Here is a 203,622-nt window from a genome sequence, read left to right as displayed (position 1 = left end):
TGCTATCACACAACTGAATGAAGGAAAACATAAAAACAGTGAATGAATGAGGGTTTTTTTTAACCTCTACAGTGTCAATGGCTCATTTCTTTTCTGGGGTGTTCATTTGTCAAAGTTATGGTAAAAGTGTCATTAATTATTAAATGTGGGCAAGGACACAGAAGCAAGGGTGCTTCATTTAATTAGCCTTTTTCCATGACTATTCTGTGTGTGATAAGTGAGTAAAGATCAACGGGAGACGGGCATTTTTCTTTATCTCTCGGAGGCTTTGCTACATATGCAGACAGTGGCTCAGCATGGAAACAATGTCTTCCTTCTCTGGGCTTCAAAAGAATGTTCTGTCTGAGAATGTAACACAAAGAAGATTAGCTGGGATGTTGAAATGGGAGATAGATCATCGTCCCTTTAGTTTTCTTTCAGTTCTTCCCGAAGATAGTGCAATCAAACTGGTCGATACTGTAGAGGCCAATAGTCGGACTAAAACTTGTTTTCTTGAATATGAAAATGCTCATTATTTATTCATCTTTTTATGTTTACAGAAGTGGCTCAGAAGGTATTCTGATTCGAATACAGCTGATGATTTATCTTGCAGCATGTTCTGTCCACTGTTTATTCGTAAATAAAAAGGCTGTGATCTCAAATATTTGTTATGTGTTGACCGTAAAATTCCAATGAACTTCAATCATGTAGTCAGGATCTGAGTGTCATAGACTCAACTCATGACATCTATAGGTGAGTTCTGTGATTAATAAAACAGACTCAGCACTGTTTATCTGGTCTGGTTCTTCATTACTCCCAGGCTTTAGTGCAGTAAAATAGCTAAGATAAAGCCATATAGTGTGAGAGCCCGAATAAAAGTGGCCTCATGGCTGATTTATGAGGTTGACTTACAGCAAAGATATTTCATTCTCAGGACTGCAGGACAATGATTAGCGTCTTTCACGAAGCACACAGAACGTGGTGTGTTGAACCAAACTGGAAGCTCTAGTCTTTGTGCCCCCCGATGGTCTTTGTCTACAACTAGAATGCCTCCATTTTTTTCCTTCTCGTGCTGGTGAAGCATGCAAACGTTTGAAACACATAATTCTGGTGGCAGTTGATCTATGAATTATGACTGTAAAGGGACAGACAATACCGTCATCATGTGCATCCCTGTGGAAAGAATTGTGTTTAAAATATTAAAACAGTTCTATTTTTTTTCCATGTGAAATAGTTGTGGGGGAAAAAAATAAATAAAAGCCAGTATTTCCAGAAAGTGGCCTCCCGACATAAAAACTATGAAAATAAATAAATAAAATAAATGGTGCCATCAAAATCATATACCGTTCATTTATTTGTTTATACAAAAACTATTAAAATCAGTCGAAATACTCCATTCCCTTCACTGTATATTGAAATAACAATATATATGTTACTTCTTGCAATCGAATGGTTTTAAGTCAAAGATAGGAAGCAGTTTTCTTTGGAAGAATAATATAATTTTTCAACCTATCTGTGAAAGTAGACTTAACAAAAATTCACTTAATTTATGGATGTCTAAGAGGAAGTGTGCAGTTGGGCCGCAGATAACATGTTGATATAGAGTCTGGGAAAAAGTATGCAGTGGACTTGCCTGAGAGGTTTATGGCACTGTGTTTTGCTGTTATCCTGTTTTAAATCCAACTTGTTTCTCCACCTCCTTTAACCTGTCTTACTTTTGCTCTTATCTTTAATGAATTGTAAGATACGACAATGTGGCGCTAACCAGGACCTGGTGATACGATCTTGTACGTTCACTGTAACGGTGAAGCAATAGACAAATGGACATATTCAGTTGTCATTTCTTTTTATCTCGGCCTTTGCAGGAAATGACAACAATAGGATAAATAACCTTCATGGTCCCTCTAAGTTTTTAAGTATGCAACACAATTTGTACTATACACAATGTACATATACCATGGGCAGGAAGTGAATGAGATTACTTCACAGGGCAGAATTTCCAACATATTATACTGTGGTTGAGTTTTTTTCCCTTTGTTGCAAAAAATGGAGCTGTGTATGATCACATGCCTTATTGTTATGAAGGTTTTGTGTGAGGGGAAGCACGCTATTACTTTATAGCAGGGTGGTCAGGTTAGAATCCTGGCCAACATGGCCACACAGCAAGTTACATAAAGCAGAAGTTAGTGTGAGGGAGAAAAAAAAAAAATAGGCCAAAAAAAAAAAGTTATCATGTGGCTTTGACTGCATGTTCTGGTTATATGTGATTCTCCAGAGATTCCACAGCATTTTTTTCCATGTGCATCAATCCATTTTCTATAGAGCATATGTCATCATATCTTTACATGAGATCACAAGGAACACTTTAACTAAAATGAGAACCTTTGAACGCAATTCTTACGTAACGTTGCTACCTGATTTCATTCGCACAGAACTCCTCCCGTGCTTGTATGCGTTCCCAACGCTTCGGCCTCACCGCAACCGCTGCATGCCGTCATCAGCTGCTGCTGCAGTTCTTTTAAGCGGCACAACACCACCAAGTCCCATCTTACGTAAGCACTAACCAATTGCAGACATCTCTTTTTCTTTTTAAGAGACACAAAACCACGAGCATGCCTGGGGGTCCACACGCAGAAGAGGGTCTGTCAGAATGCGAAGCTATGGTCAGGCCCTCGTAATGACAGTAACACTCCAAGAATGTCTGGGGGACTCACTCTCGACCATCTTTCCAGCCTCAGTGCCAGTAATGTAGGCTAATTCTTCCCCAACTAATGTGGATTGCTTTTTATTTACGATGGTCCAACCACAGATTGCACGTTTTTTATGCTTGATTTTTCCACATATTATGAATGACTTGAATTTTATCGGCCAGATAAAACTTTGTTAAATATTTCTGACAGTAAATTTGAGTTTCTGTTGAACACCCGATTGTATCTCACAAGAATCAGGTCGCATAAATCATACAAATATATACATTCATTCATGTATTCAAATCGCCCGATGCGGGATTATGAAGTATGCCCACAGTACATGGATGTCCATGTTTCAGTGCCATTGATGCTGATGAATATATGTATAGTGGTTAGTGCGTCGGCCTCACAGTTCTGGGGTCAAAGGTTTTATCCGGGGTTAGTACTCCCTGAGTGGAGTTTGCATGTTCTACCCGGGAATGGGTGGGTTTTCTCCAGGTACTCTAGCTCCCTCCCATATTCCAAAGACATGCATGGTAGACTGGTTGGACACTCTAAATTGCCCCTAAGTATGATTGTGAGCGTGACTCATAGTTTGTCTTTTTGTGCCCAGGGATTGGTTGAGCTCCGATTTAGGATGTCCCATGCCTGGTGCCTGTAGTTAGCTGGGACAGGCTCTTTGACCCTCGCGATACTTGTGAGGATGAGCGATTCTGAAAATGAATGATATACGTATATAACCCTGAACAGGGAATGATTGCTGCCAGCTCCTCCAAGTTAAAATGTCTTGGATGCATATCGTCGTCAATAGCAGAAAATGAGATACTAAGCGGTGGCGTGCCGCATCAGAGTGTAAGTGATGAAAGGACTTTTTTATGCATGGCAGAGATTCTCTAGGCACCACTGGCGGCATGCACAGGCTTCTCATGCTTTTACCCTGCTCCTCTGACTTCATCCGGTATCTCATCCTCATTCTCACTGACCCGACTTGTGATCACGGCCCTGCTATGAGAAGGGCTTTGGGCAAGAAATATTTGGGCAGATCACAAGCTGGAGCCTCGGCTTTGAAAGCTACGGTGGTGCTGCTGACAGAGGCTAGTGGAGTGCCTAATTAGGCTATGGAGACTGCACCTCTGTGAGGCGGTGCTCTGACGCAATTTGGAAAGAGCCGAGACCCCCCGCCCCCTACGGTGTTAGTGTCGAGATAAGGGTATGTCATACCCAGAAAAGACTTACTTGTTGGGTCTAATTGGCAACAAACTGCTGAGACAACTTGTTTAGGTATTTGCACGCTAATCAAACGTGTATATTTTAGCAAGTTGCAACACTCTTGACATATTTCTCTCTGATCTACAGCCGGAACATAAGTTTCTAGTCCAAGCTCTGTCTGTATTGAAAACAAACACAACCCAAAGCCAGAACATTTCCTTGGCTTTGTGTAAGGAGTCGTACTGTACAACGCTTGGAATATATGGGTTTTGTCATTGACTACCGCCACGATAGATGATGGAATCCAAACAGACATTTTATGTTGGCTTGCCAATGGCAGCTTTTTGGAACTGAGTCAAGTTAACATACATTTTTTTACTGCCAATCCACGTATTTGTATATTTTGCAAAAGCATGTAGTGTCAAGTAGGGATTTCCATTATTCCTGCAAGTGGGGATGAGAGTGATGGATTTTTTCCTTCACTATCATAATACAGTTTTTCTTCTAACAACATTGGCATATGATTTTACCGTATAGTGAAATACTCTACCAGATTGACGAATGACTAAACTTGTCCAACTTCCAAAAACTTGTCATTTCGCTCCCACTCACCGCCTGATCGTTATCTATAACTCCGATTCTGTGCTCTGCCGTTCCAATTTTCAATTTCACAGACTGGCTGAGTGAGACCCCACTTCCTTTCTACCTACCTGCTGAAAAATACAATCCATTTTTTTCATCAGTGGCATTAATCCGCTGGCTTCAAGCAACTATAAACATATATGGTAGAGCGTGAGTTAATTGCTGATCTCCAATTACCAGCCAAGTGGTAGAAAATCCACTCTGATTCTAATGAGGATATTTTAACATATGACACCACCATTGTGGTCTTTATTGTATCAGAATATATTGTCAATTGACAGTGATTGAATTCACTTTGTTCAACTTGTATTGACTTTTTCTTTCACATAGTTTCTTTTCTTTTTTTAACATTTATTATTGGAGGTTGTACATCAGGGGTGGCCAAATCCGGCCCTCCAGAGCCCCTATCCAGTCTCTTTTCCATGTCGCCCTCCTCTACCACACCTGAATCAAATGATCATTTCATCAGCGAGCTGTCCAGAAGCTTCATACTGATCCCGATTATTTGATTCAGGTGTGTTGGTGTAGGGAGAAATGGAAAACAGACTGGATAGGAGCTCTCGAGGACCAAACTTGGCCACCCCTGTTGTACATGGAAAGATGGTCTTTGGAAAACTGGCGAGTCCTTTTTCATCACTAGACTTAATCCTCTCCAATTATAGGCTTCTTTCCAGCAATAAAGCCAGTTTAAAACCAACTCTTTGTACATTGCTAACCAAACAGATTCCTGTCTTGATTACAACAAAGTCACACAGACCATCTTAAAAGTTTTCCTTGTATTATTAGCTCTTGAGAGTACAGGCTGACTATTTCAGGGTGGCCTACCATTTTTTTGGGCCTGCATATTAGAGGAAATATCATAACAACATGCATAATTACATGCTGCAAGTAGTGCCGACCAATATTGAATTATTCAAGTGACCACTCATTTGTCTTCTGTGCTATTCTTTCCTTGATGTTGCTTTCCTGTTAAACTGTGTGTCTGGCTGCGTTGGCCTGACAGTCTCCATTCTTCCTTGTCACACGGGCTATCGTCCTGGAAGGTAGAAAGGACCCAGGGGGGTCTTGGGGTTTCGGTCTGTGTTCACTCTGCAATGTCAGAGTGAAGTGTTGGCTAATGGAGCCTGTCAAAGTCCCGGTAGCCTGAAACCACCTGCATGAACCGGCCTTGTACTGTATGTGGACATCAACACACCACAGTGCTTAACCACTCACTCTGTAACTATCAACTCAATACACTGCTGTCACTGTGATTCATACACCTAGTACAAATAGATAAGGACAGCTATTGTTCTTAATTTAGTGTCAGTAATCCTTGAAGCACTCTATCTGTTGTGACCTTGATCGGAAACAACTTTGCCTTTAAATTGTAAAAATGGAGGCCATCTTTTAGAGTTGTGCCATTTTTTATTGTGTTTTGATGCTCTTCCTTGGGCATGTTGAATCCTTGATTCATCTTTCAATAATTTAACAATTGAATTAAAGTAATCACAAAACGAATGCCTTTGTGAATTCATAATAAAGGATATTGTCTTGTGCTCAAGAATGAAGATCATCTCCAATTCTGGACCAAGATATGCCCATTAGAAATCACTGATACTAAATCAAGGTCACGATTTTTCGAAACTAAGACTAAGCCTGAGTTATTTGGGAGTTGAGTAAAAGATTACTCCAAACACCTCTCAAAATGTTTTCCTGAACCAGGTCTCCATGAATAATAGTGAGTTAGAAGCAGTCGTGTGTGGCTCTTGGGAACATGCTTTTTGTTGTTGTTGTTGTTGGACGTACTAAAATTAGGTATAACTGCAGTCTTTTTTTGCTGTTGTACATGGTTATTTTGCACCAAGCAAATGATATGAAGAGAGCAAACAAATCCCAGAGAAACAACCTTTTTCACAGGGATGAAAAGAAAAACGGTGTTGCCAGCACTGCCTTGTTTGCCAGAGGCTTTCTATGTGCATGAGAGCACAGTGTGCGCATGCCCAGGAGTGCTGAGTGAGCAAGTGCACACTTTGGTATTATCCTGTGAATAAATGATGAGGCAGTCGGTCATATTTTTTTGTGCGCTTTAAATATCACATATCGTGCCACAGAACACTTCTGGCAATAAAACCATCCAGCAAGCGCAACTCGGCGCGGTCATTGTCTCCTGCCGACAGCGCCCTAAGGGCAATCAATAAACAAATGGCCATTTCTCCTTTAGGGTGAATGGCTGGAATTAAAGTATTGGCAACAATAAATGATCTGTTCTCAATAGTTTCTTTCAAATTGATTCCAAAATGGTTTAAAACTTTAGATTCGCCGTCACAAAATTCTCTTTTAAAACGAAGGAAAACAGAGTCCGCCTTAAAAAAAAAATGTTTGGTTCTTTCTTGGGATGTCATACAGGAAAATAACAGTGTAGCACTGTTTTGCTCCTTTGTGACGTGTAAAACGCTGCCAGAATCTGAGCATAAATTGGGATCAAACTACTTGATTTATATGTTTTATATTTGACCAACTACTGTTTTATTGTTATTTCATTAATGAACTCATTGGATGCCAATGACCTCAAACCAGTTGGAGTAGTGTAACAGTCACTAGCACTACCCAGTAGATGGGCGATGATGATTTGTCAGAGCATCCAAGCAGTGCTCATTCATGCTTAAGTCATACTGACTCTTCTAACTCAACAGCAGCTGTTGTGTGTGCTGTAGGAAGAGTAGTAGAAAATTCGATGAAGCCGGCCAAACAGTTGAGTTGTTGGCTTAATTTACCGTCTGCTGTTTAAATTCAATATTCCTCCATAGGCTTAAACCGAAGCAAAGATCGAATGTTTAAAGAGCAGACAAAAACAAAAATGATAGTGAGCTAACATCACACGTGCAGGCCGTCTGTTATGGCTCTTTAGATGTGATTCAATTGATTTTTGGTGCGGTTTCTAGGAATTTACAGCTTTTAAAACATAGCGCACTGCCAAACATCTGCATGCAGATCACTTGTCTTTACTGGAACTGGTTAAGTACGGACCAGTTGTCCAAAAATGTGATATAAGATGGTCATTTTCTAAGAGGGGTTTTTGCATATAAACAATGCGGTTATGACTTCTCCCCATCAGGAAAGAACAGGCAACCTCACTATTTGCTGCCGTGGTGATTCTTGTAATTATTTCCATTAATAAGGCTCAGAGCAGATTGCTAAACCCAATCCTATTTCCTAAATGTGGGATGGAAAATATGGCAGAATGTAGTTTTTTGGGAAGATGTGTTCGAGTAACCACAATGACTCATGCAATGTAACCTGAAAGGAATGAGTACTTTTTAGTGTTGTGATGGTTTGATAATGGTCAAAATTAGGCTTGTGATTGTGAAGAAATAAAAGCCAGGTATAGCTCTATATTTGGTATATTTTGTGCTTTCCTTGCACGATCACCTTGAGGTCCGTGCTTCTGCCTTGCAGTTCTAAGGTTCTGGATTCAAATCTCGAGTTTGCTCGTCACAGGTTTGCACGCTCCAATTTGCATGCTCCTACATACCAAAAACTTGTGCTCATATACATGATATTGCTCTGTATACCTGTTTTTGTGCACTAGATTGAAACAACAAACTCCGTTTTGACAAGCGCACTCAGCCTTGGTTTTATATACTCACACACTTTATCTTAGGATTCCTGAGTGGTCAGTCAGTCTGCGAGCTTATCAGGCTGATGGGGACAAAATTAGAGTGCATGTGTTGGAGGAAGGAGCTCTTTCCTTGCACACCCTAGTAATAACAATCCCTGGTGGACATTTCTCTGGCCAGAACTGATTAGATCAGGGCCTGGGTCTGATGGTATGGTCTGTGGGAGAGCTTTGAGTGAGTTCTACGCTTTAACCGCTCGGTCCGTGTGGAGGCTCTTTTCTCCTCAGGGAGCGTGTGGCCAAGCGCAGTGCTTCGGGTAGTCGGAAAAGTCAGACTCCGACGTGCATTCGTTTCAAACACCAGAATCTGCAGACGGGAAATGACCTGGGCCTTTGGAAGTCATTAGACCCGCCATCTGATAGCGCAGGGGTACAATTCAGCAGCTCATTTTGCCGCCATGGACGCTTTATGTACTCCTTCCAAATCCCTCTTTTTGGCCCTCAAGACTTAATACTCCCTAAATGATTTACCATTGTGGCTAACATAAATGAATGATCACATTTTTTGATTCTCTTGTTGAAGGCCAAGGCCGTAAAGCACGAGGATGTTTTCAATTTTGTTTTTACAAGATTCAATTTGGGGATGACTTGTTTCAGCCAATCCATGTATACTCGGGGGTTCTTTTGGAACCTATAATTAGTATGTACACTAGTTAGTGGATGGATGTGGTGCTCTTCAAAGGAAAATGCGAGTACAATATTGACAATAAGTAATATTTTTCTGTTAGTAAGTATGAGAAAATGAAAACCAGATATTAAACCATATTGTAATTTCACATTGTAAGCCTGCACCATACATATATTCAAAATGCTTTCAAGTAATCCTGAAACTATACTGTAAATTAAATCAAACTTCTGGAAATGTGTGCTAACTTAAGGTTTCAAGTTAGGACAAAATATCATGGTTTTTGTCAGTAACAGTAGGAAAATATGCACCAGCAACCTTGCATAGATGTTAAGGAAAGGGGAGAAGTCTAGGGTCACCGCAGTTGGTCTGGGATGCTTGCCGACCAATGATTTGTATTTTGAAACTCACTATTGCCTCACAATTTGGGGCTAACCAGTCCAGTCCTGCCCCCAAAGTACTCTCCGTCTTATCTGAAGCCCTGAGGGCACACATACTGAAAAATATGTTTATTTTGTGAGGCATCAATCACCCTCTTTAAGACAATAGAAAGCGCAGGAGAGTTATAGTGAGACGAACAGTGTAAAGGTCCAGTAACGCAGCGGGGGTTGTTTAAATTTTTATGCATTTGCCATTTTAGGACTTTAATTATTGAACGCAGCCAGTGAGGTGTGAATAACTTGGGCATAATGCAGCTTGAAAAATGTGTCAACCTAATACAGCAGGTTTGGATTGTCAGCTGTAAAGTAGAATAAAAACAAAACATGACTTTTGTTGCACGATAGCACTTTAGTTATCCAAGATGTTCATGCAAAGATGACTTTAACATAAAGCTCACTGATTTAAAAAAAAAAAAAAAAACGGTCTATCTCATTGATATGAGAGCAAGACAGTGTAGATTAAAGTCTCCAGGTGGGTCAGATGTCGTTTTCCCCATTTTAGATTATGTATTTTATTTAGAGTATGTATTTTTTTTAATCCCAAGGATTTTGTCTTATAGTGGCTCCAACATTCTTACTGTACTTTAAGTTCGCTTGTCCGAAAAACATGTCCAACTCTGGACACTCAATCATTGTTTCAACAAGAGCATTTGTCACCGGATTGCTTTGCCTTTAAAGGCCAACGTTGATGTACTGGTACAGACTGTGTGTGAATGTACCAGGCTCTTATAAACACTGCCGACACTACTGTTAATGTTCAGTGTTACAGGCTGCCTGACATGGCTGTAAATTGAAGTAGGAGTCTTTAGCCCCAAACACAAGAGATGCTGGATAAACAATTACCACACAGGAAACAGGAAGAAGAAAAATGCATCTTGCATTCCGTTCCTTGTTATTCTGCACAAATGAGAGAATAGTTGACGATAGAATAATAAGTTAAGTGAAAAAATGCCATTTCTGGAGAAATTCCATGGGGATGCTTTGCTCTTTCTCCCATGGCTCACTTCCTGTAGATTTTTGGTCACTTCCAATTAAGTTTTTGGCGCTCATTAGGCTGCCATTGAACGTGCTAGAAATCCAATACATCAAAGTCTAAAAGGGGGCAAATAAACATTTATTCATTTGCGCCTCCCATTCAAAAGGGTTTGGACGTCTAGGACAGGAATGGGTTTTTTTTTTTTTGTTAAATTTTGCTAGAACCGTAAAGTCGTTTTTTATGGGGATGAAAACTGAATGCAACATTTGAAATTGTTGCTTAAAATGTTGCAGTACAAATACATATTGAGCTATGAAATAACATTAAAGCAATTAGAATATTAGCAAGCTTGTTGCAAGTGTTAATATGCCAAAGTTACAGTGTGGTCAATGTAAAAAAGTTCATTTTTAGAGCAGCTCAGGTTTGTGTATCACTGTAATGGCTTCCAATGAGTATTTTCAGTTCATTGGCTAACTTTTAAAAGTTTATTTTTTAAGAGTTTATTTCATGTAAAAAAAATGACTAACATTAAGTAGACAATATAAATCCAGTCTACAGAATCCCTGTTCACATAAATTTTCAAAAATGATTTAACACTAGTTAGTAAAAGTACCCTTGCCAAGCCAGTAATTAGTTTGTAATTTTTTTTTAAATGTGTTTGATTCATGGTTGTCCTCTAAGATGAGGCTTTGGTTAAAGCCTTTATTTCATTGTGCCGTGCCTCGTGAACAGCAGGGCGCGCGCACATTTTTTCCTTGTTTACAATGTTCCGGCTTAACCAAATGACAACTGTAAGCTGTTTGAGAGGTTTCTCATTTTTGTCTGTTTACTTAAGGGAACCTTTCCACCATTAAATGACGTCAAACAACCACTGCCAAAGACTAAATAGGGGTTTTCAAGTCTGTTGCCCTCCCTGCTTAAATATATTTCATTTAGGAGAAAAGTCTTTGCCTTAAAAAGCCTGTGTTTGGGGTACAGTGTTTCTCATAAAATGCTATTGATAGTGATTCCGTGAGTGGGGGCTCTTTCAAAAGGAGTGACGTACTACGTACGTATATGTTTCACTTCCTTCTTTTGATCTAATCCGACAACAGCCTTATATGTGTTGGCGCCATGCTCTCGGATGGCGATGCAGATAAGCGCCCTGGACGTCAGCAGACGCATAGCAACCTGAAAAGCTTCACCAACCCACTTAATATTTACAAGTTAAAGTTAAAAGCCTACTGTATGAGATGCAAACTTATTTCACTCATGGGATTTTACAGAATTTGCTGCGATTCTTTCTCAAGGATAGGATAGTGTCTTGGCCTTGCTTAAGTGATCTTTTTGTATTTTAAGGACATCCAAATGTAATTAATTCTCGCATTTTCATTGCATCGTTAACGGATCATTCAGGACCTGTTGAGGGATGGAGTAAAATTCAATGGTCTGTCGAGGTTTCACAGGACTTGGCCTCAAGATAAGAAGGCCGATTTCCAATCGTCCTATTCCTAACGGAACCCTACGTTATTCCGACTTGAATGTTTTGGCCTGGCATGTAAGAAAAAAAAAAAGAAAATGAAATATACACAACTTGGCCTGCCTGTGAAACCCTCCCTTTAGAGACTAACACATTTTCTCGTGGCATATTTATACCCCTGCAAGAGGAAGTACAAAGCCAGTCAGGCAATTTCGAATAATAATTAAACTATTGCATTGCATCCAAGTCTTAACCGGCATTGTATGTTGTTTGCTTTGTATTTCTCTGCACATGTACTGATTTGTTTGTAGATTTTCTGCTTGTTGATGAGTCTTATGACTTTAATTCTGGGATGTCGGATTGATGGATGGTGTTGTTCATGCAAAACTTACTGTTTTGCCTCCAGGTCTTGAAATTATCTGCTGTTAAAAAAAAGTGTACTTAAATTATTTGTGGCCATTGATATCCAATCTATTTTAATGGAGGGTTGGCAGTCAACATTCACTTGAGTCACTAACAACTTGTACAGTGTTTGCATTTGGATCAACAGAAGAGCTTTACACACGTGTTTTTGGCTGACTGGAAAATTGCTGCAAAGCACTTTGCCCATGAGCTTGTGTTTCCCTGACAAGTGAATGGAGTCTAAGAATGTGTTTCTGGGCCCCTGCTCCCTATGGCATCCCCGGTGTTTACAAAAACATGTAAACCCATGTCAAAAACAGCCAGAAGTGGGCCGCCGGCTCACGTCTGTCCGCGTCTGTTTCAGATGCTCCAATGAAAGCTGAGTTTTGTGTGGACGCCGGTGATTTCCTTGACGGGTGTGCGTGTCCAAAAAGTGACCCATTAAAATGTGCTGCTTTACTGAGTTGCAATTGGCTTTTACATTATTTGGGATGAAGCGGCGGATTCGTCCGCTTTGCATAGAATGTACCTTTCCGAGCAGATATTTGTTTTCTAGTGTGATTTGTTAATCCTCTTTTGAAAACTTAGGTGTGAAATATTTAAAACTACTGCACTGCAACTTTTCTGACTCTTGGATATATAAGCAATAAAACGAGGGTCTCCTTTCTCCCTCCCACAAAGCACGCAATTGCATTATTCATCTAAGGGAGTGTTTCAACATTCTGTCTTTCTTGGCCCGAAGCGCTGCCACCCACACCACTGAATGAAGTTCTAATTCCATTTCAATATTCTGCCCCATCATTCTGTGGGAATGGAACAGCACTCATGTTCGCCCCAAATTTGCATGCTGAAAACACACTATTCATTTTTCGACCTTCTTATACTCAGACATAGGGAAATGAAAAGAAGAATGTATTAGTTTAATATTCTCATGCTAGTATTAGAGCAGTGTGCTGTCAGTTTGGGATATTGGGAATGCTGTATCCATCTATTCATTTTCTTTCGCTTAACTGAGGTTGGGTTGCGGGCTCAGTAGCTTCAGCAGGGATTCTCAAAGTTCCCTCTCCCCAGCCCTTTTCAAATGACAAAGCTTCTCACCCTATTTCTAAGCGAAAACCCGGACACCATGCCGACAAAACTCACTTATAGCCAGGATTTTGCTCTTTCAGTCACGACCCACAGCTCGTGACCATAAGTGAGGGTTGGAACATAGATCGACCGGTAAATAGGCCGACGCAGCACTGCATGTTTTTGGGATGTGGGAAGAATGCCACGAAGGAACGGGGGGAACATGCAAACTCCACAAGGCCAGGTCGGTACCCACAGGGGATTGAACCCTCAAGCTCAGAACTGTGAGCCAGACATGCTAACCATTCCAACACCATGCAACACTCAGTATAATCATAATATGCCAAGTTCAAACTACCTAAGTATGTTTGTGAGCCTTTCTAGCAAAACCAGAGACACATTTTAAGGTGAATTTTGAGGTGAAGGTTTATCTTTAATAAAAACTGAAAATATCTGCTCTCACTTGTCCTTCCTAGTCTAGGCATTAACCTGTCAGCATCCTGAATTCTTCTGTGTGTGTCTTGCCGTCACTATGGGTGGAACATTGAGCTTATCCAAGTGAACTCTTTTCTTATTTCTAAGTTATCTTTGTTTAAGGCTTTTATCATGAGTTTGTTTCTGTTTCAGTCGTCAGAAGGAGCAACAGTAGAGAGAATTGTTCTGGACTCCCACTCTTATCTTCAAAAGAAAAAAAGAAGGGTTGGGGTCCCACTGTTTCAGGGATGTGCTCACATGTGGAACCGGCTGCTTTTTACTGTATTGAGGCTGTGTGACAGCCACTTGATGGACAGGATCGAGACCTCATGTTAGTGCCTCTTCCTCCCCTCTGCTTCTTACTAATCACAAATGACATGGAATATACTGACTCCCCCTTCATTGGGCATTCGCCCCACAAGTGACATTTTAAAAATCCACATCACAGCCCATAACCCACACAAAAAATAATATTCCACCAACTCTGCGCTGGTTTAGGGTTGTGTTCATTCATTCATTTTCCATAACGCTACGGGTCGCGGTAGTGCAGGAACCAATCCCAGCTTACTAAGGGTACTCGTTGGGGGGCTAACCTGAACTCATGGCACAAGGAGACAGACAGGTGTGTGTTTACTTCATTCATTTTCCATTGCATTATGAGACTGACTGACTTTGTGTTTGCTTTGCATTAAGTTAACTGGCTGTGTTCTCCCGAGACCTGAAAGTTGAAACATGGATGGAAAGTGGCCAGAGTGACAAAACGCATCATTGGTGACACTTAAACTGAGATAAATATTTTAATGACCTAGTAAAGACGTGGAGAGGGGAGGGCATTAAGTCAAGTTCGGAGGCTTGTGGCAGGTTCAGCGCATTCCACTTCGCATTCCAGATCGGGACGTTCGTGACGTCAGTATCATAGTTTGTGTATGTTTTTTTTTAAATCCAAGTCCATTCTTGATATTGCCTCTGTGTTATTTTGCATTTTTCTTTTGCCTGACATCAAGTCACGGATGGTGGAGCCGTACATTCACCTGATTTTGGCAAAAGGCTGCATGGGATCAATTCCCACTCAGTGTTGGTGTGATTGTGAGAATGAATGGTTGTCTTTGTGTGCCCTATGACTGACTAGTGTAATCCTCATTTTGAAGTTAGCTGGGATAAACTCCAGCACCCTGCACCCCTGAACAGGATAAGCTGTGTTGAAAATGGATAGCTTTGATTTTTTTTCTTCCTGCTTCTGTGCATCCACCAATCAGCAGCCTCACATGTCAGCCACCTGCTCCTTATTGTCTAATCAACCTCCCTTTTTAAATGCAAACTCAAAATTTGTGGTGTAGTACTTTAATCTTCATGAGGCAATAATTTGACACTTACACAGAGCATCATGTCCAATCTGTTTTGACCTGGAGAGGAAGGCAGTGATCTTGTGCTGCCTAAGTACTTAATCAAAATAGATTGGACGCTGAGTGCTGGCACAGAAAGATTGGCAGCCTTGTTCAGTCCAAAATGATTGGGCATTTATCAATGCCATACAAAATAAAGGGGAGTTTCATTCATTCACATTTTAATTTTTATTGACACTCACATCCATGCCAACCTTAAAACAAAAAACAAATTTAGAGTGATTAACAATCAAAGCTCAAGTCTAAAATATCTTGCAATTTTGTGATGTGTGTGTGAGTTGGAGGACACTAACTGATATCATTTTAGGATATTCACTGGAGTAGCAACTGCCCCGTTTTTCAGATTACGTTTTGCATTTCTTACTTGACTAATGGTTCATTCTGCAATCAAGGTGACGCTTGTTTATTTGCAGAAAGTGGGTGTGGTGTGGTTTGCTATGCAAACTGCTTCATAGGGTTCCATTCAGTCAAATGCAGAGTAATAGAACTTCCTTTCGGCTAGATGGAGTTGCGTTTACGAATGGGGGTGCTCTTCTGAAACTCGTTGGGGCTGAAATGAGCTCGCAGATTGTTTCGAAAAAGTAGTAGGGCAAAGGACGCCGTGACGGAGGTTGGAGTTTCATACACACAGACGGGAAATCGCGCTGTAACCATGACAAACGGGACAGTGTTTTACACCACGAAGGAGAGTCGACTTAAGGACCCCCGCAACATTTGACCCTCTCTCTCTCTCTCTCGCCATTTTCCAGAAAATCGGGGAGAATGCGCAGGCGTCCGGTGGCTATGGACGCCTGTGCGTAAGGAGAGCCTTGTGGTGGCGGTGGCCATGCCTGCAGAGGGGGGCGGCGAAAAAGTCCTCGGGCCCGGGACGCCGAGACGCAACGGTTACGCGCAAACACGTGTCGTCAGCTCACTGAGACGCGAGCCAGTGAAGTGCGCGTGGACGTGCGGCGGTGGAGGCGGCGATAGTGGAGTGGGCTGCGCGGCGGCAGCAGCAGCAGCGGCGTGTGCGCTCGTGCTGGCCGCGCTGCTGCTGAGGTGCGCACACTGGGACGACGGCGAGCAGTCGTGCCGCGGCGCTCACTCGCTGGCAGGCGTCTTCGCTCAGCTGCCGCTCGCACTCTGGGCAGCGATTTCGCCCATCCTCGACCTCCTGTGCGCCTTCTTCTGGCTCGGCGTCTACCTGATCCGCCGCGGCGTGCCACTCCGTGCAGCGCTCTCGCTCCTCGGCGTCTTCCAGCTGGCCGAAGCCGCGGCTCGCAGCCTCCTGGGCGCCCCGCATGAAGTAGCGACCGCGCTGGTGTTGGCGTGCGCGGCCGGCGGCGCGCCCATGCTCGCGCGCCTGGAACGGGGCACGTCCGTGGTGGTGGTAGTGGGCATCGTGCGCGCGCTCTCCTTCTTCTCGCTGCACAAGGTTCGTGCCGCGTGGAGGCCTTACGTGGCCTACCTGCTGGGAGTGGTGGGCATCCTGCTGGCGAGGTATGCTGACGGGCTCCTGGCCGGCCCAGGGACACTCGAGGAGGGCTGCAACCCCGTGAGCGGAGCCAAGGAAGACGTCGTCCCCTCCTTCAAAAGGCGCAGGAGGTCCAGTTCGGTCATATCCACAGACATGGCACACAGTCAGTCCAACAGCAAGTCCCATCGCAGGACATCTCTGCCATGCATCCAACGGGACCAGGTAGGAAGCCGTATCCAACTCTGCCGTTCTTCCATTACAGTTTGCCTTTGAATTAGCCCTTTAACAGGAATCTGACAAGAGCCACGTCGTATTTTCATTATTTGGGGGACTCTGTCACAGTTTACAACACTTTGCCAGGTTCACTTTTATCTATTTCACCTTATAGTTTGAATTTCTAACTGAATGTGAATTTGATTTCTTTTCTTTCCTTTGTCTTTTTTAATACTTTTACAAAGTCCCCTTTATTTATATTGCGCTTGCTGCAACCAGTGAAGTTTAGAGTTTGAAAAGGGATTAATATTCAATATTCGCTGGGTGTTGGGCCGGTCAGCTGGAATAAGCTCCATCACCCCCGTGACCCTAGTGAGGATAAATCGGTTCAGAAAATAAGATGAGAATAAAAATATGAATAATAAGAACTATTCCATGAAAAGACATAGAACGTTAGCAATCAAAGTACCATCACATTTCTGTCAAAATGCTACATTTTTATCTATTGTGTTACATCAAACAGCATTTTAACTGGGCTACCTGATGGTGTAGTGGTTCACTTTTTCACTGTTTGTTTGTCTGTCATTCTGTGTGCCCTATGGCTGACTGGCAATCACAGTCTAGGGCGTAGTCTGGCTTTTGCAGTACGCTGGAATAAGTTCCAGCAACTCCCGTATCCCTCACAAGGATGCGCAGAACGTATGATGCATGAATAAATTTATTTTCTTCATCAAAGGACTGTTAAAAGCACAAACACCTTTTGGAACTGATCTGATGATGGCGACATCGCAGCATTTCCTTGTCCAAATGTCACTATGGGAGCCAAGTCCATCCACCACTATGCTCTTTTAAGTTCTTAGCGATGGTTTAACAAAACTTTTCCTAATAACCCGCACAAATTTTGCGACTGACAAGATGATGTTGTGAGTTTGAACTCTGGTTGAAGAGGTGCCAGACAGCAAAAAAATGATGTGATGTGATGTTGCCATACCAATCGAGACTGGTCGCAAGTGATTACGTACCGTATAAAATAAATAATTCATTTTTTACTACCAATGTTTTCAGTTAAAGAAAATCTATAAAAATATACAGTTTTTGTTTCACTACTGTAACTTTTTAATACTTTTAATTCACAATTGTACAATTGTAGAATCTACATCTGCCAATATTCTAACTGTAAAGTTAAAATTGTTGTTTTGTTAGTGTTTTACAGTTCCCACAAAAAAGAAAAAAGAAATGCTTCTAAATAACGAGTCCATTAATATGCCACACGTAACATTTCCTCAAGTTAATTAATGGTGCTTTCTGTTGTTAAGGAATGAACATGGTGGAACCATGCAAGCTCCCATCAGAGCGAGAACATCAATGGCTGTGCTGAGCGTGTGAAAGGTGTGAGGTTTTTAGGTGTGATAGAGAGGAGAGTTTGTGTACTGTCGGTCAGTCCACTTAGGGCTGGCCTAATGGTGCTAGTTAGCGCTTTAGTGGGGCTGTTTTGTTTTCATAGTGGTCACACAGACTGTTTTTCACACTCCAATTTTTGCATTGTTCAGTTAAGACAATCCTGCTGTGATGTTGTGCCTTTTGGTTGTTATTTACATGAGTTATTTGTGTATGCATTTCAAAATGTAGCAGGTGTAATAATTGGTCCACATGCTGCTGTCTTTTTAAGAGAAGCCAGCCATCAAAAAAGAGCCAATAGTAGCTTGAATTACTGTTTCTTTGACACATTTGTCATGTTTGGAGGCCAGTCCTTTTATCTCGCTCTTATTTTGCTGTCGGCCTTTGAAGCAGCGCCATCATCTCGGTCTGCAGAGTAATCACGTGCCGCATTTTACCTCCTGATCTAGTTAAGATAATGAATCCGCTTGTCCTCAACCCACCCCGATGGATGCACCCCTTAGGCCCTCTCATCTCAGTGGGTCAGTGTTTGACCAGTCACGACCTGTCTGTTATTGAGACACACATGGTCGACACATGCCGTCGCAGGAGTCTCTTGTCTGTGTGGTCTGTAATGTGTAAACAAGCTCGTAGTGACCTGTGCTAGTCATCGCCTTCCTCGCGGCTGAGAAGCGCACGGTGAGGCTACAATGGGCCTAGCACATGGTGAGTGTCAAAGTCCAGTGTGTGCGTGATGTGCTTCCTCTTGGTAGAAAAGAGGTATTCAATAAAGCCAGGATGTTTAAATGGAGCAGGCGGAAATCTTTGTTGGCCTGGTGGTTTTCACTTTCGTGCTGAAGAATAATGTGATGACTTTTGTTTTCTTTGCTCTAAGTCCTTTTCCTAAAAGCACTTTTACAGATTGATTGTTGGTGTCGAAAAAGAGTTTACTTACAAAATAAATAAAGCCATGAGAAGAATTCCCGGGTCTTCCTCTCAAGCATGCTGTGATTGCCTGTACTACTTTGTGCAAAGATTTTTTTGGTGTTAAGCTTGGATGAAAACAAACCAAATCAGTGTGGTTTACTTGTATGTTTACTTCCTACTCAGTTTGAACCCTGCTGATGCTTTGCCATAGTCGAAACTTGACCGTACCTCGTACCTAGCTATTTTTTTCGTGGCGAAAGCAGCAGTATCACAAAGAAAGGAAAACATCATTCTAAATCAATCACCCACTCGCAAAGATGTCCTTGATTGTCCCCTACTACTGCAAATTCCTAAAATACATGACAGGTGTCCTACTTTTACGAAGTTGTAGTCAACTTTCATCACTTTACTGTCAACTTGAATAGCAGCTGATAAGTACTTGTGCCATAAACCGCTGCTTGATGCAGATTTTCGATCAGATTTTCCGTTGAAGGATTATTTTAAATTTTTAAATGACCAGGCAAGAAATGTTCTATTGTTGTTACTGTCTTTGGTTCCTGTGGTATTTTCCTTTCTGTTTTTTCATCAGCAAATAAAATGCATGCTCAGTCGGATTCAGGACAAGTCATAGATTTAATTATTGAATACCATTCTATCTGCTTTTAAGACCACCTTTAAAAATCAGTTTGCTCACTTTTCAGTTTATAAAGAATATTTATTGATTTGACTGTATGTACAGCAGGTGTTGCGCATGAGTTTTTGTTGTTTTTTGGGGGGTTTCTTTTTTGTTGCTGCAAATAAACATGGCAGAGAAGCCACTTTGCATCCAAAAAGTTGAAAGTAAAACATTTTGCGTTGAAATACAGTATTTTATCCATCCCCGTCTCCTCCCCTTTTACGCTGCGCGATGTCCTCACCCTGACACCAGCACAAATATTATCATAGCCAGAGGAGGAAATTCTTCCATAACTTGGATGATCGAGATATTCTTGACATCTATGTTAATGACTTCCTGTGGAATGGGATCCAAACACAATTACTGCGACTGTAGTAAATGTTTCCTGCTACGCAAGTTTGGCTGCACCCTCCGTAATTGAATTGTGTTTTGGATAGGGGGAGGCTTTCCAAGGCCCGTGGGGCAAAGATTTAACATGTGCTTGACCTAAAACGCAGCTTTTACTTGGGAACACACAGCCGAGTTTTGCTTAAAATGTCATTTTCAAATAGCCTCCATTCTAGGATAAAGGCCAACAGTGCTGCCATCTCAGCATCGTGCGAATTGTGATTGGTGGATCCCATTCACGCTCCCAGCGCACATGCAGTTTCAGTCTATTAGCCGTGAATGTGAGAGGAGACGAGTGGTGGAGGAGGAATTGGGGTATAATGAAAGTAGGTCATTGGAGGTTTGCTTTAGTAGCCAGTCAAAACAGCAAAAGTGCTTTTACGCCGCCAAATTGTAGACGAGTACTTCATGATAGATTGTCCTAACTTTTAGCATGCTTCTGCTTCTTTTTCTGACGTGTGTGTATGCGTGTTCGTGCGTGTTGGTGTGTGTTACCTCCTCCGCGGCAGTTGAACAGCACAGAGGCACATAAACAGCTAGGTAAATGTGGAACTTTCCCCACTTCATAGCTGTAAAACAAATCGTGTTCTCACCATATAATTGCATGTCCCTTGATCATTGCTTAAAAAATGGCTATAAAAATGTTCAAGAATGGATGGAGTCCACAATTATTACTTTGTTTTGTTAATTTGAAAAGCTTATGCAATGTTTTGTGGTCATTATTGATAACAAAGGCCCAATAATGATTGGGACGTATCTAGATCAACATTTTCACCAACTGTCCAATTGCTTATTCTGCTGCAGTTTATCTGCAATCCTCTCATTGGCTTCTTCCCCACAACCCATGACAATCAACCTAATCTGACTCCCGACTGTTTACTATCGAAATAACAGAAGTGGTGACTGTGTGTAAGCAACTGTGTGTGTGTGTGTGTGTCCGTTCGTTGCCAGAGGCTTGATGGCTGCCATCTGCTGCAGGCCGTGAGTTTGAATTCGCCCCCAACAACCACGTCGGGCCTCAAACCACAGAGTCGGCCCAATGCAGCTGGAAGCGCTACACGGGCCTCCTGTCTTGACTGACGTATTAACACCTCAGGAGCTTATGAAATACTGAGCATTAGAACACAACCAGATACCGAACGGAATTACAGTTTTCTCCAGTTACATACAGTGGTTCCTTCTGCTGTCGGCTCAAGACAAAAACAATCATTATCAGTTAGCATAAGAGAATTCAATGAGGTGAACAGAATGTTCCTGGAAGCAAAGTGTGGATTTCTGTTTTAAAAGCCCTGAATGCATTTGCATATGTGCTTGTAAGTGCGGACCACAAAAGGACTGTTTGTATTGTTTGAAATGTGCTTGTGTGACGTTAGATTGTTGCAGAATCAGTTTTCATAGTAGAAAGGGAAAACAAATCTGATTTTTGCTAGGGTGCATTAGGCCCCCACTCTTTTTTTTGGTTGTTGTCGAGACTAATTGGAGTCATCATTCATTGCAGACCGCAATTTTTCTTTTTAAACAATAGCAGTTGCTTGAAAATAGCCATCCAAGGACACAGGGCAAACAGATGCCTCAAAACACATTCAGAGGGGGATGCTGGTATTTCAGACTCATGGAAATACTGTGGATTTACTATACTTTTTTGTACTTGCTTACTTACCTTATTAGTTTTTATTATATATTATAAAATTATTATAAATCATAAAAATAAAAATATATTTTATTATTATATATTATATTACTTACCTACTTACTCAGTGAATTTCAATTACAAAATGGGCCAAGCATTAATTTACAGTAAGTCAACACAATAAATAAACACACAAAAAATCATATCAACGTTAAAAGATTTAGATCAAATAATTGCTGCGATATTATCTTATCTGGTGCACTATATGTTTGAAAATTAAGATTAAAAAAACAGCAGCTCAGATCTTAATATAGAGGTTAAGAAAGTCACGCAAATTTTAACCCCTGCATATTACTTGGATGCGTCAGACTAATGTTTTCATTATTTATGGGGAAACATGGAGACAGTTTATACAAATGTCAGTGTTTCAGTCAGGTATGAAAAGATATGTTTTAATATGATGCTGCCTTAGCTACTTGTTTGTGCCACACACTCAAATATCCTTTTTAACCAAGCATGCAGTGTGTGCAAACTGTTTTGAATGCTTAAAGGACGGAAGGTTGATTGTTGCCAATTGGTATCCGGTAGCTCAGCACCTAACTTTGCGGAAGTGAAGGCTCCACTTTAATGTGTGCGTGTGCTCGTGAAGGGCCTTTTCAATCCCAAACGGGGGCCACCTTTTAGACACTGGCCCTTTACATGAGGGGACATTCCTTAGCTGGCCGCTGGGTCTGCTCAGCCAAGAACCCCCCGCCCTACAGCAACATCCGGGGCTGTCAGCAGGTGTTTGGCGGACTCCTGCTCAATCAATGGACACTCTCACAAGTCTGACCAACCCAGGAGGCTGTATTTACATGAAAGGGTAGGCAGGAGTCATGTAATGCTTCATTCCAAGAAGATATTAGATAATCAGATCAGATTTAAAATAATCCGCTTATAAAAACACACAGTTTGAGGCAACGGCTAAAGACAGAGGTGGGGAATTCAACATTACGACAAAAGCAACAAGTCCCAAGACTATTGCTTTAACTTTTCATTGTAGGACAAGAAATATTTTTCATTTCAAGTAGGAGAGAAACAATGTGCTACGAAGGCCTTTTTGTGTTTGGGAAACCTTAAGAACACGCATACATGAAGTAACCCAAACAACATACCCATACCATTACTCACAGTGCACCGCCAGCCATATTTGTTGTATGAAGAGTGCATGAGTGAGTGTGCAGCAGTGTTGATAGATTGGACAGTACCGGTTATGGCAACGTGCTTCTGTTTGTTTTATTTTCACGTAGGCACACTGGCTGTCCGTTCTCATAGAAGAATGAGCATAGCCTAACAACACACACAGGTAAAACAGGCTGACACGACAAATATTCTCATTTCATTAAAAAAAATAATAATAATAATCATCATTTTTACCGAAATTGTTAAAACTATGTACAGGTATAAAGCACATCTCGACTCAAAGGATACTATGGGTTGAGGAAAGAGTCATACTAATCAGGCTTTTAAAAAAGGCTTTAAACAGGGGTGGCGTTAACACCATTATTAACTACCTGCATGAATCTATATAAATAAACAAATGTATGTGTGTGTGTTTATAGAAATACTAACTGAGAGGAAAATAATGCAAAAAGAAAATAATTAAAAATTATGTAAAAAAAAAAAAATAATAAAATAGACAAGAGATGGTGATAAAGTTGATTTACCAGCACCATTTTGAGACACAAGCACTAGATGGTGAACAGAATAGTGAACAATTCTTTCCAAAAAAGCTTCCAAGCACAATAGTTGGCAGTCACTGGCGTGGTGGACCAGCCTGGAAATGTCATGTTGTTTCATTTCACAGATTTTGTGCATGTTTGAATAAAACTTTGGCTCAGATGAATTGCCAATGCCAATTATTTGAAATGTGGCGACATATTCTGCAGACCTGTATTTAACTCTCTGGGTCCATGTGTTCAAGCATCAGCGTCCGTGCGTCTGCTGTTGGCGTGATGCAAGCAAATGTGTTATTGTAACCTCTGCCTGCCTGCCGCTGCCTCACTGGCTGGCCGTGCGTCTCGTCTGGCCCCAAAGCCAACAAGGCTTCTGCTGTTCGGCGCTGCGCTCAATGCCATGTTTTACTCACTTGCTGAAAAATGTCCCATGTGTCAATTAGCTTGTTTCATCTCTGGCAGCGACTGAAATATTTTTGGTTTAAGGGCACTTTGAGATCTGCTAAACGTGCATCAATATCGGCAATATTTTCATTGTTAATGCTGATTCCCAACTTGAATGGAGCATGTGAGGTGGGGAAACTGGCCTAATGATTTTCAGTTTAATATATTACATTGCAATTTTAGCACAAATGATTGCCGCATAAGCTTAGCAGGCTTGATGTGCCTTTTTATTATTTCAAATATAAATGAAATACTATTTTAAGTGGGAATCACAATACAGTGACACAGCAATGTATTTGTTTATGGTTACCATACCATCAGAGTCTATCATTCCATAGTTTACATGCACCTTACACCTTTTTTGTGACTGATCTCAGTTACTTGCACCTTGTTCCAGTTCAGCTGTGATAGCCTGGATACTTAGGATAACTGCAATAGAAAATGAATTTGAATTGAAAGTCGGTGTGTGGAAATGATAATGAGATGTGCAGTTGTTTTCATGAATCCCTATGGCCAAACAAGAATGGGAGCTCTTTCAGTGTTCGAATCCTTCAGATCTTCATGGATGGAAAGCCATATTGATTATGCTTTAGTTCTGCCCCATTTGGTATCTTGTTTCGACACCTCATCACGTTTGCGATCTCTAATTACCATGGGACAATCATCTGCGTGACCAAAGCCAAGCTAAATTTATCATCTTTTCTTTATTTTATTAAAGATCTTTTTTTGTCAAACCAGCAAACTCAACTCAAAATTATTGTGAATTTGTGACAAAAAGAATAAAAACAATTCTGTCTAAAAACAGAATTATAGCTGAGGAAATGTGAGTTGCTGCAAAAAATTAACACTAACACAAAGGAAGAAACTCAGAAAATTAAAACAAAACTGAAGAGAAAACTAAAAAGTCATGGTGTTCTACCACTGTACATCTGAGGATTCGGACCTGGAACCTTATTGCTATGACTCATGCACAGCATTAACTTAGAAAGTATAAAATTCAGAGCCAATCATCTCTTGGGCAACACATATTCTGCATTGCAATTGTATTTAGTCTTTTTATTGTGCAGCAAATTGAAATGTGAAGGCAACGTAACTGTGTAATTGACAATTCTCTGACATTCAGGTCAGAGGGGTTCCTCAAGTTTTTCTAACAAATTCTACTGGAAAGTGTCAGTCAATCTTTGTTGTTTATTATTATTGATGTCAATGCGAGCAGTTTGATGTTAAATTGTCAGCTGTTCAAGCATTTCATGATCCGGGATTTGATCTAAGACTTCAGTCCTTTGCTCGCGGCATTTTCTCTGATTTCACTTTCATCCTATTGACATTCATATCCCATATTTTGTTGGCCTTGTGGAGATGATCTACTGTAGCATTATGTCTTACCGTCTAGAGGAAGTAAGACTAGCAAGTACTTTTGACAGCCGGTCCGTCAGAGCTCAACAGAGAGCTCCTTCATTGTGAGGATGAGGAGTGGACTGTGGTGCTTTTGGCCAAGCTCCACCAAGTGGAGGTGTAGGAGGCTCTCTTGACGTCACCGGGAAACGTGACACACTTCTCCAGTGGCAAAGAGCCTGGAGGGGCTCGAGCAGATGTTTAGCAGATGAGTTTGCGTGTATGTGCAGTTTTACACACTGGCACCTATTCGGCCTTCGTCTTTCTGTTAAAAAAGAGAAACCACAGAAAATAATCTGGGAACGATCGCCGGATCTCTTTGGGGTTTTTGGTTGTTGCGTACAGGCGTGAACCGATGCGGTCTTCATCTTGAGAACTGACAGAAGAGACGGAAAAAAATGCTTAGTCTGTTGGACTTTTTTCCTTACTGAACTCGCCTGGAGGCTTGATGGAAGCCGGAAGCAGGAGCTGCAAAAAAGTTTTTCAGTTTTCTCAGGGTCATTTCTGACAAACTTGGTCACATTGCGACCTTCTTGCGTCTGAGGGAGAGTGCATACTCAGACACTTACAGTTAATTCGAACTGGGAAATCCGGCAGCAAATGATCACCGCCAACGGCAGTTAGTGAATTTACAAAATCAACAAGCTCCCTAAATGTAGTGTTCAACACCTGGAACGATTCAGATTGGCAAAAGTTTTAAGTAACTTCTAAAGCTAGGCAGATGTTCTCTATAGCATGCTGTCCATTTTACCATTCTTGTAAGAAAGCGAGGGATTTCATATTATTCAGTCATGTCGTTCGACTAAGCGAAAAGAAACTGAAACAGATGGAAAATGAAGCAGCTAATTGAGGCCAGAGAAAGCAAAGGCAAAGTGTGAACGCATCCCCAGTTGCATGTGTAATGCCGAGAAGCCAATTGCTCGCTCCATCTTCTGTAGAAAAACATCCAAGTACTCCTTCCCAAGACACGCATGACAAGCCTTCAAACCTTATGCCTTTCACTTGACTTTACTTTTCCATCAAATAAATGAATAGACCACCCTCCACCAGCCAGCCCCTTTTGTTGTCCTTTTATTGGAGTTTGCCGTTTTGCCAGCGATCTAAGAGTTCTTGTGGTTTGCACGAGCGTCACTAGTTTGACTAATCCTCTGTGCAAACACTTTGCAAACTGGCTTTGCCATTATCGAGCTTCGGTTCACATGTATTTGAGGTTTTTATCCATGCAACATATGAATGAGTCTCCTCAACATGGGAGCATAGCATTTCACATTTAACAGATTGTTCCTGTTTTCTGCCAAAATGCTACTGGCACTGATTTCGATATTTCTGGGAAGTATATCCAAAGCTATTGAAAAAGGAAACATAGATCCCTATTGATCTCAGTTGTCATCTTCCCTGTGTGATTTTGGTCTTCAAAATTTTTGTTTTATTAATCCAATCTATTGTTGTCTTCTTCCCTAGGGATGCAATTATAATACTTTGCCCCTTTTAATGTTTCTTCTACGGTATTCAATTGGGTCCAACTTCTTATTTTTGGGTATTCATCAAGTATTTATGATATGGATTCTGGCCCATTACAACTGAATGGATCCATGGCCCAATGAGATGAACAGTTTTGTTTTGAGTGTCATGCTGCGCCCAGACCAGTCGTGTTTTTCTTTTTTTCATTGCACAATGGGTAGCCATACAAAGTCAATGTCAATGTTTGGATGAGCAACATTGGCCTGTTGAATTTTCGTGTCACAGACTTGATATTTCTCTGACAGATATCAGCAACTACAAAGCAGCAGCCGATTAAATGTGTTCTCATTATGGGACTTCAGTTGCCCTAGACAGAACCTTCCTCATCATCAAAATCAGAAAAAAGGACTACGAAAATAGTCGAAATATTCGGAGATTAAAGTCACAATATTATTAGAATAAAGTTATATATTGTAATAGTATGACATTACGGGAGGATGATAATATTATGAGAATTAAGTCATACATTGTGATATTACAGGATTAGGTAATGTGGTCATAAATAGTTTTTATATTCCGTGAAGTGGAAGTCCGTGACATCAACCTTTGGCAATGTAAAATTTGGTATAAACACAGAATAGCATCTGGCACAGCTGAAGCGACACGTTTTGCGACAAAATGCGGCTATTTTGAAGCAGCTTAACATTTCACTCATTCTACCAGTCAGGTCCAAAAACAAAACTTCTTATGCCCTAACCAACTTTATCATGCCACAAAGTCAATAATCAATAAACCCTCGCCTCCCAAATGACCTCCGTCGTCTTTTGTTCTTCCTCTTTTCGCTTACCCTTACCAAGGCTCATCCAAACAGCAGCATAACTTTCCTGCTGTTTCCACATTCTCCTTGCGCCAATTTCCACATTTCTTTCTTCCACACCCCTCATCTTGCCTCGCTGTGCACCTTTTTTTTATTGTTTCCAGACCGCAGTGAAACATTGAGAGAGACGCGTAGGATTGTTTGCACACACGTGCTCGGCTAAAAAAGAGGAGGAATCCTTCCAGGAAAGTGGCATCTGTGCAGCCCATTAGAAAGACAGGGACTTTGACATATGGCAGTGATCTGCAGAGAGGATGTGAAAGCACGGGTTTACATTTGACGCGAAACATCACGGGAGGGGACGTAAACACATGTTGGACAGCACTCACACCCAGCGTGCGCACATTAGCAACACGGGGTCCACGAATAAGCTCTTGCTTTGACCTCTGAACACAGTCGGTTCTCTGAGTCAGAAGAAAAGCAGCCTTTAAGGATGTGCAAGAGTGGAACTCATGGAGAAAAAGTAGCTATTTGGCTACGAGCAGGAAAACTCCACACTACTGTAATATTTGGTGAAATGGTTCTCTTGCGGCCAGGTCTTACTGTATGTTAGTGAGAGTGGAGGCTTAGGGTGGGTGTAAGCAGCAAGGTCTTAAGGATGGAAAGTGAGGAGGAAGCACGGCAATTCCAGCCTCGCAGCTGCAATTCATTAGAGTATTTGTGTTTCTAGGTCTGAGACCTGGACCAAGTATGGAAACAGGCCAGACCAGGATGTGTTCTACTGGGCAAACACGCTTCAGCTCTTGTATTTTATTTGACTTTTAAGGCCACCGCAAAACAACATTCCTCTCACATGTGTAATGGATGGAAGATGCTTGCCTCACTATGCATTAGTGGCTCGTAATAATTGCTTTTGATTTTCCAAAAGACGGAAAAAAGATTGCGTGCTGAACTATTTTGTTTAGATTCAAGTGATCCGCAGATTAATGAAGCAACCGTTAATGGCTTTGAAGTGCCGCTATAGCTGTACGGTCTTACATTTCTGTTGATTTAGGATCGCCGCTTCTTCTCAGCTGAAAAGCTCACTTATACACAAGGTATTTCGATGCTGATTTATCACCGTTCGGTAAATTGCTTGTTTTTCTTTCTTGAATTGAAGTCCAATCATTAGGCGTATCTTAATATATTCTGAGTTAGGTTTTTAAGTAAGATGGATTTTACTGTTGCCCAATGAAAACATCATTAGTCTTGAGATTTTGTTACAGCAATTTTGTGGGGACGTTTTTGTGGACAAGCTGATTTTACACTGGTTGAGCCTCCACAGATATCTGTCATGGTTTAATCACAGCGGTCAAGCCTAATCACAAATCATATTTAATGGGCAGTGAATTTGAATTAAAGGGAACTTAAATCAGTTGAAATGTCTGCCTACCTTAGATTCTTCCTGGCTGCTTTAAATTAGGTACTCGGAATACAATATATAGATGAAAAGAAACATGCATTTTTTTGTCAAACTTCGGTTTTAGAACAATTGGGATTAACAAAAAGATTTCTAGATGGCAGAATAATGAAAAAATGTATTTGTAAGAATTATGTTGCTTCAATAATTCAATCAATTTCACAGTTGGCATGGTTGCATGTATTCTCCTTTTTCCTCCAGCGATAACAATTCTCATTATAAACAAACTGTTCTGGCCACTGACTCGGCAGAGTATTCTAGTGTCATTGTGGAGATCATTAATAGGTAAATAAATGTTATTCTACTGACATGAACACAAAATGTAAACAGATTTTTGCTAGTGCATGAAAAATGATCTTCTGTTTACATTAACTCTAAATTCAATTTGTTTTTAAAAATGTAATACATAAAATGAAAAAAAATATGTCAACAAACATCATTATAAAGATAACTTACCCGACTTGATGTTCACAGACATTCAAATATAACATGTTTTTTTTGTTTACAAACATCTGTCATTTTGAATTGCAATGTATATCCACGCATTGTTTTACTGTACATATCTAGCTCTCCATCGACATAAAAAATATCTTTCGGTTTAATTTGTAGGCACGTAAACTAATGTGACCATTCACATACTCAAAGTAAATATCAGGCTGAGTGGACAAACTAGTGTACAAACCACATCGAGGGATGACGTGTGTGGCAGATGATGGAGGCTCTGATTGGTGGGAGGCTGTGTATTTGACACTCATTAAGTACACTGGCCTGATAGGTGCACTGCAGCTTACACACACACAACACACACCTGCATACACATACTGCGGCGTTACTGCGATGGGTGTTCTCGGGGACAGATGGAGAGATGGTGATCTGTTGGGATCGTAAGCCTTTAACCAGATCAGCCCAGATACACAATCTTTGTAACCAAATTAGCCATGATGCAGTGTGCGCTAGATTAGGTTTGGCTGGCGCTCAGTCACATTTGTGGAAGAGAATTGACACGGAACACTTGTCCCAAATGTAATAACTGGTCTAGCATCATACACATTAAAAGCAATCTTGGCCACAGATGCTCGAATGGAAGAGATGCGTGATGACGCTGGCAATTTGTGACGCAGTGATCATATACAGAGTGCAATTGGTCGTGGTGAATATTGTCTGCCTGAATATGCTGGAGTCACTCAGCAAGCACTGCAGTTTCTTTAGGTCATGATCATCCATCATTCCCAACAGGAACTTGAGTTATAAATTGTAGATAGCACGGTTTCAACATTGAACATGGAATGTTTTATTTGCTCTGGAATAACATGTTAGGACATGTGCAAATGCAAAAGAAAATCCTCCTTGTGTAAAGGTCATACACAGCTTGGACCAACGCCACGTGGATTTAAGGATTTGAATTCGATGCTCAAATATCACTAAGAACTATTATGGAGATAAGTAAATGAATATTTTAGTCATGCTTCAACTTAAATGTCAAGTAATCATGTGAAAAATGTTACCTTTAAACATTGCCTCTCCAGGTAAAACTAACCTTTCATGACAGTTTAGACTCTTGAAGGAAATATTGCTATCAATTTATGCAGTTAGTGATTCAGAAATGAAGCACTCCCTTACCGTTAAGGGTCAGTATTCTCATTCGACCCAAGAAAAACGATATTGTGGAAACTGCTACACTATGTGTTTGTTATATATTTGAATGAGGACACTTCCCTGATGTATATACAGTAATGGTGTTTGGGTTAGGAATGTCCAACACATCAGTAATGGAGTCTGCGTCACATGCTTCTCTAGGCATCTGCTTTTCTGATTGGTTGCTTGGTCTTAGTGACCAGAAGGCTTGTTTATCCTCAATGTTTGTCAGGATCCTTATCAGCCCGAACATTGTTTTAACTCCTATTTGAGAGTATCTGGGAGATGTTAAGAGGAAGTTGGCGGAATGTGGAAGTGTATGTGGCGCTATACATGTTTGATGCACTTTAGCAAACTGCAGGTGCCTCCACAATGCCACTTTTTGCTGTAATACATCACATTTCACAACCCTTATTTTCCACAGAAATAGTTATTTTTAAAAATGTGTCATTTCACCTGTTTGGATTTACAACGACCAAATTTTCAATTAGCTATACATTATCATTTTATTGATTTAGTATTCAAGTGAAAGCAGGGGTGGGCATTCTAGTAAAAAACTGGATCGCTATATAAATACGTACATATCCTCTGAAAGGATTTTTTTTTGCTTTGTTTTTTTTACTGGTAGGTTGTATTTTTTAAATCAAGCGTTGCATATCAGCATCATGTTAATAGCCTCTTGAGAATTTAAATATATTTAATACTTTCGAGCACAATATGTAAAGTTATTTTCTCTTTGTGCTTAGCTTTACAGTTTACCTTATCTGGAGTGTAATAAACTACTTGAAATTCATCAAAATTAGACCCATTTGGCAAAACTCTTCAAAATCGGCTGAATGGGTCAACTCGGATCCACATATGCAAAATGGACGATGAAATGTGACATAGCTAATCGTTGAGACCAATCTGAAAATTTCACCCAACCCTAAGTGGAAATTATTGAGTGTGGCAGCCACGTGTGTATTCATCAGTCCATTTTGCGTGCGCACACGTGTTGTTTGTGAGTGTGTAACCTGAGCTTTGGCCATCTCCCCGTGTGTGAGTAATGGTCCCTGTTTTATTGGTCTGCTCCTCAACAGACTATGGGTAATCACATAATGCTCGGTCTGACGTCAGAGCTGTTTCCATGACAACGCAGTGCTTCCCAATTCCCCCCTCCCGGACAACTCTCCACACAGGATGACTTCAGTTAAATCCTGATCCATAGTTTCGCAAGGAGTCGTCATAATGATCTGTAATCCCACACTTTGTACTCTTCTATCTTGTCTTTTTTACTCTTCATCATCCTCCATCTCTCTCACACTCACTGTGATCCATGCTCATTCTCTTGATTTGAGTCATCTTCTGCCTTCCAGGTCTTTTATGATAAGACCCACATTCTGATGCTCGCTGCCGTGGCTCCTTTCTTCCCCTCTCCAAACTCAGCCACTCCTGAATATACCGCTCTGCAGTTTCCAAACCAGACATATCCTTTCTGTCTTTGTCCTATCAAGTCCACATAACCGTCGGCCCCTCTTTTTCTCTCTTTTTCTCTCTCTCTCTTTTTGTACTTCTTTGATGCTCTATTATGATTGATAGAAATGTCTTATGAAATAGGGAGGATTTTCTGAACAGGGAAAGTTGCGTGAATAAATAAAATTAATGATATATCAAATAAATTTAACTTGGAATTAAAGAAAACATGAGAACAGAGATAATGAATTGCAATGATTATAAAATGTTTATACATAATTATAAAAAAAAGAAAGTCTTTACAGACCTAGCAGCAAGAAACTAAACATGACACATGTATCTACATATCCAAGCTTAATGTTTTTTTCCTAGAAAGATGAACATTTCCATATTTTCTACAGAAAGCACATATCTGGTTGGAGTGACAATCTCAAGATGATTTCCTTATTTATATATATAACCACTGTCAGATGGTTCCCTTTTAAGTGGGTTAACACATCCCTGCAGCAATGTGACACAACTTTCGATTTATCCACTCTACGTTGTTCATTAGGAAGTTGAAGAGGGAAGCTAAAAAGTGTTCACCCGCCCCTGCACGGCCCAGGATCATGGGTGAATGGTAGTTGGGGCTATGATCAGGCCATCGCCAGCCACTCGAGGCAGACAGACATAACCTTAATAAAGTAAGAGTTTTTTGGCTCAGGCACTATCATTTGTCATGCCTTGTAGATCCTCAGTTGAAGTCTTCTTTGTTAATAATGTCCAACACTTCCACAAAACATTGGTTCCCACGCAGCCCTTAACGTGTCTGCTGACAGTGCTCAGGCCACGGCCCCGCTTGAGTTCCAAATCGCATGTGGAAAGTGGATGCTACTTCTTCTACTTTGATCCTATGCCTACACAATTCTTCTTCCGTGCCAGTGATGCTTTGTGGTTACTTGCAGTTATAAAAGACTCTCTCTGAAACCTTGGCAGAAGCTGCCTCTGTTGAAATTCAGCGGTCCTTTGGCTGAATTGCAGCGGAAGTTACTTGTGTTGGACAAAACTGCATAATGGGTTACTTGCTTCTGAAGCTTCCGGTGGTACAAAAATTCATTACAAAATTCCGTAAGATGATAATGTATATATTAAATAAGGAGGTTAAGCTTATGCTGGTAAAAAAAAAATCTGTGAAAACCAGCCCAAACTCCCCACAGAAACAACAGAGTCCAACATCAGAACTTGGAGGCAGATGTGTTTCCCACTGTGGTTTTTGTATGAAATATATACAAAAATGCCATCACAATTTATGATTTGGCTTCTTGTTGCCATTTCTTTCTCCAACTGTAAGACCCTGCCCGAAATCTACATCGGTATGGACTTACTTACATGTTACTGGAGTTTTGACACTGAGAGATCTGTCTGGCTCTCTGATCTAATGAGGTACACTTCAGGACTTTATTGCCAGAGGCAAGCTCTGCTCTGCCAAGAGGGGCCCTCCAAAAGCCACCTTTTAAGCACACGCTCACACACACACACATTTATGTAAAAGTGCTAGCTCAGCAGATGGATCGAACCTGGCAAAGGACAAAGTCATTGGATGTGTCCCCTCACAAGTGCCGATAGGACAATATGCCGACATTGAGATGTTTCTACAAAGACATTTACGTTCCTATTTAGTATTCAGTAAGACCACTTGGTCATGACCTAATGAATTGTGATATTTTAACCCTCTCCAAAACTCCACCCGCCCTTTTCAATTGAACTGATGCTATCTATTATCTTGTTGAGGACTAATTCATCCCAGTAGTATATACACAAATACACTAGACACATGGCTTTCAATTTTGTGTATCCAAAGCTTGCTGTTTACGGCTTCTTTTTATGGTATGCCATACTAATTCATGAAAGTAGTTCACTGTATAACACTTCCATTGGGGCTATTATTTTAATGCAATTTTGAAAACATTGCTAGTTGATTACAATTATTTATCTGGAATTTTGCAGATGTTTGTATCGGCTTGCGTTTTGTTAAATGCAGTTTGAGCTGTTCTAGTTGCTGCAGGTTTTGGCTGCACACTTCTCTTTTGTGATTCTCAGTTGGACATAGGCTGCCTTCACCGGCAAAACAAATTAGCTAATTTATAAAACATCAGATTGTGGAGAGCAGTGCTCATTAAAGTTTGCGTAGAGATCTACAGTTTTGAAGGTAGAATGATGAGCCTGTTGTTGTGATCTCTCTTGCAAGGCACTAAAAGAGTGATGTCATTGGCCAATGTTTCCACACAGCTGTGCTCACAATTGAAGCATTTTGATGTCTTTTAATCCTTCTTCTAATATGTGTCTTCCTTTATTATTACAATCATGCAGTTTTTGAATAAAAACCCCCACTAACTAATAATTGAATTAGTTCTAAGTATTATTGTACCAGTTTGTGTTGGGTCATTGACAATAGATTGGTCCAGAAGCCTTCATATGTTGCTCTCATTTAAATAAAAAAAATAGTTAATTATAATTTCAGGATATTAGAGGTATATATATGGACATTGTCATTGTCTGCTGACCCCTGGTATACAGTGTGTCCTTTATCAGCACCAATTAAATTAAGGTTTATGTGTGTTATAATACATGATTAACACAGATGATGTTTCCTTCTATGTATGCTATATTCCTCACAGTTGTGAATTTGGTTTTTCGAGCATGCAGGTGGGAAATACAAAGCAGCGTGCATGCTTATTCATTTTTGGGAGCAGCTGTAGAGTTCAAACCAAGCTCAACCCACCACCGCATCCGACACGCTATCAGTGAGAACCAAAACTAATGAATGCGCGGAATGCACGATGACGTCGCGGCAGCTCCAGTCACATGGCTAGGTAAACACAGCAAGTGCGGTTTTGAGAGTTCTGTGTTTTGACCTGTGTTATTCTCAGCACCCTACGCGCACTCAGACACACACACACACACACACACACACACAAGTTTATAAATGAAATGCTGGAAATGAAATGACAAAACAAGGGAAAAGGACCAACTCAACCTATTTACCATATACCTATCAAAAACAATGAGTGATCAAAGTATTTAAAAGATTTGTCACTAAAGAATCATTTGTTTTTTTACCTCATTATAATTCAGCATGGGAGAACATTAATATCATAAAACCTTGTTTTTTTGGTTTGAGACTCATTGAATGGGTCATTCAGCAGTTCCCTTGTTCCAGCTCTCGAATAAGTATTTGGAAATTTGTTCAGTGATGTTTGCTTAAGTCCAGCTGCTTGACAAACAAACATGATGAAATTGTGATTGCCTTGGCACTTAACACAGTTGTAATGCTTTGGCCAGAGAAGCTAAATGAAAGCACTTTTCACTTAAGTATGATATCATGCATGTATCTATTATTATAATATCATCGTAAAATCGCTCTCAAAGTCATAATCAAAACCCATTATATCATTACTGTGTATTCATAATTCAGTGGTGCTTTACTCACGGAATTAAGTCATTGCAGAAGTGGTTTTGTAACTTAAGTCGAGTAAATTTTACATTCAAATGCAACTGTGTGAGAAAGACAAAACAACTAAAAAAGGAGAAGAAAGGTATTTATTATGCTACCAAAATGAATAAGACATGCAAAAACATTTTCTATTGGGGTGGAAGAGTGAGTGTGTAGTGAAGTGAGGTTTGTAGAGGCTGAGGGAGGATGAGGCAAACATTTGGCAACTGACAAAACATGGACATACGCACGTAAATACACAATTTAACAACTTGAAATTATATTCAGTTTGATGAAATGTCAATTCAATGCCTTGGACAACTTTTCAAGTTTTTTTCTAATATGAGCAAGGTATACGTTGCCAAAGGAATGTAGTACTACTTCAGAAAATTCTTGATATTTGACAGTGGCTTGTTTAGAAGTGTGTGTTTCCCAGAACACCACAAGCTTCTCATGCATTTAGTTTTGCTTCCCTATAGGCTAGCTAGCGGCTTCAAGCTCCATTGCCATGCCACGATGTTGTCCTTTGAGAAGCAAAGCACCGTCAGTCACGGAAAGCGCTCTTTCTATCTTCACGCTATCTGCGGATTCCTGCATTCTCGCCACATGGCGAACAGTAGCCCTCTGGGAATGTCACGGACAACTCTCTCACTTACAAGCCCAATGTTGGAAAACTACTCACGAGATTGTCTATTCTTTCAAGCTCAGAATCTTTTTCCACCTGCAAAAAAAAAGGGGAAGCAGAGATTTATGCCGTTTCACATGTCCACGTTTATTAGAGACTTGGTACTCGTGCTTTGTTCTTCTGGAGCTACTTATCAGTGATTTATTGAGGATGTCATTTAAAAAAGCATGCATTAGTGGCTCGTCACTGGCTTATGTGTTTGTCCTGTGGGAAACTTGATGGAATTGTAAATGCTCTTCATGCAGTGAGCCTGCGTTTATGTGTGGTCCTTTCTGATGAGCATTGACAGAGCACAGACCCTGCTGAGTCAAACGTGAATAAAAGATGAACTAATGTATGCAACTAGGGCCGCATTACACGCTCAGATTCTGTCTTCATTGCCTTTGGTCTCAACTCCGTTGTTTTATTCTCCATCAACTAACTCACAGCCAAGTCGTGGTTTAGTAATCCCAAAGGATTTTACATCAAAAGGTTTACGTGCAGTTCGCTCCGCTATCCAAATTACCGCCTGCTTGGAGTCCAAAGCTCTCGTTTTGAGGTCAAATTGCCGAGTTGTTCAACTGGCCATTAAGTTGTTCTTGACGTAGACGCACTCATCCAAGATAAATATTGTCGCCTATGCCTGTCAGACTTATGGCTTCATAAAAACATTTTACAGTGGAACTGCACCCAATGCTTTGCAGCGCTTGCACAAATCAAATTTAATTGCTTTAATACGCTCCATAGTCATCAAAAACAGAGAATACGATGTCTGCCAAACATTATTGTCGGATGTTATACTCATGGGACTGTTTTAGGTCATTGGCTGACACTGATGACAGTGGACTTCCAATCCATTTGAACTGGGGAGGTGGTGGTGAGTGCTCACTGCCAAGGCTTTCAGTCAAAATTAATTGGTCATCTCAAAATCAATGGCAGCCAATAATTTATGAAATCTCAAGTCAATGTAAGCACTTTCAAAGCTTTGGTAATGCGAACCTCTATAAAAAAAAAAAACCTGGATAGGTTCCATCAGCCCCTGTTATATTTTACAAAAAGAAGGAGGTTGTGACTTAGCAAAGTCCTCAAAAAAGTTGTCATGTTGAAAATTTACACTTTTGCTGTTTATTCACATTGTCAATTGTTGCAGTTAATTTTTTCAATTTATTTCGTCATGAGTGTCTTGTATTAGAAACTGATCTGAACCAAGTGTACAGTTACACCTCTACTGTAGAGTGGCTTGGTGAACGAGGTGCAAACACACTGTCCAGTGAAATGAATCGATTGCCATTTAAAACACACACACACAGCAAACTGGCACCTCGCAGACTGAAAAGAGCGGAAGCCTGTAAAGCAAACAAACAAGTGAACGCTCTGTTCCCTCCTTCGCCTCGTGGTTATCCTGACTGGACCGTTATGCTCTAATGGTTTTGTCTGTTTTTTTTAGGTCAGTTGGCAGGTCTCAAAACACTAGATCCCCAAAAGCAGGGGTCTCCAAAGTATTCCCCAAAGGGCCACAGTAAGCGCAAGATTCATTCCACCCAAACAAGAAGACACCTTTTCACCAATCTGGTGTAATCCTGCCTTAGATGCATCGAGTGGAAAATGTTGTTCCATGATCCCATTTGAGTTTACGCCCAAGATAAATCAGTGAGCACATCAACAATTTTATTCAATCCAGGCTTTTTCAAATCAGAATAGGGTTACATACATTGCTGTAGGTCATATAGCATCAATGTGACCTTTTGTGGCTCCCACAGTGAGGATTATATACACTCAAATCCTTCCCTGGGGAAGACAAATATAATAAAGCTCATTAATCCCAATTAGTCAACAATAGTCTAAACCAGTGATTTTCAAACTTTTTTGGCCACCGCCCCCTTCACCGCCGGGCCAAAATGCCAACGCCCCCCTCTTTACCCCTTTCCAACGAACGCTAGAACGACTATATTGCTAAATGTCACAAGAATTGGTTGATTCTTCAATCACAAACAGTTTGAAGACTAAAAAAAACAATTTTAATAAACAAAAATGGTTATCATTTATTCTTCAATTACAACACCTTGAACTGAACTTGAAATAAATTGTAAAACTGAACGAGTAACCATTAACAACTGTCCTGCCTAATGAGATGGGTGGGCTTGGTGCATTGCAATCAGACTGTCAACATCAGGATGAAGGTGATGAGAAAATCGCGCACGTATAGTTGCTTTCTGGCAGCTATAAAAACTGACTTGCATGTGGAGAGAAGCTTAAATAAATAGAAGACAGGCGCCTCAGATATTATTCGCTAATTTCGTTTCTTTTAATAGACCAATGCGCAGTTCACCTCGAATCATAAAAATTGATAGCTGATGCATTAAGCCGGTCGCTGTGCGCATACGTCTGTGGTTAAGCGTTGCCGGCGCGCTATTGTGTGCTCCTCTGCGGCTGACTGGATGGTGGTGGTTTCCCCAGTCGCCTGCATCGACGATAAACTCGCGACAATTAGTGATATACGGTATATGCGCGCTGCTCGTGAGCGCTCGAGCAGACAACGTTTCTTGTTTCAATAAAGCTTGTTTTTTGTCGACTTTTTATTACAGACAATCAATTTTTCCAGTCTTTCTACAAACACCAACGTCACATTTTACTGTAATTGCTCCATCGCCCCCTTCACTATTTCAACGCCCCCCATTCGCCTGTTTATTCGTCAGCGCCCCCCTGAAAGTTCACACCACCCCCCGAGGGGCGGTACCGCCCACTTTGAAAACCACTGGTCTAAACTGAAGTAAGAAAGCGTGAAGGGGAGTTCAAATGTTCCACATTGTGTTTGAAAGACTTTCTGAATGATATTTGTACATGTGAGCATTTGGATGCCTATTAAGTACACAGTGAGAGTGGAGCAGATGCCAAAAGAATGGTTTGAGGGTGTTAAACGTTGCATAGTCACAAGTGTGTTCCTCATTTCCTGTGCATGGCCCCTCAGCTCTGGCAGCCCACCTTAATAGTTCCCTTCAGTGATGATGCAAATGACCTATGATGACTCCCCCCATGCTCAAACCTGTAAAACATTAGCCAGCTTGAATAGCGATGACTCTCATTCACCATACTCTCCCATCAGCGGGAGGACGAGACCCACTCCTCCCCACTGAGCCACTCCTGTGGACTAGCACGTTCTGAGATACGGCAGATTGACTTGAACTTTTCTATATAAACCCTTTAACTTCTTTCACTGTTTGGGACTTGATTGAACTTGGTACATTTCATGTATGGCCAGTAGTATTTTTTTCCCATTGAAAAAACTATGACGTAAAAAAAATGCTTTGACCATTTTTTTGTTGTTGACATAAGAGCACATGATTTACAATTTTACATTTAAAGCACCTCTTGCATCCAGATAGGTCCATTTTTCACAAAGCACTTGACATTGTGTATTTTACACGAGTGCTGGACAATATCAAGTATATCGCCAAAATGATAATAAATCATGAATTGAATTGAATTCCTTCTATTTCCCTATATGGGCAAAACCAGTGGTGTGGTAAATCACCCCATAACACAAACGTGGTGAATAAATACAATAACTGTTCGTGAAAGTGAATACTTGGCAATTAAGAAAGACACATGCACTTACTATAAAACTTTTTTTCTTTTAGCAATGCTATATCATTATAAGATGACCTATATATAATGTGATTTATATTGTATAATATTTACCAAAATGGCCAGCAAGCACTATTATACGCTCCAGTAAATAACACCAACATTCACTCTCAATGATACTGATCTATTTTGGAGCAATCTGCAAAAAGCTAATCTTTCCTGGAATGCTGCCTTTACTATCAAAATCCACCATGCTCCTTCTTGCCCCTGCCATCATGATCTATCTAGTATTTAGCAACTGTGAAAAAATGATTTTTTCCCTCCATAATATTGTTCCCTGGATCACTATGACACTAAACCGCTGTAATGTAAATAGCTCATCTCATCGTCAAAGACTTAGCAGGATGTGACCTAGTTTCTGGCAGTGGCATAGTAAGTCAGAGGAGAGCGCCGTAGACGTCGCCTTACTTGCGACAAGGCACGCTGAAAAAGGACAAATTAATATAAAAGGAAGTCTGTCTACTCAAGGTCGCCTGGGTTGAATATTAGTTCAACGAGGTGTCCTCTTTATATCCGCAGATGTTTATTTGAACTTGAAGAGACTTTCCAAGCTGGTGCGATAGGTTAGGAGACTTTGAGCCTAATTGGAGAGTGCAGAATTTCACAGACAATCCCTAGTTAAGGCTACTAAATCCTGATCTCATTTAACATGACTGTAAACTTGGCAGTCCTTTCTCTCTCAGTTGCCTTTAATTGCTTTTACTGGATATTAAAGTGAAGTCACAGTCAGTTTAGGCCACACATTCAAGGACTATGTGCACACATCCACGTGCAAAGACTATTAGAATGGAGAGAAAAGTGTGACACCAAATGAGCAGTGAGGACAAATGAAGTGCTCATGGTGAATGAATGATTAAGAAACGCATGCGCATACTGTGTCTAGCGTATCTATATTTGGGATGAGGCAGTTTCCGGCTCATTTTTGAGACAGGTTTATAACAAATGACTCAATTGATGAGTCTCCCTGGCTTGGGTTGTATGGAGTAGAAGCCTGACCATGGGGACCGCGGCTCCTTCCAAGCATAAAGATTGTTCACCAACCTCTGCACGTGCGTCTACTTAGTGTGTTCATTAAGACAAATGTTCTCTGAGACCTTGGATGACCTGACCCAGTCAATACTGAGCAGCATGTATTTTTTTTAACCAAAGAAACAAGCACATGCTTTGTTGCCCATAACGACAGGAGAGGATTACCTTGATTTTCGGACTAGAAACTACTACTCACCACCACCCGCTTTGAACCCTGCGGCTTAAAGAGCTGTGTGGCTAATTTATGGATTTTTTTTTGTCAAGGCTAATGAGTTGCATGTCTTTTTGTGTAAATATCCTATAATGAATTGTGTGGAAACCTGCGGCTTAAATATAGTTTTCTTAGCCAATTGGTTGGGTGCGCTTATGTTTTAACAATTACTGTATTTTTCGTACTATATTTAAAGTGTTTGTCTCCATGTGGCCTGCGATTGGCTAAAGTCAGCTGGGATGGGCTCCGGCACTCCTCACGACCCTAGTGAGGATAAAGAGGCACTGCGCCTTATATTGCGCAAAATACGGTACAATAAATCCCATGACTCCTGATTTTTTTGTAGTAAACTATCGTTTTCAATTGCAAGTTCCTTTGTTTTTTTTTTGTTTTGTTTTTTTTTTGTGTGGTGGCATTGTGGTCCAAGTGTACACTACATTCATCCCATTTGTCTGTTTTGGTGTCAAGCGGCATTAAAGGAGCACATCAAACAGACTGTCAATCCAAGCTGCTTTCTAGCCTGGACCTGCTGTTCACCTCTGTTTTGCTCATGTGTTGCCCCACAGCATGAGACAACTCAATAAGCCCCTAAAGTCCTAAACATTAAATTACACCTGAATCCTAGGTTTGGCACTGAAACCGAGACGCTTGATTTTGGTGTGTGCTTCTAGGAGATTTGTCACAGTTGTCTTTGTCAAGGCGTTTTTGGGCACAGAGCCACCACACATCCAGAGTTTTTAGTGGTGACTTAACTGTCCAGAAATTCTGTAACATGCATCATTGCTCTGATGAATGCAGTAACTCTGGAATAAGTGTGTGTTAGGGGAAAGAGGGGGGGCTTAGGAGGACACAGTGGCTGGTAATCAGATCCTCCGCCTCCACCAGACCCTCAGGCAGCCAATAGGAACCAGAGCAAACCAAACCAAACCTGACTGTGAAATTGCATTAGATGTCCGTGCTTAGTTGAACATGGCGAAGGAAGGATACAAACTCATTTTGGCACTTACTACATACTCTTTCATCCATTCATTTTCTGTACCACTTATCCTCACAGGGATCGTGGGAGATGCTGGAGCCTATCCCAGCCAATGATGGGCAGGAGGGAGGGGACACCCAGAATTGGTTGCTGCAGTAAACAAGTATAGGAAAACAAAAATAATCGAGAAGTATGTCTTGCAACAGCAAAAGAGTCAAGAAAATGACAATCAACAGCGAACTTTGTTTATTCATGTAAAGCTAAATATTTCCATGTAATTTGGATAGTTGGTACTGGAGATGAATGTTTGCAACCTTATTTTGGGCTGAACAACTGAATTAATTTGTGGTTATTATTATTTTTTTCTTGTTGAAAGCACTGCTGCAGTAATACCCCATTCATGTGGCTATGGTGTTGGGATGGCTTTATTTAAGTTATTTATTGATCACTTCATTGTGACAGATTTGGGCACTCTTGTGGCCCATCAATAATAGTACCTTGCATCCAGGATGTGGCTCCATGAATAATAGTATCCATGATGTTGTCGCTTTTCAATGGTTTAACAAAAGTTTTATCTTTGCTTTTCACAGATGCTGGCCCGTTCAGATTGGGAACACAAAAGAGGCTCCCGAGGATCACAGGTGGGTTTGTACTCACCAAAGTGGACACACACACACACACTCACACACATACAAAGACTCTTGACAAGGTTTAAACATTTTTCATCTGCAAAATCATTCAAGTCACTGAAAATAATCTTTGAATCTTCGAAACTGGACGTTTTATTTTAAAAATCAATCATGAGTAAGGGTTTTATGCCCTAATCTGTTTTGTAATAAATTTCAACTTAACATACTAATCTACTCTTGCCACTAGAAATAATTTATAATGTTACAGGGAAATATCTTAGTGACCAATATGTTTTTATTCACTTGTCAAGTCGTATTTTTATAGCTCTTAATCACAACAAATGTCTAAAAAGGACCCGCACTTGACACTAGGTCACAGTGTGATATGGTCACTTTGGGTTAATTAAAGGTCTGTGGACTGCAGTAAGGCACAAGTTAGTGTTTGACGATTTTTACACACAGGCATGCACAATTTTCACATTACATCCATGTTTCCGAGGTGATTTTTAGGGGGGGGGGTGGCATGATCGATGTATTGAAGTCTCACCGTACCGCAGGGCACCACGGCGAATGACAGGGAACAAATATGGATGTAGTGGCACTATCCGTGCCCGTGTGCACGGTGCTGCTATCAGCAGAAAACGAAAAAAAAGGCAGCGATGACAGCATGAGATTAGATAGCAATAATAAATCCTGCCAAATTGTTGTGGGATGGTAACATTAATTATTTTTTAATGATGTGATCATAACTCTTGCTATGCCTCGTAATCAATCAATGGGTGTCTAATTTAGTGTTTGGACTCACTGTGGTGGCAGTATGCCAGACAGTATGCCACGTTTAATTGATGCTCCCTGTTAGCGATTGGTCATTTTGTAAAGCTCGTGTCCATCGGTATATTGTGTGAACCGAGTGACAAGATGTGCAGTATGTTGACATTTTTGTTGGCACGCGTCTCCATCTGCAGGCTATTTTCCCGCAGCTCTGATTTCTTAGTACACTGTGGCTGGTTGGTTGACTTTCACCGTGCCATGGCACCTCGTCACGTCGTCTTTTATATTACCCCCCTGAATTCAAAGCTCATGTGGATATTTTAGCTTTGGAATGCAGTAGATGTGTTCTATATAGTTGGCAATTGTGAAAATAAATCCAAACCTTGGCAAAATTTTACGTCATGTCGGCACTTCTAATCATTCTCTAACATAACTGTAGCGTTCATATACCCTGCCAAATAGACTGCAATGTGCCACATGCATGGCACGCCTCTTTTGGAATCACTGCGTTTTACTTTATACTACATTGATTTGATTTTGATTGCCCCCGCGTCCTCTTACATGGCTTTAGCTTGAATAAAACAGCAGTAACTAGATTCTGTGCTGCCGCAGAGGAACTGGGTTCAGTAGAGTTTGAGTAATTTGCTTGCTTCTAAAGAGCTCATAAAGGGAGTTGGGCTCGGGCTTGTTTGGGAAGTTGGAAGCTGAGTGCTGGGTGTAGTTTTGGCCCGAGGAGTCCAACTGGGAACCGGGAGAATCCAGAGAGGCTTGTGTGTTAGTCCGCTGCTATGATTCACACTATATCACTGCTTTGTTATTCTAAGTGGAGAACTTGGCTGCTCAGGACCATTCTATAGTAAATTTGACCTGCTTTTGGAAGAGAATAAGAAACAACCCAAAATGAGACCACATACAGGTAGCGTGCATAAGGTGTAGGATTAAAATGTGTTTACTTGGAAGATCAAACACCTCTATTTCTCTCCATTAGGCCCCTGAGGCCATATGTCCCAGGGTTTACCTCCCCCTAGAGACACTTTCTTTTTTTCACTATTGCCCAGTTTCAACAATCCCACACATCGTTGTCCTTTTACTGCAGACTCCAAGCATTGGCCTGTTTAGACAATAGAGCACGGGGGTTAAAAGTGCACAATGAGGACACCAGCTGAAATAGCAAATATGTGACCTCATTTTGTGTATTCCATTAATAATCGTCATTAAACCTGGTAGTGAATTGTGTCAGCCAGTGTCAGGGATGATGTAGCAGAATGACTCCAAATACATTGCCAAAATAACTATAGAATTCACCAGTCTATAATTACGATATTTTTGGCAGATATTGCATTTTCAATTCGTCGGGATTTCCCTCAAATCAACTGTTAGAGTTAAAATGTTGATAAACATTTAACTTTTGTTTGTTTTACTGGGGGCAAAAGAACAGCACAATATTTAAATCGGCACAAAACCACTTACATTTTCATTTTTTAATGACTTACTTGCTTACTACATATTTAATTCATCAGATTTCTCCACTTTAGTGGTTGCTAACCGAACTAATTAAACCTTTAGAGAGATCAATATACTAAACTGGACAAAGGTTCAATGTTGTTTAAAGCTTCCACATTGGGAACGTAACCTTTGACCTTAAAATGTGTGTTCATTTCTTTTTAAACACTGTAATTTTGAGACTAATAGCCGTGCCCACCAAATTAGCAAGAAAATGGCTCAAAGCCTCAATGGGAAAACCATTGTTAAAACATTCACTGAAAAAGAAACACACCCGACTGGACAGTAAGATTCAACTTTGAGAAATGTTGACCTCCTTGAAAATTCTAAACGATTCTCTAAAAAGTTATCTTCCATTATTGCAGCATTTAATTTGACAATGAGACAAAAGTCTGCAGTCTATTTAAACCTGTGTCTTCAATTGCAAATGTATTTTTGTTAGTTAATTTTCACCATAGTTAACTTGGACGTGTGCACCAAGGCGCATGTAAACGAATGAGTATAAGCTGAAAGTGCACACAAACAAGGCTTCAAATTTGACTGCTGATTTTTTGTGACAAGCCTTGGCTCCTGTGTGCATGGGCCTTAATCTGGGCGTTCATCCACCGCACGCCTAATGACGTACTCATCCAACAGTTCACACGGACAAAAAAACAAAACAAAAAACTCGGACAGGCCGCCATCGTTCATCCGTGTCACCACCGAATGTTCACGCGTCGCCTCGTGTTTGACTTGGCTGTGAGTTGATCATAAAACTGTGTTTATTGATACTTGTTCACGGTTTAAACGTTTCATGTCAACAAAACTGATTGTCACCCTCCAGCATCAATCAATTCACTCTCCCACTTCTTTGTCATATCTATCCAAATATTTTGCCATAAAGAGGAGTGTTTTTCCAGAAATCACCAGAGTGATTCAAATGTGGTTCATAACATGTTAGGAAAAGCTACAAATATTAAGTTGTTCATCCAGAAAAGTCAAAGAATTGTTTTGTGCCTGATGAAAATATGAAAGGACAATTGTGATGACAGTTTGGGGAAAAATAATTAAAAAGAGAGATTGATCCAAACGGTAAATGTCACATGCTTGATGATTACAAAAAAAGGAAGGTAACTGTTAAAATTATGAGTTTAATACCAGCTTTGTTGTAGATTTATTTCTGGTTTGCAGGTTTGAAAGTCATAAATGTGTAATTCCCTCTTCAATGTTTGGAAAATAAGTAGTTTTCAGAATATAACTACAAATGAAAATGTAAGTTTTATCTATTTATTAGTTTTATTTATTTATTGAAGCTATTTCAGTGTGTGTGCGTGCGAGAGTGTGTGAAGATTTGAGACGCGCCAGGGGTCCTTGTTTTCTTTTTTCCAACCAGATGTTGCACGGCAGCCACATTTTTTGTAACCTTTTAAATCAGCTATTAAATAACCTAAGCAAAACTCTTCTTTTTTTCGCATCTAATGTTGACAGCATGCATAAAAAGGGAGTTAAGGGTGCGGCTGAAGAATAAGCAATGCAGTAAGACTAAAAGGGGAGCTTTCATACAGGACAGTACTTTGATCAATCAGACCGAAAAACTGTAAATAAAAGGCGAAAAGCTTCCACATGTTGGGGCTAAAAGGAGAAAAGTCATAAACGTGTCATTGTTAAGAAAGGTCCAGTATATTTACACCAGCATTAACATAGTCTTCTTTTTCTGTAATGGGTCGTGGGTGGTGATGGAGCCTATCACAGCTTCCTATGCGCAGTAGGCGAGGGTAAACTCTGAATGCATTTTGGTGTGCAAGATTTAAAATGTCCAAGTTTGGAATAAATAAACTCAAAATGCTCAGAATAAAATCTCTCACAAGACATTTTGGTGATGACAGAAAAATGGATTGCTCAAATTTTGCCACCCTGAATGTTGACTCGCCATTGTGTTTCTTTCTCCCTTCCAGTCGTCTGGCACAAGCGTCATGGTGGATATTGCCGTGATGGGGGAAGCACATGGACTGATCACAGACCTGCTGGCTGACCCCTCATTGCCCTCCAACACCTGCACCTCACTGCGGGCTGTCAGCAGCCTGCTCACTACTCAGCTCACCTTCCAGCCGTTGCACCGGCCCCGCCCCGCCCCCCTGCTTAACCCCTCGGACGCCTACGTCTGCTCCGACTCCGAGGAGGGACCGGAGAAAGGAGAGAAGACATCCATCCATAAAGTAAGGGACTTGACATAGGCAACATGTGGCGAAAATGACTAAGAGAGCTTTCGACCCGCATGTGGAACCTTACAGTTGTTTTTGTGAAGTGTGTAAATTTACCCCAAGATGAAAGTGCGGTCCACGTTATTATGGCCGAAACGATTTAAAGGGCACAAATCGTTCGACACACATGTTAATCTTTGAGCCCGACTTGCCGCTAATGGCTGCTGCTGCCTCTCAGACCTTTTAACATCGAATGAAGGAGTGTGTTTTCATAGAGTTGAGTGAAGAAAAATAGAGCATGTCTACTGCTTGGAGCTCGTTTCTCCTTTTCATAGCCACAGCTGTGTCAACATGACAGATGTGTCCAAGTCAGACACGCTTGTGTGTGTATTGCAGAAGAGTAACCAACAACATGGTGCTGAATACGTCTCACGAAAAGGTTAAGAAGACATTGCATGTTAAAAAGTTGGATGTACATGTTAGTTGTTTGGGATATCCTTTAGTATGTGTTTGAAGGCAACACCGATCCTGGCTGTCTCCTGATGGAGCATTGTTTTGACTTGTGTGATTCAGCACGATTTTTTAAACTCAGCTGAGTCCCAGGGTTGGACTGTTCAGCCAGCCATCACAATGCTGTGACACCTCCATTTTACAAATACAAGTCATTTGGGGATGCACAATATTTTTACTGTAGATTTATGGGTACTAAGTCTGCACTCACCAGGTTTTAGACACATAGATGTGAGTATAATATTTGGAAAAACTCATATTGACAAATGACTAAAGAAAATTCCAATGTGGTATGGTTCTAGTCCAATACAAACTCTAAGACACAACAATTGATAATTGGATTGGATTTTTTTATTTTAACTGATGCTGATCTGGGTCAGGTGTTTAATTTCAATATTTTATTGCTTATATAGTGGAGTTACATACGGGTGGTTTATCTTACTAAGTTTATTTCACTATTACTACACAGATGTTAATGTTAATTGGAGTGAAATTGAGCAAAGCCAGAAGCATCAGTGTGAGCAACCTTGCTTTTAATGGGCTCCTTTACTAGACTGAGCCAACATTTATTGGGTCATCATGCAGAGGACGGAGTGAGAGAGGGAACACGTTGCCATGTTTCGAGTTACCTTGCCAAGCTGCAGCATGGCATGGAGCACATTGTAGCATCAATAATGTTTCCTTTTGTTTCCACACATTCTCAGAAAAGAAGACAGTGTATGAAAGTCAATGGTTTTTGTTCAAGTTAAAGTTCATCTAAAGCCAGATAGTTAACAAATTGGTCTTTTTCTCACTTATATTATAAGGTATGACTTCTCTACAGATATTTCACTGCCAACCCACCCAGTTCTAATAGATTAGGTTTCTATCAGCAACAATGGCAGCCAATGAGTGAAAACAAAAACAATTACTCATTCTTGATATTTTTTTGCGCAGCGTTTAAGACGGAGTCTCCACCCGGGTCTCCTGAGGAGGATCTCCTCCACGTGGACCACCACCACCTCTGCCACAGGCTTGCCAACAATTGAGCCGGGGCCCGTGAGGAGGGACCGCAGCGCCAGCATCAAACCCTACCATGAAACACTCACTTGCAGGTAGGCCACCACCACAAGACTCATGTACCCACATAGGCCACCTTTTATTTGAATAGAGCACATTTTGTTCGCTCTATTTCATAAATCCCATGCATCATTAGATTGTATGCAAGACCCCTCGTAATGGCTTTCACGTTTTTGACATATTACACTAAGGTTATTAGGTTTATTCCCAGCGGTGTGGCTGCGATTTAACCGAATGCATCAGCATGACTGCGCAGTCATGGCAGAGTAGTTTGCAGGAAAGGGATGCGTGTATAACCAGAGCCAGAATGGAAAGAAGGCCCACAGGCAAAGGCATTAACCTGAATACGAAGACACGCATAAACTCTCAGCACATTAGTGCTGAAGATCACACAAGAACATGCTCTGTAAATGGGTCCAAATGACTAGATTTGTATATAGATCATTCTGGGTTTTGGGTGGTTTTGAAAGTAAAGTTAGCTGCTTTCACGTGACTGCATTTGGTTTGGAAAGTATTGTAAAGCAAGACTAGGGATAGCAGCCTGCTTAGAAATAATGACGCAGAATTCTTTTTTATGGCATATTTTGTGATCAGTAAAGAGAATGCCCCCCCCCCTTTTTTTATATAGAACTTGTTTGTGGCAACTACTCAATTATGTTTGGATGAATTCAGGACAGCTGAGCATGCTTTGAGTCTGTTTCCAAATGCTGTTCAGTCAAGACTCATTTCCAATTATCCCAGCTGTGTGCTTGAATATGATATACAACAGGGATGACCACACTTTTTTTTGCCTGGCCAGCTACTTGAAACGACCACTTCAAAATGATCAATCAATGCAGTGTATTTCTAATCCAGCACACATTCCACTCCCTATTCTCACATCCTTCCACTTGGTTCAACTTTACCTCCGTCTTCAGCTGAGAAAGTAGTTTTTAATACAATGCGTACTCCTATTGTGTTACCACTGTTAATTCGATAAATGTAAAAAAAAATGCAATTTTAAAGTCTCTATCTTAACGTCGGCCAGTTCTAATATGCTGGATTTTTCTCTGAATTAACCTGAAGAAAAAAATGTCACTTGTTACACAGTGCATTCGATGGCCTTTTACAAGACATGATAATTGAGTTTTTAATAATTTTGAGCTTTGATTTTATGGGTATCCCGTAAAAACCGTATGAGGACTAAGCCTGTCAGCAGGCTGTTTAGCTGTGTATTTACACAATGAATGTGCATTAAACGAAAACAAATAAAATGAATGTAAACACACTGAAAAGCTCTTAAAGGACCCACTTTTACTGCTCTTCAGCTCAACTGTTGAAGGCTCCAGCTTTGACCACTTAAGTAGTGTTGAGTATAAACAAACACCAGGCCCTCCCCCTGTCACCAGAACCCCACAATTATCACACCCATACTCATTTGGATCCACTCTGTCACCAGTGCTTTTTTGTGGAAAATACGTACATGAAATTGGAGTGTACCGAGAGGCTCAGGTTTAGTTTACTGTCTAAAAGAGCACTCGCATCTTATTTTTTGAATTGAAGCATCTGCAAGGGTCATTTCAACTTGTATAGTATGCAAGGACTTTTTAAGTGACACCCCCCCACACACACACACACACTGTCATTGGCCTCTTCAATACCATCATCTCAATGTGTGCCCTGAGGTAACCTATACCTTTAGAGTTTGGTGTGCTGTAATCATGCCTGTAATGTATGAGCCATTGAGGAGAATAGATCGTGGGGAAGAAAAACAAACACATGGCTTCAATTTCCTTCTTACTGCTTCATCATCATATCTTTGAAATCTTAATGAGACATTAGGGCTGTTTTCCTTGCCTCTTGAATATCACTATTGTGTCATTTTACATGCACTGTTAAAAATTAGAATTAGGAATAACATCAGCCTCAAAGCTATCATACATGTTTTTATTATAAGGTGAAGAAATAGAATATCTTCCATATTGCAGCTGCGGTGCTGTTATCTCCTCTATGTCATCTGGCTCAAAGAGAGAGTGGATTACTGGAAGCAAAAAAAAAATGGCTCCTGTGTTTACTGTGGTTTGGCTGTTGTCTGGTTGGGCCTCGAAACAAAGCTAGTTTGTCAGTGAGTTGTGATTGGTTAGACATCAAATCTGCGGCAGAGTGTGAGGAGACGACGGCAAAGGCCAGCCAGAATAGTCATGAAGCCTTAAAATAAACAAAGGGGAAGGAAAATGTTTCTTTAAAATTTGTTTTTACTGGCCAATTAACTTGATGAACTCCATGCCTTGCACTACGCAATCTGTGAGTCTTTCTGTACTTTAGTAGAATTATATGTGCACTGCATGCCATATTTGGATTTCATTTCATGGTTTGCCAGACATTTTAGTCCCCAATAGCAGTGAATGGGTTAAATGATGACAAGTATGAAAGAACATAAATTGATACATGGTATCTTTACTATGACTAGTAACCTAGTTGGCCCTTGAAAATCCTGGTTTCGTCTTGACCTCAGACAAACCAGCAGTGTGGATTTGGGATTATTTGTTTGGACCAGCACTTTCCATCACAACTCCCCGTGAAAGACATAAAAAATAAAATGTTATGGTCTTCATTTCGGACCGTGCCGCATTGAGAATGTAACGTCAGATATCATTGGGCGAGAAGTTCCTGCTCACGCTCGCATATACACAAGCAATCTTTCCATATGTACAGTACATATAAACTCTTCACTTTACATACACTGCTACTAACTATTATCTGTATTGACCAAATGCAGTTAAGGGAGAAGTCCCACCGAGTCAAATACATGCCCTACAACAATTCTAATGACACCTTGAGTACACTCTTGGTTATTTAGAAGAACCTGCAGAGCCTCAGGACGTTCTTGCTGTTAAAGCAAAGTCATCTGATACCCGGCAGCATGCGAACACATCCAACGTTGTTATTTTGCTCTGAGAGCTCAATGTCAGTCACTGAGCCTATTCTGCTGCATTAGCAGAATAGAAAGCATGGCTGCCAGATTTTCAACTTTCATTAAAAGTCAAAGCTTTTAAGCCAAGCACTCCTACCTTGTGCAGACCCCTTGACAATAATGCACTAACTGTTCGCCCGCCAAACTATCAAACTATTTTATATTCCACACCTGCTAGACATTACGCGCAGTGGTCCGACTCAGCCGCTCAGACACAACAGAACTCTTTGTCGGGGTCTCGGAACCATTAGTCTAGGGTGGGCACGGCACAGCTCGCCAAACAATCTATCCGAGGGAGATAGGGAGACACACTGCATGCCTTTGTGCTCCCTGTGACATCATGCTCCAACGGCAGGCAATTCCTCCGCGTTTCACACCATTTGGAGAGAGCTATTCTAATTGGAAACACCTCCAGCTTGACATTGGCTGCAATGAAGCAACAAGAGGAGGTCCTCGAGGGCTGATCGAGAGGGTCCCCGTAGTGCCTAAGATGGACTCACAGCACTCAGATCATAGAATGTTGCCTACCTTGTATCTACATCCCATTATTATTTCCTTAATCTTTTGTCAGTGCACACATTGCGTGTTCTTGCACAGGAACAAGCAACAAAAGTAATTACGTTTTCCTGTCAACATCTTGACATTCAAGACAGACATATTGAAGGGAATTTTTCGGCTCAGTGGCTGACCGTAAAACCTTGTGCGCATTGTTTTTGACAAGTAAACACGTGTACAATTCCACCCATAGTGTATTTTGTTGAATGTGCTCAGCCAATTTGGAGGCCTGGTTTTCATTTTACTTGGTTCCTCCAAGCACTGTTGATAATATTTATTTCACCCTTATTATTTCTTACAGTTGTGGAAGACCGTACATCAAACTGAGCCATGGTGAGGGCTCCATAGACAAGGGAGACAGGATACCACGCTCAGGTAGAGTCAATAGAAGTTGCATTTTTGCTTTAAATGTGGTGTGGATGAAGTAAAAGGTTGGTATGTACTAATTATTTTTTTTAATTTGCAAAATCTCCCATGATTAGCATCTATTCTAAGGCTATCAATTGATGAATACAATATTATTTGCACATTTGACACAAGGTCATAATTCACGTGAACCCTACAAAAAAGTCAATTGTGTTGCTGAACAAATGTCAAACTTTTACATCTATTCTTTTTTAATAACATTTTAATAGCTCAAGTTTGGTAAATATTTGTTTGTATCCTTTAGAATTGTGCCATTATAGTTAAAATCACCATTCAATGAAATATGATTTTGTCTAAATCAAAGGGCACAGTATAAATCATATGCCCGCCATGGGGCCTCGAGTACCTTTTTTTAACAACAGGAATATCAATATGCAAACTGCACACTGAGAGGATTTTTTTTAATGAGGAGCTATATTTAGATTGTCTAGCTTGAAAAGTATTGTTCATGTTATTCCATCCCTATATCATGTTGTTCCAAGAAAGCATGTAATATTAAATCCCACTAAAGCTGAATACAAGACATTTCCTGGAGGCCTCAGATGTGATTTGTTGTTATTGCCTCTTCTAATAGCCGAAGATCAAGTGGTTGTGTCATCAGATTATGACAGTACCCACGAAGCCAATCACAGTGACAGCAGTGATGTAGCGCACACCGAGGAGGACACAGAGGAAGGAAAAATATCCCAGAATGTCATTCTCCACCCACTAATACCTCCTGAGGTAAGACAGGAAGCCGTAAAGACCCTCAAATAGCCCTAGGGGTCAGGAGTGCTCCACGTGGTATAAGTGTAATGAATAAACTCCTTTTCATCATGTGTCACTTCCATAGGACAAACCTATTTTGGCCCCTGAGCCACTATTAATGGAAGATTTAGAGCCGATGATGAGTCAGCTGAACAATTGGAACTTTCCCATCTTCAGCTTGATGGAGAAGACCAATGGAAAATGTGGGCGGATCCTCAGTCAGGTTAGTCGCGTAGCATTAGTGCAACGAGTGTGAATATTTGGGCTCCAGTTGGTTTTATCCAAATTTTAAATAGCTTTAGGTATGTATGTAGATGTGAGCAATTTAATCTAGTTCTGTGAATTTTAAAACGGTTAAATATGCACATTCACACCCATACCTAGGAGCAATTTAGAGTCCCCAGTCAGCCTACCATGTAAGTTTTTGGAATGTGGGAGGAAACCAGAGTACCCGGAGGAAACCCACACAGGCCCAGGGATAAAATGCAAACTCCATACAGGTGAACCCAGGACCCTAGAGCTGTGAGGCTGATGAGCTAATCACTGACCCGCTGGGCTGCCTGATTATTAACATTCATTCATTTTCCCTACCACATACTCTCACAGGGATCGAGGGGGTGCTGGAGCTTATCCCATCCAACCAGTAGGCAGGGGAGACCCGTAATTGCCTGTCACAGGGCACACTGAGACGAACAAATATTCTCGCTCACACTCATACCTAGTTTTCACACACTGGGGATTGAACCCTCGATCTCAGAACTGTGATGCAATTGTGCTAACTACTGGGTCACCATCCCACCCTTGATATTTATCATAAATAAAAAATATTCCCAACAGTTTTTAGAAATTCTTGATTCTAGTGGGTGTATGGAGTTTACTGTTTTCCTTGTTTTTGTAGAGTTTAGCTAGGAAAAACACCATTTTGCCAATGACACATTGAGGAACAGCAATATAGCAATTGAACAGATTCTGATGATGTATGTCCCCTCCCCAGGTCTCTTACAGGCTTTTTGAGGACACCGGATTGTTTCAGACATTCAAAATTCCAATCCAAGAATTCATGAACTACTTCCACGCCCTTGAAAATGGTTACAGAGATATACCATGTAAGTGCATACCCATCCTCCATCCTCTCTGCCTTTGTGACATTTTGGAGCTTCACATACAGTTAATTGGGTTAAACTTTGGATTTATGAAGCAACTCAACACTGCACTCTGGTGGGGAAATAACTGACTGTAAACTATTGCCTGACCCAGATCATAACAGGGTGCACGCCACAGATGTGCTCCATGCAGTTTGGTACCTCACCACACAACCGGTTCCGGATCTGCCCAGCCTTGTTGCTGACCACAGCTCTGCTAGTGACTCAGGTGAGTTCGTCAGAATGCACGCACATCTTCCCAAGATCATTAATTGTCATCCCGCGTTAATTTTTTTTGAATTGGTTTCACTTAGCCTTACATTTGGCATATTCTCTCCGTGCATAACTATATGTATAAACACAGAGGGATGGCAGTGAATTATGTCTTCAGGGTGATTGATGGTGAAAGGCGTCCAATCCTTTTGGACTGGGAGGATCTGCCAGTGAATGTTAACCTTGGCTACCAACTTGGAATTCACAGTTGAGCAGCCTTAGACAATCCTCCATGTGAAAATATGTAAATGGTGTAAAAACATGTCTTTGCCACTGAATAGGTTAGGAGTCTTTAAATAATAATTTAAATAAGCATTTGAATATATGTATTATTATTGAGTTTTAGTGAGTATTTCAGTAAATGTACGAGTATTTCATTGGTGTTATGCACTAACATAGGTAACTTCTATCAACTATTCTCTTGCATTTTTTTTAATCTAAATACATTAAGGTCACTTCAAGATGGCACAGAGATTAAGAGTACATTTAGTGTTTAAGTCACGTTTTATGTACACACTTGGAAGTATGATAATTTAAACTATTTTCATGGTGGTGCTATTTGGAGAATGAAAGTATTTTCAAGGGTGGTAATTTTGAGAACCAGTATTTTGCAGTATAGCCCTGTAGGACCCCCGTGTTTGCAGCTGAGCACGTACCCCGTCTGTCGCCCTTTATTTCCAGTACTGTATGAATTGGATTATTGTAGTTTTTTTGTAAAAATCTAGTTTTTTTTCCATTAATTAAAATGGGGTTTCAAAAAGATTTTTTCTTGTCTTTCCACTGGTTGTTTTGCTGTTTCAAATGATTTTTTTCCCTTTCCCATCTATCCAAAGCCTTACTATACAGTAAGTTACCTTGTTAAGGCTTTTGAGAGAAACCTTTAGGAGTTTAATTTTTTTACTCTTCAAAGTTTGTCTTATCTTATTCCAGCTTAGGGCGCTTCCATTGAGAAAACTATTTGAAGTCCCGAGCAGCATGAAATTGAAGGCAGATTAGAATTTCTTCACAACCATATTTTCATACCCTCATTTGTATGCCTTACTAAGACGTTCCCTTTGATCCAAAAGCGGGTGGATTCCTGAATTCAAAACTTTGTTTCTTGGTGCGCACATTGAATAAACCAAGTGTGTGTGCCTAAGAATTTGTACCCTCAAAACACAACAATAGATGAGTGTTTGTGGATACTGCACTACCCTATGTTTCACCTTACCCCCTACCTCTGCTTCCTTCGCGGCCAGACTCAGACAGCGGAATAACTCACAGTCATATGGGCTTCCTGGTGTCAAAGACGTACACTGTGTCAGAGGATGGTTATGGCTGTTTGTCGGGCCTGATACCAGCCCTGGAGCTTATGGCTCTCTATGTGGCCGCCGCAATGCACGACTACGATCACCCAGGGCGGACTAATGCTTTCCTCGTAGCTACCAGCGCTCCACAGGTAAATTACATTACTACTAAATTCTAGAGTATCTTTGCAAGTGTTGTCAAAATGTATTGTATGTGTGTGCAGGCAGTGCTCTACAATGACCGCTCGGTTTTGGAAAACCACCACGCTGCCTCGGCATGGAATCTCTTGTTGTCACGACCCGAGTTCAATTTCCTCGTCAACTTGGATCATAGAGAGTTCAAGCGGTTCCGTTTCCTGGTCATTGAGGCCATTCTGGCTACAGATTTAAAGAAGCACTTTGATTTTTTGGCAGAATTCAATGCTAAGGTATATATGCTATGGATATCCATGGGGAAGCAAAAATGTAAGGATACCTTACATTTTCAAAATTTAAATTGAATGTTTTCATTCATTTTCAGTTATCACTTCACAAATATGCATGTTAACTACAGTGTACTTAATAATAAGTCTGTTTATTTACCAGTATACCCGCCAAGGATGCTAAAATGAAACTTACAATTCATTAGGTATTTGGGTAAAAGTCAAAAGTCATGTTTTTTCTGTTGATTCCCCTAGGTGGGGGATGATCCTTCTTCAGGTATTGATTGGTCCAATGAGAATGACAGGTTGCTGGTCTGCCAGATGTGCATCAAGTTAGCTGACATCAACGGACCACTAAAGTGTAAGGACTTGCATCTCCAGTGGACAGATGGCATTGTCAATGAGTTCTATGAACAGGTGGGAAGAACCTGCTCCATTGGTGGCACATGTTTCTCTTTGCAACCTTGTGCTAATGAGGGTCGTGGTGTATGCAGGGTGATGAAGAGGCAAGTCAGGGTCTCCCCATCAGCCCTTTCATGGACAGAGCCGCACCACAGTTGGCCAAACTCCAGGAGTCGTTCATCACGCACATCGTGGGACCCTTGTGCAATTCTTATGACTCAGCCTGCCTCATGCCGGGACGGTGGGTGGAACCCAGGGTAAATGCGGAGGAACCTGAGAGTACAGAGAATGAGGAGGAGGAGGAGGAGGAGGAAGACACAGCAGAGGAAGACGCATCCAGCAGCTCGGAGTCATCACGTAAAGCCATTACGCTTAATTTGGAGTGAATGATGATGTTTCCATGCCGCTGACGCCGATAAACATCCAAACCATTTGAAATTGGGAGTCATCATTCATTGCCAGGCTGCACAGTTAAAATGCACTGGATATTTATCACAGTCCGGCGTAGCGAGTGGATTAACCTTATTTACAAATTTAGAATTCAACGTACAACACCCTTAGAAAATTCATACACATGTAAAATACATTTTTGGCTAAGAATAGGTGAATAGTAATGAGTGTGCTGTGTGTAAAATAGTCTATTAACATCACGTTGATTCATTGAAGACATTGAAGAATGTTTGCATTATATATTGTTATACTTATTTAAGCACTTCATTTCTATTGTTTTACCTCAGAGAAAGCAACAAAGAAGAGGAGGAAAGTGTTCTGTCAGATCACTCATCACCTGATGGAGAACCATGAGATGTGGAAGAAAGTGATCGGGGAGGAGGCACAGAAGCAAGGCCAAGGAGCAGAGTCTATCCACGGGAACAGTGTAGCGGACCTGAGTTTAGCCACACATGAGGAGGAAGAGGAGCCAGGCAGCAGAGAGGAGCCAGTTGAAGGTGAGGATCCCGAGGAAGGAGCGGAAGAACCCGACTGGTCTCCATCTACGCAAGACCCGCAGTGAAAGAAACGTTCAGGAATTGGACAAGTATTTTTTATTTTTTTTTTGCTTTCTTACACTAATTTACTGAATCCTGTTTTTTGCCAGCACATCACTTTAGACACAACACTGTAGATTGGGAAATGTGTGCCTACAAAGAAAAAAAAACAGGGTGGGAAATCTTGTGCTTTACACATTTTGTCAAAATATTTGACTTCACCAAACATTTAATTAAAGGAGCTGTCGGTCTTGCAATATGAGATTATGCATGTACTTTGAAACACAGACTCTTTTGTTACTGTCAAGACAAGAGGCACACTGGCTATACAGACCTCAACCATAGTGTGGTAACACAGGACTGCTAAGATTTGCTGCCAATTTATACAGTACATCATTATTTTCTGAATGCAATTATACCTAGACATGGACACTTGTACTTGTGCTTCAGTTTCAGCAGGAATTTTTGAGTGTGGGTAAAAAAGAAATGCTCCATAATATGTTTATGGCATATAAAATAAGTCAATCCAGTGAGGAGCATTGGTGTAACTGTCATTTCATTCAACTCAGCCAACATGAATTACTCACACAATAAAATATTTGTAAATGTTATACTTTACATTTTTTAAGTACTGTATAGACATATATGTTTAAATCCAGATGCTTCATTCTCATCACACTCCCACTGTTGTAGTCATGTAAGACATGATTGAGGTTCACCTTTGTGTCATTGTGGCACAAAATACAAAATACTTGAAATTCAAAGGCATTCAGCATTGACACCCTAACAATTTTGGATAGATTAGTAAATAAAAGGGAATAATTTACCAAAAAAAAAGTCAAATGCAATGTAGCACATTTCAAGTGTAGACAGTCACATCAATAAGAGTAGAAAAAGACTATACATGGAAAATTTGATAAAGATATTTGCTTGTAATTAACAGTGATAGATGTCCACTCTTTTTGACTGGGGTGTCCGGCAGATACGAGACGAATAACGCAATACCTTTTTATTTTTCTCTTATTTCTTTCATGGCTCTGAATTTTTTATTCTCTGTGTGTACCAAATTCCTCCATATGTGAACCTTTAACCCTCAGGAAACTTTCCACTGTTGAGATTCAACGCTAAAGCTCTTCTAGGACCTGCGCAGACAGCAAAAGCATGCATGCTGGGATATTATTGCAAGCTAGTACTTTACATGATGTCCTTAACTCACATAGCACAGAAAATATGAATCAGGGAGCACAGTTAAGAACAACCTATAATTGTAACCACAATGAATCCAGACTGAAAAAATCGAATCAAGTACTGTAAATTGATTCCTCAGAAAATTAGCATTTGGAAATGTTTGCCACATTGATAGTGATATTGTAGGCCTTTATACATATTTGGGTGATTTGTGCCAAAATGCATGTTAATTAAATCTGAGAAGTAATGATTCACTTTTGAAGATGGATATATGACTTTGCTCTCATACAATTGATTTTGTAAGAAAAAAAACTGATTATTTCTATGGAAAATAATGTCAATCATCACAAATCCTAAGCTGAATATGGAGCAAAAATGCCCCAAAGAAAGAATGTGTCATGGACTTTGGTAGACATTAATCCAATGACTTCACATAAGATTGTTCCTTTCAGATTCATATTAGCGTGCTTATTTCTGCCCTAGTTCCATTTCAATATATATGCCACAGCGGGTGCTTCCACAAGGATCAATTTGACTGCTTAGTGAATGTATATTATTCCACGACAATGCTCGTTTCATCTTACTGTCCAATTGCAAACGTGTATATGACCAATGCTGTCCTGTTTCTGAAGCTGCTTTCTGGCAGCCAGTAAGTTCTTACACTTAGTAAATAATGGTAAGGTGATGCATTCAGTTCCTCTGAGGTGCTCAGATGTAATAGTTGCTCTCCAAAGACCCTGTGTTCATACAGTATTTCTCCTTGTGCTTCCACTCTGACCTAACAGCTGCTTTGTATCATCTTCAATGCCAACAATAGACTTTTTTTTTAACATTCATTGCACAATTGTCACCTCGCCACAAAACCAATTAAAAAGCTTTGGAGGTAGAGAAGGTAATAACAATGATTTAAGTCGATGTATTACATCGTTTGTTTTCATTCCTTTTAGTCAATCATCACACACTTATAGAATAATTGTTTTCACGAGAGCTAAACCAGCTTTAAAAAAATGCATCAGTAAAATTGTTTGATATTTTTGTATAGCATCAACATTATGATACAATAGGTATGTTTGCTCTCACCAGTACATTGCACTTACCATGTCTACTCGGAATATTTTGTCCAAATACACAGTTTTTCCCTTACAGGGTGATGCTCCATTTTGTACAACATGAATATACACTGTACAGTAAAGACAATTTAAAAACTACAAAAACATTTTTAGAGAAGCATTATTTATTTTTACCATTTTGTAATTTAGACACTATACTGTGGCTTCGATATTGCCAGACTTACTGGAAGTGCCTATTGGTATGTATCATATATGGATATATTTGAAGATCATTAGAAATTGTCACACATTGATCTAAGTTGATGTTGTAATGTGAATACATTCAATTATAAGACAGAAGTTCTGTGGTATTCCTGTGTTTGTCTTTACTAGCCTGGAAACATGATGAATTGATTACATGATGTAAAATGTAATGTATGCTGCCATGTTAACAATGCAAGCAAGCAGATGCATATATCTGGGGACCTGGGTTCAAATCCAGCTCTGTCTAAATGTGTGGAGTTTGCATGTTCTCCTGAGGCCTGCGTGGGTTTTCTCCAGGTGCTCCGGTTTCCTCCCACATTCCAAAGACATGCATGGTAGGCCCTTAGGTATGAGTGTGAATGGTTGTTTGTCTCCTTGTGCCCTGCAATTGGCTAACCACCAATTCAGGGTACCCCCCACCTCTGGCCTGAAGTCAGCTGGGATAGGCTCCAGCACCCTCTGCGACCCGAGTAAGGCAGTTCAGAAAATGAATGAACTATACTATAGTTCATTCAAAGAGGGATGCTATAGTTACTAAAGCATCCCTCTTTGAGTTTAAAGATGCTTTAGAGTTTCATTTTTAGAATACACACGTACTGTTTTACAGCATCAAGATCACAAAAAGCACGACTATTCTACGTCATCTTCAAAACATAGACATTGAGTTGGGAGGACAAACCGCCTCGTGAGGCACGGTAAGCAAGCCACCATCCTTTCCACATTCAATATGGTGTGACAATATGGGCGTGGTTACACCTTTTGGTGACGTAGCTGCATAAATTAAGCACATGCGCTGTATCTCGCCCTTTGGGCAGCGCTTTTATGCTGATGGACGACGGTCACGACGGGATAAGGCGTAGAGCAATTTACACGCCTAAGTGCATTTGTATCAGTCTGCCGGTACATTTTTTAGGAAATAATGTTTTTAGGGTTAGGGTTAGGTCGTAGTTCGTTAGTTTTATCCACTTGTATTTTATGCTGCAGTGCCTGCAAAACTGATTGTGAAGGCCTTCAGGTCGACTTCTGACCCTGGAAACAAATAATTGGTTAAATGCTTAAATATGAAAACACACACCTTGTTCCAGGTGAAAAGCAAGGAAAGGAAGCTGACAGACACATTTTTATTAATTGATAGGTATTCATGGACAAAACATAATTAACATCAGTGATCACGTCTGTGATTCAGATATTTTTTTACGCCAGCAGAGAAGGCCTCGCAGACCCTGATGGTCCACCACTGGTAGAATGTGTCAGAAATCTTGCAAAGTTTTAGACTGCCTCTCTCAAATGCCGATGAATTCAACTGTAGAAGAAGAATTGTCTCACAGCAGTGGTGATCATTAACACCATGTGTACATTGAGCTACCTGCACAAAGAGAGCGTTAATAAGCGACAGCCATTTTAAAGCAGTGCTTAGGTTGTGATTTTTCCACAATACGTATAATACTCAACACTGCAAAACCTAGGCGTATTTTCAAAAGGTTTATATAATAACGTGTTGCTACTACTAGGATTCAGGTCGAATGCTGACATAAATAGCATCTGTACATTGAGCCATCTGCACAAAGACAGCGTTAATAAGCGGCAGCCATCTTAAAGCAGTGCCCAGGTTGTGATTTTTCCACTGTACGTATAATAATAAACATGGCAAAACCTAGGCGTATTTTCAAAATGTTTATTTAATGACGAGTTGCCACTATACTATGATTCAGGTTGAATGCTGAAAAAATATTTTGAGTATACAGTTAAGTTATTGCCTATCTGACGTTTATGAAGTTTGAAAATTTAGCACTTTTTTAAAATCATTTTTGGAAAAACACGCTCAATTGACATTGAACTGTATTATATTTAATCTAATGGTGCTGACACAACATGGCTGATGAGTAATAACGCTCTGCCCAGGTTGTCTCACTGCATGCGTGATTTCTATAGCTGCGGTGCGTCTCCAGTCCATGTTGGGTTACTTGCAGTAAAAAGGGTGCCACTGGTGGGGAAAATACAACCGACAAATTTGTTCACTTAACTAACCATCGAGCTTACCGAATTGTTTTGGCCAGGGAGCTACAGTAAAATGTCATCTTGGCCAAAATCCTCCAAAGCATCCCGGCGCCAGCAGGGTAACTCAAACGGGAGGTCAGTTCTTAAGCTTTTAGCATTAGCATGCTACTCTGGCGTCCAAAACAATCACATCTTGATGTTTGGTTTCGCATGTTAGCGATCGTGCGTCTCTACTGAACTGAAGAATAACTGTTTTATCTGAAAATATCACTTTGGTGTTTGCGCGTTTTGTGATGCAGCGCACAGGCGTTAAGATTGTTTAGAAGTACGCCCTACAACAGGGACCAGAGGACTGAAGATCTCAAGGATGCTCTCGACAGGTGAGTTAGTCGATGCGATCGTCACATTACGTGGTGTGTCAGTTCTAAAATCGTAGTTCCTACTCAGTTATCAAAAGACTAAGTGTAACCCTGCGAACTAGCTATCCACCCATTCATCCAAAATCAAGCATTACTGAAATAACCCGAATTGAGCAATGAATTAGGTGCATAACAGTCGAATCTAAAAATAACAAATAAATGCCATTCAACATTATTTTCAAGCTGTAGGTCAATTGGTTAAAAATTGGAATGACAATTGACTTTTTGCAAAAAGCTCGGCCTCACTTGGATACTTTTGCTACTCTGTCAAGCTTTGTGATGGTACAGTAAATTCTATGGGAGGGATGCGTAGTACTAACAGAGTATGTTGGTGAGTTTGGTTTTGGAGCTATGACAAAGTAATATTGAACAGATCAAGTAACGGGGATGCTGTTCGTTGATGCTTTTGGAAAGTTGCATGGCAACACAACGGCAAGCATAGAAATAAGCATTGACCGAGGCTGTCCATTACCAACTCTTCCTAAGATGTTTGATTGGTCATATTTGGAGCGGAGCTTGCAAAATGTCAATAATTAAGCATGATACTTTATCATGTTTGGGAAAAGAATAGTATTTTAATTGTGATATTTTTCAAATAACTGCCAACTTTTTTCAGTGTAAAGTGAAGCTTTCAAATCAATGAATAGTCATTTTGGAGAAACCATCAAAATAAAATAAATATATAAAATGTTTACCACTTCTCTTTCAGTTACAAAGAATTGGAGCAAAAACAAATCTACAGTGTGAGCCAGCACGATGGTGCAAAACATCAAATGAATGGTAAGATTTTCGAAAGTTCTTCTACATATTCTCTAGATTACTATACGGAAGTAAATTAAAAGCGACCCAATTAACAAGCATTGCATTAATACATTGAAAAAAAATCTTATTATTATCATCCTAAGCAACAGATTTCATGCAAGTTCTCTTCTTCATCAACTTGTGTCTTTGGGTACTTGCAGCCAAGCTTGAGATGACTCCAGCAGATAGACGGAAATCCTTGTATCAGAAGTTCTACAAGCAAGTGCAGGAGGATGAGACTGTGGCTGACTGTGTGATCATCTCCCTGACCAACCATTGTTTGTAAGTGCAAATTGCAAATATTCCGAAAGTCTTAAGAGCCTTTTCAACAATGTGATTGATGGCTTGAGTAAATGCTGAGGTCTGCCAACACTCAACTTTGATATAACTTTTCACTGCCTCATAAGGAACATTTAAAAATAAATTATTTGACATTAAATTCATAAATGAATTCAATTTTTTTTCATTTAAATTCAGACATTAAAAGTTCCAATGTTAAAATCTGGTCTACCTCAGCTTTCATAACACATTCTATTCATGTTTTGTTTTACAAAAAGTTTTAATGATAACAAGCAGTTGCTTTTCCCCTAACATTAGAGTAAATGCTTTACTGTAACTGGCTTACAGCTCCCTAACTTTCCTTATCATTAAATTCATTCCTTATTGCTCGTCACTTGTTCACATCTGGAATTACTCTTAATTTAAGAAATTCATCACCGTATCAAACCTGCTTCACGTCAGACATATCACCTTGGACATAACAAGAGCAATATCGTTAAAATTCATCATTCTTATCAGTTCTTTCACAATAAAAGCTACTGTCCTTGAAATATGGAACACAAATCCCTAAATCAGACATTTTCGCCGTTCAAAGAATGTTATCTTATCACATCTATTTTGACAAGTGCAATCTTATATCTGTAATTAAAATCCTACTACTTTGTAACCGTGCCCACAGCATAAACCACTTGAGCTGACACTGTAGTTGACATTGCTTTTCACAACTCAACCACAATTGACAACTATGTGGCTGCAAAAATGTCAACCTAATATATCAACTGCTAACATACTGTCTCATGTACTTGAAATATTGTTCACACAGCCTTTTATTGTACACAAAGATTTCTGTTCAATACAGTTTTCAGTTTTCGATGGATAATAATTCGGTAAAATTACATAACTCGCATAATTAAAAAAATCTCAATACATGATGTCGAAATCAGTTTAAAAACCTGTATTATAGTTTTATCACCCTATTTTAACCTAAATATATGCCATTGACGACAAAGACAAACATGAAGAAATTCGGGCCAATCATTTTGTTGTTTGGCCATTTTTCCTAGAACTGAAGCCAAAACGAGCAGTTTGGAAACTGCTTTTTCTCTTTTACAAAGAGTCCCCTTCCCTGCACCGATATGCCCACATCCACCTTCCTCCCCCCGACACACATTAATTTTGGTCGCAGTCCTTTTTTCAGATTGGTTGAATCTTCTTGGATGCCTCTTTCTTATATGCGGGTCAACGTCAATTGTCAATACAGCCACATGGTGCGTTACTGCCTCCCACAGCTTGTCTGATTACCCAACATTGACAGCTTCAATGTTGCCAAGGACAGAATATGCCGAGCCGGCATCGATGCTGAGCATCAAATTAACGCCGCTATTGACATAGTACGTCTATTTAGTGTTTACGCTGGGCTGTTCGGCGTGATAGTCTTTCCCCTCCCTGTACTTGTAACTCCTGTGGCAGAGCCTCCGTAAACGGTGGAGGTTATTCTTATTATTATTATTACACACAACAGGAATGGGAGGGGTTTGCCAACAGCGTTTCAATGGGTAAAGCTGATACCTTTCCAGATTCCCGATGTTGTCACTTGAGTGAGACACATTCATACTTGTTGCTTAAGTCCACTGGTTCAACACAATGCATGTCATACTCCCGAGTTTTCATTGAGCGGCGACAAATCATTTGGTTTCACTCTAAGACATCATACTGCCTGTCATCCAAAGCTAATTGATTGTCTTTTAAATATGATTTAAGTTGGTTTTCAATCAAGTTGAGTTAGTCAACATAGAGGTGTTGAGTTAATGTGTTTCTCTTCCTCTCAAAGGGATTACCCCAAATCGCTAAACCAGTGCTTGCAGGAGCGTGGCCTATCGGTGGAAATGCTCTACCTGCAGGCGGAGTCGGGCCTGACCAAAGCCCTGCAGGATGTCCGAGGTGTCGGCTCCCCGTTATGTATTCTGGTGGAGCAAACAAACATAGCTCTGTCCTCCTGCACTGTTATCATTTTCTCAGACTCACTCAAAAGTAAGTCCCTAACCCACAAAACCACTTCCAAATATGAACCTCCCTCCAACCACTGACTGTTCAAAAAACAATACGCTCCCCCCCAAAAATATTGTCTCCATATCATGCAAATCATCTAAAAACACAGTTCAACACATAAAATGTATAATTCACACTTGACACTAGTTCATTGTGTTAAGTATAAAATCATAAAATGTCCTTGTTCCCTTTTCTTAATTCTCAAAATGACTGTAATTTGCACAAAGTTGATACACAGTTCAACTACCCATTCATTTCAACAAAAACAGAGCATAGTGTGAATGCTTCAACTAAAAAACACCATCTCTCTACAAATTTACATTTAAAAATACATGAAGGTTATTTTCACTTTCACACCAATAATATTAATTTATTGTTTTCAACCTTTTAGAGCAAAATAAAATAAAAATCATAACATCCACCAAGTTCAATCACAATGCACACATTTCCTATAATTAAGCAATCAATTCAATTAAAAAAATTAAAACATGAAACCCAATGGGTTTTTTGCTCATTAACATGTCACCAAGCCGACCAATTAAATCCTACTTTAAAGGAATCCACCCGAGATTGCGCATGCCCACCCACTTCAGTGTAGAATCAACTGGAGGGTTAAATATGTACTCAGTTAATTCACTTCCATCTGGGTTTGTAGTCACACCGTTTGAGGTCCGTGGACACGTTACCATTAACCCCTGACTTTTACCCACAGTACACCGCAACATGCCCAAAGACCAGGCCATGGACTTTGTTGTAACAGAGCACAGACTTGGTGTCGGTAAGGGACGTATGCCAAGGGACCCCGCAGATATTGCATCTCAAGCGTCACAGTTGCTCGGGGATTTTCTGGATCGGGAAAAGATGGAGCGCCACGTCGTTCCCATAAAAATACGTCAGTCTCTCCAGATGATGTCCGACGGCGTGCATATTTACCCTGCAGAGCTAGAGTCTATCTTGGAGTATATTCGTTGCCGTCAAGATTTTTTAAGAGGTGGGACGCGATTCTGTTGTCCTCTGTTGGTTCTTCTTATCTCTGGTATCACCTTGACTCTACCTGTCTTTTTTTTCCCTCACCAGCAAGCAATGACAGAGAACAACCGCGAAACCTTCTGCCTTCAGGATTGGGAAAGCCACCTCCTCTTCTCCCGACACCGCTAGAGCCACCTCAGTGTCCCAGTGAAGCAGGGCGCCCACCACTGCTAGACTGTAACCTACCCACACCAATGCCACTCTTACCTTCCCCAGGTAAAAAAAGCTTATACCACAGGTGTCACACTCAAAGCCTGCTCTTGGGTCCGGTCACATTTTACAGTCAACAAATGAAAATTTGTCATGTTTTTTTTTAAGCTCATGCTGAATTTACTTACCTTTTTTCCCCCATGATATCTAATTTGAAATTGTATTCCTTTATATATGTGTATATAATCATATACAAGCAAATAGTACCTGATATAAGAATCAGTTGTTTCTAACTGATTTGCATGCTTCAGAGGTGTTATTCTTTAATCACAGCCACTCAGTCCATTTGTGGTTTCCTCACTTTTAGGTTCCTTTCCAAAAACCAAGCCTCCCCCTCTACTATCACTCCATCGACCCCAATCTGTGCACAATTCCTATGGTGGCCCCGGGTTGCTTTGTACCCCTTTAATGCGTCCTCTTCCACAACGTAACCTTGCCCTGAGAGGGTCCCACGGCATGAGAGTTCCTCCACCCTCTCTCAAAAGCTCTCGCCCTCCACTATTAGCAACTCCAGGTGGGTTACATGTAATATTTCCATTCATATCGATACATATGAAAATTCATGGTAACCTCTATCTGGTTGAGTACCATATACTAATGGTGTTTATGAGTCAAAGTTATGTGTTAAACCTGGACTTTGGTCATAATGTTGTTTCTCTTGTGTCTCTGAAGCTGTCCCTCCTCTGACTGGACCCAGGCACTAAGCATGCAGCATCCAACAACCATTAAGTATTGAATGGACACGGACTTTTACGTCTCTGGAGGATTCAGCTTTTCCGAGGCTTGGGTAATTTAGGAAAATACACTTATTTATGGTTTGGCAAGTTAACTTGCTTAGAATGGCGCTTCCCTTTTTGGGCAATTTTCAAAATATGGTATTTTGTACATTTCACTTTAAAAAATGACAATTAATGTAAAGGTGCTAATTGAAAGGGACTTTTTTCTTGTTCTAAATGTTTGTTTTTATCTGAAAAGTATAGTCCAAATCTCTAGAAGTGTAAAAAAAAATAGCCTCCAAGATGAAATATGGAAAAGACAGTTTTAAAACCTTTGGTGGTATGAAAAAAGTTGCACAATACGTAGAACTTGATAAGAATGAACAAATTCTATGTCATGTTAACGTTTTTGTGTGTCAAGTTTTTTAAACACTTTGTATTATATAATTAAATGTGACACATAATTTAATGTTAATTGTTCAGTTGTTTGCAATTCGGGTAGACAAAGTTGGTTTCATTTCTTTTAAAACTGCACACAGTTTAAATTGAGAATTGATATCTTCGATGTTTTAATGTGCCTAGGCATGTGCCAGAAATTGATCGAAAGATTTGTCTCAACTAAAGACTGTCATTGTAGGCTTACTGTTTTATTTTTCGTTTTATTCATGCCATCCTTTTAATTTGTAATAAATGTGATACGTTTCACTATAAGCAACGAAAAATTGTGTAATGTGACACTACAACTACTCCCTCGTTGTCACTATACTTAACAAACATATTAATATTGTAAATACCCTCAATTCTGATCATTCCCTTACCATTTCAATTTAGATCGATAGAACTGTTAGGGATTAAATAATCTTCAGAAAAATTATGATCTATCAGATGGCGTATCTTGGTGGTCTCCAAGAAATAGTTTGACGCCAAGAATAAATTCAATATCAAAGCAAACCAATTCCGTATCCAAGGAGGCAGTGCCTTTCACTTGGTGTGCCTAGACAATTTCCACTATACCTGAAGAATTGTTGAAATGAGCTTTACAACAGCTAAAACGGAGTTGTGGGTCAAAGCCAGTAGGTAGACAAGCTCGTTGGTAAGCTGCCTACCTGACAGAATCCCCAGTTAAGCATTTGGCAGACTGGTTTGTTGGCTGGTTAGCTGTCATGTCATTTGCATGCAGCTGGTTGGTTTCCTGGCTTTCTGGCTTGATGCCTCCTTGGCAATGTTGTCTGTTTCCAGAGCCAAGCCTCAACACAACAACTCCCATTAATTGGGTTAAGTTTGTCCTCCACAGATAGCACTTGTAGAGTGAGAGGAACTGATGCCAGAATCCCTGATGTTCTATGCCAATCTTTGCTGCATTTAAGGGCCAATGACTAGACAAATACTACTTTTTAGAAATGTGTTTTTGGCACCTAGTGGAATTGAATTTGCACAATTTTTAAGTAGGCTGAAGAAACTTAGAAGTTTGCCACTCTGAAAAATAGAATAAAAATTCATGTTCAAAGCAATTGTATAAAAAAATAAGTTAGCTGCATATCAGATGAATATTAACCTGTTTTCCATTTAATTTGCTGCATGCCTATATAGTTTATTTAAAATGATTCAAAACGAGGTATATGCGGTATATATTGGTTAAATATGTACGTACATATCATAGCCAGTAGAGGACAGCAGATAGTCGCTAATATGGCATTGCTGTTAGTTTTTTCTGCAATGACAAGGTCACAAAGGGTTCATTCATTTTACTTGCTACTTAGCTTCACAAAAGTCGTGGGGGTGCTGGAGCCCATCCCAGGCAACTATGGGCAGCATGCGGGAATATCTTGAGTTGGTTGTCAAACAATCCCTGGGCACCAGAAGACAACGACTATTCGCGCTCACATTTGCATCTAGGGGCAAGTTAGTGTTCAAGCAGCCTACCATTTATGAGATGTGTGAGGGAACCTGGAGAAAACCCACACAGGCCCGGGCGAGAAAATCCCAACTCCAAACTGGAAGCTCAGAATCGGCGATTGATTTATAGATGTCAAAACTGTGAGATGGATGTGACTCAATCTTCCCGTCATATTATCATATATGTTAATTTACTTAGTTATTTGACAAATGCAAACAAAACCTGGTGAATTATTGACTAATTTACAAACATTCATAACAATTTTATCTGGCAATGACTATTGGCTCTTGTTTTGTTGAATATGCACTGTGGTAAAATGACTGCCAAGCTGTGGTTTATGAAAAGCCAAGCCAAAAATTGAGCAATCTATACTCAAATCCAAGCTGATTTGGTCTGTTATGTCTAGTCGGAATCAGTTTGCAGTCAGTCGGGCGGCTTACTCTATTGCAGCTACTTGATGTTCTCCTCTTGTGTGCATAAGGGTGTCAAATCCTTGCACAGATGACAGAGGGTGTAATCGCAAGCTATGTGATTTGACAATACCGCTCTTAGAAACTATTCAACACTGGGCCTGTCCTTGACCCTTAAGGAGCTTGTAATGTGGCCTTTTTTTCCCCTCCACACTCTTTTGTGTTTACCGGCAGAAACGAGCAGAGGGGAAAAAGGGGAGTCGAGGGGGGACCAACCACCGAGTGAAGGCTTTTGGCCCCTCTTTGCCAACGGCAGTCACATTAGGGAAGCGCTGCACACAGAAACACACACACACGGGTCTCCTGGTGTGCACTCATTTCATGAAGAGGGAGTGGTGAGGGTCGGCGGGTGAGGAAGAGGGAGACGCAGAGTGTGGGGGGGTTGGGGGTCAATTTTAATGGCTGTTCTGCCTCTCCACGGGAGGACGCGGTCTGCAGAGGCTAGTGGTCCTGCAGCTTAGCACCAGGAGCTCCACGTTACCCAGTTATCCATGACAACCAGAGAGGGAACATGCAAAAGCTCAGCTGTGGCCACTGAGCACTCAGTTGGAGCACAGAGGGAAGAACAAAGCAGCCAGTGATTTTCATTTCCCCCCTCCCTTCTTTTGTCTGCTTGACTTTGTCCACGCACACAAACAAGTGTCCCGCTTTTCTTTACTGGACATAAAGAAGCTTTTGAAGAAGAATCTCACCCTAAATAAACTTGCACATACTATACTTGAGTGGCCAATTGATTTAAAAAAAATAAGATTCTTTCCATGGGATTATGTATATAGTTTTTTTCCTGTGATAAACAGCTTTAAGAATTGATTTTTTTTTAAATGGGTTCGAAGCTAAAGCAGACTGAATATGAACATACATTTTATGGTCTGGACCCAAAGTGTAAAAAATGCTAATTATAACGGTTAGGCTCTGCTTTGCTTAAATGAATGGGCTTAAAACTAATCCTTTCAGAGACTCCCCTGAAGAAATTGCTACAAATGAGTAAAATATTAAACCCTTTTAAGACAAAGGGAGGCATTTAGACGTGGAACATGCTCAAATGCCGCAAAGAAATATTCATTTTTAAGTGAATCCACGGCTTTGTTTTTTATCGCATGCAAATTAAAAGAATTCTTGTAAATTTGCAATCTTTTTAGGGTTTCACCATTGAGCTAAACATTGTGAATGCTTGTGCAAAAACTGTATGTCAGACATGGGCAAACTATTCCACATAGGGCCACAATGTGTTCATTCCAGCCCATAACGAAGACACCTTTTCATCAATCTGGTGTGCAATCAGTGGATTGCAGTCAGGTGTTTCTTGTTTTATACAGAAATCTCATTGTTCCTGATCGGTTGGAGCAAAAACCTGCACCCATAGTGGCCCTGGAGGACCGGTTTGCATACCCCAGCTGTATATCCTTTGTCTGGGCAGCCCGGTGACTGAATGGTTAGTATGTCAGCCTCTAAGTTTTGGGGTCCCGGGTTCAAATTCAGGTTGGTCCACCTGTGTGGATTTTGCATGTCCTACCTCAGAAAATGAATGACAGTTTCCCAACTTTTGGCCAAAGAAAATTCATTCATTCATTTAATGAACCACTTGATCCTCGGAAGGATGCTTGTTTTCTGAATGTGGGAAGAAACTGGAGTACCCGGAGAAAACTCCCACGGAACATGCAAACTCCTCTCAGGTGGACCAATCTGGATTTGAACCCAGTACCCCAGAGCTGTGACGCTGACGCACTAACCATTCAATCCACTGATCCACTTACTTGGAAAACTATTCCAGCTAATTCCGTTTCACTGAACCCACTGGAATCCAACTCCATCTTTTCGCCCAGTCTCACACATACAAGCGTAGTGACCACATTTGTCCACTGGTAGGCACTGTCGGCCAACTCTCCTCGTGCACTCACAGCTTCTCTCTCAGCCTCCCTCCCTCTCTCTCGCTCTCTTTCTCTCTTACTCTTTTTCTCTCCCTCTCTCCCCCGTCAAGCCCTGCCTGCCTCTCTGCCTCAGCCAACCCGGGCTGTGCCGAGCTGCTCCCTGCGGGATCAGAGCGCTCCCCCGCCGGGACCCTTCTCTCACATCCCCCTGCTGGGACGCGGCTACATTTCCAGCCAAGCACTGCCTGCCTTGGCTTTATTATGTGTGTCTGCGCCGCAGCCCCGCCAGCAGAGGCAGGCAGAGGAGGCGGAGGGAGACTGGTAGCCAGAGTCAGGACAAAGAAAAAGCAGGGAGACAGAGGCTAGCGAATATCTGGCTCTTATTAACACCGCAGGGCACAGGGCTTTGGGAAATAAGAACACGTTCCTTGTCAAATTCCTCACGCGAGGGGGGTGCAGACGCGCCATGTCCGTGCCACCCGAGCACTACTAGCCGAGGGACGGAGCCCGATTGACGCTTTCCCGGAGGGGCAAAAAAACAGATCAACTCAAAACTAGAAACAGACACTAATTCACATTAGTAAAGGGAACATTAATTCCATCGGAATCGCGTTTTTTTCCATTATTTTTTTTTGCACAAGCGTGCATTTATTCTACAGGTTGCTTCCTGTTTGTAGAGATCGAGCTACCAGCTGACGCAAATTGCTGCAGACTCCACGCATTCCCGGTTCGCTTTCGCCGGATCCACGGGGTGTTTTTATTTTTTTTGTAGCCCCCTGTTACGCCGACCCGAACGAACGAAGGTGCCGCATTGCAACAGGCGAAGTAGCCGAGTGGAGGCGGAGGAGGGTGGTTTAACCCTCGGCTGTGCCCGCCTGCACGGTGCGCTGAAAACACGGAACGGAGCACCCCCACCAAAAAAAAGGCAATAACAGACGAATTCAACCGAGAGCAGAAATGTCCAGACGGAAACAAGCCAAGCCGCGCTCTGTCAAAGGTAAGAAAATCAATGCATCAATTAAATACAGATAAAAAACACGCGTCATGTACTTTGCATTTTAAAATCCAGCGCGCAACTCTCATGCATCTTTGGTCACTTGACTTTTAATTTAGACTAAGGTTTGAAAGTGGAACTGATTAAACTGTTTTCTGTGATTTAGTGAAAAGATTAGAAAAGTGCATTTGGTCAAGTCAATAGTTTTCAAATCAATTTTTAAAATTGATTATAGTGCATCCCCTGACGTCCTCTAATTGCTTCCATCCTGTAAAACCTCGACTGTGCAGTGTGTTGTGTCTCCTTGTTTTGTCAGTCGGATTTTTATTATGAGTTGGATTTAATACATGTCACACTTTTGTTTTGTTTTGCATCTTTTCGTCCTTCTAAGTGTTGATGCCTCTCATCCAAGATCTGAGGAATGTCAGTCATCACTCTTGTTTTTCCACGCTTTTACATGTGCCTTCTTCATACGCTGGCGTGATGCCCATTGGTTGTATGCTGACTGCTTTATTGTAATATTGCCAAATTATTTTCCCATCATGTTGAAGATTCAGATTTTTTCCCACACTCCCCCTCAATTGAATGAAACAAGCCTACTTTTTAATTACTTCAATATAGTATTCATTTGAGTGCACGGGTGAGTGGGCATCATGCAGGAGGGCATGTGGTGGCCTTGGCCTCCATGTTTCCTTTATGGAACCCAGATGGGCAACGGGATGGGCTGACCATGTGGTCGAAACCCCCCTCCCCCATTTCCCATTTCCCATTTCCTTCCCCATAGAGCCTGCTTGCCCCAATCGGACTGTCTAGGCTCTAGGTAGTCACCGGACCTGATACTAATTTCAATGTGCTACTGCGTTTGACAGAACTTTTTAATCTAAAGGAAGATTTATTGTCCTGTAAGATGTGTTTGGTTTATTTGTCAATGTGCAAAATCCAAACAAAAAGCGCCTGGCTTGTGTGATTATGGGATGCTCGGCCAAAATGAAATGGTCAAATTTGGAAAACTGTTGCATCTGATTAAAACCTGGTCTTGAATTTACCACTTCAAAAAATACTTAAAGCAATTTAGGGAAAACTTATTTTTTTAAACTATTAGTCACTGGGTTAATAGTTTTTTTTTTTTTTTAACAATTTGTGGTATCATTTTTTCCCTCTTAAAATGAAAGCTTTATGACCATTCCCATGCATACAAGCCGTGACATTTGAAGCTTATTGTTAGTCAAGCCTGACCAATTAAACTTTCTACGCTTCAAAATTATGAAGCTTTTTCATAGTGGTAATGCAAAAATTCAATTAACTTTTAGTTAACCTCGAAAATCAATATCGGCGGCAGATTTTCCGGTTGTTGAACATTTAATCAGATACTCGTTTGAATGTGAATCAACTAGAAATTACTGTACTCAAATTCCAAAAAGGATATTTAATATTGAAAACCAGTAAAGCAATGTGCTCAATTTCTACAGTTCTTATTTCTACCATCAGTGAAAAGGTGTGCTTCAATGTACTGCGAAAAAAGGTGAATAAAATAATGCTTGTATTAATATATAAAAACAAACAGCCTTGAAAAAAATGATGTTAAATGTGATATATTTTCACATTTAAATGTGATTTACTGCTTATACTTTCCCCCATTTTATTACACTAATAAAGCTGGGTCGATAAACTTCAACTTTGTAGTCTATAGGAAAATGTAGACAGTTTCTTGAATGGGTTGTTTTACATTTCCTCAGTGTTGTAGTTAGTTGCAAAAGAATATCAATATTATAAAGTTAATCAAAATCTTTCCATCATAGTGCCAAGTGCAGTATGTATTAGAAAATATATCTTGTCACCGTTATAATAATTATTAACCCATAAGTCAAGATGTTAGTTTAATCACGGTAGTTCGCATGCGCAAATACTCCGACTATAATACTAGAAATTTGATTTATTTTGGATGGCACAGCCAATCAGTTTATTGCTTATACTTATTATTGCAATTAAAAAGCAAAGTCATATTAATTTCTGTCAAACCTAGTGCTATTCAATGATGCACATTACGTAGGTGTAGCCAATGTATTGGCAAAACATTTATTCATTTATTGAACCGCTTGTGAAAATATGTTCTGACCGTATAAACTGCAGTATAAGGTAGTATTGTCTTCAGACATTGAGTTGCTCCTTCCCTACATCTACGATTTAGTATTTGGCTTTAATATTAGTGATGCTTGTGTTCACATACAAATCATTTGTTTGGTACAGACATTGTGTTTTACTTGCTTGGGAGATCTGCATTCTCAAGCTTTTGTTTGCATTCATCAGATATTTGGCTCTGTCATGAAAAAAAAAAACAGTCTGATCTCAGCATATGGGATATAACCAGCTTAGCTTTAGTCAGGTGAAGCGGAGCGAAGCAAAGTCCAGGGCAAAGGACTACCACTACCACCTCTGGCACTCTGTGTATCTCCACCTCAGGTGACGCTGGCCTTGTAGTTTAGCTTGCTTAAGCCGATGTGTAGTCACGCATCCGTGTGTTCATGCCTTTTGCTATCTCCCCTTCACACCTTGCCCTACTGACAGCTTGACAAGAACCGACATTGTGGGATGTGGAGGGAGAAGGTGGGAGATTGAGTTGGAGGGGAACACAGAGGGGTGAAGGGTAAAGGGGAGGAGAGGTGTTTTGGGGTGGGCAACACTTGCTCAGAGCAGGTGAGTAGGCAGGCGAAAGGGAGCAACGGAGGCCAGAGTGAGGTGAGCATCACCGGGGGATTATCGCTGTTTTCATGTTCTTCTGTCTTTCACCTGCTCACCCAAGTCTAACTCGCTGGCTTGTGCTGGCCAGTCAAAACAATTGGAGGAAAAACACCCACCTCATCCATCTTCTGCTTGCCATTCCCAATGACGGATAGTACGCTATAAAATCACGTTTTCATCCTAGGAAGTGCTTTGCTTACGGGGTTACACTGTTATTTTACAATATCATGTTTAACCAAACAGTTTTGTTTTACTAGCACTTTGCCTGTTTGTAAACATATGCCACAAGGCCGTAATTAATTGAGTATTGATCCTACACAATTGCACGTTGTTTGTGGACGCTCTGTTTAAAGGCTGATTGCTACAAAAATTTAATAGACACAAATTGTTAATTTAACAAATGGTTGTTAATTGTGTTCTAAAGAGGTTGAGGCAAAAGAGAGGGTTTTACTTGAAGGAGACACTATTTTAGTTAGTCATATATCATAGTATTGGTAAAGTAGCCCAAATATAACATGTGATTTCTTAATATAGCATATTGCACTAGATCCAAGTTTTAACAGCTCGTAACGCTCCACCAAGCTTTAATTTATTGAAAACTTGTCACCTTGCTCTCTTTTGTAAAATGTAATGTTTAAATATGCAATTTGAACTCTTTTATGTTTCAATCTTTACATAATTCACCCCGTCTCATCTTTAGATTAGGTCTGTATTAGCAGTAGGGCACTCGGCTAATTGCAGTCGGTTAATTGAACATGGACAAATGGCGGTAGAAATGCATGACGGGATAAGAGAAGAGGCGGGGTGAGGAGGTAGCCAACGAGCAAGAGCCGCTTCTCTCTTATCAAAATATTATTTCAGTGGATTAATCCGTTTTTAATGTGCGTCTTTAGTGGGGCGCAGCGGCAAAAAACCCTCCTGCTCGGTCTGCTCCGCAAACCTCTCTATCCTATCTCTCCTCACGCTCTCAGCTCTTAGTCCCTCATGAGTCTCTCATGCATTATGTAGTGATGATTATTACTTAATTACACATTAATAAATCCGCTTCATTTGCAGGACATTAAACTAGAGTTGAGCACATATGACAGGGAGACGGCGGTCGGCGGGAGACGGGAAAAGGGGGTGAAACAGGGAGCACTTACTCTTGAGCGTCTGTTAGGTTTGTTTAGATTGTTGTTTACACTCATCCCAGCCTGACGAGTTTTTTTTTCTTGGTGAATGCGAGCGACGGATGAGAAACCAGCAAGCAAGTCAATTCCTTTAGGCTAATGGCATCAATTTCACTCAATCGCTTCCTTTTAGCATCTTCCTACTGTTTTCACCCTGTCTCATTGTTTTTTGGCACCATGTAAACAGATTTTGAGTTGAATTATTAAGAACTGAGGCTAGATGCTCTTCACATGATGCTTGTTTGCGCTTCTTTGTTCTTTTTTGTTTTTTTTAATGAATAAACTTTAAGTGAAATTTAATTTCAAGTGATCTTAATCTAAAAAGAGACGCTAGGGCAGTCATTATTCATTACTGCATGTTAAAGTTATTGTCAATTAAGTGTTCAAGACATTAAATTAAGTGGCGCCAAGCTGCCAAAAAAGTAAAAATTAATTGAGGTCGGGAAATAGCATTAAGTTCCGATGCAGTTTAGAGCTTTTAAGAGACTCGCCTGATTTACGTGACAACATACAGATTGTTGTGTCACTCTTCTTTTTACAAGCTTTGTGTTTGTCCACACTGTTGCTTTGTTATTGCACGTTTTGTCTGTTCTTTTCTACTTTTGCTTTCCACCATTTCTTCTCCGGCCACATCTGGCTTTATAATTAGAGTAGCGTTAATGCACGTGGTCTCTCGCTGGCTCTTTTAAAACCTATTCTCCTTGCGCTGGTCAATTTGTAATACTGAAAGTATTTATTTTTAACAGTTGAAAAACTGACTGCATTTTAAATAACACACTCGAAAAATTCTAGCTGTATTAGAGAGAGCTTGTTTTGAAAGTAATGTACTGCATTCAACCATTTGTTCCAAAATTGAAGAGAAATTCCAGTATCTAATTTCTGCTTATCAATAGCAATCATGTCATGTTACTTTAAAAGAAATAGTGCAAGCATTGTTTGGTTAAAAATAAGGGGCTGCTCTTGCGTAAAAGGTTGTATTCGATTTGGAAAAAGGCTCGTCAAACTATTTAATGGCTTTTTTGGAAAGCTTTGTTTGAAATTGTATTGACTTTGACTACTCAGCGGGGAATGGATTTGAATTTTGATTTTTAATGGGACAAAGCAAGCTAATATACAATTGGCGATTTGGTGGAACCCAGCGGCACATGCATTGAACATAATGGGGTTCACGTTGATCCGGACCCAATTAGTGGTAAATTATAACACTCATGAAGGCTCCAAATGGGACAAACCTGTATTTTTTGTAGCATTTTTTGACAAGCTACTTTTGGAATATGGCAACCCTTGTAAGAATGAGTGGCCTCGAAAATGAAAGAATGATTACTTTTAGAGGTGTGCAAGTATATAATCTCATCTCATATTCTGAACCGCTTCATCCTCAGGGTTGCGGGGGGTGCTTGGTCCTATCCCAGCTGACCAGAAGTGGGGGACACCAACCTAAAATCAACCTAAAATGCATGTTTTTGGAATGTGGGAGGAAACTGGAGTATTACCCTTTTGCTTCTTTTTTTAGAGATATATGAGCTTTTTGCTTTGTGAAGCTGTTCAATTTCAAGCTGTCATTTAGTGTTCAATAAGCATTGGTTGATGGTTCTTTATATATCATTGGTTTAGTGTAGCGTGTGACTGATCCCTCAGCAGGTTTGCAAATGGATTGATGGTGACAGATGTATGAGGGCCATGTCATCTGATGGCTGGACTCCACTTTATATTCTGTGGTATTTGTGTGATTGCAACCAGAAACGGCAATTGCTTTTGGATGCCAACATAAATTCCTTATCAGCAGCTGACCTGGTGCGCTCGTGCAGGGGTGTGTGTATGGGGGAAACCAGGCATAACGGACTAGGATTGTGCCATTTTTGCAGCTTTGTGGACCTTGTTTATCTCCTGCTAACTCACTGGACCTTAACTCTTATACCTCTGGAGAGACCCCTACGTGGCCACTGCACGGTGGTCCCAAAAGACTTAACTCATTGGCTGCCATTGCTTGCATCAAATCCATTTAGAAACTTGACTTTATGGCAAAACCTAAGTATTGTATTGGGTGTTGATTGCCACCAATGAGAGCAAATGGGTTAATATCATTGCTCGATATGAATGCACAACTGTGGACGCCCCTTCCTGAAGCTTTTCTCCAGTCAATAGCAATTCTCTCTTGACTCCATCCTCAACCCTTCTCTAATGATACGGCTGTACATTAAACATTACTGGTGGGGGTAATTACCAGCACCCCTCTTCATACGTCCCTGTTTCATCATATATTTATTAGATTCAGTGCTTTTTGTCTCTCTCCTCAAAGGTCTGCAATTTTTATGTAACATTTTAGTGCACTGTTGTAGCTCTCTGGCCACCCAGATTATTTTTTGTCTCGTTTTCCGTTTGCGTGAGACGAGCCAGTGTCAATTGTGAAGTCTTAAAGAAGACAAGCTAACTGCGTCATGTTTGTTTTTCAATGGACATTTTGACTGACTTTTGTAGTTTGGTTCGCAATAGAGCTACACTTGCCCGTTTTTAGTGCTAGAGTCTTTAGTTGGTTTTTCTACGTCCTTTCTATTCACTTTCCAGTCAAAAGGCAAGAGGGCCCCCCTGTGAGCCATACAATAGAACGGGTGGGGGTGACAGCAAAAGAGAATTTGAAAGCAATAGTGACAACTAATGAAATTAAGCAGAATAGAATTGGTAGCAGAGAACTTATATATATATATATTTTTTAGATCTTCGCAGACAACACAAAGATTTTCAGCTCAGTCTAATGACATTGTAAAAGGTTTCATTTGAAGAGAAATTGTCAAACGTGCTAAAATTAAGGTACTGTACAATCATGGGGTAATTCTGAAAGCGCCTAGCTCAGTAATTACTGGTAAACTTTTTTGGTGAATACTTGATTAACTTTTCACAAGTGATTACACTTGAGCAGCAAGAAAATCCTGCTTGCTAAAATATTACATTTCGCTCCACTGGATTCCCCCATTAGCTGGTCTTAAAAGCTCATTAATTAGTGATATGTTTTAGACTACAATAATGCTTCCATTTAATATGAGGTATTAGGGCCATGTTAAAAAAGGGTTGGAGGGATGGGTGATTTAATTATGGAGAAAAATGTTCGGAGAATAAAAACCTAAAGTTGTAGGGTATTCATATTTTTACTATGATTATTACTATTATTATCATTACTATTATTATTATTCAGTTTTAGATACATTTTTAAATAAAAAAATGCAATAAAGGAATAAATACTTTTTCCACAAAGGCACAAATGCATGGGCTTGGGAAAACCATTCAATATAATGTTTTTCGTCACATATGTTTAGCTAATACACAAGGCAAGAAAACATATTGTTGCTGAGCAGATTTGCCTATTGGGACCTGAAGAGTCACATATTTGTGGATTATTATTTTCAGCATTTTAAAGTTATTTGAATAAAAGTTTGTTTTATATTTGATCTTTTAAGGTTTGGTAAAACAGACTTTGCCTCTTGGTTCTTAACTTTTAAATTTTTAGGGTTTGAAAACATACATATGCAATACATTTTCCTTTTTCAGTGTCAATTATTCATTGATTTACACTCTTTGTGGTCTGCCCTGATTCCTTTGCTCTGGGAATAGTGGGGATTTAGTATCCCTATACGAGCTCAGTTCCGGAACGCATAAAGCTCGTATCTCAAGGTCTGTATTCTCTTTGTCTCAAAATAAACATGGCAGGTTTGTTGTTTGCCCTGAAATGACACAAATCGGTTTATTTGTCTTTTCCTCTTCTCCTAATCAAGTATGTATCAAGCTAAATGCTGCCTAAGCATGAAATTGGCGTCTTCAGTCACGAAATGCTCCCCAGCCTGTACTACATGAGAAGGCAATTATGAAGCCCTCCACCCTCCACCTTGTTCTCCTCCACTTCTTTGCATGTGATCTGTTTCTGCTCTTCCTCACTAGTCTGCACTCAGGCTTAGCATTGTTGAACTTGGTACCTGTTTTTAAGTGGCTTGTTCCTGGCAGAGGGGAAGCTACTGGGGAGCTTGTAGTTATTCCTCAAGCTATTTCTGGAGTATACCTCCCCAGTGCAAATGTACTCAAGAGGAATGGCTCCCGCCCCTCTTTCTGTCCATTTTTTTTTTCTCAAGCACTGTCCTCCTCTCACTCGCAAACGCACACAAGGTCTAATCAAAGTGGCATGCCAAGGGTTGTGCCACACAGAATACACACACATTCCTACTCTTGTTACTCTTTTCCTATTGACTCTGACAGCTAAAGAAAAACAAAACAAATAAAAAACAAAACAAATGTTAGATCAGAAGGCTCTTTATTCTCACGCTGTGTTGTTTGGCCTTGAAACATCAACACAGTGTTTGTTGTCATGTGTGAGACACTTCCTTTTTTTTTTTTTTTACGCAGGAGCTTTTTGCTATAGTTTAGTAACCAGTGATGCATTTTCCTGTAGGGTAAAATGTTTGTTTATGTAATTTTGCTGTAAATAATGTTTTTTTGTGTTGTATGTGGTTCAGTGTGCAATGTACAGTAAAATTGGAGAGGTTGTTTGGAAACTAAGCCTGATAAAGCCATAATGTCCCCATATACCATAAGAATCTAATAAATGGCAAAAAGGGGAAGATGTGGTAACTGAAGAAAGTCAAATATTGTTAAAAAATGGGACGCTTGACCAGGATAAGAACAGTCAAGGGATTTGGGGGGGGAATAATATGTATGGTGCAATGAAGCTTGTCCGTCAGGCTTTGTAGTGATGTTGCTTCTCCTCCAGCCATCTAAGCCCTCTGCACCCGTTGTCCCTTTGCATACACACACACATGTACTTGCAAACAAAAGCACAAAAACATAAACATTCCCAAACCTCCAACTGGCCTGGCACTCTCTATGTGCATGCACTGTTTTGTATTTTAAGGCGGTTTTGTTCCAACTGCCGGCGGATACAGAGAGCGGTTTTAGTGCTGATAAAAGTATTTGGTTAATCAGCTTCTGGCCTTGTCCCCCGACAAGTGAGCCTAGCATGTGCGTGTGTTTAACACAGACGGTTGAAGTTGGGGAGACTCCCAAGGGTGGCGAGCTGGGGATAAAGATTGGCATCAATCCTCTGCCAATAGTGTCATAAAGATGTTCCGGTGGGACGAGAGGGCAGCCAATGAGAGGGTCTGTGTGGAGTTGGTGGGACATAACAAGTTGGGAAGGGGAGGTGAGGAACAGGAAGTAGGTTGGAGAGAAGAGGATGCAGAGAATGCATTTGAAGGAAGAGAGGAAAGTATCTGGGATCAGGAGAGAGAGTTAGAACGGAGAGAGAGTGAGAGGGAGTCGGATGACAATTACCCTCTTGACTTCTGTCCAGTACCAGTTGTCAATCAGCTGTCTCTCCTGGGAAAAAGCAGTTTATCATTGGTTGTACTGACCCACATTCCGCCCCTTTGGGCCTCATGGCCGGCGTGTGATTGGCCGCTGTGACCTGTTCATCAGCTAGATCTGGGAACACCAAAGCCTTGGGCTGCTTTGGGAATACGTGGCCTTGATACACTTTTTCTGTGTGTGTGTCTATGCATGTGTGCCTGTTGTTTTTGGAGAAAAAAAGACTTCTTTGTTAAGGTTGTAACTGTTTTTGTGAGGCTCGGAACAGACAAAGACATGAGATCAAGAGTGACTTTTGAGGGATGTGGGGAAGACGTGAGCTAATGGTACAAAAATCACATGATGGAATAAGACCAAGCTTGACAAAAAGCAGTTGTCAGGGAACCCCATTGAATGAAGAGACAAGTGAAGAGGGAATGAAGATGGCTGTCAATGGCAACCAATGAGTTAATGACAGTTGTACTGTAAATTCTGTGGTTGAAAATCTTCAGCTAAATTTTCACCATTAATGTGTTCCATAGTATTCGGCCTAGAAGTTTTTTTTTTCCCTCTTACCTTGGCTGCATATTGAATTGTGAAGATGTCTTCCTGCAACATTCACATACCAACAGTGTATCTCCTTTCCTTATGTCCCCCTTGAACAGTTAACTAAAGAGATAGCACTCTTGATGCATCTCTAATTACGACAATCATTCGTTGTCTTCCAAGTACTCAAGTTGGGAGAACATGGAGTGAAAACAAAACTACTATTGGAGTCTGCCAGCGAACGCTTAACTCTGTGTGTTCTCTACTATAAATATAAAAAAGATGGACAAAGCAGCAACAAGATAGATCTGCTGTACGTGTATTCGATGTGTCCATTTTATGTATACTATGCGTAACTCTGTTTGTGTTATCCTTTATAAACCTTAAAATGCTTGAACATTCTCTTCTTTGTCCTACTCATGGTTCTACTTGTGTCTTGAGGCCTTCTCACAATCACATTCGCGTTCTTTACAACCCCCTGGTGTGTGCAAGGTTCACACTAACGGTGTATGTCTCTGAGGAGGATGTGGAAATCTAAATAAAGCTTAGTGTGCTTGGCTAATGAAACACACTGAATCCCCCGCAGTCTCATCAAGAAAGAGTAGTTTTTATTAGCTGTGGAGCTGCCAGTACTTTTAGGTACGTCACCTGTACTTTTAACAAGATTTCAAGTAAAGTAGAATGATTGCCAGCAGAGGAATCCTGCCACAAATACATAGACTGTAATGAATGGTTAAAACCATGATCTGTAAACATTTGGGCATGTTTAACTAAGAGGTGCAGTCTTTTGAACCGTTTTTCACCTATTTGTTCTACAACAGTTGTCTTTGAAGAAATTGTATATGAAATTGCAGTATTTCATTGATGTTGTTGTTGCCAAAGGGGTGCTGACGGATATAGGAAAAAGGAGCATTATGATGTGTGGGACTCGTGAGAGAAAAAGGGAGATCAGAGGTGAGAATTGAAAAGAATCGCTTTGCGTAGGGGGGCTTGCAGGAAGCTCCATTGTTTGGTGGCTCCAGCCATTTCCTGTTTGTGTGGCAGCAGTACTTCCCTCCTTCCTGTTGTACCCAGGAAGTCTCTGTCTCATTCCAGGTCTGTTCAGGTTTCTGAGTGTTTCAATGACACTTCAGACTGTCATCACCGCATTCCTTTATTTGAGTTTTTTTCCCCCTAAGAGTCCAAGAACCAAGAGGTTAATGTGTGCCTTTTGTTCAAGCATGGGAGGCAGTGTCCAATTCACGGTTATATTGTTTTGTTGTGCATTATCTTTCAACTTGAGTCTTGGTTCTGGTCTACTAGTTATAGTTTTTCATGCATTCTTGTTCCTTGTATGTTTCTCTGTCTAACTTCTACTTTCCTTTTCAGCAGTGGAAGAAGGTGACTCTTCAGAGTGTGGAGGAACCTGGGACGAATCAACTCTCCAGACAGGTTAGTTTATACAAATACACACGTCACACACACAGTCATGTATGCAGGCCCACAGTTCTGAAGGTGAATATATGGAGATACCTCACACATAAAACACAGTGACCGCCATTGCCTTTGTAATTTCAAATCCGTATGGTATATGAAGGACTTCTCCACGGGATAGGGTGGAAGAAAGAGAGGCTGAAAGATGGCTTGAACATTGGGAGGGATTAGAATGGAAAGATAGATGAAGAAAAAAACAAAAGTGGTGAAATGAACGAGATTTGAAAGAAGCACAGCAAGATGTGGAAAGAGACGGTGAACTCGTTGATCCCTGGAGAAAGACTCAATGGAAAGAGATATGACAAAGGGGACGTGGAGAGCAAGACAGGAGCGATTTGTGTGCTCTTTCACTGCTCTCTGTTGTATGGTGATATCCTGGGAGGAAGTCGGCAAGATGGCCGGCTTTTTATTGTATCTTTTGTTATACTGAAAGTGTTTTTTCCATGTGTTTTAACAAGGTTCACTCTTCCCACATATGATTTGTATTGCAGCCATTTCTCAAGTATATTATGTTTTTGTACATTTCATGCACCCCATAATCACCCTTCAAAATATGTTTAATCTTGGATTAAATCTGAGCCATAGCAAATTGAATAAGAGCATTGGCGTTCCCAAAACACGTACCTCAATTTTTATGATTAGTGTAAAACTAATAGAAAAAACTAATATTTGCGTTATGCTTCTGATATTTTCGTAGGAATTCGTATTGATGTCTGCATAGATTACACATTGGGCACACAAGTCTGATTCATGCTTAATCTGAAATTTGTTTTTATTGTTCTTATAGATAATATATATTATATTAGGCATTACAAATCCTATTGCACTTTAAGCACCATATTTTCCAGAATGAATTGCATGTTTTTCATAGTGTGACCAATACTGAAGTGCGAATAATGATTAGCATTAACCAAAAGAAAATGTGCCAATGAATATCTTATATTATTGACTAACAAAGGGAAATACATATACATCCACAAAAAGTAATAAGTGAATCAAAAATGGGAAAAAAAAGGGTAGAAGAAGTACTAAAGGAAGATTCCCCCTTTGTTGTAGTTTGTGCTTAGCAAAGATGAAATCCCCAAATTCTCCACACACGGGAAAAACAGTAGGACTACTGTAGGTGTTTGCCAGCTGTGGCTACTTTTTACAGCCTATCAGAGAACAGTTAAAACACTTCCTCCGACTGCAGCTCAGCAGGGAAATAAGATACTGCTGAATGCAGTAAATACCAACTTATCACTCTCGCTGCTTCTTCTCGTGCCCTGTCTCCTGCTCTGCTCCATTGGGAGACTTTCATAGAATGACCCTTGGGGGTGAGGAGGGGGTCTGTAATGTAGAGATGCCTCCCTTGCCTGTGCTTCCCTCAACCCTCCTGCTCACTCAGACCTGAGCTCAGGCTCCTCCAGGGGCAGCTATATGGGCCCGTGTCTGTGTGTGTGTGTTTCAGGGGGTGCTGACTGAGGTCCTGGGTGGCTCACAAGAACTGCTGTGTGTGTCAGTTCCTGCAGGAAACTAGAGTCCCATGACACACACGCATGCACACACAAATACATGCACCACGGTGCTATCTCAATGTTACCCCCCCTCTCTTAAAAAGCAAACTGTCCCGTTTTTCCTTATTCAGCCACTCTTACATTTTAGATCGCATGGATGGTTTCCCCCATCTAACATCTTTGTTGTAGTTATCACTCTATTTATACCTATTTGTAAATCTTTCCGTCGCTGTCATCTGTTTCCTTTGGATATCATTCTAATGTTCATGGACTGAGAGTTTGAAAATCATGAAACTAGACTTTGATTTGTGTCCTCTTTTAGAGTTGGTTAGGATGGGGTGAGCAAACCAGAAGAAGGGAGAAAAAAGGAAATTTGGAGGATTACACTATACCGCCCCATCCTGCTATTAAATTTACAAGCTTCCACCCCCTCTGTCTGTTTCTCCCTTGCTTTCTTTGGAAAATGTGTGTTGAGTTTGGAAAGACCCACGGGAGTGAAGGCAGACGGAGGTGGGAGAATGCCTCGGAAGGGAATTGCATCAAGACAATCTTTTCTCCCCCAAATCCTACATCTCAATCTTTCCTTTGTTCCATTGCCATTTCCTCCTCGTCTTCCTCCTCTGTCGCCCCCCCCTCTACCTCACAAAGGACCAGTCGTAGGCCAAAGGTGCCTCACCACCCAACTTTGTTCAGACATCAAAATTCTGCAAGTAAAGGCAGTTTTGTTAAGTTGTGTCCGTCATCTGAAGCCACCACTCTGTACACACCAAGTATTTCTTTTGAAGAACGCTAAAGAGTCCCGTGCAGAACCAGGCAGTGAGTCATCGTGGAAAAGGTTTGTCAGCTCCCCAAGTACAATGTGAGAGACTGGGACCTCTTGCTCTATTGTAGTTGGTCACAGCTTGAGTACAGTGTGCATACTCATGTAACTAAAAGCCAAAACACTCGGATTCGATGAGATAAAACACTTTGTCAGCTTTTAAACTGAAGACAATAATAATACAGCTCAACCTCATTAGCCTGCAGTCTATCATAGCTGGCATGGCGGAATGGCCATATACTCACAATGGGTAGCCAAAGTCAGGGCTCATATTGTCAAACAACCATTCACATTCACAATCTACATATCAAAATCTACAGGGGATTTAAAAAAAACATTTTTTTTCTTATATCTTCTGAGAAGAATCATTGTTAATCCTCCAAAGGATCCACTATTGTTATCAATATCATCTTCGTGTCTTCCACGTAGTAGAAAACGACTGTTTGAATGAACTGAATTCCATTTACAGTAGAGGGTTATTGGGTAGGAACTAAGGTCAACATTAGTGAGGGATGGCAAGAGGAGATAAAAGGCAATAATAACACGTCATCCTGGTTCTTTGTGATGGCCGGAAAGAAGGACACCGGCCCTTCTTTCTTCTTCCCTCTTTTTCACTCCCCCCATCCCTCTTTCACTGACTCTCTCTTGAGGTCCATAATGTAGTTTTAATTTCCCCAAGGCTATACCACAGGAAAACAGTTCCTGCACGCTTGTGTGTTGTGTGTCAACGATTATTGCCTGCTTGCAACAATGCACAGGCTTTTCTCTGTATTGCAGCATTTAAACCCTTTGTTAGGAAGTTCTTACTTGCATTTGTCCAGATTCTTTATGTTTTTAAAAAAATCTTATTGGTAATACTTGTATCACCTTTTTCACCAACTTTTAGGTTTGTTAGTGTCTGTTTTTTCAGTCTTTCTTGGCACGAGCATCTGTTTCATCATCTTATTTCCAGACCTGGGCGCAATGGGCATTGTGGGTGCTCTGCTCCCTTGACGCAATTATTCAACTGAGTGTGGGTGCATGCGGGAGAGTGGATATGTTTGTGAGTTTGGACAGGTTTGTGTTTTTTCGGGTACAATTGCAGCTAGCTCTGTGCTTCAGCAGATCTCCTGGCACAGTGGGTTAGGGAGCGTTTGGGGGTATGCTTGGTTCTTTTGCAAAAACACAGACACAACACAGCACTGCCGGGCAAACAAGATGAGGTGGGATGCAGAGGAGAAGAGGTGAGGCGAGATGTCTTCCTAATATAGCCACATAACACACACCCATACTCCCTACTTACACAACAAAAACACTCACACTAACAAACAGAGTTAGGCAGAGGGTGGGGGCATTCCCCAGGGAGATTGAGGCAGGGGGCTGTGTTGTGTCCATCTGCACCTGTTCTGCTAGTGTTTGCGTGCGTGTGCATGTGTGTGTATGCGTACATGTGTGTATATGTGTGTCTGCACGTGCATTTCAGTGCACTAAAAGCAACCTTTTTTTTCATTGAACATGTCAAACTCAGAACTAAGACTAAGATTTTCTGTTAAAAACAGCTTGTAATATTTGTTTTTAATTTTTTTGCATGCTCTTTCACGGTTGTGTTAATTACACCTGAGCTATAGTTGATACAGTTAGGTTCAGTGATTGAATCTAGGCTTGGTACACTGTGTTCTTCTAAGGCTTGCATGGCAGATATGGGAAAATATTTGCAAAAAAAGTTATAAATACTTATTCTGCCTAGCAACATGTCCCCCAAACAAGAAATAAAATAATCTTTTAATTCAGCTATGATCAGTGCTATATTTTCCATTTCAAATTGGATGTCTATAACAGTCAGTGGCGCCAAATGTGCTCCCACCCCTTTTTTTCCTTAGGGACCAGTAATAAATCATTACAGGTAGTAGTAGAGTATTGGAATTCCCTGGCACATCGACTTCATTTTGTGAATCGTGCTTAACAAATCTTTTAGACAACAACAATGTCATTACCCTCCTGGCAAAGACACACAGACTCCTTAATTATAACCTTAAACAAGATATTGAGAAGAACACACATGTGAGATGTTCTGGTACTCTGTGCTCTGGCCCCCTGCTTAATGTAACATTCCAATTAGAGCATGTCTGCTGTGGGCAGCTTGCGTGTGATTTATACTATGTGTGTGAGTGACATTGGTTGCATGTGTCTGAAGACACATCAATAACATCAGTGGGCAACCCAGTGCAGGTTTGATTTGAACATCACAGCTTGTTGTTGGTGGCCGCGCTGAAGGTGCTTGATACAGCCAGGTGCCTGTGAATTCAGCTACAGTGACGATGTGGAGCAGAATGAAAGACTTGTGTCAGGGCTGTTTGCTTTCTAAACATTCTGCTGGAAGCGCCACACACACTTTTACACACCTTTTGATGCCTCTTTAAGGGTTGTGCAGACATGCGCATGTGGATCTAGGTGTTTTATGTACACTTGGCCTGCAGATATTCATCCCCCCCGAGCAGCTGTGTGCAAGTCAGGCCAAAGTACCACTTTTTGCTTGCCAAATCTAACACATACTGTAAGTAAGCCCCTTTCCTTTGCAGTGTTGCACTGTTTTATTCCCATTTAAGGCCTTCTGATTTGGGATGGTCTTTCAGTTGACTTCCAGCACTACGGAACAGCTCAGGAAAATTTACCCATTCATTAGCTCCCCGGGTGATGGTCACGTTGACTGTAGCTAAGTCCATTACAAATAATAATTTTAAAAAAATTGACTTCTTCACTGTGTAAAACACACCTCTTTAATAGTAAATAAATAAACAGTTTTTGTTTTATTTTAATTTACCAAAACAAGAGAAGAGACAGTACATTTATTTATTTTCTTTAAAAAATAGAGATAAAGTTAAAGATTAACAAATATTTTATGCTACCAAAACATTTGTTTTTAAGATTAACATAATATTTAACATAATGTGGTTATAGGACACCAAACCAAATTCAGTAATTCTCAAAATGGCCATGGAACTGGTTTTATAAATAATAGGTTGTGATTTGAAGCTTAAAATATGTTGAAAAACGCACATTGTAATCAACAAATTTCAAAGATATCCTTATTTGCAACTTGGAAGAAGCTCAAATATTCAATTTTTAGAAACTAGTTGTACATATTAATCTAGTCAACTTTTAAGACACCATTTACTGGCAAGCTTCTCAGATAATTTTCAAAACATTTAGAATGATGCTGTATGTTTTGTAAAATATGATATCAGAATGTAAATAATATAATCATAAAATTGTTCATTTTAGGAGATCACTTAATGTGACGGTTTACCTTTTTAAAATGTAGGATCGCACTGTCGTTCTGCCTAAATGGAATTGTGAAATACAGATAATTACTCGTGATTGCTTTGCTTCGTTAGATTTTCAATAAGTCCACTCAATATGACCATAAATTTTATAGCGCGCCCTATCATTTATGACTTACTACATCCCACAATTACCTCATTTAAACTTGGCTAATGAGAGAGACACACATAGACATGCTCCTGCAATGAACACACAGTCCTCTATGAGCCTAACGAGTGGTGATTAGCGGGTCTCAGCTGGGCGAGGTTAGGATGCGTAACATCACGCTGCACGTGGACACTGCTAATTCACTTCTCTTTATCTAATTACCCAGGGTGTACACAAACACACACATAAATGCATGCGTCAGTAATACTCCTCACACACACACAGACACACACACACACACACACACACACACACACACACACAAACACACACACATACGAACACGGCATGAATCGTTCCAGCAGATATGCAAAGTGACCTAATTATTCCTGAGGTGTCAGTTTGCATATTTATATTTGTACCTGTTAATAAACAGCCATTGTCCTCAGATTACTCAGGCTGATGACTACAACCTCGAATATTACTTATTGCCTACCCCCCTTGGGGCCTCAAACAGGCATTTTTCCACATCGAAATCCAGGCTTATTTGCTTTCAAAAATTACATGCATTTAATCAATAACCACTTCATGAGCTCTTGGTGAATGTTTATGTTGCAATTGACATTATTATATATTACATTTACCCTAATTAATCGACCAATCGATGATCTCTTTGGTATGACTCAAATTACAGTATTCCCCCCCGAAATATTAAGTTGCTTCCTAAGTTTAGAGCCAATAGTTTCATCTGGCTTGTCCCACTGTTGCCATGACAGCAGGTTGTGTTGGCATGCACTGGATTTGGCACTGCCCTCACCTCTGGCACCACCACCCCCTGCTATTAACTGGGGTGTGCATTTACCTGTGTGTATTTGTGAAAATGTTGCCTATGAAGCACTGTATTTGAACGTTGAAGCCACAAAATATGTATAACATTTATACAAGCATTTACCGGCGGTAGAAATTCTCTATGGAATTCGAAGTAGCACAACATTTAGTTTTTTCTAATATCCGTAGTTCCATTTATTGGGTTGACATGAATGATTTTGTATTTGTGTGTATAAATGTGATTCTGCACGTGTGTGTGTGTGTGTGTGTGTGTGTGTGTGTGTGTGTGTGTGTGTGTGTGTGTGTGTGTGTGTGTGTGTGTGCAGAATCTAGGCTCTCTCCCTGGCCAGACGGTATTCTCACCACTGGACAGATGGCCAATACCCTGCTTCTCTTCAACCCCATCAGTTCATCTCGCCCTCCTTCTATCCTTCCGTCACTAATGTCCTCTCCCACTGCATCCCATCACTGCAGTCCCTCATTCCCCACTTCCCAGCATCCCTCTTTCCCATCTCACCTTCCTATAATAAATTACTCAGTAATATATGTGATGGTTAGATCTTTGGGTGGCTGTAACTTCTCATGTCAGCTTCTCTTTTTTTTTTTTTTGCTCTTTAGGTAGAATTGTTTAATGAACCGCATGATCTGGGAGCACATCTTAGTCAACCAATGATTAAATGTATTATTTTCCTTACCCTACACTCGCCATTTCAACTGACAAAGAGATTTTGTGCAGTTAACTTGAACTTTATGTTTGTGGATGGACTTTTTATGTTACACGATGACCGTGCCCTAGTCCACATGGTGCACGCTATATTTTCCTTGGCCGGTTTTTATTCTGTGCCCACTGTGTCGTCAGAGTTAGTCCTAATGGAATTTTTGCATTTAAAAAGTGATAATAAGGTGTGAAAACGTAGACAAAATAGGGCAGAGAGCATTGGGGCACAGCAACCCTCCACTGATTGCCCCTCACATGACTCTCATGCCCACATACATCAGCTATTTCACTTGCTGGAGCGCCTTAGATAGCATATGGTGAAGCTCCTTAAGAATACTTAATGCATGCAAACACAACAAAAAATGACAGTGCATCAGTGAATTACAAAACTGAAAGTAAATGGTGCTTCAACTCAACAGGACCAAAATCACAAGTTGCAAACTTGTTTAGTGTTTTTGTCTAAATATCAAAAGTAAGCCACATACATTTGTTAGGTTGCACATTATAATGATAGGAAAGTTGATGCAAATCTGTGACATAGTTGACAGTGATTTTCACGTGTATATTCTTTCCTCAGAATCAGCATCAGTCAAAGCGCTTGAGTCGAAGGACGACCGCGGAGCAGCACCAGACGATAGGGAACAAGAGGAGCCCGGTGACCATGACGACGAGCTAGATGATGACTCTATATTCACCTGTGACAACTGTCAGCAAGACTTTGAATGTTTGGCAGAGCTAACGGAACACAGAACAAACCACTGTCCAGCAGGTGGGTAATGACATCCATTCATACAACGTCATCTTCTATGGGTCTTTTGTGTGGAGGGCAACATGTAGTTAGCACATTCTCATCAATATTTTCATATTATGGGTTTGAATGTCCTTGGGTCGGCATGGGTTTTCCCTCACATTCCAAGAAAATGTAGAAAATGCAATTTAATGTCTAAAATTTCCATAGATCCTGAAGGTGAGTTTCACTGGTCCATTGCTAACATGTGCCCTGTGATCCAATGCTAAACAACACTATATATTTATTTTATAAATAGATCAATAGTATATATATGTTGGTGTAACTGAAAGAATTGGATTGAGGAATCTGGTTCTCACAGTGAAATCCAAATGATTACTTAACACCCCAACACACACACTTAAACACACTCAGGCTACAAGAGAGTGTGCTGCCTCCAAGTGTGTTGACTTTGATATGGGAGTAAAGGGGGTGTTTTGTTGAAAGTGCTAAAGATGGTGTTTTTCCAGACTGAGTTGTAAGCAACGTTGCATTCACCTGCTGCTTCAACATCCAGTCATAGCAGACAGGCCCATGTGATAGTTCAGTCAATGAATGCTTGAGTGCTTTGTCCTGATGTCAACCGGCTGCTATTTCTCTGTTTGGAAACTGAAACCCTTCACTGGGTATTCTGCTTCTCATCCAAAAATCTCAATGGAAAAAGTCAATATGTACCGAGTACTTTGCTTTTTGCCAATTTGGAATTCATATGCTTCAGTTTAATTCGAAAAATGTGGATTGTGACGTGACAGAAAATGAAGAAGAATGTAGGATTTATTCGTACAGCTTTCTTAACTGCCTTTGTGTTTTTACAATACACACAAGGCCCTGCAGCACGCGTTTGTCTTTCGAGTCTTTTTTTTTCCTACTGCGCTCTGTTAGAAGCTGTGTCGCTGTCAGAGCATTGGATGTGGCCTGTGATTTTCAGCACAGGAGTCTAGGGAGGCTGAGATGTTAGTGAGTGAAAGAGCACACAGAGGGCAACTGGGAGAGTAGGAGAAAGAAATGGAATGAAATGATGAATATTTTTTTTTTGCTCCCTGAAGAAAGATTGAGATTAGAGTGTAATCCCACAGTTTGGCAAAATGTGTGTTCGCATGTGCTGGTTTATGTATGTAGATTCATCCGTGAGTTGATGGTATAACAGTGTGTATGAATGTTGTTGAGGGACCACTGCTTTCTGATTATTATTGTGGAGAAGCCTGAATTATAAGCGTGGACTAAAGAATCCTTTTATGTTCTCAGTTTCATGCTCCTGGGAGCCAATGCACCCGGACCTATGGGATATATACGCCCACCGCCTTCTAGGGATAAACACAATACCCAAATTAAAAAAGAAAAAAGTTCTCTTCGTCCTCGGTGGCAATCGTATTTACTTCAGAAATAATGCAATGCATGAACATCGTCTTCTTGTGTAAGGAGGTTTGGGGACAGTTTACATATGATTCTTCATATTCAATAGAATATCATTACATCAGTCAGGTCTGAATTCCTCAAAGAAATTGCATCGTTTTTCTCATTAGTAAATACACGGGTGGTGATTAAAATTGCACACACATTAACTACTGTATATTACCTATCACTCATTTAAATTATTGTTGAAATCAATCATTTATATAACAATCATAACAATATATTATTTTAAGGTTGCTCTACTGTGGCCCCCAACTTTGTGGCAAGATATACTTATTGGCAGGATTTTCAATTCATTGCAAGAATGTCTATTTTATAAAGATCTGATATCTATTACATAAGATATCCACCATAGAGATACAGATGAATGCTAGAAAAATACAGCAAATTGCAATCATGTCCATTTTGCTGCAGATGTCCCCAATTAGTCTGCCTGAGTCGGCTTATTGTTGCAAGGAAATGACGTAGAAGCATACCCTGTATACTCTTGTGGCAAATGAGTCCCGAGTTAGCATGAAGCTACAGCTATAACACTGAATGGGTCCCAGGTGCAATCTTGAAGCACCAAGTAATTCAGTGGCACTCTAGCAGAAGGCCTATAAAGAGGCACCATTAATTTGAGAACAAATTGGACAAACACACTCGTATACACACTGTGGCACAGATCAATGACACGTTAATGTGTGTGCACCTAATAAAACACGTACATAACTCCAAGCATTGTGCTTTTCTTTGTGCTCACCAAATACATAGGATTAGATTAGATTCTTCTCTCTCTCTCTCTTTTTCATTAGATATGCTTTTTCATCAAACAAATGTGTGTATATGAGTGTGTCTGCAGCTTTTTGTGTTTTACATTGGGGTATGCATCCTGTGGGTGTGCAGTGCATGCAAGAGAAAGAGTGAGCAAGAGAGTCACGGGAGTGTCGATGGGTCTCAGTAGGAGTCAGAATGTGGAGCAGAGGCTCCCTGAGGAGAGAAGGAGCACAGGAAAAAAATCCCACAGATCAAATGAAGAACATTTTCTGGCCTGACTCTGCCCACAGGCTCACATACATCTAACCTAAATCTAACCTCAAATCTCCATTCTCTGATTTTTATCAGTACAATTTAGTATGTTTCTTGTAGAAGGAACACAGCTTTTACGATCTATAATCATTAGAATCCGTTGCTCTCCAAAACAAGAAAGAGGATCACTTTCATCTGCATGTTTAGAGCATTATTGTTGGACTTACTCAAATCATTTTAAATGCTACATTGTCAAATGGTGCATCCTCTTTTTTTGTTTTTCAAGTTTCCTCTAGGTAATGTTTTCAAAACTGTGACCACAGTGAAACAAACAGTCACTCCCCCCAGGACTCACACCCACCCAACACAAAAACAATATATTTATGATGTTAGCCAGAAGAACACACCTAGTGACTCTTAAAAAAAATAGCAGCTGACAAATAGAAAAGGATGTATCTGTCTTTCAAAGCAGGAGGGCCCAAACGGTTCCTGTCAGTGACAAATTGCGAGTCATTAACCCAGCCGGTTGCATCTTAGATAGTATGTGTTGAAGCCAGTATGTCAGAGCTGCAGATAATTTCCCGAGGAAAGTATTTGCAAAGTCTTTTTCAACTCAGCTAGTCAGCTACACAATTGTCTTTTTTTCCCCTCCCTCTCTAAGTCAAGCAAAGGTGCTTACTGGGAGATGTTCACAGTCAAATCAAGGTGGCAATGAGTGAGTAGGGGAGACGGGAGAGGTGAAGAAAAGTGTTTGACGGTGAGGAGGGGCAAAAATAAAAACATGGAGGCAATGGAAAGCAGGAAGGAGAGCAGGGCTGTTAGTGCAGGGGCCCTTGGGTGACTGGTTGGCCCCCCGTGGGATGTCTGCTCTCTGCTAAGCTCTAACCGTCTGTTGCTACCCGCTGTCTACCTCTCTCTCACTCTTTCACTCTCTCACTCTCTCTCTTGCACGCACCTCACTGCGTCTGTCGACGGCATAGCAGCTGAATCCTGCGAGGCCAGGACTCTTATTAAAACCACAGATCACTTTCTACTAGCAGGAAAGGGAGGAGGAGTTTCATCTGAAGCAGAATTACAGACCACCTCCTGCACTCTGACTCTATCAGCGTGTGTGTTTCTCATCCAGTAGGCGCAAGTGAATGAAAAAATAAATATCACTCTTGTTTCGGGAATCACACTTCATCTTTTGATTTCATTTTATTTATCTTTCTCCTTACTTGACTTGTCTTCCTCCTCCGTGTGTGTGTGTGTGTGTTTGTGTGTTAATGTGTGCGTGTACCCAAGGGGTGGCCCAAAGATTCCTATGCTTAGCCCTTGGCATATACGTGTGCGCACATATACACACGTGCACGATAACACCACACAGACACAGCTGGCTCCTGCTCAAGTTTTCCAGGGAGAAAAGAGGGGGGTGGAGAGGAGAGATGGAGCAGTGGAAGGAGGAGAAAGGGGATGGAGGGGGGTGTCACAGCATGCAGCAATAGTGGAGGGCTCTTGTGGAGTCATTTTTCATCACAGGGTTCATTTTTCACCGCACTTCTTCTACTGACTTCATCGCTCTATTCCTCTTTATCGGTCCTCTCCTCCTGCTCCCCTCCCTTGATCCCGCTTTGTCTCTGTTTATCTTCCCCTTTTCTTGTCTCCCCTACCCTCCCCCCATTCTCTCTCTTCTGCACCCAAACTCTTTCCATCCTCTTTCCTTCCCCAGCTCTCTTTCAGCCTAGTTTCTCCTTTATGAAATATGGATGGGAGCAGTTTTGGGTGCGCTGAGAGGGTTTGCAGTTCAGGGAAAGCGGATGGGAGGGTGGGGGGCTAAGTTAGGAACTGGCAAGGGAAGGAAGAGACGGGGCGGGAGTGGGATGCAGCCGGTGTCTCGGCAGAAACTCCTTGTGCATGCACCTAAACACCTCACTGAGCAATCTGTCAACATGTCAGCAACACATGTTTGGTAAAAAAAAAAAAAAAGAGAGAGAGCGGTTGGAAGGGGAGAGGAGAGCGTGAAAAAGATCTCTCCTCCTCCAGTGGGAGTAATGGCTCCCACCAGGGCTCTGGAAATGCTTTGAATTCAGCAGATTTCTATTGCGGGCTTCTCCCCCAGGGGCGTCTTTTTACAATGCCTGCATCTCAGAAATTTGAGCCCGAGCACCCCTAGGGGCGTCCTTTCATAATGCCTGAAAATGTAGGGTTATATTGTGTGCTCTTCCCTGTGAGGCTTTTATTAATACCTGTATTCACTGCCGATGGAAATTACACAGGCGGCGCTGCAGGGGCCTTAGCTCGCTCCAGGAAGGGAGAAAGACTCTGTGGGGACATTTTCTCTCTTTTCACTACCCATATCCCTTCATTTTTAATTTTATTTTTTTACCGTTTCTCATCTTTTCCTTCCCCGTCTCCTACTACTTCAACTATTTTTTTCTTCTCTCCGACTTAAGCAAGAGTGCAAGCAAGAATTTGCCAAAAGACACTCGATTGTGTGTGTGCATGTACGCGTGTGTCTTGGCACTGGCTTGGCCCCTTGTATTCAGCCCCAGTTTGCTCAAAGGAAAAGAAGCACTCAATTAAAAATGTAACTTCCCCTCTTGTTTCTCTCTCATCTTGCCTCTCTCACTCTGTGTCCTCGTGTGCCTTGTGTGTAGATCTTGCAGAGGGTAAATATTTGTGTGTGCTTGTGGATGTAGTCAGCTAATAGCCTCCATTCCTGGTCCACTATAAAGTGTGTGCATGTGTGTGTTTGTGTGCATGTGTGTGAGTGATGGTGAGACAACCAGGCAAAAGCTTCTGTTTCCAAACATTCATTAGAATTCTTCAGCCAAAAGGGTTTTGCAGATTTTCTGTTTTCTATGTCTGTTTGCGTGTATTGATCAAATATTTACACAGTCAGATTAAGAAGATATACATTTACATATCTTTGAATAAATAAATTGCCTGATCTCTGCAGTCACCATTTCTGTTTAGTTTTCAGATTTATTTGCTTTTGCCTTTTACTCTCTGTTACGAAGCAATTACGAGATGTTACATGGAAAGAAGGACCAGTTACTTTCAGGGATAGTGTTTGTTGTCTAATCGGAGGTATTGTCCTCAGTTATCATTGACGTTGAAGGGTTTAAAAACCAAAAACTTGTTTCTGGTGTCATCTGAGAAATGAAGCGGTGAAGTGGTTGATTACGTCATGAATGCAGACGTTCGATAATCGGCAATATGCAATGTGTTATAAGTCAATTTACACCATATCGTCACGCATATCACACATTGTTGCTTAAACATACCAATTTTATTCATGCGCTGTTTATTCTGAATGAATGCATCGATGAAGTCATGATTGGTCAGTGCTGTATGTTTCAAATATTTTCAGTGCTGAAAATGAACTCTATGCTGACATTGTAGTAGCTGGAACCGAAGTACACAAGCATGAGCAGTGTTGTGGCTTCACTCTACCTGCAAATCACTTATTCTACTGCCAATCCTAGCATCATTATTGTCCCCTAGCTGGAGGCCAGTGCTGGGAAACCCTAATGCTTCTTTGCCACTGATTGTAGCACACATAAAAAACACAATAGAGAATAATAGGTGTATAAATTGGCTCGGGCCATGAATGAATAATAAAGAGAGCTTCACCCTTATCTCAGGTCCAGTCAAACCTGGCCTCTAGACGGAGCTGGTGGGTGCTGTGCTTTGCCCGTTATGTAGTCTTGTTTCTGTATTTTGATGGTAAGCGTGAAAATTAAAACATAATATTTAAAATTAAGATGCTAAATTTACAATGTTTTAAAAAAGAATGGAAATGTATTTATTTTTCCTCCTTCTATCCTCTCTGCCTCTTAAAGGTGCCATAAAAGCGGCATAATGTAGCACCTAGTTGAAAAGCTATGGGTTAATATTCCATTTTAGAAGAATACAAGATTCAGTTGCACAGCCTGAAGAAAATACTTGTTGTTGCCACCTAAAGCAGCAGATGTCACCAAAATCGCTTCAGAATAAAGTCTCAATGATTTGCGCCTTTTTTAACCTCCACCAAGTAAAAGATGACAATACCAATTCTATAGAAACATAATCCACACCAATATTTTTAAACCTGCGGTTTAATCATTTTGGGAGCATTAACGGCACAATATGAAATACAATTGATGTATCTTTGTGTTTTACGTCTCTGTCAGTGTGTTTAAATGGGCCAGGATAAAGTTGTCATGGGGCCATGAGGGGCCTCCGTGTGTAGGGGGTGTCTGGATAATGAGGAACAGGCCATTCCCTTGGATTCCTGCACCCCTGCCAACAACCAGGACCCCCAGAACCTCAACCCCCCTCTTCTTTTCTTTTTTTCTCCCCCCTCCTGCTGACACCTGGGATTTTTTCCCCTCCACTCCCCCCCTCCAGCCCAGCTTCCCTTTTTTCTCTCCCTCTCAAGTGGAACACATGTCCCCCCCTTATTTTATACATTCTTTCTTTCTACCTTCCCTCCCTATTCTTCATCCCTCCTACTCATCTTTGGATCACAAGTCACATGTCACTCGCCTCCGAGCACATTGGCCCCGGTGTCTGCATCCCTTCCTCCTTTTCCCCCCTCCCTCATTGCTGTAACTCCCCACTGAGTTCTCAAACCCCAAACTGACCGCATCCCCTCCGTTCACCCTTTGACTCCCCTTCCCCCTATGCCTCCTCCCCCCATTTTCTCCCAAACTCCTCTGTTCCCCACCGAGCTGGCCCCAAAGCTCTGATCCTTTCCACCATGCCCCCAAACTTCCCCACTGTGCCATCCCAAGACACACACACACACACACACAGACACACACACACACCCTGTGGCGAGTAGCCCCAAAGCAGCCCCTGTTTGTCTTCTTTCCTCTGTTTTTCCTCTGCTTTTTCCAACTCACCTCTGTCTCCCATACCCGCTTTGAGGACTTTGATTTGTTATACCTTTGATTCAAGTTGGGTTTCAGAGATATTTTTTCACTGACCATTATTCTCTCCTTTATATTTATTATGGCTCTATTCGGTCATTTCCGGACACTTATGTTGCAACTGAAAAAAGGCATAAAACATGATGGCAAAGTAAAGACTAGGGTGTAAATTATTAGATTTGTCATATAGTTTCAGTATAGAAAGAGTAACCGGACCCTGTAGTCATAGTGATTTAGGCAGAGAAATAGGTAAGTCTTAGTTGGTAACTTGAGTTTGTCAAATCCATACAAAAACATTTGATATGTTTCCAGTCTCTTTTTATTCAGTTTCTTTTGGAACAGTGCAGGCTTTTTATGTGTGAGATATTTTTCCGTCAGGTTGTTCGGCGTCTCATTCTTTTCTAGAACTCTGGTGAATAGTGTGATTAGAAGTATGGCTATTAACTGTGACTGAAAACTCTTTGAATTTAGCCAATCTAAGCTCATTTTTTCTATCACCAGGTTTCCATGCATTCATGCACAGTTTCAGTCACAGACAGTTGTGGCAAAGGGCATCGTACCACAGGGATACCGCCTATAATAGTTTTAACCTAGCACTCAGGTGTGAGTCGCCTTTGTCCAGCCAAATGTCAGAAAAAAGCACAACTCTGGGGAGAAACTGAATTGGACAAAACTAGAACGGATGCAATTGTAGCATGACGTGGGATAGATTTACCCTCCGGAATGTGCACTGCGTGCCTTGACACTACCTTTTCTGAAATAAACAGCCACCTAGTAAAATGTATTCATAGATTATGAACACATCTCTGTCAAGTGAGGCTTGAGTCTAGTGAATGAGCTGTCTGTGCCAAGCTATCTGTCTGGGTACCTGGTTTTGTGGGGGCTGGGAGTCCTGCTCAGTACTCTTCTCTCCCTGCCTCAGGAGCTCCCTGAGGAGCATCAGGACAGTCTCTGCCAGCCCCCCTACTCCCATTTCTCCCCACCCACTCTGATGCCGAACACACACTGACGTCAGCTGCTCCGGGCCTTCTCCCCTGGGTGCTACCAGAACCTTTTGTTTCCATATCCTCTCTTCACTGTCCTTCCACCCTCCTCACTTAATTCTCTGTCCTTCGCCCCCTGAAATCGCTGTCTTCCAAACTGCCTGATTGGAATTCACTACACTGTGGGAAGTCTCACGGGTACTCCATTGTCAAGATTGTTATTCCGCATATGGGTACACAAGGAAATATGTAGCTGTAGTTTTGTGTGAGATAGTCATAGTACTTAGGCATATTTTTTTTCAATGCCTGGGACTTCTGCAGGCTTTCATGCAAACCGAGGAAAAGATACTTTTTCACCAATCTGGGGTCCCAATTGTGTAATCAGAGGATTGCGGTCAAGAACTGTTTGTTTCAGAAAAATTTTTGCTGGTTAAACTGTCCATGCTGGATCAGATGGGACAAAAGCATGCACCCACTACGACCCTTTTGTGGAATAGTTTGATAAAACTTAGACTAAAGCCTTTCCTCTGCTTTCATGTGAATCACATCATCATGATGTGTCTGGTAGAAAATGTATCTGTGCTATATTTTGTCAACTCTTCGCAAAAAAACACATTTGCGGGCTCCAATCTAAAGCGTCCAAAAGTACAAATCAAACTACTCGTGGTATGATAAAAAAACAACTGATCTTATATATACACACAAAGTATATAGTTTAATAGTGTAATCTAGTTAGGCTGGAAATCGATTAATTAAGGATGTCCTATGCCTATTGCCTATAATTGGCTCGGATAGGCTCCAGCACCTCCGTGACCCTTGTAAGGATGAGCTGAAAAGAAAATGAATGAAGATAGTGTAGTTTACCAACACATTGTTAACAATTATGTAGTAATTGTTTAGAGTGCAGTGTAGAAACATGATAAACAGCTCTTACTGGTGGTGGTAAAGATGGGTGACCTTCAGAAATATGGCATATATTATTGTATCCATATAAACTTTTGAAGTCATCTATGAATGCATTCTTAAGGGTTATTGTCACTGTTATTATTAGTTGTTGAATGTGTTGTTTATTGTTTTGCACTGTATGTTTCTGTTCACATCTACTTGAATTGAGGTTAGGTAACCAGAGAATTTCTCCTTCGTATTCCCTCCTTTCCTTTCCCCTGATGTGGTTAGCACTCCCGCTCTCTCTTTGTGTCTCTCTGTCTAGTGCAAGTGGGATGTCTTGAAATATTAACCAAACTGCTCTTCATTTTTCAAATATGATCGAAAACATACTACTAAATAAGTCAAGATTGGGGGCTGCTGAGGATTGTGGTAACACAGGACCTTTCAAAAAAAACAATAAAACCACACGCACAACAATAATAACAGGCAATCCCATTGATAATTGACCAATCTATTAATCTTTATGTCAATCCATACATCTACCCAGAAACCACTTTATGTCCAATGAATCTCTTTCCCTTGCTCTTCTTTTGACAGATTATACGTTTTTTTTTCTTACTTCTGTCAGTATTCTAATGAGGACTGCTTAACCGTCTTACTTGGCTGTGAGCAGCGTGGGTTCGATTCCCGCTATGTGGCAGAGTGATTTTAAGTGCTGTCTTGTCTTTCTCTGTGTGCCCAGTTTAGGGTGTAGTCCAACTTTTTCCCAGCTGGCATAGGGTCCAGCACCCCTCGACCCGAGGATAAACGGCGTTGAAAAGGAATGAACGGATATTATTTGCTTAGATTGTTCATTGTATTGAGTGTGTGCATAGTAGATGGCAGACTTTTGGGGGTTTAGGGTGAGAGGCTAAGTGGTTATTTCTCCCCCTTGTCAGCTGCCAAAACATGCGGTCTGTAAATTAGCAGATAAAATTGTGTGTGAATGTGAGTAAAGAATGCTTCAGTCTTGGGCGCAGAGATATGCGTCTGTGTTTGTTATACTATACACTTTGAGTAGATGTGGGTATTTGTCCTGTGTGTTGGGGATTTTGTCCTCTGTGTATACTGTTTGTGATGAGGGCTGCAGTGACAGCTGCCGAAGGGGTGCTGGGGCTGACTGCTGCTGACTGATAAGGGAGGGGTTTCTGTATTAGTGACATGAAGAGACGCTTAATAGTTGAGCTGTGCCTAACACAAACACACTTGTGCGCCTCACTGACCAGAGCCAGGTTCAGGAAAACCTGAGTGATGCTTGTCAGGCTTAATTCAAAAGTTTGGGAAACAACTAATCAAGTTCCCCTTCCCTGATCAACACCTTTTGAAATATTTGCATGCTATGCTTCAAAAGCTATAAAAAAAGCTTTTTCACCGTTTCTTTGCAGACAATTTAATAACCAGAAGTTATTTTTGGCTCAGAATCTTGCACTCCACTTTAACAAAGACCTTAAATATGGACTAAATATTCTTATTGACTACTTATCCCTAATGTGATTCGTGGTGATATAAACTCTTTCAAGGTAAATCCTACCCACACAGTCATCGTTTTTCTAATGTCCCTTCTGCTTAATTCCTACCTCCCTAACCCACACATTCAAAGACGAATAAACCCATTGAAGTCCCATAATGTGATTGTCTTGCCTGAAATAATAATAACCCCATTAGTACTTAATTATTCATGTTTTAGTCATACAATCCAAGTTAACGGTTCAAACATTAGTACATAACAAAACTCCAGAGGCTATGCTTTTAATTTAATTCCAGCTAAATTAATTTTGGGCCATGCTTGTGCTTTTCACTTGCACATGAAGAGCGGTGGCTACAAAAGAGAGGGAGAGACAGGAGATAACTTGGTAGTGCAGTCGCAGTTGGACCATCCAAAAGGAGGTTCTTTCGTTGGGCTTTGGTTGGCCTAAGCAAAAATACGGTGTGGTTCCTTTGATGCCGCATATGATTGTATGTTTCAACATTGTAATCTGGTGTAGCTATATAAAAAGAGGTGGGAAAGTTTTACACAAAAGGCCGCCTGCAGTGGGTCTGGTCATGGTCTTTGTTCCAGCTAATGCAGTACAGACAGTTTAACCAAGGAGGTTTCTGAGGAATCGAAGCGATTACACTTGTAACTTGCTGTATTGGTGAAAACAAGTTGTATCGTTCGCATCAACTAAAAACTTGCACCCACTGCAGCCATATGTGGACTAACAGCCCAGCCATGTTCTCATCGAAGTATTCTGTTGTGCATTGGTAAAGCTTAATTCACCCCAATGGGCCTCTTCATTGGAGAGGCTATGGATATTATAGTGTTTGGTTATTTTGGAACAGAACTTGCTTTTCTTCTTTTGCTTTTACGTTTTTTTCGGTTATTTTATTTCTTATGTTGGTTAAACATTTTCAGAATGCATGCTTCTGCTAAAATTACTTTAAAAATGCCTTTTCTAAGGCTACTAGTAGAATAAACGATGACAAACTTGCACTCCAACTTGCAGATGCAGGTTGCAATAATGGGACCCCCTGTCCCTCTTCTCCCTCCCTGCTCTTTTGACCTCCCTTCACTTTGATCTGTTTTATGTCACCCACTCTCTCTCTCTTTTTCTCCCACACACACTTACCCACACGCACATGCACACCCACGCGCACACACAAGCCGAAGCACTAAGCCCACCTTTGTTTCTGTCCATGCATCCCTCCTCGTGTGTGTCTGAGCTTTGCTTTTTGTTAAAGCCAGCGTGTGGTCTTTTATTCACCCAGGGGCCTTTTTTTCAGGACAGTTGATTTTAAACGTCCACGTCCTACTCACTTTGGACTTGATACTTGGGGATTATTCCCTTCCAGTTTGTGTGAATTTGTCTGGTAAAAAGTCAATAGCTAGGAAAAAAGGAGTTAACGGACAATGTGAAAAACAATGCGTTAAAATAAGGTTCTGAAAAACATGCAAAGTATACACTAAGAACTATTTTGTGACTATACATGGATGTTATTAATACTAATGTAATTCCCTAAAAGGTGATTCTATGTATTTACCTATTTAGTTTGCCTTTAACCTGATTAATTTCATCCAAGATTCATTAATTTTCTTTATTTCTCTCTCTCTCTTTTTGTCTTAATCTTTCTCTATCTCTGCATTCTTGTTTGCCTTTTTCACCCATTAATTTCTATGTCCGTGCTTGACCTTCAACTGTTAATATCGACTCTCTTGGGGACTGAAGGGTTTGTTGCATCAGTAATTATTGCACACCAGGTACAGGTGGCATCAAAGCAGTTTAACTTATGTCTGCTATTGTGTATTTTAACATGGTGCCAACATGTGGTTTTAATTTGGATGGTATGGTGAGGCAGTACAACATTATAAGAGGTGTTTAGTGTAATATTCTGATTCCCTTATTGGAAGGTGTTTATTATAAACTTTTGTATTTTGGTTGTAGGTATCCCCAAAAAAGTTCATATATTACATTAGCAGGTGCCTATTTAGTCTTTACTCCCTCATTTTACTATTTCTTTGACATATAATGTTTGATTTTGAAAAAAAAAAAAAACTTCTAGTTCAATACTCCAGTGTGACATTTATGAAAAAAATCCTTTTCATTTGGCATTGTTTGGCTAGTGCCAATTATAGTCTAAAAATGATGGTGTACAAATATGCATTCAGATTGTAAATATCTGTGGCTGTTTATTATTTATTACTCTCTGCATATAGTATATAAGCACCTATCCCAGTGTGCATTCTCTCTTGCCGTCTGCGCCTCTAATCCCTGAATATGCCACTAATGGCAGGTCCAGGTGTTCTGCTCTGCTTCTCCTCTCCCCTGGGATCCTCTCTTTAGCGTGTACGTGTGTGTGCTCACATGTATTCCACTCATGGGGGGTTTATGAGTTGTGACTAGGGGGCTGTCCAGGATCCTATCCTCCAGAAGGGATGGGAGGGAAGAGGAATGGCAGGCGGGAGGTACCCGCATCCCACAGCTTGCTTTCTGGACTCCCTAGAGCACAAGACCCCCTCTACCACAGTCCCCTGGGTCTTAAGTGCCTCATTGCCTTACTATCTCACATTCCCCTCATTTTATATTCTTATCACTCCAGTCTGCCCCTCATCATCAGGAATTTATGTTTCTGCATTGCATCAGATTTTTGGTACAGAAGCTTTAGTACATTTCCGGTTCGAACAGTTAATAATGTGTTTGGCATATTTATGCCATATTCACACTAACTAGTAAGGGCTTCGTGCCCTCACGTATGCCCTAATGTACATAGTTGCATGTTTGTGTTTTGGATTGTGAGCTCCAGCTGCTGGTATCACTTATTTATACATCTCATTTACACGTTGGTTAATGAAGGAGGGTGTCTGAATTCAGCCAAGTATTACAGTGGAGTTATGTTCAGATCAGTTCGGTCCAATTGCAGTATCGTAGATGTTTGTCTCAACATAAATGCATCCATTGATTTATAAGATGCTCTTCCTTATGCTCACAATTGTATTTCAAAAGTAACCTAGTTGTTATTATTGTAGCATTATTACAATTTACTTGTGGTATTCCAGGCTGAAGGCTGCCCTCTACTGGGTAACCCGTCACCTATAGGCAACCCATAACATTCAGTTAATGTATAGTATATACATTCAGCAGTTACCTCTATACTCTCAAAGTCCTAAACTGCAGAAGGCTTCCTTCTATTGGATAACAGCTAACACTAATTCTGCAATGTATTAACATGCCTGACTAAGACCACACACATTTTTATCGTTGATGATGCTCAAAGTGTCTTGGAACAAATGTATTAGATCCTGCCCGATGATCGCATACAATCGCAAAGAGCTAATGTCGAGAGTTGACAACTTCAGAAAGTGGGACAAGCACATGTTAATCATGCATGTAGACACGTATCAAAATAGTGATTTACTATGCTTGTAAAGGGCAACAAAAGACCTTTTCCAGGGACATGATGTCATCCAAACACACTCCGACCTCCCTGAGTGGAGTTTGCTTGTTCTTTGAGTGTCTGCATGGGTATTCCAATTTCCTCTCGCATCCCCAAAACAGCATTGTCTCCTGGTTGAACGCTCTAAATTGTCCCGATGCATGTAGTGTTAGCGAGAATGGTTGTTTCTCTTGTTGTGACCTGCAATTGGCTGCCATGCAAATCAGGGTGTCCACGACCTACTGCCCAAAATTGCATAAGCTTGACTTCCAGCAGGAAGAAAATTACCCACATTATACCTTAGTGGGTCTATGCATCTTATTGGCAATTTTATTAACAAACCTAAAACAATTTAATTATTATTTTTTCTCTATTTATATGTGACATTAAACAGATATTCACAAAATCGACCCACCCCATCTTTAGCCCGCTGCTCCTAACCTTCTGCCCTCAGACTCACTGGCACAAACACACAAACAGACACATAGTCACTGCCCATATGGAGCAGTTGGCGCCCAAAAGCGTCCGAAGCAGCCGGACCCTTTCCCAGGGCAGAAGGTGAGGGTCCCCACTGCCTGCCTACTGCGCATTTGTGTGTGTTTTGTATCGGCAAGAGCTCAAGACCCGGACAGACTGCATTCTCGTCCTTGTGTTCCAGTATGTAGAGTACATGTAGGTCCCAACAGACTGCGTCCCATGTGAACTTCAAGGACGCCAGCAGAGGTCTTTGCTCCCCCCACAAGCATAAATCAGAGCTGCTCTTAAACATATGTGATGAACTGAGGGTTTTATTTAACAGTCCAACATAATATGTCAAGCAGACAATATTTTTGGAATCAGTTGCAGTGGCAATATTGCTTTCAGGGAAAGGAAAGTCTGCTACCAATTTTATTTCACAGTTCCATCAGCAACAGGTAGTTTCAGCCAAACAATCTGACTGGTCCAATACACGTTCCTACTGTGCAATTCACATGATGCCTTGCAACCACAAATATGTGCTTAAATTATCAGTTGCCATGCCAACTCACATGATAATCATACAAACAGGCAGGACTCTCACATTATTCCTCATGTTCTTTAAACCCAATCACAAGTTGTATTTTCATCCTCACCATGTGGGCTGCTTTGCTGCAAATCAAAAAAAGAAACCCATTATAATAGTAATAATAAAAAAAATAAAAAGTTCATTCAGATTTTTTTCCCTAAAGCCTGGCAATCATGAGTTTGTTCAGTGCTACCCAGAGTGCAAAGTTGTTTTTCTGCTCCCCATAGTGACTCTGAGTCTATGCATGCTAGTGCTAGAGTGGCCTCAGGCCATCGCAGGGGGGCCTGGTTGCAGTGCAAGGGAGAGGGTGAAGGGTAGAGGTATCGGAAGGAAGCAGGCTAAAGACAGTCTTCTTTCCAATAGCCAAACAGAAAGGTGGAATAGGCAAATTGATGGGAGAGCCAGGCTGATGCAGGAATACACTTCGGAGTTGAGTAAATTAAAGTGACCATAATTACATTTGGAATCATTTGGCCTGCACAGAGAGGTGATATCCCACGTCCAAAGAGCCAGTCTTTGCAGCCGGGGATCAGACCCACAAGGACCCCTCCATTGGCTGCTGCCCAACTGTCTGCTCACTCGACCTCTTAGGCCACTCCCACAGGCGACGAGCCTATGGGAAGGGGAACTCGCGTAGCCTCTTCGGGTTGTACCCGGGAGGACCCCATGGGTGTAGTCAACACAAATCTTGGGGAGTCACACTTGTACACTTGTCCTCTCGTTGCCTTTCCTTAACCAGAGAAGATGAGGAAAAAGGTGGCGGGTGTGAACAAATGAATATTATATATTAACCCACTTGACTTTTTATCCGTGTTTTTTTTTAAGCTGCATTTTCTACTTTTCCTCCTAAACTATCTCCCCTTAAAAAAAAGACATCAATCGACCCTTTAATGCGGCCTCTTGAGGTTTCTTCTATAATTTAACATTAAACTGAAAATGTCTTGCCCCCTCCTCCCCTCTGCATCACGCTATTCCTCCCAGTTTGCCATTCGGCCTTGTCTTGCCAGGTCCCCTCGTGGCCGACTGACAAAGACAGCGTTAAAATACCGTGTGATCCTCCATTTTAGCGCCAGCCACGCTAGTCAGAGGATTAAGGCTCTTTAATGACGCTAATCTCTGCTCCCATTCTTTCCCGACACCCCAACACCCCACCCTTCAAAAAGTGATTTCTCCCTTTGGCTCGGACCGAATCGGTCTGTTCAGTTCCTCTTGTTTTCCACATCCTCACTGCTCCTACTCTCCGACTTTACAAGTATTCCATTCTATCCGGCTCAGTCTGTCTTAAAAAGAGTTGATTCACCCCATCTGCTTTGCTTTTCCGCTTTGCCTTCCGACTCGAACAATTAAACATTTGGGGACACGGCCATTCAAATCGGGATCCAGTGTTCTTTCGGTGCCAACCATTTTCCCAAAAGGCAACCCCGAGAGTGCCAACCCATTTAGGGTATTTTGTGGCCCACTAAAATTTTGTGCGTCAGCACCATTTCCTCATGGAAACTACCAAATTAAATATAACATGCTTTCTTTCATACAAGGCAAAACGATGTGTCTATCCTTTTCTTTTCTTTTATAATAGTTTTAGTTTACTTAAACAGTAAGTTATCAGTTAGATATTTATTTATTTTCTTGCCAGATTTATAATTCATACTTTTTCTGTCTCATTTAACCCCTCGTGGAGTTCTATTTGCTCGTCGCTCTGCCTACATTTTCCTGGCAATCGATTCATTAAGAGAATTTATTTCCCTGCACTCTTTGCAAGGTTTACTTAGTTGACAGCACACACATTTAAAATGGAACACATGCTATTCTAAGATTTGCAAATATAGATGCAGAAATTTGCCTCTACAAGAATCTGAAAACTAAAAGAAAATCCCAGCCATATTCATTATAACATATAGAACAATGGCAAAATAATATTCAGCCCCTTTTTAGCTGTGTAAAAACTTTTAACACTATACATTAAAGAAGCTTTCAGTTGCCCTTCACCAAAACTCTGCAGGATCCAACCTATTGCATAATAAGAAAAGGAAGAAAAAAAGACTAATTCCCACCAATATAAGTAAGAATAAATCAGTCTTTCTCCGTTTTGGAAATATATCCTAATCGCTATTCAGACATTTCAATCTGCCAAGGCTCTAATGAAAATATGATGAGGCGGATCTCGGGTCCGCAGGGATGAGTGAAAGGCTGGAAGGGGAGGGACGGCTGCAGAGGGAGGATGAAGGGAGAGAAAATACACTCTGTCCTTATTTCGGAGCCCCGTTGGGGATACATAGTTCTCGGAGCCTTCTATTTAGATGTTGCTTCTGCGGCGGAGTGTGTGTGTCTTCAATTTTTTTCCACTTCATCTCTGCCACCCTCATTTGCCGTCTGTATTTGCATGCTTGTATATGACCAGGATAAATGTATTTATCTTATTTTGTTGTTTATAGTCTCTCTCATATTTGAGAACTCCCACAGGCTGCCTCTTGCCTTCCAAGAACGATGTAACTTCTTATTAATCATTCTAATGTTCCCTGTTTTACCCCCTTTGTCTGTCTGTGCTCTAATTGCAATTTTGGGGGAAATCCTGCGGCTATGTACTTTTTCCTCTATTTGGCGGCACATCAATCTGAAGTATTTTAATGTAACGATACACTCTCCTCCCCCTCCCAGACGGCGATGACGACCCGGCGGGGCTGTCCTGGGTGCCTTCCTCGCCTTCCAGTAAAGACGTGGCGTCGCCTTCGCAGATGCCCGACGGATGTTGTGACCTCGGCATGGCGACAGGTGGTGAGGAAGAAGGAGGTGCCGGCCTGCCATATCCTTGTCAATTCTGCGACAAGTCCTTCAGGTATCATATTTGACACATTTGAATTCTTAGCGACAGTCAAATGAACAGAAATGTATCTTATGCTTGAACTTAAATTGTAGGTATACAACCTTGAGTCATTCTAATGTGATTATGAATCAATTAAATGTTGTGTTAAAATGTAACCCCTTATTATTTAATTAATCTTGCTGTCCACTTCAATTGGTAAAATACAAAATTGGAACGTTTTTTCATTAGTTTTGTTCAATAAGCAAAACTCACTACTATATATATATATATTTTTTATTAATTATTATTCTTATTTTTTAAACATTTACTATGACATATAACCATGGAATATGTCAGAATCTTATTGGAACTTTATTTACTTCTTCCACTAAGCTCCAAAATTTCCTTCATCATCATAGCCAGTAAAACAAAATAATGACCGTGTTTGTACCTGTCATCCCACCTGCACATTTGTTTCACTGTGCAATTCTTTTATTCTTTTCTCCAGCCGGCTGAGTTACCTAAAACGCCACGAGCAGATCCACAGTGACAAACTGCCTTTCAAGTGCACCTTTTGCAGCCGGCTCTTTAAACACAAGCGGAGCAGAGACCGCCACGTCAAACTCCACACAGGTAGACAAGGGAATTACACTTTTTTTGTAATTATTGATAATATGGCGGCTCACCCTAACTAAATAAGACAGTTTAGAACAAACCTCATCATGGATTTAAGAGTAGTGTGAAACGAATTCTTCTTTGTAGCTCCATTCATTTTACATAGTGATTTTTTTTGGTGTGATAATTATCTAATCTTCATTTGTGAACTAATGCAGGAGACAAGAAATATAGTTGCCAAGAGTGCGAGGCTGCATTTTCCCGTTCTGACCATCTAAAGATCCATCTCAAGACTCACAGGTAAGCATATAATGTCCATTCTACTTGACCTTTTAAATGTTTGCTGTGATAGTATATTTATCTATATAAAACTCCTACTTAATAGCTCCAGCAAACCATTTAAGTGCAGCGTGTGCAAACGAGGCTTCTCCTCGACATCATCTTTGCAAAGCCACATGCAGGTACGGTATCCTGTCTTCTTGCATGTGTTTTGCTACAACTAATAATTAAATAACCTTTTTCAACTTAGTTTTTCTAATAAACTTTGCTCAAGCAGGCACACCGTAAAAACCGTGAGCATCTTGCGTTGAGGAGCGACAAGGACGGCGGCAAAAAGGGAGCCGCTGGAGAGGTGGACCTGGAGCAGGACCTTTACATGTGTGATTACTGCGAAGAGACATTCAGCCAAACTGACGAGCTGGAGAAACACGTCATGACCCGGCACCCCCAGCTGTCTGACCGAGCAGATTTGCAATGCATCCACTGTCCTGAAATATTCCTGGACGAGGCCTCGCTCCTTACTCATATTGACACGCAACACGCCAATCGCAAACACAAGTATAAGACTGCATTTCTTTTCACTCTCATTTGGGAAGAAAGACAAGGCATGTTAACTCAATGGCTGGTATTGATGGTGACTCAGTGGCACTTCCTAAAATTGTCAAATTATCAGGTGAAGACACTTAAGATATTGGACTGACACAGTGATAGAAAAAGCCATAATTTCAGAAAATCATTTTGTTGTAGTAAATGAGTAAAGAAACCAGCAGACGAGAATTGGCTACTTCTAGTACTATTTTAGCCAATTAACTGCCTGTATCCCAAATTATGCGGAGGGGTATCGGTGCTGGTATGAGCTAAAAATTGGCTGCTTGCAGGCGGTGTAATTCAATTTTTTCTAAACATGATCTTCTCCCTTATAAAGGGTCTATGAAATTCACTATTTGCCTTATTAAATACTTTGAGCATCTGTCTTTTCACATTAAGTTCATTATACTAGGTTTTGTCTGTCCCTTTATATTTACTATATATTTTAGCTCACAATAGTTGTTAAAAGTTTGGATGCCTATTGCCATCAATGGTACTGACAGATGATCCCTGAATGCCAGCCATTCCAGTTAGAATGCTTTTAATGGCTGTCAGTCAATTGAAGTGAATGAGTGACCGTCTGCTTTTTGTTATCTCCAGATGTCCTGTTTGTTTAGAACAATTCCCCTCTGTGGAAGACGTCTACTGCCACCTCGACAGCCACCGGCAGCCTGACTCTTCTAATCACAGTGCCGCCAGCCCTGATCCTGCATTGGGGAGTGTGGCTTCAATGAGTTCGGCAACTCCGGACTCCAGTGCCAGCCTGGAGAGAGGATCCACCCCTGATTCCACTCTGAAGCCCGGCCAGGGCAGCGAACGGGGACGAAGAAGAGGCAACGACAGCAGCGAGGATTTGGGGATAAGCTTAGTGCATCCGGGTGGAGGTACGTCCTGAACAAGCTATCTCTCTGACATTCCCTTAACGTACTCGACAAAGTTCGCTTAAACGTACAATTCACTGTCTATCTCCATAGGTGGAGGAGGAAACTGGGCTAAAGTAACATACTCTTGTCCTTACTGCTCAAAGAGAGACTTCAATAGCCTGGCAGTGTTAGAGATCCATTTAAAAACCATCCATGTCGACAAACCACAGCAGAGCCACACGTGTCAGCTCTGCCTGGACACTCTGCCGACACTCTACAATCTCAATGAGCATGTGCGCAAAGCTCACCGTTCCAGCGGAGGAACTGCAAGCCCCGCAGCAGCGGCTTTCCCCCTTCTGCAGTTCACTAATGTGACAGCATTCCATTGTAACTACTGCCCCGATATGTTCAGCGATATTAACTCATTGCAAGAACATATTCGAGTGTCTCACTGTCTGCCTGGTGGGATTTTGGCAGGTTCCACCACATTAGGTAAGAAATATACGATCAGGAAGTAAATGCTAAATAAATGGTTATGCTTGAGATTTTGAGGTATGGATGATTTCATGGAGACGTATTGAGGAAAACGTCACGGCGCCACTTAGCTGCTTTGATACAATGGAACTATGGCCCTTCAATGCTTTAGGGGAATTAAACACCATAAAAGATTTCTGTGAGATTCAGAATGATCGAATCAAATTGTTTATATCCCCAATTGTTGTAAGAACAGTCAATGCAATTTTCTCATCCACTTACTTAAAGTGAATCAGTGTGCAAGTTGTTCCTATATTGATCTGCAGTTTGATGGCGGCACATGGGAGATCGTTACTTTTTGTTTATGGTATTTTCTTGTCATTGTTCAAATAAGAATGATCTTGGCTGAGCTTCATTAAGCACAGCCATATCAAAATGAATTGTTTTTTTTCTCCATAGAGGGGAATCACGCCTTCTTCTGCAACCAATGTTCCATGGGATTCCTGACAGAGTCTTCATTGACCGAACACATTCAACAGACTCATTGCAACTCGGCTGTAGGGGGTGGAGCAACCTCTGGGGGAGCGCTGGCTAAACTTGAGTCTCCAGTACTACAGTCTGCATCCCAATCATTCATGGAGGTAAAAACACAAAACTATACATACTATGGAAATTTAAAGTACAACCCTTTGTCTGTTTAGCATTGAGATGCTTTCTCATTAGACCACCAAATCCAATGTAGCTGCCGAGTTTATTATCTACTTAATTTCCCCTGTGGGAAAAATGGAGTATGTCTACTGAAAAGTTATGTTGTGTATAGGGGAGCTTGACCATTTTTCCTTCTATGCTCTAAGGACATTCTAAGTTGATTTTGTACATGCAGGTTTATTCTTGCCCATACTGCACCAACTCTCCAATCTTCGGGTCACTCCTCAAGCTCACAAAGCACATAAAGGAGAACCACAAGAACATTCCGTTGGCTAACAACAAGAGACAGGCAAAGGTTGCTGACCTTAGCCCCGCTTCCTCCGATGTAGAGATCTCCTCCCCAAAACGGCACCGCCTCGGAGGGGACTCCACGCCTTCGGTAGGGAGCAATGGGGACTATCCATGCAACCAGTGCGATATGCGATTTGCCAGCTTTGAGGGTTTCCAAGCCCACCTGAAGTCGCACCTGGAGATGCTTCTAAGGCGCCAATCGTGCCCCCAGTGTAACAAAGAGGACTTTGAATCCCAGGAGGCCTTGCTTCAACACCTGACTGTGCACTACATGACTACATCTACTCAGTACATGTGTGAAAGCTGTGATAAGCAGTTCTCCTCAGTGGATGATTTGCAGAAACACTTGCTGGACATGCACACCTTTGTGCTGTACCACTGTACACTCTGCCAAGAAGTCTTTGACTCCAAGGTCTCCATACAGGTGAAAAAACTTTTACTATGGATGAGTAATGTTATTTGAATCATTCTTTAAGCTGTTTGGATAAAAAAAAAGGTGTATAATGATCTTAATTTGTTCTTTAGGTTCATTTGGCAGTGAAGCACAGCAATGAAAAGAAGCTATTCCGCTGTACAGCCTGCGCATGGGACTTCAGGAAAGAGACAGAACTTCAGCTCCACGTTAAGCATAACCATGTGGGCCAGAGGTCAGGCCTCCCAGGAGGGCTCAGTGCAGGTATGACTGCCAGTCTATATATGATGTGGGAATTATTTGGTTACTTTTAAAAATATGAACCAGAAGAAAATGGCAAACTTTGGTGAAGGATAGTTTGAAAGTTGTAGTAATAACACCAGTCTATATAGGTCTGTAAGACCGTTAGATAAACTATGAATCCATTTTCCAATCTGTTTTTCCCCTGCTCAAGGTCTTAAGCCCAGGAAGTGCATCTTCTGTGGCGAGACATTTGGAACAGAGGTGGAGCTACAGTGTCACATCACCACTCATAGCAAGAAATTCACATGCCGCTTCTGTGGCAAATCCTTCCACGCCATTTCACTGCTAGAAAGACACCTCCGGGAGAAGCACTGCATCTTTGACGGGGCTAACGTCACTGGCAACGGAGGTGGCACGGGCAGCAGTGGTAGCCAGAATGGTACACCGAACGGACTGACTCAGTCTGTGAAGAGAGGAGGCAACACGGGCGGCGGTGGCCCGGGTGCTGGCGAAAGGACGACTGTGGCGACGGAGCAGGCCGACCTTCAAAGCATTTTGTTGAAGAACAGCAACGCCAGTGGAGGTGGAGATACAGCAAACAGTCACGAAGCCAGTGGCGGTGAGGAGGAGCTGGACAATTCTGAGCCCATGTATGCCTGCGACATTTGTGGTGCTGCCTACACCATGGAGTCCCTTCTTCAGAACCATCGGCTGCGTGACCATAACATCAGACCAGGAGAAGATGATGCCGGTTTGAGCTTCTTTCCTTCAAATGCACGTTTTGTTAAAAATCTAAGGTTATTTGTTCTGACGTGTCAACTGTGAACTTGACTAACAGGTACTCGGAAAAAGAAGGCCGACTTCATCAAGGGGAACCACAAGTGCAACATCTGTTCCAGAACTTTCTTCTCCGAGACTGGGCTTCGTGAGCATGCACAGACGCACCGTGGACCCGCCAAGCATTACATGTGTCCCATATGTGGCGAACGATTCCCTTCTCTGTTAACCCTGACAGAACACAAGGTATCTTATCACTATTGATTTACACAGTAGACTCTTTATTATTTCGTTTTTGTTTTTTTCCTGGAAGATCATGAGCACGATTTTAATCTCAACTATGGTAACATATTTCCTATACCTTACACTACCCAGGTGACCCACAGTAAGAGCCTGGACACAGGAACCTGTCGAATCTGTAAAATGCCTCTGCACAGTGAGGAGGAGTTTATCGAGCACTGCCAGATGCACCCTGACCTGCGAAACTCCCTTACGGGCTTCCGCTGCGTTGTCTGCATGCAGACCGTTACTTCCACTCTGGAACTTAAGATCCACGGCACTTTCCACATGCAGAAACTGTCCGCTGGTTCGAGTCTTGGAGGAACCGGAGCGACCTCTGGGAACGGAGCGGGGAACAATTCCACATCATCCTCTCCCAACGGGCAGCTGCAACATCACAAGCTGTATAAGTGCGCCTTCTGTTTAAAGGAGTTTAAAAACAAAGGCGAGCTGGTCAAGCTTGATGTCAATGGCCTGCCTTATGGACTTTGCGCCAGCTGCATGAGCAGGTAATAAAAAGGCTCTTATGGAGTATTATAATTAGTACCGCCTTCACCTGTATTAGTTTTGACTGGAGGATATTGAATTTTCAATTCCATCAGGGGTACAAATGGCCAGAGTCCCAACCAAGGAGGGACACACACGCCTGGAGACACACAGGGAGAGAAACCTGTGTCTGGGCTCAGGTGTCCCGAGTGTGGGGTAAAGTTTGAAAGCCTGGAAGACTTGGAGAACCACGTCCAGACAGATCACCCCGAGGTCAGCCCTGACACGAGTTCAGCAGGAAAGAAGCCCGAAGCTTCACCTGCACCTAAGGTGAGATGTGAATAATTTTAACTGTCATTTTGAGGCAAAAACAATAACAAGCAATTGTACACCGTGTAACTTAATTTGGAAATGTAGCAAATAGAAAAGAGAATTTGGGAATTGATGTGGTCAATCTTCCTCTAGAACATAAGTGTTGCTATGTTGGACAATTATTGTTTTCTGCAGCTTGCATGCGTGAGTGTGCAGAGGGGATTTGTGCTGTTTTTGTCCACTGGTTTCTGTGGCAATGGCATGCTGTGGCATGATGGGAGCTATGTACTCTACTTGATATTGCCAGTTAGGCTCACTGGGACCAGACGCATGTCTGTATTTGAGCATGTATTGGTGTGTGTGTGTGGGGGGCACTTTTCAGAGACCCTCTCTCTTTATAACACCATTGTTTCGGTATAGTCTGACAGTACATAGATGTCCAAATAGGATAGTGGTGTGTGTTTTTGTGTACGTGTGCATGATTGTCTATCAAGGGGCAAATGACAAAGACAGTGGTATTGGGGCCTTTGTGTATTTTGTTTGTGCATGAATGATCACTGTGTGCAATGAATGAGTAAACAGACCTTTTGCTTCTTTCTAGCTTTTTCTAATGGTTTGGTATCATCATTTCTCTCCTGTACACACATTCTTTATACAGATATTCAATTCTACTTATTTCAGGATTTTAGAGTGATTAGCATTCATTGTCTTAGCGTGTAATCGTTATAATGCTCATGAATCTCACGTTAAAACCGTCATTATTTTTAAGTTTGTGTGTGTTGACAATTAATATTAAGAAAACCATTTTTCCCAATTGTGTTTGACAGAAAAAGACCTACCAGTGTATTAAGTGCCAAATGACGTTTGAGACGGAACGGGAGATCCAGATTCATGTTGCAAATCACATGATCGGTGAGTGAACCCCATCTTTCCCGTTTATTAGCATTCCCTTCGTGTGCACGTCTGGGAATGCATATTTGTCTCTGTGTGTTATGTCATTCAGTAAATGAATGGCAGTGAAATGTATGCTCTTCTTCACTGATCTAATATCATACATATACATAATATCAGGAAACACGTACACAGTAAATGACATTTGCAAAGACAATTTTCTTCTCTTCAAACTAAAAATGCTACCCTATCATCTCTGTCGCCATGGAGATGAACAAAGTGGACTGATGAGTGCTTCTCAAGGGAAGAAAAAAAACATTTGTGAAAGAAGCTGCGAGTGTTCATTTGCTGACATCACTCAACATTTTCCAGTAACATCTGGAGACATGATGAGCATTGTAACCCACCGCTTGAGTCATTTTGACATATTTCCCTGCCACACACACACACACACACCCATTGATACACAACCTTACCTTCGCAAGATACACAAAAACCTTATGCCATTTTCTCTTGACCACTTCTGATTGTATACTGGACTCTCTACTGCTTCACTTCAATTTGCTAATTTCCTTATATTCTTTAATATCTCTGCTAAGACTTCCACTTAGCCATTGCTCTCTCCATTCTCTCATTAGTTGTAATTTTCTTCTTGCTTCTTATTTGACTCACTTACACAGACACACACATGGTCGTAGTAGTTTGGATTTATTCAAATACTATTTGTGTGAAAGTAATTAACAAATTGCTGCTTTAAAATGAAGCTGTGACTGTGACCTCATCTCATTTTCCTAACCGCTTCATCCTCATTAGTATCCTGGCTGACTCCGGGCCAGAGGCGGGGGACACCCTGAATCGGTGGCCAGCCAATCACAGAGCACAAGGAGACAGACAACCATGCACACTCATACCTAGGGGCAATTTAGAGTGTCCAATCAGCCTATCATGCATGTTTTTGGAATGTGGGAGGAAACCGGTGTACCCGGAGGAAACCTACACAGGCCCGGGGAGTAAATGCAACCTCCACACAGGTGGCCCCACCTGGATTTGAACCCAGGATTCACACTGTGAGGGCGAGGGCTAACCACTCGTGACACCCGTCCACCTGACTATGACCTGTGACTCATAATGACACAATTTTGACACATACATGTTGTAACTACCACCCTCCAAGCCCAAAGCAAATGAAGAAATACATTCTTATTTTTTGATTCGCGCTAACTATCGATAACGCTACCAATCAAAGATGAGAAAAGACGTGTCAAATGTGTAACTTATCAAAGCACTGACTGGCTGTGGAGAGAAGATCAAGGCCAGTAATGTGACTGTCACATGGCTCCATGGGTAATACATGATGCCCCCTGTGGCCCTGTTAATTACGCTGTCAGATAAAGAGTGAAAGAGACAACATTCGGCAGATAGAGAAAGGAGAAGTCCGTTGTTTCATTTCAGAAGGGAAGCCAATCGGAGCACGTGTTTTTCTTGCATTGAACTTTTTTTTCACAACTGAACAAATTGCTTCAATTTGAACGCAATTACTTGAGTGTCTTTCCATGGTCCCTAAGTGCTTATAAACAAGTTGCTGGTTACCACATTAAAATAGAATTGTCCTAAGCAAGTGTTGCTTTATTCTATTAGGGTCGCTTCATTGAATAATTCGTAAAATAAGATAGCATTTAGCAAGTTTAAAGGAATCCTCAATGATTTTTGAATCTACCAATGTTTTTATTGACGGTTTGGTTTTCCTTGTCAACGTTCAAGGGTTGTGATTATGTCATTGGCCATCATTTTTCCCCTTTTTGAGTGTACAGTGGCACAGCAAAGTCCTCTCGCATTCCCAGTATTGCAAGCAGACATTAATGTCGCCCTAATATCCCCCAATCTGAATTCCTCAGCATGATGTCTGACCTCTACTATACTTGTAGACACCCTCTTAATATGTATGTTTTCTCTCTCTTATAATACACATGCTTAACATCAAGTAATGTGCACTCTCTGACCACATACTGAGTAATTCATTCGCTCCCCACTTGTGCTGCTTCTAATCAGTACAACTCACTAATTAGCATATTGATTGTGACCATTGTTTTTGCATAGTCCAGTAATCCTGTGCATGAAATTTTCCTTTTTAGAATATAATTGTTTTACTTTTAGTATTAGCTCATTTTTAACTAGGTTTTTTTTTTGGGCGGGGGGGTGCTTTTCTCTAAAATTCACTAGACTTATTGGTAATTTTCCTTTCATACACTGTATGTGGATGACTAGTCTTTAGGACAGTCCTTTATGTAATAACCCATTGCCCTCCGTCCCCAAACACACTCACAACATTAACAGTACATATTACTAACCGTGACCATTCTCTCCTCCACTCTCCCCAACCCTACCTGCCATCGGGACGGCCCGTAGAAGAGCCCACCTGTCGGCAAGGTTTGTCCCCTTTCTGTCTCACCCTCTGAGCAAGGCAGCAAGCATTCTACTGCCTCACTGGCCACCCATCAGCATTTCATTGACAATTTATGACTTGCTATGCCTAATTTAATATGCCCCCCCCCCCTATCTTGTTTCTCAACCACACTGCATGATGTGTTGAGCAAACTTTAAACCAGCATTGTGGCAGTACTGTAGATGTCCTTTATAATGGAAAAGTTATCTAACACATTGACAGAGTGAGAGCTGATTATAGTCCTTCACATCCACACTCCCGATCCTACCTGCATGCTTCATTGTCCTTCCAACTCCATTTACCCGCACACTCACGCAGACACACAAACAATATTTGGTTGTTCCCTCACCTGGATTTCCCAGTGGACTGAGCTCACTAATGATGTGTCTTTCGGATGAACGTTACTATTTTCATTAATGTTCTGACACTAGCTGTCCTTACCTAATCCCATTCTACTGATGACTTCTTAATCACCTGTAGCTCTTGGGCAGTGTTTCTCAACGTTTCCTCAAGCCAAAGTCACATATATTTAAATGAGGACAATATCATTAGCATGCACAAACAAAAAATTACCAACGTGTGCATAAAGTATGATGAAATAATCAGGTCTCATTTTATTCTCACCATTGCTCATTGAGTGGAGTACATTTATTATATATAGTACACCCTCTCAAAATCAGTCCATCTAATTGAGCCGACCATTTTAATATATTTATAAGTTGAATTGAGGCACTATCATTCATAAAATGAAAAATATTTTAAGGGGGTTGTTTTTTTTCTCTATATATACTACACACGTATATATGTGGGTGGCATGTATTCAAAGGGTTTGCTTGCCCAGCTCACAGTTCTGAGATCGAGGGTTCTGACCTTCTTGTGTGGATTTTGCATGTATTTCCCGTGCTGGCCAATGGCAGAGCGACAAAGAGACCACCAACCATTCACGCTCACACTCATACCTAGAAACAATTTAGAGTGTTCAACCAGTATACTGTACTGTATGTCTTTGCGAAGGCGCAAAATATAGGCCCTTTTTATTTGTTGTTGTTGTTTTTGTTTTTACATTCATAAAACCCAATGTGGGATGTAAGCCCATAAATAAACACAACAGACTGCTTTCTATGTGGGTGCCATTTAACATCAGTCAACCTGTTGTCATCCACTCTATTAGCCTGCAGTGAAATCACTGAAGCGCTTGAGTTGTGATGTCTGTCTTCTGTCTAAGCAGCCATCCCAGAGCTGGTGTCTCTCTGCTTCACTGTCCTCTGGACTTAACCTTCCTTTTACACTTGTGCATGAATACACTGAACAATATGTTTGTGTATGCGTGTGTCTGTGTGTGTGTATGTGTCCCGATAAGCATGGTCTGTCCTGGTTACTTTTTGTGTCGCTGAAGACTTAATGAGGCGCGTAAGAGGCTTTTAGAGTGAAAGGAGGTGGATAATGTGGTGCACAGTTCATTCATGTAGCGCGTGTGTGTGTCTTTGCTACCAGCTAGACACATTGGTGTTTTCTTCTGCTGTGCCACACCTGAACTAATAAGCCTTAGACTAATCTGCCTTTTTTCTCTTGGTGTGTGACTTCACTAATGCTCTGTACTTAAGAAAACACTTAGGCTCACCAGTCTTACATGAAATTGATATCACAACAAGCACAGGGAGATTTACCAACGTTCCTCAACAGCAACTATCAAAGCAGACTAAAATCTTAAATAAACTGGGGGGAAAAAGGTACTTAAGAAACATGGCTAATCCCATCATAGGCACAAGCGTCCAGTCTGAGAGACTTTGAACTGCCACAGGAAATGTCCTGTCTCTGTGGATATGTGTAAATGACTTGTTGTTTCTTAAAAGATTGAAGCATTAAAAGCAATTTTATACACTGACCCCCAATTGCACTCTCTGCAGTAGTCTATTAATTGAGAGCTTTAGAGCCAAAACGCTTGAAAATGAACCAACTTTCTCGCTAAAGTGGCACAAGTAGTTGTTCTCCCTCCTTACAAAACCATTAAACATTTTTTAGACGTCATGGATGCCATTGGGTTGTGACCAAGTCAAGATGTCCCCAGCCTACCACCCAAAGTTGGCTGGGATAGCCTCAATGACACTTTTAAGGATAAGTGGAATGGAAAAAGAAAAAATACATACTTTTTACATACATTGACCAATACATTAGGATATAACATTCAATTTCAATGATGTAATTTTTCATCAAGTTGAACTCCGTTTGGAAAATAAAGAAAACACGCCATCACAGTATAAAAGAAAAGTTTTATTTTGATCATTTTTACAATATTTTCTTAATTGAAGCAGTAAATCTAAATGGGCTCAAGTGCATCATGCCAGTTTTCATGTCACACCATGTTTTCATGTTTTTAAAAAAAACTTAAAAAGAAAAGCCAAATATTGTTTCCTTTCAACTAAAAATTTGTCATTGAATTTTAATGTTTTTAATATTATATTTGAACATTTCTCCAATTAATATTTAAACAATTTGTTCTTTTAATAGTTGTCAACACAATCTTATACTGGTGAGACTTTTTCCAACCTGGTTTAACCCCCTTATCCATTTTCTCCATCTATTTATCCATCCAAACCCCTTCCTCTTTTTTTCCCATCTTACCTCGCCACCTGGAGCTAGCGAGCCGTGACACCAGTGGGAGGGAACAACAGTGAAGGGACAAGGGACTGAGAAGGGAGGATCACAGGGGTTAGATGAAGGGAGAAAAAAGAAGGGAAAGATAAAAGATGATATGAGGCTGATTGAAAATTAAATAAGATCTGAGATTTTCTCTCATAGAATCAACCATCTTGATCATATATTTATCCTTAAGTTTGTTGAATTCTCCATTGTGTTTCAAACGTTTGAAAACACAACAGACACCCACGACCCAGTATGCACTTCTGCTGCAATTGTCTAGAACATTGCTCACATTAAAAGTCAACTACAAATGTACCTACACCACTAGAGAAGAGTTGCTGGTATCTCCATTTGTAAATTTGTGTGTGTGTGTTGAAAACAGAGAACATGCAGGACCCCAGGAGAGCTCATTTTGTCGTCTTCTCGCTTGATTTACTTCTTTCTTCTGCTGTTTATTACCAGTCATTACAAGCTGTTTGGAAACCTAATAGGACACGTTGACAAATAGACAGGAGAGACATAAACAGTATAGTCAGTAGAACACACTCAAGTCTGGCGTGCCAGCAAACTTGTACCTGGGAGGATATTTGTACCTAGAGGAACACTTAAATGTTCTTGCATGTAAAAGTAGTGTCCTTTGAGTTTCTTGTGTCATTTTCATGCATTTATTTTCATGAAACTTTCAAGTATTGTATTGTGACGACTATATAGCTGACATACTTGCATTCCCCGATTGTTTTCTCGCTCTTAACGCAAGCCGTCCAGGTGTGGCAGCGCCAGCTGCGAAACAACAATTACACACACATACACATATGCTCAAAACATGCTGTAGTTTTTCTCCTTGGCGAGGCGATTTGCCTGCATGCACCTCATAGACAGAGGCCAAGCAACAATTAACTCATTGCTTAATTCGCTAAGTATTTTGAATTCATTTTCTGCCATGACAGGCGCATCTGCCACAGCTGGTAGGGAGGCGGCAATGTGTATGAGTGTGTATGTGTTTGTATGGAAGAGAATCTGCTTCCATACAATTGTAATTGGGCTTACTTTTATCAGACCACCCAGGGTTGAGCTCAAAAGGACACTCACTTTGTTCTTGTTGTTGAGAAGACTAACTAAATTTGCTACTTCTCTATGGGCTTGTTTGTTTGTTTTTAGCTCTTCATAGTGTATCGTTAGATATAACAGTGAAACACTAGATTGTATGGCTTTCATCAAGCGTTTCATTTTTTTTTGTTGGAACAGTACCACATGGTTTGACAGTTACCTTCAAATGCCCATGGCATATGTTCAATTGTTTGGTTTTTCTCAAGGCACACTGCGTGCATATCATGTCACATAATATGAAATGCATCGGGATTTGTGATCGCATTTATTTGAGTCAACTTTTGAACTCGTGAAGGCTCTCACTGCGGTGCGGCTATGTTGTTTAGTGTTACCATGCTATTAAACAAATAAGGTAAGACAAAGGAAGTTAAAATAGCTCTTCCTCACATTCAGGTATAAAAATATATTAGATAAAGAGGAGCATGTAGTAAAGGGATACACCTTTCTGAATGATGAACATGAAGGAAGGAAAGGATGGAGAACAGAGAGGCAGGAGAGTAATTTGCGACTGCTTTTGGCTTGCTCTCAGTCCTCTTGCTGAGCAGCTGGACTTCATTAATGGCCTGTGTTAATTACATGGATCGAGTGCACATACAGCGTATGTGCCTATATAAGTACAGAAACACAGTTACACATGCACACTCACTCACACACACTTGCATTCAGGGTCACCTTGCTAGCCAGCCTTGATTGAACCAGCAGAGTGATTGGTGGATTGTGCTAGGTACTCAGACATCTTGACCATTCATATTTGGCATCATGTCACGGGGTAAAATGATTAGATCCATCAGGGTTTATGATGTTTTTCAATATGTACACCTATTGTGCATACGTTGGACTTTTGGGCCTATGGTTGATGGTTGTTTCAGTGTGGATCAAGCAATGTATATCAAATGTGAAGTAATTGATATGTTACGTCAGCTATCATGAGTGAAGATTAAAAGATGTTGATTTTTAACGGCTACTTCCCAAGTTGTGCTCAAGGCAAGATTCACAATATGTTGCAGATCCCATAAAAGGAAAGGAGAAAAAAAAAGCAGCACCAGCACAGCAGGAGATGGAATGCAAAGCCATGCTGGGAGTGGTTGAAGGGGGTCGTGTTTGACTCTTAATTACCTAGCACAGTATAGGAGATTCCAGTATGGAAAGGGAGGAATAGAAGAAGAATAACAGTATATGTTGACACTCTTATCCGTTGTCTCTAAGCAGATGTCGACCAGGCTTTTCTCTTTATTGCTGTTCAGGCCTTGTGTGACATAAACACACACACACACACACACACACACAAACACACACACACACACACACACACACACACACACACTCACTCACACACACACACACACACACACACACACACACACACATATCATCTGGGATAAATCAATGCATTCTGCTTTCAGTAATTTCCCATGGTATTTTTTTTTCCTCTCGGGTGAGTGAGGTGACAAAGCCAACCAGGGGAGAGAATCTCTTACTTTCTGTTCTGCTGTTCTAAGCTGTTGTTTGAATTTTTATGTCCTCTCTTCTCGTTTGTTTCCTCTGTGTTTTCGCTTTTTATAGGCTTTCTTTTAACATGGAATTGGGGTCCTCATTTTACGACTGCGTTCCAATACTGGGAGGGGTGACATAACCAGAATTTTTCTGCAATACAAATGCAGAAGTGCAGGTGGTAAATATTTGTAAAATATTCTTAAGGAAAATAAGCCCAATACTTTTTATGCTACTACTTTCATAACCTCTAAAACCTCAGACGTCAGAACAGTTAAAAGTAGGACAATGTTGTGCTAGAGAATGGTCACTACACTTGAATCCAGATCTTTCCTAGCAATCAAGTTGGTGTTCTGCATCCCCTCTTATCATTTGTCCTGGATGAGAGCTTCTCATTGGCGACTGATCCAGCCCACTAATCGTGGATGGCGAGCAACTAAATCGCCATTGCCAAATACACACACACACTCGCCGTAGTGCATTAGTGTGTACAAACATGGACATCCGTCTGGAAATACACACGCTGAGATGCTCTCTTATGCAGGCTAACACACAGCCAGTGCTGCAAGCTGGACTCAAACGGACACACATCAGTGCATCCAAACACAACATGGGTACACATGTATTCACGTAACACTCGGTATGTTCCCCGCTGCATCGCCCCCGGTGCTATGCTCCCTCTCTGCTCTGTGCCGTACCACCACCTCCTCGTCGTCCTCCTCCTTCGCCCTCCTCCCCCGCCTCCTCCGTCTCCCAGTACATCTGGCACGCTCAGCTGCCGAGGAGCAACATAATTATCCCACCGGAGACGCGCGCTCGTGCAAAGCGTACACATACATTGTGAGGAAAGCTCACACGCGCGTGTCTTCGGCGATCCGCGCTGCTCCCTGCTGCTCTTCGTCACTATCGGGGCTTCATTAGAGTGCGTGCAAGAGTGTGTTGATGCATGGTACTTTTGGATGGCATCCAGATGTTTTTCTTTATAGTTGAAGAGTTGGATGTGTCCTAGATGCAACTGCCCATCTCTCTTCTAACTCATTCCCTACCATTGACGGTTGCCATCCAATCCTTTTGAACTGGGAATGCTAGCAAAGAAGGATCAGATTTCAGTGCCATTAGCAGTGTTGGACATCAAAATACTCTTAATTGGTTGATTAATCACAATGATCATTCACTACTAGCCTTGCAGTCGGAATGGATGTGGCATCTATATCACATTTGAGTTCAGAATCTGGTCTTGGATATATATGTGTGCTGTTAATGTCATCGTATGGCTTTTTTATAGGCCATTAACCAACAGTTGACTTAAGAAAGACACAACTATAGCCAAAATAATATCAAATAAAAATCATATATAGAATATCATTATAAACACCAACAACCCAAAGACTGGGAGTTTTAAAGTTGCTATGGCTAAATCACACTCAACACAAAGTATAAGTATGAAAAAAGTAAAGCATTTGGCTCAGGTTTGAATGATGTATCCAGGTGAATGTTTTTTTCTGATGTAAAACTGCCTTGAAGTGAATGTCCCTTGAAAAAGCACACTATTGTTTTCATGCCCGGCTGCCGCCAAGGGGTGCCAAATTTATACCCCTCTACTAGCCGACAAAATGTTGGAGGCGAGTATTAGTGTGTCCTTAATTATACTGAACCTTGATCCATGCTTTCATAGTGTGATTAGTTGTCAGGCACTTGTGTGGGTGTGTGTCAGACTCCCATACAACCTGCTGTGGTGGCTCACGGTACTGTTGTGTTTGACTCCCAATGTCATTATATCCCAGGCTTACCGCAGCGCCAAAAGCAACTGGGCTTTATAAAAGTGTCGAGAGACACCGCCCACACTTAAAAAAATATATAAAAAAATGATAGCCAACATATGCATGTTTTCAGCGCCGCAGGTGACTAAAAAGCACCAGTTCTATGAATGACGTCCAGGGATCTAATCATGCAAGCAATCTAGCATTGTAGACCTACTCAATTTTAAAGCAAACTTTACTCTTGAAACCAAAACTGCTAGCTATTTGACTCATAGTCCATTACCAACCTGCTATCTTTTCAATCACTTGTTCTTTTTAGACCAGTCATTACCATGACAGGACTCATGGTATTACTTTCACACTGCTTTTTTTGTTAGATATACTGTTAAAAACTCAAATAATCAAGAATAAGCAGCCTTCAAAGTTTTTATGATACTATTTTTTTTTCTTTTAACATTACAACTAATGCAACAATATACCCTAAAAAAATCCTAATGTGACATTATGCCGTTCCATCAATATGTCGCTGTAAAGAACGTTTGAGCTCGAATTTCTCGATTAAAATTTGGACAAATGGCTTATCGGATCAATAGCTTACCGCCAGCGATATTTGGTATCATTGCATGTCCTCCTCATTAACACGGCAGGCTGTCGTCTCCATGGATTTGAATTATTCATACAGCCGAACCATCACAAATGTGTGTGCACAAGTAAACACATATACACACATTGGGAGTGCAGTCTTACCGTTTGTTTTCTCATCCTCAATCCAATATTTGCTTTGGTTGAAAACTGGCAAGCAAAATTGCATATTGAAATCAAAAACACAAAATGTTTTGCAGTAGACACATCTGTTCTTGCGGTTAAAACCCTAATGCAGGCAAGTGAATAAATTGTCTTCGGGCATACACTATGCCTGTTTTTTTTTATTGATAATAAACCAACTTTGAATGTAATAATAGGCATGCAAAATGTAGTACCGATACTGTAACTGCTAACCACTTGACCACCTTTATTAAAAGCTCTTGATAAAGAAATAAATAATAAAAAATACAGCACAAGTTTTATTTACTAAAATGTTTTATTCATTTTTTTTCATTAACCAAAATAAAACTGGCGCATATGTACTCAATTAATTATTGTTAAGGTACACTCATGCTACATTTCGCATTAAACATCAACATCTTCCTTTTAAAGTCAGTTCAAGCCAAGCTGCGCTATAATTCAACACTTGTTGCTATGGCACACATTTCATATTCTAGTAATGACGCACAAGTACCTGTTTAGTATGTGACACAGTATTGGGAGTCTTACACTCCAGGAGAATCCAGATGAGATAGGCATGTGTTTGCATGAATGTTTTTGTGTGTGCGGGTGTAGTCGAGGGTGGGAGGCTCAGTTTGCCCCCAGGCACTCGGTCCTTAGTGTTTGGCTAAGGGGATGCAGAGCGACCCTCATCCTTGCCCTGATCAATGTGCATGCCGTGTGGGTGTGTGGAGATGTGTATATTGTATATCTCGTTAGCACAGAGTGGAGAGGAGTCCGGGGAATGATACTTTTCTTGCCAAGGGATATGCTTGGTCCCACCACCTGAATTTATCAGACATATTAACACACACACACACATACTCATTGACCCCGTCTACCGTCATTTCATTTTTTTCCACCCCCCTCCCACATACAGATTGAATATGCACAGCAGTCCCAATGTGCTGCAGGAACACTAAGGTTTTAGCATAAGTTGGGTCATACAATACTTATTCCCCAATGGTAAGGTGCCATTTTATTTAGACTAATCATACTTAAGTTCATGCAAAATAAAGAAAACAATATTCAGAGTCAATCTTTTCAAAAGCACATGGGTTGCACATTTACCAGTCATGACAGACTGCCAGCTGTGTGAACTCAACAGATGGATCATGCAAAAAAGTGGGCTGTATATAGGAGTAAATTGCGAGTGTGTGTTTGTAAATCAGATGTCATTCCAAGGTGCGACAGTGTGAAAGTGGCCTGTCTCATTATCAAGGACACCTTTAATTACAGCAGCAGGTTGTCCTGTGTTTGTAGGGTTATGTATTAATAAACATGTGATGTTAGTATGGTGGACAAACGGTTGGCTTACCCACCTTACAGTATCTGATCATAGGTTTAGACACTTGTTAGGCTTTGTGTGAGCGTATCTCATACTATTGTTTTTCAATGCTTCAACCATGTGGTATTTGAGTTTTAAGTCCACCTTTCAATCTTTCTTCTTTTTACTTAACTCCCCTCCTTTTTCTTCTGCTAAAAGAACTGGAAATGGGAAGCGGTAGGGTTAGGAATTGGCAGTCCAACCACTGAAAGCATGGACTCCTACTGGGGTTTAGGCTGCACAAATCCACACACACATATTTTTATGTATACACATACACAAGCCGGTCCCCAAGGGTGGAACCTCAACACTGTGTGTACAGTGAGCAGCTGTAAGGCCAACGGACGCTTACTGTACTTCTTTGTTCAGTGCTGGCTTTGCTCCACAGAAACTCTCTTCCTTTTTTCGTCTTTCGTTTTCATCACTCAAGCTGTCTTTCACTTGTTTGTTCCAATGGTATAACTCATTCACTAAATTCATGTGTCTGGATTTTTTTCTGAAGAGAAGCAATAGTGAATGGTGTCTGTTTAGTTTAACTGTCTGTTCAGAAACCCCAACAGGAAGCCTCCTCCTCCTCCAATTTCTGAGGAGTTCAAACAAGACAGGCTGTTATGCCTTTCACATTCATACAGTCAACATTGGTGCTAAACCAAGCTTCTCTTTGTCTACATTTCATGTTGTGGCTATGTGTGCACACTCTGTGTCTGGCTGGGTTTTTTTTGCAGTGTATGACAGTGTGTAATGCTTCCAACCCTTAGGCTCATTTCTTGGTGACATGCACATCTCTGTTGTGCGTGTGTATTTGCCTTGTGTCAGTTTATCTATGGAGCCGTTTTCACAAAGACGCTGTGACAGCAATCTGCAACAATTATGTTGGTGGATGGCGTTGCATTTTGACGGCGATGGTCAATCTGGAGAGCAAAGTCTCTAGATTTAGAGTGCAGGCTTCAGAGTAGAATTTCAATTGCAGGGCTTGTTCTGAAACTAAATGAATTAACACCAAAGCAAACTATTTTGCTGAAATGACATCACCGTACAGTGCACGCCATTTTGCCATCCGCCATCGCTGTCATGTTGTCTTTGATAATTGCCACTGCCGCTTTGTGTTTTGTATTTATCCTTTCCCTTTAATTGTTAATATTAAACCACATTTCACTTCTGAATTAAGCTTCATCTGTCAATGTAGAAAAGATATTCCCGGTATACCTGTTTAAGGAAAGTCATACTATAAATTAGTCATTAAGTCGAAATGACATCAAATGAGCACGTAAATGGCCAACATGATTAAAATAATTCCTTTGCATGATTCAAGGCACATCCAATATGGTCGCCAAATACAAATTAGCATAACTATGCCAAAGCAGTAAGCACCAAGCCTTCACTGTGTATAGCTGACTCCCAGTCAAGCCGAACCTGCATACACTGTAGAGTATACACACAGTCTTTTCGTTTCAGGGTAAACCCCTTGGTGAATTGATAAATTAATTACTCTGGGATGAGTGTATACCTGTGTAACAAAGGTTTTGTGTTGTGTGTGGTGCTAGTAAAGCCCTAATGGGGTAGACCGCGTGTGTTTATGTGCTCCCAGGCCACTGTTTATCGCTAAGCGAGCTGGAACTAATTTACTAATTGAGTTTTGTGATGGAAGAGAAGAGTGGGAAAGTGGGCTTGAAAATAAAGACTTGGGGCCGACGCAAACTTGGCACATTGGGAAAAGAAAGTCGGAAAAAAGATGGCATGGACTAGTTGCTCATGTGCATTCTGCCGTGCTACTACTTGGCATCCTATCAATGTCTGTGAGCGTAAATCTGCTGTGTTACTGACAGGGGCTTCTCAAGCCTGCTGCCATATTATAAAGAAGGCTGTCATATCACTCAATTCATACCAGCAGGACATGACAAGATAGGCATTAGGAGTATGATCGAAGTATGTTCTGAATTAAATATTATTCATACCGCTCTCATTTTTGCGTGGAAGACCTGACTTACTTACAGCTAGACTATGGTGCACAATAGTAAACAAAAACAGACTAGAAGGAAGGATGCCAGTATTAACTGGAGGTTGCGAAGAAGACAACGGGGAGACACTGTGAGCGTTTGCTTGGAGGAGGTGAGCTAAGGGTGGGTCTGGTGAGGGAGGTGAAGGGGGTGTTTTGGCTGGAGTTGTAAGGAGAGTCATGTCAGTACCAGCTGCTTCTGTTTTCGTATTTCCCAGAATCCCTGAGGGGCAATGACCCAGGGATTTCGACAAAGTTCATTCTTAATATATTGCAAAGTAGAGAGAGGAACTACATCTCTTCTATTCAATCCTTATCGTTCTTTCTAAATACTTGGGATCCGAATTTTTAGATGGTAGACATGAGGTCAATCTGGGTAAATGTCGGACACTGTCAACGAGTTGGAAGTTGATTTACTAATTGGGCATTAGGTGAGTACTAAAGCACATTAACGCTATTTGGCTCTAACATAGCTTAATAATAGTGTTTTAAAAAAAATCAGTTGAGATGATTGACTTAAGTCTCCCCTACACCCGTAACCAGGTTAGCATAGTACAAACTTTTGCCCTCAACAATGTTCAGATTGTTGAGGTTTCCTTTCTTTTTTTCTCCCTCTTGATCTTTATGCCTTCATCCCCAGTCCCCTACTCCGCTTAGCTCACCGCAGCCACCTCCGCATCACCCCCATCTCAGCAGTCCTCCTGTTCTGCTCATCTCTCTTCCCTCCATCTCTCCATCCCACCCAGGGAGCGCAAATCCCTCTTTTCCTAGGTAGGAGTGTAGGGAGGAGTGGTGTGGCTTAGATCTCAGCCCCCCACATCATCCCTTCATCAGACCCCCTCCTGCCACTCTTCCTACCCCCCACCCATCCACTGCACGTGTTCATGTTAAATTATGTTTTTATGCCTCTCTTCCATCCCTTTTTTATTTTTTTTTATTACATAGCTTCCCTTGGCTTTTCCCTATTACCATTCCATTTTCATTCTTCTGTTGAGCCACTCGGTACACTTCTTCAGTGGATATGCATCTAATTGGAACATAATCAATCCATGTATTTACATAATTATTCATGTTATTTATTTATTTGCTAATAACTGCCAACTTGGCCTCATAAGACATTTCTATCATGTTGGACATCTGGTTTAAACAAGATAGGAGTAAAGCTTTTTGTCCCATACTATAAAAACACCATCTACGATTACTGTATCACATTAATGAGTCTGAATTGTTAAGTTGTGTAAAATGATAGCAGAGATATATATATTTTTTTACTTTTTTTCTTTCTATAGAAAGTAAACACCCACACTGTGTCATATTTGTCCCTCTTTGGTTGTAGCCATGTCCCTCACACTTTCCCAACCCCCACTGTTACGTCCACTCTTGATCTTTCTCTACTGTATCTCTCCGGTTGGGTAAACTAGAAACAGCCATCCCGCCTAGACCTCCACCTCCTCGCTTGTTACATTTTGCTATTCCCCCTTTGCTGCCCCAGTGCCGTACCTGCCTACATTATTCCTTCTCTGCACTTTTTTTTGTTTTGAGGGAACAAGCAGGGGGTTTGTCCAGTCATTAAGATCCATTTTCTCTGTTCTTTTGTGTCTTTTAACATACTTGTGTGGCCCTGTTAATGTGAAGCCACTAACCAGATAGCTTTATTGTTTGAAAGAAAGACCGTTAAAATGAAAGAAAGCATGGAAAAGAAGAGACTCTGGTCACTGAGAGATCAGGACACAACATGTGCGCTGGTAGTTTTCAGAGAGGCTTGGTGCACAATGTGTATTCAGGCAATTAGACGCCCCATTCTGGCATCCAGCCTGTACTGTAAGCTGAATACGTACTGTATATGTAAATTGTTCGCCCACTAATACATTTAAGCAAATTTCTTTGCATCCTGAAACAGTGGGTCCATAGTGCGCCCGAAAAAAGGTTGTAATTTAAAACTGCACAATTTATGTTTTTGAAGTCAATGTTTATAAGGGATTTGACATATTGTAAGATATTGCAATCATGCTGGCTTTCTGTTTGTTTCCTAATGTTACCGGGCAGTCTCAGACTCTATTATTACGAGACATAACCTGAAAGGAATCTGTGTTTGGCTCTTCCTTCAATATACAACGATGGCTGTGTGGAATTTATTATTTCCTGCCACTTGGCTGCAAGCTCCATCTGCCAGTGATCACAGGCTAATAACTAATCATTTAGACAGTGTGATTGTTGCATGTCTGGAAACAGCTGATGTTTCCTGGGGTGATTAAACAACATTCCCTCAACCCCTTCATCATCTTTGGGCCACCCTTTCATGGTGCTCTCTTTTTGCTTTGACCCTTTTCTTTTCACTCCCTACCCTCTCCTTCCTCTTCCTCCTTATGTACCATTGCTAATCATCATTCCATGGTTTCCTCCCCAGCTGTATAACATTAGCTGATGAATGCATTAATAAAGCCCACACACTCCAATGTGAGCACACAGCAGGGCTGACGGATTCGTTTCATCGTTTTCTGTCATTAAGTCGGAAAATACAGCTCTTCATCATCATCAGTGTAAGTTATGGAGAACATTCAGAGATGGTGCTGTGTGTTTGCATAGTTAAATGTCCAAAGGCAGTTACTTCTAAACATCAGGACTCAACACGACTATTTGTTTTTGTTGTTGTTGTTGTTTTGTTGTGTCTTACTTGTTGTTTAGTTATCACTTCAGGATGGAACACAGATCTTTCCATATTTCCTGAACTACATTTTCATTGCTTTAAACTCTAACTTAAATCCATAGTGTGTGTGTTTATCATTTTGGACAGAGGGCGTAAGAAGAGCTCATTGGGAGTTTGATATCTGACAGCTGATTAAGGAAAGACAGGATACTCTGACAGGACATCTCCATGGGAATTATGGGAGATGAAACCAGGAGAGAGCCGCGGCCATAAAGTGGGGGTTGTTGGGAATAAGACCAAAAAAAGGAGAGAGCAGCCATGGCTATATCAATAAGATAACCGTGTCGTAGTAAATTAAAATGAAACCCTTCCCCCACATTTTATTTTGGGAAATTAAAACTGGCCGAATTACCAAAGGGAGCAGTGTTTTCTGGCAAAAGTGGTGACATGGAAGCTTATGCTTGAAAGCGAATGTGAAGCTACAGAGGCGAAGAGAAACAAGGTGGGAGATGAAATAGGAAGGTGGCCTGCATCCTGCTGCTTATCCTTGAACACTCTTAGGAGGTCTCTCCTTCTATATTGCCCCCACCCCCGTCGGTCACATACACACACATCTGTAGTGCCCAGCTTGCGCATGAGGGTGCTGTTGCAATTAAACTGGCGCAGCATGGTGCCCAGATTGGGGGGGATTCAGTAGGAGAAGGGAGAGAGAATGGCACACTGCATGCACACTACCACTAGAAGACAAGAAAGGAAATTCAAGTGATGTGAAGATGGTGCTGAAACAATAAATATATGATACTTCATCACATTATTCTATAACTGCAAAACAAAATTAATAGATCAGGCAGTGTATGGATTCTTCAAGTGCTATTTTAAATAATGAGAAAGTTGTTTTGATAGTGCTTCATCTTGCACAACTACTGTGACTCCGCACCACCTCCCTGCCTGCTGTGATTGGTTCTTTAATTAGTTTCTAACAAGAGCCTTGCAGGAAGGCAGTATACTGATTGGATGTCTTATCACTGTTAATTAGTTCAATTAAGTCATTAGAAGGGTCTTCTGACTTCATTTCCTGGGGCTTCGCAGGCAGCGTCCTCCACCTTTTGCGCTCTTAGTAGGATTGTAGATGGAGAGGGCGTTGATTTGACGATGCTCTTACATCATCACTGCATCTATTAAAAGAGAATAGATATCTGATGTTTATCTTATGCTACTGCTTTTCAGGTATCATTTCAGGTATTGAATAATTATTTGTGATCTTTGCCTTTAGTGGGGGAGGGAGTTGATGTAATGTTCAGGTTTGTTGTTGTTGTTGTTGAAAACGCATCTGGAACAGAGAGGGTCTCTTTTTGCCCAGATGTACTCCTATGTAGTAAAAGGTGTGTGTGTGTGTGTCGTCAATGTGTCCAGACAACAGCTGTGTATTTCAGGTGTGTTTAGACCAAAACGGACAGATTTTGATGTGGATTGAAGGTTGAGAATGATATTGGGACAAAGAGTAGAACAATGAACTAACAATACACACACACACGGAGTATCTCTGCTATGAAATCAGCCATGAGACAATGTTTGGTCGAGCATGGTTGGCTGGAGAGGCAATTAGTAAAAGCTACATGTGCATGGCTGGCTAGACAGTGGTTTTCCAACTCCAGCTGTTGTGTACCTACAAATCAGCCCATTATGTCCACGTGCGTACACGCGCCTGTGTATGCATGCGCTCCAGTTCATGCAAACAAGTGTTGATATATGCTATTATTCTAAAGACCAATTTGGTTTTACTATCTGCTTGTCACATACAGATGCTGGGCTTGAACTAATTTTACACTCTAGCAAACATTTTTTCTTGTTTTGTAACATGTGCGCAAAATGCAGGTATTCAACAACATCCCAAATGCATACTTACACCATCCATGAGAAATATTTGATCCAGTAAAATGTAGAACATTGTCACACTAGCATTACTTCCCTCAGTGTATTTAGCTTGACCATATATATGCATTGATATAGATGTAGATACAGATACAGATATATTGCTGCATAATAACCATTGAATTGCACCAAAATACGCTTTTAGAATGAGGATATGCCATGACTAGTGAAAGATTGAACATTATGTATTTTATTGATTTGGAGAAGAATTGCGGGATTAACAATAAGGCGAGCGAGTGTGTCTAAACTTACGACGACCTGATTGCTAGGATCATACATCCATAAACACACGTTTCTTTTGGAGAGGGAAGACAAAGAGTTGCTGAAGAAGAAGAAAAAGAGAGCAAAGACAATGCAACAATACCCTCTAACCACCATACTGGCGTCTCTTTGTTGGAGGTGTGTGTATGCTTAGAAGCGCTCGTGTGCGAGCATGTATTAATATTGATTTAGCATTCTGTCAGGGGGTCTTTGAACCTCACTTTCCCTGCTCAGCCCCTCGGGACATGTTGTAAAGGAGAGGCACACACATCCAGCACACACCAAGAGACGTCAAATATAATTAATGATAAAACCTGAAACCTTGACAAAGAGACACAGTCGCTGTGTCGAAAATGTGTGAGACTTTGTGAATATAAATCCATTTGTGTGTTCTTGCATCTCTGGGTGTTTGTGAGTCACAGAGACCCAGGCGATGAGAGAGAAAGAGGCTAAACTGTGATTCCCAGTAGTGACTTTGCTCTACATGTGAACTCTCTTAAGTAGGCTGGAGAACTGTTTGACTGAGCTCTCGTCTATGAGTGAGCACTTGTGTTTGTGTGTATGTGTGTGCACATCAAGCCAAATGTTTAATCCTCCATCAGCTACTTTATGATTTTTTAGCAAAGGATATATTTTTCCGTTTGATCCGCATAATGTATGCCACTGGATTGGAAGCTGGGTGAATGTAAAATAAATATATCATTTGCTCAATTGCTCTCAATGTGTTTTATGGCATATATAACAGTTTTTATTTCATAAACTGGTTGACTGTCATTGGTGGCAATAAAACATCCAATTCATTTTTTTAAGCAATTGTATGCCATTGCCATTTAAATTTGAACTCCAGTAGTAGAAGATAGATAAAACAGTGATGAGATTCCTGTTGAATAATATGATTTATCCCACTATTTGATTTGCTGTATTCAAAAAGTGCCCAAACTATAACCAGACTAGAATCAGAGAAACTAAAGGATATATATTGCCACATTTTCTGCACATTTCATTAAGTAGCATTTCACAGTCCAATGACATCAATTGCAAGTGATGTGCTCAAAAAATAATTATTCCGACAATGCTTATTTTGTACAGCTGTCGTTCGAACCACTTTAATTCGGAATTTACTCTGTAATTATGCAAATAATGTGAATTAACCAATCTTTCAGTGGGCTACATCAAATGGCTTTAAAACAGTATCAATTATGAACCATGAAATTACCCAACCATGGTTTAGATTCAATTGTTCCAATGTTAATGAAGCCTTAATTTCTCATTCCATTCATGTAATTTTGCAGCTTTCATCCACTTGCTTACTGGAATGAACGAGACATTCCCGAAGACGTCTTTTGGGATTATTGTGTCTTTGGTGGAACAGACTCGATCCAACTAATTTAAATTATTGTTTAGGCATACCTTTTTTTTACTGTTTAATTAACAAATCAGGACCGAATGGTTTAGTGAAGCAAAATACAGCATCATTTTACCATTTTATGTTCTCAAATGCTACTGTTTACCTGACTGTTCTTCATTGCTCTGCTCCTGTGTGTCAGTTACTCTGTGGGGCTGCCTTTCCATCCATCTTTGGGGATTCTCTTTACGAGTTGTACTTCTACGCATACACACACACACACACACACACACACACACACACACACACACACACAAATCTCTAGGCACATGTATATTTGATTCCTGCCTCAGAATAATTAATAGCCATGTGTTGATTTATTTATTTGTTTGTATTTGAAGCAGACAAAGAAAAGTGTGTTTTCTGTGCTAGTAATAGTGAGTGAAAGAAAACGCACGTACTTTATTATTTAAATGGAGTGTATTGGCATTTTAAATAGTTTGGCCAGGTTTCCACTCTTGGAAATGGTTAGCAAATGTATTCCTTTGTGTTTGGCAAATAACTCTTGTGTGATCAGGTGTGCCAATGTGTACATGTTTATGGACAATAATTAATCTGGAAAATAATTTTTACTGCCTCTTATTTTGTTTGCATAAATGCAGGCCTTATTCAATATTGTGGTCCTACATACCAATCTGTCGCTCACTCATATCATGTTGAAACAGTTCGTTAGGGCCCCTTTGTCCGTTAAATGAGGCCAAATCTAGAAGGAAAATCTGGATTTTTTTTATCTCTCAGAAAACACTGATTCCAGACTTGAAAAAGCCATTCCGTAATGAAGTACGATGCATCTGTGTTGCAGCTGCTTAGTCTCTTCATTGTAGAGGTCATTACGCTCATCACTGCACCGCCTTTGTATATTCTTGTTAATCTCGGCATAGGTGTCCACATCGGTCCTCAAGAGCTGCAGTCGCGCATGTTTTCGTTCTAACCATTAAAGAAAATATATTTTCACCAATTCAGGGTCTTAAATGTGTAATCAGTGGATTGCAGTTAGGTTCTGCTCGTTTCAGAAGAAACCTCATTAGTTAAACTACCTATGTTGGATCAATTGAAACAAAGACCTACAGCCACTGTGGCCCTTTGTGAAATACTTTGGACACAACAGCAATCAAAGTGTATTTGACAGCCACAGTCCTTTAGTGGATCAGTTTTAGGATATTTGTGTGTTTGCAAAGACCGGTGTTCACGTCAGCTCAGCATTTTTACTTCATGGCCTAAGACCTTGAACCTTCTAAATTACTTTTGGACCCTTCAAAGAATGCATGACTTTGACTTGTGGATTAGCACTGCTACAAGCAGCCTTTGTCCATTTCATGATCACCTGATGTTGGACGACACCACACATGGAAACACGGTCACTTCTTTAAATGGCACGGCACATAAATTGTTCATTTTAGTGAAAAGTCTGCTCTCTTTCTAAGCTCTAGCAAGAGTTATGTTGTCTGCCAGCAGGCATCAAATAAAAGACATGCACATGCAATACAGTGAGCATGCGGTGGGATCTGTCCAACCATGTTGAAGGTATCTGGCGTGCGTTTCCACATGTGACCTAGTCATGTTTTAATGTCTTCATTAGCAAGGCATCACTCTGCTATGCGTGGGTGTGTATATGTGGGCGATGCATAGTGCTTTGGGGGGGAGGGGGGCAGAGTTTTGTGAGTTTCATGTTGCTGTGTTTCGAAAGTTTGGAATCGATATGAATCTAAAGAACCTTGCGTTAAGCCCACTAAAAATGTCTTTATAATTCTATTATCAGAAAATAAGTGTTGTAAAACCCTGCTTGTTTTGTTTGTAGACCACAGCAAGGTGCATTTTGGCATGCCCTACCCTGGCATTGCTAGTGAGGGCTTCATGGATGCAGGCAGTTGGTCTTGGTGGGGGGGCATGTAGGGCGAGGACATGGCGGACAGGCTAGAAGCAAGGTCACTCCTAGTGTGTTTTGTATGTGTGTGTTTTCATGGTCCACAGGCATGACCATGTGACCCCCACGATAGCAAATGTAATATTTTTCTTCTCTGTATTTTGTGATGATTATTTTTGCACTTGAGTTGGCAAAAAAAGACAACAACCTTTTTTTAATCATAAAGATTAGCTCAAGCTTGAAGTTCCTTAAAGGTTAGCTGAACTATTAGTTCACTAGGAATGGTTTTAATTGAGACTAAATTAGCTGTCAAATTGCAGTGAAACACCCCGCTCGATCTATTATCTCCTGTCTATTCATTCTCCACCTTTCTCCCTCTCTCTGGGTCCAGATGGGCAGCTTGCAGGTTAACCCGAACAGCTGGAGCTGCATTATTAGCATCCTGCTGTGCGTGCTTATTGGCTCGACTCCTCTATTCCTACCTTGCTCTTTTAGGACTGGTGCTTTTTATTCAAGCCAGTTTACGGGGTCATCAAAGGTGTGATTGTGAAGTCTTGGAATTAACCATACAAAGGTGGAATGAACGTGCGTTACTTTTACATCTGTTAACAAAAAGTGTTTGCGTGTTACGCCTGTACAGTTTAATAAATATGTATGTGGCTAGGATATAAGAGACCTTGCTCTCTCCCACCCACTTTGAGAGAGTAGATTAAAGAAATATAATATAAACAGCACACACTAGCTGCAGGATTGGAATATATACGATATATATATATATATATATATATACTTTACATTTGTTATTTGACAGCACACTAGAAAATTGCACATTTTACAAATAAATGAGGCTTTTTCTTTGCCTTGACAACTATGTGATCAGATCCTTGATAGTGGTTGCCATGGTGATTTGCCTCAGATGCAGACGTGCGTGCTAACCTTGACGAGGAGGCCAGCACGCACGTTCTAATCTTTCATTACCTTTTTAATTTAGTCTGTGTTCAACACTGCTGAGAAATTGCCCCGTGGTCAAGTTCATAATTCAGCAAAAAAGTTAATAGATTCCTCCTTAGCAGACAGATCATTTTAATCGCGTACTTTGAATAGTGCTTTAAAGAACTGTCGATGTTCATTTGGTGTGAAGGTATGCTTGTTATGACGTATGTACCTTGCGATTGGCTGGCATCTAGTCCAGAGATTACACTTGTGAGGAATATCATGAACATAAAATGGGTAGTGTTTTTAGAATTTGCAAAAAATTCAAATGTATCAACAGTAGGAATGGTCATTACCTCCTAAACACTATCATAGGCATCAGTCTTCTCTCATTCTTTGCATGTTCGCGGATGTGTGTTTATGGTTTATTCACACTGATTAAGCTTATTCCCTCCTGGCTACTTTCAAGCTTTCAATTAAGATTCTAAACAGAAATATACTCTGCATTCATTACCCTCATCCCTCCTAACAAGCTAAAAAGATTGTGTATGTGTGTGTGCAGCTTTGTGCATTTGGCTTTCTTTGTGTTTGTTGGAGGAAGAGGTAATTCCCTATTTTCCCGTGAAATCCTGAGCGATGATTCCAAGGCTGGGGCAATGATGTGTGCTGCTCTCCTCGTTGAATGCTAATTAAATTCTCATTATGATAGGAAGATACGAGACATTCATATTAGCTGTTTGTTGTTGCGGTCAAGTGCTCTCCATATTTATCCTGTGATGGTCTTACGATGATAATGATGACTTTTTTTTGTTTGTGTGTTCATTTTGTGTTTGGTGTTTTTTTCCTGTCAATATTCTAACAACGTAGCACAGTCTACTACAACATTTTTGCTCATTTTTGTTGGCGTTGTATGGTTGGTTAAAGAACGGTGTGCAAGAGTTTGGTATTTTTGGACTACTAGGTTTCATGCGCAACTCTACTATTATGTATTGTAACACCCACGTAAATGCACGCACCCATATACACCAAATCATGGCCTCAAGACACACCAAACAGCTCTGCTTAATTTAGGCTTGCTTTCGTTTTACACAAACCATAACTGTCCGTCACTAAATACCTGTCTTACTTGTTTTGTGTATATATGTATCACAATTTAGATTCCGTTCATCCTAGATCATTACTTGTTGTTCATTTTACTCAATTATTTTTTTTTGTTCCAAAACTTTTACAAACATGTAACATTTATCTCCTAATGAAAGTATTCCAGCGTTTTGACTTACAACCTTCTTCAATAGCTTCAACTCCTATTGCTAACTTTTTAGTAATTAACCTAATGGACCTTTGGACTGCTACTGCTTGGAAATACAGTGTTGAGTTGTTTGCTATCTTGATTTCTGTACTGTTTCTCTATTGATGTGGTGAGGATTGTCGACCCCAAGGCGGATTCCAAAACCAACACAATTAAGTAAACAGAAAATAACACTTGCCAACCTACTCACTACTGCAATTACAGGGTCTTTTTATCTATTGCTAATACCTACAAATCATCTCCATAGCAATGATATACTGCTACTATCATTCAATAAAAAGTACAAATAAAAATCCACACAGAGATAAGGAGTATTCAGATGGTGAAAATATTGACATTTACCTCACAGCGCAAGTGATAGAATTAGAGGTGAGATAGAAAATGAGAAAGGGAGAAAGTGTGTGGGTGTAGGAGACCCCAGGGACCCCACACTGCAGCATTCTTTGTCCGTGTGAGTGTGTGTGTGAGGGGGGAGCAAGAGAGACAGAGAGTATGAGTAAGGTGGGGTACACTTGGGACCCCTCCAGCACTGCAGCACGTTTGGTGAGTGTGTGTGTATATTGTCCAGCCCCCACACTACCAATGGGTCAATCTCACTCCCTGAACCCCCGCAACCCCCATCACTTGGTTGCTATGGCAACACACCTTGAGCAAACCCCCTAGAGAGGTCCATATTCCTCCACCTAGCATCCAGCACTCTCCTACCGGATGCACTTTAACTCCCACTGTCTCCGTCACCCCCCACCCCCCTTTTTCCCAACTCATCTTCCATCCTGGCATCTCTCTCCCTCCATCCCGACTTCATCCTTCTTTTTCACTCCATTCCTCGTTTTTGGCCACTAGCCCTCTTCCTGTCCTCGCTATCTATCGGCTGACATTCTTGATGGTCTCTCCGCTATGAGGGAGAAAATGAACACATGCGCCCCTACCTTATTTTACCCACACACAGCTTCACAATATTTTTTGAAGGAGGGTGCCAGGAGGGGCAGTAATGGAGGGTTGGTACCCAAGGGAACTTCTGCAGTCAGTGTTGAGATAGCAATAGAGGAAAAAAAGGGGTCTGGGCTTTTTTAGGGTTAGTGGGTGCCTGAATACTCCGAGGACTCGATAGTAAGACACGATGTGTGTGTATGATAATCGGGTAGGCAGCCAACTTAGGGATCTGGCAGCTTATTTATCCTATGTTGTATGTTTTACTCAATGTGTGTGTACTGTGTCCATGTGATTGTGTGTATGTGCCTCTCCTCTGGTCAATTAGCAAATGAAGTGTAGGGGTAAGAAGAAAAATTCAAGGTAAAGTGGGGTATACATTGAAAGAGGTAACATGTATTAATATTCATGACAGCTATATAACAAATTATAAAATTGTTTGAACCAACGTTACAGCTCGCAATTGTAACTTCCACCTCAAAGTTTGCACTCCATTTGGGTTTTACCTTATTTTTCCTGACATAACTATCATAACCACTCAGAAACTAGCTTGAAAAAAACGGTGGTGATTTCGCCTCAGCTGCCACGTGCAATACCGTGTGTGGTGCCATTTTTCTGTTCTACAAATGATCAAAACTCAGGTCAGAAGCCTATCTTTATATACCAGGATGATTGCCAATGACTTTTAAAATCTAAATACATCCTTCTGTCTGTTTTCTTACCATTTTCTAAGACTTTATAATCTGGAATTTCCTTATATTCACAAAAAGAAATAAAATGCAAGTTACCTTCACGTAGAACTCTCACTTTGAAACAAGAACTTACAATTTACCACAAATAAAGAAATTAGATAACATCTCTTCCTCATATATTGCTTCACTCATTAGCTTTGGTCATAGCAACCAATGAAATAGTATGATACGAGCAATATTATATGAATTGTAAGAACAGATGGGAAAGGCCCATGGAAGAAAAAAAAATCTGCAATTCTACCTAAAATGCATTGTCTATTGTTTTGTTACAAATTCCCAGTATTAACCTTCACCCAAGCTGTCTCTTTCGGTCTCTCTTTCTTCCTTCTCTTCCCTGGGTTCTCTGTCCCAGCATGGGCCTTCCATGGTTGTGGGTGTATGTGTGTGCAGACCTGTGTGCACACATGTGCGTCTAAGGCACGCTGTGAAACAAAGTGTAGCGGCAGGATGCTCTGAGACTTTGTCGTCTCACTATGGGTCACATACACAAACGCTGTCATACGGGCTCAATCTCAGAGGGAGACAGCATGCCGAGTGTACGGTCCCCAAATATACTGATCAAAACAATGCATTTATAACAAGAGACTCTTTCATGACACACACATAACTGTGCAGTGGTTGCTGCCCTTGTTACGGACAGCCCAATTATGTCTGTAATTCCTTGAGACAGAAACAGTTTGCACAACAAACGACATTTATTTAAGCAACTGCACTTTTGGCTTTAAATAATGCCTTCTTTATATACTGTATCCGTAATATGGGACGTTTTAGTAACCAGCTCCAAAACCTATTGTTTTTAAGATGATAGTGATGATAGAAGGAATCTGTGAGAATTTACATTTTGGTCATATGTATATCATCATATTCCCCAGCAGTACTAAAAATGTCTGCGCTTTGCATACACCCACTTCAATTTCCTAGTCAACGATAATGAACTGTCAGTCTAGCTAGGCCTAGTTCTCTCTGGCGCACACAATCTAGCAACCTTTGATGTTGTTTGTCTGTGGACTCGAGGGTGATTGGGGACGCCGGTGGTGGACAATACCATCGTCATAAGCCTGTCTAGCACCCAACACCCACACATACACATGTCACGTCTTTTGAACCAGGATTAGGGACCTTTGTTAGATGCAGTCTTTGTGTGTGTACTTGTCAACTTGGATGTCATGGATGTATGACTGAAGATGTTATCAACTTTTAAGTAGCTTGTAGCGGGTTGTGCGTATACAAGTAGTGCCTTTATATGTCAATCATCACGCATGATGTTAAGTCTTGAGATGTTAAATGATATATGAGTAGGAATTTTATACATATCATATTATGTAGTATTAGTTGAAAGGCACATAATGGAGTTGTAGTTTGTAGTTGTACTTTTTTCCCCACAATATTTTATATTGTAGTCTGTGTACTGCAGATAGCAATCATTTATTTGAGGGACAGTGACATTGACACCTATGTGTCTTAGTTTTTCATAGTTTCCCGAGTCGGATTGTTGCCAACCTGCAGAACCATTAAACAAGGAGGAAAGAAAGAAATTGCAGATGGAGACAGCAGATGGACACATGGCATTGTAAAATGAGCTGCCATTCTTTTGTGAGTTGTCACCATGTAAAGGACGCTATGAGAATCCATGACGCACAGAATCATGCAGATGTGCACTCATAAAATGTAATATAAAAACTTGAATATAATTCTATAATATCATTAGATTATGGTGTTATGTCCAATTTTTTAATGGGACAAGGAAATGGGTTTTGGGCCATTGAAATTAATCAGCAACTGAGGGACAGAAATGAGAATAAATGAAGTGAGTGATGGGCATTTGACAGTGGGGGTGGTAGGATAACGAGGACCAAGAGAGGGACGGGTGGCTACAGGATGGAGATAGATCACTCACAACCCCAGTGGGGAGGACAGGCAATTACCAGTTGGGGCATGCATAGCACTGGGACTGTTGGGTGTTAAGTGTACAAGAGGGAATGGAAAATAAAAGCAAAACGTGGCAGTGATGAGAAGAGAATGGACCACACTGATGTATCTCAAAGCCAATGTCCCCCACAGTCGAAAATACACATTATTTTTTTTTTTAAAAAAAGGGAATTTCTTTCATCTTTTATCTCCAGCAAGTTCATGTTATTTTTAAAGAAGCAACTACTTTGTGAATAGCGTGGAGACAATTTTGTCCTGATGGACTTTTGTTACATTGCAACAAAACATCTAAATACAATTGGAAAATGAGTGCTTTGATGAATTATGTCATCACTTTTAAGCCTCATGAAATGTTCAGGTAAATTGTTTATCAATGTCTGTCATATTTGATGATGTTTATAGGCTTCACATTTATATTTCAGTACATATACACTTCTGTCACTACTGGACTGTGTTGCTCTACCTGCTGAATCTGCACCAAACATCTGTCATGAATGCTGTATTATTAAGTGTAAAATATGTTCCTGTTTTTTTCTCATACTGCTCAATCCAACCTTCACGTGCATATGTATCTGTGTCCTATTTGCAGAGGAGGGCATCAATCACGAGTGCAAGCTGTGTAACCAGATGTTTGATTCACCTGCCAAGCTGCTCTGCCACCTGATAGAACACAGTTTTGAAGGCATGGGAGGTACCTTCAAGTGTCCCGTCTGCTTCACAGGTGAGGGAAAAACACTGCACGTTCACCTTCAAGGACAGTCCGCAGGGAACCGTTGAGGCCATGTATGCTTGATTACCCCTTTTGCCTCAAGTCAGCTGGGATAGGCTCCAGCAACGCTTGCGGAAGAGGAAAGGTCCTTGGAAACACTGCATTTTTTTTCTATAGTATTTTTTTTTCATTATTAGACGATAAAAAAGGTAGTTTTTTTCCAATTTATTCGACTTTTTTCCCCAAAAATTATTATATTTATCTATTAATGTTGTTTTGTGAGATATTGCGTGTATTTAAAAAGCCAAAATCATCGCACCACCTCTGTTATTTCTTCTTTACAAGCATCTTCACAAATGGGATGCTTAAAACGCTAAAAAGCTAAGACCGTTGACATAGATAAAAGGATAGAAACTTTCCGAACCAACTAGCGTCCGCCGTCCCTGTGCACTTGCTCTCCATGTCACTTCATCTTGCTTAGCCTTCCCTAGTTGCTGAGTTGTGTCTTGTGTTGTGTGTCCATCCCCAGGTGCACAACCATGCTTTAAACTTTTACTCTATTCCTCAGTGGGATATGAATTAGTAAAACGGCCACCCCTCCTATGGGGAGGTTTTAATAATTCAACACATACACAACTCAGTGAAAACTAGAAGTTTACTGAAACAAAAGGCGAACAAAAGAAGTACCAATTGGAGAAAAAAACGAAAAAACATGAAACAACCCTTGTGCAGCAGTTAAATTGAAGAGATAATTTATTGATAAATATCACAAGGTCTGCTGAGGATAGCTCTTTTTTGTTTTCTTTGCTTATTTCCCTCGCTTCCTCCTCTTTTCTGCACTCCCATTTCTTGACGTTTCCTTTTAATCGTTTGATTATTTCTACTATTTGTTGCAATTTATTGTATTACCGATTTAGCTCCTCAGTGCATAAATGAGATTTAGAGAATAAAAATGGTTGTGAGACTGCACATATTTTCAGATTTCTCATCTTACTAAAATTGCATAGCACACAGTATTTTTTTGATGCTATATTTTTCATTCCCGCTTTAATGTTTACGAAATCTTCTTCCTCCAGTGTTTGTACAAGCCAACAAGTTGCAGCAGCATATCTTTGCAGTCCACGGTCAAGAAGACAAGATTTACGACTGTTCGCAGTGTCCTCAGAAGTTCTTCTTTCAGACTGAACTGCAGGTGGGTTGACTCTATCGTAAACTTTTTGGGGACCGTAATCTGGTCTGAATGAGAGTAGCAGCCACAGGCGTCTTAATTTGAGTTTTAGCCATAGAGTCATTGCAAATGTGATGTCATAGGCAAGCAAGCGTGTGGTCTTGTCAGTTAAACGGTAATTAGTACCGCTTTTGCAGTTCATCGCGTCATTATCTACCGGAGCTATCTTGCCCTAGACCAGTGAGCTGTTGAATTTGTCCACCATGCCTGACTTGTTGCCCCCTTGTTAATCTAAAGAGGGAAAATATACGACCTTTTACATCTTAATGTTGGTAGAAAATGACAAACTATACACAAACCGCAGTTTTATTGGTAAACTATGATAAATATGAGCATTTTGTTTGCAGTGCACAGATGAAAGAATTAATATTTAATGGTGGATAAACAAAACACACTTTAAACATCCCATTGCATAGTTTTCTTGAATTCTGCAATATAACCACCGCTGCTGTCATTTTACTTTGCAAAGAAATCTGTCTTTTTGGGAGTTATTAATCACCCTTTGCATTGAAAAAATTATTACAATATTTCATTTAACACTTCTTGGACTAAGCATTCATGTTTATACTGTCTCAGAAGCATTTTGTGCAACCGTACTGGATGCCTGATTCAATTTATAAACAAATTCCAAATTGAGCGTATTTGATCCATTGGCTGTTGATTTTTATTTAGATACAATATTTATATTTACATGCAGCAAAAAGCCACAAAGTATCAATGTGATAGGACTCAAGGTTCTGGCATATGGTCTGTCAATCCATTTAACAGCAGGATGACTGTTGGGCCCTGTCGGATAATGGCCTTTCAGACACAACTCACACTTCAGACACTGTCATTCGTCTTAATCACTAAACACAGTCATGGGTAGTTCCTCGCTTATGGCAATAATGAGCCTTAAAATGATTGAGAATACATAATAATAATGTATTTACTTTTTTTTTGCATTCATTCATTTTCCGTACAGCTTACCCTCACAAGTGTCGCAGGGGGTGCTGAAGCCTATCCCAGCCAACTGTGGGCCAACATTGGCGGCGACAGAATTCCAATCCCTTTAATCATTTCAAATAAATTGAATATATATATCACCATTCGTTTTTTATGACTGTTCTGTATTGAGCAGTCATGCTTAATCAATTCTACCCTCGTAACAAAAATTCCATTGGTCCATCAAAATTATACAAATTAGGAGTTCATATCAAAGTGCAAAACATTTGCATAAGGCAGCGAAATATGATAATTTGTGGGTGGAGGCACTTCAACCAAGTCCATTCCTCTCCCCTTTGGCCGCTACACTTAAGGATATATCCACCTCATTAACTGTTTAACTCCCATTCCAAGTATGCATTTGTACATTTGTGATAACTTGCCTCAGTGTGCCTTGTCACGGCTCTGTGGTCCCCTGGGAGGCCTCTCTAAGTGGGCTTTGACAGAAAAGGCCGGCTGGTGGAGATGGAGAGCGCCTACCAAGGAGTCTAATGCCACTGCTAGTGTTTATCGTGTGTGTGTGTAATAGAGGTATTTGTGTGCGTGTTTTAATGAGGTGCGGATGGATGAAGACGGCTGCTTGGCGAGCTCAGAAAAAGAAGCTTTGGCCTCTTTCAAGCCCTGAGGGGTTTATATGATGTCCAGCTCACACCGTCGTCCTCTATCTCGCTCACACACACCCGCATGCACGCATACCCAGGGGTCACTGCAGCACGGACACTCCTCTGCATCATCATGCGCTCTTCCTTCCTTGCTCCCTCACTTCCAACTCTGTCCTTCATTCTGCATGCAAAGTCCCATTTCTTGTCATATACGTCACGCCTCAATATTGCTCGTGTTTTATCGAACTGGTTCACTCTTCCGGTCTGTCCTGCATCACGTTTTTGTCTTCCTGCCTCTCGCTATCTGGCTCCCCCCGTGTGTCCCAGAAGAAGCAGCCCCTATGCATATTTTAGCCCCTCTCTTCTCTTCCTCTCCTCTGTGCCACTCCCTGGTGCCACATAAATAGTGCAGACGTAAGCTTGTAAATAAGAGATGTTTTGCTACGTGTCTTTGTGCATGGGTGTTTGTGTGGGGGGACTAAGGAAGGGTAAGTAAATAAGAAATGCTGTGGCCCTGATCAGCGAGGTTCTTCTCCATTTCATTTGATCCCAAGTTTTTTTTTTTCACTTTTTTTATCATTTATTTTTTTCATATTTCTGCCCGTCAATGCAACATTTTTTTCTCCCAATCACGTTGCTTGTTTTTGCCTCCGAGGGGTGCTGTTCTGCACTTTGCCTTCATCCTTTCATCAGCAAACCTCCACCGGTCATCCCTCTTTTTGATTCCTCTGGTTGTGTTGTTTTCCTTTAGCGCTAGTTAATATTGCATCAGCCCTGGATGGGTTTGATTTTGGTCAGTGAATGGATGGGAAGATAGTTTGCTTCGTACGTGTGTTGTGTATTTCTAGCCGTGCTGCATCCCTGTAGTGTTGAATATAAATGTTTTGCATTCATACACTAGTAGCAATGGTAGTTTTAAATGCAATTAAAGAGCAAGTACCATTTTTTTTTTGCACTCACGGCCAAAAGCTTGGTTGTACACATACACTGTTTAATTAGGCTATAGAGAGCTCTATCCAATATTTTGCCTTCACAATTAGAACAATGGTCAGAACTGCATTTTTTAGCTTTCTAGTTATTTTATGTTAAATAGGTTTTAGAAAGTATGGCAAAAACCAGTATTTGTAAGCACATACAAATTATTAATTTACTGGTTTCAGGTCTAATCAATGTTTATGCATCTTAACTTTAAATTCGATATTAGGGCCGGTAATTTAACTGATTAATTATGTTTAGCTAATTAAAAAAGGTTAATAATTTTGTTTAAATTAAAACATTTTAATCACAGGTTGCATTCCAGATCGAAAAAATATCGTAAAGTGGCCCTCTATTTTAGTATTTGTTTTTTCATTTAGTATTTTTAATTGCCCTTTAGCCGTATAACTTTTGTTTGTGCGGTCAAGTCTGGAGTCTATCTAGCAGAATGGTTTTTCAGTCCGAATGATACACAATCCTAGGAATTGTTTTGTTTTTGTGTGATTTATTTATTTATTTTCATATGCATAATGCTCTCTTAGTGTGACTCACTTGTGTCGTGTGGTGCGCCGTTGTGATTCGCTGCTTGTGTTGGAAGTGAGGTCATTTCCTCCTTTGTGTAACCGCTTCCAAAAGGGATCTCGCACCTTTGCTGTGAATCACAGGTGGGGTGGTGAGCTTTGAGAGCACCAAGTGCCTTTCCCTTTCGTTTTGCAGTTTTGGGTCCACGCCCTTTCGTGCTGTGAGTTTATTTTGGGCGTGTTTACTGGTCCAAATCTTACTGTCTGGGGCAGAGGGGAGTGGAAGTCCCCTTGGGAGAAAACACTCCTAACAGGAGGTCATGCAGGGTGAGTTGGTGGAGGAGGAAAATCTGCACTGTGAGCTAAACAAGCAATGTTTTGGATAATTGAGCAGCTGTCGTTTACCACTCAGCTGAAAAGATGGAGGAGTACAGGGAGACACGTGGACAAGTCAACGTGGGAGTCGGGCAAGTGTGTGTGAGGGGAGCAAAGAATGAGGGTGCATTCATTTTCAAGCTACTCCTGAGGCAGGCAGCATCCTTTTCTGGGCAGCCCGGGTTGGAGGGGGGGGGGGGCTAAAGACAAGCCAGGGAGGGGGGCCAACGGGCTGGCCCATCTGCTCGTCCCGGAGCCACACAGACACACCTTGTTGGAAGAATGTTAACTGAGCTATAAATATGTTGAACTCAAAGCAGGCCACAAGGCCACTCAGGTGATTTTTCATTTGCTGGTAAAAAGGGCAACACACATTTGGAGTGCCTCCAATTACCCTCCGATGTACATGTACTCCACTCACATTTATGTGCTGACAGACACTCCATTACACATGAGGGTAGCATTTGCAAACACACACATGCGGCTTTACACACTGAACAAATTCAAGTACTAACTGAGTTAACTCGCCTATAATTGATGGCAATATACGTCCATTGTTTTGGCAGTCAAAATGGATTATAAAGGAGGAAAAAAATAATAACACAGGAAAAATTGACTGCTTTAAGACCTCCATTAGCGATGCTTCCTTTTAACCTTTCTACATGATCAATGCACACGCACACATGTGCAGATAATCAGGCAAAGTGACAACAAAACCCAGCCCAAATGCACACGCATGCATTCCGTGCACAACGACAAAGCAGATTACATTTTCTCTCCATCTCATCTTCTCTCCCTGTGTTGTTGTCCCCCACTACCTTTCCACGGGAGACTGTGTGTTAGTGCATGTGTGTACATATCCAATGTGTATAAGTGTATACTTGTATGTGTGTAGATGGGGGGTGCTTGCATGTGCTCTTAGCTGCAAGTGCAAGGCCATGAATTCATTCCCATGTGTGCGTCTGGCAGTGCTGTGGGTAGGTAATGCGACAAGGCCATATTTCCCTCGGGCCTGGGGCTCTGCTGGCTTTCGACTCGCTCGCTCTAAGCAGTTTAGGAAAAACAATGACATGCCTCGATACCAACCGGTCTGGTCGTGCCTGGAAGACATCTCATCTGAGGACATGCAAAAAAAAAAAAACGTTTTCCTACCCTTATTACGAACACAGATCAAAACATTTCATGCCAACTTAGCTTAGCTTGGACCTGAAATTCACTATCTTGGGAAATGTAAATATTACATGAGAAACTGCATTTTTAATAGAAACAATATCTGACTCATACATAGATGAACTCATTGGGTGCCATAGATGACGTTAGAAGTTCAGTCTATTTGAACTGGTAAAACTGGTCGTGAAAGATGAAGTTCAGATGGATATTGATATCTTTCCTATATATTTCCTTGCAAGAGCTTCATACACTTTCATAATGGCACACCTCTGATTAACCATCCCACAGCATGATCTATAATAAGCTCACAACATAAACACATACATGAGGAGAAGGTTGCAAGAGCGTCATCTTACATTGGCTTTTCAGTTTGGTCATCCTTTCCCTTTAGGAGGTTTTCCTCCATCACGCCAACCTTTCCCACCCTCATGTTTTATGCTTCACTTCGACATCTACAAATCAATAAGTCAGCAGCAGGCTAAGATGTCCATGTGAGCTTTCAGCAAACTTCTAAGAATGTTTTAGTGGCATAATTTACACATGCTATCTGCATTTAACTTTTGTGTCCACTTGATGAAAATGCCCCTTGAACACTCTCCTTGTTGAGCTCAACTTTGTTTTAAAGGATGAGAAAATGGTTTTGAACATAGTGGAGGACTTGAAGGATAGAACTTGCCTCTCATGCCCTGAAACAGGAATGAGCATGACCTCCGCTGGTTTGGATAAGAACTGCAAGGGAAGGGAGGAAGAAACAAGAGTGGCACAGAGAGATGGTCTTTCTGTCATAATGGGGTCAGTAGCCTTCCAGTGCAATGTGTGGTGTGATGATGTTACTTGAGACATCTTCGCACATTAACAACACACGTGGAGGGAGGGCGATTTATATTTTCGCCATGGGATGTATGTTCATAGGTTCCAGCACCCCCCCTCTGACCCTAATGAGGATGAAGCGGTTCAGATAATTAGATGAGATGAGATGTAGGTTCAATTTATACATAGGGGTGAAAGGATGTATGGTTATAAAAATGCAGAATAATCATTATCAACATTGAAATTAATTGCACTTTTAGATGCTACTCACCCGCTATTGGTAAATTAACTCAGCAATTTCATGACTATTATTTTTAAAAATGAATTACAGTCATAACTAAATCTGGCATGATTCAATTTCCATTAGATTCAATTTTGATTTGATAAAATGTCATCCACACATTTAAACATGCAGAATAGTAAGCATGTTTTGCCCTTTTTATTGTTGAAACATTTCAGAAATATTTGTCTGTGCTTTCAGGTTTGTGTGTGCCTGGTTTAGCAATTTCAATTTTGAGTTCATCATTAGCTAAATGAGCGAAAATGGTCTGCTCTGGTTTAATGTCACATGTCCTAAATATGAAGTAAGTCCAACCAATCAATGTAGTTCTCTTTCAATGGTTTACCATTATTATTTCTTGTGAACAGTCTGGGGTTTAGTGTGTCTCTAGACTCGATATCAACAGGGACATGATCCATTTCACCCATAACCCGATTGAGGACAAATGTATTATATGAAATGGATGTATTTGTATGTGTGTTTCAATAATATGCTTTCATTTCCCCCATATGGGCCTGAGTAAAACCTACTGACAGATACTCTCAAAAATCTCTCTCGCCCCCTCTCTCTCTCTCTCTCTCTCTCTCTCTCTCTCTCTCTCTCTCTCTCTCTCTCTCTCTCTCTTTCTCTTTCTCTCTCTCTGTCCTGCACTCCCCCAATCTCTGTCATGCTTAGCAAAGGGCTCATTGGAACATGCTGGAAAAGATAAGGGCCACAGAATGACAAATAAGTATTATCAACCCAAAACCAAATATAATCCTTCACATTTGTGTCCTCAACTCTCCTCTGTGTTGTGCTCTCGTTTTCTTTTTCTCTCTTTCTTCAAAGCTATACCAAACATACCCCGCAACCCCCCTTTTGCCGTCTGTAGTTAGGCCTATCGGAGAACCAGAGTGATTAATCTGAGAGGGAAGCTGCATTTTAGGGGGTGCTGATGGGAGGTGCGGTCCAGGGTGGGCGTTGATTGGGAATATCTCACTGGGAAAAGTCTTGGAGTGCTTGCCTATGTGTGAGGAGCGATAAGGAACATTTCACGGGACAAGCTATACAGTCAAGGGAAAATTAGGAGAGGAGGAGAAAAGCATGTGGGAAGATTTTTTTTTCTCTGATACACACATTGATTCCCAGGGAAATCTTTCCAATCATCGTACCATCATGCACACAGAGTGTCGAGTGGAGTATTTTGCCTGCTTTTGATGTGATGGCTTTGCGTTCCAAACCAACAAATCCAGATTATCAGTTCAGCAGCTGATATGCAGGATCCACAGGGGACTGATTTAGGAGATGTGTGCTTCACTCTCGCGAGACATTTGCTGTACGTGCTGCACCTAAAAAGAGAGGATACTTTTTTGTCCTTCTCACCTTTTTGTCGCAACTAATGTGATAGAAGTCAAAAGTAGCCTTTTGCTGAAATTCATTCATTCCTTTTCTGTACCGCTTATCCTCATGAGGGTTGTGGTTGTGCTACATCCTATCACGTTTTACTATGGCCAGAAGGCGGGATACACCCTGAACTGGTTGCCAAACACACTCAATGAATTCAAGAGTCCAATAAGGCTACCTGACATGTTTTGGGGATATGGGAGACAACTTGAGTTCCTAGAGAACAACCATGCACCCACCCAAGCAACACGGGAATTGGGAGACAAACCGCAATGCCTCTTTTTCTGTACTTTTTAAAATATTATATTAATGTAAACACCGGCCAAAATTCTGTCATTCCTATCCCTGTAAAAAACAACAACAATTGTCAATGAAAGACTTTGTAGGAATGCCATATTCAAGTTGTAGTTGCATCTAAGTTCATTTGTTATTTGAAAATGCGCTTTTCTCTAGTTGGATTGCTGTTTGGCTCTGATTAAAAATGGAAAATAGCTTTCCTGTGGTTGGTACCACAATTGGTGATTTCTGATCATCATCAGCGATTAGTGACACATACACGCACATTATGGTGCACATGTATTATTTGTTGAGACATTACATACAGCATACCTTACTTCCTGCAGATGAATAGACCACATATTAGAATACAATGCCATAGTAATCATTTTGAATTAAGCTCATGAGCTGAATTTCCTCCTGCTTTACTGGATATGCTGATGTAGCAAGTGAGCATTGCGTGATCTGCTCTCTTTGTTTTGACCTCCATTTTTCCATCTCGGGTCATCAGCTGTTCAGTAACCCAACGTCCTCGCCGCCCATCTTGTTGGTGGGTCTCTTTCATTATCTTGGGCGGGGTACGACGGGGGCGAGAGAGCGGCATCGTGCTCACAGAGCCCATTATTTCTCCCATCATGTGTTCTCACTTCTCCCTTCTCTCCCTCCCTTCCAGAACCACACACTGAGTCAGCACGCGCAGTGAGACCGAGGCCCGGCAGGATCTCCGGGCTCAGTCGGGGCCCCCGACCCAGAGCCGACGGGGGAGCTACATCTCCACATCACAGCCAATCAAAGTGTCATTTGCCACTCACATGTAAAAGTGTAACGATCGCACCACTGGGTGTGGCTATTAGCAACAGCGGGGGAAAGGAATATTAATGGGATATGCTATTAAATAAAGAAAGGCAGGCAGGATGAAAGGGAGTAAGGAGTGGAGTCAAACAAGGTATTGTATGTGCAGTATTTTTAATCGTCCCTGCCAAATCTCTGTTTCTATTACCTTTTCTTTCTTTTCCTTTTTTTTTAAGGAAAACAAACCTCTCACTTTGGGTCATTTTCAGTTAGTATTCAAGTTCATCTGTACTATTTATATGTGATAAAAATGTATTTTTTTCTTCTTTCATACACTTTGGGATTTTGTTTCTTTTTGTCTTTCAGTTCTCGCCGTAAGTAGGTACTCGTGCCGTGTACTTGTGACTGTCTGTCCTCCAGTTGTAATTTCCCCTTCCAAATCTCCTTTCTATGATTATTGTTATATATATATTTTCTTCCCTTTTTGTAATTACTATGAAAGAAAGACAAAGGAAAAAATTAAAATGCAGAAAACCTTGCTGATGTTTCTTTTTTTTTTCCAGTCCCTGTGGCCTCTGAAAGTTGTCTTAAAAATCCATTTAAAAAAATAAAAAAGAGTACCATAAATTTCAGTACATCTGGTAAATGACTGCTTTTAAAATGTGATTGGACCAGATGGCAATAATATAGTCTAAACAAAAGAAAAAACAAGGGAAAAATTAAATACATGACAAATGAAAACATTTTGTGTGGAGTGACTTTGTTATCATTTGTTGTCATTGTATAGGAATGGTGGGAAATATTCAGTTGGATTAAATGAAATTGAGCAATAATGTAGTAAATGATCACAATCACACAGAAGACATTTGCAAATAGATGTTCTCTCATTAGGATCAAATGTATAGGCAGGTTAACTTGTGTGTCGAACTTAGAACATTGTACTGCCCTTTTATTGACAAACTGTCAATTCCAATCAGGGTCATTTCAATTTGAGTTCAGGAATTCTCGTGGTGTTTGTAAATGGTTCTATTTTCGTTGCTGGTTGTCTGCCACATCATCCTACTTTCTAAAACGTGTATATGTTAGTTTAATTAAAAATGTGCCACACTTGTAAGTGTGAGTGCTTGTTTCTCTGTGTCTTTTGATGGACTGGTGACCAGTCCTAGCATCCTCTTGCTTAAAGTCAACTGGGATCAAGAGAGACAACTGCAGAAGTAAATGGAATGATGTACGGCCAGCACAATACATGTCAGGTCTCTTGTCAACAACGTAAGTAAAGGAAAGTTATCCTAAGTACCAATTTTGTGCAGAACAGGGATCTACACAATAGTCACTTTACTTAACAAACATAAAGCTACATAGTTTTGTCATTATGGAATCACAAGACTTGATTTAATTTAATGCCTTTATCTTGTAACAGTGCTATTCTCTAAATTATATATATATATATATATATATATATATATATATATATATATATATATATATATATATATATATATATATATATATATATATATATATATATATATATATATATATATATATATTTTTTTTTTTTTTTTTTTTTTTTCAATTTATATATATTTTTATTTTATTATTATTCGTTTTTTTATTTATACATTGGAAGCAAATCAATTATTTGTGAAGCCAAGCTTTATTGTGTAGAGATTGGAAACGGCTTTTCGACACGAGTCCGCGAAGGACCAAACAGCGTCTCCGCGTGTCCATTTTTCAGGTAGACCGATTGAGCTGTCACCGGCGGCGGGCTGTCCCGTGCAGCTCGTCCGCCACAAACTCGTCCAGGCCGGGCTTAACAGATCCCCCTTCAGCCCACCCCACGACACACATGGCGCGTGCTGGCTGAAGGACGACAACGGTGGGACGCGAGGGAAGCACGTTGTGTTACTATGGCGGCGTCGCTACTCTCCGAGAGCGACATCAGGCACCGGTCGATGGCAGAGGAGGATCCGAACGGTAACGAGCACGGGCCGGCCGCACGCAGCGCGGCGCCCCGCTGGGGACCGCAACACGCTGGAGCCCGGCAGTTGGCTCGGCTCTACTCTCGCGGTGAGCAGCGACGAGTCGACTCTCTCATTGTCTTTCCTTTTTGTGCTGCAGCTGTCATCACTGCATATATAGTATACATCCATATTTATATCCACACTCACTATCAAGAACGTACTCTATTATGCGCACAATCCATTTTAATTTTACGGCTGCAATTGACGGCGATCTACATTAAATCCAGTTTGACAGCTGAGCTGTCAGCAGTCAATAATTGGACGTCTATGGCCATTGATGGCTTTAAAACGTTTTACTGCCAATCCCTCCAATGAGTTGGACTTGTATCCCCGTCAATGGCAGGCACTCAGGAATTGGACACACCTTGTACAAATGACCATGTGAAATATGGATGCACAAAGTAGTCAATTGTGCCATGGTTGGCCAAACTAGTCCTCGAGGGCCGCTGTGGGTGCAGGTTTTTGGTGCAACCGATCCAGCACAGTCACTTTAACCAATGAAATTTCTGCAGAAAACAAGAAGCACCTGACTACAACCACTGATTGCACTTGTAGGACACCAGATTGGTGGAAAGGTGTCCTTCCTCTTTATGGGTTGGAATGAAAACCTGCACCCACTGCGGCCATTTGTGGAATAGTTTGCCCACCCCTGAATGATGCAAATCACACATTTCTTAGCCCACCGGTAATGGATAATATAATGCTTCATTTCCCAAAAAGGACACACATTTTGGTACAAGTGTTACCGAGTCACTGGAATACTACATATTACAGTGATGGCACTGCTTTTTCTCACCAAGAAATTCAATGATTTTATTGGAAAATGATCAATATGTGTTGTGTAAGATATTGAAGCAACACGAACACTGCCAATATAAGACTCAATTTTATTCTGTCGGACTGAGTTGTGAATTGAGTGAATTAAACGCAGAACATAAGTGTCAAACTGATTCTGGAAAAGGCCAAGTGGGTGGAGGTTTTGGTTCCAGCCCACCAAGATGACACTGTTTTTCTTCTTCTCACCAATCTGTTCTCTTACAACTGTAATCAATTGATTGCAGTGAGGTGACGCTTCTTCCAGCAGACCTCATTGGCCTGTCTGTGCTGTTTCAGTAGGGAGGAAAACATGCACCCACCCACTTGGCCCCTTCTGGAATCAGTTTGACACCTGAGACATAGAAAGAAGTGAAGCAGCCGGTAAGTACCGTATTTTCTCACATATTTGCCACCTCTACGAATAAGTCGTACCCTTAAAACAGTTGAATTTTACAATTTCTGTCGTATGGTTCACAGTTTTCACCTCCATATGCGTGGTTTTAAAAGGGAGTACAAATGTGTTACGTTGAAGGGGTATTTCTGAGATACTTTAAGAATCGAAAGGATCGTCTGCTGGATTCATTCATTTCCAGTACCGCGTATCCTCACAAGGGTCGCCTGGGAATCTGTAGCCATCTCAAATATCCGAGGGCAAAGGGTGGGTGACACCTTCAATTATTTGTTAGCCAATAAGCAATAAGAAGGCCCAAGGAGATGAACTAACATTCACTCTTACACTTCATACCTAAAGGCAATTTAGAGTGTCCATCCAGCCCATCATGCATGTTTTTGGGATTTGGGAGTCAACTGGAGTACCCAGAAAAATTCAACACAGGCACGGGGAGAATATGCAAACTCCGCACACGAAGGTTGGAACCCAACAGGGATTGAACCCTCAATCTTAAAACTTTGAGGCGAATATGCTAACCATTATTCCACCATACCATCATTGTGAAAGTGGGACTTTAATGCCATCATTAGTTAGGCTGATATGAGGTAATGAAGACAAAAAAAAAACCCTTTCACTCTTGTCGCATGGCCTTGCCTTAACTGACTGAACTCCAAATCGTTTGATGTGACGGGTCGCTCATGACCTTTTAAGACTTGATGTGGTCGAACATCTGTCGCCATAATGTCGCGCACCAAAACAAACTCTTAAGCTGCTCATTCCATTGACTTTTGTTATGATCTCGTTCACTGCTACAGATGGGAAAGTACGTGTTTCACTGCCAGTCGGTCCCAGTTAAAATGGATCCGACTTTTATTGGCGTCAATGGCACTTGAAACCTGAACATTCACTTCCAATACTGGAAAATATACCCAAAACTTGTGTCCCTTTGAATGCGGCGGATTATTCTAAACGAGCCGTACTAACTTTCATGTGATTGTCCAAAAAAGCGATTAGTCATGTTTTCACTGTTTCTGAGTGTTTTGATGCCTAAGAGGATCATGCATGCATTTGGGGTCCCAGCACTTTATCCCCTCACTTAGTGGCTGTTTAGTTAGCACACTGTGCCCAAACGCTCAAAATAATCCTGACTAGTCGGACATGTGGTTCACTTTCAGTTAAAATAAATTCCCTCCTTTAAACATAGTCTGTTAACTGTTCAGATGTAGGTAGATGGTAAATTTAAGAGCACGGTAGGCTGGTTGAACACTCTAAATTGTCAATATGAAAATGAGAATGAATTTTTGTCCGTCACCTTGCGATTGGCTGGCCCCTAATTCAGTGTGTCCTCCACCTGGTGCCCAAAGTTGGCCTGAATAGACTCCAGCACTTGCTGCGACCCTTGTGAGGATAAGTGGAACAAAAAAAATCAATTAATTAAACGTCCTGAGCTCCAAAAAAAAGGGTTTTGTCATGATTTTAGTAGATACAATTTATTGAAATACCCACTGGGCAAAATGTTCTTTGGCACTGAGCAAAAAGACCAACAGAAACACCTGTAAAATGTTATATTTATTTTAATCAAATCTACCCTTTTCTAAGTTCCAGTCAGACAGTGTTAGTGTTCCTTTTTTTGGAGCAGGTAGAATAAAAAAGACTGATTTGTTTTGGTGCTCACAGGCAAAGGGCCCAGCAGGCCGCAGGCGGAGCAGGCGCTCATCCACACTAACAATGCCACCAGGACATTTTAAGGCAGACTTAAAAGTAAAAATGCTTGCCACATGCTGACAAGTGTCTGTTAAAGACAACTAAACAGGCTCAATTCTAAATGCCAAAGAGTCCATTTAAGGCAGCGCCACACTGTTACGCGCTCAGATGTTTGGCTCCGTCTCGGCGCTGGCGGGAGGTAAATCTAAATAGTAGTTTGCCTTGTTAGACTTTGGACAAGTTAGATGAGGCGGCCGAGACGCTCCGTCGAGCCAAATGCAGCCTCATTACGGCACAGCCTGGATGGACAAACAGCTGGAGACGTCTGCGTTTTGTCTCTGCCGCTTCACTTCTCCTCCTTCCCCTCAGCCTCTTGTCATCTCCTACCGTCCCGAGGGACTGAAGAGTCAGTCACCCTCGGCCTGCTTGTTCCTCATCACGTTGCTCTGCCCTACACGTACGATAGGACACGATAGGCAAATGCCACCCGCACACACTACGTACATATACCTATACATAAAACACTGTTACAATGTGAAAAAAGTAACTGCCTGTCACATAACACGTTCAGAGGAACATTTGCTTTAACTCACAGGGATTTTGACGCAACTTCTAGACAAGTAGCTTTTCTCCTAATTGTTTTTAAGAGTCTACATATCGCTTCACATTCAATATCACAGACACAGGACACTGTACAGGTGATTTTATTATCTTTGCCATCACACGTCCAAGGCATGTCTTCCTCTCCAGTGCTGTATTAGGTGTGCCGAGAGATTTGGCAATGCTTTGCTGTGTTGAACTGTTTTTGTCGAGGTTTTGAGTAGAGATGTGAAAAAGATGTGAAAGTGGTCGTGGATGTGGAGGTGGCTTGTGTGCAGAATTATATTCTTGATAGAGGAAAATCATCAAGACACTATAGGTTAAAATCCCAATGAATGTATTAATGATTGACAGAGACGATGAGAAGGATCTGTGGTTAAATGAGACCAAACCAGAGCGCTTCTGCCTCAACTAGTTGGTGTTTTGGGGGTAGAAATGTACATGTATCTTGAGTAATTTAAGAAAATTTGTTTGTGTGTTGTTATTTTGTCAGGTGAATTGTTGAGTTAGCCTGAATGATGTGCAGCAAAATCCCTTTAAAAGCATTAATTAGTGCAGATATTGTATTGCATCGTTTGTAAATGTAATTCCCTCTGCAGTTAGTTGGAAACAATTACCATTTTTAGCTTGGATGGTAAAATGTTTTGTATTAAGCCAAACATTTGGGAGGAATGCAAATGATGCTTTTGAGAGACTCTCTTTTTCTGAATGACACACAACAGCATCAAATATACCAAAGCACACGTTGTGGCTTCAGGCAAGCCTGCCAGCGACCACTCTGCTTTTGACCTTGACCGTGTGTGTATAGGTGTGTGTGTGTGTGCTTGTGTGTATGTGTGTGTGTGTTTGTGTGTGTGCAATTATTATGATGAGGGCCACAGATGAATATGGCAGTAGATGAAAACCCAAGGGATGACAGGATGCCGTCCAACACACACACACGATTGGATTCGTCCAATCTTTTGTGTGTATGTGTGTGTGTTTCTGTATGTGTGCATGTCTCTACAGGGGCGAGAGGCTGGAGCAGGGCCTACTTACACTCAATCTCATGTGGCTTAAAAAGTGCGTGTGTGCTTCGGTGAATCTCATTTGCCACATTCCTCTCTTTGTTGCTGTTGAATCTACAGGGTAATAGATTTATTAAGTTTGTCTGGCACCAATGTGTGTGTGTGAATTGTTTCGTCTTCTCTTGAATGTGTACTTTGCATTCATGTTGGTTTTGTGTGTGCGCCAATAAGTGCGTGTGTGCATGTCCCAAGTTCTGGGATCCATCGAGATCACATGAAAGGAATGAGGCCTGTGACTGATCCACTCCTCCTGAACAAGGGAATTTAACACCCCCCTCTCCTCCCATCCTCTGTGCGTCCCTCCCTCGCCTCGCTCACCCTGATACTGACTGTCTCCCCCATCTCCCTATGCCACTTTCATTCTCTCCAAGCATGTGACCCACTTTTACCACCCACAACCCCCCTCGCTCGCTCCACGTCCCATCTGAAGATGGTCTACTGAGAGCAAACCAGGGACACACAAAGAGAGAGAGACGCAGAATGAAAACAGTTGCATTCGTCTACGTTTTGTTATTGTCCTTTGGTGTGTGCATCCTTATGGTAGGCAATCACTCTCCACACCTCCATGAATGTTGTTTTTTTTCTGAGAATGAATGGTTACTTCCCGAATGTCCCATATGAGAAAATGTCCTGAATAAACTCTGACCCCAGAAACATTCATCTCAATTACTCCAAGGAGGATTTTGTATCTCCAGACTGAGGATTGAAAAAGTAGCTTCACACTACCATAGTGGGAAATGGTGCTTGCTTTCAAGCCGATTTCTCTGTGTACATAGTATGTCTGCTGCTAAATTGAATGAGGGTTTGGCTTCAATTTTCCTTACACAAAGAATATTTTGTGCTATTACAACTTTTTGCCCCAATTATAAAATAATTTTATAAAACTGGTGACAACTAAGTTTTGCAACTTTTGCACCAGATTTACTCCCTCCAATATGAGTAGGTTTTGTCTCAAGTACAAATATTTTCTTATACATAAACAAGCTACTTTTACACCATTTTTGCCCACATTAAATTAATCAAATTTCCCTCTGAGAAAAAAAAACCACATCCCAATACAGTTTCTGCTTTTGTTTTAACTAAACAGTAACTGCTAGGCCATCACCCTTTTCTTGGCTGAAGCTGCGCCGTTCTCCCCACTCCTCTTTACATTTTATGTTTTGAATTTTTATTGAAGAAGCACATTTTAATGACTGCTCTTCGTTGAACATTATTAAAACCAGAAGCCAGGAATAAATCACCATAAAGCTAATAAAGCAGCACTCGTGTGTGTCTGAATGAGCTCCTGATTGGTCATTTGTTTCTTTACACATCATATGTTAGTCATTGTGGTCTCATAAAAAACTAAAGTACATGACTTCGGGGAGGCAATGTAGCGCAGAGCACCACCAAAAGCTGAAAAAGTGATTTTATGCCATTCTTAATGTGATGGCTCCTATTTGGCCCAGACTTCACCTTTCCTTCAAAACAATACAGAAGAGCTATTTTCTTATTTGGTGTAATTCTCTCCATATGATAGTATGAAAACTGCGTTGTGTATTCCATTGCGCATCCCACATTAGTATTCCGGATGTGTCGACCGCCTGCTGGCCGCCACTCATCCCCCAGACGGCAAATCAGGCGCGTTGATTAATTTCAGCCTATTAGCACGCCTGCTTTGCCTCCCCTGGCCCCGCCCAGGTTAAATTGCCACGCACGCCCACGTGCACGCTCTCTGGCGGGGGGTGCTGCAGGGTGAGGGATGGCAGAGGGCTTACCGTGGAGGGTTGTTGTCAGAATAATATTAATGAGGGTTGCTATGTTCACGTATGTGTATGTGTGTGTGGGGCCTCTCAATTTTCTGTTTTGGTGCCAACTTTAAGTGCGCTTGTGTGTGCAACTTCTAAATTTTGCTGTCCGTGCGCCAGCTGCAATTGACGTAGCATGTGTGCGCGCTCTAATTAAGTTATTGTATCTCAAATGGCAAAGCATTTGCAGTTGGCTTATTTTATTTCAGTTTTTTTTGTTCACATTCTCTTTGAAAACAGTTTTTGTACGTCTGTCCGTAGCTGTGTGATATCCAGCAATGCCACGGCCTGAGGGACATGAGCTTATGTGTGTGTGCACGCGAATGTGTTTGCGCACGTGCTCAGTGGAGACCTGTCCTAGTTTCCATCCCCCCACCAGGGAGCCCGAGGATCCAAGGACTGACGCACATCACCTGACAGCCGCCCCTCAGCTCCGCGACCCTATGCCGCATGTGTGTGTTTGTGTGTGCGCGCAGTTTCCTAATGGAGTGTTTGAATGTGTGTTTGACACAAGTGTGTGCCAAGATGATGTGAGAGCGAATTAGGGATTCCGTCAGTTGGAGTGTCATTGTGCGTCAACGGTGAATTTTGTCGTACTGATCTATTGAATCGTGCACGTGTGTGCTACTGTGTCCAATGAAATATCAACCACTCTACGACTCAGATATGTGCCGTTGTAAGTACTGTATTAGGAAGCAATAGACTTAGTAAAGTCCTATTTCACTCTAAGGAGTTGTGGTTGTTGCAAATCGAAATCAACAGGCCTCAAACTACCATGCAACGCTATTCTCGTAAAATAACTTACACAAACATGATGTGCTGTTGATGGTCCATCGCTTTTATACTTTTTAGATGCTGGTGATGCAGAACTCCTTTTTAAGTGTTTAATTCCAAAAATAACCCCCACTGACTGAAGTTAAAGCCATAAAGGAAACCCTAACTTAATTCTTCTTTCTCTCTTCAACTTCATTTTCGAGAGGGTGAAAGGTCACGTTTGACAATTCGGGAAATATCCATAATCAGATCTCTCAAATCTCCCGTGACCACTTTACTGCATCCTTTATGAGAGCATATTAATAGCGGCTCTGGTCTATAGGCGCCAACGCTCAAAGATCTGTGCGTTTTATTCAAAAACTGTCATTAATATCTTATAGGCTGCTAATGCTGTCATAATGGAGGATCTGAGCACATTAAACTTTCACGAGCAAGAACGAAAAGACAGAAGTAAAAAGAACTTTTAAGATGAAGAAGGACCATTTCTGTTTGTTTGTACACTTGCAAAATCAGATTGGCTGTGAGGAGTCACCTGACCATCCCGCCTCGATAGAAAGAGAAATCTGGAAAGGGACAGAACCTATTTCTATAATATTTAATGAGATCAGTGGAATGTGTGTTTTTTGAATAATTTATTTTTACTTAGAGCAATTCCCTGGCTCATAAAAGTGCTGATAAGCGAATTTAGAATAAAAGAAAGCTTAGCACTGTCTTTAAATGAATACCGCTGACCTTTCTGATGAGTCCGACATCCCACCTGAAACGGGCCCACTGTTAAAGTCCGAGCGGGTTTTCGGTGCTGCGTCAGCATCGGTGTTTCGCATATGAGAGGTCCTGACCCCACAGCCCAGAGAACACTTGTATTCATTTGACCCATTCAATATTATACACATACACATCGTGACCACCCAGTGGGTGAAACTCAACTTTCTTATGACTTGGCTCAAATAACTCCAAAGATTTGTTCAAATAATGCTTGTGTGTTTTCAGGTAAGCGTCTCCAGGAGTGGGTCTGCGTGATAGTGTGCCTCGTCCTCTTCGTTGTTAACTTCACCTTGCTCTTCTTGCACTTCTCCTCCTTACACGTCTACAAGATCATCCTCGGTGTAGGTGAGTTGGACCGGATAAAAATAATAATAATAAAATAATATATTTCAGTGGAATCAAAATTGAAAATTGTTAGTAATAAGTTAAGATTTTCAAAATATGAGATGAAATGAAATATATTTGGACATGGAGTATTGTAATTATGTATAAATAATATGTATAATTTTTCTGTTTGTGTTGTAGTGCTGGGAATATTGACGGCAGATTTTGCATCTGGGATGGTACACTGGGGGGCAGACACTTGGGGATCTGTCAACATTCCTCTTATCGGCAAGGTGAGCTCGAGCAGACATATTGTCGGAACAAAAAAAAAAACAAATGTACTATTTGGGGCTATTTGTTGTAATAGCAGAAAAAACATGCAGGTATTTTAATACAGTCATACCTTGAGATAGGAGCGTAATATGTTCCGGGACTGAGCTCGTATGTCAATTTTCTCATATCTCAAATCAACGTTTCCCATAGAAATGAACTAAATACAAATTAATTTCTTCCCAACCTCGAGAAAAAAAAAAAAAACACCAAACACAGGACATTACAATGGAAAAATGTATTTTTATTGGTTTTAATTTATCATCTACTAGCAGAGTAACAAATACTAGAGGTTATGATGTTTAATAATAAAATGAGGCATTATTCAATACAATGAGGAGTTTGCAGATCAGAGAGAGAGAGAAAAGAGAGACTTGACAGATGCGCTCATAACGTAACATAAACTTTAAATTTAAGTTGAGTGGACTTGGATTCCTATACATACACTTAAAACAAATTTTAATCTTACTTTGCACTACATTTAAACCTTCTTGTACAATAACTAAGGCAAAGAGGTTAATGTATTCCATGTTCGCCGCTTTCTAGGCGAACTTCCTGCTTCTCTATATGTATTGACGAGCCAGCTCAGTGACGCGTGCACTACTTATGATTTTTGATTATTTCGTGCTTTATATCGATTGTCATCATACGCCTTCTCTTTGCACTACCCTTCATTGCACCGGCTAGCTTTGGTTCCATTGTGTTTACCTTAATTCTGCACTGTCTGACGCAAAATAAAACTCAGAAAAAATGCAACGCCCCTTCCAACAATCACAATATATGATACAATTCCTGTCAAAACTCCAATAATGGGACAGCTGTATTATTACAATACCTACATGATGGCACTAATGTGTTGTGTTTGGAGAACTGAAGCATCTTGATTACACAAGGAGCCATCATTTCTGTCAAAACCATAATTAATCAGTGTATGGTTAAAATTCTAATTTGCTATATTTGTACATAATAACATGAAAGTGTTTTCAGGCTTTTAGAACACCTAAAATGTTCAATTTTGCACTTTCACATTATTGCAAAATGTTTTACTTCAATCAATTTAACGTCACTAGGATGATTACCTCAGCAAGGGCTTGATTCCTTATCGATTCCATCCAATCTAAGACAATTTGGTTGGTTTGCTTTCACGTCGAGTAAATAAAATTGGACTCATAGTAATGCCAAGGTAAACTGACAAGCATCTCTCTGCTTTCCAATAGCACTTTTATCCATCATCCATAGACTTACCCGGTGCATTTTTTGTCTGGTATACAAAATACTGAATGATATAACATTAGTTATTAGTATAACATCAATTGCTTTTAATCGTATTTTCTAGCTCAAGGCAATGTGTGTGTGAATTTCATTTTTTATGAGGCATTTTGGGGCTTCTGGGAACGCTACCAGCCCAGAATACCCTGCTGCAGCCCCACATTTGCATGGCGCGTACCACAAGAATGGACCTGTAGGAAGGCTGGATTGTGTGTACAAAAAAAAATAACTGTAATAATAATAATAATACGAGATGCACCACAGTTGCTTTTGAATCTCTTCATCTTTTGAGGTTGAGGATGAAGATGTCCTGTTTACCTATTTGGGGCTAATTTGAATATGAAAAGCAAGCAGGTTATGGAACACCCGAGGCTAAAAGTGGTGGCTTGCAGTGGCTGTCAGCCGTTCAAACACATTTTCATTTTATTTTGTCTTCTCTTGCTCCTGCTTATGTGCAAATATGGATGTACCACAAATCTATCAGTCCAAACCGTTCAATAGTTCACTCATTACCATTTACCAAATTAGCATTTGTTGAAAATGCTATAGGAAAGCACTTAAAATCATCACACAGAAATCATCACAAAGAAATTTCCCGATTACGGGATGAATAAAGTTATCCAATCCAATCCAATCTTCCATACCATTTTGCCTCTTAAGGGCCATGGGGGTGCTGGTGCCTATCTTGCCAACTTCATTCAGGCTAACATGTATGTTTTTGGGATGTGGGAAGAAACTGGAGTACCCAAAGAAAACCCACACAAGCTCGGGGAGAAAATGCAAACTTCAAATAAGTCCCACACTGGGATTGAACCCTCGATCGCAAACTCGTGAGGCCGACATGATAACCACTCGACCACCAGGCCATCTAGTGTTCATGCATTACGATGTATAAACTTCTACAAATATTGAATCTTGTCAGTTTTGCCAATTGAAATGGTGCGGGGAGCATAGCAACAAGGTCTGTGAGAAGAATCCAAGCAAAATTGAGGCCAAATTACAGTAGGAAGGTCGAGTGAGAAGGGGGCGTAAGGGGGCGGTAGGGCGTTTCTGTGCAAGCAATGGGATGGCGCTGGTTGCCAGGGTGATGGGCGATGTGAGATGGTGATTAGCGGACGTCGTGCGAGGTGGGCCTTTAAACGGTTTGGGATTAGAGGACACGCAGTGGCCGGCGGCCCGCCGTTAACCGGGAGCGAGTCAGGCCGCCCCTCTCGGCACGAGCTCCGCCGCTTTCATGTGGCTGAGGGCTGCGGCGCAAAGACGGGAGTGACGGAGGTGGAAAAAAGGCGGCCGGAGGAGAGAGCTTCTAATTGTCAAGATACCAGTGGCGACTAGCAACAAAGTCGGCAAATAGGCACGCGCCATTGTGCCGACGTGCCACGATAATGAGTTTTCCCGCTGATGTCTCCACGGCCTCGTGTATTGTAAAGATACACACCTTCCCTTTTGGATTTCTTCACACTTGTAAATAAATTATCTTTATGCTCTGTGTGAGTGTTTCAGCTGCTTTTTGTGCCCTCTGTGCGTCTGAGATGCAGATTCTTTTATTTGCTGTCCCTTGTGCACTCCCAGAGAGGTGAATGCCTCGCGCTTTGCATGTGTGTGTGTTGGGAAGTGCACACTTTTGAATGTGTACAAGTTGTCCCAGTCTCATTTATGTGTACGAGTGTATTTGTGCAAGTTGACTGCTGTTCTGTGGATTATTAAGATGCTGGATGTGAGTTTTGGTTTTTGTGCCGCTGTTGAGCGCCATGCACTGACTTTTGTGTGTGTGGTTGTGTTAGTACTCTTAAATTGGATTTGTCTTTGCTCAATGTTTGATAAAAATGTACATCAATTCTCCTAATTGGAGTACATGTTTTTTTTTTTAAAAAAGAAGGTAGTGTGGGATTACTTTGATTTTTTTATTTATTTGTGGGCGATTGATTTGAGTACACAAGGCCACTAAATTCTCATTAGGAAATAGGTTATTATTCCCAAAGACATTGTGGAAAAGTATTGAAAACTGGTGCTGACTGTGTCTTAACATGTTTAAGGGAGCAATTCGAAAGTCTTTAAATGAGAAGTAAAACATGGTGTTGTGTCTCTGCAGGCATTTATTCGACCATTTCGGGAGCACCACATTGACCCGACAGCCATCACTCGCCACGACTTTATTGAAACCAATGGAGACAACTGCATGATCCCCATATTACCGCTGCTGCACATGGCCTACAAGTTGTCCACTTATGCACCAGGTAACACGTGCATTCTGTACATCCAGTACAGTGAATTTAACAATTTATCATATTTTGATTTTAACCCTTTAATAGTTCAATTTTAATCTCGTTATGTTCAGATTAATTTTTCTCTCTGAATATTATATTGTATGACTTGGCAATTTCACAGCACAGAAACAAGCCTTTCTATACATTATTTTTTCCGGTGACATATGGTCACTTTAACGTTAAAATACTTTTAAACTGTTATATTGTGTTAGTTTTTTTTATCAGTAGAGCCTTAAAATATAACAATAATTACTTGTTCTTCCTTTTCTTTACCAATCTCGACAATAGAAATGTGTGAAATAATTATAAATGATGAATTGGTCAAATCTTACCAAAAGCATTTGAATTTAAACAGTAATGCACTGAATCATACTTGCAGGATTTTCTAATATTCTTCTATGAAAGAAACAATATTAACAATGAGAATATACATTTCATTCAACACTTGAACTGGAGAACATTAGATCGTTTGGTTCAGATGGTGTACATTGACAACGGGGCTAACGGGAGTGTAAAAACTTCAGAAAGTTGCCCCTAGCAGTGTCAGGCCGTGACTTTGAGCATGTTGACATATTGCCGTTTGACTCAAGATGGCACAGCTTGCGAGGTTGGCTGAAGTGAAAGAAAACATTGGGGGACATGTACTGGTAATCATGTGCGTTGACCTCAAAAGCGCACAGGGACAAGGGCGGGTCTGGAGGAGGACAACACGTGAAAAAAAGTGTGACCTATTATTAAGCAGGCCACCATTTCGTGTCAAAAGGTGACCGATATGCCCTGAAATAGACGAGGAGACATTGCATCACTTCGCAAGATTCAAGGATGTTGTTTTGACCTCACACAAGGGCGACTGGGGGTGGGGAATGACGGTCATGTCGCGGTGAGGTGACATCTCAACTCATGATGTTAAGTCCTGACGGTGGCAAGCGGTCACCGGACAAAGACGGAGATTCTCGGAGAGAGTGAACGGAAATCCCATCAATGCGTTTGCAGAATCAAAAACTGGACATGCGAGCAGGACAGAGAGAAAAACAAAGTTTCAGAAGTATTCGAACTCGACAGATACTATTTCTTGCAAGACGACACTGCAATGAAATTTAAACCTAAAAATTTAAACCGTGACAGTCCAATTTTAAGCTAAAGGTGTAAATGACCAATTTCATCTTAATACTACTACTCTATACTATTGATTGTTTGGGTTTATGATTATTTTTCACCCCCCTTTCCATTTTTGTCTTTGGCAGTCAATGTTGATCATCCACAGTGCAAATGTACCAAGTGGTGTCATGTGGTAACCGACTTGTCCTCCCCTCATCTCTCCCCTGCTGCCATTTTCCCCCAGTTCTGTCTACTTGTCTCCCACATTCCTCACCCCCTCCCTGGCTTCCTTCATCTCGATGAGGCTCCCGCCAGCATTCTCTCCGTGGGAGTGCTACGCCTTTGTGTTGGTCCTCGTCGTAACACTTCAAAAGTCTTCTAATCACTTTGTCTTCACTCTGTCGCTGTCACGTATACTTTCAGAGGCCTTGGCGGCGTCCTATCCCTGGGATTGCTACGTCTTCGCCCTGGCCGTTTTCGTCACCTTGACCAATCAAATTCATAAGTGGAGCCACTCCTACTTCGGGCTCCCGCGCTGGGTCATGCTGCTGCAGGACTGGCATGTGGTGTTGCCACGGAAACACCACCGCATCCACCACGTCTCGCCACACGAGACTTACTACTGTATCACTACAGGTAAGACTGTGCACCCAATTGCTTTAATGTACTGCAGGAGCATACTCTTATTAATTCACTTGAGGCCAGCAAGACGTCCAATCGATTTAAACTGGGAAGGCTGGCAATGAAAAATCATATTTTAGTACCATTGATGGGTATAAAAATTGTAGAGTAGGATAAGTCACTTCTTAAAAATGAAAATTATCACGTGAGCGCACGGCCATTTTACATTGCCTTAACGAAACCCAACAAGTACAGAATGACTCCACTTAAAAAGTCAGACAAAATGGTGGCGCTTTTAAATAACTCAAAAGAAAATGTTGTTTGCGTGCATTTGCGTCTTCAGGGACGCGAGGCCCATATTAGAAGCGCATTGGCTGTTCTCTGAGCGTGTGGGTGAGAGGGAGAAGCAAAGCGGCGGGATACACCAGGGGGGCCGAGCTCGTACGTCACCCTAGCGCCCCAGCGGACGCCAGATGCGCGCCGGCGAGCCGAGGGGGGTGTCGCGGGGGGGAAAGTGTATGTTTGTAGATGCACGCGCTCGCCCGCCTCTGCATACTTGAGCATCTGCTTTCAACCTAGTCTTTGTGACCTCTTGACAGTGTTCTAACCTGTGTGTGTGCCTGTGTGCGTTGGTGGCAGTCCAGGACCCACAGGGGAATGTGACAGCCCCCCCATCACCGCCACCACCACCACCACCTCAATCTCCCCCTGCACAGCAGCCCGGCCCGGGCTCCGATTCCACTGGGGCTCGCCGAGCTGCCTTTGTGTTTGCCACTAGCTGACAATCCCCATGTATATTTAATGCTAACCTGCTGTCTGTTCTAACAAATAGGACTTCACAGGCAGAGGGAGGATGAGGAAGGGTAGGAAGCAGAGATTTTGAAGGAGAGGGGGTAGAAGTGCGTCAGTTGAAGGCGGAGGGAAATCAAACACAACTTCTGGATGCTTTGCCGTCTCCTAGCAGAGGGCGGGTCACCAAAGGGACACAACACACACGCTCGCACGCGTCGTACCCACATAGCTTGAACCCTATGTAAACACGTCACTTCGGCTGGTTTAGTGCGGGCATTGCGTATGGGTAGCTTGCTGTGCCTGGGTAATTTGTTAAGTCATCATCTGAGTACTTAAGACATGATCATTTAGTCTTTACTCACTAATTGATCGCATCAGTGTGTGACAGTAATGACTAGTTATGGCAATTAAAAAATAAAAGCTTGTGTGTGATGAGTGGGTAAAAACTGACGTCGACCTGCAACTGAGAACTTATAGATAGACATTAAAGTTACTAACGATAGATTAAACAAGGCGTAATCAAAGATAGTCTCACTTTAAAAGAGCAGAGGAATGGTTTAAGCTTAGTTGATACTAGAGTTGAGGCACTACTAGGCAGTGTTTGCTCTTTGCTTGCTTGACATTACTGTTTTATTGCCTATAATTGGCTGGCAACCCCAAAACTTGCTGGGAATGACCCCAGTTGAAATTCGGTAGAAAATGAAAGAGATATATTTTTCCCGCCTGCTTTATTCAATCCCATCCCTCCTTTCTTATTAAATTCCTTCTGTGATGTGGTGTCCAACCAGGCTGGTGTAACTATCCCCTGGACCAGCTTGGCTTCTGGAGGTGCATGGAGCATCTAATTGAGCGCCTGACGGGTCAAAAACCTCGATCCGATGACCTGGCTTGGGCCAAGAGGACTGACTGAAAGATGAATTCAAAGATAGACCTAGAGAAGAAATGAAGATGAACTGTCAAAAGGAAAGCACACCTTGTCGATTCTACGTCTGTTTTAGCGCTTCCCGTGTATATTTGCTAAAGTTACTCAGTATGCACAGCTGTATAGTCTAGTAAAAAAAAAGATGTACCTTCACTAGACAGGTAAGAACCAATCAGCATTTTGAAGGGCTGGTTTAGGCAGTCAAGTGTTTCGATGTCCAAGTGTAGGAAGAACTGGAGGTTGGGCTCTCCAGGGGTGATAGTGATTGTGCTGCTTAACACACACACAAGGATTTATTTGAACACTTTTCAAATTAATTCTAAGTTTTTAAAAAAAAGCTTAGCTATACACGGTCATTTTTTTTCTTTATCAATAAAAGCCTTACTATAGCTGGTAATTTTTTTTAAATAAATAAAAGCCTTACAATACATGGTCTTTTTTATTATAAATAAAATACTCGCATGGTCATTTTTTAACGAATAAAAGCCTTACTTTAGTTGGTGATTTTTAAGTTTCAAAAGCCTTACTTTGCATGATCATTTTTTAAGTTAATTTTTAAAAAGCCTTACTATATACATGGGGTTTTTAATAAGTAAATGCCTTACTATACATTAGTGGTGGACCTCTGTGGCCTAAAAAAATATCTGAATCAAAGACTGATGTTAATTATATTTTGGCCATGAATTCCAAATTGTTTGTCAGCTTCCTTTCATTGCTTTTCCCCCGGTTGTGCTGATCCCTGGTGTGTGTTTTCATATTTAAGCATTTAAATAATCACATTTCAGCCATTATTTGTTCCCATGATCAGAAGTCTACCTGAAGGCCTTCACTAGAGCATAAAATAAGAGTGGATAAGACAGTTGCTTTAACCAATCAGATTTCGAGATGGCAACACCAAGGCTTTCTCATAGGCGTAGGGATACGTCATTGCTTTCACAAACTATGGCTAGTGATAGTGTGGACAAGCCATAGCTAACAAACCATGCAGCAATCTGCACTACAAAATATATTGTTGTGTTGATTTAATAAAGATTTTGTCAACCCATGATGGCTGAAGGAGAAGAAATGGATATGGTTGCAGATCTCCTATTAAAGCCATTTTCAAGACGAACTATTTTAATGGGCGTCACCGAGGTCAGAGTTCAAAGTGCCTTCAAAATGGGCGGATGAACCAGAAACTAGTTCCGGGGTGGTCTGCAGAGCAGTTCGGACGTGACCATTTATTGAAGAAAACCCCGATAAAACTTTCCCAGGACACTGCAGTGCATTCGGTACGTTGTCATTTGGGCATTTTGAAGCCCTAGTTCTCATTTTAAGAGTGCTTTACGACGTTAGCATGCTTCGATCGCGTGATGTGGCCCCACGTGGATGCAGGCAGAAAAATGTTTGCAAACAAATTGGCTACATTCCGCTACCTACAGCTCTTAATGTTTCATTCCATTGTGTTTTTCAGTTCCTCAACGAACACAGATTGCTGGGAAACATCAAGAATGGGGCCATAACAGCCAAAAAGGAGCAGCTTGTCGACGCCATAACCAGCTGTTTGTCAGCAAAGTGAGTCTTTTTTTTAAATAGTAGTTTCTAGTTGCTCTATCCGTGTAATCAATAAACATCAATGTTCAGTATTCACAGCTTTGCCAAATTAGCTTGTTTTTATTATGATACATTGCAATTTTAAATGAAAACACTAACTGGATTGATCTTTTTGTTTTTAATAACAAGAACTTGTGTGGATATCTCACACCCACATAAATGCCATCAGTGGAAGTGTAAGGAATAAACAGTAGTCCTTTATAGAATATAGGCCTTTTTTTCCTAAACTTTCTAAAAGGAACACTTGGACCTTTTCCTTTTTTGTTTTAAATGCATTTGAGACATTCAGTCAACAATGGTGCAGGGGTAATTTTTCACTTGAGTTAAAACATGTGCTGTCAAAATCGACAAGACCAAAGCAGTCAAGGCAAAGGTTGTGGGCGATGTAGGACCAAGTGTTTCAGGTTTTTTTTTTTTTCATGTAATGTGTACTAAACTGACTCATTTTGAATTTTGCTTCTCTTCAGTGTCCACCCAAGTTTACCAAATCAACGCTGAAGAAAGGTGACCGAACTTCCCGAAAAGGATGACATTGGCGGGTGGCAGTTTTTGACACTAACATCCCCTCAGGTACTTAATATTATTATACAGCAAGGGTCTTCAACTCTGGTCCCTATCCAGTATGCATACCATATCTCCTATCACATGATCAGGATTCTGATTATTTGATTTAGGTGTGATGGAGGACATGGAAACAATTGGACAGGGGCCTCAAGGACATTCCTCTTATAAAGACAGATTATTTTGAAATCTCCGTCCCTGCAGTGGACAAAAAGTACACCAGCCCATTAAGTTAATCATCAGATGGGTGTTTAATATTTGTTATTATTGTTTGCCTTCTTTTGCAGTGGAATGATGGTTGGGTGACTGAGGAAAAGAGACCCCGTGGCTTTCTGATATTGGTAAGATCTAATTTCTTTTTTGTTGTACTTAATCTATTGTACACTAATCCTCTTTTTTTTTTTATCCAGAAATCCATCCGGTGCTAAGAAGTCTATTCATCAATGGATGGACAACTTATGCAGACATATCTCAAATGCCTTTTTTGTGGAAAAATAAAAATCCTTGAAATGTACACTAGTATTTTATTCATGACTAGCAAAAAAAGAATGCAAGCAACATTACATTTTAGTGTTTTTATTGAAAAACATTTGCATGAAGAAGAATCACTTGTAGACAATTATACAAAAAAATAAACCAACAAAACACTTAGTCATTTTTTCCCAAACATTTAAAAAAAAAAAAACTTTTGGACAAAATTGACTTAGAAAAAAAAATTAAACAAAACACTTAGTCATTTTTTTTTTTAAATATACATAGGAAAAATATAAAAAAAAACTTGGAATATAAACACCGAAAAAAAAAAGGAAAAAAAAGACCATTAAGGGTCTTGGGGTCTTTTTTCTCCAAGTGTTTTAAGAAAGACAATTGACACTCAAATCTCTTTTATTGAAATTTCTGATTTAAAAGAAAACATGAGATCCTCCTTACCCTGAGGATCGGGCCAAAATGAGCCAGAAAACTCTGGACTGCACCTAAGAAAGAAAATTGCAATTAGAAGTCAATAAAATAGATTTGGATGAATACTTGAGATATTCAAAAATAAACTAACCTCTCAAAAGAGTTCAGGGATGCCACATCATCTGCAAGGAAGATCACTTGGAGACCCTCCAAAGTCTGGACATGGACCTGATGTGTGCAAAAATAAAAAACATAAGTTAGTAAATATACACTGGAGATGCAACAGATAGGCTTACATTGTTGCTGTTAAATCTAGTTTTACCTTGATGAAAAGACCAAGGATGATGCTAAACAGGGAAAACTTCATTTAAAAGTTTTTTCGGAGTTGCCAAACAACTAATACAGGAAGAGAAATCTTGCCAAAAAATTAATAAACAATCAAGATAAAGAATGAAAATAAGTTAGTGTTATGTGCTATTTCTTGTCCAGACAAGTCGATTAAATACAGACTGGCGTTAAGAGCTAGGAGAAAGTTGGCTAAACCATTTTTGTATAAATGATTTTTAGTGTAAAAGCAAAACAATTACAATTTGAAAACGGGAAGTTAAATACTCTTTGAAAACTATCTGGGTGTCATTTTGGTGTGAGCCTTTACCAAGCAAACTGTCCGTTTATATCTCGGGTTTCTTTGAATCAATTAAAAGTCTTTCTACACGACTCGACAATGGACGAAAACTGACTAGATCTCTTAGTATTAAAATCAAAACGACGCTCGACGTGGTCAAATGGAAAGCGTTGTCATGAGTGACGCTAATGCTACTGCTAAGATAGCTTGTCACATGCTGCACAGACAGCCGGAGCCCAAACTTAAATTGTCGACGGCGTATTTAACTTGACATTAAACTAACAGATGTTTTGGCGTTTTAACTCAATTGATTCCTAAACAAATCTATCGGTAGCGTGATACCTTACGACGTTAGCGTGATACCTTACGACGTTAGCGTGATACTCTACCTCGTTGGCGTGCTACACGTCCATCTGCATGGCTGTTGGAGAAGACGAAGCACTGCGCATGTGCCGAATTTACGCAATGAGCCACGCCCATATTGTCCCGCCATAATGAAAGTGGAAAAGATGGTGGCCTGTTTGTCGTGCTCCACCAGGTGCTTTGTCTTCCCACTCATTGTCTATGTTTTGAAGGTGACGTTCCTCCCAATTCAATGTCTATGATTTGAAGATGACGTATAAACAGTGTGTCTCATATCATATTCTGTAATGCCTTTTATTTATTTATATATATATTTATATATATATTTATATATATATATACATATATATATATATATATATATATATATATATATATATATATATATATATATATATATATATATATATATATATATATATATATATATATATATATATATATATATATATATATATATATATATATATATATATATATATATATATATATATATATATATATATATATATATATATATATATATATATATATATATATATATATATATATATATATAAAACGTTCATCATGCTTTTATTTTAACCTTGTAATAGTTTAATTTTAATGTCTTTATATTTATATTCATTTTGCTTTCTGAACTGAATATTACGTCGTATGATTTCTTGCAATGTCCCGCGGCTCACCTGACCATTGCTCACGGCACAGTGGTTGAGAAACACTGCAATAAAACAGTGTCCCATATCAATTTATGAAACACTTTCCCCTTACTGGGGTCGCGGGGGGTGCTGGATCCCAGCTGACTTCGGGCCAGAGGCGGCGGACAACAGCCTGAATTGGTGGCCAGCCAATCACAGGGCACAAGAGACAAACAACCATCCACGCCCACACTCATACGTAGGGGCAATTTAGAGTGTCCAGTCAGCCTACTATGCATGTCTTTGGAAAGTGGGAGGAAACCGGAGTGCCCGGAGAAAACCGACAAAGGCCCAAGGAAAACATGCAAACTCCACACGGGTGAACCGACCTGGATTTTAACAAAGGTCCCACACTGTGAGGCCAATTAAAAAAAAATCACATTTTATTTTACATTAAGGTAAGGTTCGGTGTTTGCTCATTTGAAACTGGTTGAGAACCACTAATGTACGCTTGAACGCTTGAAGATGTCTTTTATACAGTACGTATATCTATACTGCCCTCTAGTGCCATGTTGATTACCTGTCATTTGACAGTTGAGAAAACAAAAGAAAAAGCTCTCATCTTTCTCTCTGCTTTTTTGATGAATGTCTTAACTTAACACCTGCAGTCAAAACAAAAGAAAAAGCTCTCATCTTTTCTCTCTGATTTTTTGATGAATGTCTTAACTTAACTTAACATTGGTTATTTTTCATATGTTGCTTTTGTTTGAAAATGACTACAAAAAGTGCCTGGAATGTATGTAAGGTACCACAAAATCTACAGACAAAAAAAGCTTTGAGGGTTTTTGGGTTTGACATTCATTAACAGGGGGGTAGCAACACTGTTAGGCATGCATGTACTTGTCACAGTTTATTTTTGCACTCAATTCAACTAAAGCTACATGTGGTCTGACAGCACTTCTGACGGCTTTACATGACTGTTAATTAATCATCCCAATAAAGAGTGTCAACTTCGTTTGTCCTCGGCGCAAATAAGGTGTCAGTGTGTGTCACATGTCTTTGTACCTCTTACCGTGAGAGCTCGCTTTTGTCATTCCCAATTTCCATCTGGTTTTTGAACCTTTGCATCTAGGCCCAGCCTCAATTCAGATCAATGCAAGATCACCTCAAGAAAGGGAGTTTATGTTTTAACTTGGCAAAATATGATCATTTGTATTTCAAAACTCTATAGGAGCATAGATCACATGAAAATGATGAATCCAAATGAAATGGTACTCACAAAGAACTTCATTAATTCAATTCTCAGTGTCAGTACAGGTGACTTGAAATTGTGTGAGAAAATCCTACTGAGTTGCTTGTTAAGAATTGGGGTGTGCTCACACTCCGGGCGTATCAGTTAGTCAGTCAATATTTCACAAAGTCACATGTGATGTATTATTGAAGTGCGTTTGTGTGTGACAGACAAAGAAGTGGTTGATGAAGCGTGAAATCCAATTATGAGATGTAGAAATTTTGTTCAAACTCGATGGCAGTCTGCAACTTTCTCCATATATATATCTCAATGTATTTGAAATCATTTTGCAAATGTAAAATGTGAGTGACAATAGGTAACAATAGATTTTCTAATAGAGGACCCTGTTTCTTATCATTGAGAAAGTACAAAAACTACAATTGAAAAGACTTACATATAAAGAACTGAAACATGTCTTCTATTAGCATAGTCAATTTGTTTTGGACTTAATCTTTTGATTTCAATTGAAAGCCATTCATTCTTGCATTACTGATGGTAAAGAAGAAAAATAAGAACATACACGCTTTCCTACATATCTTTTTGTCTTGCATTCTTTTTCTCTTTTTCCATTTTGCACATGGGCATGTTTCACATTTTGGTTTGACCAATTTGGCAGTGTTATCCCTAAACATAGCCCGACCTACTGAATTTTAATATTCTTTTTGCATTTATGTATTTATTTTTCTAGCAAAGTCTAGGGGATATACAACTAAGTGACAGACAACCACTCAAAGTTCCACTGAGTGGGAATCAAACTCCCCGCACCAAAGTCAGGTGGAAGAACCACTGCACCTTGGGCGACTATTTTTTGGTGTTTAGTCAACAATGATATAACAGAAAAAGATGGAAATTCTGATCAAAAACTTGTGTTGAGTTTTAAGTGAGCATCATTATATGAATGAGAGAATCAACTTTAATTTTTAGCTCTGTTAGATACAAAGAATTTCTACTTCAGTTCTTCTTACCCAATGAGTATATTATTGTACAAGCGCTTTAGCAAATGTCCACTAGATGATAGCATTGTATCCCAAACAGCGAGATGGAAACAAAGTGAGGAGAGTTTTTAGATAAGTGTCTTTTAAGCATCATTATATTAATACAGTGATACTCAAAACATTGGGAATTTTAAATTAAGTATTTAAAACTTTAGGCATTTAAAGAAAAGCTACTGCAATCCACTTAGAGAGAATACTCTAATATATAATTCAATTTGTTTTGGAATTTTTCATTGTATTTTCTCTTTCTTTTCCTATTTAAATATTAATATTTTGTACTCATGCATACGCTCATTAAAGTGATGGGCAAAGTCATTAATGATGGAATAATTATCGTTCGACTATATTATTGTAATATCAGTACTGTTTTTGTCTTCTAACACAGTCAACTAAAGAAAAAGTCGAAAAGTGTGAGTACAGGAGAAAAAAATAAACCCAAAAGGTGCTAATGATGGAAAGTAACACAACAAAAGGAAGAAGGTGAATTGAGAAACAGGGAGAGTTAGTTGTCAGTGGGTTGAAAAGACGTGGGCAGTTATTTTATTTCCTCTGTGGATACACAACAACGCTGTCTGTCTAAGGTGCTTACACAGCAGACCTATGAGGAGACATCTCTCTCACACACACACACACACACACACACACACACACACACACACACACACACACACACACACACACACACACACACACACACACACACACACACACACACACACATTCTTAGTGCTCAGTATGAAAAATAAATAAATACATTAAAAAAAACACAGGAGTGATGTGGTTTGAGTGTCACATCCTCATGTCTTTCCCGGTGGTCTGTGTTAAACTCTGAAATCTTCTTAAATCGCTGCATAAAATCCTCCTAGGCCGCGACGGATTCATAGTCGTGTGTGTGTGTGTGTGTGTGTGTATGCTTGTGTGTGTGCTTGTGTGTGTGTGTGTGTGTGTGCTTGTGTGTGTGTGTGTGTGTGTGTGTGTGTGTGTGTGTGTGTGTGTGTGTGTGTGTGTGTGTGTGTGTGTGTGTGTGTGTGTGTGTGTGTGTGTGTGTGTGTGTGTGTGTGTGTGTAAGTCTCTGGAGCCTTGCAGCGATCTAGGTTTAATTTGACCAGTCAGCCAGTCAAAGCCAGAGTCTCAGCAAGTGTGTGTGTGTTTTTGTGTGTGTGGGCTGACCTTAGTGTTGAGGTGAGACAGAGATCAATGCTGAGACAAACATAAAGGTTGAGACAAAACTCACTGCCCTCCTGTCTCTCATCCATCTTTCCTGGCCTCACTGTTGCTTTCTTTTCTTGAGTCCGATGCTCTAAATCTCCCTCCCTTGGCCTCTCGCTAAATGTCCGTGTAGGATCAATTGAGAGAAACGGCCAATTGATCGTCAGCTAATAACCTCAGTTGAGTCCCCACTGCATACTGACTGACAAAGTGGACAATGGAAAAAAAAAACTCTCCAACACAGTTGTCATTCTCTAAAAGAGGATTCAGCTCTGGCGGCTTCGTATTTTGCCAATTTTTTTCAATTTTCTTACTAGCTGTTCCAATTTCCACCGCAAGTTCCACAGGCGTGGGAGTGCGATGCGTGGGGAAAAAAATCACTTAGTTTTATTTTTTAGAGTAAAAATGAGGATTCTTTTATGAAGTTACAACTTGCTTCCAATGAACAATATGGGATGACTTTTCCAGATTTTTGAAATCGCTAATCACAATCTGCCTTTGTGTTAATATTTTTCAATTTTAGCTCTAAAAAAAAATCAATGATTTGATTGATTTTCATGTAATTGGCACCAAAAAATGGTGTCAAAGCACAAAATATGAGACCAAAAAAGTAGGGTGTTTTGCAAATAATCGACTTAAATGGCAATCTTTGATCAAAAACTTAACCAACGTCAATTTCTGATTCAGTGCAATGAAAAAGCCAAAACAAAATGTCACTTTTCTGGTCATTGAGGCGTGACTCCTCCTTCTAACCGCCAAAAAGTCATTTTTCGATTGTCTATTGACAGATATATAAAGTCCTCATTTTACCTTTGCTACCATAAAGTGGTCACATCTGTCCACGAGGCTTTTAATTGGCAGACAAAGTCATTCCTAATAAGATTAATATAGATTTTTTTGGATCTGCACTAAGGTGATGATAGAATGCGTGAATGCCTGTAGGTGTGGCGATCTGGCAAAAAAAGTCATTTTTCTTCCCACATCATGCTGATAGAACATATTGTGGCACGTTAATGTACAAGGTCACGCCGAAGGCTTTTTCTTTTCTTAGTCACACACTTACCTGTGGGGAACTATGACCCGTTGTCATGGTAACTGTCACCACACGTGCGATTGATCAGAGTTATGTGGCAGAAAAAAAACATCTGTACAGTGTTCAGGCTTATGTAGAACTATAGATTCTAAAGTAAATGTCGATTCTCACACTTTTTTCATATTTAAAGAAATATCGCGAAATGTCAAAAAGCCTTGGTGGCGTATTATGCCTCACAGTTCTGAGATCGAGGGGTCACTAAGCATGAAGTTTGGAAAGAGGGCAGCGGAAACGCATCTCATTACCAACAAAGGATGAAATAATAAAGCATTGATGGTTTGAATATCACATCATATTCACAGAGATTTCAAAATCAAACTGTAATATGTTTTTGTTAAATTCAGTAGGACTGCAGTTACAAATTCCCCCCCAAAAAATATAGAAATGTCTTCTAGCCTTGCGGTAGGAGAGAAAAAAAAACTTTGCAATTGTGTTTAGTCACCTTAAAAAACAGCATAGCTTATGGTTTTGTATCAAATTTCGCTTTAGTAGCCTGGGTGTGAAAAGTTCCTCACTCCATGCAGCATATCGTATAGTATATAAATGGGTGCCCTTGGTCTTTTATGCCTGTCCGTGTACACTTTCTCCATTGGACAGCTTGAGCATTTTTCTCCAACGTGCTGTTGCCAACCTTGCTAAAAGGCTGTCAGCTTTGACCTTTATGCGCACCCCCCCAACCCCGCAAAAGCTTCCACCACCAACAGTGCCTACGCACACACACACACTAAGGGAAGCGAAAGCTCACCATCTTGGTGTGTGTGGAGAAGAACAAACAGGAGATGGATTAAAGGATGAGGGAGAGTAAGAAGGGGGGAAAAGTCAAAAAAGGTGGAGCAAACAACTGATATTGATTTTAGTCCGCCCCCCCCAAAAAAACAATGCCAAAAGAATGACCTTTGGAAATATTATAAAATGACAGTTCAACCAAACTCTATGGAACTGCAAGTCACATAGCCAATAAGCTGTAGGAAATGTTACCAGGGTAGTAGTACATCTGGTAAATATTGCAGAGTAGTGGTCTACACTTACCCCACCTAGCTGCTGTTAAAAATAGATCTGTGTGACAAAAGGGTGCATGGACTCTAAATGTATTACCGATGCACGATGGGTACGGCGAGCACGGCAAATAATCGGCCTTGTAATGTGAGCGGACAGGTAGAAGAGTGGGCTTGTATATGCAGCTGTCAGCTTGCCACCATGTCACATCTGTGCACAGATAAGAGGATGCTAATTTCCAGGTAAGGATGATCATTTTGTTGATCAAAACACAACAATCAATCCAAAATATGCTCATAACAAATGCAAAAATGCCAAAATAAATCATTATTTTGTACAGAATAAACTAAAATTATAATTATAAAATGGAACTTCTTTATTTTTGTGTTTTGGTTGGTGAAAAGGTGTGCAAAATTCACAACAGCAAGTTCAGAACCTACCGGGAATTGAACCCTGATCTCAAAACTGTGAGGCGGATGTGTGTGCTCACAAGCTACCTTGAAATGGTCCATAGATGATTAATTAGCAACATGCTTAGAAGGAACCAAGAGTTAGGCGCCATGTAGGTGTTATCGTGATAAATTAACCTAACACGCTATACACTATGTTGACACACACTGTTAACAAACACAGCAACTTTATGTTAACGCACTTGAATTTCTTTATGATCTATGTGACGTGTGTGTTAAAGTTTGTATTGTTTTTCCCACTTGTTTTAGATCCACATTGATTTTATTCAGCTACAATAAATCGATGTAGTGAAAATATAAAGCCCCCTTTAAATTGTGGCCATTTTACTATTTTATATATTAATATTTTAGATAGTAATACAAATGTACACCCCGTATTAAGTTTGTGAAATAAAATAATCATTTTATTTCTATCTCAGCCTCTTTGCAGTCAACAAAATTTGCCTTTTATCTATATTAGTCTTCTAAAATGTGAACCGACTTGTCGTATTTATTGTTTATTCATCAGCTTTAGTTTGGGGCACTGACGAAGAAATAAAACAAATGATAATAAAACAAATAAAGAAATATAACACTAATGTAGTGGACGTCTATTACTGTCTATCTATCTTTTAAACAGAACCATTATCATACACCTCAAACAAAGTTACTTATTAAATTAGTGCATCGAAAAGTGAAGGACGAAAACTTTACAGCAAAACAATCATCCCGAAGTAACAATATTTGGAATGCATGAGAGCGTATCAAAACAAATTGTAGTCAAGTTCACTGAGAAGGAACATTTCAGGGCAAGATTTGAATAATTTGAATAATTGATTGAACGAAAAGTAGAAGTAAAATGTGTTTTTTTTTCTCCTTAACCTCTACCAGCCAAGCTATTTCCCTCCATTCATTCACCCTTCTTCCTTACATTTCCTTTCCATCTATCCATCTTTTCCATTACCAGTGTGTGTGTGTGTGTGTGTGTGTGTGTGTGTGTGTGTGTGTGTGTGTGTGTGTGTGTGTGTGTGTGTGTGTGTGACCTGTAGGTAAGTGCTATTTGAATGTGTCCTCACTACCTCTCTTATACTGTCTCTCATGACTATGTTTTAAATAGCTCATCTTTTTCAGCACACAGACTCTTCTGAGCTATTCTATACATCAATTTTGATCATTTTTATCCAGATGTTTTGAAACATTTTAAAATGTTGTCATCTATAGCTGCGGAGACCATAAAAAGGGGTTAAAATATTTAAATAGTAATGACTGTCAGTTGTATTACATACTATTCTACTAGTTATTTTCTACACATACAGGCAACACTGCTTATTGTAATGACAATTGATGTTAATACATGTTGTTATTGACAGGAAAAGCAAATCAAATCTACTAGTACTAGGAGGGATAACAATAAATATTTTGGATGCGAACTCACTCATTCACAGAGGTGATTAATCTTAATATGAGTTCTCCACTGCAAATCATTAACGCTGCTTGCACACTCGCCATGCTCTGACCTACCATAATCATTCCTTTCTTCCATCCTTTTAGTTTTCTTCTCAACTTTTATCATCCCTACCCTCCTGATCTTGTCACGCTACATATAGATAGATAGTATATATTTAAACTTATAACTTTGACATTTTCTCTTCTCCCATCAGTTCATAAATACAATAAAATAGACTTAGATATGTTATTCTTCCTTCAAACTTTAACCCCTATCTTTTATTATCCTGTAACCCTAATCATAGCGAGGTATTATATACATATTAATTTAAAATATGAAATGTTCCCTTATCACTATTCTACAGCTGAAAATTCACCGGAGACCAAATTTTCCCATCATTCAAAAAATGATGGCCACGGTCACACGAAAGCCATCATCTTATACGATGCTCATACTGATTTGACATTTTTGTCATCAGAATCTGGTATGCCTCCCATAAGTCAAGGTACATATAGCACATCTTTGTCATTACAGTGGAGAACTGGCCTTTTCCTTTTCCTGAGAGGTCAACTATGGATCCGCTGAGTCAACATGGCACCTCGGACTCTCCTGATATTTGCACAAAGGTGGAAGCAAACATTCAAAAAGTCTGCACATATGAAATCACCTTACCCTCTTTGTGTACACACACACACACACACACACACACACACACACACACACACACACACACACACACACACACACACACACACAATGTCGCAGTAAGACTAAGATGACGAGCACAGATTCATTGTGATATTCTGGGTTTTAAAAGCATTTCTTGTCCCACTGCCTTCCTGCAAGTGAACACAACACGTGTTGGCAAGCAAAAGCAGCAAAGGCTATTTAAGCGTTGGCACCAGTGCCATGTTTTTATTTGCAGGGTGTCCTGCACACCAAATGTCCTCCAACATGTCTGGCTTCCTCCTGTGATGACAACAATGACTTCACTGAGTGCCTACTTCACACCTCACATTCGAAGGCATTAAAATAGCCTTTCTCTGCGGCTTACAGAACAGCAGTCGCTCTATTTTTGCGCTCTCTTTGCCATGCTACTTCGCACGTGTAGGACTACGAGCAAAGTCGTGGCAGATACAGAATAGAGTGCTAAAAAGAGTGCTCAATGGAACATTTTGTCACGGTTCAAAGGTCTCTGAGTAACATGTGCCGGCCGTTGCACTTACGCGACACGTCCTCTCACACAGTCTTGAAGAAATCACCATCTAATCGCATTTTATCGAAGCGGCGACTGCCGTGCAGCGCTCTATTACATTATGACTCCCAGGATTGCAAGAAATCGTTGTTCTTTCAACGAACACCTTCGTTCAATTTCATCTTTTCTCCACTTGCCACCTGCCATGCTCAACGCTGTGCTGGCCTCTCAGGAAATCGTCTAAAACTCTGTAAAGGTGTATTTTTTTAGCATATAATACTGACTTTTCTTTCAAGAATGTACTTTTTTGTGCCTATTTTTGTCTGCACTTTAACCATTTTTGGAGGGGTTGTTGGAGCCTATCCCTATGGGCAGAAAGGCCCAAAAGCAGAAAAAAATAAACAATAAAAAAGGAATTTTAAGCTAAAAAATAAGTTCGGAAAGTGATTTTTTTTGGGGGGGGGGGGGCTCAACTTTTAATGCAAAAAAATAATTTTCAACTAAAAAATAAGGTCTGAAGGTGAATTTATTTGTGGGGGAAGGGTCACATTTTTTCATTAAAAAAATTAAGAATGATTTCTGCTTTCATTATTCTTGATTTATCTTCATGTCAATCCACTCATGTGAGCTAACCGGAAATTTACATACACTGCAGAATTTAGATTTGTCTCTACGTGGATTTGGGCTTACTCTTTAATTATGTCTCTTTATTGACACGGAGACAGCAAGACGCCAATCACTGTCTAAAACAACAAAGGGGTAAAACTGGCAGAGACGAGCAATGAGCTGGTGTAAAGTGTGAATAAGAACACATGTGGGAAGATGAACTGAAGGTTAGAGTGAGAGAACAGCCTTTAAGAACAGATTGAAACACAGAGCAAGCAGACAAGAGGGGGAAAAGTGATGACAAGTTATTTTTCACCTTTCTACATCAGATGCCTTATCTTATTTTATATCCAATCATATTTCGATGACATGGACCGCAATAGACGTTTAATGCATTTGAACGGCAAAAGATGTCAGCAATTGGTGTCATAATGTCACCAATGAGGTAAAATGTGTGCAAGAAATAATCACTATGACATTTTACACATTAATGTGTAACCTGCAAATGAGTGCATGCTGATGGAATTTGGGGTCCGTGGCATTTCCTCAGGGGCCCCCGTGCTAGGCCTAGGGAAATTACGTTAATTATTATGATTAGTAGTCTATCAAACATATTATTCCCATAGTGTTCACAGCTTTTTTTTTTTTTTTACTGTTTTACTGTGGGCGTTTGAGGAGGTCGCTTACAGACGGCTGCGTCAGGTGATGGTTTAATTTTTCCGTAGTGAGTTTTTAGAGACTTATTATATTGTTCATGAGGCTGAGTTGGCAGGCATGGGACATACATCGCACAATACAAACTCCCTCAAATCTAATTAATTTAAATATGCATTCAGAGGTTGGGATTTTTCTGAAAAAAATTGTTCTCAGAGTGAGTAAATGAACCTTAAAAATGTTTTTTTTTTTTTTTTTTTTTTTTGGTGCGTGTCAGTTTGACGGTGGAGTGGATTTTTACTGGAAGCACTGAAAGTGAGAAGGGGATAAAGACAGTGGAAGATGGGTGATGACAGCTAATAAGATAGGCGTGAAAGACATCGCCAAGGTGAATGTTCCTCTTAATTCGCCACTTTTACCATCAGGTTATTCACTCTTTTGTAGTAATGTGACACATAGGGAAGAGTGGGAAATTGAATTTATGCCCACACTAGGGAAAATCAGTATGAACAAGAGAAGAAAAGGTAGAAGTAGACTCCCAGGTGTTAAAAAAGTACCCAATTATATACTCAAGTAAAAGTATGACTACATTTTAGTGAGTAAACATGTAAAAATTGAATCAAATTCAAAGTTAATAACAGGGCAGGCTAACAAAATACATGTAATAGCAACTACTTATTAATATGAGCACAGCAGTAACAGTGGAATTTAATCAAGTAAATTCCTTTCAAGAGCAAATACTAAAAAAAGGAAAAAATAACTACTTAGTTACAGTAATGACCGTAAATGGTATCTGTTACTTTAATAATCCTGGTCAATGCATTTGGAAGTATTTCAAATGTGGAGAGGCTGAGTCATATCTAGATACAGAACATTTCTGAGTGCATTTACTTAATAGTAGAAGAATATCATGTAATATTAATGGCTGGATTGATGGAGTTTGTCACGGCAGATGGTTTTCCGTGTAGAGCAATACAGCAAGAGACTAAAGAGGCAGAAGATTTTAGTAAATCCGTGTAAATGTGAGGCATCTTGATGTCTGAAGTGTTTTAACCAAAGGTAACTATCATGTTTTTGTGCTGTTTTCACCAGGTGATTGTCTCTAAAATCCTTTCTTCGACATTGGACTGCTGTGTCCCCACGCCGACCACTTCTTCGTAAGTGGAGAGCTCTTAAAGAGGCACGATTTAAATGATTTAAATGTTTCATCTTGTAGACGATGAACTGGGAATATTACAATGCTTGAATTGGGCATGTGGTAGAAGTTTATATTATCTCAGAGTACTGATAACTTGCAGCAAAGATACTACTATACTATAGTGTAGTAGCATTATATATTTTATTCAATCTTATGAATAATCAGATCACATTAAGATTGACAAATCACCAATTATTTTTCCACTATATTGTCTTTCATATGAATATTAATGCCAATGGTGATATCAAAGAACCTATTCCATTTTTACATAATAGGTAGAATGTCTTCTTTTTATGCTTAGAATAGGGAACCATTCATTTTTAGCTCATTGGTGGCATGTTTAAATACTGCTATGATCATACTAGTGACGGATACAAATCAACACAGTAAGAAACTTGAATTAAATAGAAATAAATGTCAACAAAAAGTGAGTAAAAGTTTCCGTAATCTTGAACTGAACACAAGTTGCCTTGTTTTGAGATTTGTTTCATTGTTCTTTAGACTAATGAGTTCTTTAAATACATTTTTTTACGCAAGAATTTTTGAAAACTACATCTCAATGATCAATTTCTCTTTAAAAACCCTATAGGCAATTTCTTCATGCAAACCTTACACTGCAGTTTGAAAGGAATAGAGAAACTTTGAACAGATTTGAATCACTGTAATAACTAAAAACACTATATAGTATGTAGATGTATGGTATTTTATGGCCCATGAATATTCCACAAATGTATGGCATTATATAGGACATGACAACCTTGAAGGGAACGAGTCTGCCAGGCCCCTCAAACATAAAACATAATCAGGTTTTGAAAATGAGATTAGAGCTTGACTTTACATATGTGATTTGATTATTTCAACAGAAGTGCTAGATGTGGTGACAGACGATAACTCAGTTAATGGCAGCTACCCTTCAAGAATATGCTTATAAATGCGCAGTGGGTGTTGATTAATCTTATGCTAGGACAAGTGTTTATGAAATAACCAATTAGATTGATAACCGATTGCTGCATTAAAATCAGATATTTCTAGTTTGACACTAAATCATGAGAATAGAAATACACATTTCTGGAAAAGAAAATATCTAAAATAACATACACACAAAATATTTTAAAACATGCTAATCTTGGGAATATTTGACTATTTTGTTTTGAGTCTCCAAAATGTATTCATCTTTCAAAAATACCAAAAAAATGAAGTGAAAATGGATTGTTTCAGTGTAAAAAAAACAACTCTCACACCTACTTCGTGTCCAAATCGCACATTAATCGAGTGAGAAAAAGCACAGCTTATTGCAAACAATATGGCAACTGAGTAAAGACATCTTTTCAATCATAAAAGTTTAAACTGGAAAGCTTGGCAGATAAGGATCATATCATGTTACTTGGCAGATGTGTCTATATTTTGTTGTTGTAATAAACTAATAGGCGAACCCTTCACTTGTTAAGCTAACATTGATAAATATCAAATATATTTCAACAAGGAGGACTGTCAGGCAAAATGAATTAAATGTCTACGAATTTGTGGATTTTACTTGCAATGTGTCTAATATAAGTTCTTTTTGGCCTGTCTTTGACTGCCAGCTTATTTGAGGCCTGAAGAAAACCCTCAGGAGACTTCAGACTGGCAGGGCCGTCTTTTGGAATGAACTAGAACAGATATAAGAAGTCACGTTTTATTTTCCCCTGAGGAGTAGGAACTCTGATCTTGATGGTTTATGCCATTTTCCTGATCTCCCAACATTATATACACAACTTCTCTGTGATAGTCACGTAATTTCAGTAAAAAAAAACCCACAACAAAACACTACAAAACACAGCCGTAAATAGCTTCATTCAATATGACCATGATCATTTCTTTGACGGCAAACTAAAACGTAATTCATAAGAGAATGTGCGCATGCACATTGTCATGGCAACCTCATAATACAATAAATAGGAATCATCAGTACATTGGTTAATTTTTCGTGCATCAAGTCAGTCCTTCTCACAGGAACCCTTTGTTACATTTGTTTACTCTATTTACCCAAATTAATGTATTCATTTCCTTAGTGTAATTAATATGACTGCCTTATTAGACTGATGTACAAGAGAGAATTGGGTCCCTGATCTCTAAAACGAGACAACGAAAAAAGTTCACGTAGCTGCAGTGAGGCGTTTATTCACCACAGGTTCAACTCTGAATGAAATGCCGCTTGGGTTATTGCCAAAGACAGCAAAGCCACCCTTCGACTAACAGTTATGAGAATACCTCATGTCATGTGCATCCCAGTTCGTTGGCTTCCCCAAGGTGCTTGTTTGGTACACTTTCTGCTCTAATGCACCTCCTCATCATGTCAACATACAAGCGGGGGGCTTGTTAAAAATGTATTTTGCAATCTTATTCATATGTAGTAAAATTAAGGGAAGGGATGGACTCCCACCACCACAAAGAAAAACATTGATTCCACATTTTTTGTACTTCAGTAATTATCAGGAGAACGTATTGTAGATACCGAGAACTATTATATTTAATCTCAAGAGAACTCCTCCAACTGAACAGTGGTTTCTGATAACAGTTTGAATGGCCCTGGATGGCAAAATAATGACCTAGTTAACGACATTGACGCATGTATTTCACCCCAATGCATGTCAGACATGTCTTCTCATTATTTATTCATTAATATGTATTGTATTAGCTAATTTCTACTCATGCGAAATATGCCTCTTTTCCTCATGAGAATCCCAGGGGTGCCGGAGCATATTCCATCTGACTATTGGCAGTAGGCCTGTCTTTATTTTCCTTTCAGTCTATCACCTAAAACCTCCAGTTGCTCCCTTTCAGACTAGTATTTTGTTTATGCTTGTGTAGAATGGCTAAAAATCATGCAAGTGGAATATTGCAACTTTTGTTTTGACAATAGGCTTATTGCTTCATGACTTTGTGAGTGTGTACGTGTGTGTGTGTGTGTGTGTGTGTGTGGTTCTTCAGTGTTGGCCTGATACCTTAATACTCATATATTTCCCCTAAGAAACTGAGTGTTTCTACAAGGCTTCAGATCTAATAATAGTGGATTGAACTGTAGATTACGTCTGGAGCTGCTCTTTTAGTTGATCCTCAAAGAAGGTGTGTTCGAACACATGGAGCATGACTTCTTAAAGTCCTATGTAGCAGATATGGGGACTGAAAGTGAATGATAATGTTTTGCTTCACTGCCAGTCCTCCTTTTTTAAATTGATTGGACATCTGTGGCTGTCAATAGCAGAAAATTATTTTGAATATTCCTGAAACTGCAATTATGTGGTTGGTTGTTGCTCATATTTTGACCCCACAAACGAGTTGGAATGGATGAAGACTTTTTTTTTATTTGACAAAGAAGGCAAAACACAAGTTTTTATAAAGCGCCGCTACGTGTGGACACGCAAAAGGCACCAGTTTAGACTCTCGTGAGGATAAGGAATACGGAAAATGAATGCATGAATATTTGTATGTTTTTTTATGAATAAATAAAATGAGTAATAGAATTTTAATGAAACCAAATTAAATTTAATACCAGGAGCAGCCCGGCGCCTGAGTGGTTAGCGCGTCAGCCTCACATCTCTGGGGTCCTGGGTTCAAATCCAGGTCGGTCCACCTGTGTGGAATTTGCATGTTCTCCCTAGGCCGTGTGGGTTTCCTTCGGGTACTCCGGTTTGCTCCCACATTCCGAAAACATGCATGGTAAGCTGATTGGACACTAATTTGCTCCCAAGTATGAACATGAGTGTGCATGGTTGTCTGTGGATAAAGCAGTTCAGAAAACAAATCAATGAATTTAATGCCAATAAGAACAGAAATACACTTATTATGCCCCCTCAATACGCTCTGAAGTTGATTTTAAATGAAGATATTTAAAAGAGTGCCCTATAAATGTGAAAGCATTAGCTCCTTGAACACAAAAGTTTGTAAACGCTTGATGGAAGAAAGCGAGAGATAGTTGGGTTGGCTAAAGATGGGCGGCGATCAAGAGATGAGGTGGGTGGGGTGAGGGAGGGAGGGGGTCTGGAGGCGATTGGAAACAGGGAGGGCGCGCTAATCGGATGATGGCTCTTTGCGACCGGAGGGAGGGAGAGAGGGAGGGAGGGAGGGAGGGACGCCTCTGCGGTTGAAGGAGAGGTGGGGGCATCTTGAGCTGCGTCGCCGTGTCTCTTCTTCCACAGCCTTTTCTGTATCAAACTCTCATATGTGACGTATCAATAATTCAGTTGCACGCGAGCCAGACGGAGTTGGCCCCCCTATCACCACTACCGCTGCCACCCACTCGCCAAGCTTCAGCATCCAGCATCTCTAGCTCCTTCCCGTTCCGCTGCGCGCGCTATGACCGCTTGTTCCGCGTGCACACACCTCTGCCCCGCCTCACCGAGACGCACACTCCGCTCATCCACTCCAAGTCACTGAGAAGCTACGGACAAAAAAAGTGTCAAGTCCAGGCAGACGTGCCGGGAGAGTTCTTTGAGAGGAGAAAGAGTTGTCCTGACTTTGGAGGGAAGCTGGGCACACCCCACCCGCCATCCTTTCCCTTCTAAAGTGGACTAAAAGCCCCCCGCTTCTAAGTCGTCGATTGCGGCTTTGGGTATGTTGGCGTTTTGCCTGCTGAGTGTCGTGTGGCTCGCGACGAGCCCGACTCGCGCTCAGAACGAGACGGAACCAATCATCCTGGAGGGCAAGTGTCTGGTGGTGTGCGACTCCAACCCGACGTCCGACCCCACGGGCACCGCGCTGGGCATCTCGGTGCGCTCGGGCAGTGCCAAAGTTGCCTTCTCGGCCGTCCGGAACACCAACCACGAGCCTTCGGAAATGAGCAACCGGACTATGGTTATCTACTTTGATCGGGTAGGGAACTCTCTTCCCATTTATAAACTGACATCATGCAATCAAAATGTATATACTCTGTGAACGTAAAGTGGAGATACCTTTATGCTGATGAAATGCTCATCAACTCATTTTTTACTGAGCAGTAAGTTTGTACCTCTTTTTTTATGAGAATAGAGAGTGGTCAGCATGATTGATTCTTGTAAATATAATAATAAAATATAATACTATTACAAAATCTAATCCTGACATAAACTGTAATCCCTGAAGACCAAATTTACACGCAATTACAACCAAAATCTCAACACAAAAGTCCAAAAACGAGTTGGTATTTTTACATTTTGTCTCTCAAAGTTCTCTCAAATTCAACATACTTCCAAATGTAGTGTTTTAAGAAAAAGTGTTGTGAAAGCGACCCTGCCAAACAATCCAATAGTCTGTATCCTTACAAACCATAACAAATCCTATAATTGTTCTCATCCAGTCTGGCTGTTCAAGGCAACGATTTAGGCGGTGTGATTTGACGTGACGTCAAATAATTTAGTAACTGAGGGCTCAAGGGCGAGGTCCTACCTATTTGCTGGAAAAGGTTAATTTTCACTCAAATTGCCATACGACTGCCCGCCTTGGTCCGCTTCCATCTATTAAAGCAGGCGTTTGAATGTGGCGATGCATAATTGAAATTTCATTTGAATGATGGATTGAGTCTTTCTCCCCTTTTCCTCATCAAGTTATGCTTTATGAGTGGCGCAAAGGAGAATAAAGGCTTCTGTTATTAGCCTTCATTTAGAGGACGGGAGTACAATGTGGACACCAAATGCCTGTTTGAACCATGTTATTTTAATTGAATAATGACTATTGAATATTTTCATCTGGAAACCTTAAAGTACTACCAAGAACGGGAATGTTCTTGAGCGTTCTTCCCAGTGAGAACTTCAGATTTGTTCATTGCTTATCTCACCATTAAAGTCAAAAACAACAACTAATTGAAAATCGTGTTTCTTCTATTCTTGGTTTCAGGTTCTGGTAAACGTCGGGCGGAATTTTGACGAAGAGAGAAGTAATTTCATTGCACCGCGAAAAGGGATTTACAGTTTTAACTTCCACGTAGTCAAAGTCTACAACCGCCAAACAATACAGGTTAGTGTGTTTGTGTGTATGTGTGTGTGCCTTCTTTCCCCAGAGACAATGATGAGGGTGGGCATCAACAGATGAAGGTTAGTTGCTCTCCACCCGCAGGCACCGTCATAATTAATCCATACATGCACAGAGGGCAGAAGCAAATGGGGCGCCTGGAGCACAATAGGAGGGCGGAATACTGCAGCGGCTGCAGCTTCGCCACCGATTTCCTCATTTCTTTCTGGGCAAATAGTGTGGTTTTACCCCACAAAGAAATATCTCTTAATAAACATTCATTCAAACCGCTCAATTCGCATTTATCGATGAGTTGTGTCATATAAAAAAAAACCTCTGAGCTGTCCTAAACCCGATTCCCGTGTGGAAAATGAGGGATTTCACAACACCCAGTCTTAATTGGAATTTGTTCTTTGCAAATGTAACTGTTGTGTAATTATGCTGTTGGCTCCCCCGAGATTTAGCGTCGTGTCGCTACTTAGACGTTATTATTGTAGTCCCGAATTAATTACCGTGGCATATCTGCGGCAACGAAGAGGAAGGTGGGAAACGTTTGGCGCCAGTTGACTTGGCTGTGTGTTGCTAAAATTGAAAAGGACATTGTTGCCTAGTAAGTATTTAAAGTTAGTTGAGAACAATGGCAAATATGGAAGCCGATGAAAACAGTCTTTGAAAATTGGGTTTTAAATTAGGAACGGGTGTTGAATTGGATGACACCCACTCATCCCCTCCCCTGCCTGCTCAGTTCTAGCGCTCATCCATTCAGGGCACCTGGTGTGTCCAAAACTCCCACTGTTTAATTGGCTGAGAGGCATCTGCCGTGGTGCATGGCGGCGTATGAAAAGCACGGCGCAAAGCATGAAGGGATGGCAGTGAAAACACATGAAATGAGGGTGAGACGAATGAAAGGTGAAAATACACTCGGATAGAAGTTCCGAGGCGGGATGGTTGGATATCGTAAGGAGAGAAAAAAACATGCTAATGATGGACATTAGGGAGGAAAAATGCGCTTTAGCAGGGAAAATGAGGGCAGGAGGAAAAAATGTGTGACAAAGGATTGATCTATAAACACGCAAGTTTTTCTTCTGGGCAAAGAACTGCTTATGCCTATTAAGTGAAAGACACTAGTGTGTATAAAATACTCATTTTGCTTGCGTCAATTTAATGATGAGAAAATAAAGGCACTTTTTATTAGAAACTCAAGTCATGAAACTCATTACCGACAATGATTAGTACTTATTTTGCAAATAATTTTACCCATTTCTTCCATTTTGGTTGCTTCCTACAAAAATAATGTGTGCCTTTAGACTTTTCTTTTTAGTAGCATTATTTTTCATGACTGATCAGTGTTGTCTGAAATTAAACAGCAACAAGCAACTACTAGTCTTTTTTCCAATAAATCTAAGCCCTCCTATTGTTTTGAGTGTCCGTTTCATGAGCGTTCCAAAACTGCAAATATATTTCAAATCCCAATAGAATTGGCAAAGTATTGTTTTCAAATATGAAGATGTCCAAGATCCTAAGAATTAAGGGGGTGTATAATCAATTTTCACCCTCAAACAAAGTTTTCCTGAATGAAACTTTTTGATATTAGAGTTAAATCAGTCATCATTCAGGTACATTGCCTTCAAGAGTGCAATATCCTATTTTACACAAAAGTGCAACGGCCTGTCATCGATTAGCCAGGCTTTAAAACTGAAAGTTGACGTGACCTTTCACTTTTTCATCAAATTAGCTGTTAAAATAGTGAAGTCACACACTTCAAATACATGATATGGAAGATATAAACATCCAAAAACCACAATAGACTATCTGCAAGACTTTTGGTTTTTAAAAGGCAAGGTAACCCTTCATCTCTTCCCCAAACACACCCCAAATTATAAGGTTGTGGTGTAGAATTTCACTTGGACCCACTTTCACTTATAAGTCCCACTTTTCACAAGCATTTCTACCAAACACATCAATCCACACAACAGGATTAGATTCTATTATGTAAAAAGTGACTTTTTTTTACCAAGGTTGCTGACCTGATGGTCCCTACCGTAACTACAGAGGTAATACGTCCCATCAAGTTCAACCACAAGGTGTTCTCCTCAGAAATGAATAGTCAATCTTGCAATGTGTTAAGAATGACTGAATTCTATTCATAACTGGACACTTGCATAGCAATGCCAGTGTTTCGGTAAATGGACCAATTCCTACAGTGGATAGTTAAAGTATCATGAACAGAATAAGAATACGGCGATACCGCTTTAATAAAATGAGTACAAGTTGTACTTTAGCTTGAGTACTTCACAGTACACATTTGCATTGGGAGGACTTCCAATTCCCACCATTGACTGGCAAACAGGGCTTATGGTGTGTGTGTTGGAAGGGGTGGGGGGTGGGGGGCAAATAGTTTGGCTACAGTGACGAAATATCCAAAACTAACACTTGGGAACAATATTAGTGTAATAAATCTGCTCACATTGGCATCCTTATTCCAAAATTTCACTCTTTCTTTTTAAAAGAGCATGTCAGATTACTACTTAGACACAACTAAACATATCCTTTGTGAAATATAATAGCAGTCATGCTTATAAAACAAGTACATTTAATAAGTATGTTTGTTCATTCATTCATTCATTCATTTTCCATACAACTTGAATTCACAAATCATAAGGGGGGGGGGGGGGGGGGGCAGAACATGGTTCAGTTCGCTTTGGGCAAGGGAGGTGGGGAAGCAACCTGAATTGGTTGCCAAGCAATCTAATGGAACATAAATAACCTTTCACACTTACAATCACACCTATGGAGAATTTATAGTGTTCGATCAGCCTGGCAGCATCTTTTAGTGATGTGAAAGGAAACCAGAGTTCATGATGAAAAAAACAGTTCGACATATGTGCTACACTCCCCATCATGACAATAATGACATATGACATAATGACAATTAATGATAATGACATATATAGTATATAGATAATTCAATCCAATTCAATCGTTGTGCTGGTAATGCATTTTTTTTCTTAAAGGATATTGGGGATGCTGTTGTTCAAAATCATGATACAGAAAAAAAATCTGTTTTGGTTTACGCACCCGAATCTGTTCAAATAATAGCTGTCAGAGTGCAAATGCAATGGGGAGTATGGATGAGACGATACTCTTAAACTCACGATACAATCCACCTTCATATGCTAGCGTCTCAATACGATGAAGTCAAGTCTTTTCAAACTTAATTATTGTTGTATCTGCTCGACAGTCATTGATAGAAAAGCACCTCACAAAGAGTACAAATCTAAATGATTCATCCATTCCAAGATCCACAATAATACCCCCTAAACCCTTTAACAACTTTAAAACAATATCAATTTTTATAAGAAATGGGATCGTATTAGAACTCCATGATGAACAAGGGTCAAAAGCATGCGAAAAGTATCGCCTAGCGAGGTGTTGGGAGATGGCCAATGGGAGAGCACCTCCATACCAATTTCAAAATGAAATACAGGATGCTATAAGTCTATTTACATTTTGGGGTTTGTATCTGTGTTGACAGTACTAATGGGAACTAAAACCATTTTCAAAATTATTTTCCAATATTCACAAATGTAACTTTTAAAAAAAACTATAATATACACTGAGAACTTTTTTTTTCAAATGAAACTCTAGGAAACTGCCAATTGTAAAATCAAAATGACATGCATGAAATGGATGTTTAGAAAGCCAAATGAACAGTGTGCGGAATGAAATGCACTGTCAAAGAAAAGTATGAAAATGCACTATGTCAAAGAAAAGTATGAAAATCCACTGTGTAAAAAAAAAAGGTATGAATAGTACACGCTCCCTGCCCCTGTATTAGGCAACTGAGACAATTACAGGCAGGCACTTGACAAAATGGTTTGTTTGGTACATTGGATGACGAACGATGGATGTGTGACTCCATTCAGGACGTGGTGCTCAACATCAGAGCCTTTTGTGGGCTTGTTTCAAGAGCCACTTTCACCCCGCATCCCATGAAAATTGCCATATTAAAGGGAAAACAGTGCAGCCTCCTCCTTTGAGAAAGAACTCCATCGCTACATTGTCGTGTCCGAAGCGTTCACACCAAGTATTCACAAAATTTTAGCAGCTTCCCTACTTTAGATCATTACACTTGGTAGTGGGTGTATTTCTGTTTATAGTCATTTTAATTTGATGAAATGTTTGAATAAAGATATTATTCATTTATAATTGTATTGACTAATAAAAGAATTGTATGAAAATAATATCAAAATACTATATTGATGATTAATAATTAAATATAATTATAATTAAGACATGCCATATACTTGCCATATATGTGGACATCACATATTGGGTCATGTGAACCACACTTGTTTAGCAAATGTTAATATTGAAACCTACATGACCCAAAATGTAAATGTCCACATATGTAGCTGCCAAGTCCCATGGGGTTAAGTCACAGGGGTGGGCCAACTATTCCATAAAGGACCGCTATGTCTGCATTTTTCCCAGCCATCAAGAGGACACTTTTTCACAGTACTTGTTAAACTGTCTGGGTTGGGTCAAATGGAACAAAGACCAGGACTTACTAAGACCAGTTTGCACAACCTTGAGTTAAGATACTGTTCAAAACTCCCAATAATAGTGACCTGCCTCAATATAAGCTTGATTGAGACGACCTATTCCCAAATCATCTAGCTCGTACTATTGTAAACATAGTTAGAACTTAATCAAAAGACAAGAGAAAATTGCATTGATCAAATATTTATGTAAAGACCCAAATAAGACAGTTTTATTTATACTAATACAATTGCTGTATGGCTCTTTTTAAAAAAAGATGAGAAAGGAACTTAGTTGATAGAATATAATAAAGTATTTTATGATGATATGGAAACTGTATTACATTCACAAACTATCCAACCGATTTGGAGTCTCAATAATCAGCTACAATCAAAGCTAAGAAAAAAACAAGCTAATGAGATGTCGCACATGGCGTTACGGTTCCACTAATTGCATTTGAGGCATATGTACAGATTGAACAAAGGCACCAACTAATTAGACCAAATGATTCAGTTAGGGCAACACATGAGAATGCAAAGAGCTGATTGGCTACAAATATGCAAGGATATGATACATATATAGATTGATATAAGTGGCTAACAAATAGGTGATTAAAGTGGTTTCGGATGTCAGGTGCATTTCAATATAAAGAACAGTTGATTGATAAATCGGAAAGTGTTGGCCAATGAATATAAAATATATGGTTTGGTTGTTAATTTTACCCATAATTGATCAATGGAAGTCAATGGAATTCAATGGAATTTGTATTGTTATTCATAACCCGAGATAGCTTGGGAAGATACGCTCCTTGTGACGACCTGACTTGTAAATATTGGCACTTTTTGCTTTCATTTTAATGCTGGTCCACATGGCGTTCAAACATGACACTAGAGGTCACTTGCAAGCATGCTGAGTCCATCACTAAAGCTTTCCTTGCAATGTTTGCTTTTGCTCCCACGAGGGTTCACGTGACTACTGACACTATTGGAGCAATGCGAATTGAATTCAATCAAACCAAAAGAACATGAATACACTTTAAAATATTTGATCAAAACAGAATCATTTCAATTTCACTAGCCTGGATGGCCAAAACTTTGATTTTAAACCAAAACTGCAAATCTATCTGTCCGACAGATGTGTTCATTGCAAAGTATACTACCTCCAAACAATGTGTATGTGTGTATTGTTTTGGCACGAGAACAGAATACGCCGCGGAGAATACGGGAAGGACTGTTAAGACATCATTGCGTTTGGAATCTTCCGGTGGTTTCTCTCAACAGCGGATGCGCATCCTTAGGCAACCCTCACGATTCCCCGTATTTGTAAATAGCACGAGATTCCAAAATGACAGACTAAAAAGTATGACCAAAATGAAAGCTGGTGGTCAGTAAAGATATATATTTTATTTGTACATTTTTTTTGTGTAATGAGGGCTTGGCTCATTTCCATTTTTGACTTAACTGCATCCTCCTTTGTTGCACTCGGTAGGTTATTGTCTCCTGCTCCATAATAAGGCACTTAATTGATGCTTATGCATAATGAATGCAGGTCAATTTAGGCCTGACCAACGTGCAGCTCTATTATCATGCTTTTATTTTAATGCCTGGTAATTGTGAGGGTGTAGAAAAAATTCTGCCTATGTGTGTTTCCCTGTGAATTTCTCACATAACATGCCAACACGTCACCTTTTTATAGGTCGAGAGGCTAATACGACACCTTTAATCATCTTCTATTTGATGTCACGATTTTGTCTAGCTGTGAGTTCATCTCAGATTTCCAAATGGAAAAACATGAATATTTGATTATATTGACTCCCTAAGGTTTTCATCAAAGTGAATGGCATTTACATAAACTAAGCGCATCCCAAATATGCCTCAAAGAAACGATCTACAGCTGTAATACAAAGCGTCGAGGGCATTTTTAAAGCAAATTCCATCATATTATTATATTTAGAAATCGGGCAATATTTTTGGAGAGAACAATAACATAACAAAGAAAAAAAACCTGCCTAGTTGTTCACAGTTCACATCAATTGGACGTTTATGGCAGTCAATGGCAGCAAAATATTAACTTATATTAACTGCAAGTCGTCCCATGTTGACCTACGACACATCTCTATCTTGATACAATGAAAAAAATGAGAGTTCAAGTAGCGTCTGAGGGTGTTTTTACGTAATTATTCAAGCAAACATACTAACATTCATTCTCACGTGTGCTCTACATCCATCACCCTCAGCAAGTTGTCCATTAAAGAGGAGTAGAAGGCCAAAAGCGCTCTCCACTCTCCTCATTCTGCCCACACGCCTGCACATACGCCAGAAGGTGGAGTGGTGTTTAAGTGTATAATTATCCAATGTTTATGCTTCTGCAGCATTAGTTGATATAGTGACGAAGTTGGAATAATTTCAGAATAGTGATGAGAAAAACATCAGGCTAATGTGAAGATGCCTGCTGTTATTGAAAGCCTGATAACCTGAAAAATCTGATATTTTTTCCCCAATCGACCAGGCTTGTCGCAAGTTCACTTGACAAATTTGCACCCTTGACTTTTTTTCCCCCGTCATTCCTTACTCTCTCTTTCTATCTAGGTGAGCCTCATGCACAACGGATGGCCCATCATCTCGGCCTTCGCCGGCGACCAAGATGTGACCCGCGAGGCGGCCAGTAACGGTGTTCTGATCCAGATGGAGAAGGGAGACCGGGCCTACCTCAAACTGGAGAGAGGAAATTTAATGGGGGGATGGAAATACTCCACCTTCTCTGGCTTCCTGGTCTTTCCCATGTAGAGAAGAATAGAAGGGAGAGGAGGAGCAAGGGATGGAAAAAGGAGGAGGTTGATGGGAAGTACAATGGAGAAGCGCCAAGATGGAGGGATAGGGTAAGAGAAAATGTCGGAACGGCAGTTACGACAGACTTCTGTTTTGGGATGTCACCTCAGAGTTTCAACGCAACGCCATCTTCACTACTCTTCATCCTTCCATTCTTCTACTCCTCCTCGTGCTGCCCAGTGATCGACCAAATTATGTTTTTGTTTCATTTTTCTGCACATCATCCACATCCAGTATAACATGAGTGTTTCCCGTTGTTTGTTCCCTCCTTTTCATCCGCTGCTTTCAGGAATTTTTCTTTTCATCCCTTTAGGGCCCATTGAGTTTTTTCTACTTATTGTTGGTGGTAAATAAAGTTGCTGAGATTTTTAGAGCAAGCAAGGTAACACCCCCCCCCCCATTACCACCACCATCATGTCCACATGTATCTTACTCCTTTTGTGTGAACATACCATAAATATTGTCCACACGCCTTCCTTTTTCCCCCCCTCAGAAGCTCTTTGGTTGTCTAGTACAGCTTTAGTCAGCTTAACGATTTGCCTACTTATTTTCCATCATTATGCTGTGACTGACTGCGAAACACATGCCAAGTTGAGGTGGGCTGTTCATTGAAGGGAATGCTTTGCGCAAATAAAATTCAAAGATTCCAAAACTGCTACAAAAATCTTCGACAAGTTTGACATAGTTCATGAAGACTTTGTCTTAAGGCTGCTGTTTTAGCTTTACCTTCATCCGACCCCCCGCCCCCCTGTTCCTCCTCCATGAGTGGTCCATCTCATCTCCTTGCCAACTAACCCCCACGTGTACTTTTATCTGCTGCTGTACACGTTTGCTCCCTCGCACGGACTAATCCTCGCTTTACTTCGACGTCAGACTTGGGACTCTGGGATATTCAAAAGCGGAAAATATACAAGATGTTATACAAAAGATACAACCTACTATTTCTACTGCTACTATGGTGATAATGATGATAACAATAATACCTAATCTCGCTGATGACTTTGTCTGTATACTATATTGTTTATTTCAGTGTAATATCAAAGAGAAAAATAGTCTAAGGGAATCTTCTAGTGACTTTTTGTGTGGGATATTGGGATGCTGTTCTCTTTGCTTCTTTGGGTTTTTTTCTGGTTTTTGTTAATTTCTTTTTTTTTGTTTAAACCAAACTGTGGCTTTAAAGCTCAGATAATACATATATTATATATTATATTAGAAGCTAATACATTATTATTATGATAAATTATTCTCTTGGCTGTAAATGAATATTTAGACTATCAAAAATGTTGATATATCACCAAATCAAATGTATTTATCAACTGTTTTTTGTTATTTTTCCTTGCTCTGATATCAATAAAATTTCAATGGATTTTTATTTTTCTTTAATCTATTCCACGTCTGGGCTGTTAGTTTTTTCACTTCCCATATTTTGTAAGCTGTTCAGTTTGCACTTGTAGCAATTGTTTTGGACTTTCTCAGTTGCGCTCTTTTTAGTTTTCCTCCGGCTGAACCCCCCTTTCCCCTCTCTGCTGTTTCTCTCCACTCTGTTGGTTTTTAAGATTTCGTGGTTTGTTTCTCTCCTGACTAATGAGCTCCAGGGGGAAAATTTGTGCTCGAATAAAAAAAAAAGAAAGAAAGAAAG

General features: G+C 40.6%; 5 protein-coding genes and 2 long non-coding RNA genes across 14 annotated transcripts; 6 read left to right on the top strand and 1 right to left on the bottom strand.

Annotated features, from left to right (window-relative positions):
- The first annotated feature begins 15,492 nt into the window (after positions 1–15,492).
- LOC144181053 (cGMP-inhibited 3',5'-cyclic phosphodiesterase 3A-like) lies at positions 15,493–60,518 on the top strand. 2 transcript variants are annotated; one of them, XM_077709322.1, is made up of 15 exons: positions 16,313–16,439; positions 16,534–16,703; positions 42,657–42,707; positions 46,904–47,164; positions 48,596–48,753; positions 52,528–52,601; positions 53,227–53,375; positions 53,485–53,622; positions 54,394–54,505; positions 54,657–54,770; positions 56,053–56,252; positions 56,325–56,528; positions 56,778–56,939; positions 57,017–57,281; positions 57,662–60,518. In XM_077709322.1, the coding sequence occupies exons 2-15, from the start codon at positions 16,635–16,637 to the stop codon at positions 57,934–57,936; spliced, it is 2,232 nt and encodes a 743-aa protein (XP_077565448.1). In that variant the 5' UTR covers positions 16,313–16,439; positions 16,534–16,634; the 3' UTR covers positions 57,937–60,518. The 2 variants fall into 2 exon arrangements, with proteins under 2 accessions (XP_077565440.1, XP_077565448.1); XM_077709314.1 differs by having other exon boundaries at positions 15,493–16,703.
- A 1,529-nt stretch (positions 60,519–62,047) lies between these two features.
- Positions 62,048–68,376, top strand: LOC144193354 (nuclear receptor coactivator 5). 3 transcript variants are annotated; one of them, XM_077712191.1, is made up of 10 exons: positions 62,051–62,398; positions 62,469–62,544; positions 62,709–62,789; positions 63,538–63,608; positions 63,791–63,911; positions 65,740–65,939; positions 66,670–66,948; positions 67,035–67,202; positions 67,504–67,710; positions 67,869–68,376. In XM_077712191.1, exons 2-10 carry the CDS (start codon positions 62,483–62,485, stop codon positions 67,898–67,900), a joined length of 1,221 nt encoding a protein of 406 aa, XP_077568317.1. In that variant the 5' UTR covers positions 62,051–62,398; positions 62,469–62,482; the 3' UTR covers positions 67,901–68,376. The 3 variants fall into 3 exon arrangements, with proteins under 3 accessions (XP_077568318.1, XP_077568317.1, XP_077568316.1); XM_077712190.1 differs by having other exon boundaries at positions 62,052–62,544; XM_077712192.1 differs by lacking the exon at positions 67,504–67,710 and having other exon boundaries at positions 62,048–62,544.
- A 3,873-nt stretch (positions 68,377–72,249) lies between these two features.
- Positions 72,250–155,823, top strand: znf423 (zinc finger protein 423). Of its 5 annotated transcripts, XM_077710618.1 has the most exons (23): positions 72,250–72,874; positions 72,968–73,144; positions 84,289–84,351; positions 92,241–92,432; positions 110,288–110,465; positions 110,941–111,065; positions 111,266–111,347; positions 111,433–111,508; positions 111,601–111,884; positions 112,515–112,798; positions 112,889–113,269; positions 113,711–113,892; positions 114,135–114,674; positions 114,776–114,926; positions 115,117–115,656; positions 115,744–115,928; positions 116,058–116,470; positions 116,564–116,777; positions 117,587–117,671; positions 120,057–120,077; positions 145,770–145,901; positions 146,966–147,081; positions 155,167–155,823. In XM_077710618.1, exons 2-23 carry the CDS (start codon positions 73,105–73,107, stop codon positions 155,194–155,196), a joined length of 4,314 nt encoding a protein of 1,437 aa, XP_077566744.1. In that variant the 5' UTR covers positions 72,250–72,874; positions 72,968–73,104; the 3' UTR covers positions 155,197–155,823. The 5 variants fall into 5 exon arrangements, with proteins under 5 accessions (XP_077566744.1, XP_077566747.1, XP_077566746.1 ...); XM_077710621.1 differs by having other exon boundaries at positions 72,250–73,144; positions 84,292–84,351; XM_077710620.1 differs by having other exon boundaries at positions 72,250–73,144; positions 111,604–111,884.
- Positions 155,824–157,054: 1,231 nt separating this feature from the next.
- peds1a (plasmanylethanolamine desaturase 1a) lies at positions 157,055–173,330 on the top strand. Its single transcript, XM_077709335.1, has 6 exons — positions 157,055–157,355; positions 165,439–165,558; positions 165,739–165,830; positions 169,229–169,373; positions 170,925–171,137; positions 172,703–173,330. The coding sequence occupies exons 1-6, from the start codon at positions 157,196–157,198 to the stop codon at positions 172,822–172,824; spliced, it is 852 nt and encodes a 283-aa protein (XP_077565461.1). The 5' UTR covers positions 157,055–157,195; the 3' UTR covers positions 172,825–173,330.
- Positions 173,331–173,517: 187 nt separating this feature from the next.
- On the top strand, positions 173,518–175,504 carry LOC144188499 (uncharacterized). The gene is made up of 6 exons (XR_013324942.1): positions 173,518–174,107; positions 174,290–174,390; positions 174,897–174,999; positions 175,104–175,204; positions 175,278–175,331; positions 175,401–175,504. It is a non-coding gene; the product is annotated as an uncharacterized LOC144188499 (long non-coding RNA).
- Positions 175,505–175,857: 353 nt separating this feature from the next.
- Positions 175,858–177,043, bottom strand: LOC144187854 (uncharacterized). Its single transcript, XR_013324909.1, has 3 exons — positions 176,905–177,043; positions 176,042–176,118; positions 175,858–175,964 (listed from the first exon to the last, which is right to left on the bottom strand). It is a non-coding gene; the product is annotated as an uncharacterized LOC144187854 (long non-coding RNA).
- A 15,740-nt stretch (positions 177,044–192,783) lies between these two features.
- cbln1 (cerebellin 1 precursor) lies at positions 192,784–203,355 on the top strand. The gene is made up of 3 exons (XM_077712096.1): positions 192,784–193,500; positions 194,500–194,619; positions 201,744–203,355. Exons 1-3 carry the CDS (start codon positions 193,243–193,245, stop codon positions 201,939–201,941), a joined length of 576 nt encoding a protein of 191 aa, XP_077568222.1. The 5' UTR covers positions 192,784–193,242; the 3' UTR covers positions 201,942–203,355.
- Positions 203,356–203,622: the final 267 nt, after the last annotated feature.

This window comes from Stigmatopora nigra, chromosome 2 (assembly GCF_051989575.1).
Source record: "Stigmatopora nigra isolate UIUO_SnigA chromosome 2, RoL_Snig_1.1, whole genome shotgun sequence".
Taxonomy (NCBI): domain Eukaryota; kingdom Metazoa; phylum Chordata; class Actinopteri; order Syngnathiformes; family Syngnathidae; genus Stigmatopora; species Stigmatopora nigra.
Note: the sequence above shows the minus strand (reverse complement) of the source record. Positions and strands in the feature narration are given on the sequence as shown.

Bases quoted from the DNA above. Each gene is read 5' to 3' on its own strand.
- LOC144181053 (XM_077709314.1), top strand. From the start codon at position 15,852: ATGCCTGCAGAGGGGGGCGGCGAAAAAGTCCTCGGGCCCGGGACGCCG. The intron at 16,704-42,656 runs GTAGGAAGCCGT...TGCTTTTCACAG, and splicing joins CATGCATCCAACGGGACCAG to ATGCTGGCCCGTTCAGATTG. The intron at 57,282-57,661 runs GTAAAGCCATTA...GTTTTACCTCAG, and splicing joins CAGCAGCTCGGAGTCATCAC to AGAAAGCAACAAAGAAGAGG.
- LOC144193354 (XM_077712191.1), top strand. From the start codon at position 62,483: ATGTCATCTTGGCCAAAATCCTCCAAAGCATCCCGGCGCCAGCAGGGT. The intron at 63,912-65,739 runs GTAAGTGCAAAT...TTCCTCTCAAAG, and splicing joins TCCCTGACCAACCATTGTTT to GGATTACCCCAAATCGCTAA. The intron at 67,711-67,868 runs GTGGGTTACATG...GTGTCTCTGAAG, and splicing joins TCCACTATTAGCAACTCCAG to CTGTCCCTCCTCTGACTGGA.
- znf423 (XM_077710618.1), top strand. From the start codon at position 73,105: ATGTCCAGACGGAAACAAGCCAAGCCGCGCTCTGTCAAAG. The intron at 111,885-112,514 runs GTATAAGACTGC...TGTTATCTCCAG, and splicing joins CACGCCAATCGCAAACACAA to ATGTCCTGTTTGTTTAGAAC. The intron at 115,929-116,057 runs GTATCTTATCAC...TACACTACCCAG, and splicing joins TAACCCTGACAGAACACAAG to GTGACCCACAGTAAGAGCCT.
- peds1a (XM_077709335.1), top strand. From the start codon at position 157,196: ATGGCGGCGTCGCTACTCTCCGAGAGCGACATCAGGCACCGGTCGATG. The intron at 157,356-165,438 runs GTGAGCAGCGAC...GTGTGTTTTCAG, and splicing joins GGCTCGGCTCTACTCTCGCG to GTAAGCGTCTCCAGGAGTGG. The intron at 169,374-170,924 runs GTAACACGTGCA...GTATACTTTCAG, and splicing joins GTTGTCCACTTATGCACCAG to AGGCCTTGGCGGCGTCCTAT.
- cbln1 (XM_077712096.1), top strand. From the start codon at position 193,243: ATGTTGGCGTTTTGCCTGCTGAGTGTCGTGTGGCTCGCGACGAGCCCG. The intron at 193,501-194,499 runs GTAGGGAACTCT...TCTTGGTTTCAG, and splicing joins TGGTTATCTACTTTGATCGG to GTTCTGGTAAACGTCGGGCG. The intron at 194,620-201,743 runs GTTAGTGTGTTT...CTTTCTATCTAG, and splicing joins ACAACCGCCAAACAATACAG to GTGAGCCTCATGCACAACGG.